Source organism: Sinohyriopsis cumingii, chromosome 11 (genome assembly GCF_028554795.1).
Source record: "Sinohyriopsis cumingii isolate HCF-2022 chromosome 11, ASM2855479v2, whole genome shotgun sequence".
Taxonomy (NCBI): domain Eukaryota; kingdom Metazoa; phylum Mollusca; class Bivalvia; order Unionida; family Unionidae; genus Sinohyriopsis; species Sinohyriopsis cumingii.
Genome location: NC_142971.1, coordinates 29,428,399 through 29,716,756, shown reverse-complemented (window position 1 = coordinate 29,716,756; position 288,358 = coordinate 29,428,399). Strand labels below are relative to the sequence as shown.

General features: G+C 35.2%; 2 protein-coding genes across 2 annotated transcripts; both read left to right on the top strand.

The window, feature by feature from the left end:
- The first annotated feature begins 64,239 nt into the window (after window positions 1-64,239).
- Window positions 64,240-242,520, top strand: LOC149787837 (protein mono-ADP-ribosyltransferase PARP14-like). The gene is made up of 23 exons (XM_089974056.1): window positions 64,240-64,432; window positions 72,046-72,128; window positions 94,039-94,458; window positions 95,349-95,636; window positions 96,723-96,953; window positions 108,493-108,660; window positions 111,309-111,530; window positions 114,413-114,557; window positions 124,540-126,059; window positions 129,935-130,251; window positions 134,389-134,533; window positions 140,491-140,570; window positions 143,557-143,572; window positions 148,152-148,231; window positions 152,364-152,591; window positions 165,906-166,127; window positions 179,207-179,321; window positions 185,930-186,186; window positions 195,130-195,334; window positions 205,506-205,703; window positions 213,834-213,976; window positions 220,029-220,206; window positions 231,063-242,520. Exons 2-23 carry the CDS (start codon window positions 72,101-72,103, stop codon window positions 231,344-231,346), a joined length of 5,490 nt encoding a protein of 1,829 aa, XP_089830182.1. The 5' UTR covers window positions 64,240-64,432; window positions 72,046-72,100; the 3' UTR covers window positions 231,347-242,520.
- A 13,812-nt stretch (window positions 242,521-256,332) lies between these two features.
- Window positions 256,333-276,363, top strand: LOC149787836 (metalloproteinase inhibitor 2-like). Its single transcript, XM_089975675.1, has 4 exons — window positions 256,333-256,456; window positions 262,046-262,143; window positions 263,769-263,868; window positions 276,121-276,363. Exons 1-4 carry the CDS (start codon window positions 256,333-256,335, stop codon window positions 276,294-276,296), a joined length of 498 nt encoding a protein of 165 aa, XP_089831801.1. The 3' UTR covers window positions 276,297-276,363.
- Window positions 276,364-288,358: the final 11,995 nt, after the last annotated feature.

Sequence of the window (288,358 nt, the reverse complement as noted above, 5' to 3'; positions counted from 1 at the left end):
CATGAAAATAAGCTAATTATGATCATTTTTCTCTTGCTTACATAATTTGCCATGAGGTATGTTTGTGTGAGTAGTGACCTTAATTATGGGGAAATTAGAAGACTTAGAATATAGGAATAGAGTCAACTTAAATTTAAAACTGTTGCAATAAGTGACAGAAATATATGGTGAAAATGTTTCTTTTCATTTATTTGCAATGAAATAAAAAAATAAATGATGAGAAAGTGAATTCGCTTCTTCCATATTAAACAATAGGCAAATATTTTACACTTTGACCTTTGACCTTTATGAAGCTGATGAGTTACCTCCCTTTTCTAATTGTAAAATTCATTGTTGATATCTCAGAAATAATTCTGGCTAGTTTCATGTTCCTATCATTCAGCATAACATTGGTTGCTATGTTTACAAAATGTAATGTGCATTCTTAAAATCGCTCACTTTTATCATGGGGGGGCGGAGGCTGGACTTGTTAGAGACTCTGACACTCATAAATACTGTTCTGTGGGGAAAAAAGCAGGAGAATTATTCATAAGGATTGTTTTGATGCTTGCGACTTAAATGTTTCAGCCATATAAACATAATTAAATCATAAAAAATAATACCTACATCTTCTTTATGGTGGCGCTCACCAGATAATAAGTACTTTTGAGAGAGTGACGTATGTAAGGTGAAGTAGTTCGCATTTAAAACATGCACAGTGGAGAGAATGTTTGCATACCTCTATGCTACATTAATGTAATGTGGATGATATTTCTTTTGGATATTGTACTTTTGGAAATTTTACATGATTTAAGCACACTGCTAACTAAAATGACTGCTCTCTTGTGTTAAAAAATCAGTCTGAATTAGTCTAAAGTACACTATACATAGCAGCTATTAAAATAGGGAAAATGAATTTTGCCAGACTAGACAATACCAGCTTCTGAAAGTGCAATGAATGAATTACCAAATATATAAAATGTAAAAAAAGTTATCGGCTCTTTTTTATACAAATGACCTCTGAAGTTCAGGAAGTGAAAATGACCAAGTAGAGCTAGCACTTTTTTGAAAGGTGCACATTTGAAGTAAGGCCAAGCTGTATACTCTATAACCCATAGTACACCCATCAATCATACACCAAAATAAAGGGAATTAAAGGTTCTTTGCATTATACCTAAGATATACAAGGTCTTTTTTAAATAGCCAGTATAACCAGTGAGGAAAGCCGGGGACATTCTTTTTCTTTAAATTCCTAACCCTATGCAAAATGCGAAACTGTATAGCGCCACCTTAAAGAAAATAAAAAAATGTTTGCAATTATTTTTTTTTATTTTCATATAATTATGTATGATGTTCTGAATAAAATGGTACATTCATATTGTGTTTAAGCATGAAAATAAGCTAATTATGATCATTTTTCTCTTGCTTACATAATTTGCCATGAGGTATGTTTGTGTGAGTAGTGACCTTAATTATGGGGAAATTAGAAGACTTAGAATATAGGAATAGAGTCAACTTAAATTTAAAACTGTTGCAATAAGTGACAGAAATATATGGTGAAAATGTTTCTTTTCATTTATTTGCAATGAAATAAAAAAATAAATGATGAGAAAGTGAATTCGCTTCTTCCATATTAAACAATAGGCAAATATTTTACACTTTGACCTTTGACCTTTATGAAGCTGATGAGTTACCTCCCTTTTCTAATTGTAAAATTCATTGTTGATATCTCAGAAATAATTCTGGCTAGTTTCATGTTCCTATCATTCAGCATAACATTGGTTGCTATGTTTACAAAATGTAATGTGCATTCTTAAAATCGCTCACTTTTATCATGGGGGGGCGGAGGCTGGACTTGTTAGAGACTCTGACACTCATAAATACTGTTCTGTGGGGAAAAAAGCAGGAGAATTATTCATAAGGATTGTTTTGATGCTTGCGACTTAAATGTTTCAGCCATATAAACATAATTAAATCATAAAAAATAATACCTACATCTTCTTTATGGTGGCGCTCACCAGATAATAAGTACTTTTGAGAGAGTGACGTATGTAAGGTGAAGTAGTTCGCATTTAAAACATGCACAGTGGAGAGAATGTTTGCATACCTCTATGCTACATTAATGTAATGTGGATGATATTTCTTTTGGATATTGTACTTTTGGAAATTTTACATGATTTAAGCACACTGCTAACTAAAATGACTGCTCCCTTGTGTTAAAAAATCAGTCTGAATTAGTCTAAAGTACACTATACATAGCAGCTATTAAAATAGGGAAAATGAATTTTGCCAGACTAGACAATACCAGCTTCTGAAAGTGCAATGAATGAATTACCAAATATATAAAATGTAAAAAAAGTTATCGGCTCTTTTTTATACAAATGACCTCTGAAGTTCAGGAAGTGAAAATGACCAAGTAGAGCTAGCACTTTTTTGAAAGGTGCACATTTGAAGTAAGGCCAAGCTGTATACTCTATAACCCATAGTACACCCATCAATCATACACCAAAATAAAGGGAATTAAAGGTTCTTTGCATTATACCTAAGATATACAAGGTCTTTTTTAAATAGCCAGTATAACCAGTGAGGAAAGCCGGGGACATTCTTTTTCTTTAAATTCCTAACCCTATGCAAAATGCGAAACTGTATAGCGCCACCTTAAAGAAAATAAAAAAATGTTTGCAATTATTTTTTTTTATTTTCATATAATTATGTATGATGTTCTGAATAAAATGGTACATTCATATTGTGTTTAAGCATGAAAATAAGCTAATTATGATCATTTTTCTCTTGCTTACATAATTTGCCATGAGGTATGTTTGTGTGAGTAGTGACCTTAATTATGGGGAAATTAGAAGACTTAGAATATAGGAATAGAGTCAACTTAAATTTAAAACTGTTGCAATAAGTGACAGAAATATATGGTGAAAATGTTTCTTTTCATTTATTTGCAATGAAATAAAAAAATAAATGATGAGAAAGTGAATTCGCTTCTTCCATATTAAACAATAGGCAAATATTTTACACTTTGACCTTTGACCTTTATGAAGCTGATGAGTTACCTCCCTTTTCTAATTGTAAAATTCATTGTTGATATCTCAGAAATAATTCTGGCTAGTTTCATGTTCCTATCATTCAGCATAACATTGGTTGCTATGTTTACAAAATGTAATGTGCATTCTTAAAATCGCTCACTTTTATCATGGGGGGGCGGAGGCTGGACTTGTTAGAGACTCTGACACTCATAAATACTGTTCTGTGGGGAAAAAAGCAGGAGAATTATTCATAAGGATTGTTTTGATGCTTGCGACTTAAATGTTTCAGCCATATAAACATAATTAAATCATAAAAAATAATACCTACATCTTCTTTATGGTGGCGCTCACCAGATAATAAGTACTTTTGAGAGAGTGACGTATGTAAGGTGAAGTAGTTCGCATTTAAAACATGCACAGTGGAGAGAATGTTTGCATACCTCTATGCTACATTAATGTAATGTGGATGATATTTCTTTTGGATATTGTACTTTTGGAAATTTTACATGATTTAAGCACACTGCTAACTAAAATGACTGCTCCCTTGTGTTAAAAAATCAGTCTGAATTAGTCTAAAGTACACTATACATAGCAGCTATTAAAATAGGGAAAATGAATTTTGCCAGACTAGACAATACCAGCTTCTGAAAGTGCAATGAATGAATTACCAAATATATAAAATGTAAAAAAAGTTATCGGCTCTTTTTTATACAAATGACCTCTGAAGTTCAGGAAGTGAAAATGACCAAGTAGAGCTAGCACTTTTTTGAAAGGTGCACATTTGAAGTAAGGCCAAGCTGTATACTCTATAACCCATAGTACACCCATCAATCATACACCAAAATAAAGGGAATTAAAGGTTCTTTGCATTATACCTAAGATATACAAGGTCTTTTTTAAATAGCCAGTATAACCAGTGAGGAAAGCCGGGGACATTCTTTTTCTTTAAATTCCTAACCCTATGCAAAATGCGAAACTGTATAGCGCCACCTTAAAGAAAATAAAAAAATGTTTGCAATTATTTTTTTTTATTTTCATATAATTATGTATGATGTTCTGAATAAAATGGTACATTCATATTGTGTTTAAGCATGAAAATAAGCTAATTATGATCATTTTTCTCTTGCTTACATAATTTGCCATGAGGTATGTTTGTGTGAGTAGTGACCTTAATTATGGGGAAATTAGAAGACTTAGAATATAGGAATAGAGTCAACTTAAATTTAAAACTGTTGCAATAAGTGACAGAAATATATGGTGAAAATGTTTCTTTTCATTTATTTGCAATGAAATAAAAAAATAAATGATGAGAAAGTGAATTCGCTTCTTCCATATTAAACAATAGGCAAATATTTTACACTTTGACCTTTGACCTTTATGAAGCTGATGAGTTACCTCCCTTTTCTAATTGTAAAATTCATTGTTGATATCTCAGAAATAATTCTGGCTAGTTTCATGTTCCTATCATTCAGCATAACATTGGTTGCTATGTTTACAAAATGTAATGTGCATTCTTAAAATCGCTCACTTTTATCATGGGGGGGCGGAGGCTGGACTTGTTAGAGACTCTGACACTCATAAATACTGTTCTGTGGGGAAAAAAGCAGGAGAATTATTCATAAGGATTGTTTTGATGCTTGCGACTTAAATGTTTCAGCCATATAAACATAATTAAATCATAAAAAATAATACCTACATCTTCTTTATGGTGGCGCTCACCAGATAATAAGTACTTTTGAGAGAGTGACGTATGTAAGGTGAAGTAGTTCGCATTTAAAACATGCACAGTGGAGAGAATGTTTGCATACCTCTATGCTACATTAATGTAATGTGGATGATATTTCTTTTGGATATTGTACTTTTGGAAATTTTACATGATTTAAGCACACTGCTAACTAAAATGACTGCTCCCTTGTGTTAAAAAATCAGTCTGAATTAGTCTAAAGTACACTATACATAGCAGCTATTAAAATAGGGAAAATGAATTTTGCCAGACTAGACAATACCAGCTTCTGAAAGTGCAATGAATGAATTACCAAATATATAAAATGTAAAAAAAGTTATCGGCTCTTTTTTATACAAATGACCTCTGAAGTTCAGGAAGTGAAAATGACCAAGTAGAGCTAGCACTTTTTTGAAAGGTGCACATTTGAAGTAAGGCCAAGCTGTATACTCTATAACCCATAGTACACCCATCAATCATACACCAAAATAAAGGGAATTAAAGGTTCTTTGCATTATACCTAAGATATACAAGGTCTTTTTTAAATAGCCAGTATAACCAGTGAGGAAAGCCGGGGACATTCTTTTTCTTTAAATTCCTAACCCTATGCAAAATGCGAAACTGTATAGCGCCACCTTAAAGAAAATAAAAAAATGTTTGCAATTATTTTTTTTTATTTTCATATAATTATGTATGATGTTCTGAATAAAATGGTACATTCATATTGTGTTTAAGCATGAAAATAAGCTAATTATGATCATTTTTCTCTTGCTTACATAATTTGCCATGAGGTATGTTTGTGTGAGTAGTGACCTTAATTATGGGGAAATTAGAAGACTTAGAATATAGGAATAGAGTCAACTTAAATTTAAAACTGTTGCAATAAGTGACAGAAATATATGGTGAAAATGTTTCTTTTCATTTATTTGCAATGAAATAAAAAAATAAATGATGAGAAAGTGAATTCGCTTCTTCCATATTAAACAATAGGCAAATATTTTACACTTTGACCTTTGACCTTTATGAAGCTGATGAGTTACCTCCCTTTTCTAATTGTAAAATTCATTGTTGATATCTCAGAAATAATTCTGGCTAGTTTCATGTTCCTATCATTCAGCATAACATTGGTTGCTATGTTTACAAAATGTAATGTGCATTCTTAAAATCGCTCACTTTTATCATGGGGGGGCGGAGGCTGGACTTGTTAGAGACTCTGACACTCATAAATACTGTTCTGTGGGGAAAAAAGCAGGAGAATTATTCATAAGGATTGTTTTGATGCTTGCGACTTAAATGTTTCAGCCATATAAACATAATTAAATCATAAAAAATAATACCTACATCTTCTTTATGGTGGCGCTCACCAGATAATAAGTACTTTTGAGAGAGTGACGTATGTAAGGTGAAGTAGTTCGCATTTAAAACATGCACAGTGGAGAGAATGTTTGCATACCTCTATGCTACATTAATGTAATGTGGATGATATTTCTTTTGGATATTGTACTTTTGGAAATTTTACATGATTTAAGCACACTGCTAACTAAAATGACTGCTCCCTTGTGTTAAAAAATCAGTCTGAATTAGTCTAAAGTACACTATACATAGCAGCTATTAAAATAGGGAAAATGAATTTTGCCAGACTAGACAATACCAGCTTCTGAAAGTGCAATGAATGAATTACCAAATATATAAAATGTAAAAAAAGTTATCGGCTCTTTTTTATACAAATGACCTCTGAAGTTCAGGAAGTGAAAATGACCAAGTAGAGCTAGCACTTTTTTGAAAGGTGCACATTTGAAGTAAGGCCAAGCTGTATACTCTATAACCCATAGTACACCCATCAATCATACACCAAAATAAAGGGAATTAAAGGTTCTTTGCATTATACCTAAGATATACAAGGTCTTTTTTAAATAGCCAGTATAACCAGTGAGGAAAGCCGGGGACATTCTTTTTCTTTAAATTCCTAACCCTATGCAAAATGCGAAACTGTATAGCGCCACCTTAAAGAAAATAAAAAAATGTTTGCAATTATTTTTTTTTATTTTCATATAATTATGTATGATGTTCTGAATAAAATGGTACATTCATATTGTGTTTAAGCATGAAAATAAGCTAATTATGATCATTTTTCTCTTGCTTACATAATTTGCCATGAGGTATGTTTGTGTGAGTAGTGACCTTAATTATGGGGAAATTAGAAGACTTAGAATATAGGAATAGAGTCAACTTAAATTTAAAACTGTTGCAATAAGTGACAGAAATATATGGTGAAAATGTTTCTTTTCATTTATTTGCAATGAAATAAAAAAATAAATGATGAGAAAGTGAATTCGCTTCTTCCATATTAAACAATAGGCAAATATTTTACACTTTGACCTTTGACCTTTATGAAGCTGATGAGTTACCTCCCTTTTCTAATTGTAAAATTCATTGTTGATATCTCAGAAATAATTCTGGCTAGTTTCATGTTCCTATCATTCAGCATAACATTGGTTGCTATGTTTACAAAATGTAATGTGCATTCTTAAAATCGCTCACTTTTATCATGGGGGGGCGGAGGCTGGACTTGTTAGAGACTCTGACACTCATAAATACTGTTCTGTGGGGAAAAAAGCAGGAGAATTATTCATAAGGATTGTTTTGATGCTTGCGACTTAAATGTTTCAGCCATATAAACATAATTAAATCATAAAAAATAATACCTACATCTTCTTTATAGAAAATAAAAAAATGTTTGCAATTATTTTTTTTTATTTTCATATAATTATGTATGATGTTCTGAATAAAATGGTACATTCATATTGTGTTTAAGCATGAAAATAAGCTAATTATGATCATTTTTCTCTTGCTTACATAATTTGCCATGAGGTATGTTTGTGTGAGTAGTGACCTTAATTATGGGGAAATTAGAAGACTTAGAATATAGGAATAGAGTCAACTTAAATTTAAAACTGTTGCAATAAGTGACAGAAATATATGGTGAAAATGTTTCTTTTCATTTATTTGCAATGAAATAAAAAAATAAATGATGAGAAAGTGAATTCGCTTCTTCCATATTAAACAATAGGCAAATATTTTACACTTTGACCTTTGACCTTTATGAAGCTGATGAGTTACCTCCCTTTTCTAATTGTAAAATTCATTGTTGATATCTCAGAAATAATTCTGGCTAGTTTCATGTTCCTATCATTCAGCATAACATTGGTTGCTATGTTTACAAAATGTAATGTGCATTCTTAAAATCGCTCACTTTTATCATGGGGGGGCGGAGGCTGGACTTGTTAGAGACTCTGACACTCATAAATACTGTTCTGTGGGGAAAAAAGCAGGAGAATTATTCATAAGGATTGTTTTGATGCTTGCGACTTAAATGTTTCAGCCATATAAACATAATTAAATCATAAAAAATAATACCTACATCTTCTTTATGGTGGCGCTCACCAGATAATAAGTACTTTTGAGAGAGTGACGTATGTAAGGTGAAGTAGTTCGCATTTAAAACATGCACAGTGGAGAGAATGTTTGCATACCTCTATGCTACATTAATGTAATGTGGATGATATTTCTTTTGGATATTGTACTTTTGGAAATTTTACATGATTTAAGCACACTGCTAACTAAAATGACTGCTCTCTTGTGTTAAAAAATCAGTCTGAATTAGTCTAAAGTACACTATACATAGCAGCTATTAAAATAGGGAAAATGAATTTTGCCAGACTAGACAATACCAGCTTCTGAAAGTGCAATGAATGAATTACCAAATATATAAAATGTAAAAAAAGTTATCGGCTCTTTTTTATACAAATGACCTCTGAAGTTCAGGAAGTGAAAATGACCAAGTAGAGCTAGCACTTTTTTGAAAGGTGCACATTTGAAGTAAGGCCAAGCTGTATACTCTATAACCCATAGTACACCCATCAATCATACACCAAAATAAAGGGAATTAAAGGTTCTTTGCATTATACCTAAGATATACAAGGTCTTTTTTAAATAGCCAGTATAACCAGTGAGGAAAGCCGGGGACATTCTTTTTCTTTAAATTCCTAACCCTATGCAAAATGCGAAACTGTATAGCGCCACCTTAAAGAAAATAAAAAAATGTTTGCAATTATTTTTTTTTATTTTCATATAATTATGTATGATGTTCTGAATAAAATGGTACATTCATATTGTGTTTAAGCATGAAAATAAGCTAATTATGATCATTTTTCTCTTGCTTACATAATTTGCCATGAGGTATGTTTGTGTGAGTAGTGACCTTAATTATGGGGAAATTAGAAGACTTAGAATATAGGAATAGAGTCAACTTAAATTTAAAACTGTTGCAATAAGTGACAGAAATATATGGTGAAAATGTTTCTTTTCATTTATTTGCAATGAAATAAAAAAATAAATGATGAGAAAGTGAATTCGCTTCTTCCATATTAAACAATAGGCAAATATTTTACACTTTGACCTTTGACCTTTATGAAGCTGATGAGTTACCTCCCTTTTCTAATTGTAAAATTCATTGTTGATATCTCAGAAATAATTCTGGCTAGTTTCATGTTCCTATCATTCAGCATAACATTGGTTGCTATGTTTACAAAATGTAATGTGCATTCTTAAAATCGCTCACTTTTATCATGGGGGGGCGGAGGCTGGACTTGTTAGAGACTCTGACACTCATAAATACTGTTCTGTGGGGAAAAAAGCAGGAGAATTATTCATAAGGATTGTTTTGATGCTTGCGACTTAAATGTTTCAGCCATATAAACATAATTAAATCATAAAAAATAATACCTACATCTTCTTTATGGTGGCGCTCACCAGATAATAAGTACTTTTGAGAGAGTGACGTATGTAAGGTGAAGTAGTTCGCATTTAAAACATGCACAGTGGAGAGAATGTTTGCATACCTCTATGCTACATTAATGTAATGTGGATGATATTTCTTTTGGATATTGTACTTTTGGAAATTTTACATGATTTAAGCACACTGCTAACTAAAATGACTGCTCCCTTGTGTTAAAAAATCAGTCTGAATTAGTCTAAAGTACACTATACATAGCAGCTATTAAAATAGGGAAAATGAATTTTGCCAGACTAGACAATACCAGCTTCTGAAAGTGCAATGAATGAATTACCAAATATATAAAATGTAAAAAAAGTTATCGGCTCTTTTTTATACAAATGACCTCTGAAGTTCAGGAAGTGAAAATGACCAAGTAGAGCTAGCACTTTTTTGAAAGGTGCACATTTGAAGTAAGGCCAAGCTGTATACTCTATAACCCATAGTACACCCATCAATCATACACCAAAATAAAGGGAATTAAAGGTTCTTTGCATTATACCTAAGATATACAAGGTCTTTTTTAAATAGCCAGTATAACCAGTGAGGAAAGCCGGGGACATTCTTTTTCTTTAAATTCCTAACCCTATGCAAAATGCGAAACTGTATAGCGCCACCTTAAAGAAAATAAAAAAATGTTTGCAATTATTTTTTTTTATTTTCATATAATTATGTATGATGTTCTGAATAAAATGGTACATTCATATTGTGTTTAAGCATGAAAATAAGCTAATTATGATCATTTTTCTCTTGCTTACATAATTTGCCATGAGGTATGTTTGTGTGAGTAGTGACCTTAATTATGGGGAAATTAGAAGACTTAGAATATAGGAATAGAGTCAACTTAAATTTAAAACTGTTGCAATAAGTGACAGAAATATATGGTGAAAATGTTTCTTTTCATTTATTTGCAATGAAATAAAAAAATAAATGATGAGAAAGTGAATTCGCTTCTTCCATATTAAACAATAGGCAAATATTTTACACTTTGACCTTTGACCTTTATGAAGCTGATGAGTTACCTCCCTTTTCTAATTGTAAAATTCATTGTTGATATCTCAGAAATAATTCTGGCTAGTTTCATGTTCCTATCATTCAGCATAACATTGGTTGCTATGTTTACAAAATGTAATGTGCATTCTTAAAATCGCTCACTTTTATCATGGGGGGGCGGAGGCTGGACTTGTTAGAGACTCTGACACTCATAAATACTGTTCTGTGGGGAAAAAAGCAGGAGAATTATTCATAAGGATTGTTTTGATGCTTGCGACTTAAATGTTTCAGCCATATAAACATAATTAAATCATAAAAAATAATACCTACATCTTCTTTATGGTGGCGCTCACCAGATAATAAGTACTTTTGAGAGAGTGACGTATGTAAGGTGAAGTAGTTCGCATTTAAAACATGCACAGTGGAGAGAATGTTTGCATACCTCTATGCTACATTAATGTAATGTGGATGATATTTCTTTTGGATATTGTACTTTTGGAAATTTTACATGATTTAAGCACACTGCTAACTAAAATGACTGCTCCCTTGTGTTAAAAAATCAGTCTGAATTAGTCTAAAGTACACTATACATAGCAGCTATTAAAATAGGGAAAATGAATTTTGCCAGACTAGACAATACCAGCTTCTGAAAGTGCAATGAATGAATTACCAAATATATAAAATGTAAAAAAAGTTATCGGCTCTTTTTTATACAAATGACCTCTGAAGTTCAGGAAGTGAAAATGACCAAGTAGAGCTAGCACTTTTTTGAAAGGTGCACATTTGAAGTAAGGCCAAGCTGTATACTCTATAACCCATAGTACACCCATCAATCATACACCAAAATAAAGGGAATTAAAGGTTCTTTGCATTATACCTAAGATATACAAGGTCTTTTTTAAATAGCCAGTATAACCAGTGAGGAAAGCCGGGGACATTCTTTTTCTTTAAATTCCTAACCCTATGCAAAATGCGAAACTGTATAGCGCCACCTTAAAGAAAATAAAAAAATGTTTGCAATTATTTTTTTTTATTTTCATATAATTATGTATGATGTTCTGAATAAAATGGTACATTCATATTGTGTTTAAGCATGAAAATAAGCTAATTATGATCATTTTTCTCTTGCTTACATAATTTGCCATGAGGTATGTTTGTGTGAGTAGTGACCTTAATTATGGGGAAATTAGAAGACTTAGAATATAGGAATAGAGTCAACTTAAATTTAAAACTGTTGCAATAAGTGACAGAAATATATGGTGAAAATGTTTCTTTTCATTTATTTGCAATGAAATAAAAAAATAAATGATGAGAAAGTGAATTCGCTTCTTCCATATTAAACAATAGGCAAATATTTTACACTTTGACCTTTGACCTTTATGAAGCTGATGAGTTACCTCCCTTTTCTAATTGTAAAATTCATTGTTGATATCTCAGAAATAATTCTGGCTAGTTTCATGTTCCTATCATTCAGCATAACATTGGTTGCTATGTTTACAAAATGTAATGTGCATTCTTAAAATCGCTCACTTTTATCATGGGGGGGCGGAGGCTGGACTTGTTAGAGACTCTGACACTCATAAATACTGTTCTGTGGGGAAAAAAGCAGGAGAATTATTCATAAGGATTGTTTTGATGCTTGCGACTTAAATGTTTCAGCCATATAAACATAATTAAATCATAAAAAATAATACCTACATCTTCTTTATGGTGGCGCTCACCAGATAATAAGTACTTTTGAGAGAGTGACGTATGTAAGGTGAAGTAGTTCGCATTTAAAACATGCACAGTGGAGAGAATGTTTGCATACCTCTATGCTACATTAATGTAATGTGGATGATATTTCTTTTGGATATTGTACTTTTGGAAATTTTACATGATTTAAGCACACTGCTAACTAAAATGACTGCTCCCTTGTGTTAAAAAATCAGTCTGAATTAGTCTAAAGTACACTATACATAGCAGCTATTAAAATAGGGAAAATGAATTTTGCCAGACTAGACAATACCAGCTTCTGAAAGTGCAATGAATGAATTACCAAATATATAAAATGTAAAAAAAGTTATCGGCTCTTTTTTATACAAATGACCTCTGAAGTTCAGGAAGTGAAAATGACCAAGTAGAGCTAGCACTTTTTTGAAAGGTGCACATTTGAAGTAAGGCCAAGCTGTATACTCTATAACCCATAGTACACCCATCAATCATACACCAAAATAAAGGGAATTAAAGGTTCTTTGCATTATACCTAAGATATACAAGGTCTTTTTTAAATAGCCAGTATAACCAGTGAGGAAAGCCGGGGACATTCTTTTTCTTTAAATTCCTAACCCTATGCAAAATGCGAAACTGTATAGCGCCACCTTAAAGAAAATAAAAAAATGTTTGCAATTATTTTTTTTTATTTTCATATAATTATGTATGATGTTCTGAATAAAATGGTACATTCATATTGTGTTTAAGCATGAAAATAAGCTAATTATGATCATTTTTCTCTTGCTTACATAATTTGCCATGAGGTATGTTTGTGTGAGTAGTGACCTTAATTATGGGGAAATTAGAAGACTTAGAATATAGGAATAGAGTCAACTTAAATTTAAAACTGTTGCAATAAGTGACAGAAATATATGGTGAAAATGTTTCTTTTCATTTATTTGCAATGAAATAAAAAAATAAATGATGAGAAAGTGAATTCGCTTCTTCCATATTAAACAATAGGCAAATATTTTACACTTTGACCTTTGACCTTTATGAAGCTGATGAGTTACCTCCCTTTTCTAATTGTAAAATTCATTGTTGATATCTCAGAAATAATTCTGGCTAGTTTCATGTTCCTATCATTCAGCATAACATTGGTTGCTATGTTTACAAAATGTAATGTGCATTCTTAAAATCGCTCACTTTTATCATGGGGGGGCGGAGGCTGGACTTGTTAGAGACTCTGACACTCATAAATACTGTTCTGTGGGGAAAAAAGCAGGAGAATTATTCATAAGGATTGTTTTGATGCTTGCGACTTAAATGTTTCAGCCATATAAACATAATTAAATCATAAAAAATAATACCTACATCTTCTTTATGGTGGCGCTCACCAGATAATAAGTACTTTTGAGAGAGTGACGTATGTAAGGTGAAGTAGTTCGCATTTAAAACATGCACAGTGGAGAGAATGTTTGCATACCTCTATGCTACATTAATGTAATGTGGATGATATTTCTTTTGGATATTGTACTTTTGGAAATTTTACATGATTTAAGCACACTGCTAACTAAAATGACTGCTCCCTTGTGTTAAAAAATCAGTCTGAATTAGTCTAAAGTACACTATACATAGCAGCTATTAAAATAGGGAAAATGAATTTTGCCAGACTAGACAATACCAGCTTCTGAAAGTGCAATGAATGAATTACCAAATATATAAAATGTAAAAAAAGTTATCGGCTCTTTTTTATACAAATGACCTCTGAAGTTCAGGAAGTGAAAATGACCAAGTAGAGCTAGCACTTTTTTGAAAGGTGCACATTTGAAGTAAGGCCAAGCTGTATACTCTATAACCCATAGTACACCCATCAATCATACACCAAAATAAAGGGAATTAAAGGTTCTTTGCATTATACCTAAGATATACAAGGTCTTTTTTAAATAGCCAGTATAACCAGTGAGGAAAGCCGGGGACATTCTTTTTCTTTAAATTCCTAACCCTATGCAAAATGCGAAACTGTATAGCGCCACCTTAAAGAAAATAAAAAAATGTTTGCAATTATTCTTTTTTATTTTCATATAATTATGTATGATGTTCTGAATAAAATGGTACATTCATATTGTGTTTAAGCATGAAAATAAGCTAATTATGATCATTTTTCTCTTGCTTACATAATTTGCCATGAGGTATGTTTGTGTGAGTAGTGACCTTAATTATGGGGAAATTAGAAGACTTAGAATATAGGAATAGAGTCAACTTAAATTTAAAACTGTTGCAATAAGTGACAGAAATATATGGTGAAAATGTTTCTTTTCATTTATTTGCAATGAAATAAAAAAATAAATGATGAGAAAGTGAATTCGCTTCTTCCATATTAAACAATAGGCAAATATTTTACACTTTGACCTTTGACCTTTATGAAGCTGATGAGTTACCTCCCTTTTCTAATTGTAAAATTCATTGTTGATATCTCAGAAATAATTCTGGCTAGTTTCATGTTCCTATCATTCAGCATAACATTGGTTGCTATGTTTACAAAATGTAATGTGCATTCTTAAAATCGCTCACTTTTATCATGGGGGGGCGGAGGCTGGACTTGTTAGAGACTCTGACACTCATAAATACTGTTCTGTGGGGAAAAAAGCAGGAGAATTATTCATAAGGATTGTTTTGATGCTTGCGACTTAAATGTTTCAGCCATATAAACATAATTAAATCATAAAAAATAATACCTACATCTTCTTTATGGTGGCGCTCACCAGATAATAAGTACTTTTGAGAGAGTGACATATGTAAGGTGAAGTAGTTCGCATTTAAAACATGCACAGTGGAGAGAATGTTTGCATACCTCTATGCTACATTAATGTAATGTGGATGATATTTCTTTTGGATATTGTACTTTTGGAAATTTTACATGATTTAAGCACACTGCTAACTAAAATGACTGCTCCCTTGTGTTAAAAAATCAGTCTGAATTAGTCTAAAGTACACTATACATAGCAGCTATTAAAATAGGGAAAATGAATTTTGCCAGACTAGACAATACCAGCTTCTGAAAGTGCAATGAATGAATTACCAAATATATAAAATGTAAAAAAAGTTATCGGCTCTTTTTTATACAAATGACCTCTGAAGTTCAGGAAGTGAAAATGACCAAGTAGAGCTAGCACTTTTTTGAAAGGTGCACATTTGAAGTAAGGCCAAGCTGTATACTCTATAACCCATAGTACACCCATCAATCATACACCAAAATAAAGGGAATTAAAGGTTCTTTGCATTATACCTAAGATATACAAGGTCTTTTTTAAATAGCCAGTATAACCAGTGAGGAAAGCCGGGGACATTCTTTTTCTTTAAATTCCTAACCCTATGCAAAATGCGAAACTGTATAGCGCCACCTTAAAGAAAATAAAAAAATGTTTGCAATTATTTTTTTTTATTTTCATATAATTATGTATGATGTTCTGAATAAAATGGTACATTCATATTGTGTTTAAGCATGAAAATAAGCTAATTATGATCATTTTTCTCTTGCTTACATAATTTGCCATGAGGTATGTTTGTGTGAGTAGTGACCTTAATTATGGGGAAATTAGAAGACTTAGAATATAGGAATAGAGTCAACTTAAATTTAAAACTGTTGCAATAAGTGACAGAAATATATGGTGAAAATGTTTCTTTTCATTTATTTGCAATGAAATAAAAAAATAAATGATGAGAAAGTGAATTCGCTTCTTCCATATTAAACAATAGGCAAATATTTTACACTTTGACCTTTGACCTTTATGAAGCTGATGAGTTACCTCCCTTTTCTAATTGTAAAATTCATTGTTGATATCTCAGAAATAATTCTGGCTAGTTTCATGTTCCTATCATTCAGCATAACATTGGTTGCTATGTTTACAAAATGTAATGTGCATTCTTAAAATCGCTCACTTTTATCATGGGGGGGCGGAGGCTGGACTTGTTAGAGACTCTGACACTCATAAATACTGTTCTGTGGGGAAAAAAGCAGGAGAATTATTCATAAGGATTGTTTTGATGCTTGCGACTTAAATGTTTCAGCCATATAAACATAATTAAATCATAAAAAATAATACCTACATCTTCTTTATGGTGGCGCTCACCAGATAATAAGTACTTTTGAGAGAGTGACGTATGTAAGGTGAAGTAGTTCGCATTTAAAACATGCACAGTGGAGAGAATGTTTGCATACCTCTATGCTACATTAATGTAATGTGGATGATATTTCTTTTGGATATTGTACTTTTGGAAATTTTACATGATTTAAGCACACTGCTAACTAAAATGACTGCTCCCTTGTGTTAAAAAATCAGTCTGAATTAGTCTAAAGTACACTATACATAGCAGCTATTAAAATAGGGAAAATGAATTTTGCCAGACTAGACAATACCAGCTTCTGAAAGTGCAATGAATGAATTACCAAATATATAAAATGTAAAAAAAGTTATCGGCTCTTTTTTATACAAATGACCTCTGAAGTTCAGGAAGTGAAAATGACCAAGTAGAGCTAGCACTTTTTTGAAAGGTGCACATTTGAAGTAAGGCCAAGCTGTATACTCTATAACCCATAGTACACCCATCAATCATACACCAAAATAAAGGGAATTTAAAGGTTCTTTGCATTATACCTAAGATATACAAGGTCTTTTTTAAATAGCCAGTATAACCAGTGAGGAAAGCCGGGGACATTCTTTTTCTTTAAATTCCTAACCCTATGCAAAATGCGAAACTGTATAGCGCCACCTTAAAGAAAATAAAAAAATGTTTGCAATTATTTTTTTTTATTTTCATATAATTATGTATGATGTTCTGAATAAAATGGTACATTCATATTGTGTTTAAGCATGAAAATAAGCTAATTATGATCATTTTTCTCTTGCTTACATAATTTGCCATGAGGTATGTTTGTGTGAGTAGTGACCTTAATTATGGGGAAATTAGAAGACTTAGAATATAGGAATAGAGTCAACTTAAATTTAAAACTGTTGCAATAAGTGACAGAAATATATGGTGAAAATGTTTCTTTTCATTTATTTGCAATGAAATAAAAAAATAAATGATGAGAAAGTGAATTCGCTTCTTCCATATTAAACAATAGGCAAATATTTTACACTTTGACCTTTGACCTTTATGAAGCTGATGAGTTACCTCCCTTTTCTAATTGTAAAATTCATTGTTGATATCTCAGAAATAATTCTGGCTAGTTTCATGTTCCTATCATTCAGCATAACATTGGTTGCTATGTTTACAAAATGTAATGTGCATTCTTAAAATCGCTCACTTTTATCATGGGGGGGCGGAGGCTGGACTTGTTAGAGACTCTGACACTCATAAATACTGTTCTGTGGGGAAAAAAGCAGGAGAATTATTCATAAGGATTGTTTTGATGCTTGCGACTTAAATGTTTCAGCCATATAAACATAATTAAATCATAAAAAATAATACCTACATCTTCTTTATGGTGGCGCTCACCAGATAATAAGTACTTTTGAGAGAGTGACGTATGTAAGGTGAAGTAGTTCGCATTTAAAACATGCACAGTGGAGAGAATGTTTGCATACCTCTATGCTACATTAATGTAATGTGGATGATATTTCTTTTGGATATTGTACTTTTGGAAATTTTACATGATTTAAGCACACTGCTAACTAAAATGACTGCTCCCTTGTGTTAAAAAATCAGTCTGAATTAGTCTAAAGTACACTATACATAGCAGCTATTAAAATAGGGAAAATGAATTTTGCCAGACTAGACAATACCAGCTTCTGAAAGTGCAATGAATGAATTACCAAATATATAAAATGTAAAAAAAGTTATCGGCTCTTTTTTATACAAATGACCTCTGAAGTTCAGGAAGTGAAAATGACCAAGTAGAGCTAGCACTTTTTTGAAAGGTGCACATTTGAAGTAAGGCCAAGCTGTATACTCTATAACCCATAGTACACCCATCAATCATACACCAAAATAAAGGGAATTAAAGGTTCTTTGCATTATACCTAAGATATACAAGGTCTTTTTTAAATAGCCAGTATAACCAGTGAGGAAAGCCGGGGACATTCTTTTTCTTTAAATTCCTAACCCTATGCAAAATGCGAAACTGTATAGCGCCACCTTAAAGAAAATAAAAAAATGTTTGCAATTATTTTTTTTTATTTTCATATAATTATGTATGATGTTCTGAATAAAATGGTACATTCATATTGTGTTTAAGCATGAAAATAAGCTAATTATGATCATTTTTCTCTTGCTTACATAATTTGCCATGAGGTATGTTTGTGTGAGTAGTGACCTTAATTATGGGGAAATTAGAAGACTTAGAATATAGGAATAGAGTCAACTTAAATTTAAAACTGTTGCAATAAGTGACAGAAATATATGGTGAAAATGTTTCTTTTCATTTATTTGCAATGAAATAAAAAAATAAATGATGAGAAAGTGAATTCGCTTCTTCCATATTAAACAATAGGCAAATATTTTACACTTTGACCTTTGACCTTTATGAAGCTGATGAGTTACCTCCCTTTTCTAATTGTAAAATTCATTGTTGATATCTCAGAAATAATTCTGGCTAGTTTCATGTTCCTATCATTCAGCATAACATTGGTTGCTATGTTTACAAAATGTAATGTGCATTCTTAAAATCGCTCACTTTTATCATGGGGGGGCGGAGGCTGGACTTGTTAGAGACTCTGACACTCATAAATACTGTTCTGTGGGGAAAAAAGCAGGAGAATTATTCATAAGGATTGTTTTGATGCTTGCGACTTAAATGTTTCAGCCATATAAACATAATTAAATCATAAAAAATAATACCTACATCTTCTTTATGGTGGCGCTCACCAGATAATAAGTACTTTTGAGAGAGTGACGTATGTAAGGTGAAGTAGTTCGCATTTAAAACATGCACAGTGGAGAGAATGTTTGCATACCTCTATGCTACATTAATGTAATGTGGATGATATTTCTTTTGGATATTGTACTTTTGGAAATTTTACATGATTTAAGCACACTGCTAACTAAAATGACTGCTCCCTTGTGTTAAAAAATCAGTCTGAATTAGTCTAAAGTACACTATACATAGCAGCTATTAAAATAGGGAAAATGAATTTTGCCAGACTAGACAATACCAGCTTCTGAAAGTGCAATGAATGAATTACCAAATATATAAAATGTAAAAAAAGTTATCGGCTCTTTTTTATACAAATGACCTCTGAAGTTCAGGAAGTGAAAATGACCAAGTAGAGCTAGCACTTTTTTGAAAGGTGCACATTTGAAGTAAGGCCAAGCTGTATACTCTATAACCCATAGTACACCCATCAATCATACACCAAAATAAAGGGAATTAAAGGTTCTTTGCATTATACCTAAGATATACAAGGTCTTTTTTAAATAGCCAGTATAACCAGTGAGGAAAGCCGGGGACATTCTTTTTCTTTAAATTCCTAACCCTATGCAAAATGCGAAACTGTATAGCGCCACCTTAAAGAAAATAAAAAAATGTTTGCAATTATTTTTTTTTATTTTCATATAATTATGTATGATGTTCTGAATAAAATGGTACATTCATATTGTGTTTAAGCATGAAAATAAGCTAATTATGATCATTTTTCTCTTGCTTACATAATTTGCCATGAGGTATGTTTGTGTGAGTAGTGACCTTAATTATGGGGAAATTAGAAGACTTAGAATATAGGAATAGAGTCAACTTAAATTTAAAACTGTTGCAATAAGTGACAGAAATATATGGTGAAAATGTTTCTTTTCATTTATTTGCAATGAAATAAAAAAATAAATGATGAGAAAGTGAATTCGCTTCTTCCATATTAAACAATAGGCAAATATTTTACACTTTGACCTTTGACCTTTATGAAGCTGATGAGTTACCTCCCTTTTCTAATTGTAAAATTCATTGTTGATATCTCAGAAATAATTCTGGCTAGTTTCATGTTCCTATCATTCAGCATAACATTGGTTGCTATGTTTACAAAATGTAATGTGCATTCTTAAAATCGCTCACTTTTATCATGGGGGGGCGGAGGCTGGACTTGTTAGAGACTCTGACACTCATAAATACTGTTCTGTGGGGAAAAAAGCAGGAGAATTATTCATAAGGATTGTTTTGATGCTTGCGACTTAAATGTTTCAGCCATATAAACATAATTAAATCATAAAAAATAATACCTACATCTTCTTTATGGTGGCGCTCACCAGATAATAAGTACTTTTGAGAGAGTGACGTATGTAAGGTGAAGTAGTTCGCATTTAAAACATGCACAGTGGAGAGAATGTTTGCATACCTCTATGCTACATTAATGTAATGTGGATGATATTTCTTTTGGATATTGTACTTTTGGAAATTTTACATGATTTAAGCACACTGCTAACTAAAATGACTGCTCCCTTGTGTTAAAAAATCAGTCTGAATTAGTCTAAAGTACACTATACATAGCAGCTATTAAAATAGGGAAAATGAATTTTGCCAGACTAGACAATACCAGCTTCTGAAAGTGCAATGAATGAATTACCAAATATATAAAATGTAAAAAAAGTTATCGGCTCTTTTTTATACAAATGACCTCTGAAGTTCAGGAAGTGAAAATGACCAAGTAGAGCTAGCACTTTTTTGAAAGGTGCACATTTGAAGTAAGGCCAAGCTGTATACTCTATAACCCATAGTACACCCATCAATCATACACCAAAATAAAGGGAATTAAAGGTTCTTTGCATTATACCTAAGATATACAAGGTCTTTTTTAAATAGCCAGTATAACCAGTGAGGAAAGCCGGGGACATTCTTTTTCTTTAAATTCCTAACCCTATGCAAAATGCGAAACTGTATAGCGCCACCTTAAAGAAAATAAAAAAATGTTTGCAATTATTTTTTTTTATTTTCATATAATTATGTATGATGTTCTGAATAAAATGGTACATTCATATTGTGTTTAAGCATGAAAATAAGCTAATTATGATCATTTTTCTCTTGCTTACATAATTTGCCATGAGGTATGTTTGTGTGAGTAGTGACCTTAATTATGGGGAAATTAGAAGACTTAGAATATAGGAATAGAGTCAACTTAAATTTAAAACTGTTGCAATAAGTGACAGAAATATATGGTGAAAATGTTTCTTTTCATTTATTTGCAATGAAATAAAAAAATAAATGATGAGAAAGTGAATTCGCTTCTTCCATATTAAACAATAGGCAAATATTTTACACTTTGACCTTTGACCTTTATGAAGCTGATGAGTTACCTCCCTTTTCTAATTGTAAAATTCATTGTTGATATCTCAGAAATAATTCTGGCTAGTTTCATGTTCCTATCATTCAGCATAACATTGGTTGCTATGTTTACAAAATGTAATGTGCATTCTTAAAATCGCTCACTTTTATCATGGGGGGGCGGAGGCTGGACTTGTTAGAGACTCTGACACTCATAAATACTGTTCTGTGGGGAAAAAAGCAGGAGAATTATTCATAAGGATTGTTTTGATGCTTGCGACTTAAATGTTTCAGCCATATAAACATAATTAAATCATAAAAAATAATACCTACATCTTCTTTATGGTGGCGCTCACCAGATAATAAGTACTTTTGAGAGAGTGACGTATGTAAGGTGAAGTAGTTCGCATTTAAAACATGCACAGTGGAGAGAATGTTTGCATACCTCTATGCTACATTAATGTAATGTGGATGATATTTCTTTTGGATATTGTACTTTTGGAAATTTTACATGATTTAAGCACACTGCTAACTAAAATGACTGCTCCCTTGTGTTAAAAAATCAGTCTGAATTAGTCTAAAGTACACTATACATAGCAGCTATTAAAATAGGGAAAATGAATTTTGCCAGACTAGACAATACCAGCTTCTGAAAGTGCAATGAATGAATTACCAAATATATAAAATGTAAAAAAAGTTATCGGCTCTTTTTTATACAAATGACCTCTGAAGTTCAGGAAGTGAAAATGACCAAGTAGAGCTAGCACTTTTTTGAAAGGTGCACATTTGAAGTAAGGCCAAGCTGTATACTCTATAACCCATAGTACACCCATCAATCATACACCAAAATAAAGGGAATTAAAGGTTCTTTGCATTATACCTAAGATATACAAGGTCTTTTTTAAATAGCCAGTATAACCAGTGAGGAAAGCCGGGGACATTCTTTTTCTTTAAATTCCTAACCCTATGCAAAATGCGAAACTGTATAGCGCCACCTTAAAGAAAATAAAAAAATGTTTGCAATTATTTTTTTTTATTTTCATATAATTATGTATGATGTTCTGAATAAAATGGTACATTCATATTGTGTTTAAGCATGAAAATAAGCTAATTATGATCATTTTTCTCTTGCTTACATAATTTGCCATGAGGTATGTTTGTGTGAGTAGTGACCTTAATTATGGGGAAATTAGAAGACTTAGAATATAGGAATAGAGTCAACTTAAATTTAAAACTGTTGCAATAAGTGACAGAAATATATGGTGAAAATGTTTCTTTTCATTTATTTGCAATGAAATAAAAAAATAAATGATGAGAAAGTGAATTCGCTTCTTCCATATTAAACAATAGGCAAATATTTTACACTTTGACCTTTGACCTTTATGAAGCTGATGAGTTACCTCCCTTTTCTAATTGTAAAATTCATTGTTGATATCTCAGAAATAATTCTGGCTAGTTTCATGTTCCTATCATTCAGCATAACATTGGTTGCTATGTTTACAAAATGTAATGTGCATTCTTAAAATCGCTCACTTTTATCATGGGGGGGCGGAGGCTGGACTTGTTAGAGACTCTGACACTCATAAATACTGTTCTGTGGGGAAAAAAGCAGGAGAATTATTCATAAGGATTGTTTTGATGCTTGCGACTTAAATGTTTCAGCCATATAAACATAATTAAATCATAAAAAATAATACCTACATCTTCTTTATGGTGGCGCTCACCAGATAATAAGTACTTTTGAGAGAGTGACGTATGTAAGGTGAAGTAGTTCGCATTTAAAACATGCACAGTGGAGAGAATGTTTGCATACCTCTATGCTACATTAATGTAATGTGGATGATATTTCTTTTGGATATTGTACTTTTGGAAATTTTACATGATTTAAGCACACTGCTAACTAAAATGACTGCTCCCTTGTGTTAAAAAATCAGTCTGAATTAGTCTAAAGTACACTATACATAGCAGCTATTAAAATAGGGAAAATGAATTTTGCCAGACTAGACAATACCAGCTTCTGAAAGTGCAATGAATGAATTACCAAATATATAAAATGTAAAAAAAGTTATCGGCTCTTTTTTATACAAATGACCTCTGAAGTTCAGGAAGTGAAAATGACCAAGTAGAGCTAGCACTTTTTTGAAAGGTGCACATTTGAAGTAAGGCCAAGCTGTATACTCTATAACCCATAGTACACCCATCAATCATACACCAAAATAAAGGGAATTAAAGGTTCTTTGCATTATACCTAAGATATACAAGGTCTTTTTTAAATAGCCAGTATAACCAGTGAGGAAAGCCGGGGACATTCTTTTTCTTTAAATTCCTAACCCTATGCAAAATGCGAAACTGTATAGCGCCACCTTAAAGAAAATAAAAAAATGTTTGCAATTATTTTTTTTTATTTTCATATAATTATGTATGATGTTCTGAATAAAATGGTACATTCATATTGTGTTTAAGCATGAAAATAAGCTAATTATGATCATTTTTCTCTTGCTTACATAATTTGCCATGAGGTATGTTTGTGTGAGTAGTGACCTTAATTATGGGGAAATTAGAAGACTTAGAATATAGGAATAGAGTCAACTTAAATTTAAAACTGTTGCAATAAGTGACAGAAATATATGGTGAAAATGTTTCTTTTCATTTATTTGCAATGAAATAAAAAAATAAATGATGAGAAAGTGAATTCGCTTCTTCCATATTAAACAATAGGCAAATATTTTACACTTTGACCTTTGACCTTTATGAAGCTGATGAGTTACCTCCCTTTTCTAATTGTAAAATTCATTGTTGATATCTCAGAAATAATTCTGGCTAGTTTCATGTTCCTATCATTCAGCATAACATTGGTTGCTATGTTTACAAAATGTAATGTGCATTCTTAAAATCGCTCACTTTTATCATGGGGGGGCGGAGGCTGGACTTGTTAGAGACTCTGACACTCATAAATACTGTTCTGTGGGGAAAAAAGCAGGAGAATTATTCATAAGGATTGTTTTGATGCTTGCGACTTAAATGTTTCAGCCATATAAACATAATTAAATCATAAAAAATAATACCTACATCTTCTTTATTAAAGAAAATAAAAAAATGTTTGCAATTATTTTTTTTTATTTTCATATAATTATGTATGATGTTCTGAATAAAATGGTACATTCATATTGTGTTTAAGCATGAAAATAAGCTAATTATGATCATTTTTCTCTTGCTTACATAATTTGCCATGAGGTATGTTTGTGTGAGTAGTGACCTTAATTATGGGGAAATTAGAAGACTTAGAATATAGGAATAGAGTCAACTTAAATTTAAAACTGTTGCAATAAGTGACAGAAATATATGGTGAAAATGTTTCTTTTCATTTATTTGCAATGAAATAAAAAAATAAATGATGAGAAAGTGAATTCGCTTCTTCCATATTAAACAATAGGCAAATATTTTACACTTTGACCTTTGACCTTTATGAAGCTGATGAGTTACCTCCCTTTTCTAATTGTAAAATTCATTGTTGATATCTCAGAAATAATTCTGGCTAGTTTCATGTTCCTATCATTCAGCATAACATTGGTTGCTATGTTTACAAAATGTAATGTGCATTCTTAAAATCGCTCACTTTTATCATGGGGGGGCGGAGGCTGGACTTGTTAGAGACTCTGACACTCATAAATACTGTTCTGTGGGGAAAAAAGCAGGAGAATTATTCATAAGGATTGTTTTGATGCTTGCGACTTAAATGTTTCAGCCATATAAACATAATTAAATCATAAAAAATAATACCTACATCTTCTTTATGGTGGCGCTCACCAGATAATAAGTACTTTTGAGAGAGTGACGTATGTAAGGTGAAGTAGTTCGCATTTAAAACATGCACAGTGGAGAGAATGTTTGCATACCTCTATGCTACATTAATGTAATGTGGATGATATTTCTTTTGGATATTGTACTTTTGGAAATTTTACATGATTTAAGCACACTGCTAACTAAAATGACTGCTCCCTTGTGTTAAAAAATCAGTCTGAATTAGTCTAAAGTACACTATACATAGCAGCTATTAAAATAGGGAAAATGAATTTTGCCAGACTAGACAATACCAGCGTCTGAAAGTGCAATGAATGAATTACCAAATATATAAAATGTAAAAAAAGTTATCGGCTCTTTTTTATACAAATGACCTCTGAAGTTCAGGAAGTGAAAATGACCAAGTAGAGCTAGCACTTTTTTGAAAGGTGCACATTTGAAGTAAGGCCAAGCTGTATACTCTATAACCCATAGTACACCCATCAATCATACACCAAAATAAAGGGAATTAAAGGTTCTTTGCATTATACCTAAGATATACAAGGTCTTTTTTAAATAGCCAGTATAACCAGTGAGGAAAGCCGGGGACATTCTTTTTCTTTAAATTCCTAACCCTATGCAAAATGCGAAACTGTATAGCGCCACCTTAAAGAAAATAAAAAAATGTTTGCAATTATTTTTTTTTATTTTCATATAATTATGTATGATGTTCTGAATAAAATGGTACATTCATATTGTGTTTAAGCATGAAAATAAGCTAATTATGATCATTTTTCTCTTGCTTACATAATTTGCCATGAGGTATGTTTGTGTGAGTAGTGACCTTAATTATGGGGAAATTAGAAGACTTAGAATATAGGAATAGAGTCAACTTAAATTTAAAACTGTTGCAATAAGTGACAGAAATATATGGTGAAAATGTTTCTTTTCATTTATTTGCAATGAAATAAAAAAATAAATGATGAGAAAGTGAATTCGCTTCTTCCATATTAAACAATAGGCAAATATTTTACACTTTGACCTTTGACCTTTATGAAGCTGATGAGTTACCTCCCTTTTCTAATTGTAAAATTCATTGTTGATATCTCAGAAATAATTCTGGCTAGTTTCATGTTCCTATCATTCAGCATAACATTGGTTGCTATGTTTACAAAATGTAATGTGCATTCTTAAAATCGCTCACTTTTATCATGGGGGGGCGGAGGCTGGACTTGTTAGAGACTCTGACACTCATAAATACTGTTCTGTGGGGAAAAAAGCAGGAGAATTATTCATAAGGATTGTTTTGATGCTTGCGACTTAAATGTTTCAGCCATATAAACATAATTAAATCATAAAAAATAATACCTACATCTTCTTTATGGTGGCGTTCACCAGATAATAAGTACTTTTGAGAGAGTGACGTATGTAAGGTGAAGTAGTTCGCATTTAAAACATGCACAGTGGAGAGAATGTTTGCATACCTCTATGCTACATTAATGTAATGTGGATGATATTTCTTTTGGATATTGTACTTTTGGAAATTTTACATGATTTAAGCACACTGCTAACTAAAATGACTGCTCCCTTGTGTTAAAAAATCAGTCTGAATTAGTCTAAAGTACACTATACATAGCAGCTATTAAAATAGGGAAAATGAATTTTGCCAGACTAGACAATACCAGCTTCTGAAAGTGCAATGAATGAATTACCAAATATATAAAATGTAAAAAAAGTTATCGGCTCTTTTTTATACAAATGACCTCTGAAGTTCAGGAAGTGAAAATGACCAAGTAGAGCTAGCACTTTTTTGAAAGGTGCACATTTGAAGTAAGGCCAAGCTGTATACTCTATAACCCATAGTACACCCATCAATCATACACCAAAATAAAGGGAATTAAAGGTTCTTTGCATTATACCTAAGATATACAAGGTCTTTTTTAAATAGCCAGTATAACCAGTGAGGAAAGCCGGGGACATTCTTTTTCTTTAAATTCCTAACCCTATGCAAAATGCGAAACTGTATAGCGCCACCTTAAAGAAAATAAAAAAATGTTTGCAATTATTTTTTTTTATTTTCATATAATTATGTATGATGTTCTGAATAAAATGGTACATTCATATTGTGTTTAAGCATGAAAATAAGCTAATTATGATCATTTTTCTCTTGCTTACATAATTTGCCATGAGGTATGTTTGTGTGAGTAGTGACCTTAATTATGGGGAAATTAGAAGACTTAGAATATAGGAATAGAGTCAACTTAAATTTAAAACTGTTGCAATAAGTGACAGAAATATATGGTGAAAATGTTTCTTTTCATTTATTTGCAATGAAATAAAAAAATAAATGATGAGAAAGTGAATTCGCTTCTTCCATATTAAACAATAGGCAAATATTTTACACTTTGACCTTTGACCTTTATGAAGCTGATGAGTTACCTCCCTTTTCTAATTGTAAAATTCATTGTTGATATCTCAGAAATAATTCTGGCTAGTTTCATGTTCCTATCATTCAGCATAACATTGGTTGCTATGTTTACAAAATGTAATGTGCATTCTTAAAATCGCTCACTTTTATCATGGGGGGGCGGAGGCTGGACTTGTTAGAGACTCTGACACTCATAAATACTGTTCTGTGGGGAAAAAAGCAGGAGAATTATTCATAAGGATTGTTTTGATGCTTGCGACTTAAATGTTTCAGCCATATAAACATAATTAAATCATAAAAAATAATACCTACATCTTCTTTATGGTGGCGCTCACCAGATAATAAGTACTTTTGAGAGAGTGACGTATGTAAGGTGAAGTAGTTCGCATTTAAAACATGCACAGTGGAGAGAATGTTTGCATACCTCTATGCTACATTAATGTAATGTGGATGATATTTCTTTTGGATATTGTACTTTTGGAAATTTTACATGATTTAAGCACACTGCTAACTAAAATGACTGCTCCCTTGTGTTAAAAAATCAGTCTGAATTAGTCTAAAGTACACTATACATAGCAGCTATTAAAATAGGGAAAATGAATTTTGCCAGACTAGACAATACCAGCTTCTGAAAGTGCAATGAATGAATTACCAAATATATAAAATGTAAAAAAAGTTATCGGCTCTTTTTTATACAAATGACCTCTGAAGTTCAGGAAGTGAAAATGACCAAGTAGAGCTAGCACTTTTTTGAAAGGTGCACATTTGAAGTAAGGCCAAGCTGTATACTCTATAACCCATAGTACACCCATCAATCATACACCAAAATAAAGGGAATTAAAGGTTCTTTGCATTATACCTAAGATATACAAGGTCTTTTTTAAATAGCCAGTATAACCAGTGAGGAAAGCCGGGGACATTCTTTTTCTTTAAATTCCTAACCCTATGCAAAATGCGAAACTGTATAGCGCCACCTTAAAGAAAATAAAAAAATGTTTGCAATTATTTTTTTTTATTTTCATATAATTATGTATGATGTTCTGAATAAAATGGTACATTCATATTGTGTTTAAGCATGAAAATAAGCTAATTATGATCATTTTTCTCTTGCTTACATAATTTGCCATGAGGTATGTTTGTGTGAGTAGTGACCTTAATTATGGGGAAATTAGAAGACTTAGAATATAGGAATAGAGTCAACTTAAATTTAAAACTGTTGCAATAAGTGACAGAAATATATGGTGAAAATGTTTCTTTTCATTTATTTGCAATGAAATAAAAAAATAAATGATGAGAAAGTGAATTCGCTTCTTCCATATTAAACAATAGGCAAATATTTTACACTTTGACCTTTGACCTTTATGAAGCTGATGAGTTACCTCCCTTTTCTAATTGTAAAATTCATTGTTGATATCTCAGAAATAATTCTGGCTAGTTTCATGTTCCTATCATTCAGCATAACATTGGTTGCTATGTTTACAAAATGTAATGTGCATTCTTAAAATCGCTCACTTTTATCATGGGGGGGCGGAGGCTGGACTTGTTAGAGACTCTGACACTCATAAATACTGTTCTGTGGGGAAAAAAGCAGGAGAATTATTCATAAGGATTGTTTTGATGCTTGCGACTTAAATGTTTCAGCCATATAAACATAATTAAATCATAAAAAATAATACCTACATCTTCTTTATAGAAAATAAAAAAATGTTTGCAATTATTTTTTTTTATTTTCATATAATTATGTATGATGTTCTGAATAAAATGGTACATTCATATTGTGTTTAAGCATGAAAATAAGCTAATTATGATCATTTTTCTCTTGCTTACATAATTTGCCATGAGGTATGTTTGTGTGAGTAGTGACCTTAATTATGGGGAAATTAGAAGACTTAGAATATAGGAATAGAGTCAACTTAAATTTAAAACTGTTGCAATAAGTGACAGAAATATATGGTGAAAATGTTTCTTTTCATTTATTTGCAATGAAATAAAAAAATAAATGATGAGAAAGTGAATTCGCTTCTTCCATATTAAACAATAGGCAAATATTTTACACTTTGACCTTTGACCTTTATGAAGCTGATGAGTTACCTCCCTTTTCTAATTGTAAAATTCATTGTTGATATCTCAGAAATAATTCTGGCTAGTTTCATGTTCCTATCATTCAGCATAACATTGGTTGCTATGTTTACAAAATGTAATGTGCATTCTTAAAATCGCTCACTTTTATCATGGGGGGGCGGAGGCTGGACTTGTTAGAGACTCTGACACTCATAAATACTGTTCTGTGGGGAAAAAAGCAGGAGAATTATTCATAAGGATTGTTTTGATGCTTGCGACTTAAATGTTTCAGCCATATAAACATAATTAAATCATAAAAAATAATACCTACATCTTCTTTATGGTGGCGCTCACCAGATAATAAGTACTTTTGAGAGAGTGACGTATGTAAGGTGAAGTAGTTCGCATTTAAAACATGCACAGTGGAGAGAATGTTTGCATACCTCTATGCTACATTAATGTAATGTGGATGATATTTCTTTTGGATATTGTACTTTTGGAAATTTTACATGATTTAAGCACACTGCTAACTAAAATGACTGCTCCCTTGTGTTAAAAAATCAGTCTGAATTAGTCTAAAGTACACTATACATAGCAGCTATTAAAATAGGGAAAATGAATTTTGCCAGACTAGACAATACCAGCTTCTGAAAGTGCAATGAATGAATTACCAAATATATAAAATGTAAAAAAAGTTATCGGCTCTTTTTTATACAAATGACCTCTGAAGTTCAGGAAGTGAAAATGACCAAGTAGAGCTAGCACTTTTTTGAAAGGTGCACATTTGAAGTAAGGCCAAGCTGTATACTCTATAACCCATAGTACACCCATCAATCATACACCAAAATAAAGGGAATTAAAGGTTCTTTGCATTATACCTAAGATATACAAGGTCTTTTTTAAATAGCCAGTATAACCAGTGAGGAAAGCCGGGGACATTCTTTTTCTTTAAATTCCTAACCCTATGCAAAATGCGAAACTGTATAGCGCCACCTTAAAGAAAATAAAAAAATGTTTGCAATTATTTTTTTTTATTTTCATATAATTATGTATGATGTTCTGAATAAAATGGTACATTCATATTGTGTTTAAGCATGAAAATAAGCTAATTATGATCATTTTTCTCTTGCTTACATAATTTGCCATGAGGTATGTTTGTGTGAGTAGTGACCTTAATTATGGGGAAATTAGAAGACTTAGAATATAGGAATAGAGTCAACTTAAATTTAAAACTGTTGCAATAAGTGACAGAAATATATGGTGAAAATGTTTCTTTTCATTTATTTGCAATGAAATAAAAAAATAAATGATGAGAAAGTGAATTCGCTTCTTCCATATTAAACAATAGGCAAATATTTTACACTTTGACCTTTGACCTTTATGAAGCTGATGAGTTACCTCCCTTTTCTAATTGTAAAATTCATTGTTGATATCTCAGAAATAATTCTGGCTAGTTTCATGTTCCTATCATTCAGCATAACATTGGTTGCTATGTTTACAAAATGTAATGTGCATTCTTAAAATCGCTCACTTTTATCATGGGGGGGCGGAGGCTGGACTTGTTAGAGACTCTGACACTCATAAATACTGTTCTGTGGGGAAAAAAGCAGGAGAATTATTCATAAGGATTGTTTTGATGCTTGCGACTTAAATGTTTCAGCCATATAAACATAATTAAATCATAAAAAATAATACCTACATCTTCTTTATGGTGGCGCTCACCAGATAATAAGTACTTTTGAGAGAGTGACGTATGTAAGGTGAAGTAGTTCGCATTTAAAACATGCACAGTGGAGAGAATGTTTGCATACCTCTATGCTACATTAATGTAATGTGGATGATATTTCTTTTGGATATTGTACTTTTGGAAATTTTACATGATTTAAGCACACTGCTAACTAAAATGACTGCTCCCTTGTGTTAAAAAATCAGTCTGAATTAGTCTAAAGTACACTATACATAGCAGCTATTAAAATAGGGAAAATGAATTTTGCCAGACTAGACAATACCAGCTTCTGAAAGTGCAATGAATGAATTACCAAATATATAAAATGTAAAAAAAGTTATCGGCTCTTTTTTATACAAATGACCTCTGAAGTTCAGGAAGTGAAAATGACCAAGTAGAGCTAGCACTTTTTTGAAAGGTGCACATTTGAAGTAAGGCCAAGCTGTATACTCTATAACCCATAGTACACCCATCAATCATACACCAAAATAAAGGGAATTAAAGGTTCTTTGCATTATACCTAAGATATACAAGGTCTTTTTTAAATAGCCAGTATAACCAGTGAGGAAAGCCGGGGACATTCTTTTTCTTTAAATTCCTAACCCTATGCAAAATGCGAAACTGTATAGCGCCACCTTAAAGAAAATAAAAAAATGTTTGCAATTATTTTTTTTTATTTTCATATAATTATGTATGATGTTCTGAATAAAATGGTACATTCATATTGTGTTTAAGCATGAAAATAAGCTAATTATGATCATTTTTCTCTTGCTTACATAATTTGCCATGAGGTATGTTTGTGTGAGTAGTGACCTTAATTATGGGGAAATTAGAAGACTTAGAATATAGGAATAGAGTCAACTTAAATTTAAAACTGTTGCAATAAGTGACAGAAATATATGGTGAAAATGTTTCTTTTCATTTATTTGCAATGAAATAAAAAAATAAATGATGAGAAAGTGAATTCGCTTCTTCCATATTAAACAATAGGCAAATATTTTACACTTTGACCTTTGACCTTTATGAAGCTGATGAGTTACCTCCCTTTTCTAATTGTAAAATTCATTGTTGATATCTCAGAAATAATTCTGGCTAGTTTCATGTTCCTATCATTCAGCATAACATTGGTTGCTATGTTTACAAAATGTAATGTGCATTCTTAAAATCGCTCACTTTTATCATGGGGGGGCGGAGGCTGGACTTGTTAGAGACTCTGACACTCATAAATACTGTTCTGTGGGGAAAAAAGCAGGAGAATTATTCATAAGGATTGTTTTGATGCTTGCGACTTAAATGTTTCAGCCATATAAACATAATTAAATCATAAAAAATAATACCTACATCTTCTTTATAGAAAATAAAAAAATGTTTGCAATTATTTTTTTTTATTTTCATATAATTATGTATGATGTTCTGAATAAAATGGTACATTCATATTGTGTTTAAGCATGAAAATAAGCTAATTATGATCATTTTTCTCTTGCTTACATAATTTGCCATGAGGTATGTTTGTGTGAGTAGTGACCTTAATTATGGGGAAATTAGAAGACTTAGAATATAGGAATAGAGTCAACTTAAATTTAAAACTGTTGCAATAAGTGACAGAAATATATGGTGAAAATGTTTCTTTTCATTTATTTGCAATGAAATAAAAAAATAAATGATGAGAAAGTGAATTCGCTTCTTCCATATTAAACAATAGGCAAATATTTTACACTTTGACCTTTGACCTTTATGAAGCTGATGAGTTACCTCCCTTTTCTAATTGTAAAATTCATTGTTGATATCTCAGAAATAATTCTGGCTAGTTTCATGTTCCTATCATTCAGCATAACATTGGTTGCTATGTTTACAAAATGTAATGTGCATTCTTAAAATCGCTCACTTTTATCATGGGGGGGCGGAGGCTGGACTTGTTAGAGACTCTGACACTCATAAATACTGTTCTGTGGGGAAAAAAGCAGGAGAATTATTCATAAGGATTGTTTTGATGCTTGCGACTTAAATGTTTCAGCCATATAAACATAATTAAATCATAAAAAATAATACCTACATCTTCTTTATGGTGGCGCTCACCAGATAATAAGTACTTTTGAGAGAGTGACGTATGTAAGGTGAAGTAGTTCGCATTTAAAACATGCACAGTGGAGAGAATGTTTGCATACCTCTATGCTACATTAATGTAATGTGGATGATATTTCTTTTGGATATTGTACTTTTGGAAATTTTACATGATTTAAGCACACTGCTAACTAAAATGACTGCTCCCTTGTGTTAAAAAATCAGTCTGAATTAGTCTAAAGTACACTATACATAGCAGCTATTAAAATAGGGAAAATGAATTTTGCCAGACTAGACAATACCAGCGTCTGAAAGTGCAATGAATGAATTACCAAATATATAAAATGTAAAAAAAGTTATCGGCTCTTTTTTATACAAATGACCTCTGAAGTTCAGGAAGTGAAAATGACCAAGTAGAGCTAGCACTTTTTTGAAAGGTGCACATTTGAAGTAAGGCCAAGCTGTATACTCTATAACCCATAGTACACCCATCAATCATACACCAAAATAAAGGGAATTAAAGGTTCTTTGCATTATACCTAAGATATACAAGGTCTTTTTTAAATAGCCAGTATAACCAGTGAGGAAAGCCGGGGACATTCTTTTTCTTTAAATTCCTAACCCTATGCAAAATGCGAAACTGTATAGCGCCACCTTAAAGAAAATAAAAAAATGTTTGCAATTATTTTTTTTTATTTTCATATAATTATGTATGATGTTCTGAATAAAATGGTACATTCATATTGTGTTTAAGCATGAAAATAAGCTAATTATGATCATTTTTCTCTTGCTTACATAATTTGCCATGAGGTATGTTTGTGTGAGTAGTGACCTTAATTATGGGGAAATTAGAAGACTTAGAATATAGGAATAGAGTCAACTTAAATTTAAAACTGTTGCAATAAGTGACAGAAATATATGGTGAAAATGTTTCTTTTCATTTATTTGCAATGAAATAAAAAAATAAATGATGAGAAAGTGAATTCGCTTCTTCCATATTAAACAATAGGCAAATATTTTACACTTTGACCTTTGACCTTTATGAAGCTGATGAGTTACCTCCCTTTTCTAATTGTAAAATTCATTGTTGATATCTCAGAAATAATTCTGGCTAGTTTCATGTTCCTATCATTCAGCATAACATTGGTTGCTATGTTTACAAAATGTAATGTGCATTCTTAAAATCGCTCACTTTTATCATGGGGGGGCGGAGGCTGGACTTGTTAGAGACTCTGACACTCATAAATACTGTTCTGTGGGGAAAAAAGCAGGAGAATTATTCATAAGGATTGTTTTGATGCTTGCGACTTAAATGTTTCAGCCATATAAACATAATTAAATCATAAAAAATAATACCTACATCTTCTTTATGGTGGCGTTCACCAGATAATAAGTACTTTTGAGAGAGTGACGTATGTAAGGTGAAGTAGTTCGCATTTAAAACATGCACAGTGGAGAGAATGTTTGCATACCTCTATGCTACATTAATGTAATGTGGATGATATTTCTTTTGGATATTGTACTTTTGGAAATTTTACATGATTTAAGCACACTGCTAACTAAAATGACTGCTCCCTTGTGTTAAAAAATCAGTCTGAATTAGTCTAAAGTACACTATACATAGCAGCTATTAAAATAGGGAAAATGAATTTTGCCAGACTAGACAATACCAGCTTCTGAAAGTGCAATGAATGAATTACCAAATATATAAAATGTAAAAAAAGTTATCGGCTCTTTTTTATACAAATGACCTCTGAAGTTCAGGAAGTGAAAATGACCAAGTAGAGCTAGCACTTTTTTGAAAGGTGCACATTTGAAGTAAGGCCAAGCTGTATACTCTATAACCCATAGTACACCCATCAATCATACACCAAAATAAAGGGAATTAAAGGTTCTTTGCATTATACCTAAGATATACAAGGTCTTTTTTAAATAGCCAGTATAACCAGTGAGGAAAGCCGGGGACATTCTTTTTCTTTAAATTCCTAACCCTATGCAAAATGCGAAACTGTATAGCGCCACCTTAAAGAAAATAAAAAAATGTTTGCAATTATTTTTTTTTATTTTCATATAATTATGTATGATGTTCTGAATAAAATGGTACATTCATATTGTGTTTAAGCATGAAAATAAGCTAATTATGATCATTTTTCTCTTGCTTACATAATTTGCCATGAGGTATGTTTGTGTGAGTAGTGACCTTAATTATGGGGAAATTAGAAGACTTAGAATATAGGAATAGAGTCAACTTAAATTTAAAACTGTTGCAATAAGTGACAGAAATATATGGTGAAAATGTTTCTTTTCATTTATTTGCAATGAAATAAAAAAATAAATGATGAGAAAGTGAATTCGCTTCTTCCATATTAAACAATAGGCAAATATTTTACACTTTGACCTTTGACCTTTATGAAGCTGATGAGTTACCTCCCTTTTCTAATTGTAAAATTCATTGTTGATATCTCAGAAATAATTCTGGCTAGTTTCATGTTCCTATCATTCAGCATAACATTGGTTGCTATGTTTACAAAATGTAATGTGCATTCTTAAAATCGCTCACTTTTATCATGGGGGGGCGGAGGCTGGACTTGTTAGAGACTCTGACACTCATAAATACTGTTCTGTGGGGAAAAAAGCAGGAGAATTATTCATAAGGATTGTTTTGATGCTTGCGACTTAAATGTTTCAGCCATATAAACATAATTAAATCATAAAAAATAATACCTACATCTTCTTTATGGTGGCGCTCACCAGATAATAAGTACTTTTGAGAGAGTGACGTATGTAAGGTGAAGTAGTTCGCATTTAAAACATGCACAGTGGAGAGAATGTTTGCATACCTCTATGCTACATTAATGTAATGTGGATGATATTTCTTTTGGATATTGTACTTTTGGAAATTTTACATGATTTAAGCACACTGCTAACTAAAATGACTGCTCCCTTGTGTTAAAAAATCAGTCTGAATTAGTCTAAAGTACACTATACATAGCAGCTATTAAAATAGGGAAAATGAATTTTGCCAGACTAGACAATACCAGCTTCTGAAAGTGCAATGAATGAATTACCAAATATATAAAATGTAAAAAAAGTTATCGGCTCTTTTTTATACAAATGACCTCTGAAGTTCAGGAAGTGAAAATGACCAAGTAGAGCTAGCACTTTTTTGAAAGGTGCACATTTGAAGTAAGGCCAAGCTGTATACTCTATAACCCATAGTACACCCATCAATCATACACCAAAATAAAGGGAATTAAAGGTTCTTTGCATTATACCTAAGATATACAAGGTCTTTTTTAAATAGCCAGTATAACCAGTGAGGAAAGCCGGGGACATTCTTTTTCTTTAAATTCCTAACCCTATGCAAAATGCGAAACTGTATAGCGCCACCTTAAAGAAAATAAAAAAATGTTTGCAATTATTTTTTTTTATTTTCATATAATTATGTATGATGTTCTGAATAAAATGGTACATTCATATTGTGTTTAAGCATGAAAATAAGCTAATTATGATCATTTTTCTCTTGCTTACATAATTTGCCATGAGGTATGTTTGTGTGAGTAGTGACCTTAATTATGGGGAAATTAGAAGACTTAGAATATAGGAATAGAGTCAACTTAAATTTAAAACTGTTGCAATAAGTGACAGAAATATATGGTGAAAATGTTTCTTTTCATTTATTTGCAATGAAATAAAAAAATAAATGATGAGAAAGTGAATTCGCTTCTTCCATATTAAACAATAGGCAAATATTTTACACTTTGACCTTTGACCTTTATGAAGCTGATGAGTTACCTCCCTTTTCTAATTGTAAAATTCATTGTTGATATCTCAGAAATAATTCTGGCTAGTTTCATGTTCCTATCATTCAGCATAACATTGGTTGCTATGTTTACAAAATGTAATGTGCATTCTTAAAATCGCTCACTTTTATCATGGGGGGGCGGAGGCTGGACTTGTTAGAGACTCTGACACTCATAAATACTGTTCTGTGGGGAAAAAAGCAGGAGAATTATTCATAAGGATTGTTTTGATGCTTGCGACTTAAATGTTTCAGCCATATAAACATAATTAAATCATAAAAAATAATACCGACATCTTCTTTATGGTGGCGCTCACCAGATAATAAGTACTTTTGAGAGAGTGACGTATGTAAGGTGAAGTAGTTCGCATTTAAAACATGCACAGTGGAGAGAATGTTTGCATACCTCTATGCTACATTAATGTAATGTGGATGATATTTCTTTTGGATATTGTACTTTTGGAAATTTTACATGATTTAAGCACACTGCTAACTAAAATGACTGCTCCCTTGTGTTAAAAAATCAGTCTGAATTAGTCTAAAGTACACTATACATAGCAGCTATTAAAATAGGGAAAATGAATTTTGCCAGACTAGACAATACCAGCTTCTGAAAGTGCAATGAATGAATTACCAAATATATAAAATGTAAAAAAAGTTATCGGCTCTTTTTTATACAAATGACCTCTGAAGTTCAGGAAGTGAAAATGACCAAGTAGAGCTAGCACTTTTTTGAAAGGTGCACATTTGAAGTAAGGCCAAGCTGTATACTCTATAACCCATAGTACACCCATCAATCATACACCAAAATAAAGGGAATTAAAGGTTCTTTGCATTATACCTAAGATATACAAGGTCTTTTTTAAATAGCCAGTATAACCAGTGAGGAAAGCCGGGGACATTCTTTTTCTTTAAATTCCTAACCCTATGCAAAATGCGAAACTGTATAGCGCCACCTTAAAGAAAATAAAAAAATGTTTGCAATTATTTTTTTTTATTTTCATATAATTATGTATGATGTTCTGAATAAAATGGTACATTCATATTGTGTTTAAGCATGAAAATAAGCTAATTATGATCATTTTTCTCTTGCTTACATAATTTGCCATGAGGTATGTTTGTGTGAGTAGTGACCTTAATTATGGGGAAATTAGAAGACTTAGAATATAGGAATAGAGTCAACTTAAATTTAAAACTGTTGCAATAAGTGACAGAAATATATGGTGAAAATGTTTCTTTTCATTTATTTGCAATGAAATAAAAAAATAAATGATGAGAAAGTGAATTCGCTTCTTCCATATTAAACAATAGGCAAATATTTTACACTTTGACCTTTGACCTTTATGAAGCTGATGAGTTACCTCCCTTTTCTAATTGTAAAATTCATTGTTGATATCTCAGAAATAATTCTGGCTAGTTTCATGTTCCTATCATTCAGCATAACATTGGTTGCTATGTTTACAAAATGTAATGTGCATTCTTAAAATCGCTCACTTTTATCATGGGGGGGCGGAGGCTGGACTTGTTAGAGACTCTGACACTCATAAATACTGTTCTGTGGGGAAAAAAGCAGGAGAATTATTCATAAGGATTGTTTTGATGCTTGCGACTTAAATGTTTCAGCCATATAAACATAATTAAATCATAAAAAATAATACCTACATCTTCTTTATGGTGGCGCTCACCAGATAATAAGTACTTTTGAGAGAGTGACGTATGTAAGGTGAAGTAGTTCGCATTTAAAACATGCACAGTGGAGAGAATGTTTGCATACCTCTATGCTACATTAATGTAATGTGGATGATATTTCTTTTGGATATTGTACTTTTGGAAATTTTACATGATTTAAGCACACTGCTAACTAAAATGACTGCTCCCTTGTGTTAAAAAATCAGTCTGAATTAGTCTAAAGTACACTATACATAGCAGCTATTAAAATAGGGAAAATGAATTTTGCCAGACTAGACAATACCAGCTTCTGAAAGTGCAATGAATGAATTACCAAATATATAAAATGTAAAAAAAGTTATCGGCTCTTTTTTATACAAATGACCTCTGAAGTTCAGGAAGTGAAAATGACCAAGTAGAGCTAGCACTTTTTTGAAAGGTGCACATTTGAAGTAAGGCCAAGCTGTATACTCTATAACCCATAGTACACCCATCAATCATACACCAAAATAAAGGGAATTAAAGGTTCTTTGCATTATACCTAAGATATACAAGGTCTTTTTTAAATAGCCAGTATAACCAGTGAGGAAAGCCGGGGACATTCTTTTTCTTTAAATTCCTAACCCTATGCAAAATGCGAAACTGTATAGCGCCACCTTAAAGAAAATAAAAAAATGTTTGCAATTATTTTTTTTTATTTTCATATAATTATGTATGATGTTCTGAATAAAATGGTACATTCATATTGTGTTTAAGCATGAAAATAAGCTAATTATGATCATTTTTCTCTTGCTTACATAATTTGCCATGAGGTATGTTTGTGTGAGTAGTGACCTTAATTATGGGGAAATTAGAAGACTTAGAATATAGGAATAGAGTCAACTTAAATTTAAAACTGTTGCAATAAGTGACAGAAATATATGGTGAAAATGTTTCTTTTCATTTATTTGCAATGAAATAAAAAAATAAATGATGAGAAAGTGAATTCGCTTCTTCCATATTAAACAATAGGCAAATATTTTACACTTTGACCTTTGACCTTTATGAAGCTGATGAGTTACCTCCCTTTTCTAATTGTAAAATTCATTGTTGATATCTCAGAAATAATTCTGGCTAGTTTCATGTTCCTATCATTCAGCATAACATTGGTTGCTATGTTTACAAAATGTAATGTGCATTCTTAAAATCGCTCACTTTTATCATGGGGGGGCGGAGGCTGGACTTGTTAGAGACTCTGACACTCATAAATACTGTTCTGTGGGGAAAAAAGCAGGAGAATTATTCATAAGGATTGTTTTGATGCTTGCGACTTAAATGTTTCAGCCATATAAACATAATTAAATCATAAAAAATAATACCTACATCTTCTTTATGGTGGCGCTCACCAGATAATAAGTACTTTTGAGAGAGTGACGTATGTAAGGTGAAGTAGTTCGCATTTAAAACATGCACAGTGGAGAGAATGTTTGCATACCTCTATGCTACATTAATGTAATGTGGATGATATTTCTTTTGGATATTGTACTTTTGGAAATTTTACATGATTTAAGCACACTGCTAACTAAAATGACTGCTCCCTTGTGTTAAAAAATCAGTCTGAATTAGTCTAAAGTACACTATACATAGCAGCTATTAAAATAGGGAAAATGAATTTTGCCAGACTAGACAATACCAGCTTCTGAAAGTGCAATGAATGAATTACCAAATATATAAAATGTAAAAAAAGTTATCGGCTCTTTTTTATACAAATGACCTCTGAAGTTCAGGAAGTGAAAATGACCAAGTAGAGCTAGCACTTTTTTGAAAGGTGCACATTTGAAGTAAGGCCAAGCTGTATACTCTATAACCCATAGTACACCCATCAATCATACACCAAAATAAAGGGAATTAAAGGTTCTTTGCATTATACCTAAGATATACAAGGTCTTTTTTAAATAGCCAGTATAACCAGTGAGGAAAGCCGGGGACATTCTTTTTCTTTAAATTCCTAACCCTATGCAAAATGCGAAACTGTATAGCGCCACCTTAAAGAAAATAAAAAAATGTTTGCAATTATTTTTTTTTATTTTCATATAATTATGTATGATGTTCTGAATAAAATGGTACATTCATATTGTGTTTAAGCATGAAAATAAGCTAATTATGATCATTTTTCTCTTGCTTACATAATTTGCCATGAGGTATGTTTGTGTGAGTAGTGACCTTAATTATGGGGAAATTAGAAGACTTAGAATATAGGAATAGAGTCAACTTAAATTTAAAACTGTTGCAATAAGTGACAGAAATATATGGTGAAAATGTTTCTTTTCATTTATTTGCAATGAAATAAAAAAATAAATGATGAGAAAGTGAATTCGCTTCTTCCATATTAAACAATAGGCAAATATTTTACACTTTGACCTTTGACCTTTATGAAGCTGATGAGTTACCTCCCTTTTCTAATTGTAAAATTCATTGTTGATATCTCAGAAATAATTCTGGCTAGTTTCATGTTCCTATCATTCAGCATAACATTGGTTGCTATGTTTACAAAATGTAATGTGCATTCTTAAAATCGCTCACTTTTATCATGGGGGGGCGGAGGCTGGACTTGTTAGAGACTCTGACACTCATAAATACTGTTCTGTGGGGAAAAAAGCAGGAGAATTATTCATAAGGATTGTTTTGATGCTTGCGACTTAAATGTTTCAGCCATATAAACATAATTAAATCATAAAAAATAATACCTACATCTTCTTTATGGTGGCGCTCACCAGATAATAAGTACTTTTGAGAGAGTGACGTATGTAAGGTGAAGTAGTTCGCATTTAAAACATGCACAGTGGAGAGAATGTTTGCATACCTCTATGCTACATTAATGTAATGTGGATGATATTTCTTTTGGATATTGTACTTTTGGAAATTTTACATGATTTAAGCACACTGCTAACTAAAATGACTGCTCCCTTGTGTTAAAAAATCAGTCTGAATTAGTCTAAAGTACACTATACATAGCAGCTATTAAAATAGGGAAAATGAATTTTGCCAGACTAGACAATACCAGCTTCTGAAAGTGCAATGAATGAATTACCAAATATATAAAATGTAAAAAAAGTTATCGGCTCTTTTTTATACAAATGACCTCTGAAGTTCAGGAAGTGAAAATGACCAAGTAGAGCTAGCACTTTTTTGAAAGGTGCACATTTGAAGTAAGGCCAAGCTGTATACTCTATAACCCATAGTACACCCATCAATCATACACCAAAATAAAGGGAATTAAAGGTTCTTTGCATTATACCTAAGATATACAAGGTCTTTTTTAAATAGCCAGTATAACCAGTGAGGAAAGCCGGGGACATTCTTTTTCTTTAAATTCCTAACCCTATGCAAAATGCGAAACTGTATAGCGCCACCTTAAAGAAAATAAAAAAATGTTTGCAATTATTTTTTTTTATTTTCATATAATTATGTGTGATGTTCTGAATAAAATGGTACATTCATATTGTGTTTAAGCATGAAAATAAGCTAATTATGATCATTTTTCTCTTGCTTACATAATTTGCCATGAGGTATGTTTGTGTGAGTAGTGACCTTAATTATGGGGAAATTAGAAGACTTAGAATATAGGAATAGAGTCAACTTAAATTTAAAACTGTTGCAATAAGTGACAGAAATATATGGTGAAAATGTTTCTTTTCATTTATTTGCAATGAAATAAAAAAATAAATGATGAGAAAGTGAATTCGCTTCTTCCATATTAAACAATAGGCAAATATTTTACACTTTGACCTTTGACCTTTATGAAGCTGATGAGTTACCTCCCTTTTCTAATTGTAAAATTCATTGTTGATATCTCAGAAATAATTCTGGCTAGTTTCATGTTCCTATCATTCAGCATAACATTGGTTGCTATGTTTACAAAATGTAATGTGCATTCTTAAAATCGCTCACTTTTATCATGGGGGGGCGGAGGCTGGACTTGTTAGAGACTCTGACACTCATAAATACTGTTCTGTGGGGAAAAAAGCAGGAGAATTATTCATAAGGATTGTTTTGATGCTTGCGACTTAAATGTTTCAGCCATATAAACATAATTAAATCATAAAAAATAATACCTACATCTTCTTTATGGTGGCGCTCACCAGATAATAAGTACTTTTGAGAGAGTGACGTATGTAAGGTGAAGTAGTTCGCATTTAAAACATGCACAGTGGAGAGAATGTTTGCATACCTCTATGCTACATTAATGTAATGTGGATGATATTTCTTTTGGATATTGTACTTTTGGAAATTTTACATGATTTAAGCACACTGCTAACTAAAATGACTGCTCCCTTGTGTTAAAAAATCAGTCTGAATTAGTCTAAAGTACACTATACATAGCAGCTATTAAAATAGGGAAAATGAATTTTGCCAGACTAGACAATACCAGCTTCTGAAAGTGCAATGAATGAATTACCAAATATATAAAATGTAAAAAAAGTTATCGGCTCTTTTTTATACAAATGACCTCTGAAGTTCAGGAAGTGAAAATGACCAAGTAGAGCTAGCACTTTTTTGAAAGGTGCACATTTGAAGTAAGGCCAAGCTGTATACTCTATAACCCATAGTACACCCATCAATCATACACCAAAATAAAGGGAATTAAAGGTTCTTTGCATTATACCTAAGATATACAAGGTCTTTTTTAAATAGCCAGTATAACCAGTGAGGAAAGCCGGGGACATTCTTTTTCTTTAAATTCCTAACCCTATGCAAAATGCGAAACTGTATAGCGCCACCTTAAAGAAAATAAAAAAATGTTTGCAATTATTTTTTTTTATTTTCATATAATTATGTATGATGTTCTGAATAAAATGGTACATTCATATTGTGTTTAAGCATGAAAATAAGCTAATTATGATCATTTTTCTCTTGCTTACATAATTTGCCATGAGGTATGTTTGTGTGAGTAGTGACCTTAATTATGGGGAAATTAGAAGACTTAGAATATAGGAATAGAGTCAACTTAAATTTAAAACTGTTGCAATAAGTGACAGAAATATATGGTGAAAATGTTTCTTTTCATTTATTTGCAATGAAATAAAAAAATAAATGATGAGAAAGTGAATTCGCTTCTTCCATATTAAACAATAGGCAAATATTTTACACTTTGACCTTTGACCTTTATGAAGCTGATGAGTTACCTCCCTTTTCTAATTGTAAAATTCATTGTTGATATCTCAGAAATAATTCTGGCTAGTTTCATGTTCCTATCATTCAGCATAACATTGGTTGCTATGTTTACAAAATGTAATGTGCATTCTTAAAATCGCTCACTTTTATCATGGGGGGGCGGAGGCTGGACTTGTTAGAGACTCTGACACTCATAAATACTGTTCTGTGGGGAAAAAAGCAGGAGAATTATTCATAAGGATTGTTTTGATGCTTGCGACTTAAATGTTTCAGCCATATAAACATAATTAAATCATAAAAAATAATACCTACATCTTCTTTATGGTGGCGCTCACCAGATAATAAGTACTTTTGAGAGAGTGACGTATGTAAGGTGAAGTAGTTCGCATTTAAAACATGCACAGTGGAGAGAATGTTTGCATACCTCTATGCTACATTAATGTAATGTGGATGATATTTCTTTTGGATATTGTACTTTTGGAAATTTTACATGATTTAAGCACACTGCTAACTAAAATGACTGCTCCCTTGTGTTAAAAAATCAGTCTGAATTAGTCTAAAGTACACTATACATAGCAGCTATTAAAATAGGGAAAATGAATTTTGCCAGACTAGACAATACCAGCTTCTGAAAGTGCAATGAATGAATTACCAAATATATAAAATGTAAAAAAAGTTATCGGCTCTTTTTTATACAAATGACCTCTGAAGTTCAGGAAGTGAAAATGACCAAGTAGAGCTAGCACTTTTCTGAAAGGTGCACATTTGAAGTAAGGCCAAGCTGTATACTCTATAACCCATAGTACACCCATCAATCATACACCAAAATAAAGGGAATTAAAGGTTCTTTGCATTATACCTAAGATATACAAGGTCTTTTTTAAATAGCCAGTATAACCAGTGAGGAAAGCCGGGGACATTCTTTTTCTTTAAATTCCTAACCCTATGCAAAATGCGAAACTGTATAGCGCCACCTTAAAGAAAATAAAAAAATGTTTGCAATTATTTTTTTTTATTTTCATATAATTATGTATGATGTTCTGAATAAAATGGTACATTCATATTGTGTTTAAGCATGAAAATAAGCTAATTATGATCATTTTTCTCTTGCTTACATAATTTGCCATGAGGTATGTTTGTGTGAGTAGTGACCTTAATTATGGGGAAATTAGAAGACTTAGAATATAGGAATAGAGTCAACTTAAATTTAAAACTGTTGCAATAAGTGACAGAAATATATGGTGAAAATGTTTCTTTTCATTTATTTGCAATGAAATAAAAAAATAAATGATGAGAAAGTGAATTCGCTTCTTCCATATTAAACAATAGGCAAATATTTTACACTTTGACCTTTGACCTTTATGAAGCTGATGAGTTACCTCCCTTTTCTAATTGTAAAATTCATTGTTGATATCTCAGAAATAATTCTGGCTAGTTTCATGTTCCTATCATTCAGCATAACATTGGTTGCTATGTTTACAAAATGTAATGTGCATTCTTAAAATCGCTCACTTTTATCATGGGGGGGCGGAGGCTGGACTTGTTAGAGACTCTGACACTCATAAATACTGTTCTGTGGGGAAAAAAGCAGGAGAATTATTCATAAGGATTGTTTTGATGCTTGCGACTTAAATGTTTCAGCCATATAAACATAATTAAATCATAAAAAATAATACCTACATCTTCTTTATGGTGGCGCTCACCAGATAATAAGTACTTTTGAGAGAGTGACGTATGTAAGGTGAAGTAGTTCGCATTTAAAACATGCACAGTGGAGAGAATGTTTGCATACCTCTATGCTACATTAATGTAATGTGGATGATATTTCTTTTGGATATTGTACTTTTGGAAATTTTACATGATTTAAGCACACTGCTAACTAAAATGACTGCTCCCTTGTGTTAAAAAATCAGTCTGAATTAGTCTAAAGTACACTATACATAGCAGCTATTAAAATAGGGAAAATGAATTTTGCCAGACTAGACAATACCAGCTTCTGAAAGTGCAATGAATGAATTACCAAATATATAAAATGTAAAAAAAGTTATCGGCTCTTTTTTATACAAATGACCTCTGAAGTTCAGGAAGTGAAAATGACCAAGTAGAGCTAGCACTTTTTTGAAAGGTGCACATTTGAAGTAAGGCCAAGCTGTATACTCTATAACCCATAGTACACCCATCAATCATACACCAAAATAAAGGGAATTAAAGGTTCTTTGCATTATACCTAAGATATACAAGGTCTTTTTTAAATAGCCAGTATAACCAGTGAGGAAAGCCGGGGACATTCTTTTTCTTTAAATTCCTAACCCTATGCAAAATGCGAAACTGTATAGCGCCACCTTAAAGAAAATAAAAAAATGTTTGCAATTATTTTTTTTTATTTTCATATAATTATGTATGATGTTCTGAATAAAATGGTACATTCATATTGTGTTTAAGCATGAAAATAAGCTAATTATGATCATTTTTCTCTTGCTTACATAATTTGCCATGAGGTATGTTTGTGTGAGTAGTGACCTTAATTATGGGGAAATTAGAAGACTTAGAATATAGGAATAGAGTCAACTTAAATTTAAAACTGTTGCAATAAGTGACAGAAATATATGGTGAAAATGTTTCTTTTCATTTATTTGCAATGAAATAAAAAAATAAATGATGAGAAAGTGAATTCGCTTCTTCCATATTAAACAATAGGCAAATATTTTACACTTTGACCTTTGACCTTTATGAAGCTGATGAGTTACCTCCCTTTTCTAATTGTAAAATTCATTGTTGATATCTCAGAAATAATTCTGGCTAGTTTCATGTTCCTATCATTCAGCATAACATTGGTTGCTATGTTTACAAAATGTAATGTGCATTCTTAAAATCGCTCACTTTTATCATGGGGGGGCGGAGGCTGGACTTGTTAGAGACTCTGACACTCATAAATACTGTTCTGTGGGGAAAAAAGCAGGAGAATTATTCATAAGGATTGTTTTGATGCTTGCGACTTAAATGTTTCAGCCATATAAACATAATTAAATCATAAAAAATAATACCTACATCTTCTTTATGGTGGCGCTCACCAGATAATAAGTACTTTTGAGAGAGTGACGTATGTAAGGTGAAGTAGTTCGCATTTAAAACATGCACAGTGGAGAGAATGTTTGCATACCTCTATGCTACATTAATGTAATGTGGATGATATTTCTTTTGGATATTGTACTTTTGGAAATTTTACATGATTTAAGCACACTGCTAACTAAAATGACTGCTCCCTTGTGTTAAAAAATCAGTCTGAATTAGTCTAAAGTACACTATACATAGCAGCTATTAAAATAGGGAAAATGAATTTTGCCAGACTAGACAATACCAGCTTCTGAAAGTGCAATGAATGAATTACCAAATATATAAAATGTAAAAAAAGTTATCGGCTCTTTTTTATACAAATGACCTCTGAAGTTCAGGAAGTGAAAATGACCAAGTAGAGCTAGCACTTTTTTGAAAGGTGCACATTTGAAGTAAGGCCAAGCTGTATACTCTATAACCCATAGTACACCCATCAATCATACACCAAAATAAAGGGAATTAAAGGTTCTTTGCATTATACCTAAGATATACAAGGTCTTTTTTAAATAGCCAGTATAACCAGTGAGGAAAGCCGGGGACATTCTTTTTCTTTAAATTCCTAACCCTATGCAAAATGCGAAACTGTATAGCGCCACCTTAAAGAAAATAAAAAAATGTTTGCAATTATTTTTTTTTATTTTCATATAATTATGTATGATGTTCTGAATAAAATGGTACATTCATATTGTGTTTAAGCATGAAAATAAGCTAATTATGATCATTTTTCTCTTGCTTACATAATTTGCCATGAGGTATGTTTGTGTGAGTAGTGACCTTAATTATGGGGAAATTAGAAGACTTAGAATATAGGAATAGAGTCAACTTAAATTTAAAACTGTTGCAATAAGTGACAGAAATATATGGTGAAAATGTTTCTTTTCATTTATTTGCAATGAAATAAAAAAATAAATGATGAGAAAGTGAATTCGCTTCTTCCATATTAAACAATAGGCAAATATTTTACACTTTGACCTTTGACCTTTATGAAGCTGATGAGTTACCTCCCTTTTCTAATTGTAAAATTCATTGTTGATATCTCAGAAATAATTCTGGCTAGTTTCATGTTCCTATCATTCAGCATAACATTGGTTGCTATGTTTACAAAATGTAATGTGCATTCTTAAAATCGCTCACTTTTATCATGGGGGGGCGGAGGCTGGACTTGTTAGAGACTCTGACACTCATAAATACTGTTCTGTGGGGAAAAAAGCAGGAGAATTATTCATAAGGATTGTTTTGATGCTTGCGACTTAAATGTTTCAGCCATATAAACATAATTAAATCATAAAAAATAATACCTACATCTTCTTTATGGTGGCGCTCACCAGATAATAAGTACTTTTGAGAGAGTGACGTATGTAAGGTGAAGTAGTTCGCATTTAAAACATGCACAGTGGAGAGAATGTTTGCATACCTCTATGCTACATTAATGTAATGTGGATGATATTTCTTTTGGATATTGTACTTTTGGAAATTTTACATGATTTAAGCACACTGCTAACTAAAATGACTGCTCCCTTGTGTTAAAAAATCAGTCTGAATTAGTCTAAAGTACACTATACATAGCAGCTATTAAAATAGGGAAAATGAATTTTGCCAGACTAGACAATACCAGCTTCTGAAAGTGCAATGAATGAATTACCAAATATATAAAATGTAAAAAAAGTTATCGGCTCTTTTTTATACAAATGACCTCTGAAGTTCAGGAAGTGAAAATGACCAAGTAGAGCTAGCACTTTTCTGAAAGGTGCACATTTGAAGTAAGGCCAAGCTGTATACTCTATAACCCATAGTACACCCATCAATCATACACCAAAATAAAGGGAATTAAAGGTTCTTTGCATTATACCTAAGATATACAAGGTCTTTTTTAAATAGCCAGTATAACCAGTGAGGAAAGCCGGGGACATTCTTTTTCTTTAAATTCCTAACCCTATGCAAAATGCGAAACTGTATAGCGCCACCTTAAAGAAAATAAAAAAATGTTTGCAATTATTTTTTTTTATTTTCATATAATTATGTATGATGTTCTGAATAAAATGGTACATTCATATTGTGTTTAAGCATGAAAATAAGCTAATTATGATCATTTTTCTCTTGCTTACATAATTTGCCATGAGGTATGTTTGTGTGAGTAGTGACCTTAATTATGGGGAAATTAGAAGACTTAGAATATAGGAATAGAGTCAACTTAAATTTAAAACTGTTGCAATAAGTGACAGAAATATATGGTGAAAATGTTTCTTTTCATTTATTTGCAATGAAATAAAAAAATAAATGATGAGAAAGTGAATTCGCTTCTTCCATATTAAACAATAGGCAAATATTTTACACTTTGACCTTTGACCTTTATGAAGCTGATGAGTTACCTCCCTTTTCTAATTGTAAAATTCATTGTTGATATCTCAGAAATAATTCTGGCTAGTTTCATGTTCCTATCATTCAGCATAACATTGGTTGCTATGTTTACAAAATGTAATGTGCATTCTTAAAATCGCTCACTTTTATCATGGGGGGGCGGAGGCTGGACTTGTTAGAGACTCTGACACTCATAAATACTGTTCTGTGGGGAAAAAAGCAGGAGAATTATTCATAAGGATTGTTTTGATGCTTGCGACTTAAATGTTTCAGCCATATAAACATAATTAAATCATAAAAAATAATACCTACATCTTCTTTATGGTGGCGCTCACCAGATAATAAGTACTTTTGAGAGAGTGACGTATGTAAGGTGAAGTAGTTCGCATTTAAAACATGCACAGTGGAGAGAATGTTTGCATACCTCTATGCTACATTAATGTAATGTGGATGATATTTCTTTTGGATATTGTACTTTTGGAAATTTTACATGATTTAAGCACACTGCTAACTAAAATGACTGCTCCCTTGTGTTAAAAAATCAGTCTGAATTAGTCTAAAGTACACTATACATAGCAGCTATTAAAATAGGGAAAATGAATTTTGCCAGACTAGACAATACCAGCTTCTGAAAGTGCAATGAATGAATTACCAAATATATAAAATGTAAAAAAAGTTATCGGCTCTTTTTTATACAAATGACCTCTGAAGTTCAGGAAGTGAAAATGACCAAGTAGAGCTAGCACTTTTTTGAAAGGTGCACATTTGAAGTAAGGCCAAGCTGTATACTCTATAACCCATAGTACACCCATCAATCATACACCAAAATAAAGGGAATTAAAGGTTCTTTGCATTATACCTAAGATATACAAGGTCTTTTTTAAATAGCCAGTATAACCAGTGAGGAAAGCCGGGGACATTCTTTTTCTTTAAATTCCTAACCCTATGCAAAATGCGAAACTGTATAGCGCCACCTATATTAAAATTGTATTATCAGTAAATGGTAATAATATATGGCTATATCAAAAGTGTATTATCAGTAAATGGTAATAATATATGGTTATATTAAAAGTGTATTATCAGAAAACGGTAATAATATATGGCTATATGTATATTAAAAGTAACACTGATGAGACTATGGCCATTAAAAATATTAAAATATTATATTAAAATAAATAATTTAAAATAAAATTAAAATAAAAATTAAATTAAATTAAAATAAAGTTTTAGAAATGAACAGTAACGTGGACGTTTATAAAAGCATATGATCAAAATTGACACGAACCTTGTGCATGCAACATTCGTGCAACAAGTTTTAGCAATTGGCATAATAGTTAAATTACTCTTTTAAAGTTTATATTTTTGTCTATATTTCATCTTTTTTTATCTGCCAACATTTTAGTCTTTTATCTTCCAATATATAAAACTTCATACCAAAATAATAACTTTGTATTTTATATGAACATATAGTTTGACTGAATTATTAATGTCAGGTAGTTTTATAATTCTATTCCAGTTTTCCAACTGCATATTATTTCTGTTGCGTCTACATTTTTAACAAAAACGAAGATGGAACTTTCATTGTGATATATGGTTTGTAAAGTTCCTTAAAAAATTGTGGAAACAGAAAATATTTTACAAAAATCATAAAGACATGATACTGGGATAATTCAGACAGAAGAAAAGAAATTGATTCCATTGCTGTCTTTCCTTATATATATGTTTCAACACTATAATGACTACCATATTTGTAAAGTGGTATGCGATGAGGCCTTAGAAAGACCAACGATCCACATCTTCAAATAGATCAAACAAATCAACATGGAACGTGTATCAACATTAGCATCTCTTGATACTTCAAGTTTGGGTATATGCATAGTGTTGCAACTCTATGGTGTTAAACTAAGTAACAGAAACAAGGGAAATCATTAAAGTTTAAGAAAAGCTAACATTGTGCAACATCAACAGATTTATTATGTTAAGCAAATTCTTGTTCTTTTTCTCATTATTATTATTATTATTATTATTATTATTCGTTAACGTGGTATTCGTGCTGCTGTTGTCTTTCATTTATTCTCTTGATATTGTTTTATTGTAGTGCTATACACCTACATGCTGTTCTCCGCCTTTATTTCTGACATGACTGGTGGCGCCACCAGTTATGTCAGAAAAAAGGCGGATATCAACTTGTTGGTCCAGGTGGTGCTAAATAGTGATGGTGATTGTAATGTTATTTGTTATTGAAGAATAACTCCATTAGGGATGTATAACTTTTTCATAGATTTTATTCAATAAACTATGTATATATGTCACTACTATCACATGTGCAGGCGCGCACTCAGCAAATATATTATGAAAAGGAGAGCGATTGATGGATTCCAAACAATATGTAAGGAATGTACCGCGAGTATGACTTAGAACGAGATGAGAATAATATTAGCGCACGGCATGAAATTGATATTACGCATAAATATGAGTCACAACATCATACGTCGTAATGCTTCTAAAAAATTTTGTTCAAAGTGGAAAGACTTAGTTTCTAATGATTCGATGCCCAACTATTTAAATGATATGTTCAGTAAAAGGACAAATAATGTCAGTACAGTTTCTAGTCTATCGATACTATGTCAAATTATAACTTTCTTCTTCCTAAGCCCAAAATGGAATTGTATAAAAATAGTTTGGTTCATTTGGAACTGTCTACCTATAGATGTTAATGAAGGACCATCAGAGCATTCCTTTCGTCACAGGCGTTTGAAATGGATGCAATCCAAATGATGCCTGTAACCGGTTATGGCCAACTTTCTGGTATATTTGTATCTGTATGTATCATATAAAATGCCCTGGGTGTTCACCCGTGTGTGTGTGTGTGTGTGTGTGTGTGTGTGTGTGTGTGTGAATGAAAAAGCTTTCAATCATGCATGTTGGTGTACACAATGCTTTCTGTGCTATATCCACACTTAATTGTTCCTGTGTATATCAATCATTATACCTTTTCTGTAAGATACACAAGAAATTTCCTAGGTGATAATTATGCAAAATATTGTGTACTAAACAGGGTGATGCAGTTCAAAATAGTTGCCATCCAAGCCGTTTTTGAGATATTCTACGTTCCCTGAACCCACACACAGGTGCAGCAGCAAAGGAGGTGAACAGACCTTTTGCTCGAACGTCATTTTTGAAAAAGTAAAGCTTCCAACGAAAACGAAAAATAATAAGGTCAATAACGCCAAACCGAAGCCTCTAACTTACCGAGAGTTTCTCTAATGGGGTTAGTTTTTATTTGTTACTTTATTTTTGTCATTTGTGGTTTTCAAAATTTGTGGTTTTTTTGTTGTTTACCCGCCAGACGTTTCATTGAGGTCGCACCTCCTCTGCTGCTATACTTAAATCATTATTAAACCAATCTCTCAACCCAATATTTTAGTTAGTTTATTTCCACGTATCGCGTTTGCAAAATGTTCCGTTACTCGTTCTGCTACACAATTTATTTTTGGAAATTTCATCGGTTTCAGATTATTAACGCTGGGTTAATCATTTATCGAATAAATTCCATAAATATCCGCGGTTACATGATATGCTTTTTCATAATATGGTTTGTCAATACATGTCAACATTCCTGGTTTGGAATGTTGAATTAATGGGGCAATATTTTCATTATGACGGACAAGGTCACGTTTGTCGCTGAAAATCCAAGTAGTATTGCTAGTTTCTGCTAATACAATACACTTTACTCTGAAAAAATATCTCCGATTGTCGAGATAATTAATAATGGTTGCCGCTCGTTCGTCGTTCATTGTAGCATTGATAACATCATGGACACCATCGGTGTTGCGTATGATTTTAAACGTTGACCACACATGAGATGCACCATCTTTGCTAAAGTCTTTCTTTTCGTCATGAGTAGTATTAATCAAATTTTATTCGTCGGATCAACCAGAGCTTGCATCGGTAAGTCAGGGGATATTCAATCAAGATTATATTCATCTTTAGAAGGCTTAATCTTAATCTGTGTTAATTCGTTCATATTAAAATTAAGACACACACACACACACACACACACACACACATATATATATAATGATTAAAACAAGGAACAAATGCAGTTGGCTTATGATAGGCTCTACAACTCCTTGTGACAAAGCTTGTGTAACCGAATTCTGCGGATATCATTTACAAAGTGTACGAAGAGGGAGTTTAGGACCAAAACCGTGTTGGAAATGTGGTGCTGGGGTTAGAGGAAAGACACAAATGTGTGTGCAATGTGGTTGTAAAAAATACAAAGAACTGAATAGATATAATGATAAAAAATAACACTGATAATAATGATAAAGTTATAAGAAAAGCTGAAGACTATCTTGTTAGATTTTAAAATAATAATTTAGACAAGTAATCATTTAAACAAATAATATTATATATAAATGGAACAAATTTTTTGTTGTTGAGACATCATAACATCAAGGATGACGAAGCATCCCTTGATGGTGTAATCAGGTACTGTCGACTATAAAAACCAATCGGTTCTGTCGCTATTAGTGGTTATTTTCAATTTTCTGTTGGAGGAAGAAACATCATTTTTGTCATAAATTTGTATACGAGTATTTTCCGGGTGTAGTTGAGGACGGTCTTGTGATCGATCATATTGATGGAGAAAAACTCAATAACTCTTTAGATCTTTTACGAACCATTACTCAGAGCAGCAATGATAGATTTGGTAATACTGCAAAATTTAAAACAATTGCAAAAAGAGCGGTTAAATCTATAAATACAGAGGCTGGCGAAGAAATGATATTTCTATCAATGAACCCAGCTGGCATATATTTTGATATTTGCATGCGCTCGGTTCAGTGCGTCGCAGATAATATAACCAAATAGGCGTTTCCGAAGAAATATAAACAAAAAATTACATTTCAGTATTATTGCAGGGAGATACCTCTGTCGCTCTCCGGTAGAGTAATTAAGTACTGTTGCTACTAATATTATAAAAGTATTTATTTAAATTTAATTTTTTGTCATTATACTTATTATTAAATACTCATTGTTAGTATAATTATTTATTCATTTTGTAACTTTTATTGCTGGTGTAGCAACTTCCATTTGCCTTTATATATATATATTTATGGAAGTTTCCCCAGTCATGAAATATGTAAGGTGCTTTTTATCCAGTATAAAATGTCATAATACAACAGTTATTTTATCACTCTGAGATTTCTATTGTGGAAGGGAGATAACTCTGTCAAGCTAAGCTCTCTCCAGTAGAGTTATTCAGTAGTTTCCTTGCTTGTTGCTACGCTATTGATCTCAAGAAGGGAGATAACTATGTAGTATATCTTTCCCCGGTAGATCTTAATTTTTTAATCATCTTAATTACTTATTAACCTATGTGATAATTAATACCAATTTAGTAACAAACTTTTATGATAGTTCAAATTAGTTGAAGGGTATTCTTACTTTCTAACTTATTGACAAAATCAAGGCAGAAAACAGGTCACACACGCCGTTAAATGTACAAAACAGTTCAGTTATTTCTAGATCTTTCTGTTATAAAGAAATATATGTATTTTAAATCTGACTTTGTTAAAGGTTGAAATATATACAATATGCGATTATTTTAATAGGATGTGTTCTTGAAAATGGTAAATAAATCCACGCCGTGGTTATTTGTCGGAAAATACAGCATAGGTAACTTTATAATAATTTCTGAAACACATATCAGTTAGATTGGAACGTAGCACAATGCTGAATTGTTGGATTCTCATACTCGAGATCCGGCGATCAAAGCTCGTGGCGGACAACCGTCGACGGTGGTGATATTTCGCAATTTTCACACTAAAAAAGTGGAGGTCTACCCCAAAGCTCGAATTTCAACAGAAAAAGAATAATAAACACACACTCCCCACCATTTCACCACATGGTGGGTGTTCTTTTGCATTCTCACGGGGTTGATTATTGGGGTATGTGTGTGCAAAAATATGTTGAACGTAGAGAAGGTCCCGTATGTGTATTGTGCCGTCCTTAGAATTAGGATTATACGCATTGTACCGTCCTAAGAATTAAGATGATATACATTGACACTATGTGGTATACCTGACTAAACCATTGTCATGACTGAACCATTATCATAACTGAACTATTGCCATGGCACTATGTGGTATTCCTGACTGAACCATTGTCATGACACTATGTGGTATTCCTGACTGAACCATTGTCATGACTGAACTATTGTTATGACACTATGTGGTATTCCTGACTGAACCATTATCATGACTGAACTATTATCATGGCACTATGTGGTGTTCCTGACTGAACCATTGTCATGACTGAACCATTATCATGACACTATGTTTCATTCCTGACTGAACCATTGTCATGACACTATGTGGTATTCCTGACTGAACCATTGTCATGACTGAACCATTATCATAACTTAACTTTTGTCATGGCACTATGTGGTATTCCTGACTGAACCATTGTCATGACACTGTGGTATTCCTGACATAAACTTATAAATAAGATTGTATATACGCTGTAAATAGCTCAATACAGTGCTGTACATATGCTACTAAATGTGTTGTTCCGTCCTTAGAATTAAGATTGTCAATACGCTGTAAATAGCTTAATATAATGCTATAAAAATGCTACTATATGTGTTGTGCCGTCCTTAAAACTAAGGTTGGATATATGCTGTAAATAGCTTAATACAATAAATATGTTAAATTTTTTATTTTCTATCTATCTATCTATCTATCTATCTATCTATCTATCTATCTATCTATCTATCTATCTATCTATCTATGAAAATATTAATGATATTATTTCTGCAATTAACAAATTTAAAAGATGACGGCATAAAAATTAAACTTGATCCAGACAAATAATTGTGATTTTGAATCACTGCAAACATGTAAATTTAAAAATAGATATAGACGACCAACAGAGTACAGATTTATAAAACTCATCCAACAAGCTATGTTCGAATCTTTGGCAGCTGTGAAAGATACGGAAGTTAAAAAATTCGTATCTCTCTCAAGGTGATCGAAAAAATTAGATCAGAATTAGCTGACGAATATGAAACGAAAAAAATATTAACACGCGCGTGAGGCAGTTAAAAGAGTTTGTCATATCGTGAAAATGAAAATAGTAAATGGGATTTGGAAAGTGAAATTAGTGACGAAAGTGAAAGTAGCAGAGGGGATTTTGAAAGCGAAAGTATTGACAACGTCACTGATGAAAATGAAAGTTACGGCAATGTCGTGTTTAATTAACCTATGACTTTTATTCTACCTAAAAAGATTATGTTACAAATATAACTGTTTATGAAATTATTATCATACAATATTTTTTCGATAATTTGAATATACCCATAAAATCATTAAGATCTTACGTAGAGATTTTTATTCAGATTTCATTTCTTAAATCAAATAAGTGTCCGGATTGGTTAGTAAGTTTGAAATGTATTCTTGATAATAACGGATTATGACAACGAAAACAGGATTAAAGTCTCCTGCACACTCAAATATCAAGATCTATTTGAGAGCTGCCATCAGTTGAATCAGATACTAGATTGACTGCAATCGTTGAAGTTATATTTACAATCCCTGGTGAAATATGTCTCTGGATCATTGTTATATCTGAGAAGAGATGTTGGTGGTGATATTTTTCTCCGTGATTCAACAAATTTGGAAATTTTCATTGGTAAGATCACTGACTGATTTTTGTTTTAGTTCGTCGGTTCTAAATTCTGGTATTATAAACATGGGTAATTCTGCTTCAGATATTTTATAATAATCGAGAAATATCTGTTTCTTCTGTATTGATTTTCCTCCACTATTAAGTACATCCCGAAGTGCACACTGAACAGTATCTAAATTTATATTTTCAAGTTCTAATACAACCTGATTTAAATGTTGCATTGTTTCAATCATTTGTTTTATTAGTTCGTCAGTAGCATACTCCTGAATATATTTTTTAAATAACTGACGTAGAATTGTGAACACAGTCTGATGTTCACATTTAATTTTAAAAGTTATTAATTTGATCGTATTTTCATTAACATAAAATTTATCAGATTTATCATATTTAAGATCTACAACGAATCTATGTAAATCACGATTATTGGTCCACGGATATTCATTTTCATATTTTGGATTTCTCATAAATTCCTATTCGTTAGTAGAATAATGATTTAACTTTGGCCCTGACGGTCCTTTATATTCTGGTGAAATTTCAGGCATCATAAAACAAATCTGATTGGCGACTGATAAATATCTACAAATAATCTGGTGAATATATTTCAACTGCGGCGGATAAAGTTGGTTCGTGAACTGTTATAGCTATTTTGGACTCTCTTTCGGTTACATTTTTGCTCCTGCGCTGAAATTCATCATTGATTTGTTCAATCTAAAAATTACCTGTTGGAATTCGGAGGACTTGCCAATCAGGAGTTCCATCATCTTTATATTTATTTGCAAATACAAGCAAATTATTTGCTAGTAATCCGCGAATTGATTTTGATCTAATATTTGGCCAGCTATAATATACTCGTAATTGTGCCGGCGCTATTTCATTCGAACGAATTGCAGTTGGAAAATTAACTTTAAATTCAGGATTAGTTGAGCTTACCGATATTGACGTTGTTTTTGACGGATTTGTGTTCGTTCCAATTTGTTGAAGTAACTCGTTCAGAGTTGACATTCTTATTTGAATGCTGATTTTCTAAATCAGGCGTGGATTCTATTAAAGCCCTTACTTCCTTGTAGATTTTAATCATCTCCGAGAACTCAAAATCTGATATTTTTCTATCACTAAGACTTGTTGATAATAACGACGATAATTTGGATTATGCTAGCGTCGCTGTATGTAATTTTATTATATAATCATGCAATTTTGCATTTGTACACGTGGATACTTTCTGCGATGATTTTAAGAAGACCAGCAATTATTGTTGCAGCTGAAACACAAATTGTTACAACTGCTGGTGCCATCAATAGCGATGATATTATTGTTGATAATAAGACACCGGTTCCAGTAATAACAGCAGACGCTGAATAAACAATTATGTCAACGACAGCTACATGTCTGCGATATTTTGTTACTTTTATTGTATAATCGTCAACAATATTTGTTAGTTTTGTTTGCCATTCACGTGCTTGATTATATCTAAAACGTGGAACGTTAATCGGAACGCTCATTATATTTTAATTAGGTGGGGATTCAGCAACTTATTGAAAACACCAATAATAAATCAAGACGAGTTGCTTTTTTCTTCAGGTTCCACAGTAAATATTTCATCGTCGTTTTCATCTAACATCACTAACATAGATCCAGGAGATCCACCTGACGCAGTCAGTGGATAACGCCGTGAAATTGTGGTAGATATTATTAATGTTACAGCATCAAGTACTGAGAGCCTGTATATACGTAAACGCCATATTCAGATCTCAGCATGGTTAATGTAGTATCTACTGTATTATAGTTATTGTCTACATATTTTTTGTTGCGGCATCTTCATCTGACATTGTATCTCTTAAAACAACTATTTTATTTCTATCCATGATGAGTTCACCTGTTATTATATCACCGGTAGATCGTAAACGATCGCAACACTTTTGCAATTTCATTTCTAATAGTTGCGATTTATAAATTTGAGTCTCTGATTTTACCTCCTTAAGTAAATACTGGAATATTATCCGTAGTAGCACCGAGAACTTTACGAACTGTCATTCCATTTAATAGTATTCCTCTATAAAACACTGTATTTATATTGAAAAAAGGACAACTTCATCTCGGTTAACTCCAGAAAGGCTCATAATATCGGCAAGTTCATCTTAACTCGCGTAATTTGACAAATCGATATCATCTTTTTTTTCTTGTCTTTGATAAAAGATCTTCCGTAAATATCTACCATTATACTTTATAATCTGTTTAAAACGATTAACGCTACTAGCATACTCCTGCATGACTTTATGAGGTGGTAATGTTGATGAAGATATAGAGTCGAGTACAGAAATTACTTCACGGCCACATATTGGCAAATTTGTCATTGTCTGTGTTGGCAATGTTGAATACCAGACTGGAGTTTTTATTGATTTTACGTAATTTAACATTTCTTTTGGTGAAGCCAAACCATACGAATCAAAATAAACAATTCCACGTGGATCAATCGCGTATGTAACCCAATGAGTACCGGCCCAAAACTGTTATCAAGATTATTGATACCTGTTTCAATATTGTTTGGTTGTTTTAGTAATTGATCGCGCATAAAAACACCTCTGATTTTTTTTTATAGCAGCATCAAGTAAATCAAAATCTGACATTGGAAAGGTTAATGAAGTGTTTCTGGAAGTCTCAGACCTTTGCCGTATCGATAAGGAGTTCCCCTAGTAATCTTAGACCCCTTCTCCCGTTTTTCAAATTCTTGTCCTGTTGCTTTCTTTAATGCCATCCCAACCGCAGTTCCAACAGCACCAAGTGCAGCTGCTTTTGCTACAGCTGGAGTTGCAGCGGCTATTAACGATGGTATAGCTACAAGAAGTGGAAATATACCGCCTGTTTTAATTGAGTATTTAACCGCACCAGCAGAAAGGATGCGTTTAACGCCTGTTTTTGATCGTTTAGCGCTTTTGAAATGTTTAAGTTGACGTTCAGTTAGCGATATTTTATTTTGGCCACCTGTGATCTGATCTTTTTTTAGTGATATTTTTATTCCGCAGTTCTATGCTGAACTTGATTGAATCTTTTTAATCTGACCAGGAGTCATACTAACGTGATGATATGACATTATAAATATCGTCTGCGATTTAATTACATGTTTTCTACGGGGGCATCAACAACTCTCATTCGTCCACCAACACCTTCAAGAAACATTGCTTTATCGCTGAGTATAACAGCGATTGCTCTATAAGTGCCATGAATAATTGGTGGAGCAGCTACGGCAACATGAGGTTGTGTATCGTGTATCGCGAGCACGAAAGTGAATATCAACGACAGATTGTCTAGATAAATCAAGATGATTCAGCGAAAAGTAATAAATCGGATACAGCGTCGTAAAATTTAGTTGTGATATTTGCAAACCAGTATCTACATTTTTATCACGTCCCATGAATGTCATTAACCGATGATATGCACGTATTACATGATTTTGATCAAAATTCAGTAACATACCCTCAGCTGGTTCTTGATGTCCATTTATTCTTAAGGAAACTTCACTAACTCCAAGTTTGTCAAATATCATATGACTACATGTTTGTGAATTTACTCGCACAAAATCTTGAAAAGCACCAAATATATGTCGTGGTGCAGAAACACCCTGCTGTGATGCTATATGCCATGCAAATAAACCATTAACGCTAGTTTCAACACTGTCTGTGGTTACTATTAACCATTATAACAATGATTTACCGCTCTGATCCATAAAAAAAGTAATGTTTGTTCTTCGGCAATCGTTCGAGTGATTACCCGCATCAAGAATGAAAGTTTTGTCAGTATTACTTTACCAGCATCATCAGCAGGTCGCCAAATTGCATCATCGTCGGTAGCCTTTCTTACAAGCGCAACTGTATGTCTAGCCCGAAAGATAACTTTTCTAACGTTTCTACAAAATCCAAAGATGTGAGATAGTGGAATTGCGCATGAAAATCTTCTATGAACATCTTTCAGCATTGATCGTCGTGATGTAAATCCTAAGTTGTAATCTAGATTAGCACCATGAACCTCCAGCAACACATCAGCGTCAGCTTTGTTGGCAAGTTTCTTGGTCGTCTTATATTATACTGTCTGCTGTTTGGGTGGTCAGTATCATCTTTTGCAACAACAAAAACAAAATATATAGTCGGGCCGGCTAATCTTGCATAATCATCTGAATATCTTGCTAGACCTATTATCGTCGTGGCATAGTCGACGTCCTTCTGAATTGATTCAATATTTCTTCCTTCTATAATATACGTAGCACTGTCAAACAACGCCATGATGCCGTTATTAACAAAATCAATTCTAACATCAGCTGCATATTCAGTATCATCTGTTTTTATAGTTTCACCTTCTACTTCAATAAATGCTTCAGCAGGTAAGAAATATCTGCTTGTATCTTGAACTTGTAATTCAATTCGTCCACGCTGATTTGGTTGCCGTGCATCATAAGAATAATACTGATAATCGCGTATAGATGCATCATTGAGAACTGGCGCATCCATGTCAAACACTGGATCGGATATACGCTTGAACATTTTATTATAATTGTTGTCGTCTAACACGAAGACCACATCCTGACAACAGATTTGAAGCTATATTTTTTTTCTGCTTCTCCAATCATCTCTGATAGTTCTTGATTTTGAGCTTGATTTATTATTTCACTGACATCTGCAGGCATAATTTCAGTGCTGGCCAGTTGCACTGGTGGCTGAGGATTTCGTCGTATTAATCGTGCTATTCTTTCCTTGATTGCCGAGAATGCTTTACCGGCAACAGTACCAACTGCGCTAGGAATTTTTTAACGAACGAAATCGATATATTTCACTCCTAGTTGTTTTGCAATTGGTATTGCTTTTGGGGCTCTCCTTCTAAATAGACTTGAACAACATCGCCGAGTCCGTCTCCGTAAGTTGCTTTATAAGTAGGTAATCGTGAATTTATCATCCTGACCATTACAGGTCCACGTTGAGCATTATATAGGATCATCTTATTTATTATTCATTTATTTATTCACTGTGATAATCATGAACAAATTCATAAATAAGAGACCGATAAACATTAGTGTTCTATGATACCGCCTGTAAATAATCTTTGACAAATATCAGAGATTTCATTAATGATTTCTGGTGAATTATTTCCAGCTCGTTTTCCTCCAATCAGAATTTCTAATCTATCTACGTCAGAAAGAACATTGTTAGGACAAGCAATAAAATCACTTCCTTGAGTAGAAAAACCACTTCCAGTGGAGATGGTGCCAGGATCTGTATCATAATATAATTCTTCCTCACTTGTTGTTCTTCTAGTTGCTCCTTCTTCCTCACTTGTTGTTCTTCTAGTTGCCCCTTCTTCCTCACTTGTTGTTATATCCATTTTTTTTTAATTAGTGAAGAAGGTAATTTCCCCCTCCTTTTATTTTTTTCTGTTTTTGATTTTCCCAATTGTTGTTTTATTTCTCCTTCCTTTTGTCTCCTTTCCTGCTTTACTTTTTCAATATACTCATTCTCTTCCTGTTCAAAGAGGCTAAAATTATAAATATTTTCCGCAGATCTGATTTGATTATTTTAAATTAGTGACACGAAATACATCCCTAACCCAATCACCAGGTTTTAGAGTTTTAACATATTCTGGTTTTACATATTTTTATCTTTCATAATATCCAAACGCAACAATATCAATTGCTTTGACTCCGTCCTCGATAATATCAATACCATTAGGCGTACATTTATCCATTATTTTAGTTTTGACTCTTGGCAAAGGTTGTGGCTGATCTTCAGGTTGTGGTTGAAGAGGTTGCTGGGTTGGTGGTTGAACTGCTTGAAGACGGCCACCAATATCAACAGTTAATATTTCAAGAGCTTTTTGAGTCGCCTCAGTTGCTGTAACAATTTTCTTTCTTGGTTCGACAATTGGTTTAAATAATTGTTCTGAACCTTCTGCAAATTCGACTTGAGATTCTTGACGATCTTTTAGTTTTGTTCTGACAGAATCATGGACGGGAAGAAATTTCTTTCTTGCGTCTAATCTTTCTAAAGCTAATCTAGCAGTATAAGACTCCATAGCTGGTGTCATTATTGTTATAATAATGATATAATTAATTATAGCAACAGAGAGGGTTCGACCTCAATAAAACGTCTAGAGGGTAGACGAAAACGCGCATACTTAAAAAAAACCCACAAATGGCAAAGATAAAGTAACAAAAACAAACCTAACCCAATTAGAGAAACTCTCGGGAAGTTAGAGGCTTCGGTTAAGCGTTATTACGTTTATATTTTTTGTTTGTTTTTGTATGAGGTCTTATTTTTCAAAAATGACGTTTCAGCAAAAGGTCTGTTTACACTCTCTGCTACTGGTGCTTGACGCGAGCTTGATGTTAAAAAAATCATACTCATACTGAAAGACAAATTACCTCAGATTACCCCCATGACCAATTCTGACATAGGACCCTGTCTGACATACTGTAAAAGAGGTTTATAGTATGATAGACAGGGTCCTATGTCAGAACGGGTTATGGGGGTAATCTGAGGTAATTTTGTCACTCAGTGTGATTTGTTTCCCCTCTGATTATTGCGTTTTTTGTCAACATCATGCTCGCGTCGAGCACCTATGAACCCACATGTTAAACAGCTATGGGTGGCTTACCCTTCTTCCTAGACTAATGGTATTTCACTGTCTTCATACTGTGAATTAACATGCCTCATATCAGTTTCAACAACAACACAAGCCCGAAACACCTAGTTCACAAATATATCCATATTTTTAATTAGTAAACACCGATGGCTGAAAAAGTCACACCATTACCTTAATTAAGAAATTTGACAGGAGCCGATTTAAAAAGGTGTCCCGTGCCAACCTTTGCGAATACGTGTATTTTGCGGAGTACAAACGCAACAAATCAGGGAACCAGTTTAGAAATTCTAAGAGCGTTGCTTTGCAGTGTTAAGTGATTATGGTTACTAAGGAAGTAAATTATTCTTATCAGTAAGTGATCAAGTTAGAACTTGTCAGAATTAACATTAGATGCACTCATTAGAGAAGGACATCCAGACTGTCATCACATTGGTGTGAATAACCCCACAGTTCTTAAGGTAATTTAAGCAGTTTGAATACACAATTTATCCGTTTAGTATGATGAGTATGCATATGAGATGGATAATCCTTTCAGTCCTGGGAGCTCAAGTCGAAATCCAATTGTTTGCGTGACCGAAAAACAAGCAAATATTGTTATACGGTGCCACGGTCCCAGTTGTATTTTGTTTTCCTCCATAGACTGCCTAATGTCAACATTCGGTGAAATAAATGTAATTTCTATCCTACTTTAGCGTGCGTGTCACTCACTCTCATAGAGAGCGATGTTAAATTGACTGAACCAGGAAGGCCATTGAGATAAGAGAGATAACTATGCTCATGGCAGAGGTAAGAGTTATTCTGTTACAATAGATATATATTTTCATTGATGTGTGTCCAATTTTTAAGCAAATTATGCAAATTACAAAATAAGATCTATATACGAATTAAAATAATCTCACATGTTACCAAGAGACTCAATTTTTATTTAAGCATGACAGAAACTAAAACTCCAATAATGCATCAAGCACAGTTACTTTTTTTTTTTTTTTTTTTTTACTTTTTAATGCATATGTTCCTTACACATTAAGCTACACCCCATGGGGTAGTTCAGTTGGTATCAGTATACCATATGTGTTATATTATTGCATCATTTGCAACTTCTGGGTTTCCTATGAATAATACCTGGTGTCATTGAGACATTTATAAAGGCAGGCAACAGTTTGGATTGGATTTAATATCGCCAGTCATTCTCTGGGTGAGTACTTAAGCAGGCTGACTTGGCACATTCATATGTATTAGTTGTATATTTATGGTTAGGTTTTGGCACTTAGATCAGGCTTCTTGCAGACTGCATATCATTAGTGTTCATAAAACTTGGTGAGAGGATGCTTGTTAATATATATATATATTTCAATAATTTGGGTGTGATCAATATTTCATGATTAACTGTTTTGCCTACATTTGTATTTTAAGTTCATTTCTTAAACTTGGTTAATGCTAAAATTATGAAATGGTATAATTATATGTACCTCTATTACTATATTATTAGCTTCATGCTCTTTGAACAAAAATAGATTACATTGACCAACATTTAAAATCTTACTATATATATATATATATATATATATATATATATATATATATATATATATATATATATATAATGATGAAACTTAATTTGGGTGTGCATCTTGATAAATATTATACCCTTGTCACAAAAGAAGGTCACTGATAAGTCTTACATGCTTCATTGACTTTATTTGATTTTTATACTCTTTATGCTTGAATTGTTAGTCTAGACACTCATTTGCACCTGTACAGTAAAAGGTTACTGTGTTTCACATTTTATTTGCTTAGATCAGGTTTTTGCATTTAGCTCATGATGACACAGAATTGTGCATGTTGTGCACACACTGTACTATCTAGAATCATGATGCGTGATAAGAGGATGCATCTTCATGAGCATTATCCTCTTATTTCAGCAGTGGAAAATATTTTATGCATTGCCAGCTTGCATTATTTGTTGTGATAGAGGTTAATTTCTAAGGTACTTTTCATTGTAGAATTGATGATGATCTGTTCCTAGTACCACAGTAAAACAAAAGAAGTTATCATGTGACCAATATTTTATCTTTTACTGGCTTTGGTTAACTTTTGGCATTTAACTCATGACCACATAAAATTGAGGATATACTGTGTATCTTTATTGCAAAAAAGAGGTCCATGTGACCTATATTTCATTCTTCAGTGACTTTGCTGAAATTTTGAACTTAAAAGTTACTATTTATGTTGCTGTTTACGTTAAATCATGAAACTTGATAAGTGTATGTATCTGTGTTAGTGCTTGTATGTATCTGTGTTAGTGCTTGTATGTATCTGTATTAGTGCTTGTATGTATCTGTGTTAGTGCTTGTATGTATCTGTGTTAGTGCTTGTATGTATCTGTGTTAGTGCTTGTATGTATCTGTGTTAGTGCTTGTATGTATCTGTGTTAGTGCTTGTATGTATCTGTATTAGTGCTTGTATGTATCTGTGTTAGTGCTTGTATGTATCTGTGTTAGTGCTTGTATGTATCTGTGTTAGTGCTTGTATGTATCTGTGTTAGTGCTTGTATGTATCTGTGTTAGTGCTTGTATGTATCTGTGTTAGTGCTTGTATGTATCTGTATTAGTGCTTGTATGTATCTGTGTTAGTGCTGCAACTTGACAACCAAAAGTAACAGGACCTACATTTTATGCTTACATACATAGGTTATAGATTTGTATTTATCTCATGACCACATAGACTCTTCCATGCTATATACATCCTAGCCAATAAAGAAGCAATACATGTTTGTATTCAGTGGCAAACTTTCCTTATTTTAAATTACTGTACATTGTATATTATGATAGGATATCCTCAGCAGGTTAACTGTGTATTGTACACATGAATGAGCAGAGGAATTGCATGAGTGGACTGCTTGCTTTTTATGTGAGGCACAATATATTGTTTGGTTGATTGTTTTTGAATGGTACTTTTTGTTGGCAGTACACCATTCCCTTGATAACTCGTGCCCTGATAATTCGCGAACCCGCGTATAATGAGGGATCATGAGTGGATCCATTTTTTTAAAACAAGAAAATACCACCCAAAAATTGAACCCTATTTCTGGTTAAAAATGGTATATATGACTTGGAAACTTTAATTAACATTTTAAAATTATTAACTTTTAATAAGAAGTCATATAATTGGTTATATTTTCTTTCCAAACGACATTTTTAGACCACCATAAAAATATTCAAGGAAATTTCAATCAATGAAAATGTCACGCCTAATCTAGGCAGTACATTAATATTTAAATGCCAATTAAAAAACTTTTATTAAGTGAAATTTGTGTTTTAATTCTATCTTTTAGTTTCACTTAAGCATAATCATCACAAATGCAATGTTTATTTAAATGTAAAATGTGGCAATCTACCTTAACAGCTATATCCACAAGCATTTGTCTGAGAACCTAATTATGTGCCGACTATGTTTTGATAACTGACTTGTGGAAGTATTTGATGTATTGTTGCAATGAATTAGCAGCTGGCCTCCTTTGTATTAGGCCCTATCATGCTAATTATGTCTTATGAATAAAATAAAGGAGGTGGAATATAAAAAAGTTAAAAGGCACGCAAATCCTACATACCTAAATTCTAGCGGTCTCGCCCAGTCATATGTCCCCATATTCTTTGATAAAAAGTGATCCATGCATACTGATGAAGTGATCTTGTTGATTTGCTAACATTGTTACCATGCTGGAAGCCATAATTCTAATCTGAATTTAATCGAACTTGAAATATATGCTTACAACATTCAGATCTTGGAGAGATTTGAAAATGAGAAATGCATGCGTCTTAATGAGGTGATCTTTCAGCTGATTGGCTGATCTTATTACCATGCAGGATATGCTGTATTTCTGATCCAGTTTTGATTGGGCTTGGAATGTATTGCTTACATTTTTAGGATCTTAGATAATTTCATCAATTAGTGAGAGCCAGATGTGTTAATGATGTAATCTTACATTTGATTGACTGATCTATGTTACAATGAGAAGAACTATTTGATAGTAACAGTTTTGATCAGATTTGGAGTATATATACTTGTATGATAATGATCATGGAGAGTTTTGATAGTGAGTGAGATCTATACATATTACTGTCAGGTGATCTTTAATATGATTGGCTCAGCTTATTACTAGCCTGGAAGTCATATTTGTCTGATTTTGATCGAACTTGGAATATCAGTTTATATCATAAAGATTTTGGACAGTTTTGAATGTGAGTGGAATCCATGTATATTAATGAGTTGATCTTGCATCTGATTGGTTGAGCTTGTTACCACTCATTAAATGATATGTTTGATCTGTTTTTGATTAAACTTAAGGTATTATTATAGGGTATTATAGGGTATATGATCAATATTTCATATGAATTCTATATTGTTTAGTATCTGGTCATGTATTAGTAAGGTGATTTATATTTCTGATCAGTTTTTATCTAGATTGTTAAATAGTCTTGTATTATCAAGATGTTAGACAAGTTTGAGTATGAGCTAGATCCATGCATATTTGTGATGTTATCAGTTTTTTGATTGGCTGAGCTTGTTAACACTTTGTAGACCAGATGCCACTTGGATTTCTGTAATAGAAATATGAGATCAGTGCATATTAATGGTATGAAGTGCATCAGACTGGTTGAGCTTATTACCACTTTGTAGACCAAATTCCACTTGGATTTCTATAATATATGAGATCAGTGCATATTAATGGTATGAAGTGCATCAGACTGGCAGAGCTTGTTACCACTTTGTATACCAAATTCCACTTAGTGGATTTCTGTAATAGATGAGATCAGTGCATATAAATGGTATGAAGTGCATCAGACTGGCTGAGCTTGTTACCACCTTGTATACCAAATTCCACTTGTATTTCTGTAATAGATGAGATCAGTGCATATAAATGGCATGAAGCACATCAGACTGGCAGAGCTTGTTACAACTTTGTAGACCAAATTCCACTTGTATTTCTGTAATAGATGAGATCAGTGCATATAAATGGTATGAAGTGCATCAGACTGGCAGAGCTTGTTACAACTTTGTAGACCAAATTCCACTTGTATTTCTGTAATAGATGAGATCAGTGCATATAAATGGCATGAAGTGCATCAGACTGGCAGAGCTTGTTACAACTTTATAGACCAAATTCCACTTAGTGGATTTTTGTAATAGATCAGAGATCAGTGCATAGAAATGGTATGAAGTGCATCAGACTGGCTGAGCTTGTTACCAATTTGTAGACCAAATTCCACTTGTATTTCTGTAATAGATGAGATCAGTGCATATAAATGGTATGAAGTGCATCAGACTGGCAGAACTTGTTACAACTTTGTAGACCAAATTCCACTTGTATTTCTGTAATAGATGAGATCAGTGCATATAAATGGCATGAAGTGCATCAGACTGGCAGAGCTTGTTACAACTTTATAGACCAAATTCCACTTGTATTTCTGTAATAGATGAGATCAGTGCATATAAATGGCATGAAGTGCATCAGACTGGCAGAGCTTGTTACAACTTTATAGACCAAATTCCACTTAGTGGATTTTTGTAATAGATCAGAGATCAGTGCATAGAAATGGTATGAAGTGCATCAGACTGGCTGAGCTTGTTACCAATTTGTAGACCAAATTCCACTTGTATTTCTGTAATAGATGAGATCAGTGCATATAAATGGCATGAAGTGCATCAGGCTGGCTGAGTTTGTTACCACCTTGTATACCAAATTCCACTTAGTGGATTTCTGTAATAGTTGAGATCAGTGCATATAAATGGTATGAAGTGCATCAGACTGGCAGAGCTTGTTGCCACCTTGTAGACCAAATTCCACTTGTATTTCTGTAATAGATGAGATCAGTGCATATAAATGGTATGAAGTGCATCAGACTGGCAGAGCTTGTTGCCACCTTGTAGACCAAATTCCACTTGTATTTCTGTAATAGATGAGATCAGTGTATATAAATGGTATGAAGTGCATCAGACTGGCAGAGCTTGTTGCCACCTTGTAGACCAAATTCCACTTGTATTTCTGTAATAGATGAGATCAGTGTATATAAATGGTATGAAGTGCATCAGACTGGCAGAGCTTGTTACCACTTTGTATACCAAATTCCACTTAGTGGATTTATGTAATAGATCAGAGATCAATGCATATAAATGGTATGAAGTGCATCAGACTGGCAGAGCTTGTTGCCACCTTGTAGACCAAATTCCACTTGTATTTCTGTAATAGATGAGATCAGTGCATATAAATGGTATGAAGTGCATCAGACTGGCAGAGCTTGTTGCCACCTTGTAGACCAAATTCCACTTGTATTTCTGTAATAGATGAGATCAGTGTATATAAATGGTATGAAGTGCATCAGACTGGCAGAGCTTGTTACAACTTTGTAGACCAAATTCCACTTAGTGGATTTCTGTAATAGATGAGATCAGTGCATATAAATGGTATGACAGTGCATCAGACTGGCTGAGCTTGTTACCACTTTGTATACCAAATTCCACTTGGATTTTTGTAATAGATGAGATCAGTGCATATAAATGGTATGAAGTGCATCAGACTGGCAGAGTTTGTTACCACTCTAAATAGTCAGGACCATACTGTCCAGTTTAAAGGGTAAATCCAGGGTTTATATCATGGAGATTTTGGATGATTTTTATCTTTGGAGGATTTTTACTTCCTAACATAATAATTATTATTTTGCAAGATGGTTTGCTTATGACGTGAACTTATACCTGTAATGCTAAATAAGTATGCGTAGTGAAATGGTCAACAGGTAAGTTATGTAATTGCATGATTTCAAGTTCACTCTTTAAATTACCTCTGTTTTGATATAATATAAAAGAATATTCTTTTATTGTTGTGTCTCTTATGCCCTGACAGTATGTATGTGTGTATGTATGCATGTATGTATGTATGTATATGTGTGTGTGTGTGTGTGTGTGTGATCACAGAATTGGATATATAATGCTGATTAAAAGTTAAGGTCTAAAAATGTTAAGATAAAAATTGGCAAAATCATTGTTGGAGAACCTGGGGCAAAGTTTTTGTTGCCTTAGATTACTTTTGTCTCAATTTATTGAATACATGATGTTTACCATGGCTACTGGAGACTATAGATTACTTTTGTCTCAATTTATTGAATACATGATGTTTACCATGGCTACTGGAGACTATAGATAACAAGATAGAAGTGAGCTATGTAAATGTTCATTCTTTTTTTGTCACTGTGCTCATTATGAGCCAGTATGCATCTCAGTCTGTTAATGCTTGTTGTAAGAAGAATGCTTCTATGTTTCATTAACAGATACTTACCCTAAAATGTAACACAGTATCTCAGTATTTTACTCATATGTTTCCACTGCTATTTAAGTTGGTCTATAGTCAGATTGTAGATGCCAGTGTCATTTGCTGACCTAGGGTTTTCTTTTAATTTGCTTCAGTGCTGAAATGAGAGGGTTTTGTTTTGTTTACATTAGTGAATTTTCTGTCTTTAATTAATAAGTACTATTTTAACTGGAAATTCTGGGGTTGGCAATCAGCTGAATTTTCTCTCCCCCCCCCCATAACCTCAAACTTTTAATCTGCCACCGAGTTTCCTGTGGCATATTTTTCAAGAAAAAATTATAATCTTTGTTTAAATTCATCAGCAGATATTTGTGCAGACTTAGGCCCTAATGTGAGGGGCCATGTTGATGGAGGACAGTCTTGTTGCAACCTGTAATTTAATTCTCATTCTACACTAACACTTAAGAGAGGATTCAGTGAGGAGCCATGTTGATGGAGGACAGCCTTGTTGCAACCTGTAATTTAATTCTTATTCTACACTAACACTTAAGAGAAGATTCAGTCACATGGTACAAGAAGAATGTATTGACTAAGAGAATTTTTCTGTCAAACTTATTTTTAGCAACCTAGTAATGTCTCACACATCATTAAGTAAAGACTTTTTTTTAATAGTTCTGTGGAGTAATATAGTCTTTCCTTGGCTGGCTAATTAAACTGATATTGTGCATATTAATATGAAAATAGAATGTCTGTTTTTTTCTTCAGGAAGCAGAAAGAGATGTAAAGACCTCGATTAAGCAGGATCTAGTCAAGTTGCAAAATGGGAGTAAGGGACAGCAAGCCGACAGGTGAGTATACCAAATTGCCATATGTAATTCCAATAACCAGATCATTCCTAAGGAGAGTCACTAAGTAGCCTAGTATGTCTAAATAGATTTTTCTCAGAACTGCAGATCATATATGTTAATTTGACAAAGTTTTGTCATTAATCTGACTTCAAATTTCTGTACACAAAGGATACCAATCTGCCATTATTATAAATAGAAATATAGTAAACTTAATAATATAGTGAAGCCTAGAGAATCCATGTAAAAAATTGTTACACATGTATTGGAATCATGTTATAACCAAAGGTAAAATATTGTGTAATGTATTTATTGCATCATATTTCATTAGAAATGGAGTTTAGCTTTGAACAACTTAGTACCAAAAAAGAGCACTAATCAGAATTTGAGAAAATTCCAGAAATTATATTTCAAGGCTTTTTCTGATTTAATTTTTGTCTTTTTACTAATGATGCCAATCCATAAAATATGGATGTTGACTCAGATTATGGCTGACCAGTATTGCATTTGGCTTTTTGACTGTATGCATCAGCCCCATGAATCATCTTGGACCCGTTTTGGTCTCTTTGACTGTTGCAAGTTACTGAACTATGATTGGTAAATTATTATCTTTATCAAAGTAACAGGAGTAGTGAAAGGGGATATTATAGCGTCAATGGGACTTATCATTAAAAATACCCCTGGGAACATATAGCGTCAAGGGAAATTTAACATGGAGAAAAATCGTGGGAACATATAGCGTCAAGGGAAATTAACATGGAGAAAAATCGTGGGACTGTTGAGCGTCAAGGGGATTTGAACATGGGAATAGGGGACTGTATAGCGTCAAAGGAATTTAAACAGGGTGGGACTGTATAGCGTCAAGGGAAATGGAATATGGGATTTTTTAAAAATTTTTTTTAGAAAGGGGTAGGCAATTCAAAGGCTATCTCTTTTCGAGAAATATGGCTGGCCCTGAAAAGAGCCTTTGGGTTTATGTTAATGTATTCATTAACATAAAGGGCACCGTATTGGTCTTCTTCTTGTCCTTAGGCTGCGTCTCACTGTTGGCCCGTAAACCAGCACTCTTTTCAGGCATCCTTGTCTTTCAACGTAGATCCGACGTATCCACAGGCTGGTGTTTGTCCTGTGGACAATGGTCCACTTGGATCGGACATACATAAGCAAGTCTGTCCGAAACATCATGGAAGACACAAGGGTGGATGACTCAACTGTGGTCCACATCTTGAAGCGACGAGAACAGGTGAATCAATGCACTGAACTGCGCTTATTTATAGGTACAGGTAGGATTGAAACGGATTGAGTTCATTCACCAATCCGAACACGCGTTACAAAATTCAGTCAGCCCGCATCCAATCCGAAGAGAGCAGTCTGTGATGTCACGTAGTCTATATAGATTCGCTAGCGCTTGTGTGCAGTCAATCTATGTGACAGTGATTCAACATGACGGAAACTCAGAAAACGAACCAATGGGGTGCACCAACAGGGGAGACCGCCCAAGGGAACCCGAACTTACTTTCAGAAGAGGTGAATTGGGATTTTGTGGATTTTCTCTCCTCGCAAGAATTTGTTCCGGAACCTTCGTTACCTTCTTTATTACCGCAAGTGGAGAATTTTAGACAGAGACAGAAAGAAGAATTGGAGAAATTTATACAACGACAAAAGGAAGCAGAACAAGCTTTTCTCCTACAGCAACAGCAGCAAGAAGAAGAGGTAAGAAAAAAACAACATCAACAACAGCAAGAAGAAGTAGCAGCAAAGAAACAAGAGGGTGAAAATCAAACGGTCACGGTACTGTTGGACATTTTAGCGGAGTTAAGAAGTCTGAAACAAATGTATCAGACTTCTTTATCACGACCGAAGAGAATACGACCTTCCCGAGCTAAACACGTCAACCCTGTGACTAAGCCTACCGTACCACCCTTAGTGATTTCAACCCAATCATCATCAACAGTACGCAGTCCAGAAGTAGGCCTTGGCCGTGGCAAAGGCATAAGGCAGTTAAAGTTGATTGCTTAAACTCACCCCTACACCATAAAGAGAAAAAAAGGCCCTTTTCAGGGCCACCCACATTTCTCGAAAAGAAATACAATTTCAATTTGCCAATAACTCAAAAAAAAAACCCCACCCATTTTACCTTTATAGTACGTGTCTGTGTATGAGTGCGTGAGTGTACGTTCTTATTTTAAAATCAGAACTCAAAGACTCTTACCTTATATCATTCATTTATTCTTTTATCCATTTTTTTACAATCCAATTCACAATTCACAACACAACACTTTAATAAAAAAGTTCATTGACTTCTTCTTTCTCCTTGTTTAGTCTCTCTGTTTTTTGAATTTCTTCACCGTCTTTTCCTCATTTTCTTCCCTTCTTCTTTTCTTCTTCTCCTGTTTCTTTGCCTCTTGTAAATAGAATTGTCTTTTTTCTTCCTCTTCTTCTGAAGAATTCCTCTCTTCATCCGAAGAATCCCTCTCTTCTTCTGAAGAATCCCTCTTTTCTTCTGACTCCTCTTGTTTCTTTTTTGGGCAATCTGGAGACCAATGTCCTTTTTCTTTACAATAATAACAGGTATCTTGACTTTTGTCTTTTTTAGTCCCTGTTTTTGTTCTTTTTTGATGGTCTGGACACTCTGAAGACCAATGCCCTTTCTTCTGACAGATATAGCAAGTATCTTGACTTTTATCTCTAAAGGAAGGAGAGTAGTCCGTAGGCTGGTCTGAAGAGAATTTTCTAATGACCCCTCGCAAAGCTCTGACGAAACGTTCCATCTGGTTAGTCTCTTCCATCGTTGTGCTCGGCTTGAGAGTGAAATGAATAGTGAAAGGACAAGACACACACCCTTTTATATACGCTGGTATGCTATGACTATAAAGTAGTTCATGGTGTTTGAACTTGAGTCATTTGACTTTTTGCTTTCAAGATGAAACGATCTAATTCATTCGAGAAGAAAGAAGAAGAAAGAAGTAAGAGGCAGAAACGTGATCTATCGCCTCGTACCAGGGCTGAAATCTTGGCACAAATTCATGCCAGTGATTTTGAAGAGGACATGAGTGAACCAGAATCAGAACCCTCTAAACCAATTTCACCACCCTTAGTTAACCCTGAAAAGTACTATTCCATTCGAGAGACGGAAAAGCGCTCCTCTAGAAAATTTAGAACTACGGCTTACAAATACACGGTGAAGTTTAAAGATTTCAAGGCTGAAGTGCCGTTAGAGAAAGCAGAAGTGTTTATCACTGGGGTGTGGGATTCTTTGCTCACTGCACTCAAGCAACAATGTCAACCCAAAGAAGACGATTGCTTGAGACTTTCCATACAACACGACGGTTTGAAATCCCCTGTTTGGATCGAGTTTAGCACCCCTGCAGAATTGACCGCTTCCAAAGTCATGGACAAGATTCAACACGTGCAACAATCTAATGACCCGTTTGACATCACCGATGGAAAAGCCACATTGGACATGACCCACGTCTCTCCTCCTCAAGGGACCGGACGCAAAAAGATGTTATTGGTGAACGACCTTCGCAGCATTAAGCGTAGCCTTGTCCAAATTCACAACCCTCATGACCAGATGTGTTTAGCCCGTGCCATCGTGGTGGGACGAACCTATGCCAACAAGAACGACACGGTAGAATGGAAAAGAACCTGGAAAACTATTCAACAATCCGACCGAGCCAAACAACGAAACGAAGCAGAACTTCTGTTACAACAAGCTGGCCTGTCCAAAGACACACCCTGTGGCATTCCTGAGATGCAAAAATTGCAAGATGCCCTAGCTCCACGATACACCTTGAAAGTGTACCCTCAAGAAGTGCGAGTCTATGTTGTTTCGAGGGCAAGATTTTAAGGACGGAAAATACATTCATGTTTATCATCACGATGACCATTTCGATACCATTACCAGTATCACCGGATTCCTGGGATACGGTTATTACTGTGAGAAATGTGACCATGGTTATAATAATCGAGAGCAACACAAACATTGTGGATCGAAATGCCCAGGATGTTTGGCCTCTTCACCCTGTCTGAGCGAAGAACCAGTGCCTTGTTCAACTTGTCTGCGCACGTTTGTCAGCTCTACCTGTTACCAACAACATCTGAAAACGCAAGGTTCACAGAAGAAATGCGCTTGTCAACTGCTGAGATTGTGCTCTACGTGTGAACAAGTCATATGTACCAATAATATCAAGACACACGTATGTTCAGGAAAGAAAAAATGTCACATCATTTGTCACCACATCGTGGACTTGGAACACCAATGTTACGTGCAAAAATACCAACCCCCACCAGAGAAAGAGGACGGTCACAAGAAGAAAGGCAATTTCATCTTTTTCGATTTCGAATGCATGCAAGAAACCGGCATTCACATTCCTAATTTCTGCGTGGCTCATCGAGCGTGCGAGAAGTGCATTCAAGAACCTATTTTCAGTCATTGCCCTCACTGCAGCAAGATTCCTGGAGGACGTGAAAAAATCTTTCGGGGACCGAACACGCTAGCCGATTTCGCTCGATGGGTCTTAGACCCCGTCGACAAGACGTGGAGCCAAGAGGACATCGAACGTTACGGAGATTGTCATCGTCATGCCACGGTGATGGCTCACAATTTCTCCGGATACGATGGACAGTTTCTTTTGAGGTACTATACGGAACAATGCACCGAGCGTCCTAAAGTGACTTTGAACGGAGCCAAAATCATTTTCATGCAGGTGGGACAAGTGCAGTTTAAAGATTCGACGAGTTACTTGGCCATGCCTTTGAGTCGAATGCCTAAAACGTTTGGAATGACAGAAATGGCTAAAGGGTATTTTCCACACTTTTTCAATACGGAAGCCAATCAACATGCCGTTCTACCCCATTTACCTGAGGCTCACTATTACGACCCCGACAACATGCGTACCGAACAACGAGAAGCTTTCTACGCTTGGTACCAGGCTCACGCCTCGGACCCTTTCGACTTTCAGGAAGAAATGCTAAAGTATTGTCGTTCCGACGTGGACATTTTACGGCGTTGCTGTGGAAAATTTCGAGAACTGTTCATGGAACACGGAGGGGTCGATCCTTTGAAAGAAGCTTGCACCATTGCCAAAGTGTGTTCCTTAGTGTATTGACAACGATTCATGCCTGAAAACACTGTGGCTGTCATCAGCCCTCAAACGACTCACTTTGTCAAACGTCAATACTCGGTCAAAGCCCTACGTTGGTTACATTACTTGTGCGACAAGGAAGACAAATGGATTCAGCATGCCCGCAACGGAGGGGGCGAAAAGACCATCGGAACGTATTCGGTCGATGGCTGGGACTTAGAAAACCCCAAGATCGTGTACGAGTTTAACGGTTGCTTATTTCACGGATGTCCTGTCTGTTACCCTGACCGTGGCACTAAAAATCAGTTTTTGCAACGAACCATGGAAGACTTGTACCAGGACACTTGTCAGCGGCGCCTAAAGTTAGAACAGCAAGGATACCAAGTGGTGGAAATGTGGGAACACGAGTACGATCACCGTATGAAAACCGATCCCGAGTTTAAACGCCTCGTGGAAAGTTACCAGTTCATGGACCCGCTGAACCCGAGGGATAGTTTGTACGGAGGAAGGACCAATGCCACCTGTTTGCTGTACCAAGCCGACGAAGAGAAAGGAGAAGAAATCAAATACTTGGACGTGTGTTCGCTGTATCCCTACGTGTGCAAATATTGTCGCTTTCCTGTAGGGCACCCGCAATTGCTGACGGAACACATCGACCTGGTCAACAGATCAAGTGCAAAGTTTTGCCTCCCACGAACCTATACCATCCCGTCTTACCTCACCATTGTCAAGGCAAACTGATGTTTCCCTTGTGCCGTACTTGTGCCGAAACGTGCAACCAAGACCAACCTTGCCATCACAGCCAGGAAGAACGTGCCTTGACGGGAACCTGAGTCAGCGTGGAATTGTTCAAAGCTCTGGACATGGGATACCAACTGTTAGAAGTGTACGAAATTTGTCACTTTCCCAAGACACAACAATACCACAAGGGTGACCCCACGCAGAAAGGCATTTTCGCAGACTACGTGGATGCCTTTTTGAAACTGAAGCAAGAAGCCAGCGGCTGTCCTTCCTGGTGTCACACTCCCGAAGACCAAATAAAATTCAAAGAGAAATACTACAAACAAGAAGGCATCACTTTAGACCACATCGAGAAAAACGAAGGCAGGCGATCGTTTGCCAAAGTGATGTTAAATTGCTTGTGGGGTAAAATGGCACAACGACCGTGTTTACCCAAGACGGAATATTTGACAGAACCTTCCCGTTACTTCCAGATGATTCACGACAAAACCAAATACATGAAACACGTGGACGTCGTTCGAGAGAATTTGATCTTGGTCAATTACGAAGAAGATCTGGACTTTGTACAAGATGACCCTTTTGGAAATGTCATCATTGCGGCTTACGTGACAGCCCATGCTCGCTTAAAATTGTACGAAGCTTTAGAACTGTTAGGGGAACGCGTCCTGTACTTTGACACGGACAGTTGCATTTACATCCATCACCCGATTCAACATCACCCTAACATCGCAGGAGACCGTTTAGGAGCCTGGACAGACGAGCATCCCGACGACAAGATTTTAAGTTTCGTCAGTGGCGGTCCCAAAAATTACGGCTACGAATACCGTGACAAACAAGGAGAAGTGCACACGACGTGCAAAGTGAAAGGACTGACTCTGAATTATCGTACCAGTTGAGTGGTCAACTTTGGGGTATTGAAAGAAGCCTTGCAATCGGGAGAGGATGGAAACTTTAAAGTGACCACCTTCCAACCGAACAAAATTGTACGTTTACCCACTCACCACATCGTCAGTCGACCCTTGGAAAAAATCTATCAAATTGTATACCAGAAGCGAGTTCGACTTCCCAATCATTTCACCTTACCGTACGGTCACGTCGGTATTGGTCTGTATATAAAAAAGAACCCTAGGCAAGATTGATAGTTCATCGTGACTACCAAGACTGAGCGAACAAGATGAATACTTTGAAAGAGACATCGTTCCAGTTTGGGGATTGTAAAAAAGTTGTATCTTCCTCTAGTGTGGCTAATATTGGATGGATAAGACCCAGACATTGCGACGGAAAATGTCCGGAAGGAAACTGCGATTGTCCATGTGGTTACCATTGTAATTGCGTAACGGAGTTTGCAGACGAGTGCGATTGTGAGCCTTGCAATGGATACGATGCTGTACCTTGTGACCAGAGCGATGCCGTAAAGCATCATGGGAACTTTAGTGCCCCTACCCCTATCATGGAAAGTGATGCTGTGCGTGTCAAACCTGTGGGATGCAAAAGCGATGCTGCTCATCCTCTTGGACATTTTACTGGGTTTCGTTTAAAGGGGAATGTTCACCTTCACGTCTACCCCCCTACGGATGTCATCCAGCCCTGAACAAACTCCTGCCCATGTCACTCAACCCTCATCGAAACGAACCTGTGAAAGACGAATATTCGTTTCCTGTGCGTTTGTCGGAATACTGCGACTTTGAAAATCGTCTTCAATCGTTCAAAGGAAAATGGCCAAAGTATCTGGGAGGACCGACCCCCGAAGAATTAGCCAGAGCCGGATTTTTCTACTTGGGCGAAGGAGATAAAGTCAAGTGCTTCAGTTGCGGTGTGTCACTTCACCACTGGGAACCGCAAGATTCGGCCTACGTAGAACATGCTCGATGGTCACCGAATTGTCATTACTTACCCTTAGTGGGACCGAGACATTGAAGTAACTTCTTACCATAATAATCTGTTCATGGATACTTTACAAGAGAACATTCGTGCTTTGCCTGTGGAGTTGAGAGAACGCATTTATCGAGAACTGGTCAAAATACAAGTGAAAGAACAATTGCATCCGTTACGTCACCGGTGTTTGAACCACTGGTACCTGAAGGCTATACAAGGATTGATTCAATTGAAAGTGTTCCATCGGACAGACATTGATCAACGATCCTCTAGTTTTAAAAAGGATTGGTTTGGTATGGACGATTGTAGTTACATCATTGTAAACGTACTGCATCGAATTCCAGAGGAAGAGTTAACGAATTACCAACATCTTGAACACAATGTCAACTTAGTGAAAGAGGAAACTTCTGAACGAATTGTAATGTGTAGATTAGTGACTCAACGATTTAAATTCGACACTGAAGTGAAACCATGTTTGTGCAAAGAGTACATTTCTTGTGTCAGACCAAAGAGGATTTAGTATGACCTATTCATGGATACTTTGCTAGAGAACATTCGTGCTTTGCCTGTGGAGTTGAGAGAACGCATTTACCGAGAGCTGGTGAAAATACAAGTGAAACGTAAAGAACAACTGCATCCGTTACGTCACCAGATCTTTAACCACTGGTACCTGAATGGTATAAGAGAACTGATTCGTCAGAAATTGTTTCAGTGGTCAGACCTTGTTCAATACTTCCAGGCCCCCGATGATTCACATGTTGATCATTTTGGTTACTTCGAGATTCACCTAGAGCAACCCATTGAGGAAGACGAGGTAAAGGATTACCAACATTTGTTACGTGGAATCTACTTAGCGGAAGAGGAAACTTCTAATCGAAATCTGACGTTTCGGTTACAGTATGCAAGATTTACATTCCCAACTGGAGAACGAAGATCTCTGGCTAGAAAGTACGTGTATTCTTTTCGAAACAAAGAGACTATAAAAACAGGCTGTTATGCCACGACTTATGTCGTATGTCATCCAACAGATTCCGTGGAAGGAACTCAATGACCATATTCAAACCGTGGATCATTACCATCGATTATTATAACAACTGTATCCATTCAATTTGGGACGACAAGTGGTGTGTGTCTTAGTGACTTGTTTTCTGGGATTTCGTTTACCAGCCGATTCTTTGTGGACTCTTTACGATCAGTACTTACCACCTCCATGGCCTTAAATGGTCACGAAAAACTCCTTTTGCTCAAAGCCTTGCGTTTTCATCTGGATACTTCTCGACCTCAACAGGAAAAAAAGATTCGTCAACTTTTAGCTACCCAAGACGTGTATGACGATGTGTGTGTAGCTTGTGACTTACATCCCCATTGGACAGATGTCCGTGCCTGGAAAGAATGGGGTTTTGAGGCTTGGACCCAAGAAGTGGCCCAGTATGCACGAGAGTTGTTCAAGGAAAAAAGTTACTTTTCAACCCGTGTTAGTGACGGTGCCAGAAGAACCCGTCACCCAGGACAGGACTGTCATGGACAGGCCTGAAAGACCCTTTCGGGAGGACACTTGTGTGACCTTACCCCCTGTTGAACTGGTTAGAACATTACCCAAAACATGTGGTTGTTGTACAGACACTTGTGTTTATTCCACGTTCATAGTTATCATGTGCCTTTTATCCTTGTACTTAAGCCTTTGGCTTTTATGTATTTTTGTCTTTCGTATTCATGTTTGAAAAAAAACATTCAATAAATGTGTTCTGAAAAAGTATATAAACTCTTGTCTTGTTTGTTTTTCGTGTCACAAGTGACATTTCTCACACCATGGCTACCTCTACTGTCTCTGCTCCCTCTTCCTCTACTGTCAAAGTCATCGACGAACACTTAGATCGTGCCAGTTGGGAGGCTTTGTATCTTCGCCATCCCTTTAACATGCTCATTGCTGGACCTAGCGGTTCAGGCAAAACCGAATTTGTCAAACGTTTGATCGAACATAAACATCATTTGATCGATCGGCCCCCTCAACGGATCGTGTGGTGTTACAAAGAGTGGCAATCGGCGTACAGCCTCTTGCGAGAAAGTCAAGGCGATTCCATCGTGTTTGTGGAAGGCATTCCTAAAGAAGATGACGGCATCGTCTCTGACTCCCGTCAAACCCATTTGGTCATTTTCGACGACATGTTAGGAGAAGACGAAGAAGAAATTAAATTGTGGTTCACGCGCAAAGGGCATCACCGTAATGCCAGTGTCGTTTACATCACCCAAAATTTGTTTCAACAAAGTAAAGCCCATCGCACCATCAGTCTCAATGCGCATTACGTGGTCTTGTTTAAAAGCCCTCGAGATAAATCGCAAGTGCAAGTCTTAGCCAAACAGTTAGGAACGCCTTGGCTGACTCAGGCGTACGACGATGCCACTCAAACGCCACACGCCTATTTACTCGTCGATTTGAAACCTACGACCCCCGAGGATTTGCGATTTCGTACCCACTTGTTTCACCACTGGTGCCAAGATGGAGGGCCTGTCCTGTACACGTCTCCGTCCTCGACTTCATTTCACTCCCCATGAAAAAAAAAATCTATAAAAACCTCAGACCCTTTTTCGTCTGTCTCACACAGTGTGAACATGACGTCCCTTCAGTCGCATCTTCCCGTCAAATTGATTCGTGCCTTGTATGGCATCAGTCGAGAAAAAGATCCACAAACACGAGCTCGTGTCTTAGAAGCTAGTCTCAAAGAAGTCTTACGATGGTTTACGGTGACGGCACGTCAATTACTCCAAGGAATCATTCAGATTCCTCATCAAACCAAACGCTTTTTCGATCGAAACAAAGTTGCTTTGGTCCAACTGGCCGATCCCCGCATTGACACTCAAACCAAAAAACAAATCATTTTGAAACCTGGAGGGAGCGGTACTCTAGGAGGGGTCATCATTCGCTCACTCTTAAGATGGGATCCTAATGCCCCCAAAGTTATCCCCAAGACAAAAGTCCAACGAAGCCCCAAGAAGAAAAAGAAAAAGACCAGGTCCCCAAGAAGAATAACTTCTCCAGTGGCAGGACCCTCCTCTGACCAGACACCACCACCACCCCGGAAAAAGAAAAGAAGCCCCCAGAAAAAGAAACAGAGAAAAAGTCCTCAGAAAAAGAAAAGTCCACAGAAGAAGAAGAAAACTAGTCGCAAGAGAGGCACTTCGGCCAGGACGCAACCTTACACTCGCAAACCACGACCTGCCACAGCGGTGACTGCGTCTCTGGCAGCCTCACGTTTGTCCACTTCTCCGTTGATGTCACCAGGAACTGAAGAGTACTTGGAGACGTTGATCACACCAAGAACTTCTCCGTTGATGACCCCCAAAAGAACTTCCCCAGTGGCAGGACCTTTCAATTTAGCGGCAGTGGCTGCTGCTCACAAAGTACCTTCTCCCAAAATCAAAGTCCATGAAAGATCGGGCATGTTACAAAGTTTACTGGATTTGTCCAAGCAAGAACTGGCTCGATTTAATCCGTTACGTACCCCTGCATGACGTGTCATGCCTGTCCTCAAACTAATACGCCGTAAAGACAATCAGTGGCGACGCGTTCCAGTATAAAAAAGGCCTGTGACCGAGTAGGGTATCAGTGTTTTTAGGTGCTCCTAAAGACTCAAAGATGTCACCCTCCAGAAAACCCCAAGGAAAGAAAAGGAAAGGACTGCCACCACGTTTAGCCAAACATGGGGACCTGTTATCTGTCCTGTCCAAAGCTTCTCCACCCCTACGAAAAAAACTCATTCAAACGGCCTCCAAAGAGGTCATCGATACCGTGTGCGAATGTTGTTTGAACGTTTTGAAAGGCACGATCCCTTTGTCCAAACACCAGAAACAATGCTTAGGCAAACATCGTCACGTTCTTCGGAAAATGGTTCAAAAGAAAATTCCCATTTCGTCAAAAAAAGAAGATGTTGGTCCAATGTGGAGGCATTTTACCTCTCTTGTTAGGCCCCATACTGAAAGGAGTCTTGGGAACCATGTTGGGAGGACTGGTGGGAGCAAGATAAAAAGGCCTTCGGAAGTCCCAAGATCTCAGAATTGACCCCTGACAACCCCATGGAAGGACGAAAACTAGCTTTAGTGCCTTACAAACGATGGATGGAATACCATCGGTGGCAAGAACAACGCACCCCGCATTTACCTCCCAATCCCAATTTGAGCGAGATGTCCCAGTTACAACACGAATTGCAATCCTTGATGGATCGCCAAGATTTGTCCGAAACAGAAAAATCGCAAAAGTACGGTCAACTCTTGCAAAGACTGCAACTCTTTCACCAGAAAGCTTTAGACGAAACAGCTTTACCCACTCTAAAAGATTTTAAGACCTTGATGAAAAGTCCAGCACCATCACCAGTACCAGTACCAGTACCACCAGTACCCGTGACCAAGACAGAAAAAGGAGAAGAAGAGGAAGGGTTTCAAACTCCACCAGAAAAAGTACGCAAGTTAACAACACCACCTACCTCCAGAATTGGATGGATTAAAAAGATGATGGCCACCCCTTCTTCCTCACAAGAGAAAAAGAAAGTGAAGACAGAAGTGAAGACAGAAGTGAAACAAGAACCGATATCCCCCGCTCAGACATCCTCCTCCTCATCTTCGACACCTATTGCAGGCCGCAAACGCAAAGCCTTGCAATCCAAGAAAATACCCCAAGAGAAAAAGAGTAGCATCCTCCAAGAGTGGGTGTCTTATTAACACACCAACCAACACAAAAAATGGAAAAAGTCTTAGCCAGCATTTACTACGATCCCTCCCATCCTGCAGGTTACGCAGGAGTTCAAAAATTGTATCGTGCTGCCAAAACGCGACTGAAAAGTCTCCGTTTACCTCAAGTGCAACGATGGTTACAAGAACAAGCTACCTACACTTTACACAAACCCATTCGACGCAAGTTTGCCAGAAGTCGCACCCGAGTGGAAGGCATCGATCATCAATGGCAAGCCGATTTAGCCGATGTCTCTCATTTGGCCAGCTACAATCGTGGTTACAAATATTTGTTTTGTGTCATCGACGTCTTTTCCAAATTTGCCTGGGTCGTGCCCTTGACTTCCAAATCGAGCAGCGAGTTAGTGCGAGCCCTGCAACGGGTGTTGAAACAAAGCGGTCGTCACCCTCTTCGATGGCAAACGGACAAAGGCACCGAATTTCTGAACCAAGCTTTCCAAAAAGAATTAAAGAAACGTGACATTCATTTTTTTACCACCGAGAATCCCGAAACCAAAGCCAGCATCGTGGAACGTTTTCAACGCACTTTGAAAGAACGCATGTGGAAATATTTTACGCATCACCACACTCTGAAGTACATCGACATCTTACCGCACCTGGTGCAAGCGTACAACCAATCTTACCATCGAAGCATCGGACGTGCCCCGCAAGACGTGACCCCCGAGAACGAAGTGTTGGTGTTTGAGCGCCTGTTTGGTACGTTCCCGACGAGGGCTGTCCCCAAGAAAAGTGGAGAGTTGACCGTAGGAGATTGGGTGCGCATTGGCAAAACCAAACGCACTTTCGACAAAGGTTACTTACCTAACTGGACGACCGAATTGTTTCGCGTCACTGGACGAGTGCATGGCCGTCATCCTGCCGTCTATAAATTGGAAGACATGAACGGAGAAGTGCTCAAAGGAACGTTTTATTTGCCCGAGTTACAACGTGTCACCAAAAAAGAAGACGACGTGTATGACATCGAAAGCATTCTCGAACGCAGAACCCGTAAAGTGGGCAAACGACGTGTCAAAGAAGTCAAAGTACGTTGGAAAGGATATCCACCCAGTTTCGATTCTTGGATCGACGCTTCGCAAGTCATCGACTATAAAAAGAAGAAGTGACCATCATGCCCTTTCACACAGCAGACACAGCTACGTCGACCACTCCTTCTTCCCCTAGTTCTTCTGTGCAAGATTTACAAAAACAACCCTTGTGGGTGTGGTGTGGAGAACGTGTGCCTAAAACGCAAATCGTCTTTTTCTGCCAAATCTTCGTGGTGTATTGTGTCATTGGGGCAGCCATCGCCAATTTGAGTTTGCAACAAGGAGACAAACAATTGTGGACCATTTTATTGAGCAGTTGCATCGGTTACCTGCTTCCTAATCCCTCCCTGAAATTCTCCTCGAACGGGAACCTTGTGTCCAGTGCCAGTGTCAGTCACCAGTCCAACCACAACCACAACCAGAACCCCATTTTGGGCGGAGACACGCCTCTGACATCCACTAACCCCTCGGACAGCCACAGAACTCTGGAATTATGAGTCACCAAAACCAGTTTTACTTAACCTTACCCAGTGACAGTTCCATGGAGGTGTTTCCCAATAACACGTTGTGCTGTTACACGGCCAAATTACCTCAAGCCATCCCCTTAGATCACGAAGCCCATTGGGAAGTGGCTTTAGTAGAAATGATTCACCCGACCCAAGTCCTCAATGTCCTTCCCAATCAAAATAAATTTGATGTGGAAGTTTATGACGAACAAATACAACAGTGGATGGATACTTATAGCAAATATGACAAGAAAACCCCTAACAAAGAAAATCCAAAGTGGACCACCTATCAGTTGTTCATTCCCCCAGGCTATTATTTTAGTGGTCAACATTTGGTCAGCACCATAGCCACCAAGTTTAATGGCGTGTTTGGGGAAGCTTTTAAGAATGTCAAGAACAAAACTGTCACCCTGGAATACCACAAAACAGCTCGTCGCTTCCTGATGAAATTTCCTGAGGGGGATAAAATCATGGGTTTCTATTTTTATGATGAATTGTTTGACATGTTGGGCGGTGACATAAAGATGAGGAAGAAAGTAGAACTACAAACACCACCCCAAAAAACCATCATTTACAGCAACGAGTCTTTTGGCCAGTATTTTCGTACCCCGGTAGAACTGAACTAAGGACTGAATTTGATGTTTGTGTACTCCGATGTGGTGGAATACAACGTGGTGGGATACACCTCCGTACCGTTACTGCGTGTCATTCCTTTCAAAGTGGATTCTGCCGCAAACGCTGACGAGGAAGGTGGAAACACTTACCACGTCCACCGCGAATTTGTCCATCCTCACTATTTGCCTGTCAGCAAGTCGTATTTGGACACGGTCAACATTACTATGAAAGGAGATTTGGGACAAAATATTCCATTCACCAAAGGAAAAGTCACGGTGAAACTCCATTTTCGAAAACGGTTCTCTCACGATTCGTAAGCAAGTCATGTATCCAGTGTACCGAGGGGTTGCTCGACAACGAGGACACGGTTTGGGAGATATGTTAAAATCGGCCTTTCGTTCGGTGGCCCCAGTCTTGAAACCGATGGTGACACGCGGATTGCACGCCTTGAAAGATGCGGCACTGACGCAAGGCAAAGAATTTCTCCAAAATGTCATCATCGACAAACAAAACCCTAAAGAAGCCTTCATGAGGGCAGGCAAAAATGTCTTGCTGCAAACGGGCAAAGACCTTTTGGGTCGACGAGAGACACCTATAAATGCCCTGCACGCTACCGAGTCAGGCATTCAGCAAGGACAAGGCAGAAAGAGACGACGCAGAAAACACCCTTTCACCAGACTCCAAGCTAGAAAGGCCAAGAAAAGAAAAACCGTTCGAGACTTAGACGTTTTCGATTATTGAGACACAGAAAAAAAATGATGCACCGAGAGTCATGTGCCTGTTCCAAGATGGAACTGGATATGTTTGCCATGCCCCCCACCATGATGACCATGCAAGAATCCCAGTGGGTGGAATTTCACCCGGTCTCCTCATTGACCGATTCCGCTCCCATTGAGTTTGAAATCAAAGGACAGCCTGAAGATTACATCGATCTGAATAGCAGTTACCTATACTTAAAAGTGAAAGTGATCGAACCACCCAATGCTGACCTAGCCGATGATGATGTAGTAGCTCCCGTCAATAATTTCATGCATTCCTTGTTTAGCGAAGTGGACTTGTACTTGAATAACAAACTGGTCAGCAGCAGCATGGATACTTACCCTTATCGAGCCTACCTGGAAAATCTCTTGACGTACGGAAAAGAAGCCAAGAACACTCATCTGGATGCTTGCGTGGTATGGAAACCTGACCAAGCGACTAGGTTCAACAGCATTACAGTTGCTGGGGATGCTCAAAATCTATCGGGATTTGTAGAACGACGAGCGAAAATTGCTAGAAGTCGTGTTTTAGAACTGATGGATCGCTTGCATTTGGACATGTGGTTACAAGAAAAGTATTTGCTGAACGGGGTGGATATCCGTCTGAGACTGAATCAGAGCAGTGCCGCTTTCCATTTGATGGCTGCTAATGATGCCACTTACAAAACCATCATCCAAGAAGCCAGACTCTACGTGCGTCGTGTGGAAGTGTTGCCTAAAGTGGGAAACGACATCAGTCAAACGTTGAGCAGAACGACCGCCAAGTATCCGATCCAACGCGTGGAAGTGAAAACCTTCACCATTCCTGCTGGACAGCGATCCATAATCGAAGATCATCTGTTCCAAGGACAGTTACCCAAACGTTTGATTGTTGGTATCGTCAAGAATTCAGCTTTCAATGGAGTCTACAACGAAAATCCTTTCTACTTTAATCATTACAATGTGTCCAAGATTGAAGTCAGTCGCGATGGCAAGACCTTGTGTACCCGACCTTTTGAGCCTAACTTTGGTGCCGCGAAGAATTATTTGAGATCGTACTTGTCCCTGTACGAAGCTACCGGACAGTTAGGAACCAACACCAGTCACGGCATTACGTACGACGATTATGCAGGAGGCTACGCTTTGTGGGCTTTCAATTTCACTCCAGACCAAGGCAGCGACGAGGGACATTTCCACCCTATAAAATCCGGCCAGATTCGTGTGGAAATTCAGTTTGCGAGTCCACTGGATGCAGGGAACACAGTGAACGTCATCCTGTATGCAGAATTCGATAATACCATAGAAATCAACAGTTTGAGAGAAGTCATTCTAGACTATTAGAAGCTATGGAAGACTGTTATCCCTCTTTACAAAGTGGAGAAACTTTGAAGATGGAATATGAGGAGACCGTGGAAGGAGAAGAATCTCAAGATAAAGACGAAGAAGATATCATGATGAAGTCGAGATGGCCAGAACAAGAAGCCCATTTAGTCTCCTGTTTTGCCAAACACTTGGTCGACAAAATAACAGAATTGATCAAGAAAAATTGTTATGGATGTCAAAACGATCATCCCAGTCAAATTCAACACGATAAATGCCTGATGTTAAGTCAAGAAGAAAAATTGGACGAGTATCTGGACGAAGCTTGGAGCCTCATCTCGAACAAAGACGTGTTGCACCAGTGGTATAAAGACTTGCGTGAACATTCTTGTCCACCATTAACCACTCAAGAGATCCATCGTATCGAAGCTCTCCTGAATCAGAGTGAGGAAACAGAACGAATAACCGTTTATTCGTCAGACATTTTCAAGCAAAAAGCCAGGATCGAATTGACAACGTATTATTACCTGTGAAGAAGAAGAAAAAACACAAAACAATGGATACCTGGGAACTTTATTACCTTTTGAACCACAGTTCGTATACGGCTTCTTGGAATCCTGTCGTCTGTGCTAAAGATGAACTCCCTCATCGCAAACCTAAAGACCATCAAGCTTACGTGATCAACACGGACGACAGTCATCTCCCAGGAACCCACTGGGTAGCCGTTTACTTTCCTCAAGAAGGATGTGTGGAATATTTCGATTCGTATGGATTGCCCCCTTTGGAAGACGATATCATCGACTTTATGAGAAGAAATGCTCAAACCACCCGATTCAATAATGTGAAATTACAAGGCACAGATTCCTTGGTGTGTGGACAGTACTGTGTGTATTTTCTGCATCATCGCAGCCTGGGCTATTCCTTAGAACATTTAGTGACTCATTTCGATCCTCGTTCTTCTGCTAGAAACGATGTGAAAGTAGATCGCTGGTTTTGTGACCATTATGCTTATCTTTTGTCTCAAGCTAGGAAACGTAGTGTCCATCAATGGCCTAATGATTTCCAGCAGTGGAAATCACAATTTCATTCACAACGTTGTCAGCCCTGTTCAAAGTAGATTGTAGATTGAGAAAAAAATGTTTGTGATTTGAAAAAATTGTTTGATGTTATAGTGTTGGATTATTGTTAAAAAATGTTAGAAATGTTGTTGTTTAGTGTTAAGTGATTTTTGAATAAAAAATGTTGTGTTTGGAAAAAAATGCCTTTGTCTTTTGTTTAGCTATAAGAATGTTGGATTGATGCTCTTTCATTTCTTACTATCCCTCTCATGACACTCACTGAACGTTGCGACTCGAAAACCGTGTGGGGGATGTTTTCCTTCACGTCCGCGCTTTGACTTTAAGAACCGGGGTTGTTCCCAGTCTAACCATCCATTGTCGACTCATCCTCCTAAGAAGATGTGTTCCAAACTAGCTAAGCTCAACGAAGCCTACGTGAATTTGCATAGGGTCAGACACAGTCTGATACCGAAGCCAGAAGAAATAGAGAATGTGAGAATGTTAAAAATCACTGAAGACCTGATAGAAGAGCTCTTCAGAGAAGAAATGAACAGGGAAAAAGAAGAATGGACAGAGAAGTACAGACTTCAGAGACAGCAGCAACAGCAGCAACAGCAGCAACAACAGCAACAGCAGCAGCAACCTGAAGCTGACAGAGGCTTTGTCGATTGCCGTATCGACACCAAAGAGTTCTTCTTCTCTTTCGAAGAAGCAGACCTATCACCAGAAAGTCTATCCTCAGAGGACATCGCATTCTTAGAAACTAAAAAAGAATGCCATAGCAAAACAAAAAAAACAGCCCTTTTCAGGGCTACCCAATACTCTAGAAAAGAAATAACCATCAATTTGCCAATGTGTGTAGATAGAGTAGTGTGAAAATAAACACTAACTCTTTTTCAAAAAATGTGAGGGTATGTGTTTGTGTATAGGATTGTGTGTTTGTGTGTTTGTAAGTGATAAAGTAGGTTGGTGTGGATAGTAGATTAAAATGATGTTTGGTTTTTTTTGGCTGTTAGAGGTGTATATTTGGAGTTAGATTGGATTGCTTTGCGTATGTGGATAGTCTATTGAAGTGATTTATAAAAAATTTTACAATAGTGATGGGTAGCATAAAAAAGTCAGTGAGTGTTTCTTTTAGGTCCGCGCGTTGCTGTTTTTTTGGGTCACGATCTAGGTAAGATCAATTTTATGTTATTAGGGGATGTTTTCCATCACGTCTGCGCTTTCACTATAAATTGAAACTCGCTGGGCAGTCTAGCTACCCTTGTTGATTGATCAACACCAAAAATGAACACGAGACTAGAGAAACTGTTGGAACTTCATGTGCATCTGGAATATGCCAGGCGCATATTAAATGAACTGGCCGCGGAAGCCATCGTCGAGGAGGGAAGGATAAGAGAGGAGGAAAGAAGAAACAAAGAAGAGGAGGAGAGAAGATATAAAGAAGAAGAGGAAAGAAGATGCAAAGAGGAGGAGAGAAGATACAAAGAAGAGGAGGAGGAGGAAAAGGAGAGAAGAAAAAATTTCAGAATCCCAGAGAGCGAAAATTGGGATTCTGAAGCGACATATCCTGCCTCTGCTCTCTCCCCCCAAAAGGTAAAAAGTAACTGGGGGATAAGATGTGTATGTGGTGCCAGGCCTGGAAGGTGCCACCATTAACCAGGTGTCCATGAAGTTCCAAACAAAACAGCCCTTTTCAGGGCTACCCAATACTCTAGAAAAGAAATAACGATCGATTTGCCAATGTGTGTAGGTAGAGTAGTGTGAATATAAACACTAACTCTTTTTAAAAGATGTGAGGGTATGTGTTTGTGTGTTTGCGTGTTTGTAAGAGCTCAGGTATGTTTGTGTGAATAGTAGATTATGGGTTTCTTAGCGTATGTGGAGAGTATAGTTTGGGTTATATTATACGAAATGAAAAAGTAGGGGGATGTTTTCCTTCACGTTCGCGCGTTGTTGGGTCATGATCTAGGTAAGATCCATTTTATGTTTTTAGGGGGATGTTTTCCTTCACGTACGCGCTTTAAGTATAAGAACCCACAGTATTCGTTGTTCAAACCATTCTTCATAGAAGATGGCTTCAAACCACCTGGATAAATTTCAATCATTGCAAGACGTCCTTGACAATTTGGGAATGATAGAACAAATGCTCGTACGACTAGTTGAAGATCACTATTCTTATAGTCCGCATAGAGTAAAAATGGAAATTAATAATTTAAGAAAAGCAAAGGATATGATAAGTGGTGTGATGAAGGAAATAAAGGAGGAGAAGGAGGATGAAGAGGAAAGGACAAGGATGAGAGCATGGAATGAAAAAATTGAAAAAGAAGAAGAAAATGAGAAGAGGAAGAAAGAAGAAGAGGAGGAAGAGAAGAAAGAAGAGGAGGAGAAAAAAAAGAAGAAAAAGAGTGTAGGTGAGAAAATAAGAAGTTGGTGGAGGAAAAGAAGAAATTAGAAGCAGAAGAAGAAAACCCAAAGGCCCTTTTCAGGGCCAGCCATATTTCTCGAAAAGAGATAGCCTTTGAATTGCCTACCCCTTTCTAAAAAATTTTTAAAAAAAATCCCATATTCCATTTCCCTTGACGCTATACAGTCCCACCCTGTTTAAATTCCTTTGACGCTATACAGTCCCCTATTCCCATGTTCAAATCCCCTTGACGCTCAACAGTCCCACGATTTTTCTCCATGTTAATTTCCCTTGACGCTATATGTTCCCACGATTTTTCTCCATGTTAAATTTCCCTTGACGCTATATGTTCCCAGGGGTATTTTTAATGATAAGTCCCATTGACGCTATAATATCCCCTTTCACTACTAACAGGTGTATCTTAAATACAGGACAAGGCTCATTATGTGGATACCCCATCAATCTTTAGAATTTACATTACATCAATGGGGCATAAATATAATAATGAGATATCAATACAGTGTATAACATTTATTATATACCTGCCTTCATTCACATTTTGGGCTTTGCTTTCATATGTATATTTTGCCCTGCATTTTCAGTTTCTAAATAGTTAAGAAGAAATTGAATGCATTTAACTTAAGGATTGAACAACAGATAAGTATTGATGATCTTTATATTTTGATGGATATATTCACAGTCTTTTTTGTGGCTCTACTGGACTTAGACCAGAAGACTTTATGGGTTTGCATGTTGTCTATGGTCTATATGTCTGTAGCAAAAGTTTATTATGACTTTTCCTTGGAAGCTTGCTTTGAATTTTACACACACATTCATCCCTATGTTCAAGTTTTTTATCCTGGCTAATGGTGCTGCTTCGACATCCAATATGGCCTCCATATTGACCACTTTGACTACTCCTTCTGAACAGAGCTGTATCATCATGGGGATTCACCAGAAGACTTGATTATGATGTCTTGTCAGTTCTCATTATAAGTTGTGGTGATCAGAATTCCAATATGGCCATCATGGTTGCTATCTTGAAAAGCTTGTTATCAATACTCTTCCTCAATGGAAAATCATATTGACATGTGGTTTCTAGCAGAAGACGTTTTATGATATCTGGTCAGTTCTAAATTAAACTAGTGCAGATATGATCTGATTTCTGATTTGTCCACCATTTTGGCCATTTTGAAAATCTTGTTATTGCTCTACCTAAGCCCCAATAGATGATTAGGTATATAAGCATGGATGTCCAGCAGAAATCTCCTTATTATATCTAGTTATAAGTTGTTAATTTGTTGATCTGACTGCTATTAATGCCACCATGGTAGAAATTTTAAAACTCTTGTTACTGCTACTGATCTGATCTGTGAGGGACAATCATATTGATGAGGGGTTTTCACCAAAATACTTTACATGATGTTTATCATGTCATAAATTTTAATGGTACTGATCTAAGGCAGCCACATTGAAAATCTTCTTATGGCTGTTTAGTCTGAATAGATGTTCATATTCACATGGGATTTTCACCAAGAAAATTGAATGATGTTTTGGTGCTCCTAACATAAAATGGTGCTTAACTTACATCAAACACAGCTGTCACATTGGCTAATGTAAAAATCTTGAATTTGACAAAAATATCAGAGATGCTTTAGACACTCAGCAGTTAAAAAGAAGAAATAGTCATATCTTGAATTAATAGAAATTTTGTTTTTTTAGACAAAGTATCAGTTCCATTATAAGACCTTTGTTCTCTTTAAAATTAGGTCATTTGCAATCCATCTTTTTTTTTACAGATGAAAAGTTTAGCCTTCACTGTAGAGGACAAAAGATAGAATTTAATAGGGATCTTGCATTGTTTACTGGTGGCAAAGAAGATGAAGTAGACATCACATGTATTAATAGTCATAAGTTTGGGCCAGGACAATGGACCATTACCTTGGAGGCCCAAGGCACTGGTGTCATCAAAATTGGACTCAGTGAAAAAGACCCAGCATCATCCTCAGTGGCAGTAGTGTCAAAGATTATTGAGTTTGAAGATGCATTTGATGCAAAGAAAGACAATTACAAAAGGTTCCTGAGTGTTGATGCATTGAATACACTTAGTTATTCTGATGGTACACGAAATCTTCAGACACATAGTCTAGTGACCGATAAACCAGTCTGGCTTTTTGTCATGATTGTCTATGGTGATGTGGCGATATCTGTCCATGACGGTAAATATTCTTTAAAATTTGAATTTTCAGTTTGCAAATTACATCTAATGCCTTTTATCATATAAGTGACTCTTTAGTGCAAAGATCAAAGTATGAAGCTTCCAAAATTCTGCAGGGATTAGGCATTAAACATTATGGAGTATCTAATTTTTGTGATCTATCATATTTTGCTTTGTAATTATTAGGGTCAGAGAATGCTCTTTGTTGCCATTTTTGCCCTGGGTCTTGCCACTTATTGGATCCTTGTGCCAAGAAGTTGCATACAGTTTAATAATAATTTTGTTAACCACTTACATTTGAACAACACTTATCTAGTTCATATGTATTTGGAATATAGGATTTTACTTTAGTCCTCATGACCTACTTTCCCAAGTCATAATCTTTGATAAGACCAATTGTCAATGTTTATGTTTTGTTTCTGGGGCATATTAATGGGATCTATAAGGGTGTGCCATGTTATAGGTTTGTCCATTTTGTTCTGAAAAATATTGACAGTAATGCCATATATTACTTTGGAGTATTTTTGTTTAAACAGAAAGCTACTAAAATTGTGGTTGATTCCTATAATTCATCCTAAGAAATAAAACAATTGAATAAGGTAGTAGAAAAGTAACTAAATATAGTATATTTAATGGGTTACATGACCTTAAATATGTTTTAAGATGGGCAAAGATTCATTGATAGGCTTTATTATGTGTGATCTCAACAACGTATTTCTTGCCATCAGTAATATTACGTTCTCTTTGTCATTCCCTTGATAGGGCCATGTGGTCAAGGGTTATGATGTATCTACAGCATATTTTGGGATACATCATGTGTTTTAAAAAGTACATTCTTGTTTAAGCAACATCTAATTAAGGCATCCTTATTTTTTATTCATTTTCTTTTAGATCAAAACTGCTTTTGCCCTTGGAGTGAAGTCTGTGGAAATAAACTTGTAGTTAACCACAACGAGATCAAATTGCTCCAAACTGAACATCAGAAGGATGGATTTCTTATTCTTGATCAGCCAATACAGCCACTGCACACCTACATCCTGACATGGGATATCATTGAAGAGAATATGAAGAATTATGGATTTTTTCGATTTGGGTTGTCCACCATAGACCCAAAATCTTTGACCCAAGATGATTTTGGAGAGAAGTTTTCTGTTGAAGCTGGAAACTTTCATAAAAAAGGTGATATTTTTAGCAACAAAAATATCTCTTGCTTGAAAAGGTCTCTTTCTCCATTTAATTTTTTTGTGATGAATTTTTGTCTTCCCAATACTAATTTTCATACAGAAATAATACCTGATCATACATATCCCCCCAATGAAGTGAATTTTCTTCTTGAAACTTTTCTCCATCTTCATGAAGATTATTACTTTTTGTCATGAGACTAATGTTACACTTAGGTGATCTTCATGAAGATTATTACTTTTTGTCATGAGACTAAATGTTACACTTAGGTGATCTTCATGAAGATTATTACTTTTTGTCATGAGACTAAATGTTACACTTAGATGATCTTCATGAAGATTATTACTTTTTGTCATGAGACTAATGTTACACTTAGATGATCTTCATGAAGATTATTACTTTTTGTCATGAGACTAAATGTTACACTTAGGTGAGCTTCATGAAGATTATTACTTTTTGTCATGAGACTAAATGTTACACTTAGGTGATCTTCATGAAGATTATTACTTTTTGTCATGAGACTAATGTTACACTTAGATGATAAGTAGATACTCAGTAATATTGATTGTTCTAACAGTCGTAATTCAGAAGTAAAGAATAAAAGGACATGTAAAGGTTGGACATATGAACAGACATTGCTTTAATAATGGATTTTGTTATGTTTAAACTTTGTATTTTAATGTACATCACACCATTTATGGCTGACTGTGAAGCATATGCTATAAGATTAGAATTATTGTCAATATGGCTGCAAACATATTTGCTTGATTTTTATAATCACTGAGAAGACAGCAGAGACTGGTGATGTCATGTGTTTGATGATATGAGTACATGTCACTAAGTGCATTCTCATAGAATAGGTATATCTTGCTTTTTTTTTGTTGTGTTGTTTTTTTTTACACAGGTTGTACCCTACAGTCTTTGTCATTAATTATTTTCTTTGATCAGAACTGACCCCTCAGAACTAAATGTTTCCCCATTTATCTTAAACTGCACCAATTTATTTGTGTTTTGAGTTACTTTTTGATAATTAAAAGCAAAATCTCTCTATCATCATTTTAACCAATATTTTTTATTCTTCAGATGGTTTGCAGGAATTTACATGGTTCTGTTCTCCAATCTACATTCATCAATACAGGGACAAATTTCTGATCAGTCTTGACAAGAATGGAATGCTGATACACAATGTGACATTAGACTCCAAAAATACAACCTTTAATATCCGTGACATTACCAAGCCACTCTTCCTGATTATTGACTTGTATTCAGGAAAACTTGATGTGAAGAAGTCTCCCTCAAATTTCCAGAGTTTGGGTAGGTCAATGTACACCATGGGTCTCAATCTCAAATTTCCAGAGTTTGGGTAGGTCAGTGTACACCATGGGTCTCAAACTCAATTTTCCTGGGTTTGGGTAGGTCAGTGTACACCATGGGTCTCAAACTCAAATTTCCAGGGTTTGGGTAGGTCAGTGTACACCATGGGTCTCAAACTCAAATCATCATGTGGGCCACATGAGGACTGTTAATTATCCCTGGATCACTGGAACCTTTTCATTTGCACAATTAATTATTTTTTGAATTCCAGGTGTCATTGTGGGTCAAAGGAAATAATTCCATGGGCCACATGCATTCCATAGGCTGTGTGTTTGAGACCCCTGGTGTACTATATGATGAAAATTGTGAACAAAATCTCCCTTGAGTTTTCAGAGTTTGGGTAATTGAATGTAAATTGTATACTGTATTCATGAAACTCCATGTAAATATTGAAGTCTTCTTTGCATTTTCAGAGTTTGGTCAATGTACACTGTGTTCAGTGTAATACCTAAACAGTATGCTTGAGAAACATTATTTGGGTAAATGAATATTGTGAGAACAAAGCTTGTCATATTAAGCCCAAACCAATGCCATCATAAACTGTCTCTGTCAGAAGAGCAAGTTTCCATTATGTATGTTTGACCTTTCAACTGACAAGTTTCATTCTCTGTACCAATATAGTGAACCTGAACACTAAGCACATATATGATCCATTTTAGACTGATTTCAAGTACAGAGTTAAGTCATAATGAGACACAAAGCAGACGTGATGGTAAGTTCCATGAAAACAGGTTTTATCATCTACTTCCTTAACACTAAGTTATTGGGCTCAAGACATGTATTCTTAACAATGGATATGTATTGTCAGTCTTGATAAAAAAGAGAAGTGTTTACTTCTTAATGTACAAGTGGATATGATGACAATTAAGGTATATGCGACTTCTTTTTCCTCATCAGGATATTTAATATTTTTGGATATCACACTTTAAACCACTCCCACTTTACAATACCCCCAATTACCTTTTGAACATTATGGTTTACAGTTGAAATTAAATCTTGAGAAAAGTAGCATGTTTTCATACTTTTGTATTTTATCTAAAAATCTTTTTGACCCTTAAACCTCCTTGTATAAGGGGAGGGGAATTTATACATTGTTATGTATATCTGTATTATGTGGTCATTTTTATGATTTTTGATTATCAGGGTAATTTTTGAACACATTGCATAGCTTCAAGATAGTGGCTTTGTACTTTCAGATGAGGTCATTATTTGGGAGTAAGCTTGTTATTTCAGCCTTTTGACCTTGGAAGCTGTAGAAGAAATCTTGTTGATGAATTTAATGTGATTTGAGTTCAGGTAATGGTTTCCCCCTAAGAAAACCAGGTGATCTAATGTCTGACTGGTTAGCTGCTAAAGGACCTGACCTTGCTGACATGTTGGAATGATCTAGAAATAATTATTCAATCCTCTTTCTGAATCTGAGATTGCATATTAGGTTTTTTTTATATAAGAGATCTTTACATGAGAATTAGTTATTCCTATCTTAAACATAGTCTTAGTGGAGTCATTAAGCTGTGTTCACTGATTGAGTGGAGAGGATTTTATTTATTTATTATTAATTGCAATTACAAGGTGCTCATAAACTTCAGGAATAAGTAACTATTTTGGAACTCATGTAAAGACATTGTAGATTATATCACTGTGATACATTCAGACTATTAGCATATCAAACTATTACAGATTATTTGCACATCAGCACAAAGAATGGAATTCATTGGGCCATTGGAAGTCATTTAGAATACTAGATTCTTTTGGACATGTGATAGAACCTTTAGGACTATTTCTGATTTCATTTATCATATTCTAAATTATTTTTAAGTTTTCACTTTGTATTCTAGTGAATGTAGTTTTTATTTTTCAAGACTTTAAGCAGGTATCCCTTGTAAAACTTCCTTAATTCCACACTGGAGGCAGAAGAGGTTTTGTCTCCAAAGATTGTAAATCCCTTTTTTTTCCTGTTTATCTTGAATATTTCCTGTTAATTCTGTGGTAGTTGCAAATGTTATTGCAGTAATGCTCACTAATTTGACTCCCTTTCGAATAAAATTTTGAAGCATTAAATTTGTACATGTTAATTATGATCAGATTTGACAATAGATAATAGTAAATTAAGAAAAGCACTCTACTAGCAGATGAATTTATTATATAAATTCTTGCTAAATTCAGCATGAAGTACTGCAGAGCAAATTACCTTTATACTTATTTCAAATAGAGAGCTGATTCAGTTTTATTTTGAAATTTTGTCAGGAGACAAATTCCAATTTGAAGAAAAATATAACTCGTTTAAAAATTATTCTCTCTAATTATCAGTGTCTGTTTCCAGGTTGACAATGTAAGCTATGTTGAAATAAAAGTTACTGTGTACAATCTCTCTCTCTGACATGTAAAAACACATTTTATTTAAATAAAATGAAACCTTGTGTGGGTTAACAGATGGCTTTATAGTTTGTAACAGATGAATTTATCTGAATCTTCATCATCACTGTTTGTATTTTCTCTGTGCATTACTGGGGTGGGGATATTATCAGATTTATCTTTCAAAAATTACACTTGATGTGATTTTCCAAAAAATATGAATAATTTTATATTTAAATATGGACCGTGACATCTTGTTGTATTGAAATGCATGATCCATGATCAGGGAAACATTTTATGTGGGCTCTATGAAGCACGTAATGCTGCATTACATAACAAACAGCCTATTAAATGTATTTAGAATTGTTGGTTTGGTCATCTGTTGAGTTTACATGTAATATTACCAAATGGACACTATGAAGTGATGTAAAATGTGTAATCACTTAAATATTTTCAGTAGAGGATGGATTTGTATGTATTATTTATAGTGTACACAGATTTTTATTTATTTGGTTCAGTACATTGTTTTAATCTATATGACAAATATTGAAAACATTCATTCGAATATAGTTTATCAGTTTAGTTACAAATTTGTCGTATTTTACCCAATTATCATTCTTAAGAAGATGACGTGAATAAAAAGAAACATTTTGTTGCCAAAGAACGTGGATCCAAGTGTGTATTTATATAGGGTTTAGCAATTAGGCAAACAGTGTAAAATTAATAAATTATGCCCATAAATGCCTAAAAAGAACCAAATATTTGGGAACCAAAACTTAGCTTTGAGTCACATGAACAAATTTTTGGTTAGTCAACTAAAAGCAATAATAAATGAAGTTGAAAAGGGTGGGGACAGTTAGTATATGCTTTTGTAAGAAAAAGAACTTTTTCCCACATGTTGCAGCTGTTAATTTCTCCATAGTATTACATACATATCATTTTTTGTAATTCAGCATAAATGCCTACTATTATGCAAATTTAGTTGTGAAATGGGTATCTATGGTAGATACAAGTGTATTTTTTGATGTACAGTTAAAAAATAATCCCCAATTTTCTATGTCTGTTTGGTTTATCTATGTGGATTTTTTTTTCTCCTTGATAGTCCCTCCCCCCCCGATCCACCATGTTCTTTAACTTCTTTGGTATTAGGCATAAGCTAAAACAAATCAATCAGTAATGTAGATTGCCTGAAATGGCAAAGCCACGTGTTTGCCAAGGCTATAAAATCTGTCGCAGAATGCACTGATTGCTGTTAAAATGAGGCTTCTTATTTTCACAACTTTAAATAGATAACTTTGCTAATTACTTGTACTCCAGACTGGAGATGAATGAGGATCTGGCTTCAAAGTTTGTAAATCTCTATCGATGCATTTACTGTAAATATGATAGAGCTTTTTACAAAAAAATTAAAATGTAATGTAGAAATTCTTCTAGTGAATATAAACAGGTACTATAAATTAGCTACTTGTATAAATTTACTTAAGTAATTTGAAGTCACTGTTCAGATATGTGGTGATGTCATAAGCAAGTGTTATGACTCTATGGTCTTAACCTAAGTAACAAAAAAGAGTGAAGAACAACAAATTTTGTAAAATTCAACAAATAATTTATTTCCCTGGAATACAAAATGAAAATTTAAAAAGAACTTACAGTTTTGTGAATTCAAATAGACCTAAAAGTGATATCACAAGTTCAATTGTTTGATGTTCTAATTTAATTCTTGTGGTATTCCAAATAAATTCTGATATTGAATTTGTTGATCTCGAATGTGCTAATGATGTGGAGTGTTGCAATGTGCTAACATTCTTTTGATGTATCGCATTAATATAATCCAAAATGTTCTTGTCTGAATTCACTGTAATTTTAAATTAATGTTTTAGTCCAAGAATATTATTTAACACTTTCTTCATGATTCCAGTGAATAATAATTTGAATAAGAAATCTGTCCAAATTAAAATACTGAACATAACAATAACTCTGATTCTGCTTCAGATATTAAGACAGTAATGAGTAATTTTTCAAGTAAACAACATTGATATAAAAAGCTAAGACACAATAATGGGGTTAATATGTAGGTATGTCTCCTCTGAAACATTCAAAGTTGTCAAAAAGTATTTCTAAGTAAAAACTGATATCCTACATTCAGATTCCATTAAAAATGTTTGCCTTCATTAATATTGATTGGAACATTTAATATATGATCTCAGAGAAATATTAGCTATGTATTATGTTATATTATGTTGTTTACAAAAAAATGTCTCTGGTCAGGAACACCATTAGCTTGATTTTGAACAAAGTCAAATACAAAATACAGATGTGCATAACATATGATGATCATTAAGAAAAGCCAACAAATAATACACATTAAATATACATAACACAAGTAATTAGTAAATAATCAAATAATTTGAAGAGTACTTTGAAAGTGCAAAGGGCCTATAATAAACTCAACCTAATTGGCCTTCAGGTTCCTGTTTTGGAAAACAGGAGAAAAATACTGCATTCATCTGCAAAGGGTAATGACTTAAGCAAGAATTGTGGAAGGACAGTAATTTGTCAATATGTGTATCTTGAAATGATGTTCACAACACTCACAAATTTTATAGCAAATCATTGAAAACTGTGACTAGTTATTTCACAAGATTTGGTCATGTTATACACTACATAAGAATCCAAGTTAAGAAGGGCAATAACTGTAACAAAAGTCATAGCAGTGATTTGTTGATATGCACATTTTTAGATGATGGTCATGACATTTTTCAAGTTTCATTGCAATCCACTGAAATTTGTGAGGCTAGTTGTGCTCAGAAGATTCTGTTATACACTGCATTCAGCTGCTAGATGAAAAAAGGGCAGTAACTCTTATATAAACTGCAGGATCATTGTGATTTGTTGACCTGTGCATCTTCAAGTGATGAGCATAATAATTATCCATCCAGAATTTTGGGACTTGTACTGACAAGATTGTGGCATTAAACTACAATTCAAAAAGGGCAATAATTGTACCCAAAACTGCAGGGGCAATTAAGGTATTTGTCTGTATGTACATTTTAAAATGATGATCATTATTATTTACCACGTTTCCTGGTGATCCACTGAAATCTTTTGAGACTAGTTGTGTCAACAAAATCCTGTCATACTCTGCATTTAGCTGCAAGTCAGAAAAGGCAAAACCTCTTTGAATAGTTGTGGGATGACAGTGATTTTTTGAATAGTTGTGAGATGACAGTGATTTTTTTGAATAGTTGTGGGATCACAGTGATTTTTTGATACATGTATGTATAATTGATGTGCATAATATTTACCCAGTTTCATGGCACATAGACAGGCAGATGTAAAGCCATATCTGCTTGGTGGTATAACAAATTTAGCATCAGAAACTTATAATTCTGTGAGAAATTGAACTGCTGTTATATTTGTCCTCATCCTGTGAGATATCTCTGATATAATTTTTTTTAATGAGACCAATTTTTTTTGTTAAACCATGGAGTTGTCATAGAATAAATGTCACATATACACATGCATAGGTTGGTTATACCTAGCAGCTGAAGACTTTCTTTTTGTTACATTAATTGGTGTATTATTCTAATGTTCTCACTTGAGTGGAATAAACCCAAGAAAACTGCTAAGACCTATTAACTCGATACCTGTAGTATTCATTTGTATCATAATAATTTTACTGTACAGGAAGGCTTGACACAATCCTGTTACCCTCACACACACACACCAGCACATTCACAAATTTCTTCTGTTTTATCTTTTAATTTAGCTGTACTGGTAATAGACCTAAAAAGCTGATGGGATGCCTTTTTAGTCTCATATCTATTGTCCTTCTGTCCATTATCACAAGTTTTTTTTGATCACTCCAAAATTACTTGTAGGATTCATCCCATGGACTAGTTGGTCCAAAGTGAAAATGGTGATGCTTGGACAGCGCATCAGGCTGCCAAGGCAACTATCTTGAAACTCTTGTCATCATTACTTATCCAGAATGAATGGTCATATCAGTATGAAGTTATCACTAAAACACTTCTCATGATGTCTGGTTGGTCATACATAAAAATGGTGCCAATCTAATATGTGTAATATGTCCAACACAGTGGTCATCTTGAAAATGTTCTTATTGCTACTTCTAAATTGATGGTCATATCAACATGGGGTTTCACAAAAAAACATTTTTTAATGTCTAATTGATGCTAATTGAAAACAGTGCTGATCTGACATCTAATATGACCACCATGGCAGTCATATTTAAAATATTATTACTGTTCTCCTGAACAGAAATCATATTAACTTCTTTTGATATCTGTTTAGTTTTAAACGAAAATGCTGCCAGTTTGATATCTGAAAATAGACAGATTGACATCATTGAAAATCTTGTTTTGGCTACTCCTTCTGAATCACTAGTGGCCATCTTAAAAATCCTATCACTACTTCCAATATGGCAGTCATAGCAACCAACTTAAAAATCTTGTTTTGGCTACTCCTTCTGAACAAAACTTCATCCTGACATGGTGTTCACATCTGAAGACTTTTATGATGGTCCTAAATGAAAATGGTGCCACTCACACATTCAGTATAGTTTGCCATTGCTGCCATCTTGAGAACCTTGTTATCACTACTCATCTGAATGGACATTCATATCAAATGAGGTTTTTGCTAAAATACTTCTTAGGATGTTTTGTTGGTCCAAAATATTTTTTTTTATCAATCTGACCTGCAATATGGCCACCACAGTGGCAATCTTGAAAATTTTATCGCTACTTTTCTTTTCAATGATCATATCAGCATTGGGTTTTCACTGAAAGACTTTTTGTGATGCCATGTTGGTTGCAAATGAAAATGGTGCTGATCTGATCACCAAAATGGCTACCACTATGGCCATAATGAAAATCTTCCTAGGCTCATTCTTCTGGATGGCTGGTCATATTAATATTGCACTTTTGCCAGTCAACTTCTAATTATGTCTAGTTGGTCATAAATATCCAATATGGCCACCATAACTACCATCTTAAAAATCTTGTTATTATTACTTATCCAGAATAGAGAGTCATATCAACATGGATTTTTCACCAGAAGTCAAATTATAATGTCTTGTTAAAATTAAAAGAATGCATATCTGACAACCAGCATTGCCACCATAGTGGATATCTTGAGACTCTGACAACCAGCATTGCCACCAAAGTGGATATCTTGAGAATCTTGTTGTTGCTACTCTTCTTAAATGGAATGCTATTTTGAAATTGGGTTTTCATCCGTTCTTATTGTGTCCAGTTTGTTCTAATTGAAAGTGATGCAAATTGATCCTGTCATCTTGAAATTACTGTTATTTCTACTCATTCCAAATGGATCATTATATCATCATTTTGTATTCACCAATATACTTCTTAGGATACCAAGTTGGCCCTAAATGAAGTTGATGCCAATCATTCATCCAGTATGGCTTCTACGATGGATGTCTTGAAAATGTTGTTGTTGTTACTTCCCTGAATGATGTTTATACTGACATGGGATTTTCATCCAAAAGACTTCTAATGATGTTTGCTAGGTGGAGAATGATAATGTTGCCACTCTGACATCAAAATTTTTCCACCACAGCCAAAATGTTTGCAGCATATAAAAGGAAGAGATGGTGTTATTTTGAACTCATGGAAATTCTCTTTGCCCAGTTGAACATCAGTCCCTTCAATGGCCTCTTGTTATGCATTGAAGCATTGTGATACCCTCCATTTATCAGTGTTTCTGTCCATTACTACATCTCCAGAACAATTGCAGGATGGCATATATATGAAACTTTGTTGTCATTTTGTAATTCTGGTAACCATCTGCAAGAAAAATATCATCATTAGCTCCTGTCTTTGGGGGTTCTGGGGAGAATATTTTTAAATTCAGATGCACAGATAGTTCAATTACTATAAAATATCAAATATTTAATAACCAGACTTAATATATGTGGTCAGAGCAGGAAGATGAAACATGTATGTGATTTTGATTTTGCATTATGTCCTATGAATCGCTGCAGATGGGGAGGGGTAGAAAGCAAGTACTCTATACTACATGTGTGTGTGGGGGGATGAATACTGTATGTGTATCTGTTTGTATTTATCCTTATAATATATAGAGTAAACAGCATGGGATTTGCAATGATGTTTTTGTTTTTAGCTCTACTGGTCATAGACTAGAGGAGCTTATGGGATGTCCAGTTGTCCATCATCCAGTATTGGTCCATCAGTTAGCATCAACTTTTATCAATACTCCTTCTAAACTACTTGGAAGATTACCATTAAGTTTAGATAAACATTTATCCCAAGATCTAGTTGTTTTTAAATAAACAATGGTGCTGCACAGACATCTGGTATTGTTGCCACAGCAACCATCTGGAAAGTTTTGTTACTGCTACTCCTGCTAAAAATGGAAGGCCACATCAACTTGAGGTTTTCACTGAAAAACTTTTTATGATGTCTACCTGGTTCTAAATGAAAATGATGGCAATCATACATACAATATAGCAGTCTGACTAAGATGTATATTTGGTCATGAATGAAATTTGGCCTCAAGTAAAGCTGCATTGCAGCCACCTTGAAAATCATTCTGTATCTGTTCCTTCTAACTTCTTAAGTCATATTGAAGTGGCTTTTACCAGAAGACTTCTTATTGTGACAACTTGGTCCTGAATAAAAATTCTGACATTCAGTATGTCCACCATAACAGCTATCTTGAAAACCTAATCACTAGACCTCTAGAATTACTGGTCCTATTGAAATAGGGTTTTCACCAGAAGATATCATATGATATTTTGTTTGTACTAAATGAAAATTATGACACCAAGACATCCAGTATAGGTGTCATAATGAACATATTGAAAATATTGTCATTTATTTCTCCTGATGGTATGGTCAGAGTGGCATAGGATTTTCACAAAAATTCTTGAAAAATGCTGTTTATTTTTTTCCTTAATGAAAATAGAACAATCTTACGTACAATATGACTGCCACAGTGGCTAATTTGACATTCTTACCACTCAAGAATATCACAGTGGCAAATTTGACATTCTTACCACTCAAGAATACCACAGTGGCTTATTTGACATTCTTACCACTCAAGAATATCACAGTGGCTAATTTGAAATTATTACCACTCAAGAATATCACAGTGGCTAATTTGACATTCTTACCACTCAAGAATACCACAGTGGCAAATTTGAAATTAGTACCACTCAAGAATATCACAGTGGCTAATTTGACATTCTTACCACTCAAGAATATCACAGTGGCTAATTTGACATTCTTACCACTCAAGAATATCACAGTGGCAAATTTGAAATTAGTACCACTCAAGAATATCACAGTGGCTAATTTGACATTCCTACCACTCAAGAATATCACAGTGGCAAATTTGAAATTATTACCACTCAAGAATATCACTGTGGCTAATTTGACATTCTTACCACTCAAGAATATCACAGTGGCTAATTTGACATTCTTACCACTCAAGAATATCACAGTGGCTAATTTGACATTCTTACCACTCAAGAATATCACAGTGGCAAATTTGAAATTAGTACCACTCAAGAATATCACAGTGGCTAATTTGACATTCTTACCACTCAAGAATATCACAGTGGCAAATTTGAAATTATTACCAGTCAAGAATATCACAGTGGCTAATTTGACATTCTTACCACTCAAGAATATCACAGTGGCTAATTTGACATTCTTACCACTCAAGAATATCACAGTGACAAATTTGAAAATATTACCACTCAAGAATATCACAGTGGCTAATTTGACATTCCTACCACTCAAGAATATCACAGTGGCTAATTTGACATTCCTACCACTCAAGAATATCACAGTGGCTAATTTGACATTCTTACCACTCAAGAATATCACAGTGGCAAATTTGAAATTATTACCACTCAAGAATATCACAGTGGCTAATTTGACTCTCTTACCACTCAAGAATATCACAGTGGCAAATTTGAAAATATTACTACTCAAGAATATCACAGTGGCTAATTTGACATTCTTACCACTCAAGAATATCACAGTGGCAAATTTGAAAATATTACCACTCAAGAATATCACAGTGGCTAATTTGACATTCCTATCACTCAAGAATATCACAGTGGCTAATTTGACATTCCTACCACTCAAGAATACCACAGTGGCTAATTTGACATTCTTACCACTCAAGAATATCACAGTGGCTAATTTGACATTCTTACCACTCAAGAATATCACAGTGGCAAATTTGACATTCTTACCACTCTAGAATACCACAGTGGCAAATTTGACATTCTTACCACTCAAGAATACCACAGTGGCTTATTTGACATTCTTACCACTCAAGAATATCACAGTGGCAAATTTGAAATTATTACCACTCAAGAATATCACAGTGGCAAATTTGAAATTATTACCACTCAAGAATATCACAGTGGCTAATTTGACTCTCTTACCACTCAAGAATATCACAGTGGCAAATTTGAAAATATTACTACTCAAGAATATCACAGTGGCTAATTTGACATTCTTACCACTCAAGAATATCACAGTGGCAAATTTGAAAATATTACCACTCAAGAATATCACAGTGGCTAATTTGACATTCCTACCACTCAAGAATATCACAGTGGCTAATTTGACATTCCTACCACTCAAGAATATCACAGTGGCTAATTTGACATTCCTACCACTTAAGAATACCACAGTGGCTAATTTGACATTCTTACCACTCAAGAATATCACAGTGGCTAATTTGACATTCTTACCACTCAAGAATATCACAGTGGCTAATTTGGAAATCTTACCACTCAAAAATATCACAGTGGCTAACTTGAACATCTTACCACTCAAGAACACTGGCTAATTTGGAAATCTTACCACTCAAGAATATCATAGTGGCTAATTTGAAAATCTTACCACTCAAGAACACTGGCTAATTTGGAAATCTTACCACTCAAGAATAGCACAGGTTGTTTCAACACAAGGCAGCTTAAATGAAATGGTCTTATCTTGAGGTCTTGGAAAATATTTTCAGAAAGTAGAGCATCAGTCCCATTAAGGGAAAATCTAGAAGTACACATGATAAATAAAATGTGACCATTTGTTTTCCATTTCAGACCCAAGGTCCAGTGTCAAACAGTTTTACCTTTTTGAGAACATTCAAAAAGACACTGATGAGGAGAAGTTAAAACTTGATTTGGAACACAGGCTAAGTCAAAAACCATTCCAAGTCTACTATGGAACAAATCCATTCAAGGCTGTTGTTGTTTTCAGATCCCAAATTGGTAAATTGTTTTCTAATATAGAGTGCACTTTAGATAAAACATCACATTTTGTCATTTCTTCAAGTAAAGTTGAGGCAGACTGATGTCTTTTCTGACAGTATTATGATGGCCATAATCACTAAAATTATTTTACCAGATGTTTGAAATTAGCAAATGTTTTTAGGTGGTATAATCTTGCTTTATTGACTCTGAACTCATTATTTTTCATGTAAAAGTTTTAGCAAACACTGACGTTTATATCAGTTGAGATTAGTGAATATCGTTCATATGGTTCATCATTATCAACCCACACAGTGATAGAGGCTGGTAAGTGGATGGGTGGGTTAAGAAGAATGTGTTAGTTGAAAAAATATTTTAAAAGAAAGTTTATACTTAATGAGGGAAGTGTATTTATCATGTCATATATGTATTATATTGAATAGGGTAATTAGAAAATCATAAAAGAGTTATTAATAAATTTAATTACTTTACATAAAGCAGTTTTAAAAATCCAGTATTCAGTTAGAAAGTGCAATATTGGACAACTTGCAGCATACATGCATAAGTAAAGCCACGCTGATCACTGAAGAAAATGAATTTTAGTAGCAACATTGTTGTCCATAAACCTGTTCACTGTCCTTAAGTTATATTATACATGTGGAACATACACCAGTGTTGTCCATAATGCATGAACCTATAGTTTGATATTCATGCTAATGGCTTTCTCTAGTTGATGTTCACACCAATGACTTTATCTCATTTATACATGTGAAACATGAAACAGTTTGTGTAATATTCTTGAACCATTGGTTTGATGTGCATGGGCTTTCTCACATGATATATGTGTGGCACATACAATAGCATTGTCCATTGTCCATGAACTTGCAGTTAGATATTCATGTTAGTTGTTTGTCACATACTGTGCATATGAAACATGTGACAGTGTTGATCATTATCCATGAACTTATGGATTAATTGATACTCATGCTAATGGCTTGATCTCATATTGTACAAGTGGAATACACAACAGTGTTGTTAATCTATGAATGTATGATTGGATATTCATTGGTTTATCACATATGATACATGTAGAAGATATAACAATGTTGTCCATTATCAATGAACCAGTCATGCAAATGGCTTTATCTCATGGTATAAATGTGGAACATGAAACATCCTACTTTTATGTTCATGCTAATGGCTTTATTTCACATTATACTTGAGGAACATGAATCAGTTATTTTATATTCATGCTAGTGGCTTTTTATCTCATATTATATATGTGGACCATAAACCAGTTCTTTTGTATCCATGCTAATGGCTTTATCTCATGCTCATGCTATACATGTGGAAGTGGAACCAGTCAGTTTATATTCATGCTAATGGCTTTATCTTATGTTATACAAGTAGAACCAGTCATTTTGTATTCATGCTAATGGCTTTATATCATGCTATTTGTGGGGAACAATAAGTAGTTATTATATAATTTATTCTGATGGCTTTATCTGATTTAATAAATATGGAACATGAACCAGTCATTTTATTTTCATGCTAATGGTTCTTTCTCTTGTTATACTTGTGGAACATGCTTCCTTGGTTAAACTTGAGAATTTGAAGATTCCTGATGATACAGTTTGACCAAAAATTACATAAGAGCTACATTTCCTGTTTGAATTAGTGGATATTTAAAACAGTGCATGCACATAATTTACTAGGAGACATCAAAGATCTTTTGCAGGAAGTAGGTCAGGAGGTGAAGATGAATGTCACAAAAGTTGATGCCAATTTTGTTTTATGAATAAGCTGAAGAATCACTGTCTCTGTCCTCCTGACAGTCAGATCCTAATTAGGAAAGAAGTCTTTTATTTAAGTATTGAGGATAGTTATGGTGATTTTACTGCAACAAATTAAATGTTGCCAGTGACAACAGAGTCTGTAAAATTAAGATTGGACAATAAAGCCACCATTAATATTTCTCAACTTTTTAAGACCACTATTTATCCACATACTAACACACTATCAAAATATTGTAGAATAATAGCAAACTGTAAATCTTTATGGCAGACATCATAGGAAGAGACAAGATATCATGATGGCATCCACATTTCTCACTTTGATTTTTCTGCAGCAGATTTTCATATTTGATGAATCAAAAAATTGTGTTATATAGGCATTTTGTTTGAATGGACCACTGACCATACATTTGCACTCATTAGGCATGAGTCATTAAGAGAATTTTGTCCGACCTTTCACTTATAGTTCTTGCTATAAAACAACTATATATAAATTCCTAACATCACTCCACATTACATGTCAGTTTTCTTGAAAATTTAAATTGTTGCAAAGTATTATATAATTAATCCTGTCTATAGATTATAATCAACTGATGACAAACTGTACTTTATGGTCAAGTGACCTTTATGTATAGGTAACAAGGATGAGAAAATTATAAAAATGAGTCTGTTAACATGATACATGATATGGCATGTTTTTTTATTTGAAGATGTCTCTTAAGGAAGGTTTCTTTGTACCACAGTTATCATTGACTTACTGTCAACAAGTCAAGATTCAGTTGCATATATATAATCCTATGCTAATAAATAGGTTGTGCCATCTCCTCACATGTGATAGGTCACTTCCTTGTCTTTACTCTCTGAATTTGTCATTAGCTTTAGGTCAAGTGAGGACAATGAAAACATGTCCAACAGCCAAGCAGGTGTCTGAGCCCCAGACGCTGCAGGTTGTGCCAAAACCCAATGAAAGTTTTGAAGGGGGCCTAAAGGACTACTATGAACAGTATTTTAGCAATCATGAGGCCAGTGATGGTGGTGAACTCCGCAAGATATGGATTAAAGAGGGTTATTTACTAGTTACATTTAAGAATGTTGAAGGTAGGTTCAACATTGTTCAAGATAAAATTCATTACTTGTTTTGTTTATTATTTGTATCTTGTCCACATCAGCATTTAGATTCAACTTTTCTGGATGGGACATCTGTTTTGTTGCTAGAATCTCACATGTGTCCCTGACATTTTCAGTTGTCTAGTAATTACCAATAAGGGGTTGAGTTGGAATAAAAATGGCTGTTTTAGATTGCCTTCTGAAACTTTTGATTGGGTGACTTTGTTGATTGACAACACAGATTGACATTATTATCATCATCAACTATGTGTGATGATTTTTTTTTATAAAGATTGTACATTATAGTATACCTTGTATGTGAAACATTGTTCTGAGAAATTCTTGCTTAAGTCAGTTTATTACATTAGTAAGAACACCAAAAGTATAAATGTTGTTACTTTTGGGGGTCATATGTAATATAGAGTTTAGCACTTTATGTAAAATAATTTGCTTGCACCAGCACTGTCAACAGCAGTAAAATCTGCTATAAAGGTCAGCTATAATTAAGCAAGTACTTGTTTTATATAGACACCTTTTAGATTCCAATTCAGAGTTCAATCTAGGCTGTAATTTTGTGGCACAGATAGTTAATTATGGCCCACTCAGTTCAATTTATATACCTGTCAGAACATTATGTGTCCTTCAAAACAATATGTGAGTTGAAAAGAATGATTTTCTCTAATTTTGTAGAAGAGAGAGAGAGAGAGAGAGAGAGAGAGAGAGAGATTTCTTGCTGCCACAGTATGTGCCCATAACCTGCATAAACAGTAAATAGTTGTGCTTGATGATCATAAAAAACTAACATCTTGGGGCAGTTGGTATTGTCCTAGAATGGATTCAGAGATATCAAGGCCATAAATTAACAGCTGCCATTGATCTGATCATTTAACTGACTGCAGACAGTATCTAGGGTGATGGTGTAATCTTTGTTACAGCCATTGTGCTAATTTTGCATAGTAAAATACAGGAAGTGGAACAACTCAATTTGCTTAAAGTGAGGTAAATTGAAGACATACACGTTAAGCCCACTTTATTAAAGACTATTGGCTTGAAGTCAGATTTTACTCCAAATATAACAAAGCAAAACATGATATTATTTCAGTAGTTGGAATAGAGTGGAAATTATTCTTTATTTAAGGAAACATGTTGAATGTTGCTGTAATTTAGGCAAGGGTGGGCAATTGTCAAAACATGTATAGCCCAGCAAAACTAAACTCTGTTGTGATTATGTGAGTCTGTGCGTATATGTGTGTGTGTATGTGTGTTTATGTGTGTGTGTGTGTGGTGATGATATTTGACATTGCTAAGTCTGTTTGTTTGAAAGTGTGGTAAATGCTCCATTGAAAACATTTTTTCCTCTTTTAATAAAATCTAAATTTTCATTTTTCTGAAGGCTTATGTAAACAGATAACGAGTTGTGTGAGTCAAAGTTATTTTTAGTTGTTTACAATAACCCCTCTTTGGGCCTTAAAACACATTATTACTCTTAGCTACCCTTAACTCTTGGGGATGTGACAGGTATGCAGATATGAATGATGCCTCCAAATAGTGCAGTTTCAAAATTATTGGTGCAATTTTCTACATTGCTATGCCCATCAAGTTACTGTTTGTGAATTCAGCTCTGTACCTTTAGTGTACATTATGTAGATTAGCATTTGACTGACAGAGACTCATACAGCTAGATTCATTACACTGATACAGACTGTATATTTAACACCATGATAATGCTGACCAGTCTTACTGTATGCAAATATATGTCTTCACAACAATTTGTTTAATGAACATTCTGTTGACTCCTTTTTTGGAAGTTCACTCAGATTAGTCTGAATCAAAGGAAACTGCATTAAATGTCTTTCTTTCACAAAAGGGCCATCATAAGCATCTAAATTTGCTCTGAATCAAATAGTGGATTGTACCTTCAGTTGAGTAATAATTAGGTAAAATGAAGATAAAGAGTTGACTTAAATGAAGAAATAAGTTTTATGTTAATTTATTTAGTATTATAAACTGCTTAGTGTCATATTACTAAAATTCAGACATGTTTTTAATCTATCAAGGGGCCCATGACCCAATATATCTGAATCCCTGATTGAGCACAAGTTGCTAAATGAAATTATTGTTGTCATGAACCACTATTAAGCAGCCAGCTCACTTGCTGAGGAAACTGACATTGGCCTTACCATTACACTTGAAAGGTTGCTGTTTTAACTGCTGTGTGTGTGTGTGTGTGTGTGTGTGTGTGTGAACAAAATGAAATCAAACAATTTTATTAAATTCTGGCAGCCTATGTGATGTGGACACAATAGTTATTAGTTACTTGGCAATACAATAGTTTTTTTTTTTTAAATGAGGGCTGTTGGAAGACAATGTATGTGTAGGATCTCTGTCAGGTGTGGAGACAAATGTTACAGTAATGAAATAAACATAACATCCATTATATATTTATTATGTACATGAAATGAAGATACTGAAAATGAAATATCAGCATTATTTCTCATAATTTTAGTTGATGGAGTACTGAAAATCACTGTGAGCAATTATTGGTCACATGACAGTTGTCATAGCTATGCAGCAAGATGGTTTCCATTAAAACGTTTTGTAAATCAGGTCTTTTAAAAGGACCTATGTACATAGAGTTCCTTCATGAGCAGAGACACGTGTTGTAATAGTGAAATAAATAGAGCAAACATAATACCATGTATATTTATTTAATATATGTGAGACCAATGTACAGAAATGTTACTCACCATTATTGTTCATAATTTCTCTTGATGAATTACTAAAATTATTACTGAAATTCTTCTGGAACATGATTATTCTGTTTTATATAAACCTCATCTAATAAGAGTTGACTGCATATCCATATTTTCCAGATGCAAGGTCTGTGTTAAATCGTGATCATGAAGTGGATGTTTTGCCCTATTTTGAGGACCTTGGTTTGGCCATCAATAAGGGTCACAGGCCAGAGTTCAAGGAAGAGTCTGCCCTATCAAATCCTGTGGATGTTGCAAAACTAAGGTAGATAACTAAGTTACATCAAGAATTAATCCTCTTTGTTTAAAGAAATAACTTAATTGATTTTGGTGCACAACCTTTTTTTTTTGCTCTAATAGTCATAGAGCAGAACAGCTTAAGCTGTGGCTTATTGTCCATTATCTCTCTGTCTGTTGTCCACCTGTTGGCACAAGTTAAGTCATGTGCGAGGAACTTGTCACCTAACTTGGTGTGTCCTTGAGCTAGGCACTTTACAATATCTTCAGCACTAAATAACCTATTTGTGTCCAGCGCCGTAAAGCATCAAACCAAAACAGAACCACTTGGGGGATTGCCATTAAGTTTTACATACACATTCATAATAGGGCCTAGACTGTCCTAAGGAGCTGCAGTTGCTCACTGGTTTGCATGCTGAACTGATGACCAAAGAGGTGCAGGTTCAAATCCTGCCACTGGATCATCTTAGGTTGGCTAACATCAATGTCTTGAAGGGCAAGGCACTTTATTCCAATTGCCTTGACACTAAATGACCTGCTTGTTTTGCTGTGCTTTAAGTACCTGTCCAAACATAGTTGATCCAAAATAAAAATGGTAGAAATCTGCATGACATCCATTATGGTTGCTGTGGTTGCCATCTTGATAATCTTGTTATTGCTTCTTCTTAATGGATCATCATTCTGACACGAAAAGAGTTCTGATTGTGTCTTGTTGAACTTAAATGAAAATGATGTCCCTCTGATATTCAGGAGTAGCTCTAATAATGAAAATGTTGCCTCATAGACATCCAATATGGCTACCATGGTAACAATATATACAATCTTATTATCACTTGTGTGGTTGGTAATATTGATATGGCATTTTGCTGAAAGACTTTATATGATGTCTAGTTTCTCCTAAATGAAAATCACACCCATCTGACTTCCATTAGGACTTTCTATAATATTTGATTGGTCCTAAATAAAAATGGTACTAATCAGACCTACATTTTCCTGGCTATAATTTTGATTTGTTATTGCTTCCTTTCATAATGAAATGGGATTTTCACTAAAAGACTGAAATACTTCTTGTGATATGTAGTTGATTTCAGAGGGAAATGGTGCTGATCAGAGCTCCAGTCATGTGGTTGTTTGTCCATTGAGCTCAATGATGATCATGGCATCAATAACTGGTTTGGTTCCTGTAAGTGAGTTACCAATTTGTGTTCCCAGAATCTGTCTCAGGCACAGTGGACTGGAGATGCCTCAGAATCTGTCTCAGGCACATTGGACTGGAGATGCCTAATGGGGTTGCTTGATCGACAGAGAACATGCTGCATTTCCAAGATTTGTGCTGCTCCAGCTTCTGCAATGCCTCTGCAATTCTCCTTGGCTCATAGACTGTATTTCCAGGTGGAATGATCCTGTGCAGGATCTTCTTGAGACTCAGAGTTAATGTTGAAATGTTTCATGGATGACTTCAGGGAGTCTTTGTAGCATATTTTTGACCTTACTGAAACCATTTTTCCTATTTCATCTTGCTGTAAAAGATCACTCGTCTAACATCCTGATGATATAGCCTGGCCTTATCATCTGTGATTTTATCAGCAGTGTTGATGCTTGAAATGCCTGCCTGTTGACAGCATCAGTGTTTGGGATCTTTTTCTGCCATTTTAATCTCATCAGTTTCCTCAGGCAGCCAAAGTGAAAATACTTTTCTATGATACAGCATTGTCATCAACACAATGGCTTGGTAGAACTTCAGTTTTGTTTTCAGACTGATACCTCCTACACATTTATAAATAATCTGCAATAGACTATACTAGCTTTGGCAATTCTGGTGTTTTGTCATTGGAATGGACTGTGCATACTCCATGTTGAATGTCGGACTTGGAATTGGCAAGTAAATAGTTGTAAGCATATAGGACATCATGAACAGTTATTTCCTGTAACTTCATTTTTCACCTGTTGTCTCCTATATTTGAAGAGCTTGACATCAGTCCAGTATCTGATGTAGATCCCAGTATCAGAGTCATGGAAAGCATCTGTAATTATGGCAGAGAACATCATACTAAAGAGGGTTGGTGTCAACACAGTCTTGCTTGACTCTGCTGGTGACTGGGAATGATTCAGATGACTCATTGTCCCCCATGATGTAATAAGCATGCCATCATATAATTGCTGAACTATTATTATGAATTTTGTGGACCTTTGTTTATTTCTAAAGCCAAACTGACTCTCAGGCAGAAGCCCTTGATCATTGTGATATATTAAGCAATTCAGCAAAATTCTGGCAAAGGACTAGATGGTTGTCACAGGATTGACTCATGTTTGGCCAGATGAGGTCTGTGATTTGGCCATGAACTGGTGTACATATATTGGGAGGAAGAAAGGTGCTTCTTCCTCATCATCTTTTGCATCTCAGGGATGTATGGGATCTTTCTCAGAGTCCTGTGGGACTCAGAAGAAGATAACATTCTCTGGCTTCTAATGAGCTCAGAAGAAGTAGACCTTTTCATTAAGGAAGAGTACTTCCCAATCCCAGGAGGATTTAAAATTCTTCTCTGAATCCTGTGGGAGATGGAGCAAGATTTTTTGATTCCATGAGGATATGGAATCTTTCTCTTTGCATAATTATATGACTCTAGGTTCCCTGATGGTTGATCCAACTAGAGGGATGTTTCTTGGGACACTTAAAAGGTCTTATCGAATCAAATTAATAACTGTCTTAGGGTTGCTTCCTTGGCTGTCGAGATGCTCTTTTAAGTTTTTTTCCATCCATGGCATATCAGGACATGAGGAACCAATAACACCTTCAACAAGTCCCTCAAATCCACTCCAGGTCCATTGAAATTGACGATAAAGTGTGTTGGCCATGATAGCTGCATGGGGCCTTCATTGCAGCCCCAGTCCAGTCTTAACCAATTACATTAATAACTGTCTTAGGGCTGCTTCCTTGGATGTGGAGATGCTCTTCTGAGAATTCTTTCCATCCATGGCATATCAGGACATCAGGAACCAATAACACCAACAACAAGTCCCCTAAATGTACTCCAGACCCATTGAAATTGGCGATAAAGTGTGTTGGTCATGACAGCTGCATGGGGCCTTCATTGCAGTCCCAGTCCAGGTAGCAGCCTCAATTTAAACCTTCTTACCCATCGCTAGGTAGATGAGGTGGCCATGAGAGCTCATTGAGGAAGCTTGCAGACCCCCCCCCGGGAAAAGGTGGGACAGCCCTAGGAACATATTCCGTCTTCTGCCTTGCATTCATCTTCCTAAAATTCACATGGATGCTTAGTTAGCTTTCCTTTTAGATGTTTGATTGGAAGTCATGGGATGGAGGGCTACTGTCATTTCTTGGAGCACCCTCCTCTTTCAAGGACTCCCATCCTTTGTCAGTCAAAACTGGTTCAAATAAAGGAAGGTGTGCAAATACTTCTCTTGATGGGCACAGTAGTTAGGGTAGAACATGATCAATCTCAGGCCTTTCTCTCCCATATTTTCCTTGTATCCACAAAAGCAGAAAGTGTTGGCTTATTTTAGGAGCTCATCAATCTTTCCACCTCAAGTTTCTTCAGGAGGAATTATTAAGTATGAATACTGCTGTCTTATTCAGGAATGCTATAAGGCATGGCTACTGGGGAGTCTCCATCAACCTTTGGGATGCATATCTTTACATCCCAAATTTTTCTTCTTACAGGATATACCTCTAGTTTTGCCTTGATCAAGAAGTTTTCCAATTTTGAGCCATGTCCTTTGGGCTAGTCTCCACATCCAGGTCTTTCGTAAGGGTGATGGGAGTAGTTGCCAGTCACATGATGGCTCGCAGCCCTCATCCACCAGTATTTTGAAAACTGGTTTTGCACAAAAGTCTCAAAGAGTACATCTTGCAAGATCTGTCCTACTGCTAGTCCACAGTGACCTGCAAGGACTCATTCCAAGCCCAGATTAATCAGGGCTAATCCCTTTCATGCACATGAACTTAATCACCAGTTTAGAGTGAGTTTGTTTTACACTGGACATGATAGACAGAATCCTGGCTCTAATGGTGACTCATCAGACCAAGATCTCATTGTAAGCTGACCTTTATTTATCCCTCTTGGGGACCTTCAGTTTCACAGCAGACCTGGAAGACTGTTCTTGCACTCTCTCCAGTTGTAACTTTTGGCACACTGGAAACCACACAGGGATTCCCTTTCAGCTTGATTTCTCTAGAACTGGGTTTCCATCATCACTTTTTGGAACTGGTTTATGTTTGGAATCCCAGTCCATTCACCCAAAACCTACTCCTATCTGTACAATGATGCATCAGATTAATGTTGGGGTGCTCACTTAGAGGAATATGGGTTTGTTCTTCAGTGCTTGTGGTGCTGGGAAGAAGCTACCCTTACACAAACAATCTGGAAATGAGGGTGGTATTCATAGCCTTACAGGTATGTGTCAACCAAATAAGAAGTTGTTCTGAGATGGTTTCCTCTAACAATGCATCAGACAGCTGCAAAGTACACATACCCCTTCTCTTTCCATGAAGGTTTGCAATTTCTACAGTGCAGCCTCAGATATATTTCTGTATGTTTTCGCCATATTCTTGGCATATTCTGGGCCGCTTGTTCTTCATCAGAAACCAAGGCTGGCAAAGGTGAGAAACAGACTCATAAGTACAATCGCAAATGATTCTCCACTTTGCTTCACGTACCTAGAATATAGCTTGAAAACTTATCCTGGTGGAATGATCATTTGAGATTCACCAAGCTCCACTTCCAATTGCGATCCCCAGTGTCAGTCATACACGTATCAATGCTGATAATGTCCAAGATATGTACTGTGCCCAGTTATGGCTTTTTTTAGGGTGTTTCTAATTGGAGAAGGAGGAGGAGGAAGCATCTTTACCTACTTAAAAAAGAATTACTGATGTTTTGGCATATACCATTTCCAGGTGGACTATCCTCACCATCAAGAGAGCTTATCAGCCCCTCGCTGAGGGTAACCTCTCTTTTATTAGAAGTAAAGCTATGAAGTTAGGGCTACTGCTACTGCATGGGAGGATGTTATGATAGGTGTGATTTGGCAGTCACATACAACTTTCTTCTTCATCTACCTTCAGTATTTGGTGTAGGCATTTTTTCCTTGGGGCCCAAAAGTTATGGCACAAAAAGATGCCCAATCTGCTGCCAACTTACAATAGTAGCTATTCCTGCTCTAAGGGTGAGTATATAAATTGTTTTGTACCAGTTTTTGATGCCATCAGCTTTCCTTTGAAAAGACAAAGTCAGCAAGGCAATTGTGATGAAATTGTTTTACTGACATGTCAAAATGTAGTTTCTTTTGTTGGTATTGTTAATTTTTATAATGTAATACTTATCTATCAATATTGCAGAATTCTTTCCTCCCACCCTACTCTTATGTCCCACAAGTTGTCTGGGTCCAAGAAAAAATTACAGTTACTCCTCCATATGGGCCTATAATGTAGGAGTCAGACAAGGTCTGTGTTCTTTCTGTTCTAGTCTTTCAAGAATTTTCTATCTGTGGGAGGATACAACTTTATATTATAGATGGGGGAAAGTCAGTCCCAGAAAAGGTAAACAAAGCCATAGTGACAGGTAGGTATTACATTAGTTCTACCCCTCTTTCCCAAAGACAAATCTACATATTCTATTGCCATCAGAAAGTGATTGGACATATGATTGTTTGATTTTACCTTGTTGTATATATGTTGTGTTATGTGTTATTTTCAAAATAATCAGAGAAATGATTCATCAGTATTTTGAAAAGGTTTATCAAAATTGTCTCAGCTATCAAGTGTGCAGCATCTGTTTTTGAGAAAGAAAGAATTTAATATTAGAATTTGTATATCAGCTTGGCAATATAAAAGAATAGAAAGAAGACATATGTTAGAATATTATTCTTCTGGCCAGTTTCAATGATATAATCCTGGCTGGAATCTTCCATAACTAAAAATAGAGCATGGAAAAATTGCAGACAAAAAATCATTGAATTATCAGGCTACAGATTCTTAAACCCAGCAGCATAAATCAAGAAAAATCCAAATTGGCAAATTCATATGCATGGATAAACAAAAAATTTCCCCATAAAAGTCTTGAAAGGTTGGTTATTGTTGCTAGTATCTGTTTTTCTTTCTTACTTAAGGCCTAGGCCTCACTTATTTTGTTCTAATTGTATGATGCATGGATACGTCACAACAGATACCACACCATGTGAGAGACTGTTGTCATGTCTACAGTACAGACCCTGGGGCAGTTGTTCAGTTATATGATTTTTAACAAGCCCAGGAGATAAGCTATCATGCCTCTGTTGTCTTGTGTTCTGGGGCTGTATCATGATGAAACAATTGGGAAAATTTCATGACCAAGAAAGCTTAGTCTGTGACACCTTGATTGTTCAATGAAGAAACATTTTTAGCAATCTTGAAATTTTTCTTTAAGTTCTGAACAGATTTGCATATAGACAAAAGGTTTTCATTAAAATACTTCTAACATCTTGGTCTTGAATTCAAATGATTTTGATGAGACCTCCAGTAAATTGTTTCACTGCTCCTCTTGAATGGATGGTCGTATATGTGGTTGTTCTTAAATGAAAATGACTCCAGTTTCATTTTCCAGAAATTGAAAAGTCTTATAACAGTTAATTGTTTTGAAATTTATACTGAATATATTCTGGTAGTTGTTCAAATATTGAAATAATTTAATTTTGCAAAATGCCTGCATTGACATTCATTATAAAAATGGATGATTGTACTGACATTGGAGTTTTCACTACAGCACTATAGCATCATGAAGCTGGTTCTGAATTAAAATGGTGCTCATCTGATCGTCAGCATGGTGCCATAGAGGCCCACTCAAACATATTGTTACCACTGCACCATGCAAGACTGGTGATAGTGATATTATTTGTACTGCTTCTTGAATTATTTACTTGCTTCTGATTTAAAATTTTGCATATCTGACCAATTTTGTGAGGAAATTTTGAAATCCAGACCTTAATGACCTCAGGCAAGTTAAAGGGCATTGCATGCATTTTCCAACTTCACTGAGTTCATGACCTGTATGAAAACTTCCGCCCTGACCTTAACCAGATTCCAGGTGGAATTTTAAAGCGGATTTCACTTAAAGCCTAGATTCCACTTATTATAAATTTTAGGTGGGTTCAGGGCAGATTCAGGGCAGAATACAGCCCGAAATATGCAAATTAGTCCATCTATTCTGCCTACTAGGCAGAATTAGTTTATTCCGCCTACTAGGTGGAATTTGTTTATTCCGTCTACTAGGCGGAATCTGTTTATTCTGCTTATTTAGCCTAGATTCCCCTTATTATCACTTTTAGGCAGATTCAGGGTGGAATATAAGCTCGAAATACGCAAATTACTGTTACTAGGCGGAATCTTTACTTCTGCCTAATTAGATGGAAATACCTGCAGAAACCCCATCCAATAATGAAAATGTCAAGGAGGATTTCAGACAGATTTTTTAAGCAATTTCTGCCTTAACCATAAAAAATATACTTCAGATTTCTATTAAACTGCCTAATGATTTTTAGGCATTATTGGGAATCAATGATAAATATCCACAGTAATTTTTAAAATGGATCATAAATTTTATTTTGATAGACATTATCAAATAAGATTTAGGTTTTTCTTGTCCTATGGGGCAATGCCATTTTCTTTCTTGCATACAAAATCTAATCCAACATGGCATTACTTAAGTATTTTTCATTTCACTTTAAAGTTTGGTGAGATTTCACAAATATTTTGACCAAAACTTTCTTTGAAATTATGTTGAGGTCTCACTCAAATTTCTTTGAAATATGTGTGAGGTTTCACAAAAAAATTGACTAAAACTTCACTAAAATTTTGATCATTATATAGTATTTTACTTAAGTTTTTTAGTGTTTCAGACATTTCAGCAGGTTTCAAAGAAATAATGGATATGAATTAAACAGGACTTTATTACCCAAGGTGATATTTATGTGTGCATGAAAACAATTATACTGATGCTGTAATTATATGACATCCAAGGCAAGAGAAATGGGAGTTAATAATAATAATAATAATAATAATAATAATATGTATGACTTTATTTAGAGAAGGTAATTCAATTAGTTACAGAACTAATCTACCTTGAGGCCTTCTGTGATGTACAACATATACTGTATATACAACATGATATGAAGTATCTGACACTAAATAATTAAGTGGTTTTAAAAATCCAAGTATCAAGCCTGGAACATATGCACAGGCATCTGTGAACACATAAACATATATAAAATATAAAATATTAATCTGCATTGAAAAATTCAGCTGTGAAAATAATGCAAAATTACAGAGAAGCATCCATTTGAGACAATTTGATTATGAGAAGAAGAAAAGCTAGGAGCCTGCCTTATGTCACTTGTACTGTAGACTGGATTTTTGATTGTACAAACTATGATGTTGTTGTGGTCTCTCAAATTAGTCCTTGTTCCATAAGCAGCCATGACAAACGTTTATCATGATATAATTACTCTTATTTTACACTGAATTCCAACACACCAAGAATATTGTGATAATATACACAATAATGCCTCACGAGATTGAAAGTAGATTCTACTTTTCAGCCAAGAAAATTCCGCAAAGATATGACTATCTTTGAAAGACATGGATATCTGGCAACAATTCCCACCAGTGATCTACACATTGTCCCTCCTTAAAGTTAATCAGTTTGGAATTGTATAACTTCGAAATCATCCTGATTCCTGATTCAATTCCTTGTCTTATTTAGCACATTAGCCGCTACTGTAAAGCTCTTTATGGTGCAAAATGCAAAATGCTTGTCCTGGCGTTCAGTTTTCATACAGATTCATCAATTATGTTCCCATCAAATTTGCGTTCAGGGTATCATCATTGCCACACATTTTTCAAATGGTTATTCAATCTCTCAATAAAACAACAACAACAAAGTTGAAAAAGAAATTTAACATGGAAAGCTGTGAAAAGAAGTTATAAATTGTGCCCAAAATAAACAATAAAATTACAGCTATCAGAAACAGGAAATATAAATGCTGCTGAAAATCATTCAAATTGTACAAGAAACAATAAATGTTATTATATCTTACTGATATTTTTATTGAACTGTCAGTGATATTACAATCACAAAATATCACTATATTTTCAGTCATTTAACTTTACAGACACACAAAAGCCAAGTTCTAATTATGCCTTATTTAACTGATGTAAATGACTAAGTTCTTTGTTCTGCCTAGATGTTGGTTAGAAAATAAACTAAGTCCAGATTCCTCCTTTCATATAATAGATGTTAGTGACTAAGTTCCTAATTCCACCTAGATGGTGGGTGGAAAATCAACTAAGTCCAAAATTATGCCTAAAGATGTATTTATAGCAGGAATTTGACAAAAGTCCATCTTAGAGTTAGATGGACTCTAGATGGATTCATCTTTGACTTCTCAAATTTTCCATGTCCGCCTTTGTATTAACCAGATTTTTAACATTTTAGGCAGATTCCGCCTGGAGTCTGCTTAAGTTCCAGGTGGAATCCACCTAATTATTTTGTATGGGCAACACAATGACTTGTATATACACACATACAAAAAACCAGTCTGTCCTTGTATATGAAATACTTTTTGCAGAGATGGCAGACAGAAAGTGGTGGAAACATTGTCTGTCAAAAAATGTCTGGCTGTGAGCAGAAGAGAGGATTTACAATCAAATGATGTTAAGTCTGTTTGGCTTCTTTTAAACCCTACAAAGAAAAAACCAAATGTAGATGGTTTTGAATGCAGAAATCCTGCATTCAGGGAAGATTTTGAAATTCAGCTTTCAATTCCTTAGTTTAAGACCATTGAGTTAAAACAAAAAACCTGTATTGTTTTCAGAATTGTCACATATTAGCAGAATAATGGGCCCATTATTAGGTCATAAGTCAAGTGGTTTGTTTAATCATGTGTTATTAGGGCTGCAGCTACATCATCACATGCAAAATCATAAATCTGCAGAATTTTTTTCCCATAATTTTCAGGTATTTACAAAGAAAGAAGGAAAAAGAAACCAAAGAAGACATGATGAGAACAGCTGAGGCAAGTTTGGAATGGCCCAATTTGGAATCCAAGGCACAAGGTACTTGTACAGTCCTACTGAAACCAACTTTCAAACTCGACTCCCAGGCAGCATATCAGAAACTCCTGGGATGGAGAACAAAAGCTGTCCATGCATTAGATGATGTGGTGAAACCTGTGATGAAAGAAATTCTCCCTATCAAAGCAGAGAAATGGAATGAGGTCCATGATGCAATGGCTGATTTTCAAAGTCCAAATAGAGATGTTTTTGTCCTTGAGGAAGAAATGGAAAATACAGTAACAGTGTTGACCATGATAAAACAACATTTAGATGATGCAATAAAAAAAGTAAATGAGATTTGCAATGCTAAAGTTGATCCTGTTGACAAAAAGGAGCTAAACTTTAGCAACAGAGACAAGTTTGAGGCCTTTAAAAAGTTGGGAATTATGGAAAACTTTGAGAAACAATTCAGAAATACCAGGTTTACATACAGCAGTGACCTCTTGATCATCAAGGGACCAAAGACAGAAATTGAAGAAGCTCAGCTTGAAATCTGGAGGAGCTTTGGTGACCTAATAAATGTAGAGGAAAGAATTGATTCGAAAAGGGCAAAACTGCTGTCAGATAAAAGTGTCCAAGGCAAGCTTGATGAAATGGTCAGACAAAAGACATCAGAGATTATTCCATGGTACTTCACAGAGAATGAAACTGTGATTATCTATACAATAAATAAAGATAAAGGTTCGAGCAGCCTTGGAATTTTGCTCACCTGTATAAATGAACTGTTGGTAGAGGAAGTGATTCGCTTTGACAAGAAAGATGTCATAGTTGTGAATGGTGGCAAAGAATGGAAATCATTTTTGGAGGAGCTGTCTAAAAGCAACAGGCATGTCACTGTAAACACAGTTGTTGAAAGGAGTATCATTGAGCTAACTGGTTTCATAGATGAAGTTGGGAATGCCAAAGAGAAAATATCAAAATTCCTGCAGGAACAAAGCAAAGAAGAGTTGCTTGTGCTTATACCACCCCACACAACAGAGTTTATAAACAAACACAAACATGAAATGATAATTAAAGATTGCAAAGCAAAAGTTGAAGTTTATCAAGGAAGTGATGGAAGACCTTGGGGATTTGTCATTCATGGCACAAGAGACCAGCGAGAGAAAGGAGAGAAAAACCTCAGAACCTTAGAGGCAAAAGTCTGCACCAGATGGTTTTATATCATGCAGCCGAAATTGGTGAAGACCCCTATTCCTCAGCACAAAAATAGGTGGGAGAAGGAATGTCAGTGTATCATCTCCACAAAAACGGCCTTGACCTTGGCAGAATCCCAAAAGCCTTGTGTAGCAATTTCACCAGATGGACAGATGATCCAGATAATATTGGGTGACATCACTATGCTTAAAGTAGATGTGATTGTCAATCCTGCCAACAAAGATCTGAATCATAATGGAGGACTGGCCAGAGTCATTGCTGAAGAGGGTGAGTTTGCTTTTCTCCATCTCATCTCTCAGCAAATGTTTTACAAACAAGGCATAGGGTCTGACAAATTTCAAACTCAGGTAACCATGGTTAAACTGACTAGCTCAAAGTTAAAGAGGGTTTTTAAATGAATAGAAAACTTTTAGAATCAAGTTTTATCTTCTTATGTGTCATTGTTATCCTTCGTATTTTTGTGTTTTGAAAAAAAGCATAGAATAATTTATGATATTATATAGCAGCCCTTTGACTGTTTGCATAAGTATAATAATAATAATAATAATGCTACTAATACTAATACTAATAATAATAATAATAATGACAGTGACTTTATATGAAGAAGAAGCTCATTTGGTCAACTGACCAATCTTTCATGACTTCTTCTGCAATTACATAATGCACAATTTTTACAAGATGTGTCTTTAGACAACAAATGCTATTAAAAATGGACAACTGATCTACTGCTATAGTAAAATATGCACAAGGCTTTAAGGATTCGTACAAATAGGATTCGTACAAATAGGATTCGTACAAAGAGAAGTAGGTAGTAAACATGATTAAAACATTACAGGGGAGTACATGATTTAACAATGTTTTAAAGGGTACTGAATTAAACAAAATCATACAAATAAATGTTTCTGTAAATGTTGACAAAGAAGCTTTTTGAAAGCTTGGCATGAGTCATCCAAACCATTAATTTGGTAGCCCTAGGGCTTGGGCACTAAATTTTTCAGACAGTAAATGCATATGATATATATGGAGTTATATCAGAAGACATAAAGACACATGCTATATGTGTAGGATTTGCATTTATTTACATTCAAACCACTGATCACTGAATGAGATGGGATGAGTGTTTGAGTAGATGTAGTTCTTTGGATTAATTCCTTTATGAGATTAAATCCATTGCAGACTAAGCTTAATTCAAAGGTCATCAAATCCAGTTTATACCTTGTTTTTTTTTTCAGACAGTCATTAGAGTGTTGCTGACTAAAGTTGTTTTGTTATTATGTTTTTCTCAGTTGTTTGAAGATAGCCACATAATACATGACAAAAAAATATTTGAAAACTTATCTTTGTGACTGATCCAAAACTCTATTAGTAAATGAATACTCCAGGGTTCTGTATAGTAAGTACATCAGTAATTTGTGGGTCTTCCCATGATATCCGAGTACAAAATATGTGAAACCTAAGTCCAATTTAAAAATAAATATACTGACAACAATGAGGTTTACTATTGTCCTTAAAGACTTATTTGGGGACCTGAGTATAAAAAACTTCACCATCCAACTTTACTGAAAACACCCATTATTGAGGTGTTACTTATTTTAAGGTACTTAGTGAACTTACTATCAAGGAATAATTAAAACAGCATAGGTGGCGCTATACAGTTTCGCATTTTGCATAGGGTTAGGAATTTAAAGAAAAAGAATGTCCCCGGCTTTCCTCACTGGTTATACTGGCTATTTAAAAAAGACCTTGTATATCTTAGGTATAATGCAAAGAACCTTTAATTCCCTTTATTTTGGTGTATGATTGATGGGTGTACTATGGGTTATAGAGTATACAGCTTGGCCTTACTTCCAATGTGCACCTTTCAAAAAAGTGCTAGCTCTACTTGGTCATTTTCACTTCCTGAACTTCAGAGGTAAATTGTATAAATAAGAGCCAATAACTTTTTTTACATTTTATATATTTGGTAATTCATTCATTGCACTTTCAGAAGCTGGTATTGTCTAGTCTGGCAAAATTCATTTTCCCTATTTTAATAGCTGCTATGTATAGTGTACTTTAGACTAATTCAGACTGATTTTTTAACACAAGGGAGCAGTCATTTTAGTTAGCAGTGTGCTTAAATCATGTAAAATTTCCAAAAGTACAATATCCAAAAGAAATATCATCCACATTACATTAATGTAGCATAGAGGTATGCAAACGTTCTCTCCACTGTGCATGTTTTAAATGCGAACTACTTCACCTTACATACGTCACTCTCTCAAAAGTACATATTATCTGGTGAGCGCCACCATATTGGAATAACAACGTTGTTGCATGAAATTATATTGTCTAGTTTCCTGGAAGAAAGAATGATTTTTATAAATAATTATGTTGAAAGGAAACCAGTTTAACATGGAAAGACTAAAGCAGCAGCAAACTGAAATTGAAAATGACACATTTTCTGTTACATTTAATAATTGAGCATTGAAATAAGTCACTGTTTTCTTTTTGTCACGTTTTTATATTGAACATCACAAATATATTGGCCACCTTGTTAATATTCAGGAACTATTGTCTGGCAAAAGCATCAGAATTCCTGATATATATGTACACCCCCCTCCAACCATTTATGAATAACTGAAGTTGCAAACTGGTACTAGGAACAATTTATTTGTTTATATATGAAATACAAGGGACAGATAGAAAGCTAGCTCTTGTTTTATTTTTCAATGCTTGGATTTGTAATCATTTTGGTGATCTCAATTCAGCCATTGCTCATACGTAAAAAACTTACGACATTAAAAATTATTGAAAATGGTCAATTTATAAATACTCGAATAGGTCAAAATTATGTTTTAAATACTTCCATTTTTAAGGTTTTACTGTATAGTCAAACCTTCTGGTTATGGTTCAGAGTTAAATTTTACTAAAAATGAAGAAATAAATTTATATATGCATTCAAATAACACATAACAATTTTAAGTTACACATTTAGACCAAAACTGTCCGCATATTGATCCTGCTATAAGTACTGTTTATGTTTGACTATATTGCATTTAATTAGTATTGATCGTATTGGCAGGACCATTTCCAGAAGTTTTTTATGTTTTAAGTGATATTACTTGATGACTGAGTGAACAGATTACTCAGCTAGAGCCATAAAATCATATGCGCTCTGAGTAACTCATGTTCACTAGACTTTTTACTCATCCTACCGGTAAACATTTTGCTCATCCTAAACATTTTACTCATCCTAAACTGTTTACTCATCCTAAAAGGCATTACCAATGTCATGAAGATCAAGACTAGGTCTAGAATTATAATCTTAATTTTCTGCAGTATTGACCAAATAATCCATCATATTTTGAAAAAATACAATTATTTCCAAATCAGTGAATAAAATACACACATCATTAAATTTGTACCAAGAGCTGTGCCATGTTGCCAGTATTTGCTTGTATTAGTTATCTTTTTGTACAACACTAACTCACAAAAACATGATGATTTTTTTTTAACTCTGCTGGTCATAGAGCAGAAGAACTTTGGAATAGTCTGTTGTCCATATTCTGATGCCCGTCATTCAACATCCAAGTTTGTTATTGCTACTCCTTATAAACTACATGAGGATTTCCATGAGACTTTACATGTACATAAATCCCTGAGTCTAGTTGGTTCGAAATTAAGAATTGTTATGCACAGAAATCTAATATGGCCACCACAGCAGAGTGCATATCATTTCAAACATAAAATCTTCCTGTGGTTACTTTTCATGAATGGATGGTCATATCAACATGAGATTTCACTGAAAGACTTTTTATGAAGTCTGTTTGATCCTAAATAAAACTGGTGCCACTCTTGATATTAAATATACTGCTGCCACCATGGCAGCCATCTTGAACATTGTTATAGCTACTCTTGAATGGAAAGTCGTGTCAGTAATGGCATCCAATATGTCCACCATGAGGTTTTCTTGTATGCAATTTATTCTTTGGTTTACTTGTTTATGTCTGGTACTGAAATTAATGCCCTGGAGTGCAAATGTCATGTTAAAAAACAATAGAACAGTAGTGTGGTATTTTAATTAATTTAAACATTTTTTTACATTTCAAGTAAAATGGTTTAATAATGTCAGCAGTAATCTTTGTCATATTTTCCTTAAGGAGGAGAAGAGATTCAGGATAACTGCAATGAATTTGTCAAAAAAAATGGCCCTCTGGATGTTAGTAAAGTTTATGTTACTGGTGGTGGCAGGCTTCGATGTAAGAACATCATACATGCTGCGGGTCCAGTATGGCAGAATGGTCAAGAAAATGAAGAGACAAAACTATATGACACTGTCCGAAATATTTTGCATGAGGCAGAGAAACTGAATTCAAAATCAGTTGCCATACCGTCCATCAGTATGGGGGTATTTGCCTTCCCACCTGACAAAGGGACACAACAAATTTTGAAAGCAATCAAAGATTTCATTACACAGGTATGTAGTTCATTATATATTACTTACAGGTGAAATATGGAAAAATATAGGTGAAACATTTTTGTATCTCTACAGTGAAATACAGCTTTGTATTTTAACATGTGAAAATATGAGATTTCTTATCATGCCATTGCAATGCTGAAGATATGTTTATACAAGAATTATAATGACAACACTGAATATGGGATTTGGTGCCAATCCAGTTATCAAGGGGAGATCACTCTTATCTAACTGCTTCCTAGGTGGGCAGATAACGTTTAGATGTTTAACTAAAAGTTTTAAACTGGGTTGGCTGGATTTGCGAGGTAGTAGTACTTCTCCTAAGGTATTATGATTTGGTAAATATTATCATAGATATATTTTACTAGGAAAAATTGGTGTCTCTGTAACTTCAGTTCTGGAGGACCCCATCTATTCCAGGACACTGGGCTAGAGTACTGTGACTATGGCACTTCCCAGTGTATGGGAGTTGCCTGCTTCAATGAGAGAGTGTCCAGATCTAGGAAGTCATCTGCTTCTACTAAGGAGAGGGCTCTGAGAGAGGGATCTTTGTCACTAGCATAGGGAAGTCATTAGCACCAAATAGTGCCCCACTTAGATGGGGACTACCAGAACATCAGAACTGCCTTTCACCTGTCACAGTATTGTACCAGCAGATAATAAAGTTAAAGCATGATCTTATTCATTCAAGTTCCTTAAAAATGAGATCTCCAAGAAGATCTGCTTCATCTGACCAGGTACCAGACATTGGGAGCTAGGAACTATTCACAAGTAGTTTAATGTCAAGTGAAGACTTGGCACTCAGGTAATCAGGGCAACAAGGCATTTGTTACCAGTCACTAGGTAATGTGGCTTGTGACAGTCATAGATCTGTAACCTGCCACCCCTCTCTTGCAAAGTTACTCCCTTCCTAATGTTCCAGTAGGTGCCTGAATTAAGCATTTATCAGAGGCTTTATCAGACCTCTTGGACAATGTGTGGTTCCTTTCTATAACTGTGGAGGGTTACCATTTTAAATTTGGGACAATCCACTTCTTTCAAGGACCAACATTCTGTTTCACCAGCTCTAGTTGGTATCTCTGAATGAAGAGATGAACAAGTCCAGGATTCTATTCCTGGATTTTCATGTTTTAAAGAGAGGAAGAAAGTTTTGACTCATTATCAGTCTTTACCATTTGAATGCATTCCTTTTGAAAGAGTGATTCAACATGAATTAGACAACTGCCTAAGTCAGGAATTGCTGTCAAGGTGAAACCTTTCATGTTACCTTTTATTTCTATCTGAACTGCCTTATGAATCTTTGATTGAAGTGAATCTTACCTTAAAACAGTCTTCCTACTTTCCTTATCATAGGAGTAAAATTAATACTTTGTCAGTGGAAAAGGGTTGTTTATATTTCAGTGTTAACACATTAACCCCTGGTGACGAGTTTATGTGACAGGAAGTAGTAGCCTACTGCCAAACTCTGTAGCATCAAGGTCATGTATGATACACTAAAGTGGGTGGTATTATAAAAAGGTAGACAGATGTAGCTCTACAATGATACTGAATAATCTGGAAGTTCTAGTTGCACATAAAATACAGAGGGAAAAACCTCATTTTTTGGACCCGAATTTTTTCCACCCAAAATTCGCCCATGGTTATAATCTGATTTTGCGTCTGGATTTTAGACTTTTTGATCTCAGATCTAAGGCAGACTGGTATGAACTGCAAACAGACAGATGAACCTTTGCAAAAAGTAAGATAAGATGGGCATTTAGAATAAACTTTTACCCTTCTGCTCATGCAATGAATTGAGCCAAATAGTCAATGAAAAACGATGTTTCTAACACAACTAGGCATTATGTTACTGGAAAATCACCTGGAAGTTGATTTATTAGGATTTATTCAGAAATAGCTTTCAAAATGTGTTTCCTACTCAAATTTCAGGTGAAAACGACAAAAACCTCTTGGGGTTTAAATGTGTTAAACTGTGCTTGAGTCTCTCTTCTCTGCCAATCCAGTTTCTGGCTGAGAATGATGCAGCTTTCTTTGGTTAACTAGTTTGCGTTCAAAGGGGGAAAGATTGATGGTTAGTGTAAACATTTCTTCCACTTATTAAAATGATGATGATGAGATGGACTCCTATGCCCAGTTAAAGCTTTATTATTCTTTCTAGTGAAATGAAGAATAAAAAGAAGAAAGAGTAATAGTTGTCTTTTTCTCCCTTTAGAAGGTACTTCTGATGTTCTTAAGTAGCCCCCAACTAGAGTGGATTGTTTGGACTATTAAAAGGTCTTATCAGTCTCTCACTGTTTTATAAAAATCAAAGCCCATGAGGTCAGTGCTTTTGCTGCAAATTGGTCCTTTTTTACTGATTATGAATGTCATGAAGGCACATTTTACACAAAAGAAGACCTTGTTTTCGTTGTAGCAGTCTTACTGAGGATATTTAATGCTATTTTTGGTCTTCAAAAACCAGACTTTCCCAAATCTAATCTTTGTGAACAAGATGATCTAGATGAATTTTGGTGAAGAAAATCATTGTATATAAGAAGGAGCTACACTTAACATTGTTTTATTATTTTGGTAAAATCTTGGCTAGTGATCTATAGTTGATTGTCAATTGCAATACACCATTCCCTCGATAACTTGTGCCTGGATAACTTGCGATCCCACTTATAATGCAGTGTTTGGCATGGCTTCCCATTTTTTCCAAAGAAAATATATTTTATCACTACCGTTATCAAAATTTTTTTCATTTGACCAATCGAAAATGGTTTGACATTTTTATATGGTGGCTGGAGACACAAAATGTTGACTATGTAAAGATCATACAGTTGAGAAATCTGCTGGATTTTTCTTGGCAGCAGAGAAATCAAGGAGTAACACAAAAAAATTAATTGATTTTTTTCAAAATGTGAAGTGTATATTTGTCAAGCGTGTCACAAACGGCAAGTATTATTGTGTTCAAATTTACATTGTTTTAAATTTGTAGACCTATTAAACTCATGTTGGTAATGATTAACCCTTGTGATTTTTTTCATTTTACTTCTACCGCAATCAAATCTATCTATCTATCATTCGTTCGTTTGATCGACAATGTTTCTCGAAGAGAGTGTCAATCTTTTGTATTAAAAAAACCCAACTAATTTGGATCAAACAATAAAACTAGAATGTATCCAATTCAACACACAAATTAGTGACGTAGTACACAATGTATGAAGTGGTACACATGTTAAGCGAACAGAAACCATGTGGAATAATGTTTTTGATGATCTCCTCAATATACTGTAATTTATCCTGAAATTAATGTTGCTCTATGAGGAAAAAATAAACAAAGTACACCGTTATGAAGAGATATTTATTCACAGTTAATCTCAGCATGATTATTAATTGAGTATTCGACACTATAACCTGCCAACCCACCCACCCCCTTTTGCCTTTACATCGATCCCTTTATTGGTTTTGGCTTTTTTTATAGGTCTCTCAATAACTCGCGCCTCACTTATAGTGCGGTTGATGTTTTTGGACCCCGATGTGCGAGAGTTATCGAGGGAGAGGTGTACATGGCTGAGGATAATTGCATCTCAGATTGCACCTCCCCAATATATTGTTGATTGTCAATTGCAATACATGGATGAGGACAATTGCATATCAGATTGCACCCCCCCCCCCCAATATATTGCTGGTATAACATAAGCTAGAATCTCAGCTCATTTGACAAGCTGTTATAACTTTCTGTCTAGTTAAATCCTTTCACCTTCAAATTCCAAAAAGTCCTTGCTAGCAAACGTTGGTGTCATTTGGTGCAGGTTCAGATAGATGTATTTATTGGCAGCTTTTAATATTTGTTCCTTCAAAAGTTTAATCTTATCACTGTTGACATTGTTGAGGTTATTTCCAATGATACTTTTATCAGGCTAAGTTTGTTTCTTTCATGATTTTTGGAAAAGTCACTGTATTTTGTTTATAATAAGCCTGAGAGTACAGCTTATATCAATGTTTTAAAAACTGATTGATGGTAATGTCATTAAATCATAATAAAAATTTGCTGTATTTTGTATTCAGTTAGGAGGTCAGTAGATCACTGAGTGTCAGTTTCTCATATTTAACTAATTGACAATTACCAAAAGGTGCCATTATCATTTTGTATAGTTACAGAAAAGTGGCAGCAGCAAAATTGAGGAGATTTACATTTGTGATTTGTCTGAGGACAACATCTTTCATTTCTGTGATGCCATGGAGAAAATTCTTGGATCCAGTTGGTTTGTGTTGCGGCACAATCTCCCATTCAGCCAAGGTAATACTGCCACTGTCCACCAGACGTGGACTTTGACCACACATTTCATGTCACCATTTTCCACTTTAGCATGCAGTTGTTGTTGTAATCTTGCAAATTGAGTACAGCTTGCTGTAAAACATCAATCAAGGATGTACCCAATAATGGGTACTTTTAAAAAGCATCAGTCAAGGATGTACCCAATAATAAGCATTTTTAAAAAGCATCAATCAAGGATGTACCCAATAATGGGTATTTTTAAAAAACGTCAGTCAAGGATGTACCCAATAATGGGTATTTTTAAAAAGCATCAGTCAAGGATGTACCCCATAATGGGTATTTTTTAAAAGCATCAGTCAAGGATGTACCCAATAATGAGTATTTTTAAAAAGCATCAGTCAAGGATGTACCCAATAATGGGTATTTTTAAAAAGCATCAGTCAAGGATGTACCCAATAATGAGTATTTTTAAAAAGCATCAGTCAAGGATGTACCCAATAATGGGTATTTTTAAAAAGCATCAGTCAAGGATGTACCCCATAATGGGTATTTTTTAAAAGCATCAGTCAAGGATGTACCGAATAATGAGTATTTTTAAAAAGCATCAGTCAAGGATGTACCCCATAATGGGTATTTTTTAAAAGCATCAGTCAAGGATGTACCCAATAATGAGCATTTTTAAAAAGCATCAGTCAAGGATGTACCCAATAATGGGTATTTTCAAAAAGCATTAGTCAAGGATGTACCCCATAATGGGTATACTTAAAAAGCATCAGTCAAGGATGTACCCAATAATTAGTATTTTTAAAAAGCATCAGTCAAGGATATACCCATAATGGGTATTTTTAGAAAGCATCAGTCAAGGATGTACCCAGTAATGGGTATTTTTAAAAAGCATCAGTCAAGGATGTACCCCATAATGGGTATACTTAAATGCATCAGTCAAGGATGTACCCAATAATGGGTATTTTTAAAAAGCATCAGTCAAGGATGTACCCAGTAATGGGTATTTTTAAAAAGCATCAGTCAAGGATGTACCCAATAATGGGTATTTTTAAAAAGCATCAGTCAAGGATGTACCCCATAATGGGTATACTTAAAAAGCATCAGTCAGGGATGTACCCAATAATGGGTATTTTAAAAAGCATCAATTGAGGATGTACCCAATAATGGGTTTCAAAAAGCATCAGTCAAGGATGTACCCAGTAATGGGTTTTTTTAAAAAGCATCAGTCAAGGATGTACCCAGTAATGAGTATTTTTAAAAAGCATCAGTCAAGGATGTACCCCATAATGGGTATATTTAAAAAGCATCAGTCAAGGATGTACCCAATAATGGATATTTTTAAAAAGCATCATCAAGGATGTACCCCATAATGGGTATTTTCAAAAAGCATCAGTCAAGGATATACCCAATAATGGGTATTTTTATGCACTACTAAACTTAACTAATTTTTATGCAAGAACAAATAAAGAGCATAATAAATTTTCAGTTCCTCATGTAACATGTAAAATATTAACACTAAAAAATTTTGGTCAGCCATAGTACATGTGCAGAAAAAACGCATTAGTCTGTTATGGTATATAGTAGTTACAATGATTTTGAAAAAAATTGAGTTGCTTTGGCAAGCTTCGTAGAGGTGGCCCTGATCCTTCCTTTTGTTCTGTATTGGCTTTACTTTCACCATTAACTATAACTTAGGGGTAGATGGTACTAATTGCTTCATAAAAGAGCATGATGGTGTCAATAAGGGGTGTGTGATTATTATTTTATTGCAGTAATAATTTATTGTGTTGATACAGTATGATATTGAAATGTTTTTTGTTTTAAAAATTGGTATTGTAATAGCAATAATTTCTCAGTATTTTCCCAGTTGACAATTTTGGCATTGTTTAGACTACAGGTAGCAGAGAACTCTGTTATAGTAAATCTTCATCATCAAGAAACTCTTATTACTAAACTGACCTTGACATTCAACTACGTAGCTAATAGGTTCATCAAGCATGGCTTGAGTGTGACAATATGAAGATACATTATATCTTAGTTTCTAGGTCATTTTTAAAAAATACTTTTTCAAAGTAGGTTCAAATAATGAGAAAGTGAGTGTGGTGCAAATGAATAAAAATCATTCATGAATAATAACATTAAAGCAGATTGGGGAATGCATACGTGCCAAGTTTTCTGGGACCAAATCAGGGAGATCAGTGCTCAAAAGCAGGGAGATTGGGTCTGATCAGGGAGATTAGCATAACAGCCATTTTTGTCATAAATTTAAATATGAAGTGCACATCATACCAAAACTAAATTAACTATGGAACAACGAATAATAGTCACTCAGTCTTCTTATTTTCTTATATCTTATTTCCTTAGTGTCACAAAAATAATTGATGTACATACACAAGAATCATTGTTGATACTTCAAAGCTTATGACATACTGTGGTATCTCAAACAATCAAACAAACTTAATTTTGTATTTCAATGTATTGTCTTTCAGTCTTGTAGAGAAGCTCTTTTTGCAGTAATATACAAATCATTTGAGTTCAAAACAGTCCTTTGCTTTAAAAAATTAAGGGGAGGGAGAAACATCCATAGTTCAATGCTTACATAACATAGTCTATCTCTTTCTTCCTGCTGCTCCAGTCTGTAAGATTGCTGTTGAAATCAAAATCTTAAAAAGATGTTGCCTCTAGTTGTATAAGCATTAATCTGTTGATCATTTTTGAGCTTAATCTGTTCCTTATATGTGTATAAATATTTTGTTCAGGACTGAGACCCCCCCCTTTTGCAGTTTGCTGTTGAAGGGGCATATACGTAGCAAACTTAGCCAGCTTGAACATGATCCTGCAGGGCTAAATTGTAAGGAGAAAAGAAATGAAAATTGCTCTCTACATTTAAATTGTCTGTATTTTAACCTGGCTTGTTTTTCTGCCTTTTCTACATTTAATTTCAAAATACTGCTGAAATGAAGGGTTGACTCTCATGCTGTCTGTTTTTTTCCATGCAGTATGTACCTTGGCATCATATTTAACACCATTTTCTCATTCTAAATCACTCACTGGTATCTACATCAACATTTTCCCAGCTCCAATAATCTGTTAAACGTCCCAAACTTTAAAATAAATTGCCTTCATTACTATGATCGGCCATTATTTGCTGAATGAAATCATTATCTAAAGATGAACCACATTGTGAATCAGCCATTTTGGGTCTTCTAGATAGCCTTTATTATCAACATGCATTTGTAAAAAAACTTCCTTTGTGCAAAATTTAAACTACGACAGAATGCTTATTATGGGGCCCAATGTATCAATTAAATTTAGTTTAACAACCATTCATGTCAAGCTGAACAAGCCTGATGTGCAAACAGTTACAAAAAAATGCACGTCACAACAAGACATGCTACAACATTTCTACTGGCTTATGTCAAGACAAGCACTTTAAGGTTTGAATAAAATTGTATACTGTGCAGACTTGACCCTAATTCATGGGAGATCTCATGCTTCACCACTTTTCAAGTGTGCTAATTCATACAGATTTTGCTATTAAAAATCATGCGATTGAGAGATATTGTTTTAGCTTGAAATACCTATGCTTGGCAGATATTTTTATTTCCAGGAGTTTTTATTGGCAAATTGGTAGACCAAAAGACAAGGTAAATACTCAAAAGACTACTGGACAATCCAGGAGACTTGGCATATATGGGAATGCCAAAATGGGGTAGTTGGTTTCGCGTATTTAGTGAGCGTATGTGTAAGGGTGATTGTACATACGTTTCAGATAACTTGTGTATAGCTCGCTGTTGTCATAGAAAATGTGTATATGATCAGTGACTCAAGTGTCGACCTATTTGTCAAACCAGGACCCTGGATGATGGGGTCTATCCCAATGCAGCTGACATTGATCTGGTGTCAGACCCTACTCTGCAGAACTTAGTCCTTGGTTATGGTTAGGATTTAAACTGTTGAGATTACTGTACCTTAAACATAAATTGAAAGCTAATTTGTAAATACAACTTGACCCAGGGGTTCAGTTCTACATTCAAGGACATTGACCCAGGTTCAGAACATGTGAACTACTTAAGATTCCCATCCTGTAACCATGAAAAGACAGATTTATACATGCAGCAGTTGTTTGCACTAGGGGTATCTCCTTACCTAAAGAGACTTAGACCTTGGCTTGAAAACAAGATCTCTATCTTGTAAGCAAACTGATGCTTGGTTGCATATACCCAGCTGACATTGGGGAAGTCCTTATCCACAGGGGACTAAAATGGCTGCATATACCCAGCTGACATTGGGGAAGTCCTTATTCACAGGGGACTAAAATGTCCTTCATTTGACTAATGCATAAAATATACACTCCTATTTCTTTTTTAGATATCCAAGTTGATGATATACTGGGTGAGGTAAATAAGCACTAAAAATTGAAAATCTGATGAGAGAAATTTAAAGACTAAAATGATTTATACCACAGAAAATTTTAAAACATTTTTTGTTTTATATTGAACAGATCATTATTGTTATAAATTACATAGAAATAAATCATCACTGTTAATGATATCTAGATAACATAACTTTTGCTTTGAAAATGCTGTGAAAAAAGGTATGTGATAATTCATCATTAAGAAAAATCAGCAATGCTTATATCATTTTATTGTTGTTTGTGTTATGAAAATATTGATTGAAATATTTCATGGTTCAATATCATACAGACATTGTTCATGATAGGCGTTGTTGTATGTACCAATCTATGTTATAATGACAGGTGTTGTTGTATGTACCAATCTATGTTATAATGACAGGTGTTGTTGTATGTACCAGTCTATATTATAATGACAGGTGTTGTTATATGTACCAATCTATGTTATAATGATAGGTGTTGTTGTATGTACTAATCTATGTTATAATGACAGGTGTTTGTTATATATACCAATCTATGTTATAATAACAGGTGTTGTTGTATGTACCAATCTATGTTATGATGACAGGTGTTGTATGTACCAATCTATGTTATAATAGTTTTAGACCCACCCAGCATCTGTAAATAATAGTGTAAGTTAGTCTATAAGTGTTTGGTGGCAATGAGATTTTGTTTATGGTGATTATTACTGAAGTATACATTATGTTTGTTTTGGTGAAAATGGTGCTTTAAATCCAGATTATACTTATGTCTTTTAAAACTTGCCAATACTTTGATATTTTTCAATGAAAGCTTCATAATGACAATGAAGATCATGCAGACATCATGCATGTTGAGTGATATCTTCAGCTGTCCATAAAGTGGCACTTGAAATTCTGAATTGCTTTTATCATCAAAATATAATGTAAATACAGTAAAACCTATTTTGGAAGACCACTGCTATGGTAGACCACCTGTCCTGAGATACCTGATTCACTCTGAATAGATTTTTTGATTATATAGGATTATGACCCATCATGAGAGACCATGGATTTTGGCAGGTAGGGTGGTCTTTCAAGACAGGTTGTTCTATACTCAAAATTTACTTTGAATGTGCATTTTATGAACTGCTAGTTTTCACCAATTATTATAAATTCATCTGGTATTTTTTCTGTATAAAAGTAGACACACTTTTATTAATGGGTACCTGATATTCATGGACTTTGTGATTACTTCAACTTGTCAGCAAACCATCTATAAAAACAATAGGAGTCCTTCACTATCAAATTCATTTCCACACACTTAAATACCAGTTAAAACCTTTCTTTATGTAACCCAGAATAATATGCATGCAAATAAATTAAAATCACATAAGCTGAACAAATTTCTGTTAAAGCAAGCACATTTCTAGAACTTACTCATTAGTAATTTAGTACACATTAATAAAATATATATGAACTAAATAGGAACATGACTCAGTTCCATGAAAACAAAATTAATGGTCATGTTTTATAATATTTTGACTTTTCTCCATAATGGAACTTTTTGACAAAAAATATAACTTTTTTTAAAAATAAAGTTCAAGGAGGGTTTGCTGCATCATTCCGAAGTGACCAAAGTATTGCCAGTCAGAGAAGTCCAATGGCCAACTCGCTTAAGGTGTGTATAAATCAACTTTGACAACCTGACTGCCTATTTCACTGATACCAGTGGTTCCCATCCTTTTTGAATATGTCCCCTTCTTAACTTCAAGAAATATTTTGTGAACATTCATAGGCTAATTGTTGTACTTTTAGGTTCCCTTGGAATAATTTCAAGACACCTTGGGGGTCCATGGCCCACAGGTTGGGAACCACTGTCCTAGAAAAATCTTCCTGCCTCTCAGAGCCATTATTCTCACTGGAAGAAAAACTAACACAGAACCGTTTTTCTCCAGGGGGAAAATTAACCTTGAGTCATTTTCCCCATATGATGCAATACCAACCTGATTATAACATGACTTTACCACTTTAGAAGTGTTGATGAGTAAGTGTTTCCATTAAGATGAGTGTATCTTATATATGCATTATGATAGATAATTAGACTTTTCAAAGATATTTTATTACATAAATGCAGAAATCGTTCAAGTCACACGTCACTTATCTTTCTTGACAAAGCTATTGCAAAATAAATTAACAATTGATGAAAAACCAGTAATAAAGGTTTTATAGGGACACAGGGCATTTTTTTAAAGCTGATTTCCTGCACCCCACCCCATCCCCTCCCACCCAAAAGGACTATGTTGTAGATTCCACCACTGCACTGCACCACACCCCCTGACCCCACCAAAATTCTATCTAGAGTCATTTTTCTTCAGAAGAAAAGTTTCTTTGGGGGAAAATTACTACAATCTATTTCCACTAGGGAAGTCACTTTAGGGTTTTTATTGGACCTGACCTAGTTGACACACACAAACGCATTATCATTCATCTGTTTCTTATGAGTACTCATTGATAAATTCAAGTAAAAAGCTGAATGTTGGGGCGGGTGGTGGTTGGGTTTTTAAATGATATTTAAGTAAAATGTCCCAGGAGAGATAATTCTGCTCTAGCCAGAAATAATCTCAAAGCAACTTTTTCTTGGGCAAAACTAGACTCTAGCATACATTGGTATTCCCAAACAATGGCTCTGCAGTAGAATTTCCAGTGTGTTTCTGTATGAAGTCTATCTTGTGTCATTCTTTTGTTGGGGGCATGAGCAGGTGGAGAGAACTGTCTTGCTACACTGCTGTTCTTAATTTAGTACACCTGCTAAGACCAGTTTGTAGTGTAAATGCATCTTGGGATAAAGGTACTTGGGATAAAGGTATGTTATGCAGTTGGGTGACTATGACCTTATTTCCAGGTTTCTTTTGACTGGGTGGCTATGGCCTTATTTCAAAGCTTTTATCTATAATGACCTTATTTAAAGAGGGTAACACAATTAGCTAAAAACTAATCTACCTTGAGGCCCTCATACAAAGGAATTCATTTATTTAAGCTGCATCTCTGAAGCCACTGGATATATTGGGTTTGGAAGAAGGAAATAGAGTGGGCATTTCTAATCTCAACTGGAATACTATTCCAGAGCAGAGTTCCAGAGTATTGGAAACTTTTTTTAAATAACTCCTTATTTGGTTTGGGAATTTTATACTGTTTGGTTGACATGGATCGCAGGTGGGGAGTATTACCAGGTAGCCTATACTGGAATAGTGATTGTAAATATTCAGGAGCACTATTCTGAGATATCCTGTACATTAATTTGGCTTTTCTCAAACAGATTCGGTCTTTAATAGGTAATATTTTTAACCTACCAGCTAAACTTTCCTTGCTTTCTTTCTGGATTGATATTAGCCCAAATGCTCTTTTTTGAAGATGTGCCAGCTTTGCTATGTTTTTATCATTTGAATTACCCCATACTGTACTACAGTAGTCCAAATAGGGTTGTATGTAACTGTTATAAAATAGTTTCCTGTGCCTTTCAGGGAGAAAATGTCTTATCCTACTGAGAAGCCATAAACTTGAATTGACTTTTTTACTGGTATGTTTGATATGTTCAGTCCATGATAGGTTATTATCTACCAGAACACCAAGTAGCCTATCATGACAGACTATTTGCAGATTGGTATCCTTCCATGTCAGACATAGTTCATCACTATCAAGATTTGTCCTTCTTTGCCGTGTTGAGATAAGTAATATTTTAGTTTTACCAGTATTTACCACCATGCCATTACATGTGCACCAGTTTTCCAGTTTGTTTAGGGCATTCTGTAAAGAAATTTCGAGCTCATGCTTTGTGTTTTGGATGTCTGACAATGTTGTGTCATCTGCATAGAGATCTGTAGATATTATTGAGTCTTTTAGTAAAAGTGGTAGGTCATTAATAAATAAAATGAATAGTAGTGGACCTAGAATTGAGCCTTGTGGTACTCCACAAGGCTCAATTCTAGGTCCACTACTGGATGGCTAAGACCTGCTTTCCAGAACTAATAAAGTATTACTAAAAATATATATGAACAGCTTTACAACATTTCACATTAAAAGACTTCATGCTATTGTTTGAATATAATAGAGATAGGTAGAATAAGTTGGTCAGTATTGTGCTTCCATATAGACCATTTCTGCAATATCCATATGGTCACAGGCAGGTTGATCAGATTTCTTCCTATAAAAAGCATGTGCTGTTTGCAGAGGGAAATGTTTTTTCATGCCTGTGAATTGTGAGACAAAAAATTCACTTTTCTGGTGACATTAGAAGTGTTTTAGTTTTTGAACACTGTACCATAGATCTCATAAAGTACATGCCTCACCCAACTCAACTTCCAACCTGTGAGACATACGGTGTTTGATCCAACTAACACAGTGGTACCTAATTAATACATGTCTAATTTTTCTACCATGATATGCTTGGATTTATATCTGGTAAACAGAAGATTATTTATTCATAATGCAGTTCACAGGCAAGACACCAGTCTCTGTAGAACATGTGTTTATATTGACATCAATAATATTTCAAAATGTATGCAAGATTTTACATAAATTCTTATTCAGTATAGTCTCATATGTTTTATTCTTAAAATTTGTCAAGGAACACAAATATAATTCTTCTTTTGTTTTTATCATTTCAGGCACCAAGACCTTTAGGTAATCCATCTTCTCTTATGATGTATCTAATTTCTGTTAAGGCAAAAGACATGGCTAAATTAGTGAAAAATGCTGACTTTTTTCAAAACATTAATGTAGATTTAATTGAGCTTTTTCTGGTGCAGCATCTAAAAGATTAAACTAGCAAGAAAGAATAATTTCGCCAGGGTAACTGTCACATGAATTTGCTTGGAAGCTGCCTTACATGCCTCTTAATGGACATGTGGTTTTATCATGGGGTTATGGTTGAGTACAGTATTGTGTTGATGTGGACAGATGTGGTTATATCATGGGATTATGGTGAGTACAATGTTGTGTTGCTGTGGACAAATGTGGTTATATCATGTGGTTATGGTTGAATACAGTATTCTGTCACTGTGGACAAATGTGGTTATATCATGTGGTTATGGTTGAATACAGTATTCTGTCACTGTGGACAAATGTGGTTATATCATGTGGTTATGGTTGAATACAGTATTCTGTTGCTGTGGACAAATGTGGTTATATCATGTGGTTATGGTTGAATACAGTATTCTGTTGCTGTGGACAAATGTGGTTATATCATGTGGTTATGGTTGAATACAGTATTCTGTTGCTGTGGACAAATGTGGTTATATCATGTGGTTATGGTTGAATACAGTATTCTGTTGCTGTGGACAAATGTGGTTATATCATGGGGTTATGGTTGAGTACAGTAGTGAGTTGCTGTGGACAAATGTGGTTATATCATTGGGTTGGGGTTGAGTACAGTAGTGAGTTGCTGTGGACAAATGTGGTTATATGATGGGATTATGGTGAGTACAATGTTGTGTTGCTGTGGACAAATGTGGTTATATCATGTGGTTATGGTTGAATACAGTATTCTGTCACTGTGGACAAATGTGGTTATATCATGTGGTTATGGTTGAATACAGTATTCTGTTGCTGTGGACAAATGTGGTTATATCATGGGGTTATGGTTGAGTACAGTAGTGAGTTGCTGTGGACAAATGTGGTTATATCATTGGGTTGGGGTTGAGTACAGTAGTGAGTTGCTGTGGACAAATGTGGTTATATCATGGGGTTATGGTTGAGTACAGTAGTGAGTTGCTGTGGACAAATGTGGTTATATCATTGGGTTAGGGTTGAGTACAGTAGTGAGTTGCTGTGGACAAATGTGGTTATATCATATGGTTATGGTTGAGTACAGTAGTGAGTTGCTGTGAACATATAAGGTTGTATCATGGGGTTATGGTTGAGTACATCATAAGTTTATGTTTGAGTACATCATGGGTTGAGTACATCATAAGTTTATGTTTGAGTACATCATGGGTTTTTGGTTGAGTACATCATGGAGTTATGGTTGAGTACATCATAGGTTATGGTTGAATACATCATTGGGTTACAGCTGAGTACATCATGGGTTTATGGTTGAGTACATCACTGGGTAAGGATTGAGTACATCATGGGGTTGTGGTTGAGTACATCATGGTGTTATGGTTGAGTACGGTATTGTGTTACTATGGAAAGATATGTTTCTATCATTAGGTTATGGTTGAGTAATCATGGGTTTATGGTTGATTACATAATGGAGTTATAGTTGAGTACATCATGGGGTTATGACTGAGTCCATCATGGGGTAATGGTAGAGTACAGTATTGTGTTGCTGTGGACAGATGTGGTTATATCATGGGATTATGGTTGAGTACATAATAATAATAATAATAATAATGAGGACTTTGTATAGCGCCTAATCTTTAGAAGCTCTAAGCGCTTTACAACATTAGACAACACCAATAAGATAAAAACATATAATAATATTATTACAAAAACAAACACCATGAAATTAGAAAAACATTAAAAAAATAAAAACATGCTGAGAATATTTCAGTTAGGAAACATTATTAGGTCTTTAAGTTTGTTCTTGCAGTCGAAATAAGTGAGTTTTGAGAGCCCTCTTGAACGTGATCACTGTGTCTTTGTGTCTAAGTTCAGTGGGCAATTCATTCCACATTGCTGGGCCCTGGTATACAAAAGAACACTGTCCATATAACTTTGTTTTCATAGTGGGAATAATGAATATACAATTGTCAGAAGAGGAGCGTAAGTATCTTGCTGGTGTGAACACATGGGTGAGGTCGAATAAATATGTTGGACTAGAGTCCGACAGTGAAACGAAGCAGAGAACAAATTTTGTGTTTGATTCTGGATCGAATGGATAGCCAGTGTAGGGTACAGAGCAGTGGGGAGGTGTGCTCTGATCGTGGTACTTTAAGTATGATCCGAGCAGCTGTGTTTTGAACTTTCTGAAGTTTCTGGAGTAGATATTGAGATGAACCAGACAGAATTCAGTTACAATAGTCCAATCTTGAAAGTACTAATGAACACACAAGTGTTTTAGTGGCATCAACTGAAAGATATTTGCAAATTGAGCTGATGCATCTCAGCTCAAGATATGCAGCCTTGCATATGTTCATGACATGTTGGTGCAGTGTGAGAGTACTGTCCAGAGTAACACCTGGGTTTCGTACTGATTGTGTGAATTTAATGTTGGCATTGCTGATATTTATTGTTTGAGGTAAAGGATGTGAATGAGACAGTCTTTATGTTCTGATCAGAATGGCCTCAGTTTTATCATCATTCATCTGCAGCTTGTTACATGTCATCCATGATTTCACATCAGAAATGCTCCTCTCTACACCTTGGATGGTAGCATCAACTTCAGTAGGGTGGCTAGATTTGTATATTTGGGTGTCATCAGCGTACAATTAGTGAGACACTGGATGATGATCTATGACACTTGAGAGTGACTGAGTGTACAGAATGAAGAGAACAGGTCCAACAACAGACCTCTGTGGAACACCACAACATAGATCAACTGGGCTGGAGTGTATTCCATTTGCAGATATAATTTGTGTCCTGTTGACCAAGTAGGACTTGAACCACAGTAAGGCTGTATCATGAATGCCAAATACATGCTGGAGACAGTGAAGTAATATATCATGGTCTATTGTGTCAATTGCTGCAGACAAATCAAGGAGGGTGAGGACTGTAATAGGGTTATGGTTGAGTACATGATGGGTTATGGTTAATACATCATTGGGTTATGGTTGAGTACACAATGGGTTATGGTTGAGTACATCATGGAGTTATGGTTAAATACATAATCAGGTTATGGTTGAGCACATCATGGTGTTATGGCTGAGTACATCATGGGGTTATGGTTGAATGCATAATAGGCTTTGGTTGAGTACATCATGGGGTTATGGTTGAGTACATAGTAGGGTTATTGTTGAGTACATCATGGAGTTATGGTTGAATACATAATGGGCTTTGGTTGAGTGCATCATGGTGTTATGGTTGAGTGCATCATGGTGTTATGGTTGAGTACATCATGGAGTTATGGTTGAATACATGATGGGCTTTGGTTGAGTGCATCATGGTGTTATGGTTGAGTACATAATAGTCTTATTGTTGAGTACATCATGGAGTTATGGTTGAATACATACGGGGCTTTGGTTGAGTACATCATGGTGTTATGGTTGAGTACATCATGGAGTTATGGTTGAATACATAATGGGCTTTGGTTGAGTGCATCATGGTGTTATGGTTGAGTACATCATGGGGTTATGGTTGAATACGTAATGGGTTTTGGTTGAGTACATCATGGGGTTATGGTTGAGTACATAATAAGGTTATTGTTGAGTACAGTATTGTGTTGCTAAACAGCTGAATCACATGTGGTGAATGATCTATTTCACTTTGACATACTTGAAAAGTTTGGCTTTTGAATCGCTTTTCTGCAAAGAAAATGAAATAAAATGAAAAGAGCAAGAATTTAGTAATTGCATGTGCAGGAGAAGCCTTAAAATTGTCATTACTTGAAGGAGAGGTCATAAAACTTTATGGAAATATATATACTGTGTTTTATCAAAATAACTGTATGTGTGTGTCTTTGAAAGAGAGAGTGTGCTATATGCATTCTGATGCAATGAATCAGTGACCATGAGAGTGTTTTAAAACATGAAATTGTTGTATGTGGATATGAATGATTTTGTAGTGAGCAGATGACACATAATGGCAGATGGATGCATGAAATGAAAACAGAATTTGTTCCTCAGAAGCAGAGATCTGATGATGACTTAGGTACAGAAAATGAACATGAACTTTGAACATTTCTTGAATCTTGTTGGTGAAATACAGTTGTTTTTGTTATGAGTTGATGTTAACAATTAATAAATGTTGAATTACATACTGATCTGGCTTGTTTTTGATTTTAGCAGGATCAGCAAAAGTTAGGCAGGTAGAGTAAACAGAGATGTTGGAGATCCTGTAGGCTAGTGGAAAAAATCCTAATTTCAATATATATATATAACAGTATTAAAACAGGTACTATATATAAGACTGTTTTTTCAATTTGTTTTCTTCTTTCTAATTTATAATCCTAAATGTCAAGAATTATTTCTCTTGGCTCTTGGGTTTAGTGTTTGTTTTGTGAATGCAAATTGTTTCTTCACCTAATGAGAAGCTTGTTTTGTTGAAAACATTGGAAACTGTTTTGTATTTGCAACTTTGTGTAAATATTTTATATTGTTGCTAGGTGGATTTCCATACCAAATTTCCCTACATGGTAACAGTGCAAAGCTTCATGTGAAGAAAGACAGCATTGAAAAACAAAAGGTATGTATACATCTATGTCAATGGATGCAACAGATTAGTATGTATCTACATACTTAGTTTTGAATTGTTACATACATATTGGTCTTCATTTAAAAAACATTTAAAATATAATTGCTTCTTACTAATTAATGTAACATTTTCAGTTCTGACAACCTGTTGTGACCAGTGGTTTAGTTGTGTGCATGCCACATTACAGCCTGTTGTGACCAGTGGATTAGTCATGTGCATGCCATACATATTACATCCTGCTGTGACCAGTGGTTTAGTTGTGTGCATGCCATATTACATCCTGCTGTGACCAGTGGTTTAGTCGTGTGCATGCCACATTACATCCTGTTGTGACTGAGTGGTTTAGTCATGTGCATGCCACATTACAGCCTATTGTGACCAGTGGTTTAGTCGTGTCATGCCATATTAATCCTGCAGTGACTGAGTGGTTTAGTCATGTGCATGCCACATTACATCCTGCTGTGACCAGTGGTTTAGTTGTGTGCATGCCATATTACATCCTGCTGTGACCAGTGGTTTAGGTGTGTGCATGCCACATTACAGCCTGTTGTGACCAGTGGTTTAGTTGTGTGCATGCCATATTACATCCTGCTGTGACCAGTGGTTTAGGTGTGTGCATGCCACATTACAGCCTGTTGTGACCAGTGGTTTAGTTGTGTGCATGCCATATTACATCCTGCTGTGACCAGTGGTTTAGGTGTGTGCATGCCATATTACAGCCTGTTGTGACCAGTGGTTTAGCCATGTGCATGCCATATTACATCCTGCTGTGACCAGTGAATTAGTCATGTGCATGCCACATTACATCCTGTTGTGACCAGTGGTTTAGTTGTGTGCATGCCACATTACAGCCTGTTGTGACCAGTGGTTTAGTTGTGTGCATGCCACATTACAGCCTGTTGTGACCAGTGGATTAGTCATGTGCATGCCATACATATTACATCCTGCTGTGACCAGTGGTTTAGTTGTGTGTATACCATATTACATCCTGCTGTGACCAGTGGTTTAGGTGTGTGCATGCCATATTACAGCCTGTTGTGACTGAGTGGTTTAGTCATGTGCATGCCATATTACAGCCTGTTGTGACCAGTGGATTAATCATGTGCATGCCACATTACAGCCTGTTGTGCCAAGTGGATTAGTCATGTGCATGCCATATTACAGCCTGTTGTGACCAGTGGTTTAGTTGTGTGCATGCCACATTACAGCCTGTTGTGACCAGTGGATTAGTCATGTGCATGCCATACATATTACATCCTGCTGTGACCAGTGGTTTAGTTGTGTGTATACCATATTACATCCTGCTGTGACCAGTGGTTTAGTCATGCACATGCCATATTACATCCTGCTGTGACCAGTGGTTTATGAGGAATCTTTCAAATACTATTAATCCTTAGTAAATATTGCAAAAATATATATTTAAAAATATTTGGGGGTGCTTTTCATCAAACATGGGCCAATCATCAGACAAATAAATACAGTAATAAAAGCCATGGCAAAGTTTAACTTGTCTCTTTTAATTATACCTGCTTTTTTTAAACAGAAAATCAAATGTGTGTACGTGTGTGCATGTGCACACATTGGTATATGCATTATGATACATGTTTTACAACATAGAGAATGGTATGGATTTCAAGAACGTAACATATATCCAGATCATATACACCACTCCCTCGATAACTCGTGCCCTGATAACTCATATCTGCTTTTAACTTGGGGTCAGGCATGAATCCCATTTTTTAAACCAAAAATACCCCAAAATTTATCCCTATTTGTTGAACTTGAAGAAAATTGCAAACAGAATATGTAATGGAAACTTTGATATATCGCTTGTTTTATCATTGAAAGTGGTAGATAAGACCTGGAAATTATAATCAACATTATGAAATATCAACTTTTAATAAAATGTCATAATTTATTACATTTTCTTTCCAAAAGACATTCTTAGTATACTACAATTAACAATATTCAAGGAAATTTCAGTAAATGAAAATGTCACTTACGCCTAATGATGGCAGTACTTTAATAAATAAATACCAATTAAATAATTTTTTTATTAATTGAAATTTGTGTTCTAGGTATATCTTTTAGTTCCTTTTAAGTGTAATCATCATAAATGCAATGTGTCATGTTGTGATTAAACATAAAATATGTCAATCTACTGTAACAACTTTGAAAGTGTTTCCCTGAGAACCTAATTAAGTGCCCACTGTGTTTTTATATGGGAACAGTGGAAGCATCTGTTGTGTTGTTGCACTAAATAAAAAGCAGTTCTCATTGTCTATTATCATGTTAATTATATCTTTTGAATCAAATAAAGGAGGTGGAATAAAAAAAGGTTAAAAGGTATACAAATCCTACAAGAACTAGAATCCCTGGTTTTATGTCAGGTAACTCATTTCAGTTGATCAATCGAACAGTTATAAATGTTATTGTGTATTTCATTTAAATAAACTACCTTTAATTAATTTACTCAGGCATAACTGTAATTAAAGATACCAAGGCAACCAAGTGAAATGAGTACTTTGTAAAATAAAGAGCTTCGTTTCACAGATATGGACAATTGTGAGGTACATGAGTTTCAGAGAATTCGTAGATATATTCTCAAGGATGATAAGAAGTTTCACTATTATTTGCAAAGAAATCACAGCATCAATATTTTACTAACTGAACAATACAAAACTTGAGTTTGACATCGACGATGGTCTCAGGAAATGAATGTTGTGTGATTTTTATAGAAAGCAATCTTGTTTGGTAGTGTAACAACAGTTAGTCTGGTTCCCTGCTTCGTAGACTCCTAGCTTGTTTTGCAAAATACTATTGAACATTACTCTGGGAACCAGACTAGTCAGCAAAACAAAAAGCCATGACGTAATACACAAATGTTTTCGTGTACTGTGTTGGTTGTTAAAACCAGTTGGAATCATGTTATCGATCTTTTAGATGTTGGACATTTTGAAAATAAATGTAGTTTATAGAGAATAACGAACAACTTCATCAGAAAAAGTGCTTTATTAACAATTATTCTCAATGCAGTTATAAAACGAGGATTCAGTCATTAAACAGCCCAGTACCCCTCAACTCCGTGGTTCTTGGCATGTCTAGCAGAGTTTTTGGAGGTCCCTCAGTAACTCATGTCCTTTCTTATAGTGCGGTCTGTGTTTTTGGACCCTGATGTCTGCAGGTTATCGAAGGAGAGGTGTAGTATAGTGGTAGATCAGGGTTGATATTGTTTGTTCATATTATATAATGTACTGGTAGATCAGGGTCAAGGTTGTTTGTGGTAATTATGGTTTTCTGCAAAAACATAGACCTAGATCATCACATAATGCACTGGCAAATTTGGTTCTATGATTTTCAGCAAGTAACATGGTCCCAGATCATTACATAATGTACTGGCAGATCAGATTCCATGTTCTTTGTTCTAATTATTGTTATTAACAAGCAGCGTGAACCCAGATTATCATATAATGTACAGTAAGTAGATCATGGTCTGGTTCCCAGCAAGAAGCATAAACAAAGATCATAATAAACTGGTAGATTAGGGTCTATGCTGTTTGGTCTATATATTATTTCCTGAAAGTAACATTAACCCAGATCAGAACATAGTGTTCTGGTAGATCAGGATTGATGTTATCTGACTTAAGTTTTCTAGCAAATGAAATTGCAACTGGGTCTGCGGTGTTCTAGTTATAAATATCCAGTAATTAACATAAAGCCAGATCTTCTGCCACATTATGAAGCCTGGAAGTTTGGTGTTTGCTGTTGGTACATAATGTTATACAACAGGTTGATATGGTATCTTCAAGTTATCTAACAAGATGTATAGCATGGGGGTGGGGGAGGAGGAGGCATTTTAGAAAGGAAATTACTGTCAGGAAAATTGTAATGGTTTACTTTTTGCAGATATCTATTTGCTTTTTTTTTAAATTATAGAATTGGTCAATTTTGTATTATTCTTTCATGAAAAACTTTAGTGTTAGTGATAGTCCTGTGATACATTCACTCTTCAGTTACAGTATCCTTTACAATGGATTCACTTGGTTGCACTGTATTTCACTTAAATTAGGTTAATATGACCTATTTTCCACATACATTTGACACAGTTTTCTCATTTATCCAGGTGGATGTTATTGTCTCTACTACAGCCAAGTGGTACCCCCATATGGTTGGACAAATTTCACAGCTGCTGATAAAAACTGGTGGGAAAGCAGTAGATGATGCCCTTAAGAATGGGCCCCAGAATGTGAACATTGGAGATGTTGTACCAACAACTGGGGGTAATCTCTCCTGCAAGTTTCTCTTCCATGTACTCCTGTCACAGACCTGGGACCAAAAGACTGGATATCAGGTACCATATATACTTGTGTATAAGCCCGTTTGCATATAAGCCAAATCCCCCCCAACTGAACAGGTATAAACACTAAAAAGTGCATGACACGCATATAAGCCGACCCACAGCTCTGAGACATCACAAGATACACGTGGTAAGTTCTGAATGCATTTATTTAAGCAAACTTACATTAACAAAAAGTATACATATACTTATCTCAGGTTTGGCATGTATAATTATTAAAAAGAAATTGGTATAAACTTGTTTGAAAAGTAATTTATTTTAAAAAAATTCTTAATGTTTCTGCCTAATTTAGATTTGTGTAGAATTTGATCAAACAATGACAAGAATTGAGCAATTGCGAGTTGCTATAACATTACCTCTACCTTTTGACTCAATTATTGTTTGTTTATGCATTATTGCACTGGACATTTTATATCATTGCACCAGTAATTACTTGTTTTTTTTTGCCTTAAAATCTTAATTACCTAACTCATTAAAATTTGATCCCAGTATTTCAACACAATGAACAACAATAAGTTTTGATTCAACGCTCACAATTAGGCTACTGAACGTATTTACATAATGGCATCACTGCATGTACATTGTAGGTTTGAACACGTGCTGAATGAAGTACATTCCGCTGAATGAAGTACATCCCTTGGAGTTGAATCATGGGTACCATTGCACTAAACTTTAATGATATCACCAAATACAATAATGAAGTTTCAGAAATAATCCTTAGAAAAATGTGCTAATACCATTAAAGTTGAGTTGTAGTTTGTTTTGATGTAAGCAACCTACACCATACCTATCAACTCTCACACCGGGAGAAAAAAAAATCCCAATTTTGGGGTCACTCCACGCCTACCTCCCGATTTCATAATATCTCCCGATTTTTGCAAGGAACTCCTGATTATTACATTATGTCTTTGATTTTCATGTCTCCTAAAAATGAAACGTCCTACATAAATTGATATATCATATGCATTCCATTGAACCCATGTTCTGTTGTATCACCTTTGAATATTATCATGTAAATTTATGATTTTATTTCATCTACAACAATACAAAAATCAGAAAATAAACCAGAACAAAAAATAAACAACAATAAAATTTTGGCAATTAATTTCAATCCCAAGAATGATCACTGAGACTGCTGTAGCTACATATGATGTGGTTCCATTCCCACCAAAGAAACTTACACGAGTGAACACCTAGCATTTTTATACCAGATATATACGAACGTTAATTACCATCATTAAATTAAAAGAAGGAATGAAAATAAATACCATGCAGTATGTGTCCTCAAAAAACTAATTCAGAATATATATGTTTTATAGTTAACAATACTACTAAATGCCTTACGAGTTGACAATAAGGTAATAAGGTCGGATATACAACGAGAGGAAAATAGTTGCCCCATGTACGGTACCGTGAGGATGCCTATTTAGGTACCTTTAGTTATAAAAAAAAGGTAATCCTTTATTTGCCAATCAGTTGCTGGTGCTTGCATAACATGTGGTTTCTTTGAATCATGACAGATAGTTGCATCAATAAGGATTAACTATTAATTAGTCATGCTGGCTTTCTTGCTTGTTTATTTAAGATTAACATTAGCTATTATGCAGTTTGGCTACAGCTGACCAGTATATGAAAATAGGGTATGTCATGGGGCGGAAAAAAGGCACATCACAGGGAGAAACTGCACATCCTTTGTGAATTTTGCCCATAATAGACCTGAAAGCTTGATCAATATTAGTAAAAGCAAGGCTTTAAAAATGCCACAAAAAACCTCCCGATTTTAGGTCCCAATCTCTCTAAAATAATTTGATTCAGTCTACCAACTTGGCTTTTGAAAAGTTGACAGGTATGCCTTACACCCCATTTTACAAAACTATGGTAATTGTGCTACTATTATGGAATGAAAGGCAATTACACATCATTGTACTGGTATAGTTGCTGGTCAAAATTCCCTCTTAACACAAGCTAGTTTCAGTGCTTTAATGATTATCTGGCCTGTTTTGCTGTCGGAAAACAAAAGATAAATCCACCAACTATAAATAAAGGAGTCGCCCAGATATCAAGCTTTAAATTGTGTGGAAAGAACTGTGATGTTGTTCAGCCAGAACACAAAACATAGATTGATGAATGATGATCTTAGTTGATCTATAATGAGAATTTTAGCATTTATTATTACCACTCTTCGTGAACATGTAAGTTATGCTGGTTATGTGCCTTGTACAATTAAACGTGCATACATTTTCATAAATATTACCTCAGTTTGTAGGATCGCTTATGAAAATGAGTAACTTGTGATTCAGTGTAAATGGAACAGCTATTAAGGACTAACTGAAATGTTATCTGGAAGAATGCAGTTTAGTTGAAACAATGAATAAAGCAAAATCTGCATCTAATATATTTGGGAACAAATAAGGAATTAAGTGATGCTATGCAAGTCTTACACTGTGTAAGTACTGTACATTATAGTTCAACCTGGTATCCCGGGTAAACTCAACCGGCCCACAAATTATGAAGTCTGTACTTACCTTTATTTAATTTCGTGTTGCAAAAACCAGAAAATATGTACATGCAAGATAATAATATAATCAATCATAGTACAGTGGAACCCTGCTATAATGCAATAATTCGGGTCCAGAAAATTGGATCGCATTAATATCTGGGTCGTGTTAATACGGGGTTTTACAGTATTTTAGTTTTTTCAGAGAACAACTCATTGGCACATATACGTCTATTCATTTCTAATATATATGATGAATAGGGTATCAACACAGTTTATTATCTTGCTGTTGTGGCATGCAGTTCATCTATAATGCATGTGATTCCATTGAAAAATTGCACACAGATATACAATATTCAATAATTTTTTCCCCAGATCATTGTATCTGAATTCAATGTCTAATATATATACAACATGAACTGGGTATCAACACCATTTAATTGCCATCTGATATCGTACCGTCGGGGCTTGTAATTAATCCATAATATATGTAATTCCATTGCAAAAATTGCATACAAATTTAAACTATTGAATAATTTTGTCACACATCATTATGTGTCTGAATTCAATGGGAAAATTTAACAGCAAAATTAGGTTCAGAAAGATGAAGCAGGTGTACGGTTCATTACGTTCCAGGGTCTATGAATGCTGTCTGTACAAATTTCATACTGCTAAAATTTTCTCATTTGCATTTCCGTGTACATTTATCCATTGCAAATTTCCAATAATTAACGCTTAAATGCCTATTCGTTTGAACAACTACAGCAAGAATAATTAACAATCAACACATGCTTTCATTGTCATATAACTTTTACTTCAGATTTTGTGAATATCGAAAGAAACGTGAAAACTACTATACTAATCATTGCACAAAGTGCAGAGAACAACTTGCGTTTGTGAACTTGCTTTTCCATAATGGTAAAATATTTTTATAAAAAAATAGGAAATTAATAACGAGTTCATAAAAAACACCATACCCATGTAAAACCAGAGAACTAAGTGCAGTAGGCCTGCAATGGTCATGAGTCACTTTTATCAAAAAAAATTTAAGCTGAACGCATGTACAATTTCATACCCTTTCAATTTCCAGCTAATAAAGAGGACATTATTTACTGGTCAACTGATTGCGTCTAATAACACTGACAAGCCCAGCAAACATGTTGGCGGCTTTCGTTTTTTAATGTTTATTAAATTGTGAGAATCTTTTATCAACCATCGCATTGTCTGCTGCTTGGTTGTGTATGCATTTAAAGTAGAAACATATGTCGGCTATTGTTTAAGCAACGATTTTATACAGAATTAATTGAAGACAATCGCAAAGACAACTTACTGGCTTTACTCATGGATCAGTAATAAGTTTCTGATAACGTTTATTTTGGCATAACACTTCAAGAACCTGGTGATATTGTTAAATTTCAGAAGCCATGCCATGATCATATTAGAATCAAATTTATATGCAAACTCTTCCCCAAAATGATAATAAACATTTTACACACTATTTCTCGTAATTTTAAAAAAAGTATTTTTCCTGGTACAAGAAAAATACACATACATGTGTTTAAAATTTCAAGAACCATGCCATGATTGTATTATACATAGTATTATATTCGAGTTCATACACGATCTCTTCCCCAGAATGATAATACATTTTTTTTTGCACAAAGTGCAGAGAACGAATTGTGTTTGTGAACTTGCTTTTCCATAGCAGTAAAATATTTAATATTTTATATAAAAAAAATAGGAGATTAATAACGAGTTCATAAGCAAATCCCATGCACATGTAAAACCTGAGAACTAAGTGCAGTTTGCCTACAATGGTCACGAGTCACTTTTATAATTTTTTAAAAGTTGAATTCATGTACAATTTCATACCCTTTCAATTTCCAGCAAATAAAGTAAACATTATTTACTGGTCAACTGATTGCATCTAATAACACCACCAAGCCCAGCAAACATGTTGGCGGCTTTTGTATTTTGATGTTTATTAAACTGTGAGAATCTTTTATCAACCACTGCATTGCATGCTGCTTGGTTGTGTATGCAGTTAAAGAAGAAACACGTTGGCTATTGTTTGAGCAACGATTGTATACAGAATTAATTGAAGACAATCACAAAGACGACTTACTGGCTTTACTTGTGGACCAATAATAAGTAACATTTTCGATAATGTTTGTTTTGGCATAGCACTTCAAGAACCTGGTGATATTGTTAAATTTCAGAAGCTTCGCCACGATTGTATTATATTAAAATTCATACGCGAATGCTTCCCCAAAATGATAACAAACGTTTTACACACTTTTTCTTGTACATAAAAATAATATTCTTTCCCGGTACGAGAAAAATGCACCTACATGTATTTAAAATTTCAGGAACCACGCCACGATCATATTAAATTTGAATTCATACACGATCTCTTCCCCATAATGATAATACATTTTTTATACACTATTTTATGTACTTTGAACAAAAAATATTTTTTCATGTGTGAATGATTATACTGAATTTCGGGAGCAACGCCACGACCGCATTATATCCGAATTTGCATTATAGTGGGGATTTTCGGTTTGACACAGAGATGATTTCTTTCCAAAGATTTGAATAAAGGATGCATATTATTTAAAGCAAAACAAAAGTATTCAATTAAGTTTAGAAAAGCAAGATGCACAGCCTGACTGCAGGTTAGCTGTACCCATGCAGTTTTTAAAAAAATCCATTGAGAAAGAGTAAATCAAGTATAATGAGTTCACTCTCAGTTATAGTGTTTGAAAAAAAAAGCCTAGATATTGATTAATTTTATAATTTTAACTACATCAGCTTTTTTCTTATTCAGTAAAAAAAAATCAATTCCATCAGATCTGTTCTTTGTCTTTTGATTAACTTGTTGACATCTTACAGAAACAGTTGCTTTTTCACAAACACACACACATTGTATAGGACAGTTGCTTTTACACAGACACATACACTTTTGAAGCTGTTGAATAATTTTAAGTGCAGCAACCTTGGGAACAAGTACTTTAATTTACTGGGCAACAAGAATAATCTGTTGGGCTACCAGCTTTTCTAAAAGCTCGCTGCCCAAGGACACCACCCAAGTATTAAAAGAACATGTAGAGAAAGGAAAAACCTTATTTAGATATTAGCATTATTGATACTTGGAACCACATTATGAATGGGGATACTAAGAGTGGATCTAATTGCAGTTCATGAAGACATACCCATTCACATGTTTTCCTTGTTCTTAAATTTCATATATGGGGACAACAGCTACTAATTTAGGACACTCTCTTTCAGACTGAGTATCATTCTCTTGAGCTTTATGGGAGTTGTGTTGCTCTGCATTCATGACATCAAGCTGACTGATTGCAAGCACCATGTCAGTAAATGTTGTACCAAGACATGTAGTTGTTTATTTCATTGCTGTTGTCATGGATTCCTTGACAACAAGGACAGATCTGCTCATTCCGTCAAAGCATTTAAGTCATTTAGGAGTTCTCATTCCTCCTGAACTGAGTCTGCCACTCTTGGTAAACAGTCTTGGAATCATCTTTATGGTGTCCTCCTTTCACTCAGATTACCGGTATCAGATTTCATGCTGGGAATTTCTGTGCCTCTTTTGTCTCCTCAGTATGACACTGGGTTCCTTGTTTTGGCCTCTATTTAGTGAGAACTCTGCAGCTGTTTCATCTAGTAATAACTGATCATTGCTATCTCATCTGATGATGTAATCAATGCCTATATGCAATCCCATCTCATTAAAAGGGAGGACTGTACATCATTTATGGTGGTTATCTTGCTGTAAATTACAATCTACTCTGATGCCAGCATAACTAACATGCTGGGGTGCCCAGCTACAGCCCTTTTTTTTGGGAAGTGAGGGAGATCTATATTCTTGACCAGAGGCTTTGGCCTTATTCACCTATAGTACAATCTTGCTTACTAGTCATTTTAGTTATGACAGGGAGTCTGCGGGAAATAAACACCTTGTCATTTGATCTGAACTCTCAACAGTTTTACCACAGCAGTTCATATTCATTCAAAATGTCTTTTGCTTTCACTGACAAGAACAGGTGTCTCTTCTTGCTTAATCAGCCTTTGTATTGTAATCTATCTTCGTCTGACCCTTTATCCCAAGGTCATATTTAGGTCCTTATAAGGATTCTGAAGTGTGACTCAAGTTAACTGAGCTGATCAGAAGTGGGAGATTTTGTTCTTACCACTCAGGCAGAGAAGATATTTCTGCTGTCCTGGATATAATGAGTTAGCCTATCTGCTTATGAGGAACAGCCCAGAACCAGTGCATTCTTGCATGTATCAGCTTTGGAGGTTAGGGTAGTAGACATTAGCATTTGAGCATAATTGCTTTCTAACTGACTCTATCTGGCCTTGGACACTGAGGCAGCATTTGAACATAATTGCCTTCTAACTTTATCTGGCCTTAGCACTAATATAACATTTGAGCATAATTGCCTTTAACTGACTTTATCTGGGCTTGGTACAATCAACGGAGACAATTTTCTCTAGATTTTACCTCGGAGATCTTTCATCCCAAAGGTTTTAGTTTGACCTATAAGATACACTTGGCTGCCTTCCTGGATCATTCAACAGCTTCGCATAGATGCAGTAACTCAACTTCTGCAGGATTTATAGAAGAGAAATTTTCCAAATAGCCCATATCAGTATGCTTACCAAAACCTTATCTCTTGTTTTATTCGTAGCTAATGTACATTAGGGAACCAGAGATTGTGACTTCTCCAGGGTAAGGGGATGTACTCACTCCACTTTCCTATTCACTTAACATATTATCAGTGGGTAATGTTTTTGAAGAAGAAACCAAATTTTGGAGTAAATTATTCAGACCATATAGAGCATGTACATCCATTCCACTAGTAACTGAGGTATGGATGAGATTTGGTGCCAATCCCTTTTCAGTCCTAAGGTGTTCACTCATGTCTGAATTCCACTTAGGTAGGCTGCAGGCAGATGACATTTTAGCACTTGTCACTTGCCAATTTATCATCATATATGGCTAGCATTGTTAACAAAATTGTTTGACTTATTTTCCAAAACTATTTAAGAAAAGTTGATGAAATTTTATTGAAAGCATTGTGGCATGAAGGGTTTTTAAGTTTTACAAATGATGCCAAATATGACTGCTGTTACTAAACATGGAAAATTATTTAACGTCTTTTAAAAAACACAACTTAACATACTTTGATCAGAAGTGTCCTATCTTGAATGCTTTTCAGATTTATACAAATGCGACTGTTCCAATATCAAATATGGCTGCCAGTAGTAAAGGTAGAAAAATATTTACCTAACATTTAACACCCAAAAAGAGAATAGACCTATTTTGACACAAAGTATCCTACATATGGGCCTTTCATTATTGGGTAAATGATGCTGATGTGCCATTAAATATGAATGTAGGCACACAGACTTGAGAAACCTTGAAATATTTGTTTTCATATCATATGCAATCAACAGCACTGGATTTTTTTTATTCTAAAGCATCTTCCAATCTCAGATTTCTTCTTAGAGTAAAGTAAGTTAAGTTATCCAAGATGATTATTTAGAATCACAGGTTTGGGGCTATACAGAGTTCTTCTTTTTGCAGTAAAAGTTTAAAAGTTTAAAACCAAATTATTTTCAGAATGGAGGATGCATACAATAAATAAGCTAAAAATACACATTGCGGATTATAATAAATGATTAATGAATTAAATATTTAAAAAAAGCTATAAAAGTAACACTCAAAGCTGATTATTATTTGAAAATATAATTATCTCTATATGGCTTAAGTTTAAAGTACTCATGGTTAGCATGCTGGACTCCTACACAGATAAATGGTCAGCATGCTGTACTCCTACACAAATTAAGTGGTTAGCATGCTGGACTTCTATGCAGATAAAATAGTTAGCATGGTGGACTCCTACACAGATAAATGGTCAGCATGCTGGACTCTGACACAGATAAATGGTAAGCATGCTGGACTCCTACACAGATAAATGGTCAGCATGCTGGACTCCTACACAGATATATGGTCAGTATGCTGGACTTCTACACAAATTAAGTGGTCAGCATACTGGACTCCTATGCAGATAAATTGGTTAGCATGCTGGACTCCTATGCATTTTATTGTCCTTGAGCATGACATTTTCTATCTCATTGCCCAACAAAAACTAAGGCTGCTAGTGAGCCTAGCCTGATTAAACCAATGCACACCATACTAAGGAAAAAAGCCGTGTGAGAATTTACTCATAATGCAATGAAGGCTCTTAGCTAAAGAAATAAAAATAATAATAAAAACAGCAATAATGCAACAATAAATGTACATCAGAGTTTCTTTACAGAGTTAATTATATTCAAGAAAAATATTTTGATTTAAGAAGAAAATATTTCTTTTAAAAGCCATGTCCAAATTTACAAAGTTATTTGCTGAGAATTATTGATAAAAGCTTGACCACATTTGTAATTTTTGAAAATTTTAAAGGCAGTGTCAGAAGTTTTATTTCAGCATAGAGTTTGACAACTGTTAGTATTACCATATTAAAGTGTCAGGAATATAATTTAAAATATAATAATCCAATGTGCTTTCCCTTTGAAACATATCCATATTTAATTACAAACAGCAAAGAAATCCATGACCTTAAAATAATTGGTAATAGATCCAGGATATTCAAACGGTGGGATTCAAACCACCAACTGCCTTAGCAATTGTTCACTACAGCTTCCGTATATGTGTATTCATGTCTAATATATTTGATGAGTAGGGTATCAACACCGTTTACTGTCATGCCGTTGTGGCATGCAGTTCATCTATAATCATGTAATTCCATTGAAAAATTGCACACAAATTTACAGTATTCAATAATTTTGCCCCAGATCATTGCGTCTGAATTCAACGTCTAATAGACAATATGAACAGAGTATTAACACTGTTTACTTGCCGTCTGATATTGTACCATCGGTGCTTGCAGTTAATCCATAATACATGTAATTCCATTGCATAAATTGCATACATATTTAAGCTATTCAGTAATTTTGTCACACATCATTATATGTCTGGATTCAATGGGAACAATTAACAGCAGAATTAGGTTAAGAAAGACGAAGCACATGTACAGTTCATTACATTCCAGGATCTATGAACGGTGTCTGTACAATTTTCTCATATGCCTTTCCATGTACATTTATCCATTGCCAATTTCCAATAATCAATGCTTGTATGCCTATTCATTTGAATGACTACAGCAAGAATAATTAACACTCAACACATGCTTTCAGTGTGCATATAACTTTTACTTCAGATTTTGTGAATATCGAAAGAAACGTGTGAAAACTACTACACTAATCATTGCGCAAAGTGCAGAGAACGACTTGCATTTATGAAGTTGCTTTTCCATAATGGTAAAATATTTTTATGAAAAATAGGAAATTAATAATGAGTTCATAAACAAACATCATCCCCATGTAAAACCAGAGAACTAAGTGCAGTAGGTCTGCAGTGGTCATGAGTCACTTTTATAGATTGCTTTAAGCTGAACGCATGTACAATTTCATATGCTTTCAATTTCCAGCTAATAAAGCAGAGATTATTGTTATCTAACCATAACTGATTGCGTCTAATAACATTGCCAAGCCCAGCAAATATGTTGGCGGCTTTCATTTTTTTATGTTTATTAAATTGTGAGAATATTTTATCAACCACCGCATTGTCTGCTGCTAGGTTGTGTATGCAGTTAAAGAAGAAACACATGTTGGCTATTGTTTGAGCAACGATTGTATACAGAATTAATTGAAGACAGTCAAATAGACGACTTACTGGCTTTACTCATGGATCAGTAATAAGTAACATTTCCGATAATGTTTATTTTGGCATAACACTTCATGAACCTGGTGAAATTGTTAAATTTCAGAAGCTATGCCACAATTGTATTATATTAAAATTCATACGCCAACTCTTCCTCAAAATGATAATAAATGTTTTACACACTATTTATCATACTTAAAAAAATATTTATGTTTTTAAAATGTCAGGAACCATGCCACGATCATAATGTATACAAATTCATACACAAACTTTTCCCCAAAATGATAATAAATGTTTTACACACTATTTATCATACTTAAAAAAAAATATTTATGTATTTAAAATGTCAGGAACCATGCCACGATCATAATGTATACGAATTCGTACACAAACTTTTCCCCAAAATGATAATAAATGTTTTACACACTATCTCTCGTGCTTAAAAAAAAAATCCCAGTACAAGAAAATACATGTACATGTATTTTAGATTTCAGGAACCATGCCATGCCAGGATCATATTATATTCGAATTCATAAGCGATCTTTTCCCCAAAATGATAATAATTTTTGTATACACTATTTCATGTACTTGGACTAAAACATAATATTTCATTTGCAAATGAATATATGAAATTTCGGGAGCCAAACCACGACCACATTATATCCAAATTGACATTATTGCAGGGTGCGTTATAGCAGGGTTGCACTGTACTTGATAAAAGTTTAATAAGTTTTGGGCTACTGAAAATAATTTTTTTTACATGCATATGTCTTAGGACACAGAATTGTTTTTTTCATGTCCCAAGATTTACAGCCTTTACAGTAGTCAACAAAAAGACTTAAAAACTGTCAAGTTTAGACACTGGCCTGCAGATAAGCCGATCCCCCTTCTTCCAGGCCTTTATTTTTTCCTAAATTATTTGGCTTATATGCAAGTATATATGGTAGGTACAGAAAAACAGATGCACAGAAAACAGAGCAGCCAGCGAAGTGCGACTGTTTTTTGCCAAGACATGAAATACATAATGACCTGTGTATCATTTTTAGTGAGAGATGCATGTTATAAACATGTCCTGCAAAGGAAAAATATTCCCTATATTTGGAAAGAAGTTTGCTATGTTATTTTCATTGCTCCAGCTGTACAATGCGTACACATCATAATTCAACCAATACAATTCAAAAGTGTCATTACAAGAGTTTTTTTTGGATACTTTCTGTTGGTGGTTCTTTGTAAAATATACTTGAATCTTTTTATACCAAAACACACACATACTAATGATAATCGTTAATTTAATTTTATTACAGACTTTGATTACATTGTCTGTTTGACCCATTTGCCATATATTGTTTTGAATTTTTACCAGAGATGCTCATCCCAGCTGGCAGGTAACTTGTAGTTATTCAGCTTATAAATAGATTAGCTAAAGATTGAATTAAATACTGGCACACACTTCATGACTGCTTGTTTTCTAGTACCAAGAGGGAAGAACATCCTCAGTCACAATTCATAACAATAAGTTGCAATTGGGTCATTTGGACAATGCAATCAAACTCTGTAATAAAATAAAATTTTTTTAGTAATATGAATTAATATTCATTAAAAATCAGGTGTAAAAATATGTTCAAGTTTAGAAAGGCAATTGACTATATGCTCATTTTTTTTCTCCATTAACTTTACATTGTCAGAATCAGGCACTATTTTTCCATACTATATGATATGTGTTTAAAAATAGTATCTTGTGTTAGGAACTACTTTTGATTGTACACAAACAATGTATGCTCATGTAGCAGATGGAACTATACTAGCTGTTTGGTCCATTTGAAAGTTGATATGATAAAGTTGGCAATGTGGATGAGTTTCATTGAGTCACAAAAGAAACTTTCAAGCACACGAACAAACGTGATATCTGCAATGTCCACAACATACGTGAGAGACAAAGTATTGAAAATACCATTCTGATAATTTAAACAGTTATTTAGGAGAAATGACCCAAACTATTTGCAAATCAAATGGTTCAGACAATGACCCATGATTTCAAGGGTCTATAAAAATAGCATATTAAGGCCAAGAGCTATCCTGTCTCCCTCAGTGATGTCCCATTTTGCAAGTCAGTCAAACACTAAATTCGAAGAAAAAAAAAGGCAACTAAAGAAGGCAGGCTTTTGGTAGAGAACAATAAGCCAAGATGACTAAGAAGTCTTATTTCCACTGGTGAAATGGGCTGTCACATTGCAGCTGCTTTGCAATTTTCCCCATTTTACTTTTGTGAGACAATGTTTCAATTTATAGTAGTGATAGAAGTCATATAGGTCATGTAAATAGCTAAGGTCATTCCAACAAAGAGCATGCATGTGACAGGACATAAACATATGCTATCTTCAGATGGTAATAACAATGACAATAAATATATACTTTTTTGAATTTCCTCAAAATGTACTTTATCTTAGTTATTTATACTAATCAGAATTACATGGATTCCAAACTTGATCCACACTGTGAATTTGTACTGTAATTTCAAGTACATTTCCAACAGATGTCCTATTCTCCTTAATGCACTCAAAACAAAATGAATGTGATATTTCCTCCCGAACAATATTTCATTCTGTATCTTTTTAAGAATTTCAGTTAAAAGAATTTATATTTCTTTCCACATTATGATTCCAAACAATCAATGACATAATTGAAACATGTGCAGCTGAATCAAGACCATTCCATCTAGTCACATGTACCACATACAGATTTGGCCCAGCTAATATATCCAGTCCATCACAAATAGAAAAGCAGAATTTAGTTGGATTGACAGAAAAACAACATTCCACCATTCCATGCATGTCCATGGTTGCTTGCATGTCTAAATGTTGTCCAGTCTGTAATTCTCATTAAAATACAACTGTTAGGATGTAAATTACAATTTTGGTACATCTTGCAATGAATGTACGTGTCACTCACCAAAACTTGGTAACCTGACTAATTATTTTGTCTTATTTACCTTTTGCTTCAGATGCTTGAGGGTATCATGCAGCAGTGTCTGCAAATGGCAAAAGACAAGAACCTGAAATCCATTGCATTTCCCACGATGGGGACTGGAGGTTGTAATTTTCCAGCTGATGTTGTTGCTGCAGCAATGTTAAAAACAATCCAAAGTTTCAATAAGAAGCCTGGCCTTGGATCCATACAGGAAATTGTCATAGTTCTCTTTCATAGGGACTTAAACACTTGTACAGTATGTATATTTTCATTTCTCAACTTCAAGAAGCAGGCTTTACAAATGTATATCGGATTCATTTTTTTCCACCCTTGATCCATGCATTCGTCCATCCATCAGTTCAACTTCTCTGTCCATACTGTGATTCTTATTTCAGTACATGTTTGAAAATTAGATAGGTGTACATCAGCTTTGTGTTATAAGTGTTTGGTCAGAAAATCACTTGTACATGTGACTCTGTTACAGGTGTTTGACCAGGTCACTTCATCTGACCTTAATTATGTGTTTGAGCAGCACTAGGAGCTTGCACATCTGCTTTCTATACAAAGAGCATTCAAGCAGAAAGACACCTCCTCACACATACTAGTCTTATTGTTGTTTCCAAGGCTTTTACTTGTTCAGCTGACATTGTCACTTATGTTTGGCAATAAAGTGGCCCATGTTAGGAGCTCCTAGAGAAAGACACTTGTACATATGCCAGTAATATTGTCATTGACACGAATGTCACAGTAGCTTAATGGTTAGTGCGTGAACTAAAAGATTGCAGGCTCAGATCCCACCAGACATGGATGTACCTGTGCTACAGATGTTTGACAAGGGCACTTGTTTTTTTTTTTTACATAACTACAGGTGTTTGACAAGGGCACTTGTTTTTTTTTGTACATAAACTACAGGTGTTTGAACATAAACTGGCTCATATGTCGACTTTTTGTACTAGATGTTTTATTTTTTAAAGTCATCTGCTTCTGGTATGGATGTACGATAATAATGTCACATGTAACCTTTTTACAAATGGTATGGATATTTGACAAGAATGTCACTTGTAACTTTTTTTTAACAAATGATGGAATGTAAAAAATGATTGTACATCTGCGTTCTCCTAGTGTTTCACCGGAAAGTCATGATGAGAAAGTTACTAAGTGCATTTGCATATGTTTGACCAGAATGTCACCTGTAAACAGCTTTTATTAAATATAGTAACATTTTAAACAAACTAGTGAGTTACTTATAAGACCAGAGTCAGTTGTACTGGTCTCCTGTTACCAGGGGGTGTGATATGCATCGAAGGCTTTATTACATATACACCTGATCAAAGTTTTCAATTAGAAAGTCACTTGTCCAAATATCATTCTGGGGTGTTTTTACAGAAAGTAGCTTGAAAATTTATGCAAATTGCGTCCTTATATAAATAAAGTTGTCAGTTTTATAGAATGTATACAAGTAAATGACTGTCTATAAGTTTCGTAAGCAGCAGCCCTGCTTGGCGCTCAGCATTAAGATGTTAATATTAGGACTGGTCAGCCTAGTGTCAGGATAATGTGACTGGGTGGGACATAATGCTACACATCAGTGGCATGATGTCCCAGTGCTAGACATCACTATAAACTGTCATACTGCAGACATCATAGCAATATGACTAAAAAAGTGTTGAAGCTACATTAAAAATCCAAAAATACACACATGCACACACACCTATATGATCCTATAAATATCTCATACCCTTCCAATTTAATGACAATTTTGTAAAACAATTTCCAACATATTAGCATGCTGCATTGAGTCACCAGATTTCAAACAGCTTGCTCATTACCCAAAAATTGTGGGTGGAAATACCTCAAATAAGTGGTAACCATGAAGACTGGTAAATGAAGTCCAAAATTCAATTGTCAGCATGTGAACCCTAAGAGATTTGTTATTTACCACATGATACTGGAAAGCACAAAGAGTGAACAAAACAAAACCACCATAGGGAATAATCAGCATAACATAATTCCATCATGGCTTAAATTCTTAAAATGGAAGCATGCCTAAATTATGATACCAGTTGCTACAGAAATCTTTCATACTCCTAATTCTTTCCATCGAAACATGTTTTATGCCCAAAAAAATTTCAGTGTCCAGCAATAAATTATTATTTTTCTTTAAATACATTACCCAATCATAATGCCTTAGAAAAATTACTACTACTACCTTGCAAATCCAGCTATTCCAGGTTAAAAACTTTTAGCTAAAGGACTAAAAGATATCTGCCGACCTTGGTGGCAGGCGGTCAGAGTGATTTTCTCTTGGTACAGGTATTGGCACCAAATCCCAAGAATATCTCAATTACTACTCCTGTCCATGCCAAGAAGCATGCTCTCATCCCAAATATTACTTTTAGCTAAAGGGAGCAAAAGTTGTCTGCCTACCTGTGTGGCAGTCAGAGTGATCTCCCCTTAAGTATAAGACTTAAGAGACCTCTCAAAAGTCAGAATCTTCTTGGAAGATATACCATTACAAGTTGGAGGAGTTGTTGACTTCTAAGGAAAGTATACTCCATCTATATTTCCAAATTTTTCTCTTCTTTTGCTGACAACATTCTGTCTTTACATTTTTTAAGACTTTGCCATTGCCACATACATCTCTCCCTCGATAACTCGAGCGAATTGGGATCCAAAAACATTGACAGCACTATAAATGAGGTGCGGGTTATCGAGGGACCTATAAAAAAGCCAAAACCAATAAAGGGATTGACGTAACGGCAAAAGGGGTTGGGTGGGTTGGCAGGTTATAGTGTTGAATACTCAGTTTATAATCATGCTGAGATTAACTGTGAATCAATATCTCTTCATAACGGTGTACTTTGTTTATTTTTTCCTCATAGAGCAACATTAATTTCAGGATTTCGCTTGTTACGAGTGAATCAGCAGGGGGGTGGGCTGGGCAATTATCCAATAAAAGTAGAGTTTTCTCATCTAAGCCCCTGGATTGCTGGTGGTTTCTGATGGCTGGGACAGACAACTTGAAAAAACACTCTGTAAATATGGTCGCAGTCATCCACTCGTTTCCACTGTTTCTGTGTACAAATGAAAGACTGTCCATGTTCATATGATGGAAACAACGAGTGGATTTGTATTTGCCAATGCATAACAGTTTCATCTTGTGTGTACAGTTTTGTTCACACAAAACAAAAGTGTTAATCTCTCTTTGTTCAGAGTGGCCGAGTGGTCTAAAGCGAACTTCATTACGGATCACTGCCATCTCACCTCTGTCAGCGTGGGTCCAAGTCTAGGATTCAGCCAATGTGGGTATGTGAGAAAGCTTACCAGTAGCTTCTCATGGGTCGGTGGTTCTTCCCGGGGTTTTCCCAGGTTCTTCTTCCAACATTAATACTGGCTGCCATGCATAGCCTATTGTGTGCTGAAAAATGGCGTTAAACTCCACAACAACAACAACAACTCTCTTTGTTCAGCTTAAAGCTCTCCTTTATGTGTGACTCATCTCTGGTAGCAAGAGTTTTGTCTGGCATCATTCTGTAGCAAAGACCAGCCTCATCATAGCTGTAAATTTGGTCTTCTGTGTATTGTTTGCAGATGATTATCTCCCTGAGCTGGTTTGGATAATTACATGCGGCTTCCTGATTTGCTGAACGTATCTCTCCTGACAATGAATTTTGTTTAATTCCATATCGGCGCTGGAATATCCAAAGCCATCCTTGGCTTGCCCTAAAATGAGATTCGTTGTCCATAATTTTTGCCATTTTCTCTGCTTGGGCCTTGAGCATTGTTCCAGAGTTGGGAACACCTTGTTCACGTTGCTGTGTGAACCATGTGTACACAGCATCATCTAATTTGGTATCTTGTGCAATCCGTGCTCATTTTCATTTGATCCCATCATCTGAATCAACATAATGTAAGTAATCCCAAAGTTTCTGCTCATCATTAACGCAACCTCAAAGTGTCGACTCAGCAATTGTTAGTTCATTGCAAACTTTGGCTCTTGCTTCACCATTATGAACCCTATCTTTGATGCACAGCTTTTCAGTATGCCTTTCGCTTGATTCCTTTACTCTCCATGGTCACATTTACAAATGATTCAGACACATTACTGATTGGTAATATATACTTTAATGATGCTAAGTACATAAAAATGTGAAACCATTTTTGATTGGTCAGATAAAACGAATTTTGATAACGGTAGTGACCACAAGAACTTATGCTCAGATTTGCATGCTTTTGAATTTTTTCTTTGTACCTCCCTTGCTTGATTTGATACAAAAGACATATTCAAAGTGATAAAACAACACAGGTGTCTTTTAATTGATTTTTTAATGCAACAAACACTTCCCCAAGTTGTTGATCAAAATAATGCCGGCATGTAATTAAGGTTCTCAAAGAAGTACTCACGGGTTTCGATGTGATGGTCGATTGACTCTTTTCATGTTTTCATAGAACAGAATATGTTGCGATTATAATGTTTACACTGAAATGGAATTAAAGGATTAGAATGTGACTTTCACATAGCAAGACATTTAACTGGTGTTTAATTTTCAGTCTCTGCTGCCACCTGTTAGCATTTACCAGAAGTTTTCATTGATTGCTATTTCACTAGACTGTTTATTTACAATGTATTGACATCTATTTATCATAAAAAACTTATATAATATCTGATATCTTATTTAGAACTTGCAAATTTCACAATATGGATTCTCTCTTTACAGGCATTAATCACCATTTTCCATGATAAAATAAGCGATGTATCAAGGTTTAATTTACCAATTCTTATCGTAATTTTTTCACGTTCAGCATATTTTAAAGATATTTAAAACATATTTTCTTTGGAAACAAAAATCAGGAGCCATACCGGACATCGCGTTATAAGCGATAGTGGGTTATCAGGACATAAGTTATCGAGGGAGTGGTGTATTTAGCCTAAGTGACTTCACATTATGTTCGGGCTATAATTTTTTATAGTCGTGCAGTCTTTAGTGCTTATAGAAAACTCTTAATATATGTGGAATTCCATTACTAAAGGGTACATACAGGTGAGTTTCTATATCAAGGCATTCTTATCATCTGTGTTCAAAGCTTCAGCATTTTTAACTTGTGAAGGCTGTCCTTGAGCTTTCCTATGGGTAGTATTTTGTAATTATATTATACCTGGACACCTCATTCCTTTATTAGCTCATCTGCTACCACTAATTTCCAGCTCAAACATCATATGGTATAGCTGTGCACCACACCCTGTGTTCAAAGCCATGTGCACTGAACTGACCTGTACAGGCCATCATTGAGCTTTCCTACAGGTCGTATTGTGAATTGAATTTGAAAAATAGATTAATGTTTCATTATCCTCATTAGATCATCTGCAAGCACTAATTCATAGTCATATTTATGACACTTTATTGATTTTACCTGCATAGAACATCATTGGGCCTTTTCCATAACACATATTGTCACACCTACTTTTCAGTTCCATTTTCTGTGAATGTTTTTTATGTGTAATATAGAAACTTTTGTATATTACTGTATTGCTTCCATTCTGGTCAGACAAGTTCAGGTAAGCTTTCTATACATGGTTTACTCAATCACGTACTGCTGATGCATGTTACTGTAGTCAATGGTTGAATGATGTTTATCTATAAAGGCAATCCATTATCCTTCCTACTGGTAACCTGTAACTAGAATTGAATTTACTTTTTGTAGGTGTCAGTACTATAAGCAACCCTCCAGTGATTCTACCATACATGCAGCCAATTCACATGCCTATGGGTTATTGTGGCTAGCATCCACATTCTAAATATTCATAGCCATTCTCTAATCTACCTGTACATGTCATGTGCACCTCTTTATAAGGTAATTTATCTTCATGGGTAACCATGCATTGATACACTTATACTCGCTTGCTAATAAGAGAAGACACTCACTACACTATGTGTATAGAGGGTCATCTCTATTTGTCTTGCCGATTTAGATCATGGATGAGACCAGGTGGACATCCATTCCACATGCACAGTTTCTCTTGTTGTCACACATTGACTAGCATATTACGGACAGAAGTCAAACATATATTGGGGGATGAATACATCTGAATGCAGATAAGGGCAGCAAGAAGGAGAACAAAAACAAGCTTCAGTTACAGTCTCTCAGATCAGAATTTTGGACCAGATACATGGATCAAACATCCCATACACCATCCCAACCTCAAGAGGGGCCCCGAGTGGCCGAGTGGTCTAAAGTGCTCTTCGTTACGGATCACTGCCATCTCACCTCTTTCTGCGGCGGTTCAAGTCTAGGATTCAGCCAATGTGGGTATGTAAGAAAGCTTGCCAGTAGCTTCTCGTGGGTCAGTGGTTCTTTCCGGAGTTTTCCCGGGTTCTTCCTCCACCATTAATACTGGCTGCCATGTATAGCCTATCGTGTGCTGAAAAATGGCGTTAAACCCCACAACAACAACAACAACCAACCTCAAGAACTGGACAGCATCATGCCAGCCTAGATGGCCATGTTCCTGCATGACCAGACTTGACCATATAACTCTGATCATAATGGGCCACAAGTACAAGTCAATCGTACAAAAATGAAATTGTCCAGTTCCACAACTCACAGAGTGGTGCCAGTCTCTTCATGAATAGATATTTCCTGTGGATGCCACCCAGTCTGTCTTCCTGCATGGTATCACAAGTACTTCCAACTTATGATGTCCATTTTGGGACCTCAGTTTTCTAGAGATGTCTTTTCACTTGCCCTCAAGCCTCTGTCATCAAAGAGACTTCAGTTAGTGACATGTTAGAAGTGACAGGATCTGACTCATCAATACTGCAGGTGTAGTGGACCATCATAATCGACCTTCTTTTCCAACTACATCACAGGTAGTACAGGAGACATCAACTTCACTGCCTTTTTGCATATAGAACATTACTGGCATTCAAGTCCCCTCATCATTACTAGCTCTTCCTTCAATGAATGAATCTCCGCTTTGCAGGATTGAATTAAAGTTTCTTGCCCTATCCCATTATCTCATATCAGGAGAAAATTGTCTATGGAAGATTCTACTTCAGCTGCTTCAACAGTTGGAGTATTTATAGGTCACTACCACAGGACTTATCATGGTTGGTAATTCCTATAAACCTTGCCACCTCAAGGTGTAATAGCCAGTATGAACATTCACTGGGTGGGGAAAAGATGAAATATTGCTCTCAAACCCACCACACAGACCAATAATGGCCCAAGATATGTCTGAAAACATCATTGCCTATTTTCCTCTTTAATGATGAGGCTGATGGAATTTACAGTGTACCACCATCTCTCTCATCCTCATACACACTTCAGAGGTTTGCAAAGTATCCAACTTGGTTGCAGGGATGTCCCCAGAGCACATGTCACTGGGAAACAATCTTACAGCTAAAAGAGGGAGATCAATCATTTTTACCAGCCTACCAAGAGACCATCCCTATCTCAATATATCACAGATCCAGGTGAGGAGAAGGCTCCAATCTTTTGTAGCTGAATGGGGAAGATTTACCATGATGTCAGGCAGACCCAACAGCAGTTCCTGGGGTCTCAGTATCACATTCAGTGCACATACTAAGCATTTTGTCACAGCTCTTTCAGCTGCAATGCAGCACTTATCAGTTGATTATCAACCTAAGCACTTTCAGTCGATGCTATTACACTACTGGGTTTGTGATGGAATACAGCAACAGGTCCTAATGCTGTCCATTGTGAAGACTGTGCAACTAGTCATGGCTTACAAGAGACATGTTTTCATGCCTCACTCAAACGACTTTCAGAAGTTCTGTGATTCACCAGCAGCAGGCTACAGACAACAGGCTAGTTTTATTTCGGAGCAAGACATAATTTTGCATGTAACTCTCCTTTCATTTTCAATCTCTTTTCAACAAGAATATCTTCAGTATCATATCCTCTTAAGATTCATTTGACTAGGTCTGTGTGGACTCAGTGTTCAAGTAAAAGGAATGTATCTCCTGGGAAAGAGAATTAAATTTATGCAATGGTAAGTTCTGTGCATATGATAGAGTATTCATTTGCTGGCTGAGTTTTGCTTATTACGGCTGACAATGTTTTCATCCTTGGTCACCTTTTGGGCTTGCATAACAATGGGTACAATGATCCATGTGGAGACTGAACATTGACAACTCCAGTTGGCAACCATTGGAGGTTGCATCATGAAGGCAATTTGGACTTGAATCGATGATACCTCTGCAAACACATTCTCAGCAATCACAATCCTTATGAATGCAAACAGAGAGGATTGGGACAAGCAAGTCTCCTACATTCTTGAACTGACATAGTAGCATGGCCTTCATTATTTATATGTCCACATCATCAAAATGGATTCTGATTCTTGGAAGCCTGTCATTGGTGGCTGGTAAACCAGTAGAAACACAGTTCTTTTTACTGTCCAATAACTTCCCTGTTGTGACTGATATTATAGGGCTAAATGTAGTTATTTCACGTGCTATGGTATTTATATTAGTTTTAGAAGAAAAGATATATTTGTGTATAAATTTTCTAAATTCTCTACATAAATTTAATAACAGTATGTCTATGATAGAGGAGTAACTCTACAGTCACTGTTAGATTTAGAGGCAGAGATCTAAGGTCAATACTAGGTTACCAGCAGCTATTCAAATGCTATGGTGTCAAGTTACAGTCCGGAGAAATTAAAACAAAGGAGTCAGTAGGACAGTTGGAAGATGTGTCTGTAAAGCTAATTAAAATCAATTATAGCAAGTTTGCCATAATACTTAAACATTAAAATTAGTGATCATTTGAAGGGAAATTTGAATCTCTTTTAGTAGGTATAAAGTGTTTAAAATAGAGTTGGGTAGTTATAGTTTAATTTTGAAGTAATTTGCTCAGAAAGGTTAAAGTTGTAGGTAATTTCATACTGAAAATAATATTTTTGTAAATTCTAACACACAGCATCAGTGGGAAAAGAGTGTGTATGGAGAGTACATATATGGCTTTATTTTGGATTACATTATTTAGATTCTATGCATTTTGATATGTAGATTAGAGTTAGATAAAGGGTCTGCACCTAACACAATCAGGCTAGAATATTAGTTTAGAATAGGTCTTCAGGGAATGTTTTCTCTGAAGTCCGCTAGGATTGTTTAAGAAGCCAGGTCAAACATAGTGCAGGGAGTCAGCATGAAGAACTAGAGGCAACATACTTCATTAAAGGTAGAAAAGAAGAAACCCTCTTGCTTGTGACTAATTCCCCATAGTGCAGTGATATCAGAAGGCACTACTACCCTGATCCCAAACAGCAAAGTCAAACAAGTACCCAGACCTTTGTATTATTGTTTGGGATTTTCAAAAGTGGTGTCCTGAACAACAATCCAGGTTTCAGTTCGATATCTCCTAGGCTGGCTAATATATTGGCAGACTCATTTTTCTGCAATCAGGAACTCAAACAGATAGAATGGCCTTTTCACCCCTATGTCTCATACAATATATGCTTGATGGGATTGACTTATGATGGATATTAGTGACAAGGTAGAATGCCAACAGTCTCAACCTTTGTCACAACTATCCTGGGCCCAAACGCCTGGCTAATTGCTGCTTCCTATACATTTGGAATGGCCAAATGTATACACATCTAACCACCTTGGATTCTGAATGTGATACAGGAGCCAAAAGTATCAGAGTCTCTCATCATCCTGGTTACTCTGCTAAATAAGGAACACAGGACCAACCACATCAATGTAGGAAGGCAATATAATACAGTATCAGTGGTCCACACTAGAGTACTTTATTCTAATGGAGACATGAACCATACCACATTAGCTAACTTTTTAGGCTCTTCGATGAGAAACAGTTAGCACCCATCAGAATGAAATTTACCATTCCACGATCAGTAACACACTGTTATCAGAGAAGAGAGGATGTCGCATGAACCAAAGACCTGTCTGATCCCCAATTCATTTGGATTTCACCTGGCCAAAGGCATGGTACCCTTGCTTGAGTGGACTTTTCATGGGGATTAACCTTTTGAAACAAGACACTAATTGAACTGCTCTCTAGAGCTTCATTAATTCACCTAAAATGCAAGTCCAACCTCCCCAATACTTTGGCAGTTGGCAGGCAAAATCAGCAATATATTTCTTGGTGGAGCCATTTACTTACAGTTGCAGCATGATTGATCACTATCTCATGAATCCTCCCACTTGCAAGGGCATCATGGACTTGCCTTTCTTGTAAGATCTGCTTCATCTTTTGCATTAGCTATGGTAGGCAGAATCAGTGAATATGTATCTTATCGCTGGACCCAAATTAAGTACAGTTCTGACAAGACAGGACAGTTTCAATCATAATGGTACCCTCTTTCATTGCCAAGAAAGGGCTCCCATCCATGGGTAACCAGATTTTTGTAATGAAATCACTGTCTCTCTTCTCCTCTTACCTATTCTCCTCTGGTACATGTATTATGATTGGATAATGTATTTAAAGAAGAAACCAATTTATCCTAATAAAATATGTTTCTTCAAGATATATTAACCAATCATAATACACATACACCTTTCCAGCCTCCTCACAGTTACATCCATTTAGAGAGCAGGCCATCTGCTCCATTAGAAACTAAGATATTTTTAGGATTTGGCTCCAATCACTGTACCAAGGGGAGATCACTCTGTCTACCACCTACATGAGCAGATAACTTTTAGCCTTTTAGCTAATAGATTTTAAGCTTGGAGGGCTGGATTTGTGAAGTAGTAGTAGTTCTCCTAAGATATTATGATTGGGTAAGTAGTCTTGAAGAAACATTTTACTAGGAAAAATTGGTTTCTATGGATTTATTAGAACTTACACTGTTGAATGTTTGATGCTAAATAATATTGTTTTAAATGGAACTGTAAACAATAATATATTGTTGGACACTGAAAAGTCCTTTTCTACAAGGTGTTCCTTCAATGTGTGGTTACTCATGTCCTCATCTTTGCAACTTACACACATGTTGCTTTACTCTAGCTTTGATATGTAAGATCCATCAAAATTGGAGGTTTTGTTTTATTGCTTTCCTTTCTAAAATCTTAAAATACTTTAAATAAAACATGATGAAATTGTGTGTGTGTGTGTTGTTGCTGTTGTTGATGTGACCGATTCAAATTGATAAATCTTGTGAGAAGTTATAAACTTTGGAAAAAAATATTTTTTTATTCAGAAAATGCTATTGCAACATAGGTCAAGTGGGGATGTATATAAAGAGGGCTTTTTGTAAGCAAAGTTTTCATCCTAAGTTCAGTCTGTGTAATCATTTACTGTTGTGTTCAGATATAATTTGAGAGGAGTCATTTATTAAATTATTCATTGGAATTACAAAGTGCTCATTGACTTTTTGGACAAATACTACTTTGGGTTTATTGAGGACTCATTCAAAGACATTCTGGATTATATCATTGTGGTATATCAAGACATTCAAGACTATTGGAATTCATTCAGAATATTCTATACTTTTGGACTTGTTATAGAACACTTAGGATTATTTGGGATTTAATTGACAAAACTTTAAGTGTCTTTTGAATGTTCACTTTGTACTCTTGAGAAATAAATTATTTATTGATTTTATTGAATATGTTGGGATTGCTTCTTTCTGTTTGATAGTTTAAGATCAGAGAATCATAACAATATGCAAAGTATAAGTCACTTATAAGCCACCTATAAGTCAAGCATATATCATGTAAGTATGTCAGAATAAGTTACTTCCATAAGGGATGGGTTTGACAAAGGTCAGATGCAGCTATTAATCTGACCCTGATTCAGTACTTTTTTAACATAAAGTCAGCTATACATTTGCCACTTACAGGTGTTTGACTAGAAAGTCTGCCTCCATTACAGGTTTTGACCAGGAGTGATGGTGGCATGGTGGTTAGTGTGCCAAACTTGTGACAAGTAGGGTGTGGGTTTAAATTGAATCATGTGATCAGTCCAGATGGTGTATCTGTGAGCATTAGATGCTTTTACTTGGCAGGATTTAACCATCCTTTGTTGCTCTGCTTTGGCATGATTTAACCATCCTGTGTTGCTCTGCATTCGGCATGATTTAACTATCCTGTGTTGCTCTGCTTTGACATGATTTAACCATTCTTTGTTGCTATGCTTTGGCATGATTTAACCAGCCTGTGTTGCTCTGCTTTGACATGATTTAACCATCCTGTGTTGCTCTGCTTTGACATGATTTAACCATTATGTATTGCTCTGCTTTGACATGATTTAACCATCATGTGTTGCTCTGCTTTGACATGAATTAACCATCCTGTGTTGCTCTGCTTTGGCATGATTTAACCATCCTGTGTTGCTCTGCTTTGACATGATTTAACCATCCTGTGTTGCTCTGCTTTGGCATGATTTAACCATTATGTATTGCTCTGCTTTGACATGATTTAACCATCCTGTGTTGCTCTGCTTTGAAATGATTTAACCATCCTGTGTTGCTCTGCTTTGGCATGATTTAACCATCCTGTGTTGCTCTGCTTTGGCATGATTTAACCATTATGTATTGCTCTGCTTTGACATGATTTAACCATCCTGTGTTGCTCTGCTTTGGCATGATTTAACCATCCTGTGTTGCTCTGCTTTGACATGACTTAACCATCCTGTGTTGCTCTGCTTTGACATGATTTAACCATCCTGTGTTGCTCTGCTTTGACATGATTTAACCATCCTGTGTTGCTCTGCTTTGACATGAATTAACCATCCTGTGTTGCTCTGCTTTGGCATGATTTAACCATTATGTGTTGCTCTGCTTTGACATGATTTAACCATCCTGTGTTGCTCTGTTTTGACATGATTTAACCATCCTGTGTTGCTCTGCTTTGACATGATTTAACCATCCTGTGTTGCTCTGCTTTGACATGATTTAACCATCCTGTGTTGCTCTGCTTTGACATGATTTAACCATCCTGTGTTGCTCTGCTTTGATATGATTTAACCATCCTGTGTTGCTCTGCTTTGACATGATTTAACCATCCTGTGTTGCTCTGCTTTGACATGATTTAACCATCCTGTGTTGCTCTGCTTTGGCATGATTTAACCATCCTGTGTTGCTCTCCTGTAAAATATGAAGTGAAGCCAAGTTAATTTTGGTGTTGAGTAGAAAGTATGCTTCTGTTACAGGGGTTTATCCAAAAAGTCTGCCTCTTTTGCAGGGCTTTGTTCAGAAAATCTGCCTTTCATTAGTTTTTTAAGTAGAAGGTCTGCATTCATTTGTTGCATGCATTTGACTAGAAAGTCTGCCTTTGTCACAGTTGGCTGTCTAAAAAGTCTTCATTTGTTATAGGTGTTTGACCATAAAGACTGTATCTCTTATAGGTCTTTGACCAGAAGGTTCAGCAAAATTTCCCAGAGCTTCTCTCTATTCCAAATGACAGGACAGTAATGGAAAAATCACAGGCACAGTTTATGAAAACAGTCATACCAGCAAAAGGTTAGTAGATGAAATAAGTAATTGAATATGCAACAGCCATATTATTTATACATGGTGTATAGTTATTCTATGTTCTAACTGTCAATCTATCTCATTTTTCAAGAATTTTATTTTCCATAAGTTTCGAAGAACTTCATTGATTGAAATAAGTTTTATATAAAGATTAATAATAACAAGTTTTACTGTTATTACCTGTAGTGAACATATAGCCAGCTGCAGAGTTGATCTGGTTGAAGCAGTAACAAACTGCACATTTAAATCTGGGTCTATGCTATACTCTGCAAGAGGGATTTCAATGAAATAGAGTTTCTGAGATCTACAGTAACAACATGCTGATACAAGTCAGGAATTTCAAGGAAATAGAGTTAGTAACAAAAATGCCCATACAAGTCAGGAATTTCAAGGAAATCGAGTTACTCAGAGATCTACAGTAACAAAATGCCCATACAAGTCAGGGATTTCAAGGAAATTGAGTTACTCAGATATCTACAGTAACAAAATGGCCATACAATTCAGGGATTTCAAGGAAACATAGTTGCTGAGATCTACAGTAACAAAAATGCCCATACAAGTCAGGGATTTCAAGGAAACAGAGTTGCTGAAATCTACAGTTACAAAATGCCCATACAAATCAGTGATTTCAAGGAAACACTGTTCACACTGAGCTGCATTGTTTTGATGACAAATCTGAACTGAAAATCTTAAAATTCTTGAGCTCAATTTTGAGCCTGAGATTTTGTTTTGACCAGTGACAAGCAATGCTACATTTGAAAGGTTGTTTTTAGTTGGCTGATAGTCAATTTCAGACTCTGAGTTTAATGAGCTCAAGGCCTGCAGCTTAGCACAAGATCATACTGTAATTCTTCTCATTGGTGGCAACAATTATAGTAATGGCCAATCTTTAAAGGGCATTGAGGATGATTATGAAAGCTTGTTGTATGCCATCAGGTCCAAAAACACAGAATGTAAAATAATCATCTCAGGTCTACCACCAAGAAGGGATGTACTTATGACTCCACTAAATGACTAGTACATTGTGTGAAAATTTCCAAATACTCTTTGTTCCGCAATAAAGGACCTTCTTCAAAGACAATCAAGTGAACCAACAGTTATACCAGCAAGACCGAATCCACTTGTCCAACATAGGTACTGCCATGCTCATTAGACATATAGACCAGTACATAAGACTTATAAAAGGGGTTAGGCATGAGTCAGAAAACTGCTTGTATTGTGGAGAGCATGGACATGTAACACAGCGATGTCTGCATGGAAAACAGATTTGTTGCCATCTTTTTAATGAACTAGGACATAAGCAAAAATTGTGCACATACCAGTAGGTAGAAGGCAATGATGTGCAGGCCTATGCAACACATATCCAGCAACAAAATCAGTTATAATATGTGTATACTTTTCAGTGTAATTAAATTATAATTCTATAAACAGATTTCAGGCACTATCTGATTTGTATACAAAGTGCAACTTGTCAACATGTAAACAACTATGTGATACTGCTCAAGTTACTTCTCCCTCTGAGGCGCCTTATGTGTCTAATATATCAATGTCTTCTTGTAGGTATGTAAATCAGTCTCATATTTAACATTCTCATGTATCCATTACATGTGGTCATGGTACAACAGATGGATCTTGTATGTTATCTTCTTCACGTGTTTATGTAAATAATCAAGGCGATGACAAGGAATCTGTCAAGTCGAAAAACAATACATTGCATACTACCTTGTCGGAAAATCAATCCTCTGATCAAAATTGTCATGTCTTTGGCCTTCTCAAAAGAGGTCTGCAAGTAATCAACCTAAATTTCAACACATCCTCCCTAAACTGAATGAGATAAAGTTAATATTACAGCAAACTAGATCAGTCAGTATTCTGGGTCTGTGTGAAACCTTTCTTTCTGATGATACTGATGATTTGGCTCTCCAAATACAGGGGTTCAACTTTGAAAGAAAAGATAGGGAATCCATGAGGGGGTGGGGGTATTCTTCTCTATGTAGACAGTTCCATTAGTTATAACAGACGTGTTGATCTAGAGACTATTGGGGTAGAGAGTATCTGGATCGAAGTAACCCTTGCCCAATCAAAGCCAGTACTCTTATGTTCAGTTTACAGGCCACCTAGTTCCACAGCTGATTGGATTGATAAATTTGAGGTGCAAATTCAAAAAGCATTACTAAAGGAAGATTTAGAAACTATCTTGTTAGGTGATTTTAACATTGACTGCATGAAATCTGCACCATTAACATGGATAAGTAATTTTGAAACTTACAACTTTACTCAGTTAATTAACACCCTAACTAGAGTAACAGATAAAAGTGCTACTATCATTGATCATGTCTATACTAATAAACCTAAGTGAAATTAATGTGTCAGTGTATGCACTGAGTGACCACTACCCAGTCCATATAACTAGACATGTTCCGAAATCATCTAAAAATGGTCAACACATTGAAATACAATACAAGGACTTTAAACAGTTTGATGAGGAAATGTTCTTAAATGATTTAGTTTGTAAACCCTTCCAATCAGTCTGCAATATAGCTGATGTCAACACTGCCTTAGACAAATGGTATCAGATGTTCCATGCAGCCTTAGACAAGCATGCTCCAATTAAAACAAAAAGGGTAAACACCAAATAACACCCAAGTGGATTACCCCTGAGATCAATGAAGCTAGGCACCTAAGAGATAATTTCCACAAGAAAAAAGACATGAAAATCTGTAGAAAGTGGAGGAATAAAACTAAGCACCTGATAGATAAGACAAAAGAGAACTACTATGAACAGGCTATTGATGAAAGTAAGAATACCAAGACATTGTGGAAGCATCTAAAAAAGCTGAACCCACCCAGGAACAGTTGTCTTCCCCCTAGACTTAAGTAAAATGATGATATTGCAACATCTGTACAAGACATTGTGGAAATGTTCAACAATTTCTTCGTAAGCATCACCAGTAACAGTATTCAGAACCAGACTAACAACCCGAATGAACTTGATGCTCTTCTATTATTTATAAGAACTAAAATTCCTGATGATAATCATTTTTCAGTAGCTAATGTTAGTGAAGCTGAAGCTTTTGATATGCTTATTAAGGTGAATATTAATAAATCCTCTAGATTGGATGGGATTGATCCATGAATTCTTAAACTATTCATTCAGGGGTCACTCAAGGCTCAGTTTTGGGGCCTTTCCTCTTCCTTATCTATATCAATGATCTACCATTAAATAATGAATCTTCAAATACAGATTTGTTTGCAGATGATGCAACCTTGTATACATTTAGTTTTGATACTGAAGTTATCCAAATGAGATTAAACTCAGACCTTATTAGAGTCCAACACTGGGAACAACAAAATAGGATGGCAATTAATGAAGGTAAAACAAAATGTATGATTTTGGGGACATCACAAAAGTTACACAAGTCAGGGAACCCAAAACTATCTCTTGCAATAAATAATCATCCATTAGAAAATGTCAAACATGAAACGCTTTTAGGTGTCACGGTAGATAATAATTTATTATGGAATGACCATAAAATAAGCTTTGTAAAACTCATAAATTAAAACCCACAGACTTAGTATTTGTTGGCATTGATAATATTCTGCAAAGCATGGTTTAGGTAAATATTGAAACTTTTGTAATTTTACATCTAACTTTGCAGTATAGTACAGTAGTCCCCCTATTGAACGGCCCCCCTGACCAGCGGCCATCTACTCCTTACGGCCAGAATCCATTGGCACCGACGAGTTTGTGTTCAAAAGTACCCCTCATGAAAGACCACCCGGTAACGCGACCAGCGGCCAGCATATTAGTGCAATAATATAAAATTTACCCCTCACATTGGCTGCATTTTTATTTTGATATGTATCCAGAACCAGTATTTTATTCATAACGTGTGTTAAGTAATCCGATTTCTGTTTCCAATGTCAGGTTTTCGTTACTGAAAGAAGTGTTGACTAAAGTACATGTACCACTAAGGTTAATATTATGTCATTTATGCCTCACAGGAAGCCATATTTATTCAATAAAACCGAGAAAGACTCAAATTTTAATCCATACAAAAGGGTAAGTATATGTAATCCAATTAGCCTTACTGCTCTGTTATCATAAGATGTCCGGTTTAGTCACTTCGATAATTGTTAAAATTACAATTATTGAACAGTAGTAACAGCTGAGAAGTGGCAGCATCATTGTACAATACACAAGTCAGCAGGAAAATGGTTTGATAGCCTTTATGGCTTCCCTTAGTAAGATGTTCACTTTGATAATTAGTGGCTATTACTAATGACAATAATTGTCAAAATTACAGATCCTAATGGCCGCGAGGTCAAATCTGCGTGATGTTAAATGGTACATATCAAAGCTGTTTTGGCTTCACTCACTTAGTGTAAAGAAATATATAAAAATAATAGGGTACCAGACTGTGACTAACGAATCACGTGACAAGATCACTGCCTTTAAAAACACACGGCAATTTGTTTAGATGCATAACAAATTGTTTTGTCAGTATTGTAGTTGGCAACATGAATAACTAAAACTGCAAAAAGATCAACATGTCATTGAGGAAAAGAAAAATTCTCAGCTTAGAAGAGAAAGTGAAAGTAATTCAACTGACCGAGAGGTTCGGGGGGGGGGGGTCGAGGATCCTTGCAGAAAACTAATGTCGGAAAGACTCAGATAAACAATATCGTGAAAGATAAGGAAACAATTCTGCAGAAGTGGGAAGGTGAAATGGATGAAGAAAGGAAGATTGTTTGAGCCAGGTGATGTTTGTATCCTGGTTTGAATGACAAGAAAAAGCAACAATTTTGTCAGCTGAATTGAGATATGACGACTTTACCGAAAGTAATGGATGGTTGCACAGATTTCAAGTGCGACACAATATTAAGTGTTCTGTCCTTAGTGAAGAATCAGCTGATGTTAATAATGAAGTTGTCGAAGATTGGAACAAAAGACTAAACAATATATGCAGGGGATATGACAGCAAGGATATTTTTAATTGTGACGAGACTGGTTTGTTTTTTAGACTGTTACCAACAGAGTGACAGATGATGTGATCTGTAACATAATTATAAAGACAGTTTTAAAACTATATCAATGGTTATTCATAACATTCTTTTGAAAATGATGAAACAGTTTGTTTTTCATTTATTTCACAACATGCATGTGATATTTTAATGAAAATATTAAATGTTTTAGAATTAAATGTACTTGTGACTTTCTTCATGTGTATTTACTATTCACATTTGTCATCCCCCTCTCGAAAGGCCACCCTCATTATAAGGTCACTTCCCTGCTGCAGTAGGGGTGGCCTTATAAGAGGGGGGCTACTGTAATTGGATTTTGGAAATGTTTAATTTTGAGCTTCAGTTCAGATTGTTTTGTGTCTGCATGTTTCCAGATCTATAGAATTTAGTTGAAATACGTACATATATCTTGATGTAAAACTGACTTCAAGTACAATCAGTTACTTCAGCTATAGACAGAAGTAAAGAAGACATTGGGTTCCTCATTAACCCAGTCATTGAACTGAAATGGAACTTGCCTGTCTTTAAATACTGGGAGTGTACTGTGGGATTTCTAGACTAGTTCTCTATTTTAGAAGACTCTGTCTCTCAGCAGATCTTCTGAAATAGGAAACCATTAGTCCAGCTATTGTACACATTTTGCCGTCCTGTCTGCAGGATTAATGATGTGGGAGGTCAAAGTAAATGTTTATATATATCAGAATGCAATGGTAACTTAGCATAGTCAACTCTCATTACAACATTCATTATAATGGAATATTAAAAGTTTGGCATAAGCTTTATGAGAACATACATGTTCCTTGGCAAATTATCAGTTTTATAATACAATATGTAGCTTAAGTTGAACAGCAGTATTCTTATAAAAAATTTGCATATTTTTTTTATATATAAAGCTCTCTACAACTGCATTTCCATTCCTTACGATTGTACTTGGACAAGAAATATATCAGAAGATAGTATTAAAAAGTTTTTCTTCGAAAATTGATTTTTTTTAAACGTTGGAAAACATATTTATGATAAAATTTATTAGATATAAATATATATTTATATTACTAGCTCATTATTCTACTATATCTGTGACCGCTCCGGTGGCCTAGTGGTTAGAGCATCCGCCTCGGATGTGGTAGTTTGTGGTTTCGATCCCCGGTCAAGTCATACCAAAGACTTACAAAAATGGTACTGACAGCTGCCTCGCTTGGCGCTCAGAATTAAGAGGTTAGTGTTAGGACTGGTCGGCCTGGTGTCAGGATAATGTGACTGGATGGGACATCATGCTATGTGTCTGCAGCATGATGTCCCAGTGCTAGACATTACTATAAAATGTCACACCGTAGACATCGTAGCGATATGACTGAAAAATTGTTAAAGCTACATTAAAAATCCAAATCACAAGCACACATACATACTTTATCTTTGCTGATTTTACAGTGATAAGACAAAAAAAGTGAATTGTCTAAATTAAAGGAGGACTTTTGTAGTGACAAATTCATTACAATGCCAAAATGGCTGGAAACAAACATCTTCATTATAAGAGTTGACTGTATATAATCATTATGTTATTGTTACTTTAGATAAAAGAAAAGAGGAAACTGTGTATGAAAAAGAAGCAGTAGCACATGAGCCAGGGACATCTAAAGGAGGAAAGTCTGCAGCACCACCTGTCAAATATACGAAACCATCACCTTTAGTTGATGATGTTCTTGTGGTTGGAATAACATCAGATGACAAAGAAAACATATCAAAGGTCAAAGCCAAGATGATAAAAAGTATAGATGAAGAGTACAAAAAAGAAAAATTTGCACTCAAAATCAACCTGACGACTGAATTGGTAATGCAAATCTTGATTTACAGCCTGTCTTCTGTGTATGAATTATCTTGAAATATACTATTGGTTTAGTGATTGAACGACTATTACAACTTTTATAGTGACCCATTGTTAGAACTCTGTTATTTGAGACCTGAAAGGTGATCTATATTGTAAGGCTACCTTATACTGTGATATGTTCTAATAAGGCTGTGCCATATTTTAATAGCAAATTAAAGCACAGAAATAGAGTATGTGATGATGTGATATAATCAGTTCTTATTCTAGAAGACCTGAAATAAAGTGTAAAATGTAAAGGTGAAATAATAAAGCAGAATATATCTAATTTAGAGATATCTGTCTTATACATTGTTTAATGAAACAGAATTTACCCAGTTTAAAGATATCAGTAATTATACAGGCATTATTTTTGGTAGCAACTGTATTTTTGAGTTGCTTTAGCAAGCGCTATACTTTAATGTCAACAGCTCCATTGTTATCCACTATTTGGTCTTTGTGATATCGTAGACTGGATAACTTGTTTATAACTAATGATCTTTGATGGATAAATCTTGCAGGACAGCACACACACACACACACTCACACACACACACCACTCTCTTGATAACTTGTGCCCTGATAACTTGTGAACCTGCTTATAATGTAATGTCAGGCATTGATCCCATTTTTAAAACCAGAAAATACCCTGAAAATTGATCCATATTTGTTGAACTTGAAGAAATTTGCAATCAAAATTGGTAATGGAAACTTTGATGTATCGCTTGTTTTATTGTCGAAAACAGTAGATAAGACCTGGAAATTTTAATCAACACTATGAAACATCAAATTTAAAAATAGGTCATACAATTTTTTACATTTTCTTTCCAAGCGACATTTCTGGTACACTGCAATTAACGATATGTTACGAAATTTTGATCAATGAAAATGTCACTCACGTCGAGTGGAGGCAGTACTTTAATAAATAAATACAAATTAGATAATTTTTTTATCTATCAATTGAAATTTGTGTTCTAGTTCTATCTTTTAGTTCCTTTTAAGTGTAATCATCATAAATGCAATGTGTTCTCCTGTAATTAAACATAAAATTTTGGCAATCAACCGTAACAGCTATGTCTGCGAGTGTTTCTCTGCGAACCTAATTAAGTGCCAGCCATGTTTTGATAACTGACTTCCAAAAGTATTTGTTGCATTGCTGCACTGAATCAAAAGCTGGCTTCCTTTGTATTATCACGTTAATTATGTCTTTGAATCAAAAAAGGAGGTGGGATAAAAGAAAAGTAAAAAGGCACGAAAATCCTACAAACTTAAAATCAGTAGTAGCCCCGGTCGTATGTTGGGTGAACTCACTTCATTTGATCAATCGAACACTTATAAATGTTATTGTGTATGTAACACAAACTACCTTAAATTAACCAACTCTTTCATAACTGTGATCAAAGAAAACAAGGCAGGCAATAAAATATTAAATTACATATTTTGTTTGTTTTAGCAAATAAAGTACTGAAACATTTTATATTTACCAAAACTTGCATTTTCTTTCATTGGCTTCTTACCAAATTCACTGGTTCACCAGTTAATACTTTTGCTTGTACATGTACAGCATGATTTAGGAATCTCAAAAGTTCCTATCATGTTTTACCTTTTCATGAGTTTGAACAATCCTTAGCAGTTTTCTCTTCAGATGGAAGTACAGTGTGACCCCGCTATAACACGGTAGTTGGGAGCCATAAAACCTGACCACGTTATATACCGAAATGTGTTATATGCAACCAAGTCAGTTAGCTGAAGAAAATGTACCCCCCCAAAAAAAAATTGGGGGGGGGGAATGTGGGTAATAAATGCGGGTGGTAAAATACATGCTTCGTTGGCACAGTTACCATCTTGAATTGATGCATATTAAATGAGAAGTACACCTGTAGTGAAAACAGAGAAGACATAATAGTTTATTTTATTTAGAGAACCATGAATTGGTACATATACGTGAATCCTGTTTATATATAAATGTTTAATGTATAGCACAGGTGCTTGACGCGAGCGAGATGTTGAGAAAAAAAAAATCTACAGGAAAAAATCATACAGAGTGACAAAAATACCTTAGATTACCCCCATGACCCATTCTGACATAGGACCCTCTCTATCATAATATATATATATATGATGAAGCACATTTACTTTAAAGTACGTTCCAAGTCGGTAAAAGTTAGTTTGCGTTTTGAGCCACCGTTGGCATAAACTTTTTCTTTACAAAAAGGAAACTTTTACAGCACAGTTAACGTGTTCCAGTCACATTGGAAAATGCAAAAAGCCATCAGATTCCATCACTTTTATTTAAGTTTGGTACTGACTTCCTTTCAAGAAAAGTTCTGTGCTGTTATTGAAAGATTGTAGTTGGCTTTCTTTGATGAAGGGTGCATGCGCTATTGAAGTCACCGCTAGAGGACAGCTTTGGAGAACCAAACGAATGCCCATTTCTTATTGTGGCGGCAACATCAAATAATTGTATTGCATGATTGAGACTGGTATTTTTTCCATTTGCTGAGTATGTTTTCATAACAGTTGGTGCTTCATAGGTAATCTGTTTCCTTAGAAATTTCAGCAAACTATTTTATCTGGGTACATTTTTAAAAAGGAATTGGCTGTCATTTCAACTATTCTAGTTACTGTCCCTCCATGCGTCCTGAATAAACTAATAAGTACGATTTTTTTACATTTGTGGAGCAGTATGATGCTGCCTTCCATGCATGTGTCTGAAAATTAACAAAGGGTCAACGGACGATAGAGACGCAGGTGTTCTGATGACAGGGATTATTGCAGAAAACGTGAGCGTTCTGAAGGATTTAATTCTGAGTGAAACGAAGAGGATTTTACTTACCATCCACATACAAATGTCAGTCTTTGTAAATATATTAATTATTAGCGAGTGGCATAAAATCCGATGAAAGATAGATTACGAGACAATGCCTCGTCCAGTTGATCTCCATTACCAGAAATGTCAACAACAAAAAAGCGGATATTTCACAACATACAGAACTCATTGTAGATGTCAGGATAAGCGGATTTTGATATAATAATGCACTGTTTAGATGGTTTGTCAATATGGACAAAGAATTTGTTTATGTAACAATAGATAAATTTCAGTGCATTTTATATCCAGTTTGTGGCTTCCTTTCATGGGGCCTCTGAATTTCTGCGCTCAAAAACAAATGGTTGTATATAAAAGTTTAAACAGCCAACAATGTCGCCAACAAATAAAAAAAGTCACATGGTATGTTTTGCAGCCAATAAGGAAAAACAATCCAAGTTTGTGACATTGGTGAAGACCTACGCTATCCCAGAATAAACTTTTTATGCGTTTTTTCTTCTTACTTTTAAGAAGAAAAAAAAAACTTTTTCGTGTACAAGAAAAATACTTTTTCGTGTACGAGAAAAATACATATTAAATTTTAGGAGCCAAGCCACGATCGTCTTGTATTATTCATTTGCGATCTCTTCCCCAAAATGATAAGCAACTTTTTACGTTTTTTTCGTACTTTTAAGAATTTTTTTGTGCACAAGAAAAATACATGTATATGAAAATTTGGGAGCCACGCCACAACCGCATTATATCCGAATTTGTCTTATAACGGAGCATGCTATAGCGGGGTCACAATGTATATTCCATCTATTTTCTTGTTAAATTTCACACTGTTCTCACTGTAGATTAATATATGACATCTCAGTTGTCTGTTTTATGACATGATAAACTAACCAGTGCTATTTTAATTCAGCACTTCACTGGTCAGCAGCACTTACAGTACATCCCAGTACTCCATCTTATGATATTCTATTCAAATGAATTGGTTAGTTTTTTATTTTTTGTAATTAGATAATTATTTAATTTTCTCCTTCATTATTCCATCTCCTTGCATCTGCTTAACTGTAAGCCTGATGTGATGTTGACATATTTTGTCTGGTGTGTATGCCATTGATTTGTTTTTAATTACAGAAACAATAGGCAAGATTAAATGTGAATTGTAAAAATTTAAAGAAGGCAGAAGATAATCACCCCACCTGCTTAACTCATGTGGGGTGATGTTCAGACTATACTGTGAAATCTGGGTTCAGTGGATGACAGACAATGAACAGCATGCTTGACATGCAAGAGAGACAGAAAGCAGTCTTCACAATATGTGGAAGTTTTATCCTTTCTGCAGGTGCCACTTGAATTGTGAACTTCTTAACATCACAGTTACTTGGAGCCTGTCATTTATTTGGCATCACAATCTCCCCACACGACTGCAGCAACATCATTGCCCAGTTTTTTACCCCTCTCATCCCATCATGCCTTCATTAAGCAGACATTTGCAGTCTGTTATAGTGATAGATCCATCAGTTCCATACCTCAGCACCAGACATCAGATGGCCTTGTATCTTTTCCAACCTGTCACTCATACACCTTCTTGAGGTATGTCCAAAGTTACTGGTTCTGGGTATAGTGATCTGCCCTCTCAGTCTGCCATAGAATATTCATTCAGCACAACTGGCACCTGATTTGTTGACCAAGTCTCAAACAATATCCTGTACCATATCAATGATGATAGTGTGAACTGGTACTGGACCATTCCATCACCAGTCCTAGATACATTGTAACCCTATATTGTTTATGGCTATTTTTCTTCTTTTGGTAACCATCTCAGACTTGTGGTGATATTAGTTTAAAAACTGGAGATTACAATTTCCCAACATGTATGGACTCCAAAACCCCTTTTACCTGCCCAAACTACCTGCTTTAACTGACCAGTCTCAATTATCTGAGAATACGCTTTCTCACCCAGAACTTAGACTTTGAATATGCACATTCACAAATTCCTTTTCCACTCAAATTGTGTCCAGGGAAGGCCCAACTTCTGCATTTCCAAGATGACCACTAGGCAACACATAGATCTCATCATTTGAACCCCAATCTAATATTCCATGACAAGACCAAGAATTACAGGAAACAGACTGACAAGGAGACAACCCCATCTTTCATTAACAAAAATTTATTCATCACTAAACTTTAAGTTTGTGTGGAGTTTTACTGTCAACTACTTTCAAAGTAAATGTCCTGAGGCATAAATAATAACCCTGTAGTGCAGCATAAGTTTAATATGACTGCTGAAATCTTCACATGAAATGTATCGAACATATGACTATAGTATTTCATTTTTTTATTTTATATTTGAAACTAGAGATATTCATATGTTAGTAAAATTGTTTTTCTGTTGTGAAAATCAGATAGTTGAAATTATTTTTCTCTTATGTCAGTCATGTTAATCATTGAGTTCACTTTTTCTGTTAATTGCTTACATTCATAGAAAATATGCAATCATTAAATGGAGGTTACAAATGACTAAATGGGAGAACAATAATTGTGTGCCAATAATATTGAAGTACAGTACAAATCTACTTTCAGATAGGTTTGCTGTTAATACAATTATAAAAGCCTTTTAAAGACTTCTTCTTCAAAACTGACAAATAGAATTTGACCAAACTATACAAATATCCTGCCTCAAAGACCTTTCAGTTTTGTACAAAAGATGCAAATCTGTAAATCTGCCATCAAATATATCTTTCATTACTAAAATTAGAAATGTGTTTACACAATTGTTTATTCATAAAACATCAATATACATTTTTGCCAAATTTGACAGAAGGCTTACTGGCATAGACTTCCTTCAGTTGTGTGCTACTGACTCTGATTTCTGGTCAAATATGGCCACTGTTACTAAAAAGTTTGAAAAATTGAAACGATTTCTTCTTGAAAGCTACTGAACAGAATTTGAACATGTGTAACAAATGCATTCAGATACAAAGACCCTTCAGTGTACTGTACTGATAATGCTTTCAAATAGTGCTGCCATTTCTAAATATAGAAACAACTGTTTCTCCATAACTGCTGAATACAGTTGGAAATATCTTGCTAGCATGAAGAACTTTCAGACTGGTACAGATGATATCAAATATATCCGGTGTTGATAAAAATAGCAAACATTTAGAGGACTCTTCAAAAATCACTCAACTGAACCTGACCAAATTTTACAAAATTGATGCTGATCTACAATGAAATACTGCCACTATTACAAAAATAGGCAAACCAATAAATGGCTATATAAAAAATACCAATAGAATATGACCAAATTTTAAAGAATGCATAGAGGTTTTTCAGTTTTCTACAAACAATGCCATCTGCCCATAAATATGGCAACTGTTGCTAAAACAAAGATGCATTTCAATGACTTCTGAAAAACATCTTGACTAAACTAGATGAAACTTTACTGAAAGCATCCAAGCAAAAAGGGCTTTCAAATTTATGCAAATGACAACAATCTATGACTATAAGTGGAAAAAAAATAACACAGCTCTATCAGAAAACATACTGATTAAGAAAACTTTATTAAATTTTACACAAAGTGTTCTATTTTAGGGACCTTTCAGTCTTGGATAAATAATGTGAATTTGTCATCAAATATGGATGATGATAGAAAAGTCAGATAAATGTTGAAATTATTGTTTTTATAACATATTCAGTCAACTACATTGGATAAATTTTAACCTAAAGTATCCTCAGACCCAGGTTTCTTGGTCGACTGCTAAGTAACTATTTGTAATACCATGGCTAATCAACATCAGTGTTTTCAATCTGTCTGCACCAGGTGCAAAATATGTACAAATTCAATGCAGAGTGTGATTTTTTTGAAAATATTCAGTAACTAACTGAAAAAGATATGAATGTCAGTGGGAAGGCAGAAGAAACTATTATCAAAATAGATGCACTGACATTCTAATGGCAACACCCAAAGCTAAGAGACACCATGCACTGACATTCTCATGGCAACACCCAAAGCTAAGAGACACAATGCACTGACATTCTCATGGCAACACCCAAAGCTAAGAGACACCAAGATCATGCCTTAACACCATCTGAGAGGACTGTATGGTCAGATTAGACCTTCAAAATATGTGCCTTCTTTTTCTACTCACATGGCTTCCTGGAAATTCCCACGGATTGCTCCCAGGTACTGCTATCAGGATTATGTCCACATCCTTGACATCAAACTGCCTTGACAACATCCTCAGAAAGCTGAAATTGAGCAACTTTTATATGAAGACAAATACTTTATTAATCCTTTCTTGTTTTGTTTTGGATACCTTTTTGAAATGGATTGATCCAGTTCTATCATATCCCAGGTTTTCATTTATCCAGATAACTAGTTCACAAGCTTTATTTGTACAGTTCACCTCATTGTGCATCAACTATTACCCTTATGGTACCTTTGATCTTGGAGAGTCAAATATTGGCCTGGTAACCACTCATTGCAGACACAGAGCTTCTCTCCTTGGGTCACTTGCATCATAATGAAACCCCTGTTGATAATTCTTCTATCTTAATGGTGGCCAAAGTTTTTTGAGCTAGACCAATGAAAGCTTTGGATTACATGAAGCTTCCTTCAGGAACATGGATGACATCACAAAGCTTATAACAGAAATTCTGTTCCAGCATCAGTCACTGGAAATCTTGTTTCAAGAGATACCAGCACAACTGGCTAGGATGCCCATTTTATGCCTGTCTTCAAAGTCAGTAAAGTTTGAGCCCTTTTGAAGTTGTCCATGCACAACATCCTAATTAGAAAATGTGCCACAGTGAGTACTTTTTCGATAGAATACTTAATCTGGATGAGGTCTACAGGCCATATCTTCTGTCATCAGTTACCTCCAAGGTAAGGGAGAACTTTGTCTTCAGATTAATTATGAGATTTTCCCAATTAGTGTTGTTGTCTACAAATGAATCCAATTTCAGGTCCTCTATATGCCATACAGGCTGAAGATCAAAGCAGACTTGCTGTTCTGACAGATTCAGAGTGATTCACACAGGTGGTCCATTCATATATCAAGTTTTCAGATGAATCTTCATCTGTTAGGGATATCCTATAGTAGACATCTTTCTGGCAAAGTGGAACACCAGAACCTGGTTACACAATGATATTGCACTGAATGGAATAGTCTTGTTGTGTATGCCCTTCCTCTGAACCTAGCATTGGAGATTCCCAAGAAAGCCCTGCCATATCCATGCCATATTCATGCCTGCTGAAACAACTGTGCATGCAGGTTTTCTATCAAACTCAGAAATACTGAACCTGCATTCCTGGCTCATATCAAACAAGCCATCAGAAAGAAACACTTCTTAGAATAAGTGGTGGACAGAACTGCATAGGTAAGAAGGGAGATTTGGAGCCTTTTCTCTCTCAGTGGTCTAATTTCCTCCTTTGGTGTTTTTTTTATAGAGATTTTAGATCAAAACACCCTTCAAACAAGTCAAAAGGTTTGCTTTTTTATGATTGATTAGGACCTACTTTCTGGCTGATGGTTTGGTTTGTCTTCTAAGCTAAGAATAGACTCCCTTCATGGTGAATCAGTCTTAAATTTTGAAGCTGTTTACTTGAAACCATCCTCAGGCTTTTTTGTCCTGGATCAGTTCAGTTATCTGCAGAACAGAAAAGAAGTTAATCCAAACCACATGAACTTCTTATATGTTCGTGTGGTTAGGGTTTAGTTTGACATGGTATCTTTTTATTTCTCATTTACTCTTTGTCACATGCTCTACTGTTCCATTATGGGCACTGACTTCTATATTTACCATTTAAGTCCACATTTAGCTGATAATGGTTGAAAACAGTATCTACCTATCTGTCTACTTACCTATCTATGATCTATCTAGCTGTCTATCTATCTAATCTAATCTATTCTCAGTCAGTCCAATATTCATACAATGATAAATATGTAGCACAGTCAGAATAGAAATATCCTAGTTGCACTGTTTCTTGCACTTTATTGAGAGTCACAGTCCTTTGCAGTTTCTTGCACTTTGTTGAGGCTCACAGTCATTTACATGTAAGTTCCCGACACCCATATTTAACTTTCTTTTAGGAAAAGAAGATCAAAGAGTTTGGAGAAGAAGAATGTGTTGCAGTAATCACAGACTCTGTTAAAAATGAGGTGGAGATTCATGGGTTTCGTGATTACATTGATAAAACTAAAATAAAGATAGATCGACTGGCTGCTGAGCAGGAGATGAAGGAACAGACTGCTAAAGCTCATTCCATGTTGGCCAACATTATTAATTGGGAGGAAGGTGACAAGATAATGCATATATATTATAATTTTATTGCCAGTGATATTGAGATATGTGGTAGTGATGGTAGTAGTGATAATGATAATGGTGGGTGGAGATGAAAATTGTGGGATTTGTGGTGACAGTAGTAGTAGTTGACTTTCTTCTGATGATTGTAGTGTTTCCGGTGGTTGTAGGGAAGATAATATGGTGGTGATCATAATGTTGATTTTAGTTTCAGAACAAACAAAAGATAATATTATTGATGAAAATATAAAAATTCAGTTATACCTCTTTGCCATGATAAAGAAAGAAGAACAAAAACAGTTAAGCTTCTTCTGTGATAATAATTTACTCAACAGTGCTTCACTTCTCTGTCAACTACATTTCTAATCACATTAACACTGAGAAATAAACTGTTTCCTCCCAAATCCAGAAATTTTGGAAAATGAAAATTCAGTCTTTCCCATTTATATAACATGTAGGTGAAGGGAATCTTACTTATTACCACACCATGCAATTACTAGGTGTCTACCCATTGGCTAGATCATAAATTACCAATTACTAGGTGTCTACCCATTGGCTAGATCATAAATTACCAATTACTAGGTGTCTACCCATTGGCTAGATCATAAATTACTAATTACTAGGTGACTACCCAATGGCTGGATCATAAATTACCAATTTAAGTTTTTCCTCTGTATGATCCACCTCATACCTTTTGGCCTTCTGTAATCCACCTGGATTACCTTTGTGATTTTCAACATCCATTGAACAAGTCAGTATAGTACTGTGTAAGAATGTATTTGTTACCTGTTGCAATAATTATTTTGTGAATTTGGACAATGACATTGTGAATTTTTTCTAAATGTTGGGCTTCCATATTCTGAACTTTTGTTCCAACACAGTGTCACCGGTTATTATTTGTTGGTTGTTATTTGCACACACTTCTCATATTATGTGCTGAGTTGAGTAACAAATCTTCAATATTTATACAGCTCAATACTTTCTGGTTGTTCCAAAATTTTCAATTGTTCTTGACTTTCAGAGAATGGCAACAAAGTGTACAAAGTGCAAGAGGATTAAGAATGGTGAAGACATGCATGATATCTCTCTGGTATGCATGCACTGGATTTAGGCAAATCCAAAGCTTGTTTGTCTGACAGCCAGCTACCATTGTCTTTCTCATCACGCTCACTGCCTCAAATGTCTGAGTGTTTTTTCACCTTAGCAATGGGTTTTCAGGTGCAACATCAACTGCATTGTCCCTGGACTGAGTGTCTCAGTGCCACAACTGACTGACATTTTTCTCTGACCTTTTGAAGAGAAACAATTAGCTCTGATTATGATGAAAGGCTACCACTCAACGTTTTCCAACATATTGAAACATCATGATAAATAGAATATTTGGCATAATAAGAATCTGACAGTAGATATAAAATAGAGTTTTAGGACCAATTCCCAACACCAAGACACCACTTATAGGAAGTTCACCCAAAATCTCGGTTTTTTTAGTGTTGTTCTGTGCCAGTCTGTCCTTGGAGGGCTTTCTCAGTTTTTTTAGTGTTGTTCTGTGCCAGTCAGTCCTTGGAGGGCTTTCTTATTTAAAGAAATGTGGGCAGAGGTGTATAATACTTTGAGTAGATATGGTGTTTCATTGTGAAATCAAGTTTGCTTTGTTGAAGTTAGGGAGTAAAGAGGCATACCAGTAAACTCCCATGCCTGTTGAATGTAGCATGTATATGGCTGGGCCAGACAAAAGTGTACATTCAACCATAACGTGGGCCCTGGGTAGCCAAGTGGTCTAAAGTGCTCCTCTTTACCAAATCAATGCCATCTCACCTCTATTCATGTAGGTTTGAGTCTCAAGCATGGCCAATATTGGTATGTAAGAAAGCCTGCCAGTAGCTTTCCATGGGTCAGTGGTTCTTTCTGGGATTTTCCTGGATTCATCTTTGACTACCAGTAGTTATATTGGCTGCCATGTATAGCCTATCATGTGCTGAAAAATGTTGTTAAGCTTAAACAACAACAACAACAATCCATACTGCAGGTGCAGAGTTGGAACATTGACCAAGTTTAGGGCAGCATGAGAAGAGAGAAGAAAAAAGAGCAAGAAGATATTTTAATAAAGTTATTTGTGAGCTTCAGGCAAGACAAAAATCAAATTGGAGAATTTGCATAATATGTATACAGTAATGCAGGATGTCTGGACCAGTTCCATTTGTGTTTATGGAAACTGTTGTCATAGAAACATTTGTGATGGTATTTGTGCAGCACTGCTTGAACTTTAAAAAGAAATAGTAGAAGCAATTGAGAAAATGCTTGCCCCAGCAGAGTGTGCTGAAAAAAATGCTTGAAAGTAAGGAAAAACAACAGCATTTTGTAGCTTAGTGAACAAAGCCATATGTGAAAGGGAATAAAAGAAATGCTTTTGCACTTTATGATTTTGTAAAGATGCACGTCAGAGGCATTCCTCTTGTCTATCTACACCATATCATAGTGTGTTGGTGGCATGCCAGGCATGACAGAGAGCTGATGTTCTAAGGTTCTCTTGTTTTGGTCATTCTGACTGATGCCATGGAGATTAGCGGAATCCACAGCCCTGGCAGACATCTTAATGAGTTCCTTCCTGTATGAAAACTTCTGTCCTGATTCAGAATCAAATAACCAGGTGGAATTTTAAAGCAGATTTTGCCTAAAACCTAAATTCCACTTACTATCACTTTAGGTAGATTCAGGGTTGAATTTGGCCTGAAATATGCAAATTAACCCACCTATTATTAGGCAGAATTAGTTTATTACCCTAATTATATTAGATTCTACTTATTATCACTTGGCAGATTCAGGGTTGAATTTGGCCTGAAATATGCAAATTAATCAACCTATTTCTCGCCAGAATATGTTTATTTTGCCTACTAGGTGGAATTCTGTTTATTGTCCTTATTAGGCAGAATTTGTTTATTACCCTAATTATCCTAGATTCCACATATCATCATTTTTAGGTGGATTCAGGGTGGAACAGAGCACAAAATATGCAATTAATCCATCTGTTATCTGGCAGATTGTGTTTATTCTGCCTAATTTGGTGGACATACCAGCAGAAATCCTCCAATAATACCAGTAATAATGAAAACCTGAAAATGTTGATCCACCTTGCAGAAATTCCACCTTATATAAGAAATGATCGAGATGTACAATTCTGAAACTTACTATCTGCATTAAATTATCTCATTTCATGAAGTGCAAGAAACTCAGAAACATGAAAATCTTTGAAGTTTATAGCTTTTGAGCCTTTGCTTGACATGCACTCTATCACAGGTGTACTAGGACAGCTCCAGCACATGCTGAAAATAATAAAAAGTGTATCACTTGAAAAAAATATTTGTTTATTATTCCCAAAGAAGAAAACAGTATAATTTTTTAAAATGTGGATCTGTTGAGTTATATTCATCCTAATAAGGAGAAATGACTGCAAGTACAAAGTGAAAACTTTATTTAGAGTATTTTCTTAGACAGCAATAAAAACTGAATATGTCTATGTACATGAACCACACAGGGAAGACCAGGATTCTTTCCTAACCATGAGGTTGATTATTATATGTTTATTGAGTGTTGGTGCATTACTGAATAATCTGCACTGCATGATACATACAAGTGAAAATAGTAGATAACTTCAGCATGCTGAATAATAGCTGCTGATTTTCACATATTACTTTTGGTATTTTAAGTCCAGAAAAGCCAACTTGTTCATTTTTCAGAACAGTTCTGGGTTGTCTTGGTGTGGACTTATCATTGGATATTAGCTTTTATAAGCAAATTTAATTTTCACATGATATAATAACAAAAGAAAATCATATTGCTTGTATTCATTTTAAGTTTTTCATATTCTTTTTAGTCGGCTCCTGCAAAATGTAGTATTTACTGCCATCATATAACTCTAGGCAGCATAACACATTTTAAAAAATGAAACTGTTTTTACTGAGTCTACAACTTAAAATTGGTGGACACCCTAATTTGAAATGAGTGTGTGGGGGTATTTTTTTAATATGATACAATTTATATGCTTTCAGTTGATTTTTCAGTATGATCTTTTAGAAATTAGTGTGAATTCTACATGTGTACATCCTAGCTCAGATGAATTTAGAAATATACACTGCTCTATCTTGCAAAAGATTTAAAATAAGTTTCAAGACATGAAGACAAGAATATATTAATTTGAAAATATGAAGCGCTGTGAAAGTCTGAGTTACCAACCTGTAGTAAAAATGATTCTTAGTGAAAATGTGACTGAAATTGCACTTTTTCACTGAAAGTTTTCAATTTTGGTCAAAATATAAGTGAGAATTCACTGAAATTTTTGGCAAGCTCTCACAAAACTATCACTGAAAATTTGGCAAGATTTCACTAAAATTTCACTAAAATTTTGGACCAAATTTTTTTCATTGAAATTTCACTGACTTTACCAGTGAAATTTCACTTATATAGTGAAATCTCAGAGTTACTACAGACTAATGTACTGCAATCTCAATAACTTTTCACTGACATTTCAAAAAGTTTCAGATAAAATAATGGATACAAATTATACAGCACTTTCTTAACCACTTTGATATTTCAATATCAATGAAACAAAATTATACAACTATTATATGACATTTATGAGATATGGGAGTAATTTGTTTACTGTAGGCTTCACTTTGGAATGTACAAACTGTGTTTCTGTTGCTTGAATCAGCCCTTGATCCATAAGCAGCTGTGACAAACATTTATCATGATATAATTGCACTGGTTTTTATTCAGAAATATAACACAACTAGAATATTTTAAACAATAATATCACTCACAACATTGAAGGATGATTCTATTTATGCCATTACGGGCCATAAAAACAACTTTGCCAAGATATAACCATCTCTGATAGACATGGGTATCTGTCAACAATATCATCACTTCCACACCAGTGATCAATACATTGTCCCTTCTTAAATTCTGGAAGTGAATCAATTTGGAATTATATAACTTCCAAGTTATCCTTGTGACCTGTTCCAGACATTTAACATTCAGGTGCTACTGACAAAATGGTAAGAAAAGTAGTTCAAATCTTCATGGCAAAAATCACAGAATGCTAGTCCTGGCCTTCACTTTTCTTACAAAGTGACCAATTATGTTCCCATCAACATTGTATCATGCCATTTCCAAACCTTTTTATTAGTCAATAACTTTTTTATTATATACTTGAAAACATTCATGTTACACCTTCTGTTTTTAAGAAAGAAATAGTATAATTGAAACAATACAATTATTTTGTTTTATTTCATATTTTACATACTTTTCAATTTCTGAATGAAACCTGAGCACTGCTTATACACTATTTTACTACAATGAAGCATGTCAGCTGGGAACAAAACTTAGCTTGCTAAAGAGAATGGAATGTTATGTAGCCAAAGAAAACAATGAAATATTGATGTGAGAAACAACTGATGAAATGTTTGTGTCCTGTGATCTGCATGATTTTATTTGGTTGCACTCTGGCTTTTGAGAGTGTGGTAACTGTTCCCTTGAAAGCCGTGTGATAACTGTTCCCTTGAGAGTCATGTGGTAACTGTTCCCTTGAGAGTCATGTGGTAACTGTTCCTTTGAGAGCCATGTGGTAACTGTTGCCTTGAGAGCCGTGTGGTAACTGTTCCCTTGAGAGCCTCCACTGGTCCTGAAGTTTTGGTCTCTTACTGCAAGCAAGTCAATACCAAGCTCTGAGCCATCATAACCATTGACAGCAGCATATGTGTTACATGAAACCCCACATAGTTATATGACTATCCATCCCAAAACAGCTACAAATATAAAGACTTAGCAGTGTAGTACATGAGACATGGTTAAGTACCAATTGAATGATCTATACGCTATGCATGCACATACATAAATTGGCTTCATTAGACATTACATTTTTTGATAACAACTACTGTATAAAGATTTTACTATAGTAGCCATCTTCGTACATGAATCAGTCTTTGACAGGAATAATCTCATTGAATTATAAGAATTCAAACATTACTCATCCCATAATGCATGCAGTATATAAATGAACTCAACTTGTCTGTCCAGTTATAAAAATAGCTAACTTGAAACAGACTATTCTCTTTATGATAGCATGGCATTATGTGAAATAGGTCTGACTTCTTGTAAAATTTAGATTAAATTCTGAAAGATGCAATTTATAACACAATTCTGTCTCATAAAATGAATAGCGAGAAAGAAATTTATTTTGCATTTCACATACCTCTATAGATAAATATTGCTCCCATAAAGTGGACAGCTTTATTACTGAATTCATCATATTGTGATAATACAAACTTTTCTTGATAAGTACCCTGGTTATGGTGAAATCTATGGATAGAGAATTTGAGGTAATTGGTTTTTCACTGAAAGCATTTTGCTTGTGCAGCTTTGGGTTAACTGAACTCAGTATTTTGAAAAGATGAAAATAAACCACTCTTGAATAATGCTGTACATGGCAATGAAACCCAAGTACATATATAATGCATTGACATTAAGTACACACAATTCCGTGACATACATAGAGATGCATGATGTTGATGAATGCAGGTGGATTGGGTGTTATTTGTGTTTCATGTACATGAAAATGGTGCCCCACCCCCACACCTTGGCTGATCATTATCAAACCCAAAGATGCAGGCAAACAGCAAGGGGAGTTTGATATAAAGAATTTTGGCATCATGATGCTCACCTGCCAAGTTACTACTTATAGCCTGCTGTCATTTCAGGAGTGTTTGCTTGCAATACTTTGTTGAGCCTATGTATAATACCTATCTGGAATCATGGTCATATCAAGCACAATGTCATTTCCACCACTGGCCTCTAGTATTTGCGTAATGAAGGGGTGACAGTATCAGATTTGTTTGTTACCAAGCTCAGCCAAAAAGTTGAAACAACCTGATATGTATAAAATCTCCAGGAGCTCTACACACGGTAGCCAACTTCCATTGGTGAGGTGATGTAATGAGCATATTCTTTCTTGTTCTGACTATTTGTTGTATAGATGATAAAGATCAAAATGTCATCTTAGCAGGATTCCTGGATTTGGGAAGTTGTGGAGTTTATTTTCTAAGTTTGACATGATTGGGAAAATTTTCTCTAAGTACGATAATTTGCTACAAATTTATTTTCTAGCACTGCTATGACTACAACCACAGTCAGGATTTTCATTACCGTCAGTATCAACAATACAGTCATCTTCAGCAGGGACAGCAATGTTTAAATGTTTACATATATCTCTGACTGCAACAAGGAAAATACTCTTCACACATTTTGATGATATGTATCCATCTGTCTGTCTGTCTGTCTGTCTGTCATCATCTCCTACACTACTGGGAGGAAATTCACAAACTTGGTAGATAAGTTGCTCCTTTGATAACCATGAATCTAGAAAAGGGGTACAGTTTTCTTCCCATTTAATGGCACCAGTAGTCAGATTTTAAAATATTTCAATTAAATTAGATTTTTTAATGTTTGACCAAAATATGTGCATGCAGTCATCCAGGAGGACATTGAATATCTGTAATATGTTTGGTGTTTTGAGTCCTGCAGTACAGTAAGAGGCAGGGGATGAATTGGTTTGGTGTTTTGAGTCCTGCAGTAGAGTAAGAGGCAGGGGATAAATTGGTTTGGGGTTTTGAGTCCTGCAGTAGAGTAAGAGGCAGGGGATAAATTGGTTTGGGGTTTTGAGTCCTGCAGTACAGTGAGAGGCAGGGGATAAATTGGTTTGGGGTTTTGAGTCCTGCAGTAGAGTAAGATGCAGGGGATAAATTGGTTTGGGGTTTTGAGTCCTGCAGTACAGTGAGAGGCAGGGGATAAATTGGTTTGGGGTTTTGAGTCCTGCAGTAGAGTAAGAGGCAGGGGATAAATTGGTTTGGGGTTTTGAGTCCTGCAGTACAGTGAGAGGCAGGGGATAAATTGGTTTGGGGTTTTGAGTCCTGCAGTAGAGTAAGATGCAGGGGATAAATTGGTTTGGGGTTTTGAGTCCTGCAGTACAGTGAGAGGCAGGGGATAAATTGGTTTGGGGTTTTGAGTCCTGCAGTACAGTAAGAGGCAGGGGATGAATTGGTTTGGTGTTTTGAGTCCTGCAGTACAGTGAGAGGCAGGGGATAAATTGGTTTGGAGTTTTGAGTCCTGCAGTAGAGTAAGAGGCAGGGGATAAATTGGTTTGGGGTTTTGAGTCCTGCAGTACAGTGAGAGGCAGGGGATAAATTTTTTTGGTGTTTTGAGTCCTGCAGTACAGTAAGAGGCAGGGGATGAACTGGTTTGGTGTTTTGAGTCCTGCAGTACAAAAAGAGGCAGGGGATAAACTGGTTTGGGGTTTTGAGTCCTGCAGTACAGTAAGAGGCAGGGGATGAATTGGTTTGTTGTTTTGAGTCCTGCAGTACAGTAAGAGGCAGGGGATGAATTGGTTTGGAGTTTTGAGTCTTGCAGTACAGTAAGAGGCAGGGGATGAATTGGTTTGGGGTTTTGAGTCCTGCAGTACAGTAAGAGGCAGGGGATGAATTGGTTTGGGGTTTTGAGTCCTGCAGTACAGTAAGAGGCAGGCGATAAATTGGTTTGGGGTTTTGAGTCCTGCAGTACAGTAAGAGGCAGGGGATGAACTGGTTTGGGGTTTTGAGTCCTGCAGTACAGTAAGAGGCAGAGGATGAATTGGTTTGGTGTTTTGAGTCCTGCAGTACAGTAAGAGGCAGGGGATAAATTGGTTTGGGGTTTTGAGTCCTGCAGTACAGTAAGAGGCAGGGGACGAATTGGTTTGGGGTTTTGAGTCCTGCAGTGCAGTAAGAGGCAGGGGATGAATTGGTTTGGTGTTTTGAGTCCTGCAGTACAGTAAGAGGCAGGGGATGAATTGGTTTGGAGTTTTATGGCACATCAACACAGAGTATTTTAGTGCTGAGGCAATTGGAGTAAAGTGCCTTGCCCAAGGACACACGACAGTAATGCACCTGAACTAATCTGATTATAGGAGTTAAACCTGCACTTTTTCAGCTACAAGTCCAGCACACTTACCACTGAATCTCTAACTCCTGGCAGGGTGGTGTTGGGTGGGGTGGACTTAAATAGTATGGGGGTTGTGAGTCATGAAATAGACTATAGTACAAGTCACACAGGCCATGTAGGCGTTCAACACTATTTCAGTAATGGGTGTCATTTTTTATAATTTGATTCTACATACCTTTAAGTGGCAATTATTCACTGCATTTGGATTCATATACATCAATATTCCTTTCAAAGGTCATTATTTAGATGCCCCAAGAGGTGCATTGGGCAAAATTAATGTTGAAGTACGTAGACATTATTGGATGAAATGAATCTAAAGATGCAATCCATTACAATCCAGATTGAATGTCACATGCTGTGAATTCACAATGAAAGCTATGCATATTGATAAACAAATTCATTCTACACTCAATTGTGTCAATTCCACTCAATGCGTTCTTATATTGACCCAAGTATAGTACATGGCCACCAGTGTAAAAGTCCATAGCGATAGAGAATTTTCATCTGGAAGTTTCTTGGTGACAGTTGAGGTGAAGAGCATTCAATATTTAGGATTAAATAGACTTTGGTTAAAGAAAATTAGTGTTAAATTTTAAAAGAACAATTTATGTGTAATTTAAAATGAGTAAATGTGCAAACATGACCCATGTGACTTGTATTATAGTTTTGCAAAGACAAAATAATGTTTGTTACACATACATATTAAATTTTAAATTTCGTTGCTCAATTTAATGCCAGATATAAACAGTTGTAAATCAAATGATAAGTTAAAATACTATTAATCACCACCAAAAATCCCATTAACACTCTCTAATACAGAAATATCAGAAATTAAGAATAGCTGCAAGATTCTTCTCATAAATTTGTAGTGTGCACCTGCAATCTGAAATGAATCAAGACAAATGTTGAAATGATTTCATTTTACTTGTAAAGTAGTTGCTGAGTTATTGTTGTGCAATAGTACTGTATGAATCAATTTACAATTGTTAAATTGAAATAACTTATTGGAGGCTGTCATTTCAGACAACCTTGCAGGGAAATTATTTTTAAACAATCTTATGTCCATTTATTGCCATTCATAGACAGCTTTAACTACATTGAATTGGTTCATTCATATACTCTCTGTTTTCTGTTCCAGAAACAGCAACAGACAAGTGGAATCCTTTGTCTTCTGAAGTAAACTTCATCCTGGAAGAAAACTTTAAGAAAAATCCAAATGGACAATTTGATCATCAAGAAAATCAAGTCAAATTTTCCTACAACCTTGCAAACAAAACTAAATTCAACCAGAAGACGAGACTTAAAACTAACATCCACAGAAATGACAAGACTCAAGGTAAACATATGTAATTTTTATGCCTCAGTGAAGAACATTGTCAATTATGGATGGTTTAGATGCTTGTCTTTCTTTTTGTGTTCATTTGTATCCATTACATCATTCTGTGTGCAACTTATAACTTTCTGACATATTTTATGGAATGTGGATAGCTAATGATGATAAATATTATCCAATCATTCTGCTTTAATGAGTTTTGTAAGAGTTATGTCTCATTTTTGTAAGAAACTATGACTGGTTGAGGCATGCGTATCTAATGGATATAATTTGATTGGTGGAGGCATGCATGTCTCATAGATATAGATACATTTTGATTGGTGGAGGAATGCATGTCTCATAGATACGTTTTGATTGATGGAGGCGTGCATGTCTCATAGATACATTTTGATTGATGTAGGCATTCATGTCTCATAGATACATTTTGATTGATGGAGGCATGTATGTCTCATAGATACATTTTGATTGATGTAGGCATGCATGTCTCATAGATACATTTTGATTGATGTAGGCATTCATGTCTCATAGATACATTTTGATTGATGGAGGCATGTATGTCTCATAGATACATTTTGATTGATGTAGGCATGCAATTCTCATAGATATATTTTGATTGGCTGAGGCATGCATGTCTGATGGGTACATTTCTTATTCACATTATACACTAAATACATGGTTATATTTTATGTAAGACATTGGGCACATATAATGTACCCTCTGTCTCATGATAGGCCATCTTGGTGTGTATACCTGCAGATCTGATGCTGAGAAGAAAATGCTTTCCAGAAGCCTATCTATAATGCATTTTATATGTAGAAGATTTTCTATTCATTTGCTTGTCCATATATAAAAGCAACACCTAGAGAAAAAAATGATAGATGAAGAAATACATTTTGTGATATCTAACAGATTGAAGAAAAATCTTACAGACTTTTGTGCTGTCCCAAAGTCATACTCCTTGTTGTGATTTCTGTCATAAATAATCCCTTTTTCTTATGTACATGTATATATTTTGTTATCATTATTAAATGCCATGCACTGCAAAGAAGCCCTTGCTCCCACAATATGTATATATCATTCAACATGTTTCATTACTTTATTGATAGATGAGCACATATATAGGATTATTTTGATCACAGTCGAAAAGATTTTATTTAATGAAACCAGAAAGGTAATATAGTCAGACATCCTGGGATTATATTTTGATTGCTTGAACAGTTCACATTTGACTTATGTACCATGTTATGTGCCATTTTTGAGATTGTGAGCTACTGTGAATTGTGTGTAGTATAATGCATTGAAATAATAATAGAATATTGTTCTAAATAATGCCGTAGCAATGTGATAAAATAAATTTATCTTAGCACTCAGTTATTATGCCTTGCATATGTTTTACCAGAAGTTGCAGTCATAATAATGATTGTTTCATGGTTTCTTTGCAGACAGTTTATAACTTTTTCACATCTAATAAAAGCTGAACCAAATAATATCTTTATAATTTTATATCAAAACACATGGAATCAAGGTGAACAACATTTCATGCAAAAATGCTGAAATCTCAGTATTTAGCAATATCTCACTGCCTGTTACAATTCTCCCATGATTACTCAGGCAAAATGGGGTCTAAAAGCATTGATAGCACTGTAAGTGTGGGTATCAGTTGCCAAGGGATCTCAAAAAATGAAGACTGTGGTGCCATCCTGGCTAGACTTTTAGGAGACTGGGTAGGTGGTAGTGGTGCTGTTTAATGGCAGAATACTCCTTTTATATAATTGTGTAGGAAATAATTGTCAATAAATGGCTAATGAATTAACTTTATTTTCAAGATAATCAGTCTTTGAAAGATCAGGAAAAATACAACTCCAAGAGGTTTCAACACACATCATGGACATATGTGCCTTGTTTTGTACCTGCAAAACATTATGCATTATGTCACTGCTTTTTGCACAACAAAGCAAGATTTTTTTGGTAACAAATTAAAGACATTTATTTCATAAAACAGTCATCAGCATTGAAACTAAATTTGTAAAAATTGTTTTATTAGTAAAATACTGATGATGTGATTTCATTGAAATTAATAGTGAAACTTCTGCCCATCTTTGAGCAAATCTCTGAGTGCCAATTCAAAAACTTTAAGTTAAGCAGCGAAAATTGCTTTTTCCATAATGAACATAATCTTTCAAACAAAGCTTTCCATTCAGTGAGTTTTCATTTCATTTGGTTGCCTTGCTCTCTTTGATTACATTTGTGAATGACTAGGATAATTTAAGGTAGTTTGATTCTGTTATTTATACAGCTAAACAGTGTTCAAGTGGTCAGTTGAATGCCATTGAACTTTTTTTCTGTTTCACACCACTTTTTATTTGATTGATTAAAAAGATACTAACATGATAATACAAACCAATTCTGCGTTGAATTGAGTATAATAATACAGGAAATATATCCATAACTCAGAGATTAAAAATGAATTGAGTATAATAATGCAGAAAATATATCCACAACTCAGAGATTATAAATGAATTGAGTATAATAATACAGGAAATATGTCCACAACTCAGAGATTAAAAATGAATTGAGTATAATAATACAGGAAATATGTCCACAACTCAGAGATTATAAATAAATAGAGTACAATAATACAGGAAATATGTCCACAACTCAGAGATTAAAAATGAATTGAGTATAATAATACAGGAAATATGTCCACAACTCAGAGATTATAAATAAATAGAGTATAATAATACAGGAAATATGTCCACAACTCAGAGATTATAAATGAATTGAGTATAATAATACAGGAAATATTTCTACAACTCAGAGATTAAAAATGAATTGAGTATAATAATACAGGAAATATGTCCACAACTCAGAGATTAAAAATGAATTGAGTACAATAATACAGGAAATATGTCCACAACTCAGAGATTATAAATAAATAGAGTATAATAATACAGGAAATATGTCCACAACTCAGAGATTATAAATAAATAGAGTATAATAATACAGGAAATATGTCCACAACTCAGAGATTATAAATCAATAGAGTATAATAATACAGGAAATATGTCCACAACTCAGAGATTAAAAATGAATTGAGTATAATAATACAGGAAATATGTCCACAACTCAGAGATTATAAATAAATAGAGTATAATAATACAGGAAATATGTCCACAACTCAGAGATTATAAATGAATTGAGTATAATAATACAGGAAATATTTCTACAACTCAGAGATTAAAAATGAATTGAGTATAATAATACAGGAAATATGTCCACAACTCAGAGATTAAAAATGAATTGAGTACAATAATACAGGAAATATGTCCACAACTCAGAGATTATAAATAAATAGAGTATAATAATACAGGAAATATGTCCACAACTCAGAGATTATAAATAAATAGAGTATAATAATACAGGAAATATGTCCACAACTCAGAGATTAAAAATGAATTGAGTATAATAATACAGGAAATATGTCCACAACTCAGAGATTATAAATAAATAGAGTATAATAATACAGGAAATATGTCCACAACTCAGAGATTAAAAATGAATTGAGTATAATAATACAGGAAATATTTCCACAACTCAGAGATTAAAATGAGTTGAGTATAATAATACAGGAAATATTTCCACAACTCAGAGATTATAAATAAATAGAGTATAATAATACAGGAAATATGTCCACAACTCAGAGATTAAAAATGAATTGAGTATAATAATACAGGAAATATGTCCATAACTCAGAGATTAAAATGAATTGAGTATAATAATACAAGAAATATGTCCACAACTCAGAGATTAAAATGAATTGAGTATAATAATACAGGAAATATTTCCACAACTCAGAGATTAAAATGAGTTGAGTATAATAATACAGGAAATATTTCCACAACTCAGAGATTATAAATAAATAGAGTATAATAATACAGGAAATATGTCCACAACTCAGAGATTAAAAATGAATTGAGTATAATAATACAGGAAATATGTCCACAACTCAGAGATTAAAAATGAATTGAGTATAATAATACAGGAAATATGTCCGCAACTCAGAGATTAAAAATGAATTGAGTATAATAATACAGGAAATATGTCCACAACTCAGAGATTATAAATAAATAGAGTATAATAATACAGGAAATATGTCCACAACTCAGAGATTATAAATAAATAGAGTATAATAATACAGGAAATATGTCCACAACTCAGAGATTAAAAATGAATTGAGTATAATAATACAGGAAATATGTCCACAACTCAGAGATTATAAATAAATAGAGTATAATAATACAGGAAATATGTCCACAACTCAGAGATTAAAAATGAATTGAGTATAATAATACAGGAAATATTTCCACAACTCAGAGATTAAAATGAGTTGAGTATAATAATACAGGAAATATTTCCACAACTCAGAGATTATAAATAAATAGAGTATAATAATACAGGAAATATGTCCACAACTCAGAGATTAAAAATGAATTGAGTATAATAATACAGGAAATATGTCCATAACTCAGAGATTAAAATGAATTGAGTATAATAATACAAGAAATATGTCCACAACTCAGAGATTAAAATGAATTGAGTATAATAATACAGGAAATATTTCCACAACTCAGAGATTAAAAATGAATTGAGTATAATAATACATGAAATATGTCCATAACTCAGAGATTAAAATAAATAGAGTATAATAATACAGGAAATATGTCCATAACTCAGAGATTAAAATGAATTGAGTATAATAATACAGGAAATATGTCCACAACTCAGAGATTATAAATAAATAGAGTATAATAATACAGGAAATATGTCCACAACTCAGAGATTATAAATAAATAGAGTATAATAATACATGAAATATGTCCACAACTCAGAGATTATAAATAAATAGAGTATAATTATACAGGAAATATGTCCACAACTCAGAGATTATAAATAAATAGAGTATAATTATACATGAAATATGTCCACAACTCAGAGATTATAAATAAATAGAGTATAATAATACATGAAATATGTCCACAACTCAGAGATTAAAAATGAATTGAGTATAATAATACAGGAAATATGTCCACAACTCAGAGATTATAAATAAATAGAGTATAATAATACAGGAAATATGTCCACAACTCAGAGATTATAAATAAATAGAGTATAATAATACAGGAAATATGTCCACAACTCAGAGATTAAAAATGAATTGAGTATAATAATACAGGAAATATGTCCACAACTCAGAGATTATAAATAAATAGAGTATAATAATACAGGAAATATGTCCATAACTCAGAGATTAAAAATGAATTGAGTATAATAATACAGGAAATATGTCCACAACTCAGAGATTAAAAATGAATTGAGTATAATAATACAGGAAATATGTCCGCAACTCAGAGATTAAAAATGAATTGAGTATAATAATACAGGAAATATGTCCACAACTCAGAGATTATAAATAAATAGAGTATAATAATACAGGAAATATGTCCACAACTCGGAGATTAAAATGAATTGAGTATAATAATACAGGAAATATGTCCACAACTCAGAGATTAAAAATGAATTGAGTATAATAATACAGGAAATATGTCCATAACTCAGAGATTAAAATGAATTGAGTATAATAATACAGGAAATATGTCCACAACTCAGAGATTAAAAATGAATTGAGCATAATAATACAGGAAATATGTCCATAACTCAGAGATTAAAATGAATTGAGTATAATAATACAGGAAATATGTCCACAACTCAGAGATTAAAAATGAATTGAGCATAATAATACAGGAAATATTTCCACAACTCTGAGATTTAAACACAGTTAGGTTCTCACAGAAATGCTCACAGACATAGAGGTGACAGTAGATTGACATTTTTCATGTTTGAATACAAGAGGGTTATGGCATTTATGATGATTACAATGAAACTGATTTAAAATATAGAACTTGAACACAAATTTCATTTGACAAAAATTATTTCATTGGTATTAATATCTTCAAGTATTGTAGCATGTAGGCATTAGTGACATTTTAACTGATAAAAATATCATCAAATGTTGTTATTTATAGTGTACTGAGACTGTTTTTGTAATGAAAATGTTACAAAATATAGGACTTCTTATAAAAGTTGAGAATTTCATGAAGTTGATTCAAAATTTCTGGACACTAACTGCCGTTTTTAATGATAAAACCAGATATATCATGGTTTCATTTACCAATTTTCATTGTCATTTTCTTCAAATTTAAATATTAAATTTAAACTTATTTCACATTTTCAAAAATATAAAAAAAACAATAGGATCAACACTCACCCCCAAATTATAAGTGGGTTCAGCTGTGAGTTATCATGAGAGCGGTGTATGTGGAAAATATCAGAGGTATGCAGATATTGATCAAAAATAGTTTGATTTCATCCACATTCTACAGCAAGGATAATTTTGACTTTGAGAATTGCGATTTTACAGCTGGCTGTAGGTTAATCATCAACTTTTCCATGTTTTACTGTTTATGATGATGGCAAGGCCTGCATATGTGTTGTAATGTCAAAGACATACCTGTGGACTGAAAAATTTCACCAAATATACATTGTGTTTGAATACAGGTTAATGTGCATTATGATGCAATATGAACTTTAGAGCAAAATACATTATATATGCATGAAGTTTTAGGTCAGTTTACATTATGTGAGAATATAAACATTTAGTAAGCATCTAATATGGTAGACTGTAAAGTTTTAGTAAATATACATTATACAAGAATATGAACTTTAATTGAAATGCATTATACAAAATTATGTCATAAACAAGAAATAAAAACAAGCTAATTATAAATCATGTCATGGCAAATCCCATGCTTTTAAATACATAGATAATGTGCCTTCCTGTTATAAAGCAGTAATACTATATAGAAAATACATTACAATATATATATATATATATATATATATATATATATATATATATATATATATATATATATATATATATATATATATATATATATATATATATATATATATATATATATTGGCCTTTCACCCCCTGTCAGGGTGTTGTGTATATTTAATTTGTATTGTTTATTAGTTCTTCTACATGGTTATATTTTTGTTCTTGTAATTTGGACTTAACCTTGTTCAGAATCAAGTTCATTGTGTTCCTGACCAGTACCTTCTGTAAACAAATAATACATAGTTAATATTTCCCTTGGAGTGTGGGTTAAATATTAGGAACATTATTAATAGAGGTAAACTTATTTATTTGAGTCTGGGTCTAAGACATTGGTATTCCCTTTAAAAAAGAACTAGCCTACCTGATGTTTACCACATCCTTATTATAAGTTTGGTAACAGATTTTATTTTTGTAAACCACTTGGAATGTTCCAGAATGGAAAACTCTATTAAGTCATAGTATTTCCAGAAAATGCTAATTGTGACCTAGGCCACATAGAGGTTTGTAATCTTTTTAACTTGAGAACTCATTCCTGTAATAAAATATGAAGGAAAAATCAGTCTTATTGTTGTGTTCAGTACTTCATTTGGGTGGAATTTATTTATTCAAATTATTTATTCACTGAAAATACAAAGTGCTCATCTGTATTATTACTGGACAGAAACATCAATATGGAATTATACTGAATTTAGACAAGCACATCTTGGACTATATTATTGTGAATAATTTGAAGACTGTTAGTACATGTATATAATCACACTTCAGGCTACTGATACATTAGTACAGTCAAGACCACAGGCACTGTGATGCCTTTCACACTGGATCTTATTTCAAACACCACTGGAATTTAATTAGAACTTTATTGATTAGGCCTGGTGATATAATTCTTTGGACTATTTTGGATTTAATTTGTAATACTGTAAGTTCGTTTTAAATTTTCACTTTGTATTCTAGAGAAAAAAAATTATTTATTGAAATTTACAAAACTTGTTGGACTATGCTCTTTTCTATTACTTAGTTTAAGACCATAGAGTACAAGGATCCAAGGAGATGGAACAACAATTATACTCCACTCACTAATGATTACCAAATTATCTATTCATTTTCCATGTTTGGTGAATTTCTACATAGCACTTATGGCAACGTTATTATTTTTCGTATTACTTTAACAGGTGTAGAGCTTCCAAAAACGTGGGACATAAAAAAGACAAATGAGGAATTTAAAGTGGTACAACTTTCACCAAATAGTACCGAATACAAGGATGTGAAAGCAACATTTGCTAATGGTGGATGCCCATTTACCAATATAATACAGGTGAGAAAGCTCTGGGTATAAGTTCTGATTAATATGACTTTGCTAATTTTATGCATTTTGTGGGTATAAGATTTCAGTTTGGTTACAAAATGATATCATTGGCACTTAACTTAATCGATTTGTCAGTTTAATGAAATTGGAGCAACAATGTATTCATCTCTATAAATGATAATACCAACATTCACTGCCATGTATTTTTGAACTGGTAGGATTAATCTGTACTGCAGTAATTAGATTGATCAGTGATTGACAACAACATAGAGCTAGAAGTCGGTTTATTTCTTTGATGGATTCAAGTGGTGTAATGGTATACATACATATATATATATATATATATATATATATATATATATATATATATATATATATATATATATATATATATATATATATATATAAAGAATACAAATCATATGGCAAATAACATTGCTTTCAAGTGCACTGGATCCAAAGGGATCAAATTTGTCAGTGATTGATTAAAATAAATGTAATAAACTGACTATGAACAGTGCAAAACTATTATCTTGCTAGCCTACTCAAGTGTTTTCGACTCTTAATGAGTCTTTTTCAAAGGCAAATACAAGACATAGACAAGACAAACAAATAAAACAGACAAACTGTTGTCTTTGTAAAACTTTACATGACTATGATTTGTTGCGGATGCTGAAAGATATTTCATATTGACCTAGAAACTGATGAGCCAAAGTGTCATCTGTTATTTTATGTAAATTTATGTATGCAAATGATGAACCATGCATTGATGATATCGGATGATAGCATTTGTACCAGTAAACTTTTGCCTTGTACTGACCTTTTCCATCCTTGCCAGTACAAAGTACCAGTCTGTACACGTTTCCCTAGCAGGATCTTTGTCAGTACAAAGTACCAGTATATACATGTTCCCTAACAGGTCTTTGTCAGTACCAAGTACCAGTCTGTATATGTTCCCTTTGTCAGTACAAAGTACCAGTATATACATGTTCCCTGACAGGTCTTTGTCAGTACAAAGTACCAGTCTGTATATGTTCCCTAGCAGGATCTTTGTCAGTACAATAAAGATTGTTTATTACATTCTTGGATACAGCATTGTCTCTCTTAGAACATTTTACTTTAATTTCCCCAGCCAAATTCCCAATTATTATCTATTCCAAAAGCTTTACAATATAACTCTTTATAGCTCAGTTGTAATATTTGTATCACCTGATGTACCAAAGCTGGTAAGGCATAACAACAATAGCATTGCATAACAGAAAAATGATAATCATACATCACTCATAATCATTAAACAACAGAGGCATAATAATCATGCCAGGTATCAAAGGCATGATTATCACACCAGTCAAAATTTTAAGGTCATTGTGATGACAGAAGAATTGTTTTGCATCAGAACTTTTATTCTGTCTTATGTACCTTAACCAGTCTTTGTGGAGGAATTGTACTTCTTTTTATTTCTAATGGTATGGTCAGGGTCATTGTAACTCAAAGAAAATGGGGTTTTCATAATTACTTTCATTCTAGAGTAGTTGTTTTACCAAACTCAATGGATGGCTTTGCAGTTATGGTAAGGATAGAAACTTATAGATTTTGAAGCCTAAAGGTCAAAGGTAAAGGTCATGGTATGTGATAAGAAAATAATGGTTTTTGCAGAGTAAGTTTAATTCCAGACTGTATACTTTGACCAAAGGTCAGTCATTGAGACCCTTTGATTCATAACCTCTTGAGTCAGCTTGCTCTGTTAGTTCTGTGTAGGACAATTAAACATGGGGCAGGTCCATTTTGTATGGTTCATGGTACTTTGTTTCTCATTTGCTTCTAATTCCTAAACCACTCATGGTTGAATTGAATTATTATGAAGCCAGGAACATTTATTTAGTAGCACCTCCTTGATCTTGAGGTCAAAGCTGTGGAAAATTTGGATTTAAAGGTTTTGGTTCAGACCTTTCATATGCTTTATTTTTCATCCCAAACCTTTTTGATGGCTTTTGCTCATACTTAGGATGGATCATTATGAAGTTTAGATAATGAATTCTGCAACATGCTCACTTGTTCTTTGTCAATGGAGTCAAGATCTCAGTGATAACAAATTTACTTTAAGGTTTTGGTTAAGATTTTTTCTGCCTGTATTTCCCAAAATCCCTTGTTGGATTTTCTTGATGCTTAGAATGAATCATTATAAAGCTGTGACAATTCATATGTATTTCCTTAAATGCATGGTTAACCTTTCAAGGTCAAGGTAACATTTTAAATGAATGCTTTGATTGTGGGGTCAACACAGAGTCCCTGATCTCCATGTTACTCAGCAACTGTGGCAGATATTTACCAAGGACATATTAGTCCATTAATAAGCCCAGCTCTGCTTTTTGACCAGGGCTTATTGGCAATATAATTTGTAATGTAGGGTTGTATTTCCAGATTAGTATATTGTTTGTAACTTTTTAAGCCCTTAGATATTTCATACATCGTCAATCCATAGAGATCATAAATATTTTTTTGTTCTCATCATTTTTTGCACAGTGGATTTTTTTCTTATTAAAAATGTACAAATTTGTATGTACTTATGAAGATTTTAATGTATTTTTTTCAGAATGTACAAATTTGTATGTACTTATGAAGATTTTAATGTATTTTTTTCAGAATGTACAAATTTGTATGTACTTATGAAGATTTTAATGTATTTTTTCAGAATGTACAAATTTGTATGTACTTATGAAGATTTTAATGTATTTTTTCAGATTGTTATAACATTTTCATGATAACTACAGACATTGCAGTAATGACTGCAAAATGCATGCTTAATGGCCCTGCCATGTTTGTGGAGGGGCAAAATTATTGTGTTACCTAGTATATATGTCTATCTGTCTGTCCTGTACTATCCCATCATGCCACAACCAATGTGAATTTTGTATCTGCTCAGTAAGCATACATATGACAGATCAGGTCAGGACAGATCATGAGATTCCAAAATTTGGCAGTTTTTACTTCAAAAAAGGGAGGATTTTTATCAACCTAATTTTTAGCAGACAACTGGACAAAAATTACAACTATTAAACAGGTTGGCATTTTTTTAATGTTAAAAATGTTAAAATATGCACATCATTCCTCAAAAGCATTATTTACAGAACTCAAATGGTTCACAACATATGACAGGATAGATTTTCACAAGGCAGTTCTTTTATATAAATGTCTACATGGAACTGCACCAGAGTATCTTCAAGACTTATTCAGGCCTTTTTCAACACAATACCAGTTGAGATCAATATCCCATGGAAACCTTCTAATACCAAAACCAAGAACAGAGCAATTTGAAAAGAGTTTTCAATACTCTGGTACAGTTCTGTGGAATAAGCTTCCACTACATGTAAAATCTGCTGAAAATATTAGAGTATTTAAGAAAAGATATGAGCATGTATGTGTTTCTAACAGATAATGGAATTTAGTATTTTAATACTAAACATGTTAAAATAAACAGTAATTATTGCCATCTTCATATAATGTGCATTGTTATACTCTCCTTAAGAGGGCCTCTAGGGAGAATAGTCCTTGACTAATGAGTCACCCTCTACAAATAAAGCATTATTATTATTATTATTATTATTACTATTATTATTATTATTATTATTATCACATCAAATGTGTCCTTTCACAGTAACATGTTGTCATTCATACTCTTCTTATATGTACCACAATCATTTCAACATTTCTTAGGAGATCATTGCTTGATTATGTTCAAGTGGCACTGTCCTTGTCTTTGGTGATCTTGACATTTTAGGAGATGATGTACTGTTATTGGACCCAGGTTTCCTCTAGAGTCAGCCTGAATTTTCCTCAGGCTGGAAAATGTCCTTAGTGTCTGCACCGGAATGTGGTAATGTCAGTACAACTGTACTGATTCCACCAAAGAAGTTTAATTGTTTCCTGCCTGTGGGTAGAGTCATAAATTCAGATTGCTGACTGCTAGACAGAACTACTCTGAATTGTTGCTGTCTGGGTCTAATGTTATTTTAATGTCAGTAAGCTTCTTCATATAACAGACAAATGCAAATATAATATCATCACACCCCTTGCAACTTTAATTCTAATTTGCAGGCAGTTTTGTTGTCATTATTATCATCACTATCATCACCCTTTAATAACCAAATCCAGGAAATGATTATCACTTATACTATAGTAGAACTTCAATTATCCATCAGGGTGCGGGACCGAGACCATGACGGATATGAGAATAGAAGGATAATAGAATATGAACATTAAAAGTATTATACAACAGATCAGGTCATCAAAAAATCACAATATCTATATATGTACTTGTACTTGTTTTTAACATTTTGACATACAATGCCCAGATGGTTAACAGAGACTGATGGATAATTGGGTGCCGGATAATTGAAGTTCTAATGCAGTATTATAGACATAGTCCAATTCATCCCAGGCAGTATTGATTACAGTCTCAGTTAGTGACTCATAGTTTCACCTGGTTTACATTCATGTTTACAGTTTATACAGTTTTCATGATGCGGTCATTTTATTGTATTGTCCAATGCATATTTTGCCAAAAAATACTGGTCATTGGTCACATTCTGCAGATGATTGCTCGCTAAAGTGAGTTTGTATAATAAATTATTATTATTATTATTATTATTATTATTATACAATTAAGGTTAAGATTTCTAATGAACAACTAAGTAGACACTGTGTGAATAGTTGTTGTCCATTTACATGAAAACGTTTGGGTGATTTATGGATCGGGGAACATTATTTTTGTCTCGACATGTCGAATAACCATAGATTATGTTTGGCCATCAAGTTGACAAATAGCATTCTAGTATACCGGGGTAAGTAACTTGATGGCATTTGATGCAGATTCTGTGAACATGAATTTCAGTGCTGTTTGTTGTAACTGTTAATATGCTTTTATGAGATGGTGTTTCTGAATGATGTGTGATGTCATTCTTGCCACTGTAACAGCCTTTTGAAAATGTTTTACAGGAAGAATGCATATTCATTTCCCTTTAAACTTGATTGCAGCCACATTCCTGTTTCAATCCATCACTTAATTTTGTATGATATTTCAGTGCTTGGATTTTGGTCTTTTAGCATTTGGATGCTTAGACATTTTGACAGACTTTAAACACTGAAGTCAAATCAACCCAGTTTTATGCTACTTGAGCTCTAGAGTAATGCAACCCTAATCAATTAACATCTTTAATCCTGTCCAAATTACTTCTAATCATTCACATTATTAACCATTTAATCACCAAAGCAGAAGACACATTACTGAGAGAATATACTGGTAATGTTTGTTTTTTTAATGCTGACTGTGCTCTTTCAGAACACAACCATGATCATTTGACATCGTTAACCCTTTCAGAAATACTTCTGCTCATGTATATTATAATCCACCTCAACAAACTTCAAACAAACAATGATGCTAATCATCTATGGACTAAAGATTCAAATTAGCAAATATGTTGTCTTGTCAGGTTTAAACCATTTCACAGTCACATGTCATGTACTACACTGGAACCAAAATGTGAATTTTATTTGGAAAAAATGAAATTTCTTACTAATAATTTTGCATATGCAGATTTCAATGAGTGATGGAAGGGATGGGAGACACACCAATACTCTGGAGAAAAACCCTCCGTGTGGGAGGATTACGTGTATGATTAATTATGGAATCATACCAAACTTAGTTTAAGGATTCATACCATTTTCCAACATAATGTAATGTAGTTGTGGCCCTGTCTGACATTATTTATGTTCACTTGCTTTCAGGGGCTTCATATTAAGAAAACTGAGATCAAGTTTGATTTCAATATTTTGTTACCAAATTGTGTAATGTTATGGATCCTATTTTTGTACTTAAAGCTTTTGCTCTTCAAATGCAGCATATTAGTTGGAATATCTGTTTCATAATGATTTATTTCTTGTTCATACACTACATACAGCATACTTAACTATAAAAAAATGTTTCATGAATTCAGTTTCTTCATGAAAATTCCTCAGTTTTCATGATTATTTTATAATTAAGAACAGGTTTTTTTTTCAACAGATTGTTCGTGTGGAAAACCGAACACTGTATCTTCAGTACCATTTAAAAAAGCTGGAGCTGGAAAGCAGGAATCCCAAACAATTTCAAAATGAGCTCGTTCTTTTCCATGGCACTTCCAGTGATACAGTTCCCAAAGTAAACCAAGGAGGATATGACCGTAATTACTGTGGGAAAAATGGTTTGTACTGAACCTTTTTGTATACATAATCCTCTTTTTTTTCTATAATTATTGAGATTATTATCATAACTTTAAAGCCCTGTCTTGACATTGCATGTTTTCTGTGATATTAGTCTAGATTTTCAGACATCCAACTTTTCCTTCCAATTCCTTTTTTAAACATCAGGACTATTAGTCTTTAATTATAGTTATGACCCAATAAAGTACATCAGTTAGCATTTGCATAAAGGTTTCTTAAAGTGATAATTTTCTAATTTGTTTTATTGCCTTTACATGTAAGCACAAATAAATATATATATATATATATATATATATATATATATATATATATATATATATATATATATATATATATATATATATATGTACACCGCTCCCTCGATAACTCGCGCCCGGATAACTCGCGATCCCGCTTATAACGCGGTGTCCGTCTTGGCTCCCGATTTTTTCCAGAGAAAATGTATTTAAAATATCTTTAAAATATGCTGAACATGAAAAAAATTACGATAAGAATTGATAAATTAAACCTTGATACATTGCTCGTTTTATCATCGAAAATGGTGATTAATGCCCGTAAAAATATAATCCATATTTTGAAATTTGCAAGTTCTAGAGAAGAATTAATTTCAGAGATCTGGAAAACGCTTAATTACGCGTATTTGGACGCCAATTTTTGATCTGGGACGCAGAAAAGGCGGGAGTCCTCCGTACGCATGTAATAGGTGCGCGGGAAAATTCAAAGATTTGCCGGTCCTGTTTCAGCCACCTGCTTTGTGGGAAAATGTGTTGATCAGTTTACTGTGCTGATATTTACAATGACAGAATTCAGTGACTGAAAGACTCTTTGATGTACTGTTGCTATTTCATAAGAGTACATTAAAAAAAAAAAGAACATGATGCAACAGCTAGGCGGCTAGTTCAAAGGCTTTGACTTGGCGGCCGAGTGAAAAAATATACTGATATTTAGTGATTGAATTCAGAGGCAGAAAGACCCAGTTTTAAAATCCTAGCGAGACCTCTGTTTAAAGATATCATATATTATGTAAGTTTTTAGGATAAATAGTTGTCATTATACTGTAAATAAACAGTCTGGTGAAATAGCGATCAATGAAAACTTCTGGTAAATGTTAACAGGTGGCAACAGAGAATGAAATAAACACCAATTAAACGACTTCCTGTGTGAAAGTCACGTTCTAATCCTTTAATTCCGTTTCAGTGTAAACATTATAATTACAACATAGTCTGTTCATTGAAAACATGAAAAGAGTCAATCGACCGTCACATCGAAACCCGTGAGTACTTCTGTGAGAACCTAATTACATGTACATGCCGGCTTTGTTTTGATCAACAACTTGGGGAAGTGTTTGTTGCATTAAAAAAAAAAAATCGATTACAAGAGACCTCGGGTGCTGGATTAAGGGTCTTGGAGCTGCCTTTGACGTAAAGCAAAACAGTAACAGAGACAACGACGACGATAGTGACTTCGAATGTTTCAGTGAAACTGATGTCATTAATGCCGAGGCAGTTTGGGAGAAATTAGAACAGACTCATGGTCCTGAGATGGGCGTTTCTCTTGATGGAGGAGTGGATTTGTTCTGACAATGATTGCCCTACAGCCGCATACATGTCAGATGAAACTATAATTATTTCTATAGCGAACAAATTTGCAGCAGAAGACGATTCTAACTGGAATAACACAAGTGTTGAAAGTGATGCAGACACAGATGTTGCACCCCCACCCCTCTGCACAGGAAGCAATCAGATATTTTGATAATGCCATAAGGTGGCTGGAGACCCAAAATGTTGACTACGTAAAGCTCATGCAGTTGAGAAATCTGAGGGATTTTGCTCGGCGGCAGAGAAACCAAGGAGTAACACACACAAAAAAAAATTAACTGATTTTTTCAAAAAGTGAATTGATATTTGTCAAGCGTGGCACAAACGGCAAGTATTAACTTTGTTCTAATTTACGTTGCTTTAAATTTGAGACCAATTAAATATGTCAGTACTGATTAACTCTTGTTGTTTTTTTTTTTTCCATTTTACTTCTATCGCATTCAAATCTATCTATCTATCTATCGTTCGATCGACACTGTTTCTCGAAAAGAGTCGATCTTTTGTGTAAAAAAAAATTATAATTTGGCTCAAACAATAAAACTAGAATGTATACAATTCAACATAAAAATTAGTGACGTAGTACACAATGTGTGAAGTGGTACACATGTTCAGCGAACGGAAACCACGTGGAATAATGTTTTCGATGATCGCCTCAATATACTGTAATTTTTCCTGAAATTTTTAATGTTGTCCTATGAGAAAATAATAAAGTACACCGTTATGAAGAGATATTTATTAACAGTTAATCTCAGAACCATTATAAAGTGAATATTCAACAGTATAATCTGCCTACCCCCCCCCCATTTTTCCGTTATGTCGTCAATCACTTTATTGGTTTTGGGCTTATTTTATAGGTCCCTCGATAACTCGCCCCTCGCTTATAGTGCGGTCGATGTTTCTGGACCCCGATGTGCGCGAGTTATCGAGGGAGTGGTGTATATATATATATATACACACCGCTCCCCCGATAACTCACGCCCGGATAACTCGCAATCCCGCTTATAACGCAGTATCCGTCTTGGCTCCCGATTTTTTCCAGAGAAAATGTATTTAAAATATCTTTAAAATATGCTGAACATGAAAAATTACAATAAGAATTGATAAATTAAACCTTGATACATTGCTCGTTTTATCATCGAAAATGGTGATTAATGCCCATAAAAATAAAATCCATATTTTGAAATTTGCAAGTTCTAAAGAAGAATTAATTTCAGAGATCTTGAAAACACGTAATTACGCATATTTGGATGCCAATTTTTGATCTGGGACGCAGATAATCACTGAGGCGGATATCTTTCGTATGCATGTAATAGGTGCGTGGGAAAATTCAAAGATTTGCCGGTCCTGTTTCAGCCACCTGCTTTGTGGGAAAATGTGTTGATCAGTTAACTGTGCTGATATTTACAATGACAGAATTCAGTGACTGAAAGACTCTTTGATGTACTGTTGCCATTTTATAAGAGTACATTAAAAAAATAAAGAACATGATGCAACAGCTAGGCGGCAAGTTCAAAGGCTTTGACTGTCGGCTGAGTGAGAAAATGTACTGATATTTAGTGATTGAATTCAGAGGCAGAAAGACCCAGTTTTAAAATCCTAGTGAGACCTCTGTTTAAAGATATCATATATTATGTAAGTTTTTATGATAAATAGTTGTCAGTATACTGTAAATAAACAGTCTGGTGAAATAGCGATCAATGAAAATTTCTGGTAAATGCTAACAGGTGGCGACAGAGAATGAAATAAACACCAATTAAACATCTTCCTGTGTGAAAGTCACGTTCTAATCTTTTAATTCCGTTTCAGTGTAAACATTATAATCACAACATATTCTGTTCATTGAAAACATGAAAAGAGTCAATCAACCATCACATCGAAACCCGTGAGTGCTTCTGTGAGAACCTAATTACATGTACATGCTGGCTTTGTTTTGATCAACGCCTTGGGGAAGTGTTTGTTGCATTAAAAAAAAATCGATTACAAGAGACCTGGGGTGCTGGATTAAGGGTCTTGGAGCTGCCTTTGACGTAAAGCAAAACAGTAACAGAGACAACGACGATGATAGTGACTTCGAATGTTTCAGTGAAACTGATGTCATTAATGCCGAGGCTGTTTGGGAGAAATTCATACAGACTCATGGTCCTGAGATGGGCGTTTCTCTTGATGATATGGAGGAGTGGATTTGTGCTGACACTGATTGCCCCACAGCCGAATACATGTCAGATGAAACTATAATTAATTCTATAATGAACAAATTTTCAGCAGAAGACGATTCTAACAGGAGTAATACAAGTGTTGAAAGTGATGCAGACACAGATGTTGCACCCCCACCCCTCTGCACAGGAAGCAATCAAATATTTTGATATTGCCATAAGGTGGCTGGAGACCCAAAATATTGACTACATAAAGCTCATGCAGTTGAGAAATCTGAGGGATTTTGCTCGGCGGCAGAGAAACCAAGGAGTAACACACACAAAAAAAAATTAACTGATTTTTTCAAAAAGTGAATTGATATTTGTCAAGCATGGCACAAACGGCAAGTATTAACTTGTTCTAATTTACGTTGTTTTAAATTTGTAGACCAATTAAATATGTTAGTACTGATTAACCCTTGTTTTTTTTGTTTTCCATTTTACTTCTATCACATTCAAATCTATCTATCTATCGTTTGATCGACACTGTTTCTCGAAAAGAGTCGATCTTTTGTATATAAAAAAAAGTCTAATTTCGATCAAACAATAAAACTAGAATGTATCCAATTCAACATAAAAATTAGTGACGTAGTACACAATGTGTGAAGTGGTACACATGTTAAGCGAACGGAAACCACATGGAATAACGTTTTCGATGATCGCCTCAATATACTGTAATTTATCCTGAAATTAATGTTGTCCTATGAGGAAATAATAAAGTACACCGTTATGAAGAGATATTTATTCACAGTTAATCTCAGAACGATTATAAAGTGAGTATTCAACAGGATAATCTGCCTACCCCCCACCTTATTTTTCTGTTATGTCGTCAATCACTTTATTAGTTTTGGGCTTATTTTTTAGGTCCCTTGATAACTCGCACCTCACTTATAGTGCGGTCGATGTTTCTGGACCCCGATGTGCACGAGTTATCGAGGGAGTGGTGTATATATCTATATATATATCAGGAGAGAAACAATATACTTCTGCCTCACTTAATAAAAAGGCCAGGAGAAGTTCTTGTCTCCTGCATGTTTGAATAACAGGAAAAGAAACTGACAGAAGATAGATAATAGAAGAAAGAAAGAAGTCAAAATTAATAAACAGTCTTAAAATGGTCAAACTACATATCAATGTTATGCTGACATTGAGCCCAATAAAGCTGTATAACAAAAATCAAAGAAATGATTATCATATCTATTACACAGAGAATCAAAGTGTTTTTATTATAGATGTATGCAAAACTGTATTAATATATTGCCACATCTGGAGACCTCTGTGACTCTTAGGAAAGACTAACTGGCAACCATGAACCAAATGGTACAGCAAGGAGAAACTGCTGACAATTGGGAAAATCCAGTGAACAGATGTATGATGGCCTAGCTAGCCTGTGAAGGAGAAACCTACTGATTAATTATGGATATATATGTTGTGAGATAACCCCCAAGCTTGTGCCATAGTGGGGGAGGATGATTGACCAAATGGCCAGACAGCAGAAATGAACAGTGAACCAGAATATGGATATGTCTAGAGCCTGCAGTTGTAACAAAACATATAGAAATGAGAGTGGGCTTAAAATTCACTGTACAAAGATGGGCTGCTCTCTGATCCAGAATCAAGTACAATCCACAGGACAACCTGGTAAGACAGAGTAGGAGACAGACCAGGATACACACCTAGGGTCCAACACCTCTAAGTGCCACAGGATGAAAACAAGTTCAGTAATAAGGGGGAGAATACATATGCTTCAGCAGATTTGAGGGGGAGGCTGGAGCTGGATTACTTAGGAAAGGTCTGCATTGGTAAATGAGTGTTAGTCAACAGAAACTTAGAGTAAAATGGCCTCTGAGTTTAAGCAAAACAACATAGAGACAATTTAATTAGGATGCAAAACAATATGTTGATAGAAAGGTAGAAGCCATGGCCATCATTATCTACAATATGGAAAAAGTTTGGTTTGAGATACAAGAACAGAAGCAGAGATATACATTGCAAGAAGAGAACCAGACTCCAGAAGATTGCAAACATAGGAGCAGAGTTGCAGAGGCTGACAAGACGGTATCTCATTGATGAAGAGAAAAAGGATCTTACAGACCTTAGATATAACCTAAGTGAAAGGCTGAAGACACTTACATGAGCAGAAAACATAAGAAAAAACAGAAAAAAGTATATGCAGAAGAGAGAACACTTCACTGCCAATTGGTTTGGCTTTGTCAAAATGCTGCTAGGAGACAAAAGATTGGCAAGACATGAATGTCCGAAGGAGGAGGTAGAAGAACACTTGAGAAAAGTACACAGTAATATGGATAGAGAGAAAGACCCTGGAGAGCAGCAGAGACTTATAAACCCAGAAGAAACAGTAGTCCTAGTTGACAGTTCAGAACCAAGACTGCATGAAGTGAAGGACATTATAAAAGACACAAGGGCCACATCAGCTCCCAGACCAAATGGTGTTCCTTACAAGATTTACAAAATAATGTCCAAGACTCAGCAGAAGACTTTGGAAGCCAATAAAGGTCATATGGAGAAGAGGTAAGTTGACAGAGAGTTGGCTGCTTGCAGGTGTTTGCTTTATTCCTAAGAGAATTCATCAGGACAATACCCGTTTTAAACGTGAATGGGAAGATAATCCTAGCCATCCTAGCCTGGCATCTGATGAAATACATCCTTGAGAGCAAGTACATTGATACTTCAGTTCAGAAATGTATAATTCCAGGAGTACCTGGTTGCCTTGAGCACATAAGTGTCTTAACTAAAATCATCATGCAGGATGCCAAGGATAACAAAGGCGATCTGACAATGTTGTGGTTAGACCCCTCCAATGCATATGGTAGCATTCCACACAAATTGGTGAAACTGACCCAAGAGAAGTTCCGAGACAGGCTTCAACACTACCTTGATGACTGTATCAGACTACATAAAAGCATGACAGAGATTTGAAATTGGCATCATGACTGGATATACCATTTCGGTGGTACCATTTTCAGCTTCAGTGAATCAGCTTGTGAAGTCAGCAGAGAAGATAAGCCAATGACCAATTATGTCATCTAGAGTTCTTCATAGCCTTTATGGATGATATGACAATTACAGACAAGTCAGTATCAGAATGTAGCTGAATACCTGATTAACTGGGCCAGGATGAAATTCAAGTCATCTAAGTCAAGAAATCTGATCCTGTTGAAAGAGAAGGTTCTGGATAGGAAAGGAAGCAATATCAATACTGAGTGAGCAACCAATTAAGAGCCTCTGCAAGTTGTTTAAGGACTCCATGAATGACAGTGAAAGTGTAGCAGAGATGAAGGAACAAGCCAAAAACTGGATGGAAGCCATAGAAAAGAGTGGATTACCTGGGAAGTACAAGGCCTGGTGTTACCAGCAAGGCATTCTACAAAGAATACTTTGTCCACTTCTAGTATACTGTCCCACTAATGGCTGTAGAAGCAGGCAAGAGAATGTTAAATGCATATTTGTGATGATGGATGGGAGTGACAAAGAGCTTCAGCAGTATCAGCTTGAACAGTATGGACAGGCAGCCTCAGTTACCACTATCATAAAGGAGAAAACAGTTCGAGGTGACTAAGGCGAAGCAGGTGATGATGTTGAAAGTGCAGATGAGAAGATGAGAGAAGCGGCAGTGCAAGTACAGACCGGTAGAAATTAGGTGGCAGCCAAGGCAGTTGAAAAGGCCAAATCCAGTCAGAGACTCAGCAACATGGTAGGCACAGCAGCAACAGGAAGGTTGGGGCTGAGAAGTCTGAAAAGGCCTGCATGGCAAGCAGCAGACATCTGAAGGAAACAGGCTATGGTCCAGAAAGAAGTACTCCTTGCAGAAGAGGATGAGGAAGCATGGGGACTGGCTACACTAGGAAGGTGTGAGGTGTAGAAAACTATCTTTGGGTGACATCTGGAGAGTTGATGCCCAGAAAATCAGCTTCGTCTTTAACTAAGTGCATAATGTTCTTCCTACAAACCAAAGGACATGGGAGATGACCCAAACTGTAACTTTGTGGGGAGACTTGTAAATATTTAGAATATGTGCAGTCATCCTGCAGTGTAGCTCTAACAGACAGTTCTTATCAATGGTGTCATGACCAAGTGCTTGCTGAGATTAATGCCAATATGGATTTAGCCAGGAGAAAGAAACAGCAAATGAAAAGTGGTCCAAACTTCATCAGCTATATGAGAAGCAGTGAGCACAAAAACAAAAGACTGAAGCAAGGTATAAAAGGACAGCTGAAATTCCCAAGAGACATCTGCAACACCAACTTCAGACGTGGTCAGGAATTACCCAAAAAGTGATTCTGTTAGAACTGACAGTGCTATGGGAAGCTAAATTGGAGGAGGCCCATAAGAGGAAATTAGCTAAGCATCAGCCACTCATCCATGAGTGCCAGCAGAATGGATGGAAGGCCTAGAATCTACCAGTGGAAATAGGATGTTGTGACTTTGCATCACGGACCTTTTAGCGTGCCATGAGAGTCAGCAGGAAGTTAGTCACCAAGTTTGGCAAACAGGCCAAGGAAGCATGAAATTGGATTTGGCATAAGAGAGAGGAACAATGGAAAAGCTAATTGGTTTCATCTAATCAACTCTGTCAGTGCACCCCTGGAGAGAGTTGTTGATCAGCACCAAAATGCTGTAGCAAAGGGGATCCCCATCTGTTGATTGAAATGATTGCAGACCAAAAGTGTTTTCAAATATATATATATATATATATATATATATATATATATATATATATATATATATATATATATATATATATTAAAACTGTCTTGTTTTGTAAGGAGCTCTTTAATTCTCAAGTATTGTTTATCATATAGTGATGACAGTTTGTGAATGCATGTAGGTATATCACATTGTGATACAGTTCATGTAGAAGTAGGTCACAATCTCATATTGCATGCTTCATTGAGTGGTCAATTTGTGCACTGAAGTTAATTCCTCATACAATAATTATAGAAGAGTCACAAAATTTGTTTAAGGGATTCATGTCAGGAAGAGTATATAATTATGTTTCCTGGAGGTCCTTGTGCCCTCAGTTTAGTCATAAAGTACATTTCTCTTTCACTGTTAACTTTGCTAAACAGATGGATGATATCATAATTACACCACTGTTTCAAGTGTTGGTTATTCTGTCCAATATTTCATGTCCCACTAACTTTATTATAGTTTTGCATTTGATTAAATTAAGACACAGTTGGTTGGGTTGTGAAATTTGATTCACTATATGCCAGTGTTGCATAATAAAGCCATTGTAATGTAATGTTTAAATTTTTGACACTTTTGTTCAGATGTTTCTATTTATGTTCAAGAAAACCTGTTTCGATAAATACATCATATCATTTGTAAATCACTGTAACCTACATGGAACATATACTGTATTTGATTAGTGTTTGAGTTTTAAGTTTTTTATTCTCAGAATTCATCAATTGAAGCAGACATAATAGTTTACCCACTCTGATATAAAAATGACACTGAGTAAATTTGTTGTTTTGACCAAAAGTAACTGGTATACTTGTATACCAAATATTAACAAGAAAAATGTAACCACTTAAGTGTGATCTTTCAGTTTTTCTTTGTACAAGTAGAAGAGCTATGCTGTTCTATGGTGTTTTATGACAGCTCTTGTTATTTTTTTTAACAAAGACAGTTATTATGTAGCTGTAAATCAGGTGACATGCATATTGTTTCATTGCATAATCTAATAATTTAATGAACATGCAGTTTGAAATGAAGTTGGTGCATTTACAATGCAACTGTAGTGTGTGACCACCAATGAGAAACCACCTTTAAGTCAGGTTTTACTATAGTGATGCAGTTTTATAATTAAATTCATATTTATTTATGCTTTTCTTGAATTTTTCTTGATATGCCTGCCATAGGGTACCATGCTCTGATGTGTTTTCATGTGTATGTTTTGTTTTGTTTCTGGATGACAAGTTTGTCTTTGACAATGTTACTCTTGGCCAGATTTTGGGTAGCTTGTACTTTAAATAAAGAAATAATCTAAAGATTTTAGCATAAACAGACTAAAGATGAATGTCACTGTGAGTCATGAGAGTTAATACATTAAGTCATGTATTCTTAAAAAAAACTGTATGCATGTCTTGCATCTTTGGCTTGTGAAAAATACTTGATTTGAGATCAAAGGTCAAGGTAACCTGTTACAAAAAAGGAAAACAAGTTTTTGTAAAAGAGCTTTGTATACAAACCATTTACCTGAAAGAAACTTTGTGGGTATTGTGCTGTTTAGACAAAGGTGGTATATACAACTCAAGACCAGAGAGTATGTACTGATATGCATATTTTCTACATAAAAGTAATATGTGCATTAAATATATGTCATGTTCTCTCCATCCATTTGACCTATGATAACATAATCTTGTAAAAAGTTTATCAAATTTAAACCTGAATTTGAATAACCTTTCTCAAAAACCTACAATGAAAGTATATCAATTTAAAAAAGATATAAATTTGGGTTATCTCTCAGAGCTACTCACAGGAAGAGAAAGTAAAATTTTGGTAGAGCACAGAGATTATCCTTAGCCTAAGGCAGGGTTATCTCATTGTAATGATACGCTTTATCTTAATATTCTACTGACTGGGTGGTTGCAATATCTGTACTGGGGTGATGCAGCATGATCCCTACTTTGGAGCTGGGCTGATCCAAGAAGCTGAAAAGGTGAAGATGATCTATGATTGCAAAGAGTTTGAAAACCAAGGTGAAATCAGGGCATGTTATTTGTTGAATCCTAACTTGGTAGGTGAAATAAACTCAGATTGGGACTGAAATAAATGCCGTGATGTTACAGAGAGCTGCATCTTACAGTGTGTATTACAGAGAATACTTTTAGGCAGTGCCTGGGGATGGCAGCAGGGTTCAGGTGAAAATATTTAAAGGATTTGCCATTGAGGTAAAGAAGTTACTTGTTGTTGGTAGATGAGACAAAGGATCAGTGTCAAGATCACTGTGTATATTGTACTGTGTACAGTACTCTTGTTGTACCCTTGATATTTTAATAATGAATACTTCTGTACTTTCAGCTGTAGCATATGGTGATGGTGTGTACTTTGCAACAACATCACGTTATTCCCATGGTTATGCTGCATCGGATAAAAATGGTGTGCACCGCATGTATGTTGCCAGGGTTCTGACAGGACAGTTCACCCAAGGTGTTTTTGGAATGAAAGCGCCACCCCTTAACCCTTCTTTTCCAGGCAACAATGTGCTGTATGATTCAGTGGTAAATAATACGGCAAATCCAGACATGTATATTATATTTCATGATTCCCAGGCTTACCCAGAATATCTTATTGAATATAAGTAAGTCATTTTCAGAAAACTTGTGATAAGTTTCAGATAGAGAGATAGATTGATTCATTGTCAAGGATTGTATTATTTTCTTTTTGTGTCCATTATTGAAATCTGATTGCTGCTATTTGTATATTTCTACACATTTTATATATATTTACTTGATGTTCAGATTTTAATCTCTTACTAATTGAAAGCAGTACATTAAAACTTTAGAAAACCAATAACATGACTGGAACTATGACTGTACACGACACTTTTTTTCTGTTTATTGTGCCAGAAGAAATGGGTACTGGCATTACTGTCAGACAAAAATCCCTTTTCACCCAAGCCATTTTCATGGCATGGATTGCTGTCTGAAAACAACAGACATATCTGCCTTTTATAAACTAACAGAAAGACTGAAACAACCAGATGGCCAAAATCTATAAAAAAGGCTACACACTGATATCATATCATGTAATGGAACAAATAAAGTATCATTAAAGTAAAAAAATAACTGAGTAAAAACATACTCATTAAGTAGTCATACTTTGAAGGAAGTTAAGCTTATGATGAAGTTAATCAGCCAATATAAGATAAAATATATTGGTATGGTTACCCTAACTGCACCTTGTCCACCAAGATAAATAATACAAGATTCTTGTTGTAACTCATTTTCCATATAAAGCTTGCTATACCATATTGGATATTTTATGATAAATTATTCAGTACATGCCATTTACTTTGAACTGTTTACATTTACATCTAAGGATGCAGTGTCCATATATGGACACAAAAAATTAGGCTGAAAACAGAACTAGTTATTAGATTAGATGAACTAATTAGATGTCTTTTCATATAATTTACATCAGTTTGTTGTGTTGCTTATGTCTCTGAGAAATTAACTCGTGAGAGTGTGGATCAAATTAAAAAAATAGCAATGGCTGTTGAGAAACTAACTCTTGAGTGTGTGGATCAAATTTTAAAAAGATAGCAATGGATGTCTAGAAATTAACTCATGAGAGTGTGGATCAAATTAAAAAAATAGCAATGGCTGTCTAGAAACTAACTCTTCAGTGTGTGGATCAAATTAAAAAAATAGCAGTGGCTGTCTAGAAACTAACTCATGAGAGTGTGGATCAAATTTAAAAAATAGCAATGGCTGTCTAGAAACTAACTCTTGAGTGTGTGGATCATATTAAAAAAATAGCAATGGCTGTCTAGAAACTAACTCTTGAGTGTGTGGATCAAATTAAAAACAAATAGCAATGGCTGTCTAGAAATTAACTCATGAGAGTGTGGATAAAATAAAAAAAAAATAGCAATGGCTGTCTAGATAAAATGTGACTTGTAAAAATACAATGAATAAAGAAATATATGCATATACTATTTTGGGGAATAAACAAGGCTAGCATAGTGATGCTATGAATGCCTTGCAGTGTGTAAGTAATGTACTGTGTACAGGTTTCCTAGTAAACTCTAACTGACCCGTGAATTATGAAGTCTTTATTTACCTTTATTTTATTTAATGTTGGAGAAAAATATGTATATGCAAAGTGATAAAATAAAAGCAGTGTATGGACATGGTAATTAAATGAGTTGGTCATATCTGTGTGATGCATGGTGGTCTTGCCAATTTTGTTTTTACATTTATTGTGTCTATAACTGTTGGGACACATAGAATACTATATTTGTTATGTGTATTTAAGCCTTGGGACATGAAAAGAATGATTTTTTCATGTCCCAGTCATTTTGGCAGTTTTAATTGTTTTCTTTATTTTTGTGAAAGTCTACACCTAATATACCATTCTGTTGCATAGTAGAGAAAATATGAATATAAAGTTAAGAACTCTGGAAATATGCAATTATGTGTTTACCAGTGATTCAGTATAACAAAATATGCACAGTATAAAATGTTTCCCCATAGTGAGATTGATATCCTGTTATAAGAGTCATTAGTGTAAAATACTTATAAAACAGTAAAATAATGACCTTTGCAAGGCTCATCATATACAATGATTGTTGCCTTTTATGCCATAAATATGTCTTATATTATAAGTAAGGTGAAGGTTGACCATCAGCAGTCACATGTTATAATGGATGTATTGTATGCTAATTCACATTATAATTAGTTATAAGCAACTTAAACAAAGTCAAGTAGTCATTAGCAATTTCAGAAATAAAAAAAATCACCCAGTAAGATGGGGTCTGTTACCATACCCACATTATGTGAGACATAACACTGTCAGGGACCGTTTTATATTGGACACCATATTACAATAGGGAACAGTTTACATTTGGTATTACCTACATTGTCAGGTACTATTTTATGTAAACCCATATTATGTTAGGCATCATATGAAGTTAGGTATCTATTCATGTCAAGTCCACATTATGTTAGGCACCATATCATGTTAGGTATCTATTCATGTCAAGTCCACATTATGTTAGGCACCATGTCGTGTTAGGTATCTATTCATGTCAAGTCCACATTATGTTAGGCACCATACTGTGTTAGGTATCTATTCATGTCAATTCCACATTATGTTAGGCGCCATATCATGTTAGGCATCTCTTCATGTCAAGACCACATTATGTTAGGCACCATGTCGTGTTAGGTATCTATTCATGTTATCATGTTAGGTATCTATTCATGTCAAGTCCACATTGTGTTAGGCTCCATATCATGTTAGGTATCTATTCATGTCAAGTCCACATTATGTTAGGTTACATATCATGTTAGGTATATATTCATGTTAAGTCCACATTATGTTAGGCATGTCATGCTAGGTATCTATTCATGTCTAGTCCACATTATGTTAGGCACCATATCATGTTAGGCCTCTCTTCATGACAAGTCCACATTATGTTAGGCACCATATCATGTTAAGTATCTATAATCATGTCAAGTCCACATTATGTTAGGTACTGCTTGACATCACACATGACTTTTATGTTGGGCACCATATTATGCACAGATGATTTATAGAGAGCAATCACTGTATTTGATTTCCTATTTAAAAATTTCTAAAAGTTAGCAAAGGACCTTCATGACTCACATTTTCCATGCACCATTCCATCCAACGATGATTTGTGATTCTGTATTTTTTTTAAACTAATGTATTTTGCTCATTTAATGCTATTTAATTGCTTGGATGATTTGTAATACTTTTGTATTTATGCTAGACATACACTTGCAGCATTTTTTGCATATATAACAATATTTGATCAATATTACTTGTGATTTCTAGATTGTTATGACCAAGAATGTAAAAGTTTTTGCATATTTAAACCTATTTTATTTGGATTTTGTAATGAATTTTTTAAAAATTTTGTAGTGTTTGATATGGATTAATGTGATACATGTATTTTCTTAAAATCATAAAATTTGATGGGACTTCTAATACATGTATGAATAGCGATTGTATAGTTTTATTTTTCCTTCTTTCTTCTGATTTATTTGCTTCATTTTTCTAATAAAACAGAATTTGCTTGTCCAATCCTTAAAAATTGCTGAACAGTTTTATGTGTCCTACTTTGTATGTAAGCTGCACTGATTAGAGACTTGAATTGTAACATAACATGTATGCTTTCTAGTATTAATTGTCGCAAAACATGTATTCTTTCTAGTATTAATTGTCACAAAACATGTATGTTTTCTAGTATTAATTGTAACACAACATGTGTGTTTTCTAGTATGAATTGTCACACAAAATATGTATGCTTTCTGTTGTGGTATGTACAAACTTGGTACACACAAACTTTTAGGAACATCCACATGAAAATGTTTGACAGCTTCCAAAGGGCAGACACCTTATTATCTACACAACAGAAATCAAATTTTGTTGACAATGTAAATTATGAATATATTTAGGTGTCTGCTAAGAATGTCTTGTGCTTGTCATAAACTATTTTGCTTGAATTTTAGAAATGTGTAAAAAAAAATCCAGGTGAATTTCTTAAATGCCTTGCTGCACATAAGAGAGTGTTTGATTATTGTAATTATTATTCTTTGCCAAAATTTTATGATTTTAAGAAAGTGTTTTATTATTATAATAATTATTCTTCATCAAAATTCTGTGATTTTAAATAAGGGAGTGTCTGATTATTTTAATAATTTTTCTTCCTCAAATTTCTATGATTTTAAATAAGGAAGTGTCTGATTATTGTAATAATTATTCTTCCCCAAAATTGTATGATTTTAAATAAGTGAGTATAGCTACACTAACATTATGGTGACTTTAGCATCTGAAGATGTACCTGGTTACAATAGACATGCTGAAATATACAAATGCCATGGTTGTTAGTGCACATAACTGTTTCTCTGAGATTTTATAATGTTTGTTGTCACATCACTGTTTCCCTGAGATTTTATAATGTTTGTTTTCATATCAGTGTTTCTCTTAGATTTTGTAAGGTTTGTTGCTACACCAAAAAATCTGTAGATGAATACCAAAATGATGAAATATGAAAAATAAGAATCCTAGTTATATTCAATCTTGTCTGCAATTTAAATGCATACAAAGAAAGGAGCATGATTTGTCAGTAATGATGAGTCTTATTAAAAGAGATGGCCCTTATTGCTTTGATGGTAACATATGTAAGAATATATACAGTGTGCAACATATTGCTTATTAAGTCGGGAATTTTCATATCAAAACAAGCCTTTCAGTTATTGTTACTGACTCAGTAACAAATAATATTACCTATCACACTTGCTATCTGTTGTAAGCATGCCATCTTACACAAGCTTCCTATTCCAAAACATGCCATCTTACACAAGCTTCCTATTCCAAAACATGCCATCTTACACTTGCTACTTATTCCAAAACGTGCCATCTTACAATTCCTAATTATTCCAAAACATACTATCTTACACTTGCTCTTTATTCCAAAACATGCCATCTTACACAAGCTTCCTATTCCAAAACATGCCATCAAACAACTGCTACCTTTTCCAAAACATGCCATCATACACTTGCTACTTATTCCAAAACATTTCATGTTACACTTGCTACTTATTTCAAAATATGCCACCTTTCACTTACTACTTATTCCAAAACATGCCATCTTAAACTTGCTACCTGTTCCAAAACATGCCACCTTACACTTACTACTTATTCCAAAACATGCCATCTTACACTTGCTACTTATTCCAAAACATGCCATCTTACACTTGCTACTTATTCCAAAACATGCCATCTTACACTTGCTACTTATTCCAAAACATGCCATGTTACACTGGCTACTTATTACAAAACATGCCATCTTACACTTGCTACTTATTACAAAACATGCCATCTTACACTTGCTACTTATTTCAAAACATGCCATCTTACACTGACCACTTATTCCAAAACATGCCATCTTACACTTGCTACTTATTCCAAAACATTCCATCCTACACTTGCTACTTATTCCAAAACATGCCATGTTACACTTGCTACTAATTACAAAACATGCCATCTTACACTTGCTACTTATTCCAAAACATGCCACATTACACTTGCTACTTATTCCAAAACATGCCATCTTACACTTGCTACTTATTCCAAAACATGCCATCTTACACTTGCTACTTATTCCAAAACATGCCATCTTACACTTGCTACCTGTTACAAAACATTCCACGTTACACTTGCTACTTATTCCAAAACATTCCATCTTACACTTGCTACTTATTCCAAACCATTCCATCTTACACTTGCTACCTGTTCCAAAACATGCCATGTTCCACTTGCTACTTATTCCAAAACATTCCATCTTACACTTGCTATCTGTTCCAAAACATGCCCTCATACACTTGCTACCTGTTCCAAAACATGTCATGTTACACTTGCTACTTATTCCAAAACATTCCATCTTACACTTGCTACTTATTCCAAACCATTCCATCTTACACTTACTACTTATTCCAAAACATGCCATCTTACAACTGCTACTTATTCCTGAATGCCTGGGAAATTGAACCTTTATGTTTTACAGTGTAATAATATTTTGTCATTTGTTTTGTATCATTTTATCCGTATGGTTTTTTCAAAATCTCTTCAGATTGATTTAATAAGGCATGGTGCTGTTATATGCATCAGTGAATGTAATATATAATAGAAGTCAAGGTTTTGTATTCAGTAAACTTTCAGAGTACAAAGCTCAGTCTCAAAGTCGCAACATTTGGATTCTTTTCTAACCTATGAAAGAACTACATTAGAAGTGTTGATTTTTTTAGGATCCTTTAAAGTTTTGGTCCAGCATTAGACATGCAAATTTCAATGAGGTAGACATGCTACAAGTACAACACATACAAATTTCAATGATGTAGTTATCCTACAAGTACAACACATGCAAATTTCAGTGATGTAGATATACTACAAGTACCACACATGCATATTTCAATGATGTAAGTATACTACAAGTATTACACATTCAAATTTCAGGGATGTAGATATACTCAAGGTACAACACATGCAAATGTCAATGATGTAGATGTACTCCAAGTACAAAACATGCAAATTTCAGTGATGTAAGATATACTCCAAGTACTACACATGCAAATTTCAGTGATGTAAGATATACTTCAAGTACTACACATGCAAATTTCAGTGATGTAAGATATTCTCCAAGTACTACACATGCAAATTTCAGTGATGTAAGATATACTCCAAGTACTACACACGCAAATTTCAGTGATGTAGATGTACTCCAAGTGATGTAGATATACGACAAGTACAACACATGCAAATTTCAGTTATGTAGATATACTCCAAGTACAATACATGCAAATTTCAATGATGCAGATATACTACAAGTACAACACATGCAAATTTCAGTGATGAGATATACTCCAAGTACAACACATGCAAATTTCAATGATGCAGATATACTACAAGTACAACACATGCAAATTTCAGTGATGAGATATACTCCAAGTACTACACATGCAAATTTCAGTTATGTAGATATACTACAAGTACAACACATGCAAATTTCAATGATGTAGATATACTACAAGTACAACACATGCAAATTTCAGTGATGAGATATACTCCAAGTACTACACATGCAAATTTCAGTGATGCAGATGTACTCCAAGTGATGTAGATATACGACAAGTACAACACATACAAATTTCAGTGATGTAGATATACTCCAAGTACTACACATGCAAATTTCAATGATGTAGATATACTACAAGTACAACACATGCAAATTTCAGTGATGAGATATACTCCAAGTACAACACATGCAAATTTCAGTGATGCAGATGTACTCCAAGTGATGTAGATATACGACAAGTACAACACATGCAAATTTCAGTTATGTAGATATACTCCAAGTACAACACATGCAAATTTCAGTGATGTAGATATACCCCAAGTACTACACATGCAAATTTCAATGATGTAGATATACTACAAGTACAACACATGCAAATTTCAGTGATGTAGATGTACTCCAAGTGATGTAGATATACGACAAGTACAACACATGCAAATTTCAGTTATGTAGATATACCTCAAGTACTACACATGCAAATTTCAATGATGCAGATATACTCCAAGTACTACACATGCAAATTTCAGTGATGTAAGATATACTTCAAGTACTACACATGCAAATTTCAGTGATGTAAGATATTCTCCAAGTACTACACATGCAAATTTCAGTGATGTAAGATATACTCCAAGTACTACACACGCAAATTTCAGTGATGTAGATGTACTCCAAGTGATGTAGATATACGACAAGTACAACACATGCAAATTTCAGTTATGTAGATATACTCCAAGTACAACACATGCAAATTTCAGTGATGTAGATATACCCCAAGTACTACACATGCAAATTTCAATGATGTAGATATACTACAAGTACAACACATGCAAATTTCAGTGATGTAGATGTACTCCAAGTGATGTAGATATACGACAAGTACAACACATGCAAATTTCAGTGATGTAGATATACCTCAAGTACTACACATGCAAATTTCAATGATGTAGATATACTCCAAGTACTACACATGCAGATTTCAGTGATGTAAGATATACTTCAAGTACTACACATGCAAATTTCAGTGATGTAAGATATACTCCAAGTACTACACACGCAAATTTCAGTGATGTAGATGTACTCCAAGTGATGTAGATATACGACAAGTACAACACATGCAAATTTCAGTTATGTAGATATACTACAAGTACAACACATGCAAATTTCAGTGATGTAGATGTACTCCAAGTACTACACACGCAAATTTCAGTGATGTAGATGTACTCCAAGTGATGTAGATATACTACAAGTACTACACATGCAAATTTCAGTTATGTAGATATACTCCAAGTACAACACATGCAAATTTCAGTGATGTAGATATACCCCAAGTACTACACATACAAATTTCAATGATGTAGATATACCCCAAGTACAACACATGCAAATTTCAATGATGTAGATATACTACAAGTACAACACATGCAAATTTCAGTGATGTACTTATACTACAAGTACAACACATGCAAATTTCAGTGATGTAGATATACCCCAAGTACTACACATGCAAATTTCAATGATGTAGATATACCCCAAGTACAACACATGCAAATTTCAATGATGTAGATATACTACAAGTACAACACATGCAAATTTCAGTGATGTACTTATACTACAAGTACAACACATGCAAATTTCAGTGATGTAGATATACCCCAAGTACAACACATGCAAATTTCAGTGATGTAGATATACCCCAAGTACTACACATGCAAATTTCAGTGATGTAGATATACCCCAAGTACTACACATGCAAATTTCAATGATGTAGATATACTACAAGTACTACACATGCAAATTTCAGTGATGTAGATATACCCCAAGTACAACACATGCTAATTTCAGTGATGTACTTATACTACAAGTACAACACATGCAAATTTCAATGATGTAGATATACCCCAAGTACAACACATGCTAATTTCAGTGATGTACTTATACTACAAGTACAACACATGCAAATTTCAATGATGTAGATATACTCCAAGTACTAAACATTCAAATTTCAATGATTTAGATATACTCCAAGAACTACACATGCAAATTTCAGTGATGTAGATATGCTACAGGTACAACACATACAAATTTCAGTGATGTAGATATACCCCAAGTACAACACATGCAAATTTCAGTGATTTAGATATACTCCAAGAACTACACATGCAAATTTCAGTGATGTAGATATGCTACAGGTACAACACATACAAATTTCAGTGATGTAGATATACTCCAAGAACTACACATGCAAATTTTAGTGATGTAGATATACTCCAAGAACTACACATGCAAATTTCAGTGATGTAGATATACTCCAAGAACTACACATGCAAATTTCAGTGATGCAGATGTACTCCAAGAACTACACATGCAAATTTCAGTGATGTAGATATACTACAAGTACAACACATTCAAATTTCAATGATGTAGGTATGCTACAAGTACAATACATGCAAATACAATGGTGTAAATGTACTCTGGATATTTGATGTTTGAGTTGGAGATTTTGAGCATAACTGTGAGTTTAATGCTGAAACAGTTTAAGGAAAATGGAGCCTTTTTTTGTTATATTAGCAAATGAAATTGTCCATATATTTGTATCATTATGTTTTTCTTTCATTTTTATATTCCCAACTGTAAGGCAAATATTATCGGTAGTATGGTATGATGTTGTCCATCTATCTGCATAAACTCATTTTGGTTCCATAAAATGACTCAAGTTGTCCACTATCTACAGTTATCAAACACTGTATATGGTTTGTACTTCATGCCAGAAAGAGAACAATCAATTTTGAAGTTGAAATGTCAGAGGTCAAGGCCAATCTAAAATATGGTTTCCATACAAAATGCTTGAGTTGTCAACTATATATAGTAACCAAACATGTTTATAGCTTAACACATAGGGTGGAGAAGAAATTTTGTCAATTTTCAGATCAGAGGTCAATGGTCAAGGTTATTGTGACTGAAAGCCAAAAAGATGTTTTCTGCAATATAACTTGAGATTGCCACCATCAACAGTTACTAAAGTCTGTGAATGGCTTGCACTTGGGTTGAGAGATAACACCATCAATCTCAAGTGCAAGAGGTCAGGGATCAATATTGCTGTGACTGAAAGCCAAAAGGTAGTTTCTCCACAATATGACTTGAGTCTGCAGCACAAACAGTTACCAAATGTTATGGAAAGCTTGCATTTCGGGTAAGTAAGAACCTCATTAATTTCAGTGGGAAAAAGTTGAAAAGTCAAGGTAACTGCAAAAGAAGAATAATGATTTCTGCACATTAACGAGTTTCCCACCATCTGTTTATGCAAATATGTTGTGAACTGCTTGCACTTTATGTAGAGGAGAAGCCTTTCTATTTGATCAGGGCTATTGACTTACAGAATAAAAATGATATCTGCATAATAACATTAGTTTTACAGCACATAACTGGCCCACACATTTTGGATAGCTTGCACATGGTGTTAGGAAGACTATCAACTTTAGGGTCAAAAGATCAAAGGCAAAGGTCATTGTAACCATAAGAAAAAGCTGGTTTTTACACATAATAGTCAATTAATATCTATTTACCTTCTTTAAAATTTGTAGACAACCTACACATTGGGTAAGAAAGGATATATTGATGTTGAAGTTGAAAGGTAAAGATTGTTGTCACTGTGAAAGAAAAAAATCGCTTTTACATGAAAATATTAGCTTGCAACCATGTACCTGACAGAGTCCTGTTGATTGTGATATCAGAATGTCAAAGTACATGGTCAGTGTGTCTCAAAGAAAAATTGGTTTTGTGTAATGACGTTTGTTCTGGAGTCCATAACTTGATCAAACCTTTCTGAAGATTTGCACTTAGGGTAATAAAGACTACTGAAAATTCTGGAAACTAAAGTTCAGATGTGACAGTCGTGGAAAGTCAAATAAGAAATTAATGGTTTCAGACATTAAATTTAGTTCAAGACCGCATACCTTGACCAAAGGCTGAAATTATTAAGACACATTGGTGTCATACTAATATCCGTATCAAGGACTATTAAACACAGAGTAGGTGTATAATGTACCAATATGGGCAATCTTATTAATTTTTCTTGTACTCTCATTTTGAGTGGATTGTATACAAAGCTTTGTGTGAATTGTAAGCCAAGTTTTAATAAAGCTTTTGTCCCCATGATATCAGTTACATTTATTTACTGTTATGCAAGCATGTCAAAATGTAAATATGATATTTTCTTTTTCTATGATCATACTGGATATATTTCATTGTGTGTTAAAAAAATATGAAATTTTAATCAGTGGCAAAGCCACAAATTAAATTATAATGTTTTGGTACCACAAAATGAAATATATCAAGTATTTACTCAGAAAAAAATTCTTTGTATTATATACCAAACTTGCTCCTAAATCAAAGCATCAGAGATTAAATTTGCACTTCAGTACTCTACCCCACCCTTATTTTGCAAATTCACCACATTTTCAACCATATTCATAGGTTTATCATATAAATATCAGTGACTTCACCTGATCTTTTGCAGTAAACTATATTTTTACATTTTTTAAAACCATTTAACCCTATCTTAACACAAAGCATGTCTAATTCATCAAAACATCACAGTGGTTTATCATCATTATCAAGATAGTATGAGGAAATAACTTCATAGAAGCATAAATTACATCTAACAAAATTTCTTCAGTAAAAAATAATTTCTATGCCTGAAGGGTAATCCAGTTTCCATTTAATTGTTTTAGCTGACAAAGTGCTTCTTTGTTTGTTTGTTTCATTGGGTTTCTTTTGCAGCAGGTAGAACTCTTGTAGGCACACACAATCAGACATTGCATAGCATGATGGCATATCTTATAGAGATAGTTTTCAAATGAGGCAATGTAGGAATGAACAAGATATGAAAATGACATCCCCTTTAATTTTATGTTTCAGACATACATACACATTGAAAGGGTTATTATAACTGATTTCATGTTACTTTGGTGGTAATTATGGCAGTCTAAACCAAGAGGGCAAATGGATGGTCTAGGATTTGATATATTGAAGCCTAGTGGGCTACAATATGATATCATGTTATGTTTAGTAGCAAAACATACCTACCAACTAGTTTATAAAGGACTATATTTGTTAATAACACATAAAGAGACAAAAGGATTGTCAGTTTAATAAATTCAAGTGCCTTTTTGGCCTGCTTCTGGCTACTGGATTTTTTGCTGAGCTACTGGATATTTCTTTACTGGGCTAACATAATTTTGAAATTTATTTTGCCCATTAAAGCATTATTTTGGAACCAGTCTAAATTCTGAACCTCTTTCAGCACAAAAATTTGATGTTGAAAACAGGAAAGTCCTTCTACAAAATTCAGTTTTGAAGGACCTCACTTTATGAACCCAGCAATCACCTAGGGCAAAAGATTTTAAAAAGGGGTGTCATATTTTTATACACATGCCAAAAGCAGAACATAATGTTGTTGTTAGAATGCCCTTTGTTCAGCTGTTTGTTTGTCTGTTACTTTTTAACTTTTGTTTTACATTATCTACATTTATCAGACTTTTGCACATGATTTGCCTTTTGGCTAAGAAAGTTGTTGTTGTTGTTCTTATTGTTGTAGGGTTTAATGCCATTTTTCAGCACAAGGTTATACATGGTGGCCAGTATAAATGGTGGGGGGTTGGGTGGGGGGAAGGGCTTTCACCTACAGAAAAGAAAAGGCTTATTGATTTTGAGATCAACATGTCAGAGGTCAGAGTCATTGTGACTTGGAGAAAAATGAGTTTTGCACATCAAGTTTTGTTATAGAGTAGGTTCCTTGACCATATTTTATGGATGGCTTGTCCTTAGGCTGCAAATGAAAACGAAACATTTAGGGGTAAAAAAATTCTAAGGTCATGGTCATAGTAAGTCAATTAAAAAGTAAAAATGGTTTCTGCACAGTAAGTTTAGTTAAAACCAGTATACCTTGACTAAAGATCAGTTGGTCAATAATCTCCAAGTAAATGACACTCTGCTAATGCCTATATAGAGAACTGTTGAATACAGCGTGAGTATCTAATGTGCCATTCCCAATGATCAGTTCTATTATTATGATATTAGTCAGCATTATTTTCATTACAACCCTAAAATATATTGCACATATAGAAAAATAGGTAGGGTCAAAATGCTGAACATAACTGGTTATTCTTATCTCCATTTTATAATGATTATACTGTAACAAATACTGTAACAAATACTGATGATGGATGATTTTAGTCTTCTCTTTCATGTTTCTCTTGATCAAAACCATAATAGTAACAACAGAGAAAACTTAAGCATTTACCTCTAGAAACCCTAAGCTACTACCACAAGATGAGACCCTGTCAGAGGAGGTAGCCACAGTAGGGTTTAATTTGTATCCTATGAATGCTTAACATTTATGTCTCTTTACATAGAAAGTTACTCAATACAAATCATTTTAGCAACAGACAAAAAGACAGAGACATACCTTTCACATTTCCTATGTTATTCCTGTGGCTATCTTGTGCTTCTGAGGGGCATTGAGATACAGAAATAGTCTGTGCCTTTCTATTCATCCAACTGCCATGTAAATTCTCTAATGGCATAGGGATATAGATATAGTCTGTGCCTTTCTGTTCATCCAACTGCCATGTAAATTCTCTAATGGCATAGGGATATAGAAATAGTCTCTGCCTTTCTGTTCATCCAACTGCCATGTAAATTCTCTAATGGCATGGGATATAGAAATAGTCTCTGCCTTTCTGTTCATCCAGCTGCCATATAAATTCTCTAATGGCATAGGGATATAGAAATAGTCTGTGCCTTTCTGTTCATCCAACTGCCATATAAATTCTCTAATGGCATAGGGACAAAGAAATAGTCTCTGCCTTTCTGTTCATCCAACTGCCATATAAATTCTCTAATGGCATAGGGATATAGGAATAGTCTCTGCCTTTCTGTTCATCCAATGGCCATGTAAATTCTCTAATGGCATAGGGATATAGAAGTAGTCTGCCTTTCTATTCATCCAACTGTCATGTAAATTCTCTAATGGCATGGGGATATAGAAATAGTCTGTGCCTTTCTGTTCATCCAACTGCCATGTAAATTCTCTAATGGCATAGGGATATAGAAATAGTCTTCCTTTCTATTCATCCAACTGTCATGTAAATTCTCTAATGGCATAGGGATATAGAAATAGTCTGTGCCTTTCTGTTCATCCAACGGCCATGTAAATTCTCTAATGGCATGGGATATAGAAATAGTCTCTGCCTTTCTGTTCATCCAACTGCCATGTAAATTCAAAATGCATACAATTTATGTCAGTAAGAAACCTTATTGATTTATAAACTAATCTACTGGTCGAAAGTGTGAAATATACTTATCGGATGTCCTGTTTCTGTCACACATATAGTTTTTGTACGAAAAACATCTAATCCCCTGCCTCCATTTGTATGTGTGGTTGTGTGACTGCGTGCAAAAAGTAATCATTTGAATAAAATAGTATACAATATGCACATTTGTATGTGTAGCTATATGTCCGCATAAATATGTTTTACTACAGATATTTGTATGTATTTTTGTAATATCTGAAAAGCAAACGTGATTGCATGAATCAAAATTAATACAATCTGCCTATTTGTATGTGTAATTATTTGTTTGCATACAAATAAATCATTAGTACCAAAACAATATTACCTGTAAATAGTATACACAGCATTAATTTGTTTTAATAATACTTTCTGTAACCCATGGAATCAAACAGATTGCCATTTGTACTCAAACTGAATATATTTCTAATAATGATTTTAGTTTGTGAGATATTGTCAAATTGTTACCTTGGATATAATACACCCTGGTTATTTTGTACCTTACACTTAATCCGATAAATCAACCCTACAAATCTATGTTGATACTGATGGACGATGTTGTGGGTCTAATGTCACCTGTTCATTAAAATATGCAATTTTGCTGCATGCGTATCATTCCGGAACAAACCCGCGTACACTTTAGGTACATACCGGTAATTGGTAACTGCCATGTCAAGCGCGAAATTCAAAATGGCCACAGGACAGATGGTTGTGCTATTCCAGGTGGATTAACAAGTCACCAAACATATGATTTGCTCAGGAAATATAATCTATATGTCACCATAAAAAAAAAACAAAAAAAAAAAAAACATTCAGCCGACGGTAGCTGCACAGCCACGAGAAATACCGGAAAGTGTATAAAATATACATCGATGTGTGCAGGCAAATTTGATGCAGATAATTGGAGCTTTTAATGAATAGGTGCTATCAGCCCTTCGCCCGAAAATCAATATCATCACGGGTGAAGGGCTGATTTATCGGCCTACCTTACGTCGTGTCACGCGTGAATGGCAGGTGCTTTAGAGCAATGGGGTTTGTAATTCTCTCTCTCTCTCTCTCTCATGTGATTTTGCAGGATCCAGTTTTCATTCTCATGAGATTCAAACCTTTGAGGACAAACAGACATGATTCGTTTCTCAATATGACCAAGGTTTTGTGTTGTCTGACTAAAGCGATAACACTATGGCTGCATGCGCTACTTATACGCAGTTCGTGGATATATTTTTCCTTTAATAAAATGCTAATGTCGACCACAAAAGGGAATAAATGATAACAGTATAAAGTTAGTTTCTTTCATTTTATTATCAAATAAACATTTTATTTATCTATTTTATTGTAACATGGGGTGTGGCCGGTTGCGGCAGGGGGTGGGGGTGGGTGCAAATTGAACACAATTTATTTCATTTCCTAAGTCTTGGGACAAATGATGTAGGTTAAAAAAACACCATAAGTTCTGGGACACGAACAACAATGATTATTTTTTTCGTGTCCCAACATATGCGGTAAATACGGTATACTACAATCCAACTGTTCATGTCTTTTACCAAGCTATAAATGAAATCATTCCTTAAAAATGGCAGGTCACATTTATATCCTGCCAACAAACACGTTATCATTAAAAGCTGTGGTAAGCATGTGTTAATCTGGTAGCTTTCCTAAGATGTATGTTCTTGTCTTTTTGCCTTTAGCAAGTGGTTTTTCATCAGGGAATCTGGTTGGCACAGATCATTAAAAATTAAATATAAAACCGAAAAAACACTAGTATATCCTACAAATGAACACGTCTTAAGTTGGGTTTGTGTTAGGTGTGCAGACAGCTAGTTGTTGTTGTTGTAGTGTTTAACGCCATTTTTCAGCACACGATAGGGGCCAGTATTAATGGTGGAGGAAGAACCCGGGAAATCCCCGTAAAGAACCACCGACCCACGAGAAGCTACTGGCAAGCTTTCTCACGTACCCACATTGGCCGAATCCGAGACTCGAACCCACGCAGACAGAGGTGAGATGGCAGTGATACGTAACGGAGAGCGCTTTAGACCACTCGGCTACTCGGGGCCCCCCAGACAGCTAGTAGTTTCCAAAATGGTTATATGTAATTACTTGTCCTTTTTATTTGACAAGTGGTTTCCCATCATGGAATCTGATGGGATCATACAACCAATTTAAATCAATTCAAATATAAGGTCCGATAATGAAGCTTACATCGTACAAACCAACATAAGTTATCATCAAAAACTCTGTTATACTACTACTACTACTACTACTACTACTACTACTACAACTACTACTATTCGGCCAATGTGGGCATGTGAGAAAACTTGCCAGTAGTTTCTCGTGGGTCGGTGGTTCTTCCTGGGGTTTTCCCGGATTCTTCCTCCACTATTAATACTGGCCGCCATGCATAGCCTATCTTGTGCTGAAAAATGGCGTTAAACCCCACAACAGCAACAACAACAACAACAACAACAACTACTACTACTACTACTACTACTAATAATAATAATGATAATAGTAATTCTATTTATTTAACGAGAATAGCACATTTGGTCAGGATAGACCCATCTGCTTTGCGATTCTCAATTTTTGTAACAGGTTATGTTATAAAAACATAAATTACACACACTCAGGTATGCTGGTAGAGATTTAAATACATTAATATATATAAATATAGTGGTCAACAAGTACGTAGATGCACACTATACTATACACATACATAGATACATACATACATACATACATACATACACACACACACACACACACACACACACACACACACATACATACATACATACATACATTTTGGAAGACTTTAATATGTCATTCCAGCCGGTCAAGAAAGAATTTCTTTAATGAGGTTTTAAAAGAAGCAAAGGAAGTTGAATTACGTGTCCTCAGGGGTAAGAATTCCAGATGGTACGTACTGATACAGTAAAGGAGCCTTTGAAATGGTTTGTTTTGAAACGGGGTCTGGAGTTCGCTGCTAGTTGTTGATCGGAGATTATGCTCAGTATTTGATGATTTTAGTTCATTATGTTAGAGATATATATATAATCTTGTTGTTGTTGTTGTAGAGTTTAAAGCCATTCTTCAGCACAAGATAGGCTATACATGGCGGCCAGTATAAATAGTGGAGGAAGAACCCGGGAAAACCCCAGAAAGAACCACTGACCCATGAAAAGCTACTGGCAAGCTTTCTCACATACCCACATTGACCGAACCCGAGACTCAAACCCACGCAGAGGTGAGATGGATGTAATGTGGAGAAAGACCGTGCATAGGCTTATATGACATGATTCCTTTATAATAAAGAATAAGGTTTTGTATAGGTAGTCATTGTAGACGTGAAAACAAAACATTCGAGAGAAACGTAATAGGAAGTTTCAGAATTATTTGCGAGGTCATTTTCCTGGAGTTTGTCAGTTCTTGATATAATACATTTGTATGTGTTTCCCCAAATGGTTGTAACCTAGTCTGTCATTTGTAGTGTATATCTCGAAAAAATAAAGTTCAAGCGACTGTAAAAATAAAGTTCAAGTGACTGTGTGTGTGGTGGTGGTGGTGGGGGTTAGATAACCATATGCTTTGTAGTATATGTGTGGGAAGTCAGTAACTTCCATAACTTTTATATGTATTTGTTTGTCCTTTTGCTTTTGGAATCGATCTTGAGACAGCAGCAGAACAAAGCTAGTACTAACACAGAGACAATCAGGCCCTATACGTCCAGGATAGTGACTGTAATACATCTCAATAGTACGCTCGATATATTCCATAGTTCAGTTTGTTCTTCGAAGCGCTTCATTAGATTCCATGGAACTGTGTGATTTTTTTTCTTCCGGTGTTTAAACAGTGTTGAACGTCGATCACATAGGGTTCCTACAACAGACTTGTAGTCATTCAGTAGTATTTTTGAAAAGAGGTATTAAATCGATTGTATTGAAGTCGGCGTGGAGAATTTGCAGATAGTGTAATAGTAGTAGAATATTGCAAGAGATAATAATGTCATTATTGGGTCAAATAATCATCAACAGAAGAAAGACTAGAACATCTTTGTGGTGTTAAAGTTTGTAACAATTCGAGCAGGTGCAAGATTGAGTTGTAAGGCATAATGTTGACTTTAAAATACAGTACACAAGTCTATGCATCATGAAAAGGGTATCGTTATTTTTACTTGATAGAGACTTCAGGAGTATAAAGTGGAGTTTGTCTTAAAATCAAACTTTTTCTGTCTTGCTAGGTTCGTTGTAAAAAATGATTTTTTAAAAGAGTCAGTGACTAATCATTTTCGTTATCCGTATACTATATATTTGCTCAAAGATACGACGATGGTCCTCTCCCCCTCCCCCCAGTTTTAGACATATATCATATATTAAAGCAAAAGCTACCATCAGTGTTGACCTACACCTCGGGAAAATAAAAGCTCAGCGGTGTTGAATTTAAAAATTATAAACAAGTTAGTAAAAATTAAACATGTATGCCTTTGGACACTTGCGTGCAATAATTCCAAGACAGCTGGATGCATGCAAGCACAAACGTATTTGAATCTTTGGTAGATTTCCAGGAGAAATCCATTCCTTCCCTCACTGCACATAAAAAAAGGCATTTTGTTTGGTGTATTTCTTTTCTTACTTGGTTTAAGGAGGGGTTGGCCGCAACTTTTCTGTTCAGTATCTGAAAAGCATTTCAACAAGAAAAGTTCGGAGACATTTTGTTTTGATATTTTATTACGTGCATACGTTTTCTTCATTTTCATAGATGACGTGTTTATTTTGTCGTGAATATTATCTGACCATGAAAAATGATTTCTTTGGCAACAAAAATTTATTTTGATGATTTCTGAAAATATTCTTGGAAGTTAATTATACGTATTAAGTTAAGGCAACGAGGGACACATGGAACATCAGTAACTTACAAAATAACACATAATCGTGGTGTTTGAACCTCATAACAGTTTATTATTATAGTACGAGTCCATTAATGATGTCGGCTTTTATGATTTAAGAAGTTTTATGTTTGATAAATGTTTAATCGTCAGGCTAAGAAGTACAGTTTTCATATACAGACGAGAAACTGGAAAGAACATATCTGAAAATGATGAAGTTGAGTTTTGTCCTGTCTACTCTCAAGGTCAGTTCTTAAACGATTTTTATTTAGTAGCTGTGACTCGTCCATACTTTAGTTGAGTTCTACCTGCAGCCCAGGTCCAACTATATCAAATATGTACCAGTGAAAGTCGTTGGCCATTTGTCTTGTTAAGCTACATAATGTGCTCACATGCTGTGGTACGTCGGTATACAACTGACCAAATTTTTGACTGAGTATATAATCTGGTTTTAGTCCTCACGGGGATGGTACAAACCTAGCTAATTTGCGTTCATAAGAATTCAACGAAAAAGAAAACAACTAACGTTACTGTAAGAAATCTGCTTCTACGGTCTGTTATTCATTTTAGCTAGCCAAATACTGTGAACATAATATAACATAAAAAATTTACTTGTTCCGAGTTATGAACATATATATTTCATCTCAAGGGTAAAAAATCTGGTATTTTCACTCTCTCGATGAAGTATACTCATTATTCGTTCGATACAAGCAAATATTCAGTTTAATGATCACGTGCTAGTGAAACAAATATAAGAAATACACTTCACGGTCATAAACAGAAGTCATCTTTGAATTTTAAAACAACCATGTGAAGAAAAACATACACTTAAATGTATCATCCGTACCTTCATATACATTCCCATTACCTTGTATCCTAACTTCCCTTTGAAACAATACAACTGAATATTACATAGATTAAACAAATATTGAAGTAAATTAGTAGCTTTTAGTTAGTGGTCCTTAAAGCTGCTGGTCAATACAGCTAAGATGTAGTAACTTTTGTAGATGTTTAAAGCTTAAAGAAAAGGTAATCCTCCGATTTTCCTTGCTTGTAATCCTTGTTATTATTGTTATAAAACAGGAACTATATATATCGTAACATGTTTTAAAAATCTTCATTTTTTCCTTTTTCTTTTTATATCTGGAGGCAGGGCCGGCCTTAGGCCAATTGGACCGATTTATCGCGACCAGCCCTAACAGGGGCCCCGCACGTTAATAATTTTTAAAAATATGTCTATAGAGAGGAGGTAATTTTGGAAGAAAGTTTTAAGTTCAATATCATATTAAAACTTGTTTTAAAGTTTATTTCCAAATGCCCTGCTCACCGGGGGTCCCGCCAAAATGATCCAAATCGGCCCCGCGTTTGCTAAGACCGGTGCTGGATGGAGGTTGATTTTGGTTTGAGAGTCAATTAGGATATGATGCAAATCTCTCAGAACCTTACTATCGCTGCATGGCTATTTTCACACTCTGAATTTCAGAGGTCATTTGTACAAACAGAACGAGCAGATCATTTGTTTTGATTGTTTTAATATTTCTACGTTTCTTAAGTGCACTGTCTACACTGAAAGTTCGCATCTGTATTTACAGAGCAAGCCAAGTTAGCGTACATTGTCTTATATCAGGTTCTTTTTCTGAGAAAACAGTAATTTTCATCATTTCTCTGCAACAGACAGCACATGGTGTTCCTAATAATGATCAATAAGAAATGTCAATCCAAAGTAGTGAAAGACGTTCAGTACGTGCTAACTTTCTCTGCATTATGGGAGTTGTGGAGCAAAGCATGTACCTAATGCATTCCAATTTCCTGATAAACTGACAAGTTATACAATTTGCACAGGGATGGAGCATATTAGGCACTCAGGGTTGCATGTCTCAGGGTATACATGTTTTAATTATTCTTACACAAGTATCTGGAAGCCCGTAAAGCTGTTTTTTATTATTATCGGTTTTTCCTTCATTTTATTAAAGGCAAATTTAAGAAGAAACAACATATAGTCTTGTTTTCGTTTATTGAATCCAACATTTTTAAATTTAAGTTTATTTTATTTCTGTTCCTTAAGGCCAATATATTTTCTATGTTGAGGCATGCGTTTAGCACACCATATTTCCTAAAGGAGGTTACATGAAGAAGAATATCACATGCAAGCTTATTTCGTACATAATATCAATACACACCATTTTATCCAGGAAATTATACCTAATCATGCGTAAGAGACAAATAGGAATTGCTTGGTTGCTTACATTTCTCTTAAGTTTCCGACCTCTCCGGTGGCCTAGTGGTTAGAGCGTCCGACTCGGATGCGGGAGGTCGTGGGTTCTATCCGCGGCCGTGTCATACTCAACGACTTACAAAAATGGTACTTACAGCTGCCTCGCTTGGCGCTCAGCATTAAGAGGTTAGAGTTAGGACTGGTCGGCCTGGTGTCAGGATAATGTGACTGGGTGGGACAAAATGCTACATGTCTGCGGCATGATGCCCCAGTGCTAGACATCACTATAAACTGCCATATTGCAGACATCGTAGAGATATGACTGAAATTTGTTAAAGCTACGTTAAAAATCCAAATCACGTCACACATCTTAAGTTTCCGCACCCGAGTTTCCCTTCTTTGCATATGGTTCAGATATGTAAGAAAACTGCATTCCCTTATTTTCACCACTAACAATCTTTGTGAAGAAAGAATTTTGTGTCCTATTGGAGGTTAACGGAACAAAGGATTTTCATTAAATTTGATTTCTTAATGATTGTGGCTTGTTATGGAGTTCAGAGGAAACATATATGCCTTAGTTCTGCATAGCTAAATAAGGCGGGAGAAGCAAAATCATAAAGTACGGATGTCTTCAGTAAAGAATTCACTGCAGTTGACCCACCACTTTTCCTACTAGTTACATGAAGTTTTTATTCCCAAAATCCACACGCGAAATACGTGACATTCGAGTCCTCTAGGCAAAATCGAGTTCACCTGGATTGCCAGCATGTGTTACCCGTGCTTCAATCATGCGACAGTGTATAATAACTATCTAATTAAAGTATGCTTTCTCTCTCTGACACATCCGCAAACATTCGTATTTGAGTTTATTACAGACAGCTTTCTTTAGAAGAACAGACGGTTGTGATTTTTTACTAAATTAAATTCACAACAAGAAAATAATTATTACATCTATAATCGTATTATTCCAGAGATAATTTGACTCATTTGATTCTTCTTATTATAATCGTGTTACTTCAGAGCTTATTTTCTCTGGTGCAACTTAAGTTTTGACTTTTCGAACTATTTTGCTCCGTAACAGACAAATTCCACATTAGAATAAAATATTAGGGAAATAGTCACACAGTTTGTCAAACGAACATTGTCTCCTAACTTCTGTCCTTACAAATTTTTCATTTCCAGCAGTATTAGTTCACCCAGACTACGAAAATTATCTGTCTAGAATAAATGTTTAATTCCAAGCTATACAGTTTGTTTTCAGATACAATGATTTCATCTTTTTGATGACTTATTACGTGTTTTCAGTATTTAGCTTCGATTAAGAATCAGACAAGGAGAACTAAACAATGATGATGAATTTACTGAGAATTATCAACTGGGATATACATTATTACGTGGCATTTACTAAATCACTGTTCTATACTTTTGATTCAATTATTCTAATTCCCCACCTTGTATTTTGTAATTCATATGCATGTTGAATTGGAAAATAAATGAATGATTGATTTATGCTTAGATAAGTCCACCAAGACTAAAATAATACATAAGTGTTTGAGACATAAGGTGAATAATTTTTATTTTAAAATTAGATCTTGGTGCAGTCTAAATCATTCTGCATTAGTCCGGCTAACATAATATATTAAGTACGACCACATCTCTGTTTGGGATGAACATATCTACTTCCTCCATACGAGAGGAGAATGTAGGGGTCACCAAAAGGTCGGAACAGTGTCTTATTGGGTAAAGCTAGGACGATACAAGTCCCATAAAATCATACCAATCAAATACAAAAATGTGTATTATCGTGTATGTATATATGTGCTACTGATTTGAATATGTGTTTGTACGTCATGCCTTCGTCACTCCCGTATTTGTATCTTTTTTCTATGTTGTTATTGCTCTTGTAAAGGAGGAAACAAATATGAATGATGATGATGACGAATGGCACTAAAATAAAATGTACATAAATCCTTTTCATTCTTGCCAAGTTGAAACTATATCGAGTTGGACAGCCTCTGACCTGTAGATTTTTAAACTCTGCTCAGTAAATAAGGTCCTTTCACTGTCAAAAACCACAGTATACAAGTATACGTTTTTAACGCCTGAGAGCCTTAAGAGTGTTAACAAATTTAGCCTTGAAGGCTTTAAAAATGTAGGGATCGGATGGGTTGTGAGTAAGGTTCTAATCAAAGTATTGAGAATACTGGTGATTTGGAGGGTTCAAAAAATACTAATTAACACAAGATCAGATGAAAGAACATGACTTCATGACTCATGGCCCCTTTTAGTATGGTAAAAATACTGTTCTAAATTATCCGTATAATATTTGTCCGTTTTCCTTTCTTTACATATCACAAGAGAATTTACAAGAGAATTTATATTCTTATTTGAAATTTTCCCACGACAAAACGGTATTTTTAATAGAGTGAAGCGCATTAAAATAAACATATATATAATTTTGTAAATTCATATTATGGTAGAACTTAATTTCCCCGGTTTAGATAAGTTCATGACTCTTTTTGATATTTTTTCAAAGGCCAATAAGCTACAAGGCATTAAATATTACCGTCTACGCTAGTTTTATATGTTATAAGCTTGATTTCCGTTAAAGAGAATGTTTTAGAGCCAGTCAGATCAAAAGCAACAGTTTCACCCCTCAATTACTAATATATTTTCTTTCCAGAAATGTTGTGACAATGTTATAGTTTTGTATATTGTAAATATATTAAATGAAAAACCAAATCAACATCCAATATAATTTAGGACTCGATACTACTTTCGTTTTGTCCTAAAGCATGCGCTTGTACAAAATGTGAGGACTTGAAATAGAACTGCTCAGTAAGCAAACATTTGACGAGTTCCTCGATCTAAATGTGTCTGTAGGCTTGTCTATTTTACCTAATGACTATCTAAATGGTTATGGGGTGTTGGCTAATTATATTATGCCAGAAAATATGGTGCCTTTTTTGTACAAGCAATATATTGTTTTGTTGTATCGTACTATTGAATGTCTGGCCAGTTGTTGGATCTGGCAACAATGTTATGCTTTATAGCATATACATTCTATATTTTTGTTTCTAAACCTTACTATTGGATTTCTAGCACGATTGTCGACTGCTATCCATGTTACACTTTGTGCATTCCCAGATATTTCCTTTGAAAACGATCCTTTTATAATATAGAGTTTGTAATTTACTATATTAATATGTAAATAAGGCATTATTGTTATGATGAGTTTTTAAGAATTCCCTATTGTTTTTAAATTGGTTTTCATATTTATCATCTCGAGTAACAACCTAATTTCATGCTTGCGCAGCAGAGAAGTAAATGCAACGTAACTACGACACATTTCAAAATTTTAACTTGATCTGTTTTTGTAATACACTTAAAAATTGTAAAGTCGGCACAGGAACGTAAACTAGTGATTGCGCTAGCTTTCACCATATCTATACTACTTCTAGCGGGTATATATTGTCATGGGCTGAAGACACTTTTCATTTGTACTGCATTCAAGTCTCAGGATGAAGTGTGTTGGAGCGGTTTTTCTTTTATCTCTTTTCTGCGTGGCTTTATTCGTTCAGGATACAGGTGCATGTACTTGTATTCGGTCAAATAACCATTATAAATATTGCCAGGCTGAATTTGGTAAGTATTATTTTGTAATTGTTAAGTAGACTGACACTTATTTTCTCGTTAGATAATTATACCGTGCACGGGGTGACCAAAATAACCCGAATGAGGCAAATGTCGAATCTGGGATTGAGCGGGTTACCAAATTTCAATGTTGCGTTGGCAAGAGAAATTACGTTCCCAAAATTCCATGATAAGTCAATATATTGCAAGAACTATGTAATGAAAAACTGCCACAAAGAGCTAATACCACTCATATTTCTATCTGAAACTTGAATTATTTACGATATCAGATCGCTCAAGAATACAAGTTCGTTGCCGCCACGTTTTGTTAAGTTTAGGACACTCGAATGTAGTACAGGAATGCTCTTGTACTACAGCCCCCCCCCCCTCCTCCGCGCGCGTCAGCGTCGACAGATACCCCTCCCCCCCCACAGACACGTGTACACTCGGAGAATTCAACCATTCTTTCTTTCGAGATCCTAGTGAACAGTTTGGAGTGGATTCCATAGCATCTACCCAGTTTTCAGGGTGCCGACACCACTTTGCATATACATGTACATTCCTTAAACTTGCTAATGAGATGTAGATTTGTGTATTAAGCTATATTCAAGTTGTAATCAAGCTAGATGACGGGCTGCATCACTATTAGTACCAAGCTATATTCAAGCTGTAATCAAGCTAGATGACGGGCTGCATCACTATTAGTACCAAGCTATATTCAAGTTGTAATCAAGCTAGATGACGGGCTGCATCACTATTAGTACCAAGCTATATTCAAGTTGTAATCAAACTAGATGACGGGCTGCATCACTATTAGTACCAAGCTATATTCAAGTTGTAATCAAGCTAGATGACGGGCTGCATCACTATTAGTACCAAGCTATATTCAAGTTGTAATCAAGCTAGATGACGGGCTGCATCACTATTAGTACCAAACCATTTCAACAGTGACGATGACTTATAGTTAACATATCGATGGCTTAAGTTAAGTTTATTTGTTTAGCTCTAAGCAACTTGGTTGTTACCACCCTGTATCCCACCGTTTTACCAAGATTCACGAAACGTTGTGTGGGTTTACATCTTTAGAGTACTGAAACCTCGTCACAAAGAGGTAAGTATGACCGACATTTCATGCTTCGCTAACTTTTGATTCAGTCTCGAAAACCTCAAACTAGATGATTGTAAGCATGTGTCCTACCTTTCACAGGCCCATGTTAAGTTTTTACATTAGCTGATGACCATTGTTTGTGGGTGGGGGTAGGAGGCTTGGGGTCTTCATTGTTTTGTCTACTGTATTAAACTCTTGTACCTAGAATCTTGAAACGCTGTAAGCGGAAGCATCTTGATGCTACACCCTCATTTTGCTAGTACGTCACTGCAACCCATATTTCACACTTAACGAACTTTGGTTAAGATTTGATGTTTTGATTGTTAATACTTTAATCGATAAACTAGGTGATTGTTTGCACATTCAGGTACCAGAAGCATATCGTAAAGGCTTACTTTGACCTATCATTAACATTTTAGTTTCATTAGTAGGTCACTAAGGTCCACAATGTACACTTCATCAACTAGGTTTGCATTTTATTTTTGATCATTTTTAAAAACTGCTTACGCTAGAATCGTAAAACTTGTGAGCTGCATCTCTCATTACTAACACACCCTTTCAACAAGAAGTGCTCATCACTGCATAATTCATCTTTTACTAAATATGAGTAGATGCTTGTATTTAGCTCCCGGCCGAGAGATTTTGGTATGTTAAAGCATAATGTCTTATCCATAATCTTGAAACTTGGATGGATTCATCTGGAGAAGTTCTACATCAGTTTTGCAAAAAGAGGTCACTGTGACATATATTTCACGCTTCTTTAATTTTGTTGCAATTTAAAAGTTCATTTTGTGGGTGTTTATATTCCATCAATGAAATTCAACAACTGGATGTATCTCGCTAACTACTAACCTTTAAAACCAGAAAGGTCACTGCAAACTACACGTATGCTTTATCAACATGGGTTAGGTATTTGTGTTTATAGTCACGAAGAATAGTCCATGCTAGACCTATGTAAATTATAGCCTAATGAGAAGGCTCGTTATGATCAATGCGGCTGGAAGTAATGTTAAGACCCCATGGTCTTAAACAAAGTAACAGAAAAGAGCGAATCCAACAAGTTTTTTTAAAATTCAGCGAATAATTCTTTTCCTTAGAATAAAAATAGTCCTAAACATTTTATTACAAGTCCAAAACTACAGTATTCCGAATGAATTTCAATCATGACTGTGATGTGCAAATAGCTTCGTATGTACTGATGTGCCCATATTCTTGATTTATCACAATGGTTTAATGCAAAATGTTCCTTACATGCAGTTGCACTGAATATTTTAAATAAATTAAATATATAAATCCTCTCAAATTAAAACTGAACACAACAATAAGACTGATTCAATTTTGGATGTTAAGATAGGAACTAGCAATGCTAATATAATTGATCTTAATATAAAATCGTAAGAAACAGTTGGAGTACCAAGATGAGGGTCAATCACACAATACAAATTAAACATACATAGCACCTCCTCTCATAAAGTTTTCTTTCACATATTAGTCAAATATACATATGACTGTAAATGTCAAAATATACCTGAAGCAATATATTCCTTCTATACACGTGAAATTACATACACAATTAGAGTATCATTCCCTTTATATCTGCCTAATATCATTGTTGTATTCCTGTAACATCAAACTCCATCTTAATAATCTGATATTGTTTTTCATTTTGCCAATGAAAGTAAGAGGCTCGTGATTACTGAATACGATATTCGGAGAGGACTAATGTATACTTCAAAGGATTGCAGAGTCAATATAATAGCCAAACATTTCTTCTCGATTGTGGAAGAATTTCTTTGGGTTTTGTTTAGTTTTTAAAAAATAGCACGCTGGATGATCTGCACCATCTTTACTCCATGAATCAATATTCCACCAGCATCACTTGCATCAACATATATTTGAAATGATTGAAATTTGGAACTAAAAGATCTGCATCACTCTTAAGTATGGCCTTTAACTTATCAAATGCCTCCTGACATTTTTCACACCAACGAAACATGATTTTCTTACTCGGCAAATTGGTCACAGGTTCAGCAATTAAGAAAAAATTGGAAAGCAATTTCCGGTATGTCATATCACAAAATCGCTTCAGTTGTTTGTTTTTTTTCTTTGGGTACTGATAGGCACAAGCAATTGAGGGATAGCTTTGACATTAACGTCTATAGCTTGACGTGTCCCACAATGTCCATGCAAGAGGTCGTGGGTTCGATCCCCGGCCGAGTCATACAAAGACTTACAAAAATGGTACTAACATCTGCCTCGCTTGGCGCTCAGCATTAAGAGGTTAGTGTTAGGACTGGTCGGCCTGGTGTCAGGATAATGTGACTGGGTGGGGCATGATGCCCCAGTGCTAGACATCACTATAAACTGCCACACTGCAGACATCGTAGCGATATGACTGAAAAGTTGTTAAAGCTACGTTAAAAAGTACAATCCAATAAAAAAAACCACAAAATGTCCTTATAAAGTAACACGTGCATGGCAAAACTCACTCTTACCTAAATTGTAAAATTTGCATCACTGATTCAATCAAAGAATTTCCGAACGGTTTCCAGGTGATCATTCCAGTGCCATTATAGATGTCATCGATGGATGTAAGCGTTACAGTTATCTGGACCAGATAAAGTCATGTTCATTAAACGATGGAAAGCTGAGGGTGAACATTTCGTACCAAATAACGTCACTTTATAAAGTGATACGTAAAGCCCATCTGGAGTTATGAATACCGAAATTTCCGTTGCTCTTTCCGTAAATGGAATTTGGCAGATTCGAAAGGTCAAACTTGGTTCATATTTTGCATTTCCAGTTTTGTCATTTTAGTGATCAATTTTTGGCGTCAGAAATCAATCTATTTTGGTGAAACTGTTCACTTTTCCATAGTCGGTGCACATGCGGAAAGTATTAGATTTCGGCAAAAGAATACATGAATTCCAGTTACCTTTACGTGGTTCTGTGGAATTATTCTCAAGCAAACCTTGAATTTCTTCCTTTTAAAAATTCCTGCTTGAGATGATTCATCTTGTAAGGATGATTCAGTGTTTTAATACATCGAACAGTAGATGGGAAAAGAAATCCATGGTGAACACGTATCTCTGAAAAAGTTACAATCCTTTAAATGTTAGACATGCAATCGAAACGTGTAAAATACTTTCTTTTTGTGTATATTTGAAAAATGCAATACTGAAAAAAATATTTTCGTTTAAAGAGATCAGAATAACTAGATTTAGACAAGATTTCTTTGCTACAAATGCACATACTGCACACGTTAATTTCTCAAATGGTTGCATCGCTGAATGTATAAAAGATTTCCGGATAAAAATGAAAGACTTGACTGAAATGTATTTAATGTAATGAGGCTTCTTAACCCTTGGGCTTCAACGACGTTGTGAAAAGGACATGTGCCAGTGGCTCGGTTCTTTCGATCTGATGAATTGCTAAAAATTTGTTTAGGTAGTGGCACCATTGCTAGAGCAACGTTTAGTGTCTTGACACAATTTTGAAATTTCTTTGCTATTCTCTATGGAAAAGTTCGATTTGTCTGTTCAAGATGCCAAATGCATACTAGGGAATAAATTGGGTTTCCTAGTCTGGTTACAAGTGAGTCATACAGTAAATGATTGGCTCTGAGAAACCAAATTCTCAAGTTAAGTATGTTTAACAGTGCAACCATCTACTAACAATCATAAAGATACAAGTCACTTTATGACACAACTTTATTCCGAAGTGTGTACAGCAAAGTTTAAACAACCAATATTTATGCAGTTGTGTATTTCCAAATATGGTCGATCGATCTTGCCCTCCTAATTCATTTTGAACACACGTTTGATTTTCAGTTCCATTTGAGATTAGAAGTACCAATGAAAAATTATTGAGCATATTACTTTTAAAACAACAAATCTGTTAACACTGGTGGAAAATTTGCCCACAAAACTTCTGAGATTTTTACTGTATTTTAAATATTTAAAACTCTACAAAAAATATAAATGATCTTTGCAAACGAAATGCCTTATTTGTACATATTTAGTCTAACTAGCTTAAGCAAGCCATATAAGCTTCATTATGTAACCAGCATGCACTCGAGTCATAGTCTGTACCCTTGTCACCGTCAGCATTTAACGACTCTCCACCGAGATCGCCGTCTTCAGTAGATTCAAATCTATAGTAACCCGGCACTGTTGCAAATGGAGCCAAATCTCAAACTTCGCAGTTATTCGTCAATGTTCCAACAGACAAAGAAAACAATTAAATGGGTAGAACCTTATTCTTCTCTACTACAACACTGACATTTGATTTTCTATAGACAATTGCTATCGCATGTTTGAAAACTTCATGCCTCGGAATTGCAGGTAGCACATGTGTTCTCGAGCACGGCAAGATGTATCACAAAAGTGACTTGTTCCGGAGATTTTTGTTCTATATATGATTAAGAATGATTAACAAGAAATAATGTCGGTTCGTGTATAAAAGTTGTCGAATCAATTGGATTTATATTTCAGGTCTGAAAGCGCACGTGGTGAGAGAGACAAGTTCTTCGCCCAATGGCGACCGTGTCTACACGATCATTACAGGTGTCAGACAGTTCCGAACTCTAAAGGTAGCATAATTTAAGTTCTAAAAAATAACGGGTACTGTAGAAACGAATTTATAATCTGAACTTCATAAAATTAACAAAATGTAATGTTAAAAGGTAGGATATTATTTTAAGATCCCTAAAACATTGAAATGGTGAAACCGTTTAGCCAAAATTAGTTTGTACTCCAGTTGTAAACATTTTAATGCCATTACATTTATCAGGGCAGATAAGTAGGAAAGTTTATTTGTAATGTGATAGCCAAGCCTTGTTTTGCCCCAACAAAATCGAACTTTGGTCGAAAATGAGTGCACTCGCATCTGCTGCCCCATCCCGGGGCTACACGATGAAAAATTGGGACATGGAGAAGAAACCGGGTAATTGTACCATAACAATGGTTTTTACCTGCTAATTCAAATACAACAACGCGGCAATTTGTAAGATATTGACATAATCTTAGAGACCGTGATGAAAGCTGAAAACAAGGATGAATCATTAAAACACATTGGAATTATGAACATATGCATCAGTGTTCAATTATTTTTCAAACAAAGAATGTGAAACAAGAAACCTCAAGGCGGAATGGCACGATTGTCTTTAATTTTTAATTGGTCACTACTCCTAATGATGCATACATGCATCAAATTAGAGTTGTAACTGGTTCCACGCAGGACTCAACCGAATAGATTTATGCAGTGAACCGAACTGACTACTAGGAAGGTCATATGAAGGTGTGAACGGTCTCGTATTAACTGCACCAAAAGTACGAAACCATTTGTACCTGTTCATGACCTCCCTAGTAGCCATTTAGGCCCTCGTAGTTATGTGATTGGGTTAATTGCATCGACCTGCTTTTTTCGATTCCATCTTGGAAAGATTTAGAGTTTAATGTTTTTTTGCGCATTTATCGTGGTATAAATCACAGTAAATAATGCACGAAGCGTTTTATATTGTGCGAGTCGGCAACTGACAGTTTGTATCAGAATGAAATAATAAACTTTAATAATCGTTTTTAATTTTACTGATTCCTTTAAAAAAAAATTCAAAATGGATTTCGTTTCATTTAGAACCATATTTTAGCATATGGTATGCAGCTTTGTTAGAACAGGAGATTCTCTATCAACGACATATTAGCTGCGTCAAGATCAAACAAGTAATTCCACTAAATATAGCAGATGTAAGGTTTTATACATTACACAGTGTGGTCTTAATATTTTATCGAAATAGGCACATTTTGAGTTGAAGCTCAATATTCAAAGCCAAGGATGCTGTTTGTTGGACATGACTTCGACTCTTGAATTTAATGTTTTAGTGGACGTGTTCAGCGCGATTTGACCCATCTACGACTACCACTGGTGGAATTATTTAATGTTGACGCGGATAGTTATACCACGATGAACGCACAAGAAACATTCAGCTCTTATATATGTATATGTATTTGTGTAAGCGTCTGCATATATGCATATGTATATATTAAAGAATATTTATAATTGTGCGACAAAGCGAAATGTTTGTGACTAGGTCGATTGCGTTATTCAACTAATAATTTTTTTTTAACACTAATAAAATGTTCATACGGGTCACTCAAACCTTCCGATGTTTCCTGTGTTAATTCTATCTTTCACAGTATTTACTTCTATAAATTTCAGGGTAACTTTGCCAATGTTGATCTGAAAAAGGTTTATACAGCATTTTCTAGCGCTACTTGCGGTGTTACTTTACAACCAGGAAAAGTCTATCTGCTGTCAGGTAATGATCATATACTTTCAGTTAGCATCATCTACTGACTGACGGTATCTCAGGTGTCCGGACATTTCGCAGCGGACAATTAAGAGAAAGAACAATTCGGAGAGGAAAAATTCACATATAAAAACACGTTTATATGAATTGATTGTTGTTAAAGTCTATGGGTTGAGTTACATAACGTATGACTGTTTAACGGAGTAGTATGAAGTGGGGATTTGCCTTTGTCCCATTTGGGGCAATTCCACTCGTTCTCGACTCTACCCCATGACATGTTTAGCCCATTAAGTGACGGTTGCATGTTGATTTTGTCCGCATGGGTACAAGCACCCCACACACGCACACTCACATTACATGAGTAATCCAGTCATGGGGATAGTCTAGTCCGGATGGAAGTGCCCCAAAGGGTTTCCAAAAAAGGGCAAAACACCAGCCTTTCACACTACTCTGAGGTGATTGTAGAAATCACGTAGTGTATAAATACAGACAAGAATATGGTATACACACATTGCGATCCAATGTGCTTATCGATCGATAAGCATTTATATGTGAAGATTTATTGTTTTCTGTTTGTAAATCAGCTGTTATTTGTGCTCGTAACTGTGATTTTCCATTTCTGCAAACAGTTTCCAACTCAACCGCGCATATTATTTTATCTCGTTTGCAACTGAACAGTTTACTGATCATATTGAGACTGCTTTGTGTGGCGCCAATTAATTCAAAATAGGTACTTATGCGTGAATGAATTCGCATTGAAATGATTTTACTATCACCACAAGAGACGCCGGTTAACATCGACATAGCTCCGACAATAACACCGATTGGTGCAGCTACAATGGTTGATATGATCGTAATTCCAGTCACATCAAGACCATCAGTTCTCCGGCAGCAAGACTGCAAATACCATTTACGACCAAACACGCGCGTTGTATTTCACGATCAGCGAGGTTCTCTTGGTAATTTCATGTCGCAGTTGTTTTTGCGCTTCGATTATTTTTTTACGTCGGTAAGACTAAGGGTCAGTCAGTTTTTTTCTATTAATAATAAAATCGCATATGTTAACTGCACGACAGGTAGACCTTGTTCGGTTTCATCATCACACCCAGGTGCAATAAGCACACACACACTTCTAGCCAATTACCGTTTCTTACTGGCACAATTGTCATGCAGTTATAAATAAACCCTGTCTCGGGAATACTTAAATCTTAAGCGAGTGTGCATTATGGTGGTCTGGCACCTCTCTCATCAAAAACAGGACACCGATTAGGCCAGCACATTTCGTATCTAACAATCGTATTTGCCCAATAACTGTTAACCGAATTAGGAATTATGCGTTTCTGTCGAATAACAGTCAATGCCGGAGAGATTTTGCTTATGCTGCTGCAGTTAATACATTGGCGTTTTCACGTGCACGTGCGATGTACCATGCTGACCTCGAGCAGGTTGTGGTAAATCAGGGTGATTCCAAATGTCCATTTCTACTTGACCTTTAACAAAATTATATGACAGGTCATACAAGGGTTTGGTTACGCTACTTTGACGCAGCTATTCATGGACAAGTGGAATAAAATTGCTATCGATGTTAACATCCGCTGCCAGTTGGTCCAACATCCCAGCGATGGTAAATTGCGCAACCTCGTCACCACGATCAGATTCCATTACGAATATAATATTGATCAAATCTAATCTTAAACACAAACACCAAAGACAGTAAAGGTTCTGTCCGGATAAATGTTGATTGCTTCGAACTGAATTTCATCACTGGCAAGTAATGATACTAATATTGCAACTGTTGAAAATTAGCCTTCGTGTTTTGTGATGCGTGTTATTAGTGGTACAAAACTAAAACCAAGATGCCGCTTATCATTTATCAACATTGCCATTCGACCCCACGAACCTTTAGTTCCAGTTATGATAAATAAATATGACCCATTCTCGCGCAACTTAAGATGTAACTTTTAGTTTTATCAAAGCCATCATTTGTAAAATCTAAAAATAAGTTGACTATTTGCTTAGGAAGAGGTGTCAGTTTTTTCCTCTCGTTTGTTTATTATTTCCACAATTAGGGTTCATGCTCCTGCGGAGGTACATGTGCGATTTCTTCTTGCACGTATGGTCTTCTTGCAATATTAGATGTACCACAAAGTAGCTTTTGAGTTTGACAATAAAATCCTGAATGTCTACGTTTGACTGTTGTAGTTTATCATTGTGATCTTCAAAAATCACAGGGTCACCTGCGTCAATGTCAATAAACTTGCTGGTAAACTCAGACAAATCTTTGGTGGCAAATCGGCTCAGATTCACGTTAGCACCATGTCATCGAGCAGAGTAACGTCCATAAGTGTTAATAGACATTGTCGTATAATATCGAACGTACTTTAATGCAAAATCAATTAGTGCATGCAGGATTGGTGAACGCTCCAGTGCACGCAACACTTCAATAACAAGAAGATCGCATACAGGATCATCCAATCGTGTTGATACTGGCATAGTCAAACGAAACAACAGGTTTTGTTTTTTTGCTATTTAGAGTACTAGTACCCCGGAATAAATAAATAACTTCAACTGGCGGTGCAAATCCATACGAGTCAAAATACAATGTTGAGGTTTTACCACGTATACGATCCAACGATACCACCTATTTTGTTCATCCTTGTGAAGGTGCAGAAGGCATTTCTTCAAGTTGTTCTCGTGTAGTTATTCTTTTTCCAGGTTCGGTAGGACCGTTACATTTTTTTGGGTTTTGCTGATGGAGGCATATGTGCAGGAAGTTTGTGCTCATATTCAGGTACAGTGCCGCCTTTGCCTGTGCTAAAGTATTCGGTTGAGATATTCGTGATTTAGGACATTGTTCTGGCAATGTTTGCTGTGGTTGTGGTTGCAATTGTAAAAATGCTTTGCATAACGCATCACCTTAAGTTCTTTTGCCAATAATGTATCATGAACTTGCTTAAAATAATCAACAAGTACGAGTAGCTGGTTTATTTCCCATAACTTCCTGAATACCATTTTAGGCCATTAAATATTCATATATTTATCGTGTCTTTGATCATCTGGTGTTGACAGCTCGTACAAGTCTTACTTGACATGTCGGGTGGGGGGGGGGGCTCCGAGTGGCCGAGTGGTCTAAAGCGCGCTTCGTTACGGATCACTGCCATCTCACCTCTGTCTGCGTGGGTTCGAGTCTCGGATTCGGCTAATGTCGATATGTGAGAAAGCTTGCCAGTAGCTTCTCGTGGGTCGGTGGTTCTTTCCGGGGTTTTAACGGGGTTTTCCTCCACCATTAATACTGGCCGCCATGTATAGCCTATCGTGTGCTGAAAAATGGCGTTAACCCCTACAACAACAACAACAACATGTCGGGTGGCATATTTGGTATTTTGGTGATTGCCTTTCTAACGTCTTCATCAAGTTCACCGGTGTATTTGGCTAGTATACCAGTGTATTCTCCAAGTCCTTCAACGTCTTTGACGTCCTCGATTGCCTCTGGTAAATGCTTAATAGTCGCCGATGCTCGTGTAGCTTTTTTGATATCCTTTGTGCATTTAGCAAACTGGATCAGATGCTGCTTTTCTTGCAGGGGTTTTTATTCAGCAGCGCAAATGTTTTTTTTAAACCCCGCTTTGAGATCTTCTCGTGCAGTTTGTCGAGACTGCAACATATCTTTGACCTTTCTGTGGCCTTTCACATTTTGAATCGATTCTTGCTTTTCACGAACTGCTTTACGGCGTCGCTTCTCATACTGTTGTATGGCATGACTGCCGACCATTTTTTCGATTGTTGCTTTTGATTGTAAAATTGACGCGAGAGACACATCTGTGTGAGACTCGTTCGTGTCTAGAACCGCACATTATTTACTCCCGCGTCTACGGGTTCCAGTCTAATCAATGGTGAGAAAACTAGACGGATCCGAAGTAATCCGCGCGAACATGTCACAAAATTCATTCTATGAATAGTCGGCGGTTCATCATGTCCAATGAATATTTCTAAGACTACGCGAGTGAATACCACGAAATAACACCATGATACAGATGTCACGAATCACTTTTGGCACATGGGAGTGTTGTTGAGTTAAACAGATGTCAGTATTTTTTGCCAGCTTCGTGAAAATGTTTGTGCTGGATTAACTTGATTTTCAAGCATGACATCGTCATACACCACAAGGATGTTTTTATCTGCATCCAAATCGTCAATGGTAGGATCTTCGTCAGTGGTGGACAAGGAATCGATGGTGGATAACAATGTCGTCCTGATGTTGTTGTTGCCACATTTCAAAGCTTTGAACATCTTTTAAAACATACCATTGTTGATCATAAGCCGATTGCTCAATCACATACAACCAATTCCAGGTTAAACGACGTAAGCCATATTCAGCAAAAATTGAGTTTTATCCGATTTAACAGGGTAATTGATCAGTGCACGAAATGAGTTTGGAAACACTGCTCCATCACTATGCTTGGACAGCTTAGGTGTTGCTTGTGCGGCAAAAAAAAATCGATAACGGAAAAGCCATCGGGCAATTTTCTTTTGCGTGATGCCATTGAATAATTGTCGTATAATACTATCATGTCTTTATATTGTATGCAATGTCGCACAAATACAGGTACCCCACATCCAACTAGAATTCAAACCCATAATGGACGAACAAAGATTACCGGAACTGGTGTTCGATGTAGAGCAAAGAAGTTTATCTTCCTTAAGAAAGCTGCAAACAGTTTTTAAACAAAACAATGGATGCGTGATATCGGGGCTGCATTAACAAAGTTGTCTGGGAAACTTCCTGATTACAATTACTGTTATTCAGGTACACGGCTTGATATACGACTTGATTCTAACAATCAACCAAAGCCCAGTGAAACATCTATCAATTGCGTTGATGCTGCGTTTTACCAGCATGACCTTCTTATATTATATTGAATGATATCAGTGGGCGTCGACTCGGAGATTTGGACCTAATCCATGACTTGAATGCAATTATTCCTGCATTGGGAGAGAGAACGAATCTCGCGATGAGTCGTCAAGGCGGTATGAAAGCCAAAATTGCATTGGGAGGCATAAACGAACAATGGACACAAAGAGCCGGACATTGTCCAAAATATACTACATACTAGTGTATATTGGAGAGGTAAAGCCGTTGTGGAACAGTTAACCAATGCAGCCAAGGTCACTAATGGGATTGCTCGAATGTGGTTGGCCAAAGATGAGTTGTAAACTTTATTTGTCAGTACCAAGAAATATTTCACGTGGTTAGTAAGATGTCCAAACACAAAATGAGATTCATCAGGCTGATTTGCTATTTCTTCCACACGATCGTGTCCGTGATCGACATGGCCGATTTCGCATATACAAATACGTTCTATTGTCGATGTGGCCAGCAGATACACAGAAGCGAGCCGTTTACGTCAACAGATTATGCAGTCACAAAAACTCGAACGTATTCATGCACGAGGGCCACTCAAATGGCCACAATTATTATAAATGGATCCTGGTAAATAATGTCTCAGATCTGTGGCTATGCTACTGGCCCAACACCATGTGCGAGTATGTTTCAGGTATGTAAACGTACATTGTGACCAAGCTATTTTGGAAAGATTTAATCGTAGTCTTGCAGAAAGGTTATTCGGTCAGCAGTACGAACAGAAGATGTTGATAAGGTCAGAGCGATCTCAAAAATGGGTAGCACGACCACGACCATCCATTAGGTATAGAAGTTTTGAACAAGTGTCATATGCACGACTAGATTAAAACCAGCCAATGCGATTCGACAAAAAGACTGTCATTGTTACTCAGAAACTGATTTTGCAGCCAGCACCATTACAACCGCTCAGAGGCGAGTTGGTTTGGTATTTGTATACACCTGGAGGATCGGAAGGTGGACAACTTCGTGCCACTGACAAAGTATGATTTGTAGATGTTTTCACCATATCGTAAAGGACTGATACTCCAAGACAAGCAACCCGTTACCGATTGGGAAAATCGTCACATGGTAGGCCAAAAACTTCAGCCGTGCATTTGCGCGAAAGGAATTGCAAGTCGTTACAGTAGATATGGAAATGCTACCAGGATTTGTGTTGTCACATTTCTCCATTTACCAGTATAAATCGTCAATTATTTACCACAGCTCTATGACCAAACGCGTAAGTGGTGATTCCATCGGGAAGTATCCAACGCTTGATATCAAACGGGGACAAACACTTCGTTGCATCGGAATACATTTATGTCAATGTATTTTGGATCGGATTATATTTACCGTATGTGCAAACTCAACGACGGTCGCGAAGACGTTCCAGGTACAGGGCGATCTTTTTGTGGAACGCCTTTGGCCTTTTTAATATTTCTGCCAGAGCTCTGCGGTCTAACTACAATCGAATACATTTTGGGTCTCAATACTACATACTTTACGATTAGTTTATCCGAGCATTCGTCACTGAACACGCCAACCATCTTTTTCTTGGCGCTCTCTAAACAGATGTCTTTTCTTTCAGATAATTGCTGGTATCAAATTTGTGGACAAAACCTGTTGGTGTCAAGTACGCGTACATATCATCGACGAACGCGCCTTGATACGGGGAAAACCATGTACCAGGCATCGACAGTGCTCTGGCGCCAGAGGTTAATCGTGTTTGTGCCTCCCGTAAATGCTCAGGATATTCTAGATCCAACGTCTAAAAATATCCATGATCACTATTAATGTTATTGTGCAGACGTTGTTTTACATGAATGTACTCGGGATCAATCCACTGAAATCTACCAACCCGAAGTGGCTACATGAAGGCACATCCATAAAGGTAATTCATGTCTAGATACGTGATGTATTTGTTGGAGTCGGTGAGGTCGTCCCCTTCCACGTTTGGATCGTTGGCAAGAACGTATTTGTGACTTGACATGGATATTACGCCACTACGTGAGCGCTTGACAACATGTACTGATTCGATTTTGGTTATGGACAACAATGCATCCTAACCCATACCCGGTGACGGAAAGTATCGAACTTGTACTCATGCAAGGCAGTATCACGAAATTTCTCAAAGACATCAGCGACCAACAACACACAAGTGCGTAGGTAAAAATCATGTTGGTCGCCCAGGATTTGGCACTCGAATGCTAACCAAACTTTCTTTGCATATTCGAAATTATCTTCTGAAATACGTTCACATGACAACGAAAAATAAATCTCTTGGATCTGTGGCAAATGAGTTCCAGCAAATTTGTCTGTCGTTCCTCTACTCGAAGGGATGCACACCTTTCTTCTTCAGCAGGTCTATATTAGTTGGACAGTATCGACTAGTGATTTTAAAGTTCTCTGCCGTTAGATTGTTAACTTTTTTCCAAGGACGAATTCATGAAAAGAACTCTGGGAAAAGGCTTAGAAGGTGAGTAGAACGTGACACCGAGTCCGCAGGAAACCTTTTCTGGTTCACATATCAGGGTATATCTTCCTCATTCGGCAACGAAAGATTTGAAAAATCTTACTACTGTGATCACTAAGGGGGGGGGGAGGCATGGATGCATTTCATTTGAGATAGGGAGGGTCTCATAGAACGCTGGCAATTACAATCGACCTCCCTTTCATTATTGGTTTTTGACGGTCGTAAATTCGGTAAGGCTGCTTCCAGGTGGCATGTGCTCTAGGAACATCCCCACGACGTTATTGTTGGTTCTTTTGCGAATTCCTCCGCCTATTAAAGATCACCATATATATCAGGTGCAACGTTGATTCCACGGTCACGGCATTACAAATGAACTCATTGGTGTCCAAATGGATACAAATAGGGCATTTGCGAGAAAAAAGTACCTAGAATTTTGGAATTTGCAATTGACGATGTAAGCAGTCCCAAAATGTTAGTAACTAGTAAGATTGTGGATGCAGTTGAAAGTAGATTTTTCCGTATACAATGATCACCTGAGGTCGCATTGTTGAGTGGTTGCTAGTCTGGTCTTGCCCATGGTCTAAATCTAAGAGAACTTAGAGCAGACTATGTATGCACGAAGTGCAGTGTTTGTCCTGCTTTATCAACTTATGAGTGTCGGTGCTGATTTACCCATAGATAAATACTGCACATAACCGGTTCAGGTAGAAAATTAGACAGTCATGTTTGATATTTACAAAGTGGACGCTAAAATAATTCTAGAAACAAAATAACATCAATTGACTGTCTGTACAGGTAAAATACTGAAGTGTCGCTTGTAGCAATATGTACGAAGTGGAAGGCAAATAATTTTAGTAACAAATGACCCATATGATAGCTGTTTTTTGGGCTGCCTATACAGGCAAAATCACTGAAGCTTAACTTAATAGTAGCAACATGTATAAGCTGGTCGCTATCGAGTAAACCATGTATAGAAACCTTACCTGTACTTGTCCGATCGTGGCAGAAGCTATACAGTAATATAAACTAGTTTTCTATATTACAAAAACCTGCATATAAAATAATGAATTGATGCATCATTTTTTACACTTGCGAGGTAGACGTTACACTATCCGTTATGAAAGAATGTTACTTGTAGGATAAAGCCCATTGACGTTATATACAGGTAAGCTCAGTACAACGATGAATTAGACACGTATAGAAACTGAACTATGTGTACCCTGACTAACGAGTTTTCTATATCACGCTCCATGCATGCACTTATTAAAACGGTTATATCTCTGCGTGTACGCCATCAGCACCCGTGCAGGTGTGTACCGAAGGCGCCATTAGGTGTGACGACGGCAAAGGGATAACCTAGGAAGTTAGAAAATTTTTATCGGCAATGTCAGGAAGGACAAAAAAATTGGAAATCGATAGAGTGAGTATATATCCCTTCGAAGATGAAACAGCTTTAACTTGTTTGAGAAAAACCACATAAAAACTGCTAGTATGGATTTTGTGAGGCTTCTGTATTGAGTGTGGTACTCGGCAAGAGCGGAAGTAGTCACGGGATTTGTCGCCAATCCCGATATGAAAGGGAGACAACTCTAACTGCCTTCTAGGTGGGCTGACAACTATCTTTTAGCCTAAACGATTTTAACGTGGCAGATCTGGATTTGTGAGGTGGTAGTAGTAGTAAAGTATTATGATTGGGTCATAATTATTGAAGAAACCTATTTACTAGAAAAAAAAATCGTTTTAATAGCAGCAATAGCGTACCTATAACTATTGTTTTCCCCAAAGTGGGGTCCCGGGTGTTCTAAAGCTCTCTCCATTACGGATTACTGCCATCTCACCTTTGTCTGCGTGGGTTCGAGTCTAGGATTCGGCAAATGTGGATATGTGAGAAAGCTTGCCAGTAGCCTCTGGTGGGTCGGTGGTTCTTGGCGGGGTTTTCTCGAGTTCTTCCTCCATTACTGGCCGCCATGCATAACATATCGTGTGCTGAAAATGGCGTTAACCCCACAAAAACAACAACATTCCTCCAAGTGGCTCACGAAACCTGGACAACTTGATGCCGTTGCGGCTAAGGCGGGTATTTCAAGTGCAACCTAGGCAACCCATTTTCGTAAAAGGCATTGAAGCCATGGAACATAAAGTCTGACTGCTCGTCACCATAGCTTCACACGCCGACCTCTTCTCAGCTGCTGACTTTAGCATCTTCAGAGAAGCCTCCTTTGACCCAGCTGTGGCTAAGACAGCTCGGCATGCACTTTGTTTCCATGATTTGTCGGCGAAACTTCTTCACATCCGCCGTGACGCTACTTTGGACTCTTCAAAGGTATTACTCAATCACATTAAAGACATTCTTAGTGCTGCTCCGTTTGAAGCAGAGTCTCTTTGGAGGCCTCGTTCCTACCGTGGTATCTCAATATTGGATCAACATAGATATTTCACATCCACTCCTGTCCCATCGCAATCAACCAGGAAGCGTGTCAATGTGAATCGCCCTCAAGGGCTTTCTGCAAAGTTCTTCAAGCACGGACAACCGCAGTCCGATATGCAACATAAAAAATGGACCTCCTCCTCCTTATCTGTCTAGCTAAGAAACCGAAGAAAATGTGTATGAGGATCCTGGAAAAAAGAGACCGTTTCCACAGCCACTTTTCCCAAAGGACGGGGTGAGAAAAGCTCTATGGACTCGAATCCTCGCCTGCCGTAACCCCTTTCCCAGGCATTCCCATCGGTGCTCGCCTAATCCTTTTTTCTGAGGCCTGGTCAAGTATCACAGAAAATGGTTGGGTCCTTCCAATAGTGAACGAGGGGTAGGGTAGAATATGTATGCTTTCAATCCAATCTGCTTAAACTGAGGAAGTGCGCACACATTTATAGAAACGAGCAGTCGAGAGGGTTCTGAACGATCAGTCACCCGTCTTTTAGCCCCGTACCTTTCTAGTTGCAAAGAAAAGTGAAAAGTTTTGCATTATAATCGACCTATCCCTTTTTAACCAATATCTTCTCGAAGAACCTTTCAAGATGAAGACCAACTCTTTAATCCGGCATGCGCTTCTCGCGTCGGATTGGACAGTCTCTATAGACCTTCAGGACGCCTATCTACGCATCCCCACAAATATCTCCGGTTTTGCTTTGATCAGGATGTATTCCTATTCCGGGTCCTACACTTCAAAATGTTTGCCGCACCCAGAGTTTTTACCAGTTGTGGGAATAGTAGCGAGTTCCACTCGATCGGATAGATCGATTCCTTGTTCTGTTAGAGATGATACGAACAATAACTTTGTCTGTCCTTCTGGGAACGTTGAACACCGCTGCCGACTTAATTCTATTACGGCGTCTTGATATGCGACCTCTACAGTTCTTCTCGCAAGGTGGAAACCACAAAGATCTTCTATCAACACTGATGATTCTAGAAGCGCTTTTCGTCACAATTTGCAGTGGCGGATGAACTGGGACAGATTCATGATTGGAGTCCACATGCATGTACCCGAACCCCAATCCTATATGTTCGTCGACGCGTCATATTCTAGTTGAGACGCCCATTTAGAATAGGAGAGCATAATTCAGCAGGGTTTTTGGACCACGTACGAATCATCCTTCCATATAAACAACCTTGAAATGAAGGCTTGTCTAGCGTTGCAAAGGTGCATTGACCGAGTAAGGGGTCATTGTCTCATGGTCTCCTCCGACAACATATCCGTCCTAGATTTCGTAGCTTATCTCCGACAACAAGGAAGTACACAGGCCATTTCTCTTTGTGTGGAAGTCTGTAACCTCCTCCTCTCGGACACTCCGGAGAACATAACACCCACTTCGGCATATTCCGGCCAAGAAGAACATGAACCTTTCTACCAATGGTGAGTAGTTTCCATTTTCTGTATTTTCATTTTAACGGAGCATCAGCCAAGCCTTCTTACCGACAAATTCAGCAATAGCTATTGGTAAGCTTTTGCTGCTATTAAAATGTAGTTTTGGGGGGATAAAACTAATTTCAGTTATGCAATATTTACCCATATGTATTGTTGAATGCCCTAATCCCAGCCTTCTGATGTCCTGATGTAATAGTCGTCTATGAAAAAGATGAACTATCTGTGCTTGTTTTGCATGCAACATACCAAGGACAAGGCGAAGGGCACAAGGAATTGCAACATACTGATAATTTTTAAATCGTGGGGAGGATATATACACATAAAACGGAAGGTGCGTGTTTTTGGCACAAAAAATAATGCTTAACAATATCTATAGGTAAATATTGCATAATTAAAATTAGTTTAAGCCCCACCACTAAAAAACAGCAGCGGACATATGGAATTGCTTTGAAGCTGTCCAAAATATCATCCCGCACGAATAATGCCATCGAAGGTTGATACAACGCATTTGCAAGCTATGTGCAAATGGCTCATCCAATCCTTCGAATGCTGGTTAATAAACTTCAGAAAGATAAAAATATCCAACAGATGAACATTGAACGGGCACTTGCTGTTGTCGTTGTAGGGTTTAACGCCATTTTTCAGCACACAATAGGCTATACATGGCGGCCAGTATTAATGGTGGAGGAAGAACCCGGGAAAACCCCGGAAAGAACCACCGACCTTCGAGAAGCTACTGGCAAGCTTTCTCACATACCTACATTGGCTGAATCCGAGACTCGAACCTAGGCAGACAGAGGTGAGATGGAAGTGATCCGTAACGGAGAGCGCTTTAGACCACTCGGCCACTCTGGGTCCGTGAACGGGCACTTGCAGGCGATACTCTTTCACTCGGGGCATAAATTAGTCTCTGCATCCCTGATAATTTTTTCGTGTGAAACTGTATGCAGTAAGCGCTTATTAAAATTATTAGCGTAAAACTAAATGACCATTCTGACAATCGTTTTCTTTTTCTTTTCTAGGATCCATCGATAAATTAAAGTCCCGCCACCGCTTAAGAATACATCTCTGTGGCTGGATACAAGAGTGGAACACACTTTCCCATAACGATAAGAATTTTGTTAGGCGTGGATACCTAACAGGATGTCCTCGAAAAACCTCAAATAACATATATGGTCAAGGGAATATTGTGAAATGACTAATATTATAGTTTCTGCCTCATTGCGATTCCATAAATATAAATCCCAAGAACACGTGTCGCGTTATCAGCCGTAAATCCTTCGTATCTTTAAATGAAGTTTTAAATGTCATATTATGCTAATTAGTCATTTGTTTCAATCGATAATTTATAAAGTTCCAATACTGATGGAAAGTCGACATATACAAGTCTCTTGGAATAGATGTTTGGCAAAAAGAAATGACATTCCATACAAATATATTACTTTGTCGAACTACAACCAGTTACAGCATGCGATAACTGGCTTGATTTACAAAGGACCCAACTAAAGAATGGGAAGCAATTTCTTTCTCAGTAAATGCAAACATGCCTCAGAATAACTGTGTAACCAGTCAAAATATTTCATAGTGTGACTATTATAATTCCATATCGTATTGATTCTGAATCTAAATTGCATGTATAGGCTGTACTGGACGCCAAAACTCCATATTGGATGGTGTCAACCGATAATAGTACAGAAGGGACGTAAATATCACTTCATCCCAATAGTTACGTCCCATGCTACAAAAATTATATTCCTAGATTTATTTCATTGCTAGATTCTCTACAACATTTTTATATTAATTCAATTTCCATATTTATATAAAAGACCTCTCCCCACCTTCCAAAACCTTAAAGTTTTTTTTTTTTCTTGAACGAATTTCGTTTTAATATTTTGTAAGAACAAACGGAATTTATTACCTTTAACTTGGAACGTTTACCAAGTGCTTGTACTGAAATTCATGAACAAAGTACAATTTGTTAAAAATAAATTTAATTTTTCCTGTTTTGTAGTAGATTTGAATAATGACAAATATTCTCAAAATGTAAATTTATACAGTAGAATATGTATGCTTTGTTAATTATGTCTTATTCTACCTAGTTTTTTCAGTAGAGGCAATGAAATTTAAAGAAATCTGACCATTGTAATAACAGGTTGACAACGATAATGCCAACAGCAGCAGCAACAACTACTACGACTGATACAAGACACATGCAACAACAGCAATAACAATAATAATAATAATAATAATAATAATGTAGACTTAATACAGCGTCTAATCTTTAGAGCTCTAAACGCTTTATAATATTATATATCACATAAAAACAAATACAAGATTACAAAAACGAACACCATGAAATTACAAGACAAAAACATGCTGGCAGTGATAAGCAAGCATCAAGTCGTTAAGTCTGTTTTTGTAGTCGAAACAGGTGAGTTTTAAGATCAATCTTGAAATAGATTAGTGTCTTTGTGTTTAAGATTTTTGGGCTATTCCACGTTGTTGGGCCATCGTAAGCAAAATCGTTGTCCGTGTGACTTTTAACAGTGGGAACAATGAGAATGCAAGAGTCCCAAGAGGAGCGTAAGTTTCTAGATGAGGTATACACATTGGTTAGGTCAAATATGTATATTGGAAAGGAGCCAGTCAACGAACGTGGCATAGCGAACAGATTTTGTTCGATTCTGGAATGAATGAGTAGCTAGTGAAGGTTACTGAGCAGAGGGTAGGTGTGCTCAGTTCTTCGCATTCTAATAATCCGAGCAACTGTGCAATAATAATAATAATAATAATAATAATAATAATAATATAAATTTATTATTAATTATTGCTTCATTTGAATTTTTTTCCCATGGAAAGCGGTGATTTTCGTCTACTTGCATCGCATCTTAATGTTTGCCAATGTTTTTAAAAAATCCTTGTTTTGAACCTATAAGCTCCTGAAAGTTCACAAGTGATAAATTTCTTAACTCTGATTTTGCAGATTACGGGAAAACAACGGGTGTTTTGAAACAAAAGTAAAGTTTATTATAACAAAGAATGCTACAATGTGGAGTTTTGTTGTTGTGTTGTAATACCTGAAATTTGACGCGACGACTTCTTGTCCCGTGCAAGTTGTTCAACACAACACAACACGACGCATACAGTACAAGTCAGTAATGTACAAATCACAGTAAAATAACGTTTTTATAAATGGTAAGTGCGCGCGCGTATCTGTGTGTTTTTATGGCCAAAGATAGAAACATGTTAGGAATTTCTAAATTCAAAATTGGTGAAACGGTTCAGAATTTGAAGTGTCAAATGTTTGCAAAGAAACTGTCCTTACTTTTTCAAGGAAATGTTTAAAACGACACAAGTGATGTTTGCTGCTCCGTTAGTTTACAAACTGGAAAGCTTCAATGGGGCCATATAGATGGCATGATCATTAGACGACGAACAAGATGACTTGTACAAATTCGAAAAGATTGCGAATGTAAAATGACCATAAAGGTCATGACTCTGAAAGGGGAGGATGGATAGTGCAAATGTTGGTAACCAGGTGAAGACACTATTTCGTTCTGCTTTAAGAGTGCTGTGTGGTCTGGTGAAGTACAAGATATAGATAGGAGTGATAAGGAGATTGCGACTTTCAAGATTGTAGCAGATCCAGAGAAAATTGTGCTTTGGAAAGTCCAGAATTTAATACATGAACGGGTGAATTTGATGAAATAAGATTTTAAATTAGAAAACATCAGCAAAACAAAAATATGGTACACGTGAAAAACTGACAAGGAGACTGCAAAATAAAAAACGTAGATGTATAATAAATGACGTCACAAATGAAAAGTGGCATGATTGAAATATGAAGTTGATTTTTTCCCCATTAGATTGCATTAGTGGATCAAATGATGTTGACCTCCACAAAAGTTTTGAAATAATGGTTTTCATTGACTGAAATGCTTGCATTGCTTGGTAGCTCAAAATTACACCACCTTCATCTCGAGACTACTCTGAAATGCAATTAATTGCATGCGAATATCATTTGTGAAAGCTGGTGATGCGTGGGCGTGAATGCCTGTCCTGGAAATGTAATTCAAAGTTCAACTACACATGGACTACGAAATAGACTTGTATACTTTTGTACTGAAGTTCACAAGATGGTAACTGCTGTATTAGCGTTAACGATTGCTCGAGTCGCTAAACATTTCGTTGTTATTGTTGTAGAGTTTAATGCCATTTTTCACCACATGATAGACTATACATGCTGGTCAGCGTCAGTGGAGGAAGAACAACCCGGGAAATCCCCGAAAAGAACCACCGATCTACGAGAAGCTACTAGCAAGCTTTCTCACGTACCCACATTGGCTGAGCCGGATTCTCGAACCTACGAAGACAGAGGTGAGACGTCATTGATCTGTAACGGTGAGCGCTTTAAACCACTCGGCAATTCGGGACCCCGATAACCTTTTCGAATGGTATTTGCACTGAAAAAAGTCGGGCGATTCAAAATCAGTTGTTGTTGTTGTTGTTGTGGGGTTTAACGCCATTTTTCAGCACTTGATTGGCTATACATGGCGGCCAGTATTTAATGGTGGAGGAAGAACCTGGGAAAACCCAGGAAAGAACCACCGACCCACGAGAAGCTACTGGCAAGCTTTCTCACATACCCACATTGGCTGAATCTTAGACTCGAACCGCCGCAGACAGAGGTGAGATGGCAGTGATCCGTAACGAAGAGCGCTTTAGACCACTCGGCCACTCGGGGCCCCTTCAAAATCAGAAGATTATCTCATTTCCGCCACGGAAAGTCACCGCTGACCAAAAGTGTAAACGATTTTTTCTAGTTCGCATTGATGTTATAAAGGATTAGATATTTTAAAGAAGAAAAAATGTTGACATACGCAGTTTACTATTCAATAGATTGTTGAATGCCGGAGTTTGAAAAAGTGCGAATTGGATGATGTATATTTTTGTTTTTAAAACAACAAAACTGTGTGCAATACTAGACCTGTGAGAGTGCAAGATCCAAAAGAAATTTTTTCTCGTACCCTAAATAAAAAACATTATCCATATTGCAAAAGTGCTTATCTATTCACATTTTGATTTTATAAAGTGATCTTTTTTTCCAAAGTGCTACAATGATTAACTGCTATCCGTCATATCTCTACTGCTTCATTTTCTTTCACCCTCTATATTTCCTTGCTGACCCTTTCGAATATATTTAGGTTACATTGACCATCTGAATTAATATTCCAGCAGATTCCCTTGATAAATGAATTGTCTTAATGTAAAGCCTGAAAGAAGCCATTATAGCGGTGCTGATGCTAGATCAAAAGTTCTTGTGTGATGGGCTGGTTATCTGTCGCCAGGAATCCAGTGTCCGTTAGCAAATATTCATTATCGTTACGAGGAGAACGGTAATGGAATTTGGCCCAATGTTTTATTAAAATGTCTGGGCGATTCAGGAAGTTTTCCTCATAAAACCGGCTTCCACAGTGGACATCTTGAAATATGGTTTTCGCTATACCACCCAAAATTGACCGTTCTACTTACTGATATAAAATTACTAAAATACTTCATGCAGTATATAGCTGCTCGTAAATTAAAATGGTGCTAATCTAACCTAACGTAGTTGCACTGGATGCTCGAATGGTTTAAGACTTTCGCCTTGACAGATATCACAACTCACCACTGTTCTCGTGGGTTCGGCTCGCCCAATGAGGTTATGTGAGAAAGCTTGCCACTAGATTTCAGTCGGTCGATGGTTTTTCTCAGGATTTCTCCGGGCTTGTTTCAATCAAATTTACCAAGTACTGCAAAATGTCGTTAAACCTCAAAAAGCCTGACCTCCAATATAATCATTTTGGGAGTCGTCTTGAAAATCTTGCAATTGGAACATCTGATCATATAGTGATATTGACATGGGATTTTCACTAAAGTACTTGTCTACGATTTGCAGCTGGTCCTAAATAAGAAAGCTGCAGACTGTCGCCGAAACTGATACCACTGTGGCCATCTTGAAACTTAATTATCACTAAGCCTATGAAATTAATAGTTCTGTGTTCAGGTTATCACTAAAACATTTAATGCAACATTAACTTGTTCCTAGAAAAAGAAAAATACGATCTGAAACCCGACGTGGCCGCGGTGGACATCTTGAAAAATCTTGCTAATACTGTCCATTGGGTGCAATATTTCCTGAAGGACTTTTACCAGTTGCTCATTATGATGCCTTTAATGATAGTTTCTACGGCAAAGTTCACAAAAGACTGGTTGCAGTTCAAGGAATCTCTTTTGCGGAATAATCTTTTCTCGTGTGACTTAGTTTAGGTTCAAAACCAGCGCCAAGTAAAAAATAAGGTGATATTGCCTCCAAGTTAGGAAAATTACCAGGGGCTCCGTGGGCAAAATACCCAGGAGAAAAACATCTCTCCGGATATAATTACTGTGGTCCTGGAACCCGACTTGATATCAGAATTGATGACCAAGATCGGCCAAAACACGGAGAAGAACCAATAAATGCTATCGATAAAGCGTGTCATGCGCATGATGTGGCTTATAAAAGTAAAAATCTACAAGATAGGAATCTCGCGGATGTGAAATTAATTCACGCGCTAAATTCTATTACTGATAAATCTCTCAAAGAAAGGTTAGCCAGTTGGTTAATAAAGTCCGCGATGAAAGGTAAATTAGCGCTAGGCGCTGGTAATTAATTATAATGGAGTCGATTCATTATTCCCCAAGAGGATACTGGAAGGGTAGCGCAGCAATTAGTAAACTTGCCAGTGCAGCAAAAGTCACACGTGATACTGCTAAGAATTGGTTATCCAAACAGGCAATATGGCAAATTTATCTACCGCGTCCTAGAAAAATTAATTTTGCACATTTTAATGTTAGTGTACCAAATGAAGTTCATCAAGCTGATATATTATTTCTACCACATGATACCGTTTGTCGTCGAACATACAAATACGCGTTAACTGAAGTTGATGTTGCAAGTAAATACAAGGATGCAGAACCGTTAACGACTAAAACAGCATCTGAGGTCGCTTCTGCGTTTGAACGAATTTATCAACGAGGACCTCTGCGATGGCCAAATCTATTACAAGTTGATCCTGGCAGAGAATTTCAGGGTGCAGTATCATCAACAATGAAACAACATAATGTCACCATTAGACGAGGGCATACTGAGATTCACCGTGATCAGGCAATTGTTGAGCGATTTAATCGAACATTTGCTGAGCGGTTATTTTGATATCAATACGCGAAAGAATTTATCCAAGACAAGAGATCTCGTGAATGGGTTGCAAGATTACCAAGTGTGATAACTGCATTAAATAATGAAATAACTAGAACAACCAAATGAAACCTATTAACGCAATTACCAAAAAAAATATACCCGTACAACGACGTGATTTTTCAGCGCAACCAGTACTGGGCAATGTCACTGAGATATTTGTATGAACCAGGTGAACTTAGTGGTAAAAAAGAGCGACTGATCCTATCTGGAGCATCACGACACACAAGATATCTAACATAACTAGATCTACTTGTAGGCCAGCAATCTACAGGCTGGATTCAACTGCTCCTCAACGTGGATTCACACGTGAACAATTACAAGTAATTCCCGAGGGGACACAATTACCGCCCAGATCACTCAACTAGCTAGCACCCCTACGTCGATTACACTCAAGACAGGTCAGTATCACATTTTGTCGTGTACGACAGCGACTATTATCTTTTCTGTCTACGGTAAATTGTTTTGGATTTTTATTAGTGTAACACCACAACATTATACAATTACAGCTCGTACAGTGATTATTCTGCTGTTTCAATGTCATGATAAATTCAACATCGAGGTCGAAAACGCAATTATTTTTTTTGTCACTCTGTTTGTAACCAGATAATTTTTTTCTTATTATATCACTGTTGTTTTCATTATCATCAGCCATTGACTCTTCCAAGACAATTCTTCGCAATTGAGATATTCTTCTGACTCGAGACACTGACAAGTAAACTAAGTTTGACCACTCGATTCGATCACCAACAATCCAAACAACTGTATCAGAAATAGTTAGTCCTTGAGATGAATGTATCGTCATTGCGTATCCTAGCGTCCACGGGGATTTGTTCATTTTTAGTGCATCTTCAACAACATTGACATCAACTGTGACAATATCATTTAATACTAAATTCTGTTTCTCTGTTTTCCCAGGAATATCAATATCTTTATTCTGTAACCGCGTATCAGCTGGTCTATAACACAATGGCACTGGTAACATTGGAAATTTTTCTCGTTGCAGTAAAAACAATTTCATCTGAAGTGTGTCTCTGACTATCTTTCTACTTGCCACTATCAAATCGTTTGGTTTCCACGTTTTCCAAAAGTCACTCCTTGAAGTCTCTGAAATTATTTCGCGCATGATTTCACGTTGAATTTTATTCTGTTGTAATCTGATTAATGTTTTAAATTCCTTCAACGTTGCATCAAGAGATCTATGATATCAGACACTTCTTCATAATAATCAAAAAAATCTTTTAACCACAAATGCGGAGATGGACCAACAAAAGGTGGCGGCTGACCGTGATCACCACACATAACGACTGCAGTATTTTTTGTTAGCAGCCAGTCAAGAAATATTTTTAATGTATCTAACGGTACCGTACATATTTCATCCCAAATAATAATCCGTGGAATGTATTTTGTTCCCATTCGATCTGGAGTCCATACACCACCGTTGTATTTGAAAAAGCTGTGATAAGTACAAGAATTGACTCCTCGTCGTTTCATCTCCCTGGCAAGTCTGTGTTGGTGTTAACACAATCATATCTGAATAGAAAATATTCAATTTTCCACGAAATAATTCAATCACTCGAGTTGTCTTACCAGAACTACCCGGTCCGTTCAAATAAACGGTTTTGTGTCTAGTGATTGGATCATTCACAGACGGCGCCGACGACATTTCTGATAATTCTGATTTGCAATAACTGTCTTTAATTTCAACATCAGCGGATTCACAATAACAATGTAGCATTTCCTTTTTTATTCTCCACGAACTCCATGATTCATCGTTGCTTACAGCCAGTGATTTTGAATATCTTTTATTCAAGTAAAATGAATCCGTTGCAACTCTAACTGCAGTGTCGGGAAATCGATTTATCATTGATAGCAAGTTTATAGAAACATAAGCCAGCATCGAAGATCTTAAATGTGTGCATTGAGGTGATTCTCCATTAATATAACTTACAATTGTGCCCAACCGTGTTCGTCAGACAAGAAAGCGTACTCCCGATTACAAAATTTCTCGCAGCGGCATCAGCAATTATAAAATCTAATTCAACATCATGCATAATCAATCGTGAGTGACGTCGTTTATGATCATATGCACCACGTTGAGTAAACTTACCGATTATTCTTCTACCGAGATCTTTTGCTGTTTTTTCACTATTGCTGAATTTAATCTTAAGAATATTAGAAGCGTTATTGTTAATGACATCCATGGTCTGATGGGGACACTCTCCTGCATATTCTTCAATGACTTCATCGAGACTGATACGCTCCGGTGTTGGTAACCAAACCGAAGTCTGCGGTCGATATGATATAATTGCTTCACTGACCGTCAACGATACCAGTATTCGGCTGTCAAGCATATATCGCAACAACACTATTGGTGCCCAGCGTTTCTCTGAGAAATGTCTGCCAAACCAAACACAACAAATTGGATGAAGTTTTTCAGCTAGTGCAAACGACGTTACACGAGCAAATCCTGTCAAGTCAAAATCGGGTAAAGGACCATTTATAGCAACTCGCGTCATCGAGTTCGTGGGATGTCCAAATCTTTTAAAATATCCACTACACTCGCTCATCCCAAGAAAGCTTCCCAGATAGCGCGCAACCATGTCTACGGAAATGATATCCTTGTGGTCATACTTGGTATTCCACAAACCGCCGTGTCCATACTCGACACAACTCAATTGTATATCTTCAAGAAACTCACTTCGGGTTGGCTTCCATGAATTTCTTTCTCTGGCGGCGTGAGCGGCAACACTCGGAACTGTAAAACAATTAGTTAATAACTGTTCAGTGTTTTCTGAATATTTCTCTGCGAGTTTTTTCATTTGTTGTTGCAGAAATTCCGTCCGGTATAATTCACCGTTAGATCTTACAAATTGATCATACTCGCCATCTTCGGAACTTTTAAACAACCACATCGACACAGGGTCGTTTTTGCTTATCTGTTTAATAAAATCAAATATATTTCCCGAATAATATTTCACAACACGATCCCGCGGAAATATCGTAACTGCGTTAGTCCAAGCGTGAGCGTTATGATCAATGATATTTATTGGAGCTCCGTTCCGATTATATTTCGATTTGTATAATACTTCCTCTGTTATTGTTGTTAGGGGAATCTTAATGCTTTTTCTAGCTCGGCAACATCGTTTATTGACGCTCCTGTATCCTTGACTTTTTCAGCCCACGCTGCTATCTTGGAACGTCTTAGATCAGTTAGACCGTTTCTGCGCATTGCATTTTTGAAATGTTCCATTACTCACTCGGCTACACAATTCAGCCTTGAGAATCTCATTGGGGTGAGTTTATTGATTTTTGTTTTTTTTTATCGGATAGATTCCATAAATGACCGCGGTCACAGGATACGCTCGAGTGTAATATGGTTTATCAATCCCAGTCAGCATTCCTGGTTTGGAATCTGTACTTAACAGAACGGTTTTTTCATTAACAAGGACAGGGTCATTTTTGTCACGGATAATCCACGTATCGGAATCATCTTGCACAATAAACTTTATTCCGAAAAAATATTTCTGATTATCAAAGAGATAATCGATAATTGTTTTCGCTCGTGCATCATTCATTGTAGCATCAATGACAGAGTCAGCGACATTGACTTCGTCAACGACTCCTTCGGTGTTGCGTATAATTTTAAATGTAGACCATACGTGAGCTGCTCCATCATTACGAAATTCTTTTTTGGCATTCCTGATAATATCAAACAGATCAGTCAGGGCTCGTCTTCGCGAGTCAGGGGTCAATCTGTCAAGATCGAATCTAGAAGCTTTCCAGGGCTTGATTGCAGATAATCTTTTAAGCTCCTCCATATTATATTTAAGACAAACATTTAAATAAGAAATATTATATATATAATGAATCAGTGCAAGTGGCTTAAACTTGGATCTGTAACTCCTTGTAATAAATCCTGCAGAAAAGAATTCTGCAGGGAACTTTCCCAAAGCATCCGAAGGGGGAATTTAGGACCAATACCGTGCCTGCGATTTGGTGTTGGGGTCAGGAGTAAAAGTTATGTGCAAGTTGCGGAGGAAAGAGATACCGTGAACTTAAAAGATATTATAACAAAAAAAAATAACGATGTTGCGCTAAAATGTGAGCGCGATTATTTAACTAAGTTTTCGTACAAATGATAAATTAGACAAATACATTATTATATAAATGAGCCAAGAATTTGTCCCACATCCTATCATTAAGAATTATGAAGCAAATCGTGAATGAATAGTCAGAAATTGCAGGTTGAAAAAACCATTTGGTGGTGTTAGTAATTCTGGTTATCTTAGATTTACTGTTGCTGGGGACAAAACCTATCATAATCACAGGTTTGTATTTGAATGTTTCTTTGGGAAGATCAAAGACGATCTTGTAATTGATGACATTGATGGACAAAATCTTAATAACTCTCTTCAAAATTTACAGGCTATCACACTTAGTGAAAATTCTGCACGAGGAGGTACCGGTAAATTTAAGGGCGTTGCAAGAAGAGGTGTCAGATCTTTCAATATAAGTACCCGTGAAAAGAAAATATTTCAATCGATGACCTCGGCTGCCAAGTATTTCGGTATTAACTCGCATTCGGTCCAACGTGTTGCAGAAAATATAATAAAATCGTCTTTTTCAAACAAGCTTGATAGCTGGATCATATTTTCTTATGTAGATGCAGATAACTCTACAGCGACTGTGTAAAAGTCAATGATACAATTATTTCCCCCTGCGCAACAGGTAAACAATTTTCCGTGTACAGGTAACACGGAAATAATTTTTTTTCCCACAAAGTCACGTGATGCGGAAAGTAGTAGTTACTATATATATATATATATATATATATATATATATATATATATATATATATATATATATATATATATATATATATATATATATATATATATATATATATAGTGATTTTGCTACTTTCCGCAAATTACATAGAAGTCTTAAATCATCATTCTGAAGTATCGTATCGAGTAAACCATTTATTGATATTCCATACATGAAACTTTATCCGTAATGTGTGCTCATCAATTACTTTCACATCATTACCACCAAAGAAGCCTTCGTCGGTTCCAATTACTTCCCGTTGATTTTATCAAGGATTTATCAAAAACTGTTAACACGGGCGGGTGTACAATAAATAATATTTTTTTCACAGATAAAATCCTTGTTTTATTAAATTCGTTTGGTTTTCTGGTTCATCTGTATTTTTTCTGCGATTATATTTAAGAAAAGAAGTACGAAAGACCGAGTGAGCTATTTTTGAACTTCCAAGTATTAGTCAGTTTATATACTATAGCGTCCGAATTATGTACGGGATTTCGAAACCCAACAAAGTTGCACAACTTTCCGCGTTATCACCCTGACGGGGTGACATTTTACACCTCGCGGGATTGATTTAGGGGGAGGGTGTGCAACTTTGTTGAGCGTAGAATATAACCCCGTCTGTCCTTAGTTAAAAAATGCATGTTGTGCTGTCCTTAGTTAAAAAAAATACTATATGTTGTACTGTCCTACTGTAAACTTGCTAAGATGCGATGGCACCTTAGAAGCTTACAAATGTAAATACTATATGTTGTACTGTCCTACTGTAAATTTGCTAAGATGCGATGACACCTTAGAAGCTTACAAGACTATATGTTGTACTGTCCTACAGTAAACTTGCTAAGATGCGATGGCACCTTAGAAGCTTACAAATGCATGTATATATCTGTATTCCTCTGAACCCGCTAGCATATCATTTGGGTAAGCTAGGGGTTCAACATGGGGAATGTTTCGTCTTTCGCAAACACGCCCTCTGGGCTTCTAGACTGTTATTTGACAGGTTAGGGGCTCACATGGGGGTTGTTTCCGCTCCTGAGTTTGGTAGGATGTCATAAGACATCCTAGAGACTCAAGGAGATGTGGTGTGCATTTTGTTCTTTTAAATATATAATATTTATATATATATATGAATTACGAAAATATCAATGATGTGATTG

Excerpts from the sequence above, each read along its gene's own strand:
- LOC149787837 (XM_089974056.1), top strand. The coding sequence starts at position 72,101 with ATGGGAGTAAGGGACAGCAAGCCGACAG. Across the intron at positions 95,637-96,722 it reads TGGAAACTTTCATAAAAAAG|ATGGTTTGCAGGAATTTACA; the intron begins GTGATATTTTTA and ends TTTATTCTTCAG. Across the intron at positions 166,128-179,206 it reads GGGACTTAAACACTTGTACA|GTCTTTGACCAGAAGGTTCA; the intron begins GTATGTATATTT and ends TATCTCTTATAG.
- LOC149787836 (XM_089975675.1), top strand. The coding sequence starts at position 256,333 with ATGAAGTGTGTTGGAGCGGTTTTTCTTTTATCTCTTTTCTGCGTGGCT. Across the intron at positions 256,457-262,045 it reads ATATTGCCAGGCTGAATTTG|GTCTGAAAGCGCACGTGGTG; the intron begins GTAAGTATTATT and ends TTTATATTTCAG. Across the intron at positions 262,144-263,768 it reads GACAGTTCCGAACTCTAAAG|GGTAACTTTGCCAATGTTGA; the intron begins GTAGCATAATTT and ends TATAAATTTCAG.